General features: G+C 43.7%; 2 protein-coding genes across 2 annotated transcripts; one reads left to right on the top strand and one right to left on the bottom strand.

Annotated features, from left to right (window-relative positions):
• Positions 1–32,708: 32,708 nt before the first annotated feature.
• Positions 32,709–54,665, bottom strand: SMIM13 (small integral membrane protein 13). The gene is made up of 3 exons (XM_077492191.1): positions 54,500–54,665; positions 42,130–42,215; positions 32,709–38,528 (listed from the first exon to the last, which is right to left on the bottom strand). Exons 2-3 carry the CDS (start codon positions 42,203–42,205, stop codon positions 38,335–38,337), a joined length of 270 nt encoding a protein of 89 aa, XP_077348317.1. The 5' UTR covers positions 42,206–42,215; positions 54,500–54,665; the 3' UTR covers positions 32,709–38,334.
• Positions 54,666–128,682: 74,017 nt separating this feature from the next.
• ELOVL2 (ELOVL fatty acid elongase 2) lies at positions 128,683–285,795 on the top strand. The gene is made up of 8 exons (XM_077492190.1): positions 128,683–128,838; positions 233,021–233,084; positions 250,012–250,199; positions 271,184–271,261; positions 273,411–273,582; positions 278,732–278,856; positions 280,598–280,732; positions 285,331–285,795. Exons 1-8 carry the CDS (start codon positions 128,836–128,838, stop codon positions 285,451–285,453), a joined length of 888 nt encoding a protein of 295 aa, XP_077348316.1. The 5' UTR covers positions 128,683–128,835; the 3' UTR covers positions 285,454–285,795.
• Positions 285,796–288,358: the final 2,563 nt, after the last annotated feature.

The following is a 288,358-nucleotide window of genomic DNA, read 5'->3' as shown; positions in this document are numbered from 1 at the left end:
TGGTTACTTCCAAGGAGAAGGTACGGGGCTGTAAGACAAAGAAGAGTTTGCAAGCGTTGTGGAATTTTCTGTACTTGCTGGGTTCTCCAGTGAATCTTCGGATGTGGGTACCCTTGGTTCTGGTGGGAGCATGACCATGGCAGGTGAGGAAGATGTACTGGCTGCATTTGTCCCTTGAGGACTAGCAAGGGTTGAAAGGGTGTGGACTCGTCCTTCAAGCTGGGTGTAACCTTCTTTTAGACTTTTGACAGCTTGCATTAGACCTGTCATGTGTCGACAGAGCTCTTCCATAGGGGAGGTTCCTTGCTCGGGCTCAGACATGGCTGTCTGAGACATGGCTGTCTGATACTGTCACTTTTCCACATACCTTATGGATGAGCCCAGTAATGCAGAGGAAGGCCTCCCTTGGGTATCTGACTCACGGCCCCTGATAGAGCAGACAGGGGACTTGAGAGTACAGAATGGCATGAGTACCTGGCAGGTAGGTAGTCAGAAGAGTTGCTCCGAAGTTCCTGATGCCATAGGAATGAAGATTGGTGGGGTGAGATGTCAGCACAGCTGGCAGTAGAGGAGCTGGGTCAGCACAGCTGGCAGTAGAGGAGCTGGGTCAGCACAGCAGGCTTTAGAGGAGCTGGGCTGGCACAGCAGGCAATGCACAGGGGATCAGTCCTGAGGGATTTGGAGCACAGATCGGCACAGGCATATACAGGTTAAAGAAACCGGACAGGTGCAGCGACAGAGGCAGGTCGGAGTACAAGCTTGGTTGGCAACAGGCGGACAGCGTGGTAACAAAAGGAGCAGGCAGGATCAAAGTCAGGGACAAGCCAGGCAGGAATAGTCAAAGGAAAGCTGGGTCAGAACACAGGAAGAGGATCTCAAAGCAGGTTACAGGTAGCAGTGGTAAAAGGAAGCTGCAGATCAGACAGCACTGACTCTGTTTACAAGCCCAGTTTAAATAGGAAATCTGACTCCAAAACTCACACACCAGCGCTCGCAGACGTTCACCAGCAGAAAAATTATTTCTGTAGGGCATTTCCTGACAATTGGTGATGTAGCTCAGGGCAGAGTTCTGGGTGGCTTTGTTTGTTGTTAGCATTTTTGATTTTATTCACTAGGCAATTGGAAGCCAGTAGAGTGACTGACAAAGAGGGGTGGCAGACACTGAGTGGTTGGGAAGGTAGATGAGTCTGGCAGCAGCATTCATGATATATTGAGGGGATAGCCTGCAAAGAGTTAGGCCTATGAGAAGAGAGTTGCAATAGTCAAACTGAGAGATAGCAGGGGAGTCAATGAGGTTTGGTGGTTTCATTAAAAAAGGGTATTTTTTAGAGATGTTAAGAAGTTGACATTTAAAAGCTTTTAACGGGTGATAGATTTAAGGCTGAAAGGACACGTCAGATCTTAGGATTACATGTAGTACCTTGGCGTGAGGGGAGGGACTGATAGTTCTAATACTGATGTTCAGCATAGTTACATAGTTTAAAAGGTTGAAAAAACACAGGTTCATCCAGTTTCACCTATGTATGTATTTTGTATTTGTATTGTATTTGTATTGTATTTGTATTTTGTTTATGTGTTTGTTTTTTTTCTCTAATAATTCCCATAGCCTTGTAAATTCTGCTTCCTAAGGAAGACATTTAAACATTAGGTGAAAGGTGAACTTACCCTTTAATGTTAAGTGTGTTGTGACCATGTGTCCTCTTCAGGTGCCTTATGCCGTGTACACACGATCGTATTGTCCGGCGGAATTGGTCCGGCAAACAATCCGTCGGACTTTATGACGAACGGACTTGGCCACACACGGACACTCCGAAAGTGATGACCTACAGCACGTACGATGGGACTAGAAAAAGGAAGTTCAATAGCCAGTAGCCAATAGCTTCCTTCTTGTACTTGCTTCAGAGCATGCGTCATTCTTAGGACAAATTTTGAGTCAAAACTACTTTCTAGATCCGCTGGACTTTAAGATGAAAAAGTCCGCTGGAGCCCACCAATTCGATGCAGCCACTGTTCAGGTATTCTGACAACTGCTGATAGTCTGTCAGAATAAAATACCATAGCAGGGATATTTGTTTATTGATGCTGTTTTTAAAAAGTGTGAGGGAAGAGGCCAAAAAGTGTGTGGTGCCTAGGGCCCACAGGAAAATAAATCCAGGGCTTTAACTAGCCTATCCTTCATCCTGGACCATTTCATTAGTATTGTAGTAGAACATACAGTATAACGCTTTCTCAGTGTTAATGAATACAGTGTTTGGGTTATTATAAACAGTATGTTTAGACCTATAACCACACTTATCAGGGTTATGAGAGGAGCATTCCCTTGCAAATACTATCTGGCTGTGGACTTAGATTTCTATTCTCTTGGGTGTTCATGTTTATGTTACACTCATTTCCCTCATAAACAAGCTTTCAGGCTGTGACCTGAGGGAAATAAATACGTAAGTGAGGTTAGTCAGTGTGTTATTCAAAGCATGACGTTTTTAGCTTTATCTCTATAATTAGCTGATCCACCCTTTTAATTTATTCGAATTCTTAGTGTTTAATGCTGTTTTGAAAGGCCTTACTGGGATACTGTGTTCTGTAGCCATTGCTGAATTATAAGGGTGCCCATAGATTTTAGATGCCAGGAGACACAATACCCTCAGACATCACTGTTAGGGCATGTTTACACTTACATTGGTCACTGAAAAGCCACCTTCATGGATCACTTTGTACACAGCAGCATAGGAGCAGCTGCCTTGCATTAAGAAGCCAATACTGCCAACTCCTGAATTCCTGTTTTTTTTTTTTGCAGCCAAACTGCAAAGTTTTGACTGGGAATACCATGCTGCAATCTAGTGTTTGGCTCACAGTTGCGGTGAAGCCTCATTCACTTCGTAGGGTCATGTTCAGCAGCGGTAGAGCCAGCCAAACATGACAGGAAGGATCACGATTGTTGCATGCGTACAACCTCTTTGCAGCTGCAGCTTAACACTCATGAATAAAGCCATCTATCTAACCCCAATCAATTAATTGTTCATCCTGAATGTGGTTGCCCAGTAGACTTGCGTAGGATACTTACAGTACCTACCAGCACTATATGATAGCAAGCTACACATAGAGGATCCAGCCTCATAGTGATCATTCTCATGAAAGGCTGTTGTACAAAAATGCACCATCACTTCTGAATGTGATGTTTGTGCAAGGACAGTGGAATACAAATGTCCCTGCTTGCCTTAAAGTGGTTGTCAAGTTTCAAAGAAAAAGATATTATATTTACCTGCTCTGTATAATGGTATTGCATAGAGCGACCCAGAATCTCCTCTTTTGGGGTCCCCTGCTGGCACTCTTGGTTCCTTCTCTTTTTTGTGTGCCATCATAGGAAGCTGCTTCCTATGGGGGTACATGTGCGGACTCGATCCCGAACTCGGCCACGTGCATCCATAGACACACACACACAGCGTGGCTCGGCCCCATCTACTGTTCCCTCTTCACAGGATTTGACTGACAGCAGAAGGAACCATTCATTCCTGCTGCTCTCAGCCAAGCCTGTGAGAGAGGGGAGAGAACACCTGCAGACAAGGTAAGGTAATATATATAATTTTTCCTTTTGGGTTTAATACCATTTGAATTCTTTATTGAATTCCACAGCCTCTTTGGCTGTATACTTTTTCCATTATTGTTACTATCTAGCCAGTTCAAGGAACAATTAACCTAGCAATATTAATGAACTTCTTAAAAAAAAGAATGCACCAGTGGTGGTGGTGTTGGAGTATTAATTTCTGCTATTCATGTACTGTCCTTGATAGAAGGTAGCTAAATCTTTTTGATGTACTGATATTCGATGGTTCATTCTGGAGTGCAAGGATACAAAGTACTGTAGATTTCCACCTTCATCCTCCCTAATGAGCTGGAGGGTTTTCTTGTATAAGAACTATGAAGAATCCAGCTACAGAAAGTGCTACAATACATTGAGCTGTTAAAAGCAAAGAGTGGCCCAATTCCTTGATCATTGTATTTTGTGGTGTTTCAGTTATTTTGTCTTCCTTTGTATTGTATTACAGTTACTGTACTTTTCACTTCCCTGAATATTCAGTTATCTGGTTCAGCTATCTTGTCTCTTTATCTTTACACTACAGAGTTTACATGTGAATATGACCAAATCTGAAACTGCTATGTGCAATATCTTTCGCAATATCAAAAATTCTGAGACTTGTATTTATTTGACTGTAATACAGTATCTCACAGAAGTGAGTACACCCCTCACATTTTTGTAAATATTTTTTTCTATCTTTTCATTAACAGGACAGGTTCCACTCAGAACAGACCTCGCCATGGTCAACCAAAGAAGTTGAGTGCACGTGCTCAGCGTCATATCCAGAGCTTGTCTTTGGGAAATAGACGTATGAGTGCTGCCAGCATTGCTGCAAAGGTTTAAGGGGTGGGAGGGTCAGCCTGTCAGTGCTCAGACCATATGCCGCACACTGCATCAAATTGGTCTGTACGGATGTTGTCCCAGAAGGAAGCCTCTTTTCAAGATGATGCACAAGAAAGCCTGCAAACAGTTTGCTAAAGACAAGCAGACTAAAGACATGGATGACTGGAACCATGTCCTGTGGTCTAATGAGACCAAGATAAACGTATTTGGTTCAGATGGTGTCAAGCGTGTGTGGTGGCAACCAGGTGAGGAGTACAAAGAAAAGTGTGTCTTGCCTACAGTCAAGCATGGTGGTGGGAGTGTCATGGTCTGGGGCTGCATGAGTTCTGCTGGCACTGGTGAGCTACAGTTCATTGAGGGAACCATGAATGGCAACATGTACTGTGACATACTTAAGCAGAGCATGATCACCTACCTTCGGAGTCTGGGCCTCATGGCAGTATTCCAACATGATAACGACTCCAAACACACCAAGATGACCACTGCCTTGCTAAAGAAGCTGAGGGTAAAGGTGATGGACTGGCCAAGCTTGTCTCCAGACCTAAACCCTATTGAGCATCTGTGGGGCACCCTAAAAGGGAAGGTGGAGGAGCACAAGGTCTCTAACATCCACCAGCTCCTTGATGTCATCAAGAGGACTCCAGTGGCAACCTGTGAAGCTCTGGTGAACTCCATGTCCAAGAGAGTTAAGGCAGTGCTGGAAAATAATGGTGGCCACACAAAATATTGCCACTTTGGGCCCAGTTTGGACATTTTCACTTAGGGATGTATTCACTTTTGTTGCCAGCGGCTTAGACATTAATGGCTGTGTGCTGAGTTATTTTGAGGGGAAAGTAAATTTACACTGTTATACAAGCTGTACACTCACTACTTTACATTGTAGCAAAGGGTAATTTCTTCAGTGTTGTCACATGAAACGATATAATAAACTATTTACAAAAATGTGAGGGGTGTACTCACTTTTGTTAGATACTGTACATTGAAAGCAGTGAGTTGTTATCTTGAGCAATGCACCTATTATAGGTCCAGGACTTCCTGCAGCTTCTCAGAGCCGTGGAAGGTTTAACAGCACTTCTAGGCTGGGTCACTCTCCAGCAGGCAAAGCACCCTGCTATTCTTTGCTCTGCACCCTATATACCCCTCTCAGCCCTCTGCTGGTTACACTCCCGATCAGGGATTGGCTGAGGCTTGTATACAGGCTCCACCCTCCCTGCCCACTATGTTCCAGTGCCCTTTGGAAAGACAGGGGGAGACAAGCAAGCTTGCAGCTGCAGAGTCCAGAGTAGACAAAAATAATTAATCAGCTTCATTAGTCCCAAAAAGGGACTATATTTACCTGTACAACCTATACTAGCACCTAACTAGGAGATTGCTACATTGGGTAAATGTTGTCTTTGATAGTGACATCTGGAAATTAAACCAATTTATGCTTCTTTGGAACTTGGTATCTAAAGCTTCCATATGACCCCAGTAAACCTCAAAACCTACGCTTTGGCTATCAGTTAAAATGAAAGTTAATAAGGACAGGCATTAAAGTAGTACTGGCCAAAGTTCTTATGGCACAAGGTTAAAATGCACTTCAACAGGGCTGAATTGAGATCTAAAAATATCTAAAGCCTCACGCACATTGGGCATTTAGCCCCTTTGATTTAGGTGTAGGTAGAAGGTACAGGTGCACCGTCCAGACCCGCTGCCGGCAGCCTGTCAAACTCTTTGAAAGGCTAACAGCTGCTGCAGCTAGACAGGGCAGAGCAGTGCACCTAATGATTTTTACATTTAGGGCAGTATGCACCCAGGGACCAATGCTCAGACCGCCAACTGCTTGCAATCCAGGCTTTCATACCTGGGTGTATGCTACCCTAAACATTGGTACTTGGTGCACTGTGCAGCCATAGCAGCTGTCAGTTTGTCATAGAATTTGGGCTGGATGGTGCACATGTAACTGCACCGGGTTAAACACATGTGCATGAGGCCTAAAAGAAAAAAGATGTAATTCTCACTTGTACACCATTTTCCTGGTGCATGTTATGGCAGCGTTATGCATACCATGGGTTGACGCTTTGGACCCCACAGGACCAATTATCTATAAAACTTCCCCCAGCTAAAAACACCATTCTTGTAACTATGACAAGCATTAGACAGACTGTGGATATGCATAGAGGAGGGTCCCAAACACAGCGTACCTAGCAAAGCCATTAATATACAGGTGAAGGCAGCCTCAGCCTGCTTCATCCAAAGCCACCCCCAAAGCCCTTCACCCTGCCCATAGGACTTAAAGTGGAAGTAAACCCATGGATTTAAACAGTTAAAAAAAAAAGGCATGCCGGGAATGCTAACTGCACATTGGCTGTGCTTTCAGCCAAACTATCAAACCATCCAATGGCTGGTGTCATAACGAATCACATGTGTAGCACCATAGCAGTTGAAGATTAAACAGAGGCAGAGATGGCAGCTTCCTTGGTTGAAAACGATAGGGGAGTTTACTTCCACTTTAATCATGATTAATCACCATGTGGGTGGGGTGAAAGGCGTTAATGGCGTGGCTTTGGATGAAGCTGGCTGGGGCTGCTTTCACTTGTATACTAATGGCTTTGCTAGGTGTGCGGTATTAGGTACCTTTCTCTATGCATATCCACAATATGTGAGGAGTTAGACAGACACCTGCATAGGCAGCACCCATTGCAGGAAACAGCGGATGGATTTATAGGAGCCTGAGCAGAGACCCTAAGTTTTATGAGGTTATTAAGCATTAAATAGGCATTATAATTAACAAAAGGATGGTTTAAAATTGCATGCTGCCATTAGATGTACCAGGACAAGGCAAGACATTTTTAATTTTTCTGGCAAATCATGGAAATATACAATAACATTCAGGGCTGCTGATAGAAACCATGGGGCCCCGTACAGCCTACCTGATGGGGCCCCCTTCTGCCCCAACCTCAACCCCACCTATCCATCCAGCGAAAGGGCTGATATAGGTGGGAAGGGGTTAATGATGCCAAGAGGTGCCCATGTCTTACTTTGTAAACTTACAATCTTTTTTTATTTATGTGCATTATATTAAAATATGCAGCAAAGTCAGTATAACTGGCAGAAGATGCGGGGGGTATGTCAGTAGAACAACGGACAGAGTCCCCTCCATCACAGAAGAGCCCCCTCCATCACAGCAGAGCCCCCTCCAGCAGAGCCCCCTCCATCACAGCAGAGCCCCCTCCATCACAGCAGAGCCCCCTCCATCACAGCAGAGCCCTCTCCATCACAGCAGAGCCCTCTCCATCACAGCAGAGTCCCCTCCATCAGAGCCCCCTCCATCACAGCAGAGTCCCCTCCATCACATCAGAGCCCCTTATATCACATCAGAGCCCCTTGTATCACATCAGAGCCCCTTGTATCACAGCAGAGCCCCCTCCATCACAACAGAGTCCCCTCCATCACAGCAGAGTCCCCTCCATCACATCAGAGCCCCCACCATCACAGCAGAGTCCCCTTATATCACAGCAGAGTCCCCTTATATCACAGCAGAGTCCCCTTATATCACAGCAGAGCCCCCTCCATCACAGCAGAGCCCCCTCCATCACAGCAGAGTCCCCTCCAATCACAGCAGAGTCCCCTCCAATCACAGCAGAGTCCCCTCAGAGCCCCCTCCATCACAGCAGAGCCCCCACCATCACAGCAGAGTCCCCTTATATCACAGCAGAGTCCCCTTATATCACAGCAGAGCCCCTTATATCACAGCAGAGCCCTTTGTATCACAGCAGAGCCCCCTCCATCACAGCAGAGCCCCCTCCATCACAGCAGAGTCCCCTCCATCACAGCAGAGTCCCCTCCATCACAGCAGAGCCCCCTCCATCACAGCAGAGCACCTCTCAACATCAGTCCCCATTTCAGGTTGGTGGGGGAGGGGGCTTCTCAGGAGGTGTTAGGATCGTTTACATTACAAAACATTTCTGACTGTTCGTGTTGTGTCTGTGCTGGCAGGCCAGATGCAGTGTCAGTGGGCCTGTTTTAACCTGTGCCAACATGAGAAAACTCTCCTGCACAGCAGCATGTCTCTTACCTAAGAAGCTCCCGTCCTGGGCTGCTAATTAGACTTCTCTCCTCCAACCAATGAGAGCAGCGGAGGGGTGTGGTCTTGGGTCTGTGGAGAAGGCAATCTAGAAGCTCTGGACTGGATTACAGAGCTCAGCTGAGGTCCTGGGAGGCACAGATTCCTGGATTCTGTTTCCAGGATTTTGTAATGGAAAGATCCAGTGTGTAGTGTACAATGAGCGCAGGGAGCCACTTGTAAATTAGAAAGCGTTTTTTGGGTTTTCTCCACTGAACTGTCTTTGAAGCTGCACAGGCCCCCCCCTGCTGGCCGGGCCCGGTACAACAGGGCTGGCTGTACTGGCTTATCAGCGGCCCTGATAACATTTAATGTGTATGCAGGGCCAAAAGAACATGAGCATAATGTTTCATACCAGGTACCATCTACAGGCCTCCTGCCTTTAGGTCTGTATTAGTCTCCACTTGCCGCCAGTTACCCGCTAAAAAAATTAAAAAGCCGATGTTCTTCTGTTGCCCTCTTCTTCCATTGTGTTGTCGTCCGCTGTCTGACATCTGTTATATAGCCATGTGGCGTGGCTATCCGATGACGTCACCCAAAGAGACCGCCCTTGTAACATCACAGGGGGCGGGCTCTCCAGGTGACATCATCTGATGGCCACGCCCCATGGCTATAAAACAGATGCTAGACAGCAAACAACGCAAAGGAGGAAGATGGCAACAGACACATTTTTTAATTATTTTAGCGTATAACCGGCAGCGAGGAAGAGACAACAGTGGCGGGAAAGACGGCAGGAGGCGGCGGCGGGAAGAGACAGAGGTGGAGTGAATGGCACCGGGAGAAGACAGAGCTATTAATAAAGGAATTGTCAAAAATTGTCTATTTTTTTTTTTTACATTTCACTGCCTTTTTGGTGAATGGGTAGGGTTAGTATTTACCCGATACCCATTCACATAGGGTGGGGGGCCGGGATCTGGTTAAAGGGGGCCCCCAGATTCCGATAAGCCCCACCCCCGCAGACCCTGAAACCACCGGCCAGGGTTGTCGGGAAGAGACCCTTGTCTCCATCAACACGGGGCAAAGTGCTTTGGGGTGTGGGGGCGCAGAGTCCCCCTCGTCCCAAAGCACCCACACCCCCATGTTTAGGGCATGCAGCCTGGTTTCCTGACCTGCCGGGCTGCATGCTCGGATAAGGGCCTGGTATGGATTTTGGGGGGACCCAATGCCATTTTTTTTTAAATTAACAAATCCATACTAGACCTGAAGGGCCTGGTACGGGCTTTGCGGGGGGGGGGGGGGGGGCACACTGTTTTTTTCTTTGCCAGCAATTTTTTACATTTAGCTGTCAGCTGGGAACCCTGCTGACAGCTGATGACTCATCGGTTGTTAAGGACGCAGCGGTTGGCTTCCCGGCCCCCTCCTTAGAAACCAGCTATATACAGTGTGTTTAATGAGGGAAAAGACGGGTTTAAAAATGGATGTCAGCGGATTGGATGTAAGCGGATCATCTGCTAACATCTGTTTTTCGCACATACAGTTTTTTTTTAAGGATGAAAACATTGGGTTTTCTTCCGTCATAAAAAACAGAGCTTAACGGAGACAGATGTCAGTGGATATCAGCGGAAGTCCGCTAACATCCGCTATCCCATAGAGATACATGTACGTCTGTTTTTCATCCGTCAAGGAATGGATGAAAAACTGACATACTGAAAGGCCGTGTGAAAGGGGCCTAAAGCAGTTTTACATACCTGATCCATCCTCCACTCCCACAGGCTCCTCCTCGCTGCTAGACAGGTCTCTGCAGCCTCTTCTCCCTTACACTCCGGCAATCAGATACCCGTGACATCACCAAGACCAATATAGAGCACTGCATTAGATGTAAGGTCATATAGGGACAGTCCACTGCCAGAGTATAGTAGAGCACGGTGTAGCGCACCCCCTAATGATCCGCAAGTAGAAAAGGATCCCCCATCCCGCACAACCAGGCGCACCATATCTTCATAGCACACTTAAGTCAGAAAAACAGTCTAGTGCTTTGTTTTTATATTTTATTGAGGGGAATAAGCTTGGATAGGGATAGGGATACCATGGGATACCCACTTGATCAAAGTAGTTGGACTCTGCAGGGACAAAACTATATATAATCCGTACATACACTTCTCCTTCTACCTCCAGCACAATCTTGCTTATAGAACTGCATATGCCAGGACCAGCTGGCACTGTATGGATGGTCTGACAAGTGCAATCAGACCAATAGTGATTGCCCTTTGCAGGTAGGGACGTTGGACCCTTTTGGTAGCAAAGAAAGTCCTAGTGCCCAGCTGTCTTCCTCCTGTGGTTACTGATCCCAGCACCAACTATTCAGGCACTGCCAGCCCGCCTGGCTGCAGCTGCCCCTTTCTCTAGCCCTCCTGACTAAGACTCCTCAGTCTTTCCAGACTGACTCTGCATCCATCCCAGACTGCTCGCACTCAGTCTTCTCAAGCATGCCTCTCTGTCCTCTGACTATAACACTGACCAGCCCTACTGGCTGTCTTCCTCCCTAGAGATTTGTCTGGCAGTGTTCTTGCTGTCCTCCACTTTGCTCCGGTGTTTCCTGTCAGGACACCTCTGTTTGTCATGAAGACACCCAAGCCCGGGCCAGTGTTCACCCCCCCCCCCCAGACTAGGGGGTACCTAAAAGGGCCAATGAAAGCCTAACACTCCATCTCCAGCTTTTACCCAAACTCCATTGCCCCACTTGGGCTTACCCAAAATATTTGAGGAGCCCACCCCCTGCCAACCCATCTGTTGGAGATTTGTCAGGGCCCACAGAATATTCCAGGCGGCTCCACCTTCACTCCCATTCTTTTATAGTCTTCTACCAGTTTGTAGAAGTAAGGGGAGGTCTCAGAGATGCTGCCTTTGAGTCATCCAGCCCTCCTGGAGTTGCCCACCCAGCCCAGATAAAATATGACAACACAGGCCTGGCTCCCAGCCAAGCCTGACAATTTACCTATACTAACAAAACCTATTCTACTTCCAGCACACTAGAGGGTGCTACAGTTGTTTACCAGAGGAGTAGCATGTATGCAGGTGCAGGTTTCCTTCTGTACTTATAGAGACCCCGCTTGCTAAAGTGATTGGTGCAGGGAGAGGTTCCTGCTAATAGGGTCAGAAGAGGGGCAACTGCAGAAATGAAACATAGTAATGTGGAGCTCTTCCTAGCAGCAGTTTAGTGCTGTCCCGCACTGCAAACTACCACCCTTTTAGTGGAAGCTTTCCTTCACTAATACAGGTTCAAGCCTGGTAACACTTTGTAAACACAAACTGTTGCAACTCCTTATATCAGTGCCTTCAAGAACTGTCATTATTCATTACTGCTAACCCATATACAATACACAAGATAATTAATAACAATCAAGAACTCAGTGTGGTCTCTCTCTGACTGGGTACTTTTGGCCTAGGGCCCACCTACAAGAGGATCAGGTAAGTAAAGGTGTTTTTACCATTCCCCAGACTAAATGAGCTTTTAACACTACTCTACTGTAACCATTTTAAATATATTTAGTTTGTTGCTAGAATTTACAATGTATAAGAATCTTCATCCCCCCCTTCTCTGTATTTGTCTTACTGTCTATCTGAAAATTCTACCCAGAACTTAAAGTGATGTTAAAGCTTCAAATATTTTTTTCATTAAAATATTAAACATGTTATATTTCCCTGCTCTGTGGTATTTCACAGAGCATCCCTGATCCTCTTCTTCTAGAGTCCCCTGCTGTCGCTCCTGGCTCACTCCTCCTCTTCGGTGAGTGCCCCCATAGAAAGCCACTTTCTATGGGGGCACTTGTGCAGGCTCGCTCCCAAACCACCCTGTCTGTGTCTATGAACTAAGACAGGACAGCTCGGTCCCTTATTAAAAGATTTGACTGACAGCAGCAGGAGCCAATGGCGCCCACTGATATCAAGGTAAAAAACCTTAAGGCTTTAGAACCACTTTAAAGTATAAAAACTTAGTTTCTTATTTTCTTAGTTTTGGATAACGTGGAGATGGGTTAGAATACCTGTCAGTTATAATTGATGAGCCCTCGTTAGGGAGATTTACCCTCTCTATATGTCCTGTTTACCATTATCTTTGAAAGTGAGAGTAAAGAAAAATCCAGAATTTTGGGTTGTCGTCAGAAAAGTAGTACAGGGGGAATATTTAAATGGGGACACTAGTTCTGGTGACCCAGGGCGACCCAATGGAATTCCTTAACTTGCAGGGATTTCTCACTTCCTGTTTTTGGCTATGGGATGGGAACTGAAGGTAAATCTTTACGTCTAGAGGAAAAAAGATTTAATCTTCAAATGTGGAAAGGTTTCTTCACAGTAAGAGCTGTGAAAATCTCCAAAGGTGGTTCTGGCCAGCTCAGATTGCTTTAAAAAAGGCCTGGATTCTTTCCTAAATGTACGGTACATAATATATCTGGGTACTAACATTTATAGGTAACGTTGATCCAAGGAAAATCAGATGGCCTCTCAAGAGATCAGCAAGGAATTTTTTCCCCTGCTGTAGCAAATTGGAATATACTGTGCTGGGATTTTTTGCCTTCCTCTGGATCAACTGTGGGTATAGGATTGTGTATATGGGATATTTTTTAGTGGTTTTTTTTGGTTGAACTATATGGACTTTTTTCAATATATGTAACTATGTAAATCTCCCCAATGGAACACAGATGGCAAAAAATCTGAAAAGGGTTATAGCATTTCCTTACTCTATCCAAAATGTAAAAAAAAAAAATTGTATCATTTTCACAATGCCACGAGACAAAGCATTGCAGCCACGGAAATATTTGAAAAGCCCCTGGCTGCCATTGAACAGTTTAGTTGGGCAGATGGTGAAAATGAAGAGCATCTGCCTGTTTTTTTTTTTGTCCTCCTGGCTGCCCATTAGAATGAAGCCTTTACTTTGTTTATATTTCACAGATAATTTATCCTACAGTAACAAGGAATATAAGAGGAAGATCTCCTGGCCGGAGTCCTAGACTGTGTTAAGAACAGGGCGGGTGGTTGAACTTCTGATTTAATTAGGGTCAGGTACACCCAACCCAAGTGAATTCACTGGGTGTGATTATTTGGTATTGGGCAATAACTTCATACAGGTACAACATCTGCTTTCCAGAATGACTGAAACATATGTTTATGTTCCCTTGAGCAGGTTACACAATGATTATCTTACAATTTTTCACTTTGAGTGATAGGCCCTTTCACATGATCGACCCGCTCGGATCTGCCTGTCCATTTTTCAAGCAGATCCGAGCGGGCCACCCATTGACCTCCATGGGCAGGTGGATATCAGCAGGGATGCGTCCGCTGACACCCACCGACAAGATCTGCTCAAAACAGACGGATGTCGATACATTCACCATACATTCAGCCGATAGGGTGGGATCGAATGAATACGGACATGCTGTCTGTTTTTATCTGATCTCCCCATAGAGAATAGCGGGCTCTGACAGGTCTGTCCCTGCACAGTGAGCGTAGACGGACCTGTCATCAGCCTTATTATCATGGATCAATGGAGCAATCCTCAGCTGAGCTAGCAGAGTCCATCCAACGGATCCGCTCCGTGTCAACCCAGCCTAGCCTTTTTCACAAGGAATCTAGCATTACTTTGACTTTTTTACAGCTTCTGTATGTGACATCCTTACCTCTCAATTCCAGTTTTAGGAACGAAACCTGGAAGATGTGAAGTTGAATTGAACATTTGTATACAGTGTTCTCCTGTGTTCAGAAATTATGTTCCTGTACCTCTGCAGGCCTGGATCTATGGGTTGTTGGGATGGTCTGCACTTCCCTAAAGCCTCGTACACACGCTTAGATTTTCAGACGAACAAACGTCCGTTTTTTGTGGCATGCTTGTCTCATGCTGAAAGTGAAGGGGTTACTCACAATACAAACATTTTCGTACTACAGAATACGTCAGAATTTACGTAATGTGCTGAATAGTTTTGTATGTATTCTTTTGTTTCTGAGCATGCGTAGCCTTGCTCTTATGATTTTTTTCCGTACGAAAACCATACTAATGAAACAAAAATCTGACATTGAGCTCACATTTGATAAAAATTTTAAGGTCTGCACATCCAGCTTTTTACTGACGCAAAAGCGAAATTGGCTGTCGAAAAGCACCATACTAACGATCTGAAAATCGGCAAACAGCTCAACGTATACATTTTTCTATCCGATTTTCATATAGTGTGTACAGGCCTTAAGTCTCCACTAATCTGTAAGCCAGTCTGATGGGGCAATTGATATAAGGGGACATTTTGTTGAGGACAACTGCTGCCCCTTATATTGGGTGTCCCTAATAGGGATGAGTTTGATGTTCGGGTTGAACACAAGTTCGCCGAACAGCGAACATAATGGGCCGTTGGGAAATTCGAGCACAGCGGAACGCCCCATAATGCACTGCAAGATCACAGTCCTGTATGATGATTGGCCAAAGCATGCACCTGACCTGCATGCTTTGGCCAATCACAGCGCGGTCTGCTAAGAGAGCCATAATGTGCTCAGGGGGACTAAGTCCACGCCCCACACTATATAAGGCTGCTTACATAGCGGCCATGTGTAGTGTTGTTGGTGTGGACAGAGAGATAGCTTGAGTTAGATTAAGCAGGCAGGTTATTCAGTTAGTAGCAGTGTATTTGATATATATATATATATATATACATACAGTGGTGTGAAAAAGTGTTTGCCCCCTTCCTCATTTCCTGTTCCTTTGCATGTTTGTCACACTTAAGTGTTTCGGAACATCAAACCAATTTAAACAATAGTCAAGGACAACACAAGTAAACTCAAAATGCAATTTGTAAATGAAGGTGTTTATTATTAAAGGTGAAAAAAAATCCAAACCATCATGGCCCTGTGTGAAAAAGCGATTGCCCCCTAAACCTAATAACTGGTTGGGCCACCCTTAGCAGCAACAACTGCAACCAAGCGTTTGCGATAACGTGCAATGAGGCTTTTACAGCGTCCTGGAGGAATTTTGGCCCACTCATCTTTGCAGAATTGTCCTAATTCAGTTACATTAGAGGGTTTTCGAGCATGAACGGCCTTTTTAAGGTCATACCACAACATCTCAATAGGATTCAGGTCAGGACTTTGGCTAGGCCACTCCAAAGTCTTCATTTTGTTTTTCTTCAGCCATTCGGTGGTGGACTTGCTGGTGTGTTTAGGATCATTGTCCTGCTGCAGAACCCAAGTTCGTTTCAGCTTGAGTACACGAACAGATGGTCGGACATTCTCCTTCAGGATCTCTTGGTAGACAGCAGAATTCATAGTTCCTTTTATCATGGCAAGTCTTCCAGGTCCTGAAGCAGCAAAACAGCCCCAGACCATCACACTACCACCACCATATTTTACTGTTGGTATAATGTTCTTTTTATAAAAAAGCTGATCACCGGCGGCCGTGATCGGGACATCAGTCCCGATCACGGCCAGCCCTGCCAGTGCCCATCTGCCCCCTGCCAGTGCCCACCTGCCCCCTCATAACTATTCATAATAAAAAATTAGTGCCCCCCGTCAGTGCCACCCAGCAATGCCCACAGTGCCACCCAGCAGTGCCCACAGTGCCACCCAGCAGTGCCCACAATCTGCCTCAACAAAGGTGCTGCACCCCAGTGCCACATATCCGTGCCCATCAGTGTCATCTACCAGTGCCCATCAGTGCCCAGCAGTGCCGCCCATCAGTGCCCAGCAGTGCCACCTATCAGAGCCACCTATTAGTGCCACCTATCAGTGCCCATCAGTCCCATCTATCAGTGGTACCTATCAGTGCCCATCCGTGCCACCCATCCGTGCCACCCATCTCTGCCACCCATCCGTGCCACCCATCCGTGCCCATCTTTGCCCATCAGTGCCACCTTATCTGTGCCCATCGGTGCCGCCTTATCTGTGCCTATTAGTGCTGCCTTAACTATGCCTATCAGTGCCCACCAGTGCAGCCTATCAGTGCCCACCAATGCAGCCTATCAGTGCCCACCAATGCAGCCCATCAGTGCCCACCAGTGCAGCCTATCAGTGCCGCCTCATCAGCGCACTTCAATGAAGGAGAAAAATGACCTGTTTGCAAAATTGTATAACAAACTATTAAACATGATTTTTAATTTTTTGTTTTTTTGCATCTTTTTTTGTTTGTTTAGCAAAAAATAAAACTCCCAGCTGTGATTAAATACCACCAAAAGAAAGCTCTATTTGTGGGAAAAAAATGATAAAAATGTCATTTGGGTACAGTGTTGTATGCCCGCGCAATTGTCATTCAAAGTGCATCAGCGCTGAAAGCTGAAAATTGGTCTGGGACTGAGGGGGGTTTAAGTGCCCAGTAAGCAAGTGGTTAAAACACAAGTTACAGTGTTGTCACCAAAAAAGAAAAATAATAAGTAATGAGCTAACGTTTCTTGCACCCAACACGTTTTGGAGTGAGTATGTGGTTCTCCTTCTTCAGGGGTTTGGTTTTTAGCAAGAAAGTTAACATGGAATGACAACTGTTGCCGATTAAAAGCATGGAAGTACACATAGGTCACTTCAAAGTTGCTTGAGATAAAGGGTTCAACACAAAGGCATAACTCAATGACAGGGAGGTGGCTGGCCCAAAACTACTGGTCCACCTCTCCCACACACACAACACCAACCAAAGAGGCAAATACCAGGGGGCTCACTGTGGCCAAAAATAGGAAGGACCCTGAAAAGTTGCATGAAAGTTGCTTGACTATACAAAGAGGAGTATTGTTATATATTGTAGAGGGGCCACATACACCAAACTGGTGTAAACTTGTGACCGCTCGCTCCAGCATCCAGTTCAAGACTGGCTCAGAGTAGTTTGCCTTCCAATGCAGCTGCAAAAGCGGCCTATTCCACCGGCTCCTTTTCCACAGTCACTCCTTCCATAGCCCCACCATCATGTACGAAGGAGTCCCCAGAATTATTCAACCACAGTGTCGGTTAAATACTTCTGGAGTAACGTGAGCTTAGAGAGAGGGGGTGCCACAGAAGGACAAGATACTGGCAGTCATGTTCCCCCAGCTGCAGCATACTGCCAATTTTGCTCCAGTGAAGGGGAGGGAGGGGATGATGAGATCACTGACTGTACTTGGGTGCCTGAGAGAAGAAAGGACGAAAGTGAGGAGGAGAAGGAGGAGGCACAACTCCAACGAAGGCAGGATGTCCTCTAGGGGCAGCCACCCTATTGCATCACACCGCAGAGTTCCACGGGTGCAGGGCACTCTTGTCTCCCCCACTGAATTTTAAAAGTTCCTTGATGTGGGCGTTTTTCGACACGTGTGCAGCAGATCACACCGTTGCTGTTCGTAATCTATGTCTGAAGCGAGAAGAGGAGAGCACAAGGGTTGGGACTTTATATGAAGCACAGGATAGCAATTGAGTAATTGAGGTTGAACGAGGGAATTTTTATTCACATCGGTGGCTTGTAAATATACATATACTGTTCATATCAGAATAGATGGTAAATACAGTGACAAAAATATCCATGATAGTACAATTGTCTCAGAATATGACAACTGGTGTCAAATAGTCAAAAATTATACAGGGTAACAAAGCAGTAAATACAGTCATAAGCAATTGTCATGAGTAAAACTCTAATAAAATTCCGTAGTTCCACCAAGGCAGGGTTTAAATAAATGAATAAATGAAAGATAAAATTTGCAGGACCTAAGGCCTCACTGAGCCTGTTAGGGGTAATAATGGTGTCATAACTTGAAAATCTGGATATAAGTAGATGGAAACACGGCATTAAATAGCTCTACGCGTTTCGTGGCTGACATGCCACTCATCAGGAGCATGCACGTGGTAGTCTAAAGAAAAAAATAGTAAGGACATGGTCAGAATTTTAAAATGGTTCAGGGGAGTGGGGTAAAAACCAAAACAGCCCCAAAATACATACTTACTAATGAAGATCCGTTAGTTAATGGTGTGATAACGGGGTGCCGAGGCATCAAATACCACCCCCATCCGGGAGCCCTGGCAGACAGCCCACCAGAGGCGCACACGCAGGCACAGATCCGGGCGGGCATGAAACTACGAGGCAAAGCTGTGTGAAAGTGAAGGAAATTAGACTAGACTAGTGGTCAAAGGTGACTAGGAAGTAAGAAAGAATGAAAAGGGAAAACAGCACCGTTGTTGAAAGAGAGTGAAAATTGTGATGCTAGGAAGCAAAGTAGGCAGGCGGAGAGGCTGCCATACAAACAGTAACAGAGGCATAGGTGGGTCAATTAGATAAAACAGAAACTAAAGTACCAGTTAAAAATAATACTATAGTGTAGGTGTACCTATGGTGACAACAAGATCAAAAGGAGGAGGAATTCCGAGTTGTGTGTTTTGGTGTGATGAGAGCCTCGAGTGTCAAGACCGCCCTGGAGACATTCCGCCATATAAACGCCCCCGCAGGACCGCCCACCAACGTCACGCCGTATGGCAGGTATGGGGGAGGGGGGGGGTGATGCCGGTCAGGATAACAATATCCCACCAGCCAACACCTGAACACCTCCGTTGCCAACGAGTTTGAAAAGCCCAACCGCAAGCACGTGACAGCGCGGCGAACGCCGCACGTGCAGCGTGGGATGCGTGACGTCGACGCGCAGTGCGGCACCCCCGCCTCCCACACACGCACAAGGCGGGGGATCGGCGGAGGTCCGCAGTGCGCGTCACGGCCCCCGGATGAGGAAAGAAACACAACACCACGGCAGCCAATCCCACACAGCAGAAGCCAACGCTTCAAACACATAGTGTAAGTTGGATTGATATACAGATATAAATGGATAAACAATAAAACAAATAACAAAACAGGGGAGGCTCAACATTAGGTCAAATAGTGCAAGAGTGGTAGTCACAATATAATAATAATAAAGCTAGAACATGTGCTTCCATCCCTAGTTATATTGAGAAAAACACAGGAGGCATTTAGGGACTTTTAGGAGACCTAGACCTGGTAAGGTCACGTATGTCCATCCCTATGGGACTTTAAATGAAATCATGACCCGGTAAGGTCATACATTTCCATCCCTTATATCGAGAAGAGGAGAGCACAAGGGTTGGGACTTTATATGAAGCACAGGATAGCAATTGAGTAATTGAGGTTGAACGAGGGAATTTTTATTCACATCGGTGGCTTGTAAATATACATATACTGTTCATATCAGAATAGATGGTAAATACAGTGACAAAAATATCCATGATAGTACAATTGTCTCAGAATATGACAACTGGTGTCAAATAGTCAAAAATTATACAGGGTAACAAAGCAGTAAATACAGTCATAAGCAATTGTCATGAGTAAAACTCTAATAAAATTCCGTAGTTCCACCAAGGCAGGGTTTAAATAAATGAATAAATGAAAGATAAAATTTGCAGGACCTAAGGCCTCACTGAGCCTGTTAGGGGTAATAATGGTGTCATAACTTGAAAATCTGGATATAAGTAGATGGAAACACGGCATTAAATAGCTCTACGCGTTTCGTGGCTGACATGCCACTCATCAGGAGCATGCACGTGGTAGTCTAAAGAAAAAAATAGTAAGGACATGGTCAGAATTTTAAAATGGTTCAGGGGAGTGGGGTAAAAACCAAAACAGCCCCAAAATACATACTTACTAATGAAGATCCGTTAGTTAATGGTGTGATAACGGGGCGCCGAGGCATCAAATACCACCCCCATCCGGGAGCCCTGGCAGACAGCCCACCAGAGGCGCACACGCAGGCACAGATCCGGGCGGGCATGAAACTACGAGGCAAAGCTGTGTGAAAGTGAAGGAAATTAGACTAGACTAGTGGTCAAAGGTGACTAGGAAGTAAGAAAGAATGAAAAGGGAAAACAGCACCGTTGTTGAAAGAGAGTGAAAATTGTGATGCTAGGAAGCAAAGTAGGCAGGCGGAGAGGCTGCCATACAAACAGTAACAGAGGCATAGGTGGGTCAATTAGATAAAACAGAAACTAAAGTACCAGTTAAAAATAATACTATAGTGTAGGTGTACCTATGGTGACAACAAGATCAAAAGGAGGAGGAATTCCGAGTTGTGTGTTTTGGTGTGATGAGAGCCTCGAGTGTCAAGACCGCCCTGGAGACATGCCGCCATATAAACGCCCCCGCAGGACCGCCCACCAACGTCACGCCGTATGGCAGGTATGGGGGAGGGGGGGGGTGATGCCGGTCAGGATAACAATATCCCACCAGCCAACACCTGAACACCTCCGTTGCCAACGAGTTTGAAAAGCCCAACCGCAAGCACGTGACAGCGCGGCGAACGCCGCACGTGCAGCGTGGGATGCGTGACGTCGACGCGCAGTGCGGCACCCCCGCCTCCCACACACGCACAAGGCGGGGGATCGGTGGAGGTCCGCAGTGCGCGTCACGGCCCCCGGATGAGGAAAGAAACACAACACCACGGCAGCCAATCCCACACAGCAGAAGCCAACGCTTCAAACACATAGTGTAAGTTGGATTGATATACAGATATAAATGGATAAACAATAAAACAAATAACAAAACAGGGGAGGCTCAACATTAGGTCAAATAGTGCAAGAGTGGTAGTCACAATATAATAATAATAAAGCTAGAACATGTGCTTCCATCCCTAGTTATATTGAGAAAAACACAGGAGGCATTTAGGGACTTTTAGGAGACCTAGACCTGGTAAGGTCACGTATGTCCATCCCTATGGGACTTTAAATGAAATCATGACCCGGTAAGGTCATACATTTCCATCCCTTATATCGAGAAGAGGAGAGCACAAGGGTTGGGACTTTATATGAAGCACAGGATAGCAATTGAGTAATTGAGGTTGAACGAGGGAATTTTTATTCACATCGGTGGCTTGTAAATATACATATACTGTTCATATCAGAATAGATGGTAAATACAGTGACAAAAATATCCATGATAGTACAATTGTCTCAGAATATGACAACTGGTGTCAAATAGTCAAAAATTATACAGGGTAACAAAGCAGTAAATACAGTCATAAGCAATTGTCATGAGTAAAACTCTAATAAAATTCCGTAGTTCCACCAAGGCAGGGTTTAAATAAATGAATAAATGAAAGATAAAATTTGCAGGACCTAAGGCCTCACTGAGCCTGTTAGGGGTAATAATGGTGTCATAACTTGAAAATCTGGATATAAGTAGATGGAAACACGGCATTAAATAGCTCTACGCGTTTCGTGGCTGACATGCCACTCATCAGGAGCATGCACGTGGTAGTCTAAAGAAAAAAATAGTAAGGACATGGTCAGAATTTTAAAATGGTTCAGGGGAGTGGGGTAAAAACCAAAACAGCCCCAAAATACATACTTACTAATGAAGATCCGTTAGTTAATGGTGTGATAACGGGGTGCCGAGGCATCAAATACCACCCCCATCCGGGAGCCCTGGCAGACAGCCCACCAGAGGCGCACACGCAGGCACAGATCCGGGCGGGCATGAAACTACGAGGCAAAGCTGTGTGAAAGTGAAGGAAATTAGACTAGACTAGTGGTCAAAGGTGACTAGGAAGTAAGAAAGAATGAAAAGGGAAAACAGCACCGTTGTTGAAAGAGAGTGAAAATTGTGATGCTAGGAAGCAAAGTAGGCAGGCGGAGAGGCTGCCATACAAACAGTAACAGAGGCATAGGTGGGTCAATTAGATAAAACAGAAACTAAAGTACCAGTTAAAAATAATACTATAGTGTAGGTGTACCTATGGTGACAACAAGATCAAAAGGAGGAGGAATTCCGAGTTGTGTGTTTTGGTGTGATGAGAGCCTCGAGTGTCAAGACCGCCCTGGAGACATGCCGCCATATAAACGCCCCCGCAGGACCGCCCACCAACGTCACGCCGTATGGCAGGTATGGGGGAGGGGGGGGGTGATGCCGGTCAGGATAACAATATCCCACCAGCCAACACCTGAACACCTCCGTTGCCAACGAGTTTGAAAAGCCCAACCGCAAGCACGTGACAGCGCGGCGAACGCCGCACGTGCAGCGTGGGATGCGTGACGTCGACGCGCAGTGCGGCACCCCCGCCTCCCACACACGCACAAGGCGGGGGATCGGCGGAGGTCCGCAGTGCGCGTCACGGCCCCCGGATGAGGAAAGAAACACAACACCACGGCAGCCAATCCCACACAGCAGAAGCCAACGCTTCAAACACATAGTGTAAGTTGGATTGATATACAGATATAAATGGATAAACAATAAAACAAATAACAAAACAGGGGAGGCTCAACATTAGGTCAAATAGTGCAAGAGTGGTAGTCACAATATAATAATAATAAAGCTAGAACATGTGCTTCCATCCCTAGTTATATTGAGAAAAACACAGGAGGCATTTAGGGACTTTTAGGAGACCTAGACCTGGTAAGGTCACGTATGTCCATCCCTATGGGACTTTAAATGAAATCATGACCCGGTAAGGTCATACATTTCCATCCCTTATATCGAGAAGAGGAGAGCACAAGGGTTGGGACTTTATATGAAGCACAGGATAGCAATTGAGTAATTGAGGTTGAACGAGGGAATTTTTATTCACATCGGTGGCTTGTAAATATACATATACTGTTCATATCAGAATAGATGGTAAATACAGTGACAAAAATATCCATGATAGTACAATTGTCTCAGAATATGACAACTGGTGTCAAATAGTCAAAAATTATACAGGGTAACAAAGCAGTAAATACAGTCATAAGCAATTGTCATGAGTAAAACTCTAATAAAATTCCGTAGTTCCACCAAGGCAGGGTTTAAATAAATGAATAAATGAAAGATAAAATTTGCAGGACCTAAGGCCTCACTGAGCCTGTTAGGGGTAATAATGGTGTCATAACTTGAAAATCTGGATATAAGTAGATGGAAACACGGCATTAAATAGCTCTACGCGTTTCGTGGCTGACATGCCACTCATCAGGAGCATGCACGTGGTAGTCTAAAGAAAAAAATAGTAAGGACATGGTCAGAATTTTAAAATGGTTCAGGGGAGTGGGGTAAAAACCAAAACAGCCCCAAAATACATACTTACTAATGAAGATCCGTTAGTTAATGGTGTGATAACGGGGTGCCGAGGCATCAAATACCACCCCCATCCGGGAGCCCTGGCAGACAGCCCACCAGAGGCGCACACGCAGGCACAGATCCGGGCGGGCATGAAACTACGAGGCAAAGCTGTGTGAAAGTGAAGGAAATTAGACTAGACTAGTGGTCAAAGGTGACTAGGAAGTAAGAAAGAATGAAAAGGGAAAACAGCACCGTTGTTGAAAGAGAGTGAAAATTGTGATGCTAGGAAGCAAAGTAGGCAGGCGGAGAGGCTGCCATACAAACAGTAACAGAGGCATAGGTGGGTCAATTAGATAAAACAGAAACTAAAGTACCAGTTAAAAATAATACTATAGTGTAGGTGTACCTATGGTGACAACAAGATCAAAAGGAGGAGGAATTCCGAGTTGTGTGTTTTGGTGTGATGAGAGCCTCGAGTGTCAAGACCGCCCTGGAGACATGCCGCCATATAAACGCCCCCGCAGGACCGCCCACCAACGTCACGCCGTATGGCAGGTATGGGGGAGGGGGGGGTGATGCCGGTCAGGATAACAATATCCCACCAGCCAACACCTGAACACCTCCGTTGCCAACGAGTTTGAAAAGCCCAACCGCAAGCACGTGACAGCGCGGCGAACGCCGCACGTGCAGCGTGGGATGCGTGACGTCGACGCGCAGTGCGGCACCCCCGCCTCCCACACACGCACAAGGCGGGGGATCGGCGGAGGTCCGCAGTGCGCGTCACGGCCCCCGGATGAGGAAAGAAACACAACACCACGGCAGCCAATCCCACACAGCAGAAGCCAATCCCACACAGCAGAAGCATGAAACTAGGTCTCCTAAAAGTCCCTAAATGCCTCCTGTGTTTTTCTCAATATAACTAGGGATGGAAGCACATGTTCTAGCTTTATTATTATTATATTGTGACTACCACTCTTGCACTATTTGACCTAATGTTGAGCCTCCCCTGTTTTGTTATTTGTTTTATTGTTTATCCATTTATATCTGTATATCAATCCAACTTACACTATGTGTTTGAAGCGTTGGCTTCTGCTGTGTGGGATTGGCTGCCGTGGTGTTGTGTTTCTTTCCTCATCCGGGGGCCGTGACGCGCACTGCGGACCTCCGCCGATCCCCCGCCTTGTGCGTGTGTGGGAGGCGGGGGTGCCGCACTGCGCGTCGACGTCACGCATCCCACGCTGCACGTGCGGCGTTCGCCGCGCTGTCACGTGCTTGCGGTTGGGCTTTTCAAACTCGTTGGCAACGGAGGTGTTCAGGTGTTGGCTGGTGGGATATTGTTATCCTGACCGGCATCACCCCCCCCCCTCCCCCATACCTGCCATACGGCGTGACGTTGGTGGGCGGTCCTGCGGGGGCGTTTATATGGCGGCATGTCTCCAGGGCGGTCTTGACACTCGAGGCTCTCATCACACCAAAACACACAACTCGGAATTCCTCCTCCTTTTGATCTTGTTGTCACCATAGGTACACCTACACTATAGTATTATTTTTAACTGGTACTTTAGTTTCTGTTTTATCTAATTGACCCACCTATGCCTCTGTTACTGTTTGTATGGCAGCCTCTCCGCCTGCCTACTTTGCTTCCTAGCATCACAATTTTCACTCTCTTTCAACAACGGTGCTGTTTTCCCTTTTCATTCTTTCTTACTTCCTAGTCACCTTTGACCACTAGTCTAGTCTAATTTCCTTCACTTTCACACAGCTTTGCCTCGTAGTTTCATGCCCGCCCGGATCTGTGCCTGCGTGTGCGCCTCTGGTGGGCTGTCTGCCAGGGCTCCCGGATGGGGGTGGTATTTGATGCCTCGGCACCCCGTTATCACACCATTAACTAACGGATCTTCATTAGTAAGTATGTATTTTGGGGCTGTTTTGGTTTTTACCCCACTCCCCTGAACCATTTTAAAATTCTGACCATGTCCTTACTATTTTTTTCTTTAGACTACCACGTGCATGCTCCTGATGAGTGGCATGTCAGCCACGAAACGCGTAGAGCTATTTAATGCCGTGTTTCCATCTACTTATATCCAGATTTTCAAGTTATGACACCATTATTACCCCTAACAGGCTCAGTGAGGCCTTAGGTCCTGCAAATTTTATCTTTCATTTATTCATTTATTTAAACCCTGCCTTGGTGGAACTACGGAATTTTATTAGAGTTTTACTCATGACAATTGCTTATGACTGTATTTACTGCTTTGTTACCCTGTATAATTTTTGACTATTTGACACCAGTTGTCATATTCTGAGACAATTGTACTATCATGGATATTTTTGTCACTGTATTTACCATCTATTCTGATATGAACAGTATATGTATATTTACAAGCCACCGATGTGAATAAAAATTCCCTCGTTCAACCTCAATTACTCAATTGCTATCCTGTGCTTCATATAAAGTCCCAACCCTTGTGCTCTCCTCTTCTCGATATAAGGGATGGAAATGTATGACCTTACCGGGTCATGATTTCATTTAAAGTCCCATAGGGATGGACATACGTGACCTTACCAGGTCTAGGTCTCCTAAAAGTCCCTAAATGCCTCCTGTGTTTTTCTCACTATGTCTGAAGCGGATCAAGCGTGGCCAGAATAGTGGCCGCTTGGGTACTACATGCTTTACCAGACATATGACGACCTGCCATGCAGTCCGTTGGCAACAGCACTTGAAAGAATCACATTATAGAAAAAGGCAGACTTCTCCTTGCTCCTCATCTGGGATCTCCAACCCTACTATACTTCCAGTCCTCTCAAAAACCTGCACTGAAAGGAATGAAGGTATAGCAATAGGTGTCCCATATACTTGCAGCCAATTTGCTAGCAGTAAACCACCAGTAGATTTTAGCAGGCAAATTTCCCTACTCCAGTTGCTGCGCTGTAAAAAGGTATTCAGTTCCAGCCATCCACATGCTCAGAGTCTATATGCTAGCTTGGTCAAATTACTAGCACTGCAACTGCTGTCTTTTCAGTTGGTAGACTCTGCCCCTTTCATGAATTTTTTTTGAATGTGCTGTACCTCAGTGGCAGGTTCCAAAACTCGATTTCTTTTCACGGAAGGCCATTCTGGCTCTTTGGCCTCATTGACAGGGCGGTCAGCAGTGAGGTTCATATTGCCGCTGACTCATGGTCCAGCAGACATGGGCAGGGACATTACCTTTCCTTCACGGCACATTGGGTAACTCTGCTGGCAGCTGGGAAGGATGCAAGACAGGGTTCAGTTTTGTTGGAGCTTGTTCCACCCACCACGCCTCCAAAATGCTAGTGATGATTCTACCACAGCTCTCTCCTCCACCTCCTTCTCTTCTTCTTCCTCTATGGCCTCTTCTGCAGATTTTTCCTCGGAACCAGCAGTGCTCCATAAGGGCTACGCAAGCATTCAGGCTAAAAGAAGCCATGCAGTGCTTAAGTTGTTCTGCCTAGGGGACAGGAGCCACACTGGGGCAGAGATTCTGTCAGCTCTGCAGGGGTAGGCTCAGAGGTGGTTGAAGCTACGCCAGCTTCAGCCAGGAATGGTCAGGGACACTTGACCCATGCTCCATGTTTGTCCTCAGAATATTAACCACTTTTGTGCTTTTTCTGCTCCACAATATTCTGGAACCTAATATCACTTAAAGCAGAACCTGACCCTCCACTTGATAAACTCATCCCCTCCTAACACATTTGGCTCATTATAATGCGGGGGGGGGGGGGGGCAGGTAACTAGTTTTGATAAGTACCTATTCCAGCTTGCGCTCAGATTGCATGGACGATAAGAGCAGAAGTTCAGCCCCCTCTCTTTGCCTGGAGCCCTCTGGCACAGGTCACAGAAGGCTGTGGGATCTTTCACAAAGCACAGCCCAGCTGGTGAATATGCAGTGGGAAGCCAGTTTTGAAGGTACAAGGAGTCACAGCCTGCTTTCGACACTAAACACGCCGGGGACCCAAAGACAGATGAAGAAACAGCCCAGGTGAGGACGGTGCTAGACCCTGGCTATAGACAGGTAAGTGTCCTTTTATTAAAAGTCAGCAGCAACAGTATTTGTTGCTGCTGACTTTTCATTTTGTCTTTCTAGAGTGAAGATCCTCTTTAAGTGTATATTAAGAGGTTAATTTCTTATGTTATTTTGACAAAGTGACCTTCTCTGGGGAGATGAGATGTGATGTTCCAGTGGTGAGCTTTTATTTTCCATTCCATCCTATTTTACTATTCAAATTCTCTTGTAACTGGAATAGGATAGGAAGTGGTTTTTATTTCTGTTACCAGTCATGCTGGTCCCCAGCTTTCAAAATATTAAACTTTTGGCAGGGGACATATAAAAATGCAGCAGGATCAGAAATCTACCTCCAGCTACATTTAAATCACATTTGGTTGTTGAGCAAATTAAGCTACCGTGGTCCACAAAATTAATTATGAAGGTGTGCTGTGCTTCAGAAGTGTAATATAAAATTGTAAAATTCCCAGCCAATATATTGGTTCAACATTGCTATAGTGGCATTTCTCGTTATGATCACTTTTGCCTACAGCTACCAGCCCCTAAAGTGGAGGAAAAACACAGACACAACAGGAATATAGACTTGAATGGTAATGTTTTGGAACTGCAGTGAACTTTTACTACAGTTTGCTGGAACTATTATCCCTTTATTACTTTTTATTCAGCTTAAATTTTTAAGTTTCTGATTAAACTCATCTGAAAATGATTATGGTGCAGTAAAAAGGAAATATAGCTCTGGATTCAAATCTTAATTAAACACGAGAAAAAAAGTCACCTTCTACAGACAGCAAGTCTTGTTTGACCTTAAAATTATATATTAATTATCTGCAATTGCTGAGTTTGTGGATCTTAGCTTTCCCTGCCTGCTCTTTTCTGAATTAACGTCATGGCTAGATAGTCATTGTACAAGGACTTTAAGGCTGGGTTCACACTTATGCGAATTGGATGCAGATTTCTCCACATCCAATTTGCATAGCAGGAGAGGGTGAATGGCTCTCTATGGGGCCGGTTCACACATCTCGACAGCGGCTCCGGTGTGAATTCCACAAGAGCCCTGTGCATCTTTTGGTCCGTTTTAGGTCCGAATTAAGCCCAAAATGCAGGCTGAAAATCAGACCTGAAATGGTGAATGGAAACACACCAGACTCCTGCTGTGAGCCGCTGCGTTCTATAATGTGAACTCAGCCTAAGCCCCTGTACACACGGTCGGAGATTCTGCCAACCAAATCCGTCGGATTTTGTCCATCAGATTTAGTCTGACGGATTGTGTCCGAAACTGTTGCATACACACGGTCGGACTAAGTTGACGAAAAATCCGATCTTTCAGAACGTGATGACGTAATTTCGTTACGATGGGACTACATTCAGGCTAGTAGCCAATAGCTTTGATGTAGGAATTTGATCTGAGCATGCGTGGCACTTTGTCCAATCTGAATTCTCTACACATGATCGGAGTATGTCCGATCGAACCAGTTGGTCGGGAAATATTTCCAACATGTTGGAAAATTGGGTCCGACGGATATTCTGACGGAATCAGTCCGATGCATACCACACACAGTCGGATTATCCGACGACACGGTCCGATAGGACACATTCCGATGGATTCTCCGACCGTGTGTACAAGGGCTTAGACTGCATTTGCACAGGCCGTCAGCTATGGTGCAAATTCCTGCTGCTGGCTTTGGCACCTGTGAGTGGAAAACTTTGACTGCCTAGACTGTACACTGCAATGACAGGCTGTAGGCGGCCGCAGCTATTCGTGGCTGTTCACACAGCCAGGGATCACCTGCTTTGATGGTGGCTGGGTGCTGGGATTCGCAAATGACTAAATGCCTGTGTAAAGGCAGCCTAAACATTTTAATGTTTTAAACTTCCATACAGGTGCTTCAGCAACAACTCATGAAAAAGGTAAACAAACTTACTGGTACATTTTGACCCCTTTGAAGATCTACATTCAAAATAGATTGCTAATGTACTTCTAATGAGTCGCATTCATGTTCCTTAACAGTGGATACAAAAACAACATGGAAGTACCTGAGGCTCGAAACTATAGGAAGTTATTGGTAAACAAATGTGCTCAGGTGTTGTCAGAACTGAATTGTACTCATTGCTATAATAAAAAGTTACTTTATAACGTAAAGTTCACATCAATGGCATCTTCCATTCTGTACAAGTATTTCTCATTTCCAGTTATTAGAATATCATATGACTACTGGCTGTCGCTATGTCAAACTAACTTTTTTGGTAATTCTACTGACATTTTTTCAGCTTTTTCTATCCCATAAGCAATGGAGGCAGCTTTCTGTGCTATTTTTTTAAGAAGAGTATGGCAATTGGCTCCATGTTTCCACAGAACAATTAATACAGTGAAGTAAAGCATAAATACATGACCTTTAATATTGTACAATTTCCCTTAAAAAGCGTAAATCAAAACAGCACTGGCTACTCACTTTGACTCTAATAGGGCATTGTAACTTGATAGGTGGCTAAAGATCTTGAGACCTCCTAGGAATATCCCCTCTAATTATTCTGGCTTCCCCCCACCCCCTGGATATGTCAGATCTTTTCCTAAAGTGTAATAGCCTTGTACATATGTTAATACGGTCAGAAAGTGTGTTATTAGGGGTTATGCTCTTTTTTATTTTTAAAGTCCTGTACGACGATTATTTGGTGATTTTTTTTAATTTTATTTTTTTATGGATTTTGGCTTGGGAACGTCCTGAAATACCATTTCCCTTAATCCAAATGTATTTCTCTGTTGGCATAGCTAATGACCCCAGCTTTTATCACAAGATACTGAACAATTTATAAAAGTATACATTTAAAATTCTTTAAATTTACCCGTTTACACAGAGCTCCTGTTTCAAGGTTTGCAAATCCACTATGAGGAATCCAGCACATGCAGAGTGAGAAGTTAACATGTGTAAAGTTCGTGACATTTGTACAACATTGGAGGAAGTGTGATTGTTGAGGTCTTGGCAAGGGAGGACTGGGCAACTGGAAATTTGTCTCAGGCCAGTACAAATAGTACAAATAAAAAAAACTGTATACTGGGCTGCCATAGCATAGATTTTCCCTTATTCACAGTGTGATCATAATGGCAGGAGCAGTTAATTGACGCTGCTGGGCACCCCAATTAGACCTGCAATTACAGCTCTTGGCAGATGGGAGAGTCCTTTTAGATGTTGACCCATGACTAAATGCAGACATCCACAAACAAAACTATACTAGAAAGCTATGACTACAGGTCTAAACCCTGCATGTAGCTAGATACTGTATAATTGTTAGCATCCAGTGCCTTTTTTGTGCATGAATAAAATGTAAAAAAAAATTAACCTACTCCCCCATTATATGGCTGTAATTACACAAAGGATATATAGCCAATATTTCTGATAACAGTCTGGCTTTTAATGACTTCTGCCCCCTTTAGACTACCTAGCCCTATTGCTTTTTACAATCTAATATAACTTCCCCTCTCCACAATCCAGTTATTCCTTCTACACATTTTGGGTCCTGGTCTCCCCACCAATTCCATCTTGATGCTCCATCCCTTCTCCGTTGCTATATAGTCTCCTCTAGCCCCTCTACTGCTACTTCACAATCCTGGGGTCAGTTAAAGGCACCCAATCAGAGCTTCTGCCTCCAACAGATTTGGTCCTTTAACAAGCTTAACAGAAGAAAAAAAAAAAAAGGAAAGAAAGCACCAGCCAAGCCCCCATCCCAATCAGATTTGTATAGACATACCCTTTAAAATGTATGTAAAGCAAAACTTTAGATTTTTGTTTTACTTTTGAATAGGATGCGAAAGGGTTACAACCTTTATTGAGTTTTTATTTCTGTTTGTGTTCTTGCTGGAGAGATGCTATTGTTCCTAAAGGCAGGACGGCAGAGGAGAAATCACCGCTCTAGGTGAGAAGAGGAGCTCCCACAGGTGCTGGTCTGGCTTGCCAGCGCAACAAACAAGGAAACTTGGAATAGGCAGCTGCACATCGCAACAGGATACCAAAAAAAACATCTTTATTGTAATGTAGACAGATGCAGTCACACTAACGGAAGGTTAACATGTTTCACACACCTTGTGCTTAATCATATGAGTCAGATGTGAGAAACATGTTAACCTTCCGTTCATTCCTTTTTTTATTGGTTTATAAGTTTTATTGGTAAAGGCATACCCCACTTTTAAGTACACAATGGGGTTTATTTACTACAGCTGGAAAGTACAAAATCAGGCTCGCTTCCTCATAGAACCAATGAGCTTCCAGGTTTTATTACCAAAGCTTAAATGAACAAGCTGGGGTTAGAAGCTCATTGGTTTCTATGCGGAAGTGAGCCTGATTTTGCACTTTCCAGCTTTAGTAAATAAACCCCATTGTGTACTTAAAAGTGAGGTATGCCTGTATCCGGTAGCGATGTGCACCTGCATATTCCAAGTTCCCTATTGATCCCCGTGTCCATTGTTTGTTACAGAAAGTGATGGAAATCCAAATGTTTAGAGTTGTTACACAAATAGGAAGTGAGGAAGAATCTTCCAATAGGGAATCCAGTTTTGGAGGCAGCTGTAGAAGAGTAGATTTCTCCTCACATTTAAAATATCTCCTTTTAGTTCCTGATTTTTCTCTGGTAAAGAAAGTTTAGGCTTTAAATGCACTTTAATGCCTTACCTGGTCTGCAGTGGGTGCATCACATGAATTTAGTTTATACATACACAGGTATACCTTAAAGTGGTTATAAACTTCAGCCATGAAATATGAACAAAGCATGTAGCTTTATAGTGCGTACATGTCTCACGTCAAAGCACTAAGTATAATTTCTGTCCACTGCCGTATTCCTCTACTATAAGCATGAGTCACTTCTGACATGTTTTCCTGACACCAAGACAAAAAGGTGACGGGGAGAAAGCGCCAGCTGATTGACAGCCTCAGCTCTGTTCCTTGGAGTTGTATGAAAGTGTGGGGGGGGGGGGGTGTACCTTCCCTCCAGACAGCTCTCCACAGATGTAACTTCAGCTCTCTGCCCCCCAATTTTCTGAGCCGAGAGATCCTCTGTAAATGCTGCACTTTGAATGGATGTAGGGAAAAGACAGCTGTAGATAAACTGGTACAACATTTGTAGAAGGATTTGTTTCATCTCTGTCTATCACCTGAGGATAGTCACTACGCTGCCTATATGTGAGGGTTTACAAACACTTTGAACACAGCAATGTGAAAAAGGAAGCAAAACTTTAGTCTGTATCGTCTTTTATTATGATTCATAACACTGAAGAGGCAAATGCTAAGTCAAGGCAATCCCCAGCTAATCTTAACGAAATGCCCAACATAATGATTCTAACAGAGACAAACCTTAAGTTAACACAGATGCCATGTGGTGTAAACATATGACGACACAGCAGGTAGACAATTGTGCATAATGCTGCTGGTGCAATGCAATTACACAGAACAAGGTCTGCTAGGGATAATCACACAAGTGCGATTTTCCCTTAACAATCACAAAAAAAAAAAAAACACTCCTTCCATGTGACCTAGGCAACAATTCTACTTCAATGGTGAAAAGAAAAAGACACTGAAAATATGTGTATGTGCAATCACCCTTAAATTAATTCCTTGAACTTTGATAAATACAGTATAAAGTGCGTTTGGTGAGGCACCACCAAATACAGTTCAAAGACACTAGCTTATACGACAAATATATGGTAGCTATGGGTCACTGCTATTTAATGGCAAAATAAAGACTGTATTCCCAAGGCAACTCTGTCGTAAAATAAAAGCAGGTTTTGACAGCCTCAACTTAAAACTTATTGCAAGTGGCTAGAAAACCCCCATATGCTATTAAAAATGCAGTTCATTTATTTGCAAAATCTTATTACTGAAGTACATAATGCCTCAAACCGTAAAAGTTAATTAAATCTGCTCCTGATGAACAGCATTACTATTTAACAAACAAGATGAAAACAATATACGCACATAGAAAGCACCCTACTGTATCTATTCAATGGTTGTCAAACTACAACACTCAGCATGCTCTGGCATTCAAAGATATAAAGAGGTCGCTGCAGTACCAATGCAGAAGCAATGCAGCCTTTCACACTAAGGATACTTACTACATATAAAAAAATCAAAGCAAATGAAAAATATTGCAGTAAATATCAGTTGCCTGAGATATTTTCAGCTTTATGCTGAACACCTCCGGCACCAAAAAAAAAAGTCACATATTTCTTACAATCACACTAAAAAACAGCAAAAGGCAAAAATATTCATACAAATTTTAAAGCAAAAAAAAAAAACACAATTAACGACCCCAAAGAATGGTAGTACACGATCAGGCTTACTTAATAAGGCAAAAAGCCAAAGGGCATGTATTCTTCACGATCAATCAGAATCCAGCTTTCGCTGTTAAGACTATAGTAAACAGAGTTCTGATTGTTTGCTATTGTGTTATATCATTGCTCTTTGTACTGTCTTAATCATGAATATGTACATGGTACAGGGAATACCATTTATTTCACTGCTTAGTGCAGTGAGGTTACAAAATGGCTTTTGAACCGTGGTGAAACCAGAGAGGTCCCAACTGTGCCCCGCTTTTGGGGGCTGAATGGCTTTTGGAGGACTGGTATACCTCCTTTCCAACAAAGACGTTTGGAAACCATTCTTATGCCTCATACACACGGACATTCCGACAACAAAATGCGTTGGATTTTTTTCCCAACGTATGTTGGCCCAAACTTGTCCTGCATACACACGGTCGCACAAAGTTGTTGGAAAAACCGATCGTTCAGAACGCGGTGACGTACAACACGTACGACGGGACTATAAAGAGGCCAGTAGCCAATAGCTTTCATCTCTTAGTCTATTCTGAGCTTGCGTGGCACTTTGTCCGTCGGAATTGTCTACACATGATCAGAATTTAAACGATTGGATTTTGTTGTTGGAAAATTTTAGATCCTGCTCTCAAACTTTGTGCATCGGAAAATCAGACAGAAAAAGTCAGATGGAGCCCACACACGGTCGGATTTTCCGACATGATCCGATCGCACATTTTCCGTCGGAAAATCCGACCGTGTGTATGGGGCATTAGGCTTATCATGTCACCAGTTTCTAATTTTAGGTTGCCATTTACCCATGGTGGTAGTATCTTGTCAAATGCGGTGGCTTCACACTGCTAAAGTCTTGACTGTTTTCTGCAGTGGGCCATTGGAAAATTGAGGTATGCTATACAAAGGTTTTTAAAAAGTCAGCTTTTTGTCAATGGGATCCACTTCGTCTCAGTGCATGTGTCTTAGAAATCTGAATAATTCATACACCTCTCTACAGGTAAAGAAACCTATGCATGTTGATATTTTTGGTTATCTACTTTACATAACATGACCTTATCACACATAATAAATGTCAGTATATAATATAGTCTATAGTGGTCCCCACCAGTTACTCATAATAATAATATGTCTTCATATCACAACAAAGTTATACTCTCTTTAAAAAAAAAAAAAAAGCATTCACCCTATTTTTCAATGTACTGTATTCAAGTGGAATACATTGCAAAGAACTTCTATTACTATATCTAAACTATTAGCGAAATACAGTTACTGTCAGAAATACATATACATTATATAAGGGCGTGCGAAGGGAAAAGGGTAACAACCCTTTAATGCTGTACCAGCCCAAATATTGGCAGGTCACCCACAAAAAAAAACATAGAATCAATATTATAAAAATGAACAGGGCATTTAAGGGTGACCCAACAGTATTATAATAAGGACATTTTTTTTGTGTGTGCATATGGTCAGCCCCCTTCTCTTGTGGGATAGATGGACTGTAATTTCTTGATGTAGAAAACATGCTTTTTGAGTATTTTGTTTAAATCACCCTATTTGCAGTTACATGATATATTCACTTTTTAATGTAATAGATGAAATTCACCAGTAAATGGCATTTATTCTATGAAGTAATCTGATATCCTGAAGAGGTGGCATAAGACTGCTAAACCCGTCGACAGATATTTTCTGGTAGATTCTTGCCATTATACCTTCCGATTTTTATTTTAATGTGTAAAGTTGATGTCTTTGTTAACCACTTGCCGACAATATACTGTATATATATGGCGGCAAAGCAAGTCTCCTGCACTGGATCACATACTTAGTACGTGATCCAGCACTTTCCGGGTTAGGGGCGCGAACATCGGGTACCGCAGACTAGAGGTCCACCGGCACCCGACGATTATGCGTTACACAGGCAGTATGTAAACAAGGTAGATTGCCGTTCTGTCAGTGGGGAAGACATTGACCCTCTGATCCTTATAAGCAGTAACACAGATCTCTGCCTTCCCCTAGTTAGTACAAGCACCTCCCACAGTTTAGTAAAGCACAGGCTAGGAACGCATTTAGCCCTTTGATCACCCCTGGTGTTAACCCCTTCCCAGCCACTGTCACTAGTACAGTGACAGTGCATATTTTTTTAGCACTGATCACTGTATTAGTGTCACTGGTCCCCAAAAAGTGTCAGTTAGTGTCCTGACTGTCTGCCGCAATATCACTGTCGGCACCAAGTCACTGATCGCCGCCAGTACTAGTAAAGAAAATAAGTAAATAATTTTTTTTTAAAAATCACATAAATATAGCCTATATTCTGTAGGCGCTATAACTTTTACGCAAAGCAATCAATATACACTAATTTTTTACCAAAAAATATGTAGCAGAATACATATTAGTCTAAATTTATAAAGAAATTGGATAGGTTTTATAGTAGAAAGTAAAAAATATATATTTTTTCCAAGTTGTCAGTCTGTTTTTGTTTAGGCTGGGTTTGCACTGCTGCGGTGACGAGATCGGATGTAATTCGCACCGCACTGCAGTGCAAATCACATCCGATCTCTGTGCGATGCGAGTTCAGCCATACAGATAGTATGGCTGAATTTGCATCGCATCCGGCCCAAACTCGCACAGGACCCTTTTTTTGGTCCGCAGCAGAATCGGATCGCATGGGTGTTCACACCATGCGATCCGATTCCTGTCTGAGTTCGCAGATCGCACTGTGATATGCGAACTGATCTGGGGGTGTCATCAACTTTTCACTGACACTTCCAGCAGTTCGCATAAGGCAGTGTAAACTGCCGCCGGGAGGCATGCGATGCGGGAACCCGCAGCGGATTCGCAGCGTTCCCGCATCGCAGCAGTGTGAACCCAGCCTTATAGCGTAAAAATCGTAGAGGTGATCAAATACCATCAAAAGAAAGCTCTATTTGTGGGGGGGGGGGGGGGGGGGGAAAGGACATACATATTATTATTATATAACGATCGCGCAGTTGTCAGTTAAAAGTAACAGTGCAAAAAATGGCCTGGTAAGGAAGGGGGGGGGGGGGGGGTTAAACCTTCCAGAGGTGAAGTGGTTAACAAAAACTGTATTTTTTTTATATATTAAAGTATGCATTATGTTCTCTAGTATAATACTGTTGGGTCACCCTTGAAAGCCCTGTTAATTTTTATATATTTTTTCTACATTTGTTATCACTTACAGTATTCCAGGTTATAAAATAAAAAATAGGTTACCTAACAAGCCAGAGCGTGAACAATCTCCTACACTTTTTACACCTATATTATGATTAACTGTTAACAAAGATACAAGATAGCAGGTTCATTTACCTTTAACTAACTGCCTGGTATGTAAAAAGATGTAGAGATATGAATATTTACAAAGTTACTTGTAATGGAAAGGAACTGTAAATTGAGTCAAGACTAAGCAGAAGGCAGGCATGCATACTAAATTGAATATTGGGATGAATATGCTAACATTGGATATGGCTTTTCTGCAGCTGTAGTTCTACGAGAAACCGTAATAGTGTATAAATGTAAACAAAAGCAACAGTTACTATTTCATTGTCACCAGTAGATCAATCCATAGTAAAAAAAAAAAAAATGGTGAAAGAAGTGAAGTACCACACATAGCTACCATATATGCTCTCAATGCAGTCATTCTATACAAAGGTTAACGAACAGGTAATTGGTTAACATGTACTTGTTAAAATTGCAGGTGTGCCAATTATAGTGTAACATCCAGTGTGCGATCCACGCAGAAAAAAAAAAAAAAAAAAAAAAAAAAAAAAGCTAAAGTCCCAGATCAGGTTTAACCAAGATTCTTCCTTGAGGCCGAACCATAGTCACGCTCTCTTAGAAGCAGTATCATATGGAATGCAAGAGCACCTAATACTCCACGAGTACATTGTGTTTCCAGAGAGAAAAGCAGCATCTAATGCTCTAAAGTTATGAATGTGATAACCATGAATAAAAGGTGCCCGCACAGTGCTTTCTTCTTCCATACACAACTGATATAAGACATGACAGAAGTGAAGTGAGAAGTCCCGCACATTAAAAGCTTTTGTCATTACATTTTGATGGACATCAAGGCAGCAGAATGAGCTCATAGCTAAATTTTTACATTATAATTTAACAAGGTGCTATTTTATAAACGACAGCTGAAATTCACCATATATTACTAGTGGTAACTGCCAATTCCATGTTCTCACTAAGAAGCAAAAAACTGGTTCAGATTAAATAATCCTGGGTAGTTAATACAAAGCAGAAAATGAAGCAGTCACATTTACACTTTACAGCTCGTTGGACAATCAGTGCAGTGGCGAAACGTGTCCATGTCTAGGTTCATACACTTAGAGCTTCACATCCTTTGGAAGTATTTGAGGACAGGTAATGAAAACGTCATAACCCATTTCATCCATAGTGCCATATTTTATGAAGCCATTATCCCCATAAAGTCATATATAGTGTTGACTTCTACAGTGCAGATGCAGAAAGCTTGATGTCAGGATTGCCACTGATAAAGTCCCAGCATCTTTGCCATGCTTAGGTGGCCTCTTCAGCTGGAGCTCTCCTCTGCCGTGCCGATTTTGCTCTGGTCTTCTGTGGAGTCAGTGGGGTTTCCGACTCTGCGGCTGACTCGGATGATTCGTTTTCTCCTTGGAGGGAGGCGCCATCACAGACAAGTTCTCTGAGGAACTTGAACTTAGACAAGAAGAGATGCCAGACCACATACCAACCTAAGAAGGAAAAGTATAAAGGCATTATGGAACAGTTCTGTAGCTCAAATTCAGGCAGATACAAAAAACATTTTTAATACAGTCAGTCACATATTCATTTATAATCTTTATATAAACCTTTATAAAACCCCTATATAATCAAGACTCAGTACTCAGACTCAACCAGGCACATATGCTGACAAAACACTCTGGCAGGAAGAGATAGATGACCTCAGTCTGCTGCTCCTTCACTGTCCAATGACATACTGGGGGCCGGGGCGTCTAATTTGTGCTATATAACTGCAGTACAGAAAAGTATGATCTCTGGTCTGGCTGGGCTATGCTCAGGGCTGAAATCCCCATACAGCCTGACACCCCCACCCCCCATATTACAAAAATGTAAAAAAAAAAAAAAAAAAAAAAAAAATGTATATATATATATATATATATATATATATATATATATAAATAAAAAAAAATTTTATATATAATTTTTTTTTTTTCCAATATTTAAAAACATTTTTTCACAATTTTAAAAATAACGTTTTAGAATAAATTTTTTTACATTTTTGTATTGATTTACAATTTTTTTTTACAATGCTGCTGAAGGGATTGAATGAAATATTAGGGGTCTAAACAGGCCCCTTACATCTCACCTTTGAGCCATAGGAACTGAAGAATCTGTCCTCAATTCCTTTCTTTCTTTCTCTGTAGCCTCAGTTGCACTGAAGATGAATGAACAGGAGACAGAGGCTCCTGTTCATTCATAAACTGGAGCATAGTAAACACAGTTTACTTTGTTCAGTTATCAATGGACATAGGAGTGATTGGTACCGATTGCTCACTGTGTCCAAATCAGGAAAGTAATGGGCTGGTATATGACATATTTACCGACCCATTCCCCCACTCTCCATCCACCTGTGTACCCAGCAGCCAGGGGGTGAGGAAAGCCTGAAGTGCTGTGGTGGGGCAAGGGGGGGGGCCTGGGCACACATGGGGGAGTCAGATGTGGGCAGCACGCAAAGGGGAGTTGGTGCAGTGGAATGGGAGGACAATTACAAAATGCTGCACTGTGTTTTTGTGTCTCTCCCTCCAGCAGAGCTGGCAGGAGGGAGAGGGGGAGAAACCAGCTTTCAGCTGCTGGAGGGAAAGACACAGACACAGTGCAGCATTCTGTAATGGTCCTCCTGTCCTGCAGCACAAATACCCCTCCCCCAGCATACCCGGGTCCCCTGCATGAGGCCCAGTGATTTGCTGTAGCTCAGCTTTAAAGGGTTACACTAGTTTAATTTAAAATTGGGCTCTGAAACAAATTAGCATGTTTACCTACTTGTAATTGACAAACCGTTAATTTTTAATCTAATGTCTGACATCATAAAAATGTTTGTGCCACTGCCACCATATCATGCTGCTGATTGAACAAGAAGTGGGACCTAAACACTAAAAATACTCACCACCGCCTTCCGGCGAAGCTGTAATTACATCCATCGCTGGCTGGTGTCAACTTACCCCAAGCTATGGTGGAATAATGTCATTTCGTGCAGGCACACTGAATACAGTCATTCTGGGCACAACTGGAGTGTGCCAGGAATGCACACTGAGCTGTGCATGCACAACTTAGTGTGCATTCAATAGAGGACTGCTAGCAGGCAAGTATTTGTTACTGTATATTTTTTTCTGCAACAAAGAGTTGCCTGTTTGCAGTTATTTAATAGTTAGGTTTAGTTATGCTTTAAAGGGCCTTTTTACAGGCAGACTTCCTGTTCCAGGTGATTTTCCCCTATGACTGCATACATGTTGAACTTGTGTCACTTTCCTTCCACTGTGTAAGCTTCCAGACAAGTAGGAGTATGCGATCAGGCTGACCACAGTTTCAAACATGGCTCACTACCCTTAACTGATAGTAGTGAAGGGCTGTGCAGGGGTTGTGTCAACACAAGTCTTGGCCATTGGAGAACAGGCAGGCTGTGCTCCCAACACAGCCAGAAAACTGACCACACTGGGAGGGATGTGCTTCTATGCTAAGTGTGGTCAGTTTGAAATAGGAAAGCAGGAGGACTGGCAGTATCACCAGGTATTTCACACAAAGGAAGCAATACAAAGAGAACAGGATACCTTTTAACAAAAGTACATGGCACAACAGACTCATATCTGGGATATGAAATGTTGAGGTAACATACATTTGCTTTTTATCATTCCAGACTCTGCTGTTCTTCCCTGGGAGTTTTGGGAGTTCTCTCCCACCTTTATGTATTACAACACATACATTTTATATCTCAACAGAGTCCCAAGAAGTTGAAAAAACTGCTAGGTGGTTCTCTAGCATCCACCGCACACAGGGCTGGATTTATAGCTCAGGAGCCTATAAGCAGAGAATTCTGAAGAGCCCCCACTCCCCAAAGAAAACCCAGCACTAACCAACACGCTCACCCCTAAGCATAAATTCCTTCTGCAAGTTAAAAAAAAATTCTCCCCAAGCAAAAATTCCCCATCTTTACATCCCAAATTCCCCTCCCAGCATATATGTTTGCTCCCCAATTCCACCTTTCAGCTCAATTCCCCCCACAAATCACCCCTGCTAGCAAACATCCTCTTTCATTCCAAATAACCCCCTCCCCCCAGCATAAATCCCCATCCCCCTCCCAGCACAAATTTCCTCAAATCCATCCTCTTAGCACAATCCCCTCCAAATTACCCTTTCCAGCACAAATCCCTGCCCCCCCCCCAATTCTCCCCTCCTAGCACAAATCGTCCCCAATTCTGCCCTCTAACACATTCGCCCCCCCCCCAATTCTTCCTTCTAGTACAAGCCCTCCCCTTCCTCTTAGCACAAACTCCCCTCCCCCCATTATCCTCCCCAGCACAAAGAACCCCCCCCCCAATCTTGCAGGAGTAGTGGGGAGGCACAGGCTCTTTGTGCCCCCTCAGGCCAGCCCCCTCATGAATACTGTACCAACGCCTGCTGCAAGTCCGGACAGGAGGAGTGTCAACGAGAAGAGAGGAGGATTAACAGCTCTCCGCCACACAGCAGATAACATCGGATCCTCTTAGATCGGAAGCTGCACAGCTTGATTACTCGTCCCCTACCACCTCCAAGGACTGCTCATCTCCTGGAAATGTGGGTAGGGGACGGGCAATCAAGCCATGTACTGTGCACTCTACGATGATCCTGTGTAATCTGCTGTATGGAGGATCGCTCCCCTGACAGGAGCGGGGGGAGCATAGAAAGCCCACACCTCCTCCCAGCTCTCTTCTTGCTGACGATTCTCCTGTCCAAACTTGCAGTGAGTGTGGGTGCAATGTTCATGGGAAACCAGCCTGGGGGTGGGGTGCACAACTGAAATCTGGGGGGGCGCACCCCCCATATGGATACACAAATTTCTACAAGAGAATTTTAAATCAGACAGAGAAATTCCCTAAGCATAAGCATAGGATAACGGCAGCTCTCCTGCCATGACATTAAGGTTGACAGTCCCCCTTCCTCATTACAAGCTATAAAATTGCTGAATATATAGATTTATTAATAAAAAAATAATAAAAAAACACAGACCCAAGTAAGCTGTCAGATGGAAAACGCCACATTGTACACTAAAATAATATAATGTGCTGCAATAATACTCACCACACAGCATAAACAGCAGGACACAGATTAATGTGGCCACAAAGACCAAAAATGTCAACCCAACACTCTGCCACATCTTCTATTTTCTGTAACACAAAAAAGAAACACAATAATAAAAACAGGAAAAGAAAAGAATATATTATTCAAAACAGGAAAACTATCAGTATTACTAGATATATTGATGACAGCTGCACATTTAAATATATATATTGTGATTGGGTTTACATGAATGTGAATGTATACATCCATTGATGGTGCACACCCTCTTTTTGGACATTATTCGGAGCCACCATCCTGTCTTTATTTTGCACCAAGCCTGGAGATAGAGGAACATGTCATTCAGCAGGACCTCTACCACCAGATTCTAGACAGAGGAGAAAGATTTGGGTGTCCACATTATCAGCAAGGTAGGTGGCTGAAGTGAGACGAAGGCAAAAAAAAAAGTTTTTATTTCCTTAGAACCTTGAACATTACACTGGCATCAGTGCAGAAAAAAAAACATTCAGTAGGATATTTTTTATGCTGCCACATCTCCATCCTTACTGTGCTTGATTGATAGTTTTTTTGTTTTGTTTTGTTTTTTACGTACCTCACAAAGCCTGCTGAAAACTCCCAGAGACTGCATCTCCTGATCCCTCATTGTTGCTAAGGTGTTGCTAAGACACAGCCAGCTGTTACTGTTCCCATCCATCATGACCGTAGCGAGCTCTCAAATGCTGAGCTTATAGCTACTTCAGAGGAGAAAAGCACATGTGAACCAGAGTAAGAGCCCGTTCACACTGAGGCCGCGTACACACGCGCGGACTGTTCGCCCAACCTTGTTCGTCAAACAGTTTCGGCAAACAGTCCGCTCAAAATTAGCATGGACGGACATGGCCACACACGACGAACGAACAGTTTGCTGAAACCGTGCGCGATGACGTGAACGGCACGTACGACGGGACGAAAAATACGACGTCCTATACACTGCATTATAACTTTCGGCGTGTAAATCCTTTCTGAGCATGCGCGGAACTTAGTTTGACGAACAAGCCTACACACGGGCGGACTGTTCGCTGAAACAAGGTTTCAGCGGACAGTTTTTCGGAAATTCCGTAAAACCTTGTTCGTCAAACTGTCCGCTGAAACTGTCCGCTGAAACTGTCCGCTGAAACTGTCCGCTGAAAGCCCACACACGAGCGGACTGTCCGCCCAAACACTGTTCAGCGGACAAAGTTGGGCGAACAGTCCGCCCGTGTGTACGCGGCCTGAGGCAGCGCGACTGCCTCAGGTGACCGGGGTCCGACTTTAGCGCCGGCTTGCAAAATGACTTCTGTATAGAAGTCAATGCAAGTCGCCCCAAAAGTCGTACAGGAACCTTTTTCTAAGTCGGAACGACTTGAGTCGCTCCGATTAGAATGGTTCCATTGCATAGAATGGGACGCGACTTGTCAGGCGGCTAAGTCGCCTGACAAGTCGCCCCAGTGTAAACCGGATCTAATAGCTAACTCCTGCGATGTTGGAGATGAATAATAACAGCTAAGAGCGTCTTAGCAACTTCCTAGTCACAAGGCAGGATGGGGAGATGCAATCAGGCAGTTTTTGGGAGTTTTTCAGTATGGCTTCACGAGGTATGCGTTTAGCCTGCACCTATAGCAAGTGCATTACTCACCTTTGGTCAAAGCTGGACAGTTTGTTTATATCTACAGCTGCCCATTATCTGCATACACTAGTTCATATTTAGTAATGTGCTGATTTTTTTTTTTTTTACATGAAAATAATCCATTGTGCTGGTAGCTGCTCTCTTTGTTGAAGTCTCCCATCCTCTTCTTCCCCACCAAAAATCCTCCACAGCAGTAATCGTCTGGTGCTACGGGGGTTAATATGAGTATCTATACATGTCATAGGCACTTATCAAGAGTGCCCACTATGCCCCCCCTTCCTCCATTCATAAAAACTGTGCTATAGCTTCCATCAATGAAATGCACTACCGTATATACTCGAGTATAAGCCGAGATTTTCAGCCTCTTTTTTGAGGCTGAAAGTGCCCCCCTCGGCTTATACTCGAGTCATCGCCGTCTGACTGCTCGATCAGCGTATCGAGCAGACAGACGGCGGACATACTACAATTCGAAAGCCGCGCCTCCGCCTCCGCCTGTGATAGGCGGAACACTGAATTTCCCAGCAGCCTGTGTTCCGCCTATCACGGACATCGTCTCATCCTCGTCCGTAGTACGAGGATGAGACGATGTCCGTGATAGGCGGAACACAGGCTGCTGGGAAATTCAGTGTTCCGCCTATCACAGGCGGAGGCGCGGCTTTCGAATTGTAGTATGTCCGCCGAGGCGCCGACGAAGAGCGGCGATCCTGGCAAGGCACGGGACGGAGGCAAGGCAAGGCACGGCACGGGACGGGACGGAGGCAAGGCACGACACGGGACGGAGGCAAGGAGGCAAGGCACGGCACGGGACGGAGGCAAGGAGGCAAGGCACGGCACGGGACGGAGGCAAGGAGGCAAGGCACGGGACGGAGGCTCGGGACACAGGCTCGGGACACAGGTAGGCTGGACACACACACACACACACACACACACACACATGGACACACACACACAGGGATGGATGGATGGAGACACACACACACAGGGATGGATGGATGGATGGAGACACACACACACAGGGATGGATGGATGGATGGAGACACACACACACAGGGATGGATGGATGGATGGAGACACACACACACAGGGATGGATGGATGGATGGACACACACACACACACAGGGATGGATGGATGGATGGACACACACACACACAGGGATGGATGGATGGATGGACACACACACACACAGGGATGGATGGATGGATGGACACACACACACACAGGGATGGACGGACACACAGGGATGGACGGACACACAGGGATGGACGGACACACAGGGACGGACGGACACACAGGGACGGACACACACACAGGGATGGACAGGCATGTCTCACCCTCGGCTTATACACGAGTCAATAAGTTTGCCAGTTTTTTTGGGGGTAAATTGGGGGCCTCGGCTTATATTCGGGTCGGCCTATACTCGAGTATATACGGTATATGAATGCAGACCTTTCATTCATCCACCTATCCTCTATTCATAGAATGCTTTTTATGGCTGGAAGCTATAGTACAGCTTTTATGAATGGAGGAGGGGCAGAAAGGGTGGACATAGTTGGCACTGTTGCAGTGTTGCATGACATTCTTGTCATTCAAAGTGCGACAACGCCGAAAATTGTCCTGGGCAGGAAGGGGGGGGGGGGGGAGCGCCTGGTATTGAAGTGGTTAACTAAGAGAGCAGCCACCAGCACAAGGGATACTTTTTATTCAATGTATGCATCGTCCCTTGTGCTGATTTAAAAAAAAAAAAAATGTAACTAAACATAGACTTTATTAGATGTGATTCATGAACTAATGATAATCAGGAACATTAGTATGTACAAAGATGTAAATCGGTATAGGTATGTTTTCACTGATCAGTATACTGCACGAATGAGAATGAAAATAAGATGTGGGTTTAGAACATGGTAGCTGAGCAGGTAATTAGATTAGGCAAAGAGAAGGAAGGAAACAATGACAGCTGAATGCACTGAGATATGAAGAAGTCAAGTGCCTTTCCCAGAAATCATTGGATCATCATATTGTTCTCTTCCATACTGTTGGTGTGACTCACTCCATTCATTTATTAACCATTGACTGAGAACATTAGTTCATAACTTTGGAGTCTTTGCAGAGTATGCAATTGGAATGATACAAAAAGTACAGCCAGTATCTCTATGTTGTGGACCTACAAAAAGTCATGCATGGTCTGAAAGTTTCCTGGCTCATCTTTATAAAAACTCTAGCCATCAGGAAATCCTTGGACTTCTAGTTCCACTGTAAAGCCCCATACACACTATCAGATTATCTGCTGAGTTTTTCCTTCAGATTTACCAAAACCATGTAGTAGAAGGGCCTGCCTGATTGCACACACATTGAAACTCCTAAGGTCTGTCCTCATATTATATGGTTTTGGTAAATCTGAAGGAAAAACTCAGCAGAAAATCTGATAGTGTGTATGGGGCTTTAGGGAGTGCTTACTATCCTCTGAAAAAGCGACCCACAGTGGATCGTTTTTGATCCTGCTGCCTGCTGAATGTCTTTTTTGTTTTGTTTTTAATCCCCTGCAGCGTGCTCTGTGATCACTGATTCCTTCAGACCTTCAGTTATGGGCTTTGGTTTCCTCACGCTGACGGCGTGAGGAGAGAAAATAGAGATGATAACCGGCTTGTGTTAAAAGGGACATTAACACTGATAACCAGGGCATGAATTATCAGTGGCCTTATTATCAGTGCAGTTCCAACAGTGCCCACACTGCTGCCAATCAGTGCCAACCAGTGCCTCCTCATCAGCGTCACCTATCAGTACCGCCTAACATTGCCCATCAGTGCCACCTATCAGTGCCCATCAGTGCAGCCAAAATGCCCACCAGTGCTGGCCCTTCTGTGCCACCTTTCAGTTCCCACCAGTGCCACCTATCAGTGCCCGTCAGTGCAGCCTCATCAGCAAACATCAGTGAAGGAGAAAAATTACCAGTTTGCAAAATGTTATAACAAACTATAAAAAGTGTTTTTATTTGTTTAGCAAAACAAATTTGTGTGAAAAAAATAAGAATTTCATTTGAGTAGAGTGTTGCATAATCACGCAATTGTCATTCTAATTGCAGCAGCGCTGAAAGCTGGAAATTGCCTTGGGCAGAAAGGGGGTGAAAGTGGCCAGTAGGCAAGTGGTTAATGAACACTAACTGGTAAGTCACTAGTAGTTTGTCTGTTGTAGGAACTAATAGTAATCAGTAGAGAAGAGGTTCGAGTTCACCGTTAGCTGTGGTTCAAGACTCATAGTCCAGGCAAAGTTGTGTGCAGATTCACCCAGGAGGATTCTTTTAAACCATATTGCACTACATGGTGTCTGGACTATGGTCAGGGGGCTTAGAAGAGCCAACAAAGCAGCTTTTGGTAAATCCAGTGCCCTCAGTATAAAAAGGGGGATGGGGCACAGGACAGCCACATAATCAGTGAATTGGAAGCTGTTGCAAGGAAAGCTGACAAACAATATAGAAAGAGATTAGGGTCAATTAGGAAACTGTACTTAAATTCTGATTGCTAGCTCTTTGGACATTTAACTTATTTTCTGTTCTCATTAGTGGGGGCTTTGTGTCCGATTACCATCTTTGGACAATCAGCTTCTTTGCTATCTTTTTGTTCATATTATTGAGGTCACTTTTAGCTGCTGTCTTCTCCATTGCAAACTTATATTTTTTATTTCATTGCTGCAAGGCTTTCCTTTAAAAACATGGCTTTTAATTGAGGGGTTGGTATTTGGGGGTTTTCATGTATTTTAAAATATATTGCTCTTTATTTTATGTTGCTAGGGAATAGGATACTGTAGGGTATTTTAGGATATGGTAATTTAAAGCGGTAGTAAACCGCCCCAAAGAAAAAAAAAGAAAAAAAAAGTGGGCTCTCTGCAGTGGGTTGCCATAACGTGCTGTATGCACTGCATATTAGCGCAATATGACACACTTACTTGCACACGGAGCCCTCCAGCGCAGTGCTGTCACAGCTCCCCGGGGCATCCACCTTCACCCAGTCTTCCTTCTGGGTTTGCATACTCCAGTGTTCTGCAGAAAACTCCAACTTGCCAAAATCTCCAACCACGTCACTCCCTGTCACTCCCCAGCAGCAATAATTGGAGATTTGGATGAGTTGGCTGTTTTTACAGAACACCAGCAGCGAATACACTACGAAGAAAAAAAGTTGCCTTGGAGGCGGACATGTTATGGTTACTAGATTTTTAAGCCCCTGAGCGAAAAGGTAGAGATACTTGGTTCTGGCTTGGACAGTAAAATCTCCTGTGATGAGGTACCCTCTTTGGGGGGGGGGGGGGGGGGAGTTCCTCTGAACCTACTACTAGGGGTGTGTGAGTAGAGGTGCAGAAGGATTGTATAGTGGCCAACATTTCCTCTTGTACAGACTTGAGAAAATCTCTCATTAATCCCGAGGCCTCTTTCCCAGCCAGTTTGATAATACACCTATAACAAAAAAAGTCTTGGTGTGGGATTTTGGCAATCTTTCCCCGCAATTACAGCACTTTTTACTGGCACTGGTGCTAGCGAATGAGGAAGGTGGTTTGTCAGAGACCTCCTGTGCTCTACTTTGGGAATCTGCAAGAAAAAAGGGAACATGCCATAGTCACTCTTCTTGCCCCCTGTATCATGGCTGCAGGCCCCTTCCCCTTTCCCCAGAGGAGAAAGCATGGGGGATTACCAGGTATCCTCTAATTTGGTGTCAACCTCCAAGTAGGTAAGAAAAGGACACTAATGCCGTGTACACACGAGCGAATTGTCCGGCGTACTTAGTTCGGCAAACAATCCGGCGGATAGTCCGGCGGACTTTCTACCGAACTGACTTGGCCACACACGGGCACACAGAAAGTCATTTTTTTACAGACGTACAGCACGTACGACGGGACTAGAAAAAGGATGTTCAATAGCCAGTAGCCAATAGCTTCCTTTTCGTACTTGCTTCTGAGCATGCGTCATTCTTAGTCCGCCAGAATAGCATACTGACGAACGTATTGTCCGCTGAAACCCAAGTCCGGCGGAAAGATTGGACTGCAAAAAAACTTTCTAAGTCCGCCGGACTTTACGCTGGAAAAGTCCGCTGAAGCCCACACACGATCCAATTGTCCGGCGAAATGTGTTTCGGCGGACTAAGTACGCCGGACAATTTGATCGTGTGTACGCGGCATTACACGGACCCAGCTTGCTCTTGCCTGCAGCCACCTGTGCTGTCTTTCCATCCTCCTTGTTCGTGAGGTGGGATCAGACTTTTAGCTGAGACTGAGCCCTGCTGTGAGCAGGAATGCTTCAGTCTCCGCAGCCACACGGGTTTGGCGTTTCCTTCGTGCTTTAAACCCACTTCCTGGGTCTCGTTGTGCTTGCTCCACCCTCTTCCTGCTGTGACAGGAAGTTTTAGCCTGAGAGTGAGGCTTGGAGCGTGCCGAGTCCTCCCCTTGGTGCTTAGATTTGGACTCTGGCAATATGGAGCACAAGGCACCAGGGTAAAACCCGAGCTTCTGAGCGGAATGCAAAGGTGGGGGATTGAATCGCCCAGACCGACTGCACAAATGCTGTTTTAGTGGTGACCTGCAAGAAGCTCTGAGGCAGCAGGTTATTTCAGCCACCACCAGCATTCCTAAACCTGGCTCACAGGGGTACCATCCAACTCTTTTTGCTGTGGGAGAAACACAATCAATACTAAGGGACAGGGAGTAAAGTGAGGCCTTCTAAACAGTTGTGTTTTGATTGCATTTCCTGTAAGGAGGAGCCTATCATCTCTCTCATGTGTTGTCATCCTGAAAGATGAGGTGAGAAAGTACCTTTTTGAGTGGTACCTGCTATTCTTCACTCCTCACCCATGCAAGAATGAAGGTGCCTCAGTCCACCTTTCCCCCTTTCCTGAGATGATGTCACACTTCCCAGTAGGCTACAAGACCAGTCTCACCACAGGCTGTGACTCACGCAAGCGTAGTAGGGAGCCGGCTGTGAATTATCGGGAAGTGACAGTTATCTCCTGAAGCCAAGATGGTGGCACAGAGAAACAGACATCTGAGGAGCACCAGCTGTGCGAAAAAACTATACTTGCTTGACTCCATGGGATGTTAAATATCTGTTTCATTAAAGTGGTTGTAAATCAGGGGTCAGCAACCCGTCGATATCGATCTACCAGTAGATCATGGCCAGGTGACTAGTAGATCGCAGCCTGGACTTGCTGACCCACCATTCTATAGCATCAAACAGTGCAATGCAGAAGGACTGCTTGTAAAGTTGGAGCTGTATTACGGAGCAAGAGTCACATAAGCCAATGCCTCCTCTGTAGTGCTGGCTCCTACCCAATGCAGAGAGATACCAACTGCCCTTGAGCTCTTAACCCTGTTAGCGGTCTCCAGAGTGGTGCCAGCAGCAGGAAAGCAGAGATCTTCAGGTCAGTGTGAAGCAATACACTGGGCATAATAGTATACGGCTGCTTTCACACTGATGTGCTGTGGTCTACCCACACCGCATGTGCAGTGCATTGCACCTGCAGGTTTGTTGCGCTTAGCCATACATTTCTAATATAACCTGCTGGTTTGATGCACTTTCTGAAAATGCACCACACATGCAAGACATAATATAAATCTGTGCACTGTGCTGCACACACAGTGCAGGTGAACCTGCAGCACATCAGTGTGAAAGCAACCTTATAGGGGGCTTAGAACAGTGGTTCATTTACATCTGCAGTTTTGGGAAGTGGTAAAACCAATAGTTAAGACGCAGCAGCAGTTAGACGCCCTGTCATGGATGGTGGGTGTAGCACCTGTCAAGCATGACCCATTCAAGTGGCCTGCAACCTTGTGCAGTAAAGCAAATAAGAAATTACATCAGGCAGCATTGTGTTGCTGTCTCACCACCTACCCCAACTCCTTGGACCCCGCAGAAGCATGTAGGTTTGGGGCGCTTGTAGAGTGGCCCCATTTATTTGAATAGGTCACAATTGGCAGTTGGTAGCACCCTCCAAAAGCAACAGGGGGGCCTAATTCCTACTGCGACATGTGTACACCATTGGCTGCTGCCTTGGTAGGGATTGGTGGATGTAAAACCATGACTCAACAGCAGGATTTTTACAACCCCCCAGCTTTATGTGTGAACATGCCCTAAGGGTGCCGCTGCCGAATGCAACTAGGGGGTCATTCACACGTGCAGCAGGCACTGCTGCCCCTCTGAAAAGTGATCTGAGCGTGTTTGACAGGTGGTGAGGAGGCAATATGTTGCCTCCTCACCACCTGATTTAAATCCATGATTTCCGTGCAATTGTTGGGATTGCGACACGGTAGTACAGCAATTAAAGTGGTTGTATACCCATTTTTTAAGTTTTTACCTACAGGTAAGCCTATAAGAAGACTTACCTGTAGGTAAAATGAAAATTTTACTTGACATCAGCGGCGCATGCGCTGTGAATGCCTAGCTGAAGCTCGTCTCCTGGGAGAATCGCAGTCATTGTTTGTCGGATGTTATAAGTGGTAGGGGGAGCTCGGGCAACACCGGAGCTAATGCTCATGGCCGCGATGTCTGCCGGCCACCTGCAATCGCTCCACAGAGAGCCAGAATGGGGATCTGTCAAAAAAAAGCAGACAGATCCCCGTTCTGACAGGGTAGTAGAGAGAGATCTGCTATTCCTAATGACAGCGATCTATTTCCTCCTCCAGTCAGTCCCATCCCTCCACAGTTAGAAACACTTCCCAGGGAACACATTTAACCCCTCGATCGCCCCCTATCGTTAACCCCTTCCCTACCAGTGACATGTACACAGTAATCAGTTCATTTTTGTCAATGGTCCCAAAAATGTGTCAAAAGTGTCCAATCTGTCTGCTGCAATGTCGCAGTTCTGCTAAAAAAAAATCACAGGATCGCCGCCATTACTAGTAAAAAAATAAAAATGGCATAAATCTATTCCCTATTTTGTAGACACTATTTTTTGGGGGATATTTAATATAGTTGTTTGTTTTTTTAAATGTACGCTCTTTTTTTGTTTATAGGGAAAAAATAAAAACTGCAGAGGTGATCAAATACCACCAAAAGAAAGCTCTATTTGTGGGTGGGGGGGGGGGGGGACATCAATTGTTTGGATACAACGTTGCATGACCGAGCAAATTGTCAGTTAAAGCGGGCTTCCACCCTAAAGTGGAACTACCGCTGATCGGAACCCTCCCCCCCCTCCGGTGTCACAATTGGCACCTTTCAGGGGGGAGGGGGGAGGAGATACCTGTCAAAGGTATTTACACCCACTTCCGGGCATAGACTCCCGTGGGAGTCTATGCCTCTTCCTGTCCTGCCGCCCTGTCTGCTGGGACACATTCCTGCGCGGACAATTCCTTTTGCGCTGCGCGACTCGCGCATGCGCAGTAGGGAACCGGGAAGTGAAGCCGATTCGCTTCACTTCCCGATTCCCTCACCTAGAATGGTGGCGGCAGCAGCCGAGAGCCGAGCGATCGATCGGCCTCGGGTGCCGGCATCGCTGGACCCCGGGACAGGTGAGTGTCCATTTATTAAAAGTCAGCAGCTGTAGTATTTATAGCTGCTGGCTTTTAATATTTTTTTCCCTAGTACAGACCCGCTTTAAAGCGACACAGTGCCATATCGCACAAAATGGCCTGGTCATTAAGGGGGCAAATCCTTCTGGTTCTTAAGTGGTTAAGGTTGCCTACCCTTGTTGTAAAGGATTAAAAAAAAAAATACATCTTTATACTTACCTGCTCTGTGCTGCAGCCCAGAACCTCCTCTTCTCGGGTCCCCTGATGGTACTGCTGGCTCCTCCTTTGTCCAGTGCCCCCACGGGCAGCTGCCTTTCATGTGGGCACTCATGTGTGCTCACTCCAGAGTCTCGCTGCTGCGTCCATTGACATAGACAATGGGACTCAGCCCTGCTCCCTGGTTTTAATTGAAAGAACCAGCACTTTCCCGGTGCCCTAGCAAAGCCGGCAAGACCCAGAAGTGAAGGGAGAGAATAAGAAGACGTGCACAGCGCTGGATCGAATGAGGACTCAGGTAAGTATTGGTGTCGGGGTGGGTTGAGGGGCCAAAATCAATGCCTAAACATGTTTTACCTTAATGCAAGGAATGCAGTAAGGTGAAAAAATGTTTAGGCTTCAGAGCCACTTTAAAGTGGAAGTCCAGCCTAACACAAAAATTCCTGCATCTACAGACATTAACGATCCAATACTAAACAATCTATCCCTGTAAAGAAGAAATCCATATACATACCTTTTTTGAAGGCGATCTGACCTGATAGCCAGCGGTGGAAGCTCTGCAGAGGACACAGCTGACAATGGCTGTGAAATGAATGGGTAGTGACATCAACCATAGACTTACTATTGGGCTTCCCCTGTTGGCTGTGTCCTCTGGACCCACCTCCACAGCCAGCCATGGCTGACAGCTCAGCGTGGAATCAGCTTCAAAAAAGGTATGTATACTGATTTCTTCTTTACAGGGCTAGATAGGTTAGGTGTTAGATTGTGGATGTCTGTAGATGCAGGGATTGTAGTGTTAGGGTGGACCTCTACTTTAAGTATTTGAAGCTGAATTCTGACTTTCTGTTTCCCATCCCCCACTGAAGTTCCTCTTCAAGAAATACTCCTTAAGAAAACCTGGAGATAATTAACCCCTCCTTCACATTGACTGCAGCTTTGAAATCGTGCAACTATCTGAAATCACATCATTTAAAGCTGCATGTCAGTGCGACTTTAGGTGCGACATGTCGGGTGTGCGAACGCGCCTGAGCTCATATCTAATGGATACTCACTTCAAGCCTGTATATTGTAGCATAAGGACTGCTGCACCGAGACATCATGGCTGCCATGTGCAGCAGGGTTCAGAGGGGTGGCCAGGATCTTTGGAGGGAGATCACCTTTTCATTTTCTGTGAAAAGTTTAGTGAACATATCCTTTAAAATCTGTTTCATCTTGGATTCATTTGTAGGGATGAGCTTGGCGTGTTCGCATTCTCCACGTGCAGAGCCCGCCAGGAAGTCGGCGCAGCGCTGCGCTAATCACAGGCAGTGAGACATTGCCCGGTCTCTGCAGCCACGCATCGGGGCAATGTCTCACTGCCTGTGATTAGCGCAGCGCTGCGCCAACTTCTTGGCGGGCTCTGCACGTGGAGTGTGCAAACACACTGGAGCTCATCCTCATTCATTTGTGTTGATGCCTAGCAATTTTGGCGTGTTTTTGCCACAAATTTATCTTTCCGTCAGGTACAAGAAACTGCCGCACGCAGACGCCAGAAATACGTCTAAAGAGCGTCACCGCCACTCTTTATGAATTCCAGGGTACGTTCCATGCCCTTCTCATTGAATACCGTCAGCAGTGTCCGAATGGGGTACGAGGATCATCTTTTTGAAAGTCCACAGCCCAGCTCACAATAAATACTTGCCTATCTATAGAGTACATGGGCCGACCGGTGAATTTTTCCCTTTTTATAAACACACTGACAGCTGCTAGAGCAGAGAGGAGCGTCACTCTCAGCCTAGGAATACTGAGCCTCATTGTTTACTGCTGACTGAATCATATAGAGCAGCTGGGGAAACCATGGCTTGTTTATGCTGATTCTTGCAAAGGACCTCCGCTTCGTAAGAGCGCTGCTCCACTTACCACAAGACGTATTCATTTCACCGGAGAGTAACGTAACCCGCTAGAGATCTGCCATACACACGCTTAAAGGATAAGTGCACCTTGCCATATTTAAACAACAACAAATCTGATAAATAGTACACCATACCTGTTCAGAAGTCTGTTAGGTGTATGAAGAGCTGTGTGGCGGCCTGGAAACATTCCAGAAATGGCCAATGTCATTACATGTCCTGTGCTGAAGCAAATTTTGAAGACACTGTATCTGGAGAGCTTACAGCCACATTTCCCATTCTGCTTTGCGAGCAGTGATATCACGCTTTCCCCTCCTCCCTCTGCTACGTGCTCAAGCTGTCCCCCCCTCCTCTCTGCTCTCTAATTCTCCTCCTTCAAGCCAGACACATGGAAGAAAGCATTCACAAAGAGACAACCATTGTGTGACCGCCTCATTCACACTGACAACGTACGTGTGTTTAGAGAGCATTTTTAAACGCATGAAATGGTTTTAAGGGCTCATTCGGTCAAGTGATTAAGCCCTCATCCTCTGCACAGAGCCACTTTTTTGCTGCATTTGCAGCCACCTCAGAGCTGCAAGCAGTCACCTCAGAGCTACATGCAGTCAGCCCATAGAAACAGATGGACATGCAATGGCTGCACGGACACAACTGCATGTCTGGACTGGGTGCACAGATCCGAACGCACAGCGATTAACTAAAACGGGCGACTGCAAAATCTGGCGCAGCTCTGCATAGAAGAAACCAATCAGCTTCTAGGATTTTTGTCAATGCTTTAACCACTTCAGCCCCAGAAGAATTTACCCCTTCCCGACCAGAGCTCTTTTTGCGATACGGCACTGCGTCGCTTTAACTGACAATTGCACGGTCCTGCGATGTTGCACCAAACAAAATTTACATCCTTTCCCCCCCCCCCCCCCCCACAATAGGGATGAGCTCTGGCGTGTCCACTCATCGGGGCAATGTCTCACTGGCTGTGCGCAGACTTCCTGGCGGGCTCTGCATGTGGTGCATGCGAACACGTCGGAGTTCATCCCTACCCCACAAATAGAGCTTTCTTGGGGTGGTATTTGATTACCACTGCGATTTAAATTTTTTGCGCTATAAACAAAAAAAGTGCTGCATAAACTGTTGGCGCTATATAAATCCTGTATAATAATAATAATAATAATTTTGAGGGGAAAAAAAAAAGGAATATTTTTTACTTTTTGCTGTAATAAATATCACCCCGGAAGAATTGACCCCCTTCCCAACCAAAGCTCTCTTTTTGCGATAGAGCACTGTATCGTTTTAACTGACAATTGCGTGGTCGTGCGACGTTGCACCCAAACAAAATTGACATCCCTTTTTTTTCCCCCACACATAGAGCTTTCTTTTGGTGGTATTTGATCACCTCTGCGATTTTAATTTTTTGCGATATAAACAAAAAAAGCGATGCGTAAACTCTTGGCGCTATATAAATCCTGTATAATAATAATTTTGAAAAAAAAAAGGAATATTTTTTACTTTTTGCTGTAATAAATATCGCCAAAAAATATATAAAGAAATTTTTTTTCTCAGTATAGGCCGATATGTATTCTTCTACATATTTTTGGTAGAAGAAAAAAAAATCGCAATCAGCGTATATTGATTGGTTTGCGCAAAGGTTATAGCGTCTACAAAATAAGGGATAGATTTATGGCATTTTATTATAATTTTTTTTTTATTAGTAATGGCAGCGATCTGCAATTTTTAACGTGACTGCGACATTGCAGCGCACACTTTTGACTAGGGATAAGCCGATCACTCCCCGGTTTGGTTTGCGGCAGAACATGCGAACAGACCAAAAATTTGTGCGAACACGCTAACCCCGTTAAAGTCTATGGAACTCGAATGTGAAAAATCAAAAGTGCTCATTTTAAAAAATAATATGCAAGTTATTGTCATAAAAAGTGTTTGGGGACCCAGGGCCTGCCCCAGGGGACATGAATCAATGCAAGAAAGTTTTAAAAACTGCTTTTTTTGGGAGCAGTGATTTTAATAATGCTTAAAGTGAAATAATAAAAGTGAAATATCCTTTCAATTTAAATATCGTGCCTGGGGGGTGTCTATAGTATGCCTGTAAAGTGGCACGTGTTTCTTGTGTTTAGAATAGTCCCTGAACAAAATTACACTTCTAAGCCCTTGTACACACGGTCGGACATTCCAACGGAAAATGTCCGATCGGACCGTGTTGTCGGATAATCCGACCATGTGTGGGCTCCTTCAGACTTTTTCCGTCGGAATGTCCGACCAACAAAGTTTGAGAGCTGGATATAAAATTTTCCGACAACGTGATCCGATCGGACTTTGTCTGATCATTTGTAGAGAATTCCGATCGGACAAAGTGCCACGCATGCTCAGATCAAATTACGAGACCAAAGCTATTGGCTACTTGCCTGAACGTAGTCCTGTCCTAATGAACGAACGTCATCGTGTTCCGAACGATCGGATTTTCTGACAACTTTGTCCGACCGTGTGTATGCAACACCAATTTCAGACAAAATCCGTCGGAAAAAATCAGACGGATTTTGTTGTCGGAATGTCCGACCGTGTGTACAAGGGCTAAAGGAAAAAAAGTAATTTAAAACTGCTTGCGGCTGTAATGTAATGTTGCACCCCCCCACCCATTACCGGGCCCTTTGGGTCTGGTATGGATATTAAGGGGAACCCCGCACCCAAATAAAAAAAAACAGGTCCTATATACTCTGAACAGCAGTATACAGGCAGTCCCCGGGTTACAAACAAGATAGGGGCTGTAGGTTTGTTGTTAAGTTGAATCTGTTTGTAATTTGGAACAGGTAATTTTTTTAAGTGTAGTTCCAGCCCAAAAATCTATTTTTAAGCTTTTTGGATAATATAGGGCAGGGTTATCACCCCTGTAACATTTTTTTTTCTGTCTGTGCCTATTCTGACTCCGATTGTTGTGAAGCGTTTTATCCCTTGTGAGACCTCTATGCCTAGCTTGTATAAGCAGATATAATCACTAAGGATGAGCTTGGGCGTGTTCGCACACTCCACGTGCCGAGCTCGCCAGGAAGTCGCCATTGCGCTGCGCTAATCACAGGCAGTGAGACATTTCCTGATGTGCGGCTGCAGAGAACGGGAAATGTCTCACTGCCTGTGATTAGCGCAGCCTTGTGCCGACATCCTGGCAAGCTCTGCACGTGGGGTGTGCGAACACGCCCGAGCTCATCCCTCATAATCACTGAGGACAATCCTCATCAGATTGAACTCACCGATTTCCATCCACAGAGGTGCTTTATTCTGAACATCAGATGACAGGATACAACAGATGAATAGGTTGTGGTATTATGTGGTCAAAAGATGATATTGTCTGTAGCGTACAATGCAGAATACATGTGCCCTGCTACATGTGGCTTGTTGCTGCATCCATGACACAGGAAGTACAAAAACACAAGAAGAAGGGTGGAGCATTACATATAAAGGAAGTGTGTCATACATCAAAGAAAAAACATGTAAAACAGGTGCATTACCATAAAAGGTCACTAGATAGCAGCATGTGAACTAAACTTAAACATCCATAGAAAAATGGTTCAGGGAAACAATTTATATAAATTATATGCCCTGTTGGGGCAGCACAGTGCCCCTATTCAGAAGATTTCACCTCACTTTCTGTCCCAATGACAATTGGATTTTGAAAAATTTGGGTTTTTAGGGAAACAAGGATTTTAAAGCATCAGTGGAGACACCTTTTCCCCATATTAACTCATACAGTAGAGAATTTCCCTTCCCTGGGGTAGATTTCCTCTCACTTCCTGTTGTCTCCCTCCGTTCCTAAGTAAGAGTCGTTTGTAAGTCGGATGTTTGAAAATAGGGGACCGCCTGTATATACTATACGGCCTGCCCTATACACTCTGGGGAAAATTGGGCCTTAGGTGTTGGTGGTACCAGAACACTGTAAGCTCTCACAGTTACTCTTGGTGGGCGCTGGAACGGGCCCTGCTGCGAAATATTATATCAAGAATTGTAATGGGCCTTAGGTGTTGGTGGTACCAGAACTCTGTAAGCTCTCACAGTTACTCTTGGTGGGCGCTGGAACGGGCCCTGCTGCGAAATATTATATCAAGAATTGTAATGGGCCTTAGGTGGTGGTGGTGATGGTGGCACAACACTGTAAAGCCTAACAGATACTCTTGTTGAGCGCAGGAATGGGCCCTGCTGTGAAATATTAGATCAAAAATTGTAATTACAATACAGTGTAGCTGTAGTGCAGTTGCTACTACTTTTCTGGTGGTGTACACAGTACACAATACAGTGCAGTGCAGTGTTGCAAAACAAAATATACATCATGTCCAGAAGGCCACCAAGGAGAGGCAGACGCTCACAGGCCACTAAAAGAGGGCAAGCAGGCTACAGTCAACAGTGCTGGTCATGGACATGGTGCATCTTCTGCCGGTGGCCGTGGAGCACACTTGTCCTTTTCTTCTGCTGCTGGCCGTGTTATTGAGCCGGAACATGCCGAAGAGTTGGTGGTGTGGATAACAAAGCCTTCCTCATCCTCTGTCACCCAGGCTCACAGTAGTTTTCTTTCCTATGCACCTGCCAAAGCAGCCTATTCCACCGGCTCCTTGTCCACAGCCACTCCTTCCGTAGCCCAACCATTATGGACAGAGGAGTCCCCCAAACTATTTGACCACAGTGTCGGCACATGCTGCTGGACGATACGCAGCAATTTGAAGGCTCCGTTGTTGGTTCCCAGGTTGAGGAAGGGAGTTACGTGAGCCTAGAGAGAGGGGGTGCCCAAGAAGGACAAGAAACTGGCATTCATATTCCCCCAGCTGCAGCATAGTACCAAATTTGCTCCAGTGATCAGGAGGGAGGGCAAGATGAGGTCACTGACTCTACTTAGGTGCCTGATAGAATAGGGGAGGAGGCACAACTCCAACGAGGCAGAATGTCTTCTAGGGGGCAGCTTAAGGGCAACCACCCTGCTGCATCACACCACATAGCTCCGCAGTTGCAGGGCGCTGCTGACTCCCTGCTGATTTTGAAAAGTTCCTTGGTGTGGGATTTTTGGACACGTGTGCAGCCGATTGCACCATTGCTGTTTACAACCTATGTCTGAAGCGAATCAAGCGTGGCCACAACAGCAGCTGCTTGGGCACCACATGCTTGACCAGACATATGACGACCTCCCATGCAGTCTTTTACCCATATACTATATTTGAGATTTTAAATGAGAGTTCTTTCTATCTAATACACAACCATCTATCTATAGTCTACACCAAGGAAGAAAATATTAGGTTAAAATAAGAGAATTACATGAAGGAATACAGAGTATATTCTTGAAAACATTAATCTGCAAACATATTTAGTTACAAGTAAAATACAGACCTTTCCTATAATTGCCCTTTGTACCAAGGTTCCATTCTGATGGTCAAATATCAAATCATAGTGTAGCGCTTAAGAAAATTATAAATGACCTAGTTAGTGCATCATCATACAATAATTAACCCAAAACACCTTAAGTGTGAAAATTCATAAATATAAAAATAGAATTACAATACAAAAAATATAAATAAATTGAAAGTCTCTATGTAAAATGTTGATCCAATCCAAACGTGAAATAAGGGTCACCATCCACCTTCTTACAATGAGGCTAGCATGCAGACACCCTGTGATATTCCCGTCACCTTTCGAAATAAAGGCTTACCGGATAACATGGATCCAAACGAATATATATTCGAAGGATCATGCAAGCTTGTACACTCAGAAGGCGAGATTACAGATGTAAATTATCCAGGGAAGTAACAAGTCAGACTCCTCATACAGATGCCCCAACTAGTTGTTAAATCCTCATCGGTACACTCCAACTCAAAATGTTGAACTCATATATGTCTCCAAAAAAGCTGGGGGGTGTAGTTTGCGGATATTCCACTGGAAGGCGCTGTGTCTGATCAGTCAAAAGAGCGGTGAGAAGATACGCCCCTCTCCGTGACGCAGCCGACAATCCAATCCATTCTGATGGTCGCTCTCCCATCACAGTGTGTGTTTCCCTCCCATCTAGTCTGTGTATATCATTACATGCTGATGCTTCATTGGTTGGCATAGCGTGGCTCTGATTGGTGAGCTTCCCTATTCCTGGTTAAGGACTGGCTACATCTCAAATCCCTATACTTTGCATAAGTCAGCCACCTTTAATGCAAATCCTTGTGACTATTCTGAGCAGGAGCTTAACTTGAAATTTCCCAGGAAGTTAAGTATTAATTACGGGTTGACCTTCCTTCATTGCATATCCCAGCATGGGATCCTTTGAAGTGAGTATGTGTTAAACAATGAGGTTTGGATCCCATTGTTTGAATTCACAAGCCTAGGCACTGACTTGTCTGGTCTACCAGAGATTTCTGTGAAGATAATATGCTCCACCCTACATAGATAAACGCTAAATTAAATATTTTCATTAACCACTTGAGATCCGCGCTATAGCCGAATGACGGCTACAGCGCGGACCTCCTTTGCCGGGACTACGTCTATTGACGTCGTCCCGTGCACGAACGGCCTGCCGGCGCGCTCTGTGATCGGCGAGTCTATGAGACTCGCCTGATCACGGATCCGAGGAAGGGGTCGATCCCGACCCCTTATCATGTGATCAGCTGTCAGCCAATGACAGCTGATCATGTGATGCAACGGAGCCGGTAATCGGCTATTATTCCTCCTCGTGCTGACAGCGCGAGGAGAAAAAAAAAGAGCCGATCACCGGCGGCCGTGATCGGGACATCAGTCCCGATCACGGCCAGCCCGGCCAGTGCCCACCTGCCCCCTGCCAGTGCCACCTTAATAAAATATAAGTGCCCCCCGTCAGTGCCACCCAGCAGTGCCCACAGTGCCACCCAGCAGTGCCCACAGTGCCACCCAGCAGTGCCACCCACAGTGCCCACAATCTGCCTCAACAATGGTGCTGCACCCCAGTGCCACATATCCGTGCCCATCAGTGTCATCTACCAGTGCCCATCAGTGCCCAGCAGTGCCGCCCATCAGTGCCCAGCAGTGCCACCTATCAGAGCCACCTATCAGTGCCACCTATCAGTGCCCATCAGTCCCATCTATCGGTGGTACCTATCAGTGCCCCTTAGTGCCACCCATCCGTGCCACCCATCCGTGCCCATCTTTGCCCATAAGTGCCGCCTTATCTGTGCCCATCAGTACTGCCTTATCTGTGCCTATCGGTGCCACCTTATCTGTGCCTATTAGTGCCGCCTTAACTATGCCTATCAGTGCCCGCCAGTGCAGCCTATCAGTGCCCACCAATGCAGCCTATCAGTGCCCACCAGTGCAGCCTATCAGTGCCGCCTCATCAGCGCACTTCAATGAAGTAGAAAAATGACCTGTTTGCAAAATTTTATAACAAACTATTAAACATGATTTTTTATTTTTATTTTTTTGCATCTTTTTTTGTTTGTTTAGCAAAAAATAAAACTCCGAGCTGTAATTAAATACCACCAAAAGAAAGCTCTATTTGTGGGAAAAAAATGATAATTTAATTTGGGTACAGTGTTGTATGCCCGCGCAATTGTCATTCAAAGTGCATCAGCGCTGAAAGCTGAAAATTGGTCTGGGACTGAGGGGGGTTTAAGTGCCCAGTAAGCAAGTGGTTAAATATAAATAAATGAAATATAAATGAAATATAAATTAAATATATTAATAATTACAATATCCGTTGGCAACAGCACTTGAAAGACCCACATCAAAGAAAAAGGCAGACTTCTCCTTGCTCCTCATCTGGGATCTCCAACCCTACTCCAGTCCTCTTGAAAACCTGCACTGAGAGGAATGAAGGTATAGCAATAGGTGTCCCAAGTACTTGCAACCAATCTGGTAGCAGTACACCACTATCTGATTTTAGCAGGCAAATTTCCCTACCCCAGTTGCTAAACTGTAAAAAGAAATTCGGTCCCAGCCATCCACATGCTCACCTTCTGAATGCTAGCTTTAATGTCAGCTTAGCCAAATTGTTAGCACTGCAACTACTGCCTTTTCAGCTGGTAGACTCTGCCCCCTTTCGTGAATTTGTGGAATGTGCTGTACCTCAGTTGCAGGTTCCAAAACATCCTTTCTTTTCACGGAAGGCCATTCCAGGTCTCTACTGGCATGTGGAATGCAATGTTTTCGTCTTCTTGGACGGGGCGGTCAGTAGTAAGGTGTATATTACCGCAGACTCATGGTCTAGCTGGCATGGGCAGGGATGTTAACTTTCCACTGGGCAACTCTGCTGGCAGCTGGGAAGGATGCAGGACAGGGTTCAGTATTGTTGGAGGCTTGTTCCACCACCACACCTCCAAAATGTTAGTGGTGATTCTGCCACAGCTCTCTCCTCCACCTCCTTCTTCTTCCTCTATGGCCTCTTCTGTAGATTTGTTCTCTGAATCAGGGGTGCTCCGTAAGCGTTCAAGGGACTACGCAAGCACTCAGGCAAAAAGATGCCATGCGGTGCATGAGTTACATAGTAGGTGAGGTTGAAAAAAGACAGCAAGTCCAACCTATGTGTGTGATTATATGTCATATGTTATATGATTATATGTCAGTATTACATTGTATATATGTTGCGGTCGTTCAGGTGCTTATCTAATAGTTTCTTGAAACTATTGATGCCCCCCGCTGAGACCACTGCCTGTGGAAGGGAATTCCACATCCTTGCCGCTCTTACAGTAAAGAACCCTCTACATAGTTTAAGGTCAAACCACTGCTTAGGGGACAGGAGCCACACTGGGGCAGAGATTCTGTCAGCTCTGCAGGAGCAGGCTCAGAGGTGGTTGACGCCATGCCAGCTTCAGCCAGGAATGGTTGTTTACGACAATGGCACCAACCTTCTCTCTGCCCTCCGTCAGGGACACTTGACCCATGTTCGGCACACATCCAGAATTTGGTGATGCAGTGGTTCTTGAGCAGGTACCCAGGCTTACAAAATCTCGTGAGGCAGGCCTGAAAAGTCTGTGGTCATTTCCAACGGTCATACAATGCCAGTGCTTGGCTGGCTGACATTGAAAGGGAATGCAACCTGCCCACCAACCACCTTATTTGTGACATGTCCACCAGGTGAAAGTCAATGTTGGCAATGCTGCAGCGGCTATATACACAGCAGAGGGCCATTAATGAGTACCTGTGTAAGTATGGCACCGCCAAACAGACAGGAAGAAGAGGAGGAGGAGGATTGTGTCAGCATGGACATGGAGGATAACACTCAGCAGCAGTCTTCAAGGGATGGTTTTCAGTCCCCAGAAACCCAAGGAGTTGTACGTGGCTGGGAGGAGGTTGTTACGGATCATGTGACCCACAGGACTCAGAATTGAATGCCTCTGCAAACTTTCACAGGCTTTGCAGAATCAGGGAGGCTATGCAGCGTAAGGACCCTAGGATTTGTGGTATCAAAGAGAAGGAATCATTAATGGCTGGCAACCCTTCTTGATCTACGTTACAAGGGTAAGGTTGCAGAACTCATCCTGCCTTCGTAGAGGGAGCAGAGGATGAAACATCTTCAAAAGGCCTTGAAGAAAGGTTTATGCAATGCATTTCCAGATCCTGTGAGGTTATAATTTCCTGCTGCTGGACAACGTGTTGCTGAGGCTTCTGTCAGGTCACCTGAGGCCAGGTGACAGATGCACACCGTTGGGGACAGGAGTGCACCGCAAAGGTAGTGGACCCTACGGCTGACTGCTGCAAATTGGAGTCTAGGTGGTTAAGGAAGGCAGGTCCACTGGAACACCAACACGGATCCCACAGGGGCTACAGCATAAGATTCCCCAGGGCGCGGAGTCTAAGAGCCAGCAGGTGTTCACCAGAGCCTCTAGTGGTGAGGATGGACTGGGCTGCAACTGGCTCCAGGTCACGACCCCCAGGGTCTCCCAGCTCACGCCCACAGTAGCATACAGGAGGACAGAGATAGTAAGGGAATAAGCCAAAGGTCGGGGCGACTAGCAGACAAGGATAAACATAGAACACGCCAAAGGTCAGGGTCACAAGCAGGCAGGGATAGTCGATAAGTCAAGATCGGTAACTGGAATCAGACGTAGAAGACACAGCGAGATGCACACGGAAGCTAAACACACAAAGGTTGATCAGCAAGGCAGGCTTGCATTGCACAGGTTAATATAGAGTTTCCTAATAGGGGCTGGGGTGGAGCCATGCTTTGAGGAGAGATTATTTAAGTAGCCAGGTAAGAATGGCTGGCCTCTAAAGGTGAACACATGGAGGAGAGGTAACAAAGATTATTGCATAACCATGACAGCTTCGTTCAGTCGGAGGAAGAGCAGTGGAGAAGGTGGCCGGCTGACCGATGCCTTTAGACAATTTTTGATCTTGGCCTTTCTCACATTTGGGTTTGGGTACAGTCCATACTTGCCATCATAGTCGGCCCTCTTGAAGATGTCCACTATCTCCACCATCTCTATAAGGGCCATAATTGAGGCCTTCAATCTCCTCCGGGATCGTGAGGTTCTGGGCTCAGGCCTGTTGTCTTTGCTGCTCTCCTCTGCATGTAGCTGTTGTCTCTCTGCCATGTGCTCTCCCACTGCGCCAAAAGACAAAGGGTGGGGAATAGACTAGAAAGAACTCTAGGGGCAGGTGGAGTTTCACGCATGCGCAAGCGGAACACGCGTGCGTTGTATGTACGATCTGTGAGAGGAGGACAAAGTAACAGAAGCGACGATCATTATAACAAAGGTATCATTTTAAGTTGGTGCATCAGTGACCTATACTGCTTATAGATTGAGGCCTATATTGGGTCAAGTTTAGGAGAGTTTCGCCTGACATTAGGGTTTGTCTTGTGTTGGGTCTTGCAGATAAAATGGATCTATTCAACGATGAGGACTTTATCCCCATATTCATTGATATGTACAGGGGGGAGCTGCCCTGTCTGTGGCAGGTAAACCACCCCTTTTATAGCAATAAACCAAAGAGGAAGGCAGCTCTGGATCAATTGTTGGAATTTGTGAAGCTGGTGATCCCCACAACAGACATCCCCTATTTGAAGGCCCTAATTGGTGGCATGAGGAGCACTTATATTAGGTAGCTCAAGAAGGTCCACGATTTCCTGAGATCAGGAGCTGCAGCAGATGACATTTATGTACCAAGGCTGTGGTACTACGACAGTCTGCATTTTCTGTCAGCCCAGACTGAACTCAGGCTAGCACTCTCCAGTCTTCCTTCCTCCCCAGCTGAGCCTTCTGACGACCAACCTTGGGCCTTCCAAGCGCCACATGTGGAGGAGCCCAGCTTGAGTCAGCTATAGCATTCATCAAAATATTTCTGGTTGTCAAATTAATGATGTTAAACATATGTTAGTTTTGATAACTAATTTCTGATTTCCCAAAGTGTTTATATATCAATAGACAGTAGTGGCCAAAAATGATTGTGACAAGAATTAAAAATGCTGGGGTCAGAATGATAGTCTTTTCTATTTATCAAATTCAATTTGCAACAGTCATGAGCTGAAAATTGTGTGTGATTGATGAACCAAAAAATAAAACTATGTCCCTTTTTCAGACACAGGAAAGCCTCAGCCAGGAGGAGGCCGTGAAAAGTCGCAGCCAGGAGGTGGCCGGGCCCAGTAGCCTGCCCGAATCGCAGGTCACTCCCCTCGGCCTTCCACAAAAAAGTGCCAGAAGAGGCGTAAACTGGAGGAGGCAGCAATTGGCCTATTTCTGAAGGCTACTCCTGCCCTCAGAAACTCCCCCCCCCCCAGTGTTCAAGAGGACTATGCCTACATGACAGCCTGCAAAATGCTGGAAATAGAGAAGGGCCAACGCCTCTTATTTGAGGCAGTGATCTTGCAAGCCCTAAATAAGGGGTTGAGGGGCGAACTCACAAGCCAAAGCCACATTTGTGAGTTGAACCATGGTCCCCCTCCTCCTCCTCCAGGCCCTCCTCCTCCTCCACCCCCTGCCACAACTCCAACACCAGAGCCACAGCCTGGAGGGAAGCATGTAAGGAAGACAAGAGAGTGATAAGAGAGTGATGGCCTGGGTTCAGTCTGGTCTGGCAAAAGATGGGGACATAGATGTCATCTGCTGCTGTTCCTTGATGTCTTGTAGTCCTGGACCGGATTGTGCTCATTATTATATGGATCATCAGGCCACCAATTTTGACTGTAAAATAATGGATGTGTGCCCTGGGGTACAAAGGCTTCGCAAATTTCACCAGTTTCTCCAGCGTTGCCTTCCTCTTTATTTTGTTATGACCTATAATAAATGGATATTTCTTTTTCGCAAATACTGGCCTATGTGTTTTATTTCAAAAAGGACAGTTTGTTTGTGAGTAGGCAGGTACATTTCAAAAATACATTGTCAAATTAACAAGGGACACCAACCAACCTCCTTGAGGTAAAAAAAATACAAGATAATAATGGTGTTGTGATAACTTGACACACAAAATGAGAAATAATATTATGGAGAGTACTAGAAAAAAAAATGCAGATCTTGATAAAAAAAAAAAAAAAAGTATTATGGAGATCTGATGAAATTTTTTTTATATTATTCATGAGATCACGAGCAATTATAAAGAAATCAGTTTGTGAGATTATGAGCAGCAAAACAACTTCATTCTTTTAGCATTATAAAGAAGAAGGGAAAGCGCTGCATTAAAAGATTTCAAAATTTGCAGCGTGATGAATGTGCTATCTCCATTATGAATGCTAGTTTTACCAGACCGAGCGCTTCCGTCTCGTAATTTATTCTGAGCATGCGTGGCACTTTGTGCGTCGGAATTGTGTACACATGATTGGAATTTACGTGAATGGATTTTGTTGTCTGAAAATTTGAGAACCAGATCTCAAATTTTGTGCAATGGAAATTCCGATGTAAACTGTCCGATGGAGCCTACACACGTTTGGAATTTCTGATAACAAGCTCTAGCATCAAAGCACTGTACCACACCTGCTTACCAGTCAGACTAGGAACTGATCAAGCAAACCCATTATTACTACCATTGATCGAATATGTGCTTGCCTGGGCAGGTGTTCATTTTCTATCCCTCCAAAACAATCATAGCCAGCTTAGGTATTAAACCTGAACTCCAGTAACATGGTAAATACAGCTCCAAGCATTCCTCCCCCTCTGAAATGAGCCCAGTAGGAATTTTTTACTCACCTTATTTCTGCAGTGAGGTATTTCGCTCAGCTCTCAAGAATAATACCCATAACTGGCCTAATAGGTTTATTTTCTATGACCATCAGCTCCATATAGTGGCCAGAACATGGTGTTTTTCTAAAATACTTCAATCAGCAAAATATTGCATTTTGACCATTAGATGAAGCTGACAAAACATAGGGAATAAATTACTTGTGGTGCCTGTGCGAATTCTTGAGACACTCACAGTGTATTTTTTTTTTTTTTATAAATGGATCCCATAGTATGTAGGCTGGCTTTTGGGGTGGAAGAATGTGCTGTGGGTGGTTGTGTAGGTGGTAACAGAGGAGCACGGAGATCCCCTATCATCACCAGCACACACTTGCCAGCAGTAAGCCTCATTGCATTGTCACACTTTGTACACATATCATTTGGGATACATGGGGAAGATCTGCCCTGCTATTGGAGAAACATATATAAATGTATTTTAGTTAGCCCTGCAGGGGCAAAACTGTCAAAATATTGCATAGGGATTAAAGCGGGAGTCCGCCGGGACTCCGCGTTTTTTTTTTTTTTTTTAAAAAGCCAGCAGCCAGAAATACTGCAGCTGCTGACTTTTAAAATAGTGACACTTACCTGTCCAGCGCGCCTGCGATTTCGGCACCCGAAGCCGATCTGTAGATCGTTTCTCGGGTGCTGCCGCCGCCATCTTGGGTATGGGAATCAGGAAATGGAGCCTTTCAGCTTCATTTCCCGGTTCCCTACTGCGCATGCGCGAGCCGCGTTGCGCAATAAGGACGGTCCCCGCTGCCTCTGGGATCTGTGTGTTTTCCCAGCAGGCAGCGGGGCACTTGCGGAAGGGGGCAGGCACTTGCGGAAAGGGGCGTAATCTACGCCCCTTTCCGCAGAGAGCTATCCCGGAAGTGGGTGCAGTTACCTGGATTATCCAGGTAACTGCACCCCCCTCCCCCCTGAAAGGTGCCAATTGTGGCGCCGGAGGGGGGGAGGATTCCGATGAGCGGAAGGTCCATTTTAGGGTGGACCTCCGCTTTAAGTAAATACACAGATGAGCCACCACTGTGTTGGTGATACCCATTAGAGAGATGGGGTGTGCTGGCATTATCTGTTAACTGAGATATACATGCTCGCTGCACTACTGCCATCTCCTTTATTTCCATAAATGAAAAGCCCAAAAAAGTCAATCTCCTGAACAGAGCACTATCACAACCAGTGGTGGCTGGTGCTCAAAATTTTGGGGGGCGCAAACAAACTCACTGTTCCCATCAAGTGCAGCCACTGTGCCCATCAAACGCAGCCATTGTGCCCATCAAACACAGCCACTTGTGCCCATCATATGCAGCCACCTGTGCCCGTCATATGCAGCCATTGTGCCCACGACCCCCCACCCACTCGCAGCCCTGGCAGCACCCAACCCCCACCACCCGCGTGCAGCTCTGGCAGCACACCCCCCTCGTGAGCATGGCTCTGGCAGCACTGAAAGGGTCTGCCGTCCTGACTCCTGATTGTTGAGGAGGAAGGTTAGTGTGAACATAGCGAAAATTAATTCACTATCGTCACACAATTGGGTGGGATCTAGGCGCATTCTCTGCACCCTGAGCTCACCCTATTTTGAAGCCTATTAAAGCCTCTGGCTCTAACAGTGAACATATTCACTCACTCTGTTCATTCATAACTGAAGCATAGTAAACTGTGTTTACTATGCTTCGGTTTGTGAATGAACAGGAAGCAGTTCAGCAAAGAGCACGTCCCATTCATTCACTGTCCAGTAGAAATGAGGCTGCAGAGAAAGTCATGTGTGTTTGAGCTTTGGGGTGCACACCCTAATGTAATAAGCTGCGCACACCTATGTATCCAATATTTATAAAAGAATATCAAAGTAAATGCTCTAGGACATAAACACAGGATAGCTTAAACATGACTCACCAAGATTAAACTTTCCATAGCATGAGATGATCTATTTGCTGAATGCCTCTATAATGGATTACAGGTGATATTGTGTTCCCAACCATATTACATTCACCCGATGGTATCCAATAGTTTATGGTAGAAATCAATGGTATATTTAAAGTCCCAATTAGTCCTCAAATTCCCTATGCTATAAATACTTTTCAGTTGCATGATACAGTGATACAAAGTAAAATTAGTACTTATGATGCCATTTCAATCCCAAGTCTGGGAATAAGAAAAAAATATCCTTGCAGACCCCCCCCCCCCCATACATACACATTCACTGCAAGGGTTAACTGTTTAAGTCAAGTCTGAGAGTACAGAGAAACGAAGAAAAATGTACCTTACTCCTCACTTCTGTAGGCTCCCTTCATCAGTGTGAATGCTTCTGCAAAGCCTGGGTTAATAGCCTGTATTCCACAAAATGACACCAAGGGGCCATCCACAGCCCGGAGTTGAAAAGAGAAGAGGATAGTGCTAGAGCAGGATGTAGGTTAAAGTGTCACTAAACCCACATTATAAAAAGCTATCAATAAATGGTGTATTACATGCTGTTCATACTCACTCAGTCTCTATGGGATTCGTTTTCTGTATTTTGCAAAAAACCTGGTTGATCCTGCTGCTCTCTATCGCCATCTTCTGTTCATGTCCTTAATTCAGCTAGGGATTTTGCAGCTGTGGTGACAACTCTGCACATGCTCAGTTTTCAGTGAGTTTCTATGCTGAGCATTTCCTCCCTATCACATCTGAGCAGTTCATGTGACTAAAGAGAGTGTACACACAGTGGCAAATGACAGCCCACTCCTTTCCTCCTCCTCCATGCCCACTAACCAGCTAAACACAATCAGGATGGGATATTACATACAGATTGATGGAGGACTCACCTGGCTCATATTCTAAGACACAGGCTGGAGGGACGTGACACAGCCTGTGATGGGCAGAAATTTGCCAGTGCCAATCAGTTCCCATCACAGTGCCAATCAGTGGCTACCACAGTACTAATCAGTGCCCATCAGTAACACCTGTCAGTGCCTCATCATCAGTGCTGTCCATTAGTGCCACCTGTCAATGCCAATCAGTGCCATCTGTCAGTGCCAATCAGTGCCACCTGTCAGTGCCAATCAATGCCACCTATCCGTGCCGCCTATTAGTGCCCATCCATGCTACATATCAGTACCCATCAGTGCTGCGTATCAGTTCTGCCTATCAGTGCCCATCAGTGCCCATCAATTCTACATATCAGTGCCTACATATCAGTGCCTCCTCATCAGTGCCAACTCATCAGTGCCTGTCAGTAAAGGAGAAAACGCAGAATTTTTTTTTTTTTCCAAAATTCTGTTTTTTAGTTTGTTTAGCAAAAAATAAAAACCCCAATGGTGATCAAATACCACAAAAAGAAAGCTCTATTTGTGGGAAGAAAATTATTTGGGTACAGTGTTGTATGACCGCGCAATTGTCATTCAAAATGCGACAGCGTGGAAAGCTTAAAATTGTCCTGGGCAGGAAGGGGCGAAAGTGTCTGGTACTGAAGTGGTTAAAGTAATACAGCTTCTTCAGCTCACGCTAGACCTAATTGGCATTTACCTTTTGCAGCATAAGGGGGAGCCCACTGCAAAATGTCTTTACCTCCATCCAGAGTTGGGCTTTAACCACTTGACAACTGGGCAGTTAAACCCCCCTCGTGACCAGATCAATTTTCAGCTTTTAGTGCTCTCCCACTTTGAATGACAATTACTCAGTCATGCAATACTGTACCCAAATGAATTTTTTGTCCTTTTTTTCACACAGAGATTTCTTTTGATAGTATTTGATCACCTCTGGGTTTTTTATTTTTTGCGCTATAAATGAAAAATAGAGAGACAATTTTGAAAAAAAATGCAGCATTTTTCTTAGTTTCTGTGATAAAATTTTGCAAATTATTAATTTTTCTTCATAAATTTTGGCCACAATTTATACTGCTACCTATCTTTGGTAAAAAGAACTCAAATTAGTGGATATTATTTGATCTGTGTGAAAGTTAGAGAGTCTACAAGCTGTGGTGCAAATCATCAAAAGTTTATCCCACCTGAAGCACTGGTGGCCTATCTCATTTCTTGTGACCCAAACAAGCCAGGAATGTACAAATACCCCCCAAATTACCCCTTTTTTGAAAGTAGACACTCCAAGGTATTTAGTAAGATACATAGTGAGGTGTTTAATGTTGTCATTTTTTTCCCACAATTCTTTGCAAAATTAAGATTTTTTTTCCCCCCACAAAATTGTCATTGTAATAGGTTATTTCTCTCACGTGGCATGTGTATACCACAAATGATGCCCCAAAATACATTCTGCTACTCCTCCTAAGTATGGCGATACCACATGTGTGGGACTTTTTCACAGCCTGGCCACATAGAGAGGCCCAATATGCAGGGAGCCCCATCGGGTGTTCTAGGAGCATAAATGACACATCTAACTTGTTGACTACCTATTACACTTTTGAAGGCCCTGGAGCACCAGGACAATGGAAATGCCCACAAAATTACCCCATTTTGGAAAGCTAACACCCCAATGTATAATCTATGAAGCATAATGCGTCTTTTGAATGGTTCATTTTTTTTCCAAAAGTTTTCGGAAAATGTGGAAAAAAATGAAAACGCACTTTTTTTTACACAAAGTTGTCCATTTATAAGATATTTCCAACACATAGCATGTACATAGCAAAAATGATACCCCAAAATACATTCTGCTACTCCTCCTGAGTACGGTGATACCACATGTGTGAGACTTTTATACAGCCTGGCCACATACAGAGGCCCAACATTGAAATAGCACTTTCAAGGGTTTTAGGAGCATCAATTACACATCTCATTTCTCAACCACCTATTACACTTTTGAAGTACACTCGCAGGGACAGGCATAATAGGACGTTGGGTTGCTTTCTATAAATTGTTGGGCATATAGGTCGCACTGGACCACAACTGATACAAGCATGTCCTCCGTAAAAATAAGATTGAAAAAATCGATTGCTGAAACATTTTCTGTGTCCACCTGGACTCCTGGCTGGGCAGTGAAAGGGGGAATGATAGCTTCTCCTGAATTGGGAGGAAGCCATAAGGGGTTCTAAAGGGAATAGGGAAGGCTAGCATGGGACCTAACCCTTTGGGACTGAGCTGACACTCCACTGGTACGTGGCCTTTGCCGAGGTACTGCGGTGCTGGTGGATGGCATTGCGGTGCTGGTGGATGGCACTGCCTCCTCAACAGTACGCCTTCATCTGGCAGGCAGACTCTCATCTTCCTCCTCTGAGGTTGTCTGTGTTCCACCGGTTGGCATAGGCTCGTAGTCCACATCAGACTCACAATCTGAAAATGAGGAATCCGAAGCGGAGAGCTCCCCGTTGCTCTCGTCAGCCGCAAGAATATTGTATGCCTCCTCGGCTGAAAATAATCTTGGCACTGATGTGGCAGGTGACACTGATCTGACAGGTGACACTGATGTGGCAGGTGACACTGATGTGGCAAGTGACACTGACAGGTGACACTGATGTGGCAGGTGACACTGTTAGGTGGCACGGGTAAGTGGCACTGATGACACGTGACACTGGCAGATGGCACTGGTGACAGATGGGCTGCTCTGTGTAAAACCATTGCACACAGCAGGTAAGTATGACGACATGTTTGTTTGCTTTTTAATTTCTATCTTTGGTATCACATTAAACTCACACAGAGTCAGAAAAATGTGTGTTTTATGTTTTGTTAAATTTTTGTTTATGGACTGTATAAAAAAAACAAAAACATTATTTTTGCAAGATCACCAAGTCAAACTTCACACAAAATGGTAAGCTCCACTTTAACCACTTTCAGACCGGACCAACTTGCTGGTCAAAGACCAGACCACTTTTTGCGATTCGGCACTGCGTCGCTTTAACTGACAATTGCACGGTCGTGCGACGTGGCTCCCAAACAAAATTGACGTCTTTTTTTCCCACAAATAGAGCTTTCTTTTGGTGGTATTTGATCACCCCTGCGGTTTTTATTTTTTGCGCTATAAACAAAAATAGAGCGACAATTTTGAAAAAAACACATTATTTTTAACTTTTTGTTATAATAAATATCCCCCAAAAATATCTAAAAAAAAAATTTTTTCCCTCAGTTTAGGCCGATACGTATTCTTCTACATATTTTTGGTAAAAAAAAAAATCGCAATAAGCGATTATTGATTGGTTTGCGCAAAAGTTATAGCGTTTACAAAATAGGGATAGTTTTATAGCATTTTTATTAATAATTTTTTTTTTTTTTACTAGTAATGGCGGCGATCAGCAATTTTTATTGTGACTGCGACATTGTGGGGGACCCATCGGACATTTTTGACACATTTTTGGGACCATTGTCATTTATACAGTAATCACTGCTATATAAATGCAGTGATTCCTGTGTAAATGACACTGGCAGTGAAGGGGTTAACCAGTGGGTGGCAGTGTAGGGGTTAAGTGTTCCTAGGGGTGTGTTACTAACTGTGGGGGGGTTGGGCTTTCATTTAGTGAACACTGATCTCTGCTCCAATCACATGGAGCAGAGATCAGCGTCACTAGTTGCTAGGCAGAATGGAGAAATGCTGTTTACAACGGCATTTCTTAATTTGGCCGCTCCGTGAGATGCTCGCGGGTATGCCCGTGGCGATCGAGTCCGCGGGTCCCGCGACCGGACTCACGGGGGTCCCGACCAGCGCAGGAGTGCGCCGGCGGCGGCACGCTGCCGATGGCAGGGCGGCAAATTTAAAGGGACGTACATGTACACCCATTTGCCTGCCCGTGCCATTCTGTCGACGTACATCGTCGTGCGCTAGTCGGCAAGTGGTTAAGTATTCCTCCCATGCTCTTTGACATTTGGCAATTTTCTTGGGGGGGAGGAAGAGCGGGTACCTTCCCCTATCTCGCCCCGTGGCCTTCGGGGGAAACGCCACAGGTTCCATAAGACTCCAGGACCCTTCACAATACGCAGCGTGGCTGGTGCGTGCGCAATGGGCACCCACATCAGTGGACCTGAGACGGGCAGGGTGGGTTTCTTGGAGGAAGAAAAATGCCGACTATGACCCTAAAAACACCATCACTACAGTCAGGCATGGAGGTCGAAAACATTATGCTTTGAGGCGGTTTCTCTGCTAAAGGCATAAACTGACTTTGCCCCATTGAGGGGCCAATGGATGGGGCCATGTATTGTAAAATCTTGGATGAGAACCTTCTACCCTCAGCCAGAACACTGAAGCTGGGTCATAGATGGGTCTACCAGCATGACAATGAACCAAAACATACCAAGGCAACAAAGGAATGTCTCAAGGGGGGGAGGGGGGCGTGGCTTGCGCATGATCTTGATGACCACTAAAGCCAGGGATTCTTAACCAGGGTTCCTCCAGAGGTTGCTAGGGGTTCCTTCAGCACTGGGTAATTTCTGCCTGTCAGTCAAGTTCGCACTGACACCATTGATCTTTTTAACTATCTGTAAGGAGGTAATTCTTCCCAATGACCACAAGTGTAAGGACCATTCTTCCCACTGACCATCACACTAATGTATAATGTGTTATAGATTACTAATTTTTAGCAGGGGTTCCCTGAGACTGGAGAACTATTTCAAGGGTTCCTCTGTGTTGAAAAGATTGAAAAAGCTTGGCTTAAGCTGTTAGCGCCGCTAGTTGACCGGGGGAAAAGCAACATAGCCAGCGAGTTACCGGGCTAACAGAGACCGCACCGAGCTTTAAGCTATCACCGGAGCCTGCTTCAATGTTGTCTCGCAAGCGAAAGGATGAACGATGCTCACAAAAGCTCACAGACGACTTCACACTGCCAGCACCAGGCAAGGAGAAGCATCAAGATGGCACTGGCTTCATTATCCTACACCAATCTACCTGACAATGATCCAGGAGACTGGGACACCACTCTATGTTGTGGAAAATTTTTGATGTATTTATATGTATTGTCATAAGAGTCCCCCTGTGTTCATTCCCCACTAGCCCGCTCTAAAAGAGCTGACTGGGGCAGACTGACGCTGATTGAGATCCGTTAGGTAGTGGATAACTTCCTGGGATTGGAAAGAGGTGTTTGCGGAGTGGGGGTATGTCCGCCAGCGAAAGGGCCCCTGTACATTACATAGACGATCGTCTGGGGGCATATGCTTGTTCTGCAAGCATTGGTTGTAGGCGGATGTGCACTCATTGTCTCTGCTGTGTCTGATCACCATATGTGAAGATCGCAGTGCACATCTGTGGATAACCTTCCATCCACATGGAAGTGTAGAATAATCCAGGTATACATTGTTCTCTGGAACAATGTATACTAAGGATTTCTATCAATGCAATTGTAGTCATCGTTCATTGGTTTTGTATGGTTCCCATCATTGAAAGCATTTAGTCAGTTTGCGTCACTGACTATTTTAATCTATACATGTCTGTGATTGGTTCTTTTGAAAGATTGACTGTCTGTGAAGACACCACTTTCTTCTGTATTGTATTGCATTGTATTGTCCTTATATGGTAGTTCACATCCTGTGTTGCTGCTGTGAGGTCACAAGCTTTGTAGGAGGTGTTTAGCTGGTTGGAGGCAAACCCTCCAGGGAGTGGTTTCCTGTTGATATGTAAATAAAAGCAGATTGCTCAGGTCAGAGGACACACATGCTGGCCGATTGGAGAAAGTAAGAATGTTGGTGATGTCTCTTTAATGGGGAACCAGAGGGGCCTGGCTGAAGAGCAGCCAGGCTGAGATGAGGATGTAGGAATGCGGGTGATGTCTGAATACTTGGATGAGTGGGTTGGAAGGTAAGCTAAAGTATTATATCATTAAGACGGAAATGTTATTATTAGAGACAGGAAATATGGCTGTGTGCTCTGCGCACGGCCAAAATTTCCAGGACAACTACAACCTCTACCCACCTGGGATCCCCTCCTAACAGCCCAGTCAAATCGAGGATGAGGATGGATCCTTCCCTACAGGCCTCAGGCACAGTGAGTACAAGCGAGCACCCAGATCACATAGGCCTCAATCTACAATCATCCATTGTGCCCTTCCCCACCTCAGGACAGCCTGTCCTTGATACAACTATGAAAGACATGTTTCTTTCCTTACAGTCATCCCTCATGCCAAACTTCTTCTCCCTTATACACAAATTCACATCTGAGATGCAAGGGATGGGAGAAAGGGTGTAGTGCATTGGGCATAGGATGGATGAATGCACCACTACAGTAAATTATCTAATAGATACCTACAAAGACCAATCTGATGATAACGATTGGATAAAAGTGAAGCTCAAAGACCTCAAGGACTGCTCAAGTCGAAACAATGTCAAAATTAAGGGGGCACCCAAACCCATCCCCCCATCAGATCTGCATAAATACGCCAGTGACATGATCTCTAAATTGCTCCCTGACCACTGATTGAACTCAATATCGATCTTATCCACCACATACCTAAACCTAGACACCTGGATGCATCAATCCCCAGGGACATTCTAATGAAGATTCACTTCTTCCTAACTAAAGAGCAACTCCTTGCTAAAAATCATCCCCTGATCTCCCAACACCTTATAATGGAGTGCATTGATAGTCTGATATCTCTCAATATACTCTCAAACTGAGAAGACAAATGAAAACAATCACAAAAGCCCTCAACCACAAAACCCCATCTAAGTGGCGCCACAAGGCCACTATAGTGGTTACCCGCAATGGAACAACCTATACAGTATCAAAGCCCAAAGAGGGCCTCCTACACTCCTAGGAAATAATCCCTGAGCTGACATTGCTTCATCCTCAGGCTCTCCGCAACATGCATACCAACGAAGGGAGAACCAAAACTAATTTAAATGAATAATTCCACTACATCAAATCTTACCTACGACATGTATCCCTGTTCCAGCTTCAGGCTAAATGTCACTTGTATCTGAACTTACACATATGGTCAGTCACTTGCAGAATTTGTACTGGGCTTTGAGTCCTGTTACTCTGCTTTTCTGTTTACGGTTCATCCATCAAGACATTTTGGACTGATACCTAAACCTAGTTCTTGTCCCAGAGTACAAGGGTTAATCCTATTCTCTTTTTCCCACAGACTGCATTACTGTAGAAACTCGGCACTAAACTTTTTTGCTTGCAGGACTACCAAGAACAAAGCACTGTGCATCATCGTCTATGAAACCACCCAAATGTAACCACCTGATCATCTAAACATGAGTCTATATCATCAACTACACCAACAATCTACACTCCACTATGACCATTAACATCCTATCTATTAATGCAAAAGGCCTGAATCACCCAGCCAAAAGAGCGTGATATACTATGCGTTCAAGAAACACACTTCGCTCAAGAAGCTACACCCTTCTGCCAACACAAATTCTTTCCCCACATCTACAAAGCTTGCTACTCAAGAAAGCAATGGAGAGTGTTAATAGCTATTCGGGACACTGACTTCTTCCAGCTACAAAAATGCACCCTTGATCCAGAAGGGAGATACATCATTCTAAACTGTATCATAGAAAATGCCCAATACACCATAGTAAATTTGTATGCTCCTAATCAACATCAGATGCCTTTTCTCAAATCCACCCTTAAAAAAAAAAAAAATACAAACAAGGACACCTGCTAATGTGTGGGGACTTCAACTTAGTGCCCGACAACTAATTGGATACCTCGTCTGGACCCAAGAGATTTTCTTCACCTTTGAACAAATTCCTCACATCCAACGATTTATATGATGTATGGAGGTGTTGTCACATGGATGAAAGGGACTACACGTACCTGTCCCTGAATCACAACACATGCTCTCGCATAGACCTATTTCTTACTGACAAATGGCTACTGCAAAATATTCATGCCTTTCAAATCCACACCATAACCTAGTCAGACCATGCTACTGTAAGTATTAAAATTGTAAATAAACCAGCAAAACCAAAATCCTACGTGTGGCGTGTGAACAACTTTCTCCTTCATAATCCAACTAATACTGCACACTTATCCCAAAAACTAGAAGAATTCTTCACTACAAATACAGGCTCAGTGGCTGACCCGGTGGTCCTGTGGAACACCCACAAATCCTACATTAGAGGATTCTTTATACAACTAGGTTCAAAACTGACGGCATCTATTGCAATTTCAGATATTCGAAACAAATCACATCCCTCTCCATCCCTACAAACCCAAATATTCAAGTTACGACCATATATTTCACTCTTTGTTACTTGAAAGCTTTGAACTAAAGCAGCACAAACTAAAAGCTAGATCATATGTAACAAGTAACAAAGTAGGGAAGGCAATGGCCCCCTGTATATCTTTATCACCAAACTACCCACAACAAACTACTAAACCCTCAAGCAATAGCCAACACATTCAGCTGCTACTACAGCAACCTGTACAATATCAATGCTAACAAAAACACACACTAACCTTCTCAGGAAGAGATTCAATCCTTCCTCATCCACATTAATCTTCCCTCATTATCGCCTGACCAAATTTCATATCTAAACACGCCATTCTCTACGGACGAAATTCAAAAAACAAAAAAAAATTACCAAACTCCAAATCCCCAGGCCCCGATGGGTTTACAGGGGAATACTTCAAAATATTTCAATCAATATTAACCCCACATCTATGTAAGCTGTACAATCATGCTGCCTCCTCCTCCTCTTTTCCAAATGAAATGTTATCTGCACTTGTGGTAACCCTGCCAGAACCAGGAAAGGAGCCCACCGCCCCCCAAAATTTCCGCCCCATATCACTATTAAATCTTGACCTTAAAATATACACCAAAAATAATAGCTAACAGACTGATAGATATTCTTCCCTCTTTAATCCACAAGGACCAAACTGGCTTAATTAAAGGCCACCAGACCTCAGACGCCACAAGGAGATTAATCAATGTCCTCCATCATGCATCCAGGACTGGAACGCCTTCTCTGCTTCTATCTTTAGATGTAGAGAAAGCGTTTGACAGAGTCAATTGGAATTACCTCTCCCTAGTCCTAAAGAAATTTGGATTTGAAGGTCAAATTTTCAAAGCCATACTAACCCTTTACACTAAACCAGGGATATGCAATTAGCGGACCTCCAGCTGTTGCAGAACTACAAGTCCCATGAGGCATAGCAAGACTCTGACAGCCACAAGCATGACACCCAGAGGCAGAGGCATGATGGAAATTGTAGTTTTGCAACAGCTTGAGGTCCGCTAATTGCATATCCCTGCACTAAACCCTCAACACAAGTATACACGTCCAACCTTCTTTCTACCCCATTCCAAATCACAAACGGCATGAGGCAAGGATGCCCATTATCCCCCTTAATTTTTAACTTAGTGATGGAACCTTTAGCTGAACATATTAGATCCAACAACAAAATAACAGGTATTAGCCTTGAAACACAAAATCAGCCTATTTACTGATGACGTGATATTAATGCCAACTAATCCCTCATCGTCCCTTATAGAAGTCCAAAAAATCCTCACATGGTTTAGTAAATTCTCCTATTACAAAGCAAACAAAACCCAATCACGCATCCTCAATCTGGGAATTGACGCTGTCATGAGGAACCTCCTGCAACAACAATTTCCATACACATGGGCAGATACAAGTATATCCTATCTAGGCATACTACTCACAAGATCCAAAAATCACTCTTTCAACATAATTACCTTCCCCTCCGCACTAAATTCCAACATGATCTCCACAATTTGGCCAAATGCTAATTTTCATGGATGGGTAGACTAGCTGCATTCAAAATGATGCAACTCCCTCAAGTCCTCTATCTCTTTAGAACACTTCCAATCTCGATTCCTGCTACTTTAAATCCCTACAATCCCTACTGTTGAGATTTGTTTGGAATGGGAAGAGATCCAGATGCTCACACTCCAAATTAATCAAACATAGACTTAGTGGGGGAGTAGGTTATATCGACTTCCACGACTATTACTCGGCGTCAATATTGACAACTAAGAGAATAGTTTTTACCCTCCCCGACAGCAATATGGGGATCAATAGAATCAACATACAGCCCTCATTACCCACTAACATCATGGTTATTCAGTGCTCAACTAGGCGCATGAATCCCATCCTTCCTTCCTCCAACTATGACAGTAACACTCAAGACTTGGAAACACGACTGCTCAAACATGCTCAAACACGCCTAACCAACACCACCCTAAAAATCCCTCTATCAGCACTGGCTCCCCTCTTAGCCCAAATATCCCTTACATCCTGGATCAATAAAGGGATATAACACCTTCACAACCTGTACGTTGGAAACTCTCTGATTGACTTTCCTTTTCTTCAAAAAGAGTTCAACCTCCCTCAAAACAACATATATTGATACATGCAAATATGACACTGCCTTCTAAAAATCTCCTGAAACCACCAGACCATCCAAGCTTCTGCGTGGTCCTTTCTACCATCCCCTACCCTAATCCAAAAAGGATTTTTTTTTCACAATGTTTTATAACATTCTCCAACAGAAATGCACCATCACTAAATCTTCCCCCTACAAACAATGGGAAGATGAGTTAGGACAGTCTTTCACGACATACCAGTGGACTAAAGCGTGCAAAATCACACAGTAGGCTACCTGTTGCTCCACATTATGGGAACTAACCATAAAAATACAGTAGATTAGGGTATCCCCGCGCTCTCACCAAGGGCCTAGGCTATTAATAAGGGTAGGTTGCAGCAGACCACCGGCAGGGGTATAAGCCCTAACCCCCAATAGTGTATTCTTAAAAATCAAATAAATGGTGTTGCGCAACACCATTTATTTGATTTTTAAGAATAACCCTAAAAATAACCCTAAGATGGTACCAGTCCCCAAACAAAATCTCGAGATACAGTCCCCAACTATCCAATAGATGTTGGACAAACTGTGGTCTGAAAGGGGACATACTAGTACTACACGTCCTCTGGAGTCGCCCTATACTCTCATCATACTGGACCGCTGTATTTTCCATTATATCTGATATTACTCAACAACAGGCCCCTCTGAACCCAGCACTAGCAATACTATGCCTAGGCATAGAACTCCTACCACCTAAACTACACCATACAATTACCCACATACTCCTAGCAGCAAGACTAACAATCCCGAGAAGATGGAAAAAACTCCTACCATTTACACTACTCCTATGAAAGATGATGGCGTCCTGCTCAGGGCGGCTAAAAACCTCCTTCTTTCAATGGTCACCTTGAAAATCTTGGTACACAAATTAAAGGTGTATCAGAGAAGATCTGTAAAAAAGAGTGGACCAAAATCCCTCCTGAGATGTGTGCAAACCTGGTCACCAACTACAAGAAACGTCTTACCTCTGTGCTTGCCAACAAGGGTTTCTTCACAAAGTACTAAGTCATGTTTTGCTTGGGGATCAAATACTTATTTTACTCACTGAACTTCAACTCAATTTATAACATGTGTATCAGGTATATTTTTCTGGATTTTTGGTTGATATTCTGTCTCTATCATTTAAAATACACCTATGATAAAAATGATAGACCCTTCATTTTTTTGTAAGTGGGAAAGCTTACAAAATCTACAGGGGATCAAATAATTATTTCCCCCACTGTATATACAGTATTTATATATTTAATGTCAAAGTATTGTGAAAATAAGGCCCCATTCACCCAGGGGGCGATTACATCTGTGCTTTGTACAGGGTTGTTGTCATGCCAGAAGTTGCATTGTTATCTATTGGGATGCAGCAGCTTGCATGTACACAACCACGACCCCTAATGTTATATCCATGCCGGTGCGGGTGCAGTTCGGGGACTGCACACAAAGGGATGCACAGAATTCCTGTGCCTCACTGTGCTAGTGAAACACAGCCCTGCCGGGGGCACAGATCAAATTGCCCCATGCGAACAAGGCATACAGAACACAAAAATAAGCGGACAAATAAGGGACATGACTTACAATTATTGTACTATGTTCCTTATGCTGCTGTCTTCTTGTTTCCTTGCAAATGTCTTCCATCCATCTAATCCCACCCCTGCCACCATAATCTTCCAGTGCAGTGATGGTGAACCTTGGCACCCCAGATGTTTTGGAACTACGTTTCCCATGATGCTCACCTACACTGCAGAGTGCATGAGCATCATGGGAAATGTAGTTCCAAAACATCTGGGGTGCCAAGGTTCACCATCACTGTTCTAGCCTGTGTGTGTTGAGGAGAAGAGGGATTGATAGAACCTGAGGGCTGTAATTTGTACTTATCAAACATGCCCAACAATGCCCGACCTTTCCATCTACCTTCTCCACCTTCTCCATTCATAGAAGCCATATTACATCTTCTATGAATGGGACACCATCCATTAATGCTGGTTGGATAGATGATTGAAAAGTCTGCCCTCTCCATTTAAAGATCCTGTTTCATTCATAACAGCTGTGGTACCAGGTTTTATGAATGGAGGATCTGGGCAGAAATATTTGGGCACTCTTGATCAGTGCAAATCAAGCTCCTTCAGTTCTATTAAACCCTGATGGACCAGAAAGGGAGAATAAGATGGATGGAGGAGATGATCAAGGAAACTGGGAGCCAGCAGCAGAAGGGACACAGCACATTAATAATAAGTCATGCATCTTGTGCTGATTTTTGTGTGTTTTTAATTTGGTTGCACTAATGCCGCGTACACACAATTGGACTATCTGGCGGACTTGGTTCGGCGGACCAGAGTCCGCCGGACAATCCGCCCGTGTGTGGGCTTCGGCGTACTTTTTCTTTCCAAAAGTCCGGCGGACTTAGAAAGAAGTTTTGACTCAAAATTGTCCGCCGGGCTGCCAATCTGTGTGCTAGTCCACCAGACTTTTGAAATGAATGGACTTGCCCACACGGAGAAAAGTGCATTCAGACTTTGCAGCTGAGGTCCGCCGGACTTTCCGAACGAGCGGACCTGTCCACACACGACCGGACTTTTCCGGCGGACAACCCGTCTGACTATGACGGGAGTCCGCCGGACTTTTGAAATGAACAGACTTGCCCACACACGGAGAAAAGTCCGTTCATTTTGAACGTGGCTCCAGGTAGCCGGGACTAGCGAAGGAAGTGAATGTCGCCGCCTCCATCGGTGAGATTGACACCTCGCTAGCCCCGTCACCTGGTATGGATTTAAAGGGGAAGCCCTAAGCCAAAAAAACGGTGTGGGGGTCCCCCGAAAGTCCATACCAGACCCTTATCCGAGCACGCAGCCTGGCTGGTCAGGAAAGGGGGTGGGGACGAGCGGGCGCCCCCCCTCCTGAGCCGTACCAGGCCGCGTGCCCTCAACATGGGGGAGTGGTTTGGGGAAGGGGGGGCCCTTCTTATAGCTCTTTTACTAGCATTGGCCCGGTCTTCTGTCGCCACCGCCTTCTTCTCTTCTTCTTTTTCCTTGCGATATTGACACAACGCTCTCTCTGGCCGCAATGGCAGGGACGCGTTGTGCGGCGACTTATATCTTTCTGGACTGTGACATCATAAGTGGCGTGGTCACCATGTGACATCACCCGGTGACCCCGCCCCTTGTCCCTAAGTCACCGAGCAATGCGTCCCTGCCATTGCGGCCAGAGAAAGCGTCGTGTCAACATCGCAAGGAAGAAGAAGAAGAGAAGAGATAAAGGCGTCGGCAGCGACAGAAGACCGGGCCACCGCTAGTAAAAGTGCAATAAGAAGATAGCGGACAAGACCCCGAAGTCGGAAAAAGACCCCGGATGGCGGCGGCGACGACAAAGAAGAAAGCCGGGCTCCTCCGCTATTAAAAGAGCTAGCAGAAGATAGCGAAGGAGTCCGGCGAGAAAACCCCCCAAGACGGAAGAAGACCACTGGAGCTGTCTAATAAATTATTTTAAAAACTTGATTTGTTTTTTTTATTTACACTTTTTTCACCAGGTGAATGGGTAGGGGTACCCCATACTCATTCACATAGGGTGGGGGGCCGGTATCTGAGGGCCCCCTTATTAAAGGGGGCTCCCGGATTGTAATAAGCCCCCCCACCCACAGACCCCGATAACCAATGGCCAGGGTTGTCGGGAAGAGGCCCTTGTCCTCATCAACATGGGGACAAGGTGCTTTGGGGTGGGGGGGCACGCGGCCTGGTACGGCTCAGGAGGGAGGGTGCCCGCTTGTCCCCACTTTCTTTCCCGACCGGCCGGGCTGCGTGCTTGGATAAGGGTCTGTTATGGACTTTGAGGGGGCCCCCACGCTGTTTTTTCGGCGCAGGAGTTCCCCTTTAAATCCATACCAGATGACGGGGCTAGCGAGGTGTCAATCTCGCCAATCGAGGCGGCGACATTCAATTCCTTCGCTAGTCCCGGCTACCTGGAGCCACGTTCAAAATGAACGGACTTTTCTCCGTGTGTGGGCAAGTCTGTTAATTTCAAAAGTCCGGCGGACTCCCGTCATAGTCAGACGGGTTGTCCGCCGGAAAAGTCCAGTCGTGTGTGGACAGGTCCGCTCGTTCGGAAAGTCCGGCGGACCTCAGCTGCAAAGTCTGGCGGTTTGTCCGCCGGATAGTCTGTTCGTGTGTAAGCGGCATTAGATGTTACTAACAGACATACGAAGTACCAATTGTCAACCTTTTTTCCAAAATTGCTAGTTAAAAAATATTTTTTTTTTCTGCAAGAGTATTAGAAAGAAATAATTTAGTAGTTGATGCTTGGAACAGGCTTCCAGTAGAGGTAAGAAGTCAGTCAACAGTAAGTGAATTTAAGAATGCTTGAGACAAAAAATGTAATTAAAAAATAAATAATGGGGTGACTCACACTGATTCACACATGTTTAGAGTTTTTAAACTCAGACTAATTAAGAACAACTAAAACCTTTCAAATCTGGCAATGGATTGGATGTGAACTGGCACAGCCAGATGGCAGACCTCCATCCCTATATTAGGTTATAGGAAAAGAGAGATCATTGGGACTTTGAGAGAGGCCTGCCATGTCAAATAATAAGGACAGAATGGATACATAAGTATAAATACAAATACATGATTTATTGTTCTGCGCTAAAAACCATACCAAATTCGTGAGAAAAATATGGTAACAAATAAATAGGTAGTCACATGACAAGATATGCTGCTCATAGCATGCAATACAATTGATGGGTAGACATGTTAAACATACATGATGAATTAAATCAATAAAAAAAATGAAACCAGGTGTGTCTTGGCATCTAGTAGCACTCTACGCATTTCATTGCATTTCAGCCATTCATCAGGAGTGTAACAGTATACTAGAAAAATAAATAAATATTGGTTGTAATGCTCTCTAAGGAAGGGAAGAAGTTGTTTCCCAACAAAATGGCGACAGGTAGATGACTTACAGCTCTGCCCCAGGGCTGGGCCCGGTGTCTGCACAGGAAATTGTAGAGATCTCAAGTAGGATGTCTCCCCTGGGGTTCAGGCAGGGAACCAAGGAGAACAGCCAAAGGAAGACCGGATGGCCACAGCATGATCCGATGTGGTATGTGTGCACATAGCGTGCATGGTGTCCTATGAGAAATGTATGAGAAATATAAATGAATACGTGAAAATATGTGAGTATGAGAAGTATAGGCTTCCAGTAGAGGTTAAAAGTCAGTCAACAGTAAGCGAATTTAAGCATGCTTGAGACGAAAAACTTAATTAAAAAATAAATAATGGGGTGACTTTTTTAGGGTTTTAAAATTCAGACTAATTAGGAACAATTCAATTTTTTTAAATCCGGCATTGTCTCTGGGAATTAAAGTAACAATTTTTATAACATTTTTTATAGAAACACAGAGCAAGGTGAATTGACAAATAACTATTTTACCTGTAATGCAACGCATATGGAATTGAGAGCCTGAGCAAATATATTTGCGTTCGTTCATCCATAATGAACTGCAAGCATTGCAGATTATTAATCCTCCACAAGGGGGCGACACAGTGCAATAAATCAGGTTGAGCTCAGAAATTGTTCTACTCTCAATCTCCCAGAATTCCTCTACAGAATGGAAGCAGCCAGTAAATCTGTACACGATATTTAACTTGATTTATTATGCCTGCATGTTGCTGATCAACCCTATCCTTCCTAACTACGCAAGAATGCATTTTACACTTTGCCGCTGCTGCATTGCTTTTTGCTGAAACAGAAATAGTGCAACAATGAAAAATTATACAGACTATTTTCGTTTCTGTCATTAAGCACCCTTCTAAATCATTTTTAGCTGAATTGCTACCATACCTGCATGGTTCAAAGAATCACAATTATAAATATGTTCTGCCTGCTTTTTATGGAGGATTACTTTATTCATTTTGTTTTTTTTGGAACTTAAAGGGATTGTAAAGTGATTTTTTTATTATTATTTAAAATAACAAACATGTTATACTTACCTCCACTGTGCAGCTCGTTTTGCACAGAGTGGCCCCGAACCTGGTCTTCTGGGGTCCCTCGGTGGCTGTCTCGGCTTCCTCCCGCAGATGCTTCTCACGTTCATGCGAGCTCCCTCGCATGGTGAGAAGCATCTGCGGGCGCGCTCCCGTAATACAGCCGGCGGCTATAGCCGCTCGCTGTATCACATGGCCCCGCCCCCTCTCGCTCCGCGTCAGTGGATGTGATTGACAGCAGTGCGAGCCAATGGCTGCGCTGCTTTCCATCCATCCACTCCATTCTACATTAATAATGTTGCTACCAAAATGAGTGTGTGCTAAAAAAAAACAGAGCTCCCGAACAGCAGTAAATCTTTAGGCTGACAACAGTTCAGTCTGTACAAATTCATCTCAGTGCCTAAACTCCCTCATCCATGTCTTTATGGACCTTTCTTTGTGCACTGGTGCACAGTCATGTTAGAACAGGAAGGGGCCATTCATAAACTGTTCCTACAATGTTGGGAGCATGAAATTGTCTAAAATGTCTTGGTATGCTGATGCCTTAAGAGTTCCCTTCACTGGAACTAAGAGGCCAACCCCAACCCCTGGAAAACAACCCCACACCATAATCCACCGACATCAAATTATTTGGACCAGTGCACAAAGCAAGGTCCATAAAGACATGGATAAACAAGTTTGGGGTGGAAGAACTTGACTGGCCTGCACAGAGTCCTGACCTCAACCCGATAGAACACCTTTGGGATGAATATGAGTGGAGACTGCGAGTCAGGCCTTCTTGTCCACATCAGTACCTGACCTCACAAATGTGCTTCTGGAAGAATGGTCAATTATTCCCATAGACACACTCCTAAACCTTTTGGACAGCCTTCCCAGAAAAGTTTAAGATGTTATAGCTGCAAATGGTGGGCCAACTCAATACTGAACCCTATGGACTAAGACTGGGATGCCAATAAAGTTCATGTGCGTGTAAAGGCAGGTGTCCCAATACTTTTGGTAATTTATTATACCTCTTTTTTAAATTATTCCTTAGTCAGACCTTTTCAAACATTCATCTCAACTCTTTTAGCCAGAGAAAAACCTTCAGTTATAGGGGAACTCATCCTAAAATCAATTCATTGGGGGAGTCAATGGAAATATTGCCCACCTTACATTAGTGATCAATAAAAAGAATGCACAATGGTCAGAATGCCACCTTTCAAGAGGTCTAAAAAGATGATTGCTGTCATGCTGCTGGCTCTGCCAAGTTGTGTTGGCCCTGGAACTATGCAGGCACCATAATTTGGGAAGGCAGTCAGCCACAGCTCAAGGAACCCCTAGCGACATCTGGAGGAAGCCTAGGGTTCCATGGCAGATCTATTTTTTTCTTTTCCCTTGGATTTATCCTTAGCCCTGTTTATACCTTATGTCAGCCTCAAATGCTGCTTACTGCGATGGACAGCTATAGATGGGGGCAGTGGTGCCTTTTTTTGTATCACCGTATATTGGTCAGGCAACACCCTGACACCTTTGCAGCCATTGAGCTACATGCTGGGTGCTCAGTGTGCTCCTGTACCTTTAAGAAGAGGTGGCTCCCCTTCTGTCCTCCTGCTCTCACCTATCCATCAGAAAGAGAAGCCCGGAGCGTGGTGACACGCAGGGGAACTTTAGAGCAGGGCTGGGCATGACGAGGTGCCCAGTTATGCCCAGGGGAGGAGTTGTGGGACGAGCTCAGGGGGTGAGAGCGGCAGTACAAAAGAGGGGCGGAGCCAAAGGGGAGCCAGTCGGCAGTACTGTGTGCGAGGAGGTGATTTTTTACACACCGCTCCTCGCTGAAGCATCCAAGATGGCGGACATCACGGGACTTTTGGAACAATTGCGGGCGGCGGCGGAGACGAGGGGACCGGCATGGCTCCAGACACAGGTCGCGGCGGCGCTGGCTGGGGGTGGCGAGGTCGGGGGGCCCGCGAGGATGGCGGAGTGCTCGGGAAGGGAGGAATCCACCCCACCGGCGAAGAGGAGCTTGTATTCTCCCACGGAAGGACAGCAGAGGCCTGCTCGCTGGCCTCCTGGTTCGGGGGGGGGGGGGCCACGGGCCAAGATGGCGCCGCTTCCCAGCCGCATGGCAGACAGCAGGGTCAGGACGGTCCCCCAGCAGCTCTGCACGGGCTGAGGGGGAGGATTGGGGGCAAGCATAAGGACAAAGGCTCCGGCGCTGGGAGGGTCAGGGGGGAGGCAGAGGATTGCAGCTGCACGTCTGGGGGGGTCGTGGCCGGGGGCTCCGCTCAGGCGGGGGGGTGGGGGATTGGGAAAGTGACGGGCGCATGCTACGGAGGGCCCGGGGGGCGCTTTGGTGGGACTACCACATGGCTCGGGCTCCCCTGCAGCCCTGCACGGGCGGGGGGGTAGACAGAAGGACGTCGGCACCTCCGGTCACAGCTGGTCCTGTGGGCCGGGTCACAGGAGTCGCGGCGGGGAGGCGGACACCCCCGGGCAGTAGCCGACAAGGGTCGCGTGTGCAGAGTGGTGCCAAGGACGGCCCTTCGGTGCGGAACCCCAGGAGCAGAGGGACCCCTACGAGGAGTGGTGCATTGTCGGTGCGCCACGAAAGTGAGAGGTGTCGCACGGCGTCCAGGTCTCCGTCACCTGGGGGGCTACAGTCGGCAAGCGGCCTGGAAGAGGAAGGACGTTCCAAAGGAGAGCTGTCGGAGGAAGACGAAATGTCCGGACGGTCGGTTCCTGCGCAGGCGGTCGGCGCAACGGCTGTGGGGACGGCTCCCAGTCAGCCCGGTAAGTCTTGTGACAACGCTGCTTTTACTACTGCATTACAGTGTTTGTTAGGAGTAGTGTCGGGGAGTGGGGGCCAGGGAGTCCCCCCTGCATCGCGGGTGGACACCACTGGCCAACCACGGGATGGGACTGGGACTGGGAATACGGGGTCTGGGGGTCAGTTGCAGGATTTACTGGAGGGGTTGAGAATGCTGGTGGGCCGATTTGAAGGGGGAACAGGGAAGTCCGCTGGGGTGGTACAGGGGGTGCCTGGGGGAGGGTCTGCGTTGGGTGTTAAGGGGGCTCCTTCTGGGGAAACGGGGGTTTCTCCTCCACTGGGGGCGACAGCTGCTCCCTCGGGGGTGTCTGCGGTTGCTGAGGTGGGTGCGGGTACAAAAGGGGCAGCGGAGACGACCGCTAGGTCGGACATAGTGCGGATCGCGGACACGGCCAAGTGTGAGATGTATGTGTGCTTCGAGGGGCCACTGGGAGCACATCTGAAGCAGGAGGTTAGGGACAAAATTGTCAAGGGGGAATATGTGGAGATTTTTTCACTATTGCCGCTTGAGAAGTTCAACTTGGACTGGGTGAAGCCGGACGATTCCAAGAAAGAAGATGAGGAGAAGAGGCGATATAGATTGATACCGCGAACGTTTGCCAACTGGTTGCAGGCGTTCGCGATCATGGCCAGTGTCATAGGAGAAAAGAACCCCGAGCATTGCTCGGCGTTATTTTGTTATATGGACGCTATCGGGGAGGCTAATAGGGTTTATGGGGGTACTGCTTGGTTGAGGTACGACGAGCAGTTCCGCCAACGTAGGGCGGTCCGACCCACGCTGCGGTGGGACCATAAAGACATTAGCCTCTGGATGAGGCTCATGGCTTCGGCAAGGACGCCAACACAATTATTTCCAGGGGGGGCCGAGGGTAGCCACTCCTCAGGGTCGTCGGCCGGAAAAAAAATGGGGAGTGTGCTGGCAATTTAATGAAGGCTCGTGCAAATTTGGAGGAACATGTAAGTTTAAGCACGAGTGCTCGGGGTGTGGGGGAGCCCACACCCTCGCCAGGTGTTTCAAGAAGGGAAGACGTACCGGGGATCCTGCTCACAAGAGGGACGACGCCAGTGAAGTGGGAAAGGATGCAGCCTTTCCTAAATAGATACCCGAACAGGGCAGTGGCGGGGTTGCTGGGGGCGGGCTTCCGTCACGGTTTTAGGATTCCTTGTGGTTTGAAGGTGGTGCCCTTGCAGTCTGGGAACTTACGTTCGGTGTTACAACATCCCGAGGTGGTGACGGACAAATTGGCTAAGGAGGTGGCGTTGGGGCGCGTGGCAGGGCCATTTGCGAGCAAGCCCATTGGTGATTTGGTAGTGTTGCCATTGGGGGTGGTCCCGAAGAAAGAGCCCAACAAGTTTCGGCTGATACACCACCTGTCCTTCCCAAAAGGAGGGTCGGTGAATGATTTTATTGACTCAGAGGCGTGCGCGGTATCCTACACGTCGTTTAAAGCTGCGGTGCGTTGGGTACGGCGTTACGGGAAGGGGGCGTTGATGGCAAAATCGGACATTGAGGCGGCGTTTTGGTTGCTGCCCGTGCACCCCGAGAGTTTTAGATTGTTGGGTTGTTGCTGGCAGGACCGGTTTTATGTCAACAAGTGCCTGCCCATGGGTTGCTCCATTTCGTGCATGATGTTTGAGGCGTTTAGCTCGTTCCTGGAGTGGGTGGTACGGAGTCACTCATCCATTACCTGGACGATTTTCCTGTGCGTGGGCCCTCCCTCTTCGAATGTGTGTGCGATTTTGCTTTCTATGTTGCAGCACATGGCGGTTCGGTGTGCCATTGGCTGCTGATAAAACAGAGGGTCCTAGGACAGAACTGAGCTTCCTTGGTATCGAGATAGATTCCATGGCTATGGAATGCCGGTTGGCAGAGGCTAAGTTGCTGGACTTGCGGAGGGACATCAGGGAGATTCATGGTATGAAAAAGGTTTGGTTACGTTCGTTGCAATCGTTGTTGGGCAAGCTAAATTTTGCATGCCGGATTATTCCCATGGGGAGGGTTTTTTGTAGACGGATGTCTGCAGCGACGGCGGGAGTCACCTCCCCAACTCACTTCATGCGCCTCACCAAGGAACACAGGGAGGATTTGAAGGTGTGGTATCAGCTCCTAGCAGAGTACAATGGCAGGGCAATGTGGATGTCAAGCAATTTCGACGTAGAAGGCAGGTCTTGCCCGGGCTGGATGTGGGAACTGGTATTGGAATCGCCGCAGGATGGATCAGGAGGTCGTGAGTGGCGTGACGTGGGGGGCTTATACGAAGGTGTGGAAGGAATGGTCGGATTTGGTACAGGAGGCAGGAGTGGAGCAGGATGGGTCAGCCGCGCAGTTGTTGGTTTTGTATTTTGTGTCCAGAAACATGGAAGAGGGGCGCTCGGTGTCCTCTATCGAGAAGAAGATGGCAGGTTTGGCGTTTTTGTTTAAATTGAGCGGGCAAGAGGATTGGACGAAGTGTTTTTGGGTACGGCAAGCGCTCAAGGGTTACCGGAAGGTGCATCGGCGGCAGGATACGCGCAGGCCTATTACGTTTGCTAATTTGCTGGCCTTGATGCAACAACTGGGGTCGGTGTGTTCATCCTCTTATGAGGTGTCGCTGTTTTCGGCGGCCTTTTCGTTCATTTTTTGGGGCATTTCGGGTAGGGGAACTGGTTAGCCCATCTAGGGCTGTGGCGGGGGGTGTTTTGATGGAGGATGTACACCTCGGGGAAGATAGGTTGTCGGTTACGCGGAAATCGAAAACGGATCAACAAGGGTAGGGGGTGCAGGTGTGTTTGTTTGCTTTGCCAGGGTGTGCAGCGTGCCCGGTGGAGGTGGTGGGGTGTTTTCTCAAAAGGAGGGTGGCTGGTGGAGGGCCTCTGTTGGTACACGAGGATAGGTCTTATTTGTCTAGATTTCAATTCGTAGCGGTCTTGCGTAAATGTCTTGGTAACCTGGGGATGGACACTTCGGCATACGCCTCGCACTCCTTCCGGATTGGGGCAGCCACGGAGGCTGCCAGGTGCGGGTTGGACGAGGCGGCAGTGCGTAAGTTGGGGAGATGGGAATCGAAACGATTCCGCAGTTATGTTAGGCCAGGTTTGGTTTGGGAATGATTTTTCTGTTAAAAAACAAAACAAAAAACAGGGGACATTTACTGTGGTGGGGTGTGGTGAGTTAATTTTGGGTTGTCTGTTATTTTGTTTGTTTTTTTTCGTTTCAGATGGAGGTTACCCACGCCTTGTCTGGATTGTGGGACATTCTTATGTATCCTGGGGACCCAGGAGAGGGGACGCCAGACCTGAGGGGAGACAGTTGGGGATATCCCGGATGGAGGCTCAGATAAGGTGGCTGGGTAGGCCTGGGATGATGTGGGGAGGGGTGGTCCCGGAGGTTGAAAGGTATGTGAGGTTTGACGGGCCACCGGATGTGTTGGTGATACACGCAGGGGGTAATGATTTAGGGGTGAGGACAGTCAGGGATCTGATCGCGGACGTAAAGTCAGATCTGGGGTATCTGCGTTCGGCATTTCCGAACACGTTGCTGGTATGGAGGGATATGGTGGCTAGGACGGCATGGTGCATGGCCAGGTCAGTAGAAAGGCTCAACAAAACTAGGATTCGGGTGAACAAGGTGGTCGGGAGGTTTATGGTCCATGAGGGGGGCTTGGTGGTACGTCACTGGGAACTGGAGAAGAATGTCGGCCTTTACCTAAGGAGGGATGGAGTGCACCATGTCAGATCTAGTGGTTATCACGGCATCTGTTGCTGCCACCCATTTGGAATGTTAAACTGTTTACAGAGTTCTGTATCCATTAAGGGAATCCCAATCCCAAATGCAGGGAATAAATGCCACCCAGAGCCTAGAAAATACACCTGCAGGCCTTGTTTCCTCTAATCAGTCTGACTCAGTCTCTCACTATGCTGCTCCGCTCCATCTCTCTCTCTCCTCCCCCCTCTCTCTCTTCCCCCTCCCCTCTCCCCCTCTCCTGCTCCCTCCCTCTCCCCCTTTCAGTCTCTTTCTTCCCCCCTCTCTCTCTCTCTCCCTCTTTCTCCCCCTCTCCCCCCTCTCTTCCCCCTCTATCTCGCTCTCCCCCTCTCTGTCTGTCTCTCTCCCCCTCTCTCTCCCCCCTCTCTCCCCCTCTCTCTCCCCCCCTCTCTCGCTCTCTCCCTCTCTATCTCCCCCCATCTCTGCCTCTCCCCTCCTCTCTCTCTCTCCCCCCTCTCTTTCTCCCCCTCTCTCTCCCCTTCCCCTCTCTCCCTCCTCTCTATCTCCCCCCATCTCTGTCTCTCTCTCTACCCTCCCCTCTCTCTCGCCCCCCTCTCTCTCTCAAAAATATTAGTTAAAAAAAAAAAAGAGTATAATAAAAGTGTATTTTGCGTGATGTCTTTTATTACAAGTCTATCTTCCGTGGAGTGGTTAGGGGTCTGAGGAACCCCTGAAAACAGCTCTCTTGGAGGGCGGAGCAACTATGGGGGCAGGTAGGTGGAACAGGAGCCCCCACCACTCTTTTTTCCCAGCACCCCCTTCTGAGCATCAGGGAAGTTGAAGAACCTGCTGCTGGTCAGCATAGGACTTGGATGCTTTGAGGGGATCCTCTGTCTTTTGGGGGAACCTCTCCTCAATTGTTGAAGGGCATGTGCAATTGGAATCAGTATAGCATATAATTTTTTTTTTTTTAAATAACCATGTAAGTGCTGAACCTTTAATAAAAAACATAGGTTTAGCATGTTCCATAAGTAAAAAAAAATAATAAAAAATAGACATTCCCCATATCAAACCAAGGCAAACATGAATAAAGTGATAAATGGGTGCGTGTTGGGCAAATTTCAGAACAAATTTACATTCACTGAGAAATAAATAGGACAAATAATACAGTATATCAAAGGCCTCTTGCACATGGACATATTAAAATACTCATGTCTATGATGAATCTTTCTTCCAGGAAATGACAGAAAAATCAAGCGTAAAATATGTTTGTTTTGGTGTGTAATTATGTGCATTTACAGGCATGTGGCATTAAGTGTAAACTCATTCTACTGGCCAGAATATTAATTTATTCTGGCCACTGCCAACCTATACCTGAATAATAATCTCATAATCCCAGTCACTTCCTGGCCTGTGCACGATGATGTCACCAAGTTCCTCCCTATGTAGTGCGTCATGGTCACATGACTTCATCTGGGGAAACACGTAGAGCAGTAGCTGCGTGATGTCATTGCGCACAGACCAATAAGTGACTGGGACTGCAGGACTATTTTACCAATACAGGCTGTTTATTGAGCGAAGGTGACTTTATGTATTGCAGTTTACTTAAGTGCACTGAGGAATAGCACACACATTTGCTTCATATTCACATTTGCTTCTTAGCACACTTATTATATGGTTGCTGGATTTATATGTTTGTTTTTTTGTGGGAACACATGGAAAATGTAATGTGCATTAATCACATTATTGCACGGTGGGAGAATATTTACAGTTTTGTGTCACATATTGTATGTTATTATTTTAAGGTAACGCTAAACTTTTTTATTGATTGATTAGGATTAATCTGTGAATCGGATAGCAGTATGAGCAAGCTACTGATAATTTAAAGTAGAATTATAGGCAAAACTTTTTTTTTTCATTTTGCGTAGAACAAGTGAGGGTTATAGCCCCTGTCAGATTTGTTTTTGCCATCTGTGTCCCATTGTGGAGATTTCTCTTCAGGAAGAGAGAAGAAATCCCTGAACATTAAGGGAATCTCTTGGGGACCCCCAAGCCACCAGAACTAGTGTCCCCAGAAGATTTCCCCTCTGTTACTTTTCTGGGGACAATCCAAAATATGGGATTTTCTTTTACATTCACTTTCAATAATGGTAAACAGGACAAATAGAGAGGGTGAATCTCCCTAATGGGGGCACAGACAGCAATAAAATCTGACAGGTGTTCTAATCCCTCTCCACCCTATCCAAAGCTAAAAAAAAAAGTTTTGCCTTTAGTTTTACTTTAACAACTTAAAGCGGGAGTCCGCCGGGAGTTCCGCCGTTTTTTTTTTTTTTTTAAAGCCAGCAGCTACAAATACTGCAGCTGCTGACTTTTAAAATAAGGACACTTACCTGTCCAGCGCGCCCGCGATGTCGGCACCCGAAGCCGATCTCTCGATCGTCTCTCGGGTGCTGCCGCCACCATCTTGGGTATGGGAATCAGGAAGTGGAGCCTTTCGGCTTCATTTCCCAGTTCCCTACTGCGCATGCACGAGTCGCGCTGCACAATAAGGATGGACCCGCTGCCTCTGGGATCTGTGTGTTTCCCAGCAGGCAGCGGGGGACTTTTGGAAAGGGGCGTAGATCTACGCCCCTTTCCGCAGAGAGCTATCCCGGAAGTGGGTGCAGATACCTGTACTGTACAGGTACCTGCACCCCCCTCCCCCCTGAAAGGTGCCAATTGTAGCGCCGGAGGGGGGGAGGATTCCATTGAGCGGAAGGTCCACTTTAGGGTGGACCTCCGCTTTAAGGACTGAGTCTATTTTTGGGATCTGTTGTTTACTAGTTAAAACCATTTCTTTTTGCTAGAAAATTACTTAGAACCCCCAGACATTATGTATTTTTTTCAGACACCCTAGAGCAGGGGTGCCCATCCTTTTTAAGAGCGAGGGCCACTTAAGCAACTTGGTAACCAGTCATGGGCCACAATGAGCGGGGCGAGCGCATGACAGCTCATGGCTACTCTATAGGCCCTCCGATCCGATCCACCCAGATGGAAGGGGGCGAACTCCCTTCTATTTTTTTTTATCAGATTTTTAGGACTGGATTGGAGGCAGGCGGGAGTAACCGGACAAAAGTCTGTTTTACATCTGCTGCTCTGTAGAGGTGAATTGAGGGTCTGATTGGGTAGGGCCGATCGCGTGAAAAGGGCCTAAACTGCTTTGACACTGATGATTACCCACACCACAGGTGCAGGGTAGTGCTGTGGGTTAACTGAACTTTGCCATAGACTCTGCCTGTGGCAAAAGCTGGCACTGTACAGGAAGCATCGGCTTATGGGCTCTGCTCTGCAGCCGTTTTCTTCCTCTACTGGTTGGCCACCCCTGCCCTAGAGAATAAAATGGCGGTCGTTGCAATACTTTGTCACAGCGTATTTGTGCAGCTGTCTTACAAACACAATTTTTTTTGAAATAATATGCTTTTTTGAATAAAAAAATAAGACAACAGTAAAGTTAGCCTAATATTTTTTTTTATATTGTGAAAGATAATGTTATGCTGAGTAAATTGATACCAAACAGGTCACGCTTCAAACTTGCGCCCACTCGTGGAATGAAGACAAATTTTGACCCTTAAAAATCTCCATAGGCGATGTTTAAAAATTTCTACAGGTTACCAGTTTTGAGTTACAGAGGAGGTCTTTTGCTCTAATGATCACAGTGATAACTTGCATGTGTTTTGAACACCATTTTCATATGCGGCATGACTTACATATGTTATCTGCTGCCATAACCCCAGTATTTATTGTCAAAGTACTGACGTACAATGATGGCGGGCAGTCTGCAAGTGGTTAATGTTAGATATTAGCGCTTAGCATGGCAGAGGTTTATTCTATTTCGAATTTAAAGGCATAATAAATATGTTGGAAATGGATGATCACCACTGGGGTAAATAGAGAGAATGTGGAAAATAACATTTTTGTAAAAAAAAAAAAAAAAAAAGAAGTTTGACGAAGGTTGGGTGAATTTTTTGGGAAATCACCAGTAAATAAACTTTCTGTGTATTTTCAAAATTTTCTGTAATACTGCCTTTAGCATCCTGTAAAATTGACTCACATTAAAATGGAGGGCCACCCTGAAAAAAAAAAAAGACATTAAAAATTAGAAAAAAATCAGAAAAAAAAAAAAATGAAAACAATTTTGTTTTTTAATTTACTAGAAATGCCTGTTGCTAGGCACATCATCCTAATCTGCCTCTTCCTCCTCCGCGGAGATCTTCATTCTTCTCTCCTCCGTGCGGCGTCTTCTGGGTAATGGGGCGCTGTGTGTTCAGGGAACTGTGTCCCAGAACACAGCGCGCCCCATTCACAAAGTGCTGCGCAACTCGCGCATGCGCAGTAGGAAACGGGAAGTGAAGCCGCAAGGCTCCACTGCCTGTTTCCCTTACATAGAATGGCGGCGCCGGGACCCGAGAGCCGAGGGATGGATCGGCCTCGGGCAGCCGACATCGTGGGTTCCCTGGACAGGTAAGTGCTTATTAAAAGTCAGCAGCTACAGTGTTTGCAGCTGCTGACTTTTAATTTATTTTTATTTTTTTAAACCGGCCCTCCTCTTTAAGTGTTAGCCCTTGTACACACGGTCGGACATTCCGACAGCAAAATTGTCCGAAACTGGTGTTGCATACACACGGTCGGACAAAGTTGTCGGAAAATCCGATCGTTCTTAACGTGATGACGTTATTTAGTTATGACGGGACTACGTTCAGGCTAGTAGCCAATAGCTTTGGTGTAGGAATTTGATCTGAGCATGCGTGGCACTTTGTCCGATCGTAATTCTCTACACATGATCGGACAAAGTCCGATCGGATCATGTTGTCGGAAATTTTTTATATCCAGCTCTCAAACTTTGTTGGTCGGACATTCCGACGGAAAAAGTGCGATGATTATCTGACAACCTGGTCCGATCGGACATTTTCCATCGGAATATCCGACCGTGTGTACAAGGGCTAAGAGAAAAAGTATGTTAGAAAGGCTTTGCATGTTACCATGCAACAGGAGAGTAATCATAACATACAGTTAAACAGTTTATAGCCAGAGGCATGTATGGCATGCGTGTGGGAGACTTCTTTCCGGCAAGGTCTGGCAGTGTCTGATGGACCTTCACAGCGCATGCGCTGCTGACGTCGGCGGCTGCATGCAAAGTGAATATCACTTAAACCTGTACGGTTTAGGAGATATTCACTTTCCATGCAGCTTCATGCATATTATATATTATAGGCTTACCTGTAGGTAAAAATAAAAATAAAAAGGGTATACAACCACTTTAAGGTGGACACAAAAGGCATTGTTTAAAGCTTACTTTTCTAATTGTAAGATATGTAAAATATGTCTTGAAATTTTCCACATTTTGTCATATTACAACCAAAAACGTGAACAATTGTCAAGTCTTTCCATAGCTTCTCTATTGGATTTAGGTCTGAACTTTGACTGGACAATTCTAATGCCGTGTACCCCCCCGGTCAGACTTTCCGGCAGAAAAAGTCAGACGGAATAATTTCATCGGATATTCCAATCGTGTGTGGGCTTCAGTGGACTTTTTTTTTTTTTAAATTCTGATGGACCTAGAAATAGAACATGTTTTAAATCTTTCCGACGGAATCAATTCCTATCGGCAAAACCGTTAGTCTGTATGCTGTTTCGACGGACCAAAAACAACGCAAGCGCAGCTATTGGCTACTGGCTATTGAACTTCCTTTTTCTAGTCCCGTCATACGTGTTGTACGTCACCGCATTCTAAACTATCAGACTTTGGTGTGATCGTGTGTAGGCAAGTCAGTTTCAGTGGAACTCTGTTGGAAAAACTGTCAGTTTATTCTGACGGAAAAACCGGTCGTGTGTACGCGGCATTACCCTTACATGAATATGCTTTGATCCAAACCATTCCATTGTAGTTCTGGTTATGTTTAGGGTCGTTGTCCTGCTGGAAGGTGAACCTCCAACCAGTCTCAAGTCTTTTGCAGACTCTAATAATTAGTCTTCATCTAAGATTACCCTGTATTTGGCTCCATCCAACTTCCCATCAATTCTGACCAGCTTCCCTGTCCCCGGTGAAGAAAAGCATCCCTACAACATGATGCCGCCACCATGTTTCACGGTGGTGTGTTTAGGGTGATGTGCAGTGTTAGTTTTCCCCCACACATAGTGTTTTGCTTTTAGGTCACAAAGTTCAATTTTGGTTTCATCTGACCAGAGCACCTTCTTCCACATGTTTGCCGTGTCCCCCACATGGCTTCTCGAAAACTGCAAACAAGACTTTTTATGGATTTCTTTCAAGAATGGCTTTCTTCTTGCCACTCTTACATAAAGGCCAGATTTGTGGAGTGCATGACTAACAGTTGTCCTGTGGACAGATTCTCCCAACTGAGTTGTGGATCTCTGCAGCTCCTCCAGAGTTATCATGGGCCTCTTGGCTGCTTTTCTGATTAATGCTCTCCTTGCCTGGCCTGTCAGTTTAGGTGGACCGCCATGTCCTTGTAGGTTTGCAGTTGTGCCATAATCTTTCCATTTTTGGATGATGGATTGAAAAGTGCTCTGTGAGATGTTCAATACTTGGTATATTTTTTTTATAACCTAACCCTTAAACTTCTCCACCACTTTACTCCTGACTTGTCTGGTGTGTTCCTTGACCTTCATGATGCTGTTTGTTCACTAAGATTCTCAAACAAACTTCTGAGGGCTTCACAGAACATCTGTATTTATACTGAGATTAAATTACACACAGGTGTACTCTATTTACTAATTAGGGAACTTCTGAAGGCTATTGGTTCCACTAGATTTTAGTTTGGGTTATCAAAGAAAAGGGGCATACAAATGCACGCCACACTTTTCAGATATTTATTTGTAAAAAATGTTGAAAACCATTGATCCTTTTCCTTCCACTTCACAATTCTGTGCCACTTTATGTTTCTTCTTTTGCATAAAATCCCAATAAAATACATTTACGTTTTTGGTTGTAGCATGCCAAAATGTGAAACATTTCAAGGGGTATGAATACTTTTTCAAGGCACTGTAGCTGTTTTTTTTTTCATGTTATGATGAAGGCTGACTGTTGGTATAAAAGTTGGTATAAAACATTTCCTAAAAGGAAATAAAAATGGGTCCCTGCAAGGTAATGTCATAGTGTGCTCATACTGATGAGTGATGTTGAAAAATATGTTTTATTAAAACAATGAAGAACATGACACAATGACATGGTACAGGCAGCACTGAATACACTTGTCAAAATCAGTATACATATCTTTTTATAATTCGCTCTGGTTGGTCTCCAATGGCGTAAGCTCTGCAGAGGACACAGCTGACAACGGCTGTGAAATGAATGGGAAGTGACGTCACCTATAGAGTTACTATGGGGCTTCCGTTGTCGGCTGTGTCCTCTGCACCTGCCCCCACAGAAAAGCCGCAGCTGATGGCTCATCACGGGCAGAGCCGGATTAAGAGCATCATGTGCTTGGTGCTGAGGATTTTGGTGGACCTTTTACTGGGCACCCTTCTGCTTTCCGGGAGCTGGCATTTGATTTGCCAAGTTTCTGTAAGCGCCGTGCATTGGCATGCACACTGAGCTGAAAGAGTGCAGCTGCACAGGCCTAACACTATGGAAGCCCCAGACGTCTGTAAGAGCCCTGCATTGGCGTGCCCCAGTCTTCTGTTAGGACTGCTCATGTAGTGCCCATTATCAATCCCACCACCCTGCCCAGGCGGTGCATGTGGAATGCAGGGCCTGTCTGGGGAAATCTCTTCCCGTTGGCCCATTGCTTTCCATGAGAAGTCTGTCCTTTTTGGGTGGGTGGGCCTATATTAAGGTAGGGGCCTGGAGCTGCAGCTCCAATAGCCCCTACGTTAATCCAGCCCTGATCATGGGGTCATGTCGGATCGACTTCAAAAAAATTATGTATACTGATTTCTTCTTTACAGGGTTAGATAGGTTAGTATTAGATTGTGGATGTCTGTAGATGCAGGGATTTTAGTGTTAGGGTGGACCTCTACTTTAGGTGTTTTTTTTGTAATGCAGCCATCAGTTTGCATGGGCTAAGTATGCATATCTAACACATTCCATGGTGGAAGTCTTCAGGGTAAAGCTCTATAGCTGGATTAGAAGACAGTATAATTTCATTTACTTTCCCACTGTTCTTACAATAAATTCAGATTTTTTTTTTACTGCTAACACATTGCAATTAGCATTATGCAATCTTCACAAACAACATGCTCCCTGGCAGCAGACTGTCTGGACTTTAGCAGCAGAACTTGTTCTATTTGAACATACCACAATACATAGACTTCAAAGAATAAGTACACTCTAAACTAAAAGTGGAAGAAAAGGAGAAAAATCCGGCGGGGAAATAAGGAATACTAAGGCACCTCATCCCAGTGTAGGTAAATTGAAAAATTGGAGGAAAAGAAAGAAAGGGATTATTGCGGTGCCGGATACTTTAAACTATCGCGTAAAGAAAGGAAATGTTTTTTGTTGTTTTTTGTATAGATAGTAACCCCAATTATGGGGTAAAGAAAAAGAAAAAAAGAAAAGATGATATAACATATATTAAAATAAAAAAAATGTTTTGTTTATTAAATACAGATTTTTTTTTTAAAACGGAAAAAATAATCAAAGTGACACACAAACCACATTGATTAATTTGCGATTTAAAAATCCATGTCTATTCATTCAATTCGGTTGAGATTATATTGGCTGATTCGAGAATATCCCAACATGTTTCGCCTTAACAAAGGCTTCTTCAGGGGAGCCAATGTTCAACACCAAGAGGTTTCGACAGGACACACTATAAACATAACAAACAACAAAAACAAAAACAAAACTGTAAAATAGAGCTGGAAGTATGGTGCAGCCGAACCCCCCCACTTCAAAACCCAGCACTAGTCTATAGAAAAATAAAAATAAAAAGGAAGAAAAAACATGAATGAGTTCAGAAGAGGTACCTACCCCTGGCCTATACCCTACCACAGTAATCACTTGGGGGAACCTTCTTAATATAGGAGCAGACCGATCATGGATATCGCCGGCAAGTGGCTGCAGGGGATAGACAAGATGGACAGTTAACTACTAAGGATCCAGAAGAGTCGAATGCGGGACTGAAGAAACAAAAATATATTGAAGAAAATTTAATTTAATATCTTTAGATACCTACCCTTAATTGAAATGCTTTAATGGATTTTGTTAGTAGAGCAGGGCATCACTGCGGAGAACAGGGAAATCCCTCAGGGTGATGGTATGGACCAACCTAAATATACCAATCAAAACAGGGTCCTATTATGAAAATAAATTTAAATTTAAAACTGTAGGACAGGACAAGATCATTGGCTATGTTTTTATATGAATATAGAATTATGCTTTACATTATTTTAATGTTACAAGAGGGCTTACCCGGTCCCAATAGAGGTTGAGGGTATATATGCACCTGCCGGAATCAGTATGATATACTGTGCAGCTGAGAGGGTTATCTGAGAGTAGAGTATACCGCAAAGCGCTGTATCAAACTGTGCAGATCCCATCAAATAAGAGTATAAGATGAATCAGAAACTCACATGTCTCAGACATAGGGAAAGGCATGGATGGTGTGGATCAATCCATGCTAAAACCTACCACTAACCTTAGATCATCCGATCACAGAGTAACAGCGTCCTTGCAGAGCCAGCACAGGCTCGCAATGTGGGCATCTTATTTATCCCCCAGTCAATCAGTGCCATAGTATGTGCGCCGAGTGAGAGCGGACAGGAGAGTAGTACTGCGCATGTGCGCCGAATATGGTAGAGCCTACAAGACCCAGGAAGCCTAGCGGCGGGGCTCCGTTCCCACGGTAACCGCAACGCCGTCACAGACATCCGCTGGGCCCCGATGGCAGGGCGGCAAATTTAAAGGGACGTACAGGTACGCCCATTTGCCTGCCCGTGCCATTCTGCCGACGTACATCGGCGTGCGCTGGTCGGCAAGTGGTTAAGAAGGTTCCCCCAAGCGATTGCTGTGGTAGGGTATAGGCCAGGGGTAGGTACCTCTTGTGAACTCATTCACATTTTTTCTTCCTTTTTATTTATTTTTTTCTATAGACTAGTGCTGGGTTTTGAAGTGGGGGGTTCGGCTGCACCATACTTCCAGCTCTATTTTACAGTTTTGTTGTTTTTGTTTTTGTTGTTTCTGTTATGTTTATAGTGTGTCCTGTTGAAACTTCTTGGTGTTGAACATTGGCTCCCCTGAAGAAGCCTTTGTTAAGGCGAAACATGTTGGGATATTCTCGAAACAGCCAATATAATCTCAACCGAATTGAATGAATAGACATGGATTTTTAAATCGCAAATTAATCAATGTGGTTTGTGTGTCACTTTGATTATTTTTTCAGTTTTAAAAAAAAAAAATCAGTATTTAATAAACAAAACCATTTTTTTATTTTAATATATGTTATATCATCTTTTATTTTTTTATTTTTCTTTACCCTATAATTGGGGTTACTATCTATACAAAAAACAACAAAAAACATTTCCTTTCTTTACATGATAGTTTAAAGTATCCGCCGCCGCAATAATCCCTTTCTTTCTTTTCCTCCAATTTTTCAATTTACACTCTAAACTAAGAAATCGCATTTGTAAAGTGTATCCAAAGGTAAAAATCATGGAAGTCTACACAGACATGGAGAAAAACTCAGTGCACCTAATGGAGGATAAGCTTCCATTTGTTATTATTTTTTGGGGGGTTTAGATTTGCTTAAAGTGTTACTAAAATCAGGACCCTGCATTCACTATATCTGGTCTCCCACAGTACACAGAACATGGAAATGCAATTATCTTAGTAAATATAAAATGCTAATTTCCTTTTCTCATCAGCAGCATATAGCAGTCTTGTGACTATCAGTAACTATCAGTTCCTAGTAAAGCTTGTAGGAGGAGTTTTTATTATCCCCTGACCCTTTGTCTGGACAATGCTGATTGGCCCTGTGCTGATCACATGCACGCTCCCAAGAAAAAAGAAAAACTCTCTAGCAATACACACCAAACTGAGCATGTGCAGCCTGACTCCTAATGCTCTGTTCTATCAAGAGATGGTTGGAGTCAGTTAAAGAAGAGGAGGATCAGGGAGACAGGATCACACAGCCTTTATACACAATGCAGAGTATTAACCCCTTAGGTTCCATACTGAGTATAACAAGCATGCTTTTCTGCATATACACACTGTAAGTCAGTCTGTATTTGCAGTAAAGCACACTTGTTATACTCACTGTGGAACCTAAGGGATTAATCCTGTGCATTGTGTTCTGCTTGATCCTGTCTTTTCTGATCCTCCCCTTCTTCCACAACCCCCAATCGATCTCCTTATAGAGAGAGCCTTGGTGGCATTCTGCACATGCTCAGTTTGGAGTATATTGCTAGAGAGTTTTCTTTTTTTGGGGAGGGTGCATGTGATCAGCACAGGGCCAATCAGTACTGTCCAGATACAGGGTCAGGATTCATGCAGCCTCACACAACCGAATGAAAACTCCTCCTACAAGCTTTAACCATTAGGCAGGTAGGCAGAACAAAACTCTGGATAGCCGCACACTGGAAAAAGACTTAAAATCACGTGTTTTTATTAAAAAATCATAGGTCACATCACATCAAGTAATCCACAGCAAAAAGAAAAAAGGGGGGTGCAATAATGTTGACGCGTTTCACACTGGAATCAGTGCTTACTAGTTTTAACCATTGCTTGGCCAGACACTGATAGAAGTCACAAGACTGCTATATATTGCTGATGAGAAAAATGGGATTTTTATATACAGCTTACCTGTAAAATCCTTTTCTTGAGAGTACATCACGGGACACAGGAGCTCCATTACATAGTGGGTTATATAGGCACCTCTGGTGATTGGACACTGGTTGACCCCAATTAAGGAGAATTCCTCCCCTATATAACCCCTCCCATCTGGGAGGCACCTCAGTTTTGTAGCAAAGCAATAAGAAACCACGTAAAACCCAAGAGGGGCGGGAGCCCTGTGTCCCGTGATGTACTCTCAAGAAAAGGATTTTACAGGTAAGCTGTATATAAAAATCCAATTTTCTTGATCATACATCACGGGACACAGGAGCTTCATTACATAGTGGGATGTCCCATAGCAATGCTCAGATTGAGGGGAGGAAGACACAGATCATAAATATAGGCCGCCAGGGACCGGAGGACCTAAACTGCAGCCTGCAGTACACTGCGTCCGAAGGCGATATCCTCTTGCCCACTGACATCCACCTGATAGAATCTGGTGAATGTGTGGACTGATGACCAAGTCGCAGCCTTACAGATCTGAGCCAGGGAGGCCTGGTGATGCACTGCCCAAGAAGCACTAACAGCCCTAGTAGAGTGCGCTTTCACCCGAAAAGGAGGAATCTTCCCCTTTAAACCATAGGCCTGAGAGATAACTTGCCTGATCCATCTTGAGAGAGTGGATTTTGACGCCGCCTGGCCCTTTCTAGGGCCTTCCGGCAGAATAAATAAACAATCAGTTTTTCTTATCTGAGTAGTTGCTTGAAGATAAATACTGATTGCTCTAACCAGATCTAAAGTGTGTAAAAGATTCTTCTTCTGTGGATTGAGGGTCCGGAAAAAGGGATGGTAGGATTACATCCTGATTCAAATGGAAACCCGAAACCACCTTAGGCAGAAAGGACCTGTTTGGACGCATGACCACCCGGTCCTTATGGATAATTAAATACGGCTCCTTACTGGAAAGAGCTGCCAACTCTGATACTCTTCTAGCTGTAGATATGGCTACTAAGAAGACCAGCTTTTTAGTCAGGAGAGCTAAAGAAGCCAGGTGTAAAGGTTCAAATGGTTGCCCTTGTAAGGCCGAGAGAACCAAATTCAGATCCCATGGGCATACCGGAGGTTTAACTGGCGGTTTTGTCCGCATAGCCCCCTGGATAAAAGCCCGTACTAGGGAATGTGATGCAAGCGGTTTTTGAAAAAATACCGACAGGGCCGAAATCTGCACTTTGATAGTGCTTATGGCCAAATTCATTTCCAGGCCTGACTGGAGAAAGGCCAAGATTCTGTTAATGACATACTTTCTAGGATGCCATTTCCTGAGTTCACACCAGGAAACATATGTCCTCCAGATCTTGTAATAAACAAGTCTGGAGGCCGGCTTTCTGGCATTGACCAGAGTAGAAAGCAGGGCCGCTGATAGGCCAGTACATCTGGCCCTGCTGTACCGGGCCTGACCAGCAGGGGGGCCCGGGCAACCTAACTGCCAAAAATTGTATGTATTAAAAAAAAAAAAAAGTTCCTCCTCCAGCACACCGCCACCCGTCCCACAACTAACCCGTGCGCAACCCCCCCATCCCCCCCCCCCCCGTCGGTACAGTTTTTTTTTTTTTTCCAGTATGTTTTCTACGTATGCGGCTGCCTGTAGTGGGGGGGACTCTTTCTTCTTTTTCGGGCGCGGAGGAATACATCTTCTGCACCCGCTCCGCACATCGCACAACGCACAGCATTAACATAGAAAGGTTATGCTGCGGAGTGATATGCCCAATCCTCTCTCTCTCTCTCTCTACACATGACTAACCAGAAGCAGAGAGAGCAGGGGCCGGGCGATCGAGGTGAGAAGTTGGGGACAAGGTGAGGTGTCTGTGTATTCTTGATCTTGAGGCATAAAAGATAAAATAATTGTTTTGTCGATGTGGTAAAAAGTAAAAAGCAACAAATAAAAAGTGCCATCCGCCCCCAGCAGTGCCATCCGCCCCCAGCAGTGCCATCTGCCCCAGTGCCATCTGCCCCAGTGCCATCTGCCCCAGTGCCATCTGCCCCAGTGCCATCCACCCCAGTGCTACCTGCCCCAGTGCCATCCACCCCAGTGCTACCTGCCCCCAGTGCCATCCACCCCAGTGCTACCTGCCCCCAGTGCCACCTGTCGTCAGTGCCACCTGCCCCCAGTGCCACCTGTCGTCAGTGCCACCTGTCGTCAGTGTCACGTGTCATCAGTGCCACATAGTGCCATCTGTCATCAGTGCCACGTATCAGTGCCATTTGTCATCAGTGCCACCTGTCAGTGTCACGTGCCATCTGTTGTCAGTGTCACGTGTCATCAATGCCACTTATCAGTGCCATCTGTCATCAGTGTCACGTGTCATCGGTGCCATGTATTAGTGCCATCTGTCATCGGTGGCACGTATTAGTGCCACGTATTAGTGCCATCTGTCATCAGTGCCACGTGTCTTCAGTACCACGTATAAGTGCCACGTGTCATCAGTGCCACATATTAGTGCCATCTGTCATCAGTGCCACCTGTCATCAGTGCCACGTATAAGTGTCATCATTGCCACGTATCAGTGCCATCTGTCATCAGTGTCACGTGTCATTGTCCTGGTGCTTCAAAAGTGTAATAAGTAGTCAACAAGTTAGATGTGTAATTTATGTTCCTAGAACACATGATGGCGCTACCTGCATGTTGGGCCTCTCTATGTGGCCAGGCTGTGAAAAAGTCCCACACATGTGCTATTGTAATACTCAGGAGGAGTAGCAGAATTTTTTGGGGGGTGTCATTTGTGGTATACACATGCCATGTGAGAGAAATAACCTATTACAATGACAATTTTGTGGAGAAAAAAAAAAAATGAAAAATCTTAAATTTTGCAAAGAATTGTGGGAAAAATATGACATCAAAAAACTCACTATGCCTCTTACTAAATACCTTGGAATGTCTACTTTCCAAAAAGGGGTCATTTGGGGGGTATTTTTACTTTCCTGACTTGTTCGGGTCACAAGAAGCGAGATAGGCCACCAGTACATCAGATGTGATCAATTTTGTGCGATTCGCACCACACCTTGTAGACTCTCTAACTTTCACAAAGACCAAATAATATCCACTAATTTGGGTTATTTTTACCAAAGATATGTAGCAGTATAAATTGTGGCCAAAATTTATGAAGAAAAATTAATAATTTGCATAATTCTGTCACAGAAACAAAGAAATATGCGTTTTTTTTCAAAATTTTCGGTCTTTTTTCATTTATAGCGCAAAAAATAAAAACCCCAGAGGTGATCAAATACCACCAAAAGAAATCTCTATTTGTGGGAAAAAAAGGACAAAAAATTCATTTGGGTACAGTGTTGCATGACTGAGTAATTGTCATTCAAAGTGTGAGAGAACCGAAAGCTGAAAATTGGTCTGGGCAGGAAGGGTGTTTAAGTGCCCAGTAAGCAAGTGGTTAATGAATTCTAGCACATGTAAACACAAAAGAATACCCTTTTTTTTTTTTGTTAAATATAAAAGATGTTGCACCGAGTAAATAGATACCAAACATACCATGCTTTAAAACGATGCCCACCTGTGGAATGACAGAACACTACGGTAAATTTATATTATCCATAGACGGCGCTTTAAAAGCCTTTAGGCTGGGTCCACACCGCTGCGGCAGCGAGAACCGGATGTGATTCGCACCGCACTGCAGTTTCAGTGTTTCAAGGCGGGGTCTGGGGAGGGGCAATGGGTGGGGCCAGGGGTGGGGCTGGAGGAGGGACTAGGGGCGGGGCCAGGGTGGAGCTGAAGGGGGGCCCCGTCAGGTAGGCTGTATGGGGCCCCATGATTTCTATCAGCGGCCCTGGTAGAAAGGACTGGCCCCGAAAGGCCACGGTCTCTCAGAATGTGGGTCTCAGCAGCCAGACCGTCAAATTCAGACTGCGTAAAGCAGGATGGTAGATTGGACCCTGTGAGAGCAGATCTGGCCGGAGAGGGAGGGTCCATGGCCTGCCTACTGCCAACTTCATGATTTCTGCGTACCATGGTCGCCTGGGCCAAGCCGAGGCCACCAAGAGGACTGACTTTGTCTCCCTCTTGACCCTTCCCAGGAACCGCGACAGAAGCGGGCTCGGAGGGAAGGCATAGATCAGATTGTACTGATCCCAGGGAACTGTCAGAGCATCTGACCCCTGAGCAAGTGCATCTCTTGTCCTTGACACAAACTTGTCCAGCTTCCTGTTGAACCTGGAAGCAAACAGATCTACGTCTGGAGTACCCCACTTGTGACATATGTTCTGAAACACGTCGGGGTGCAGAGCCCATTCTCCTGGGCACAACTGCTGGCGGCTGAGAAAATCCGCCTGCCAATTCTCCACTCCTGGGATGAAGACTGCAGAAAGACACGGAACATGCTTTTCTGCCCAGACAAGTATGCGATTCACCTCTTTTTGGGCCACCAGACTTCTGGTACCGCCCTGGTGATTGATATAAGCCACTGCGGTGGCATTGTCGGACTGAACCCGAACTGGGAAACCTCGCAGTCTGTAAGACCACTCCATGAGTGCCATGTAAACTGCCCGAATCTCCAAGATATTTATGGGCAGTAGATTCTCAGTCGCAGACCATTTCCCCTGCGAGCATGTTTCCTCCAATACAGCTCCCCAGCCTGTCAGGCTGGCATCTGTTGTGATAATCTTCCATGAGAAAGGAAGAAAGGTTTTGCCCTTCAGCAAATTCTTGGTTTGTAACCACCAGACAAGACTCTTGCGTGTCCCTGGGGATAGACGCATAGGAAGATCCAGAGATTGGGGCTTCCTGTTCCAAGCCGCAAGGATGCATCCTTGTAAAGGCCTTGAATGGAACTGGGCGAATGGGACGGCCTCGAAGGAGGCGACCATCTTCCCTAACAGTCTCATGCACAACCGAATGGAGGAGGATCTTTTGCCCAGAATCAGGCGTACCAGATCCCCAATGGCCAAGGCTTTTAGCCTTGGAAGAAACACCCTGCCCTGAGCGGTGTCGATGATCATACCTAGGTATTCCAACCTGGTAGTCGGTTGTAGGGACGACTTTTCTAGGTTTATAATCCAACCTAGGCGTTCTAGGTGTTCTAGCGTTTTGGTGACGCTGCGACTTAGGAACGCTGCAGTTTTCTCCATGAGAAGCAAGTCGTCTAGATAAGCCATGACGGCTATGCCCTGAGCTCTTAAGTTTGCTAAGAGAGGGTCTAGAATCTTTGTGAAGACTCGAGGGGCTGTAGCAAGTCCGAACGGCAAGGCCACAAATTGAAAATGGCGCCGCTCTACCGCAAACCTTAGGAATTTTTGGTGTGCGGGAAAAATTGGCACATGGAGATATGCATCCTTGATATCTATTGATGCCATGAATTCTCCTCCTTGCAGGGAGGAGACCACAGTGCGGATTGACTGCATTCGGAAGGACCGGATGCGTAAAAAACGGTTCAGATCCTTCAGATCCAGGATAGGTCTGACACTTCCACTTGGTTTTGGAACGGTGAAGAGATTTGAGTAAAACCCCGAACCCTGATCTTTCGGGTTCACTTCTACTATCACACCCTGGGATAGTAACTGATCTAAGGCCAGAAATAGCGGTTTTTGCTTTACTGGATCCCTGGGGATCCTTGACCTTAGGAAAGGAGAAGGTGGAATCTCCTGAAACTCTAGCTTGTAGCCCAGAGATACTGAAGAGATCACCCACTTGTCCTGGATCTCTTCCCGCCAGGCGCCTGCAAACTGCAGGAGCCTTCCCCCCACTCTGCCGAGCGGGGGTGCCCCTTCACAAGGAAGTTTTTGGGCTCTGCTTGGCAGGCTTTCGCCCCCAAGTCTTTTTCTGTCCCTGGGCTTGGCCTTGAGCCTTTCTGGTAGAGGAGGACTGAGAAGGCCGTCGCCACTGTTTAGAGCTTGATGCTTCGGGAGAGAGAGCACGCCTGAATGAAGGACGCTTGCTCTTTTTGACTGGAAGGAGAGTAGATTTTCCTCCTGAAATATTTTGGACGAACTTATCTAGTTCTTCTCCAAACGCTCCCCTTTAAACGGGAACCCAGTCAAATGCTTCTTGCATGACAGCTCAGCTGCCCAATTCTTTAGCCATAGGGCCCTTCGCATGTGAACCAACATGAGAAACAAACGTGATGCTTGTTGGACGGAATCCAAAATCGCATCAATTATGAAACACAGAATGTGAGGCAATTCTGTATAATTTTCTACTTCCTCACTGGGAAGGAGCCCAAGCATCTGTTTAACCTGTTCCTTGAGGAACTGACACAACCCCACGGCTGGGACTGTAGGTTGCACCACAGTGCCAGCCATGGAAAAGGAGGCTTTTAATAAGGTTTCCAGCTTCTTATCAGTTGGATCCTTGAATACCTGCGCATTATCCAAAGGACAAGTTAGGTTCTTATTCACACAAGGAACAGCCGCATCGACAGATGGGACCCCCCACTTCTTGGTGAAACTTTCCTTCACAGGATAATGCATAGAAAACCTTTTAGGAGGAGCAAACAGTTTATCGGGATGTCCCCAATCCTCATACATCAATCTATCCATTAAAGGATGAATTGGGAAGGAATAGGCAGTCTGTGGGGCTTTCCTGACTCCCAGGGAAGAGACAGAGGACGTAGCGACTTCAGCAGCAGGCATTCTGAATGTGGTACGCACCAATTCAGTATAATACTGCACCTGTTTTTTGAGCGCCTGGGAGGAGGGGACTATCTCCTCTTCCTCTGACTCATCCGACTGCTCATGATCCCTATCCAAAGATAGGGATCCCTCCTCATTTTCAGAAGAATCATCTGAGAGAGGGATATCAGCAGAGGGAGGGGGATCTACCCCTTTTCCTGCTATCTTTTAGGGAAGCAGAAATAAAATTCATGATTCTCCCTTCAAAACCCTCCAATGTAGCCCTAAGGGAGTCCTCAGTGACATAAACCGAGGCTGCGACATTAGGAGAGGCTGCAAAACCCGACAGGGGCACTGACTCGTCTTGAGAGGCTGGCTCCAGTCTTGCAGGGGGGGATGGTAATTTACAGGCACTTTTGGAACCCCTGGACCTAGGCGGTGATTTACCAGTGCCCTTCTTACCTCCCCCTGAGACCCTCTTACGAGGAGACATAGTACTAGGCTACAAAGCAGAGGTACTAGTACAAGTGCAATCACTGTTGTGCTTAAAGTCTCACAATAATATATATGCTTAAATTGCACAACCTGATGCTGAGTAGGTGTCTAGGTTTGCCTGGATCCAATCCCTACGGATGCTTACTGCCCACAGCTCCTGTGTCTCCAATTACAGCCCCCTGACGCTCTGGGCTTTTAAAACTGCCGCCTGGCGCCTGCGCAGTACAGCGCCGTGCACACTGACGTGCACGGCTCGCAACCACACCCCCCCCTCCTCCATTAGGCCGGGAGCGCGCCCGGCGCGCGTGCACGAGGACCGCGGAATCCAGGGGGGGAAGGAGAACCCAAAAACGGAGCTGCGTGGGACCCTTGAAGTGTTTACCTTATTTGTGGCAGGGACTGCAATGGAGACGTGAGTTAGCTGGAGAATCAGGCTTTCACTGAGCATGTGTATTGAAAAGGCATGTAAGTATGCATCAGGCTGCTCTTACTCCCTCTAGTGGTGGAAACCAGGTAAGACATACAACTACTCACAATGAAGAAATCCATTCATATAATTAAATATACAGGATAACTTCCCTTACCTGTCCCCGCCGCAGGAATTGCTGAACCAGACAAATTCCAGCCTTCACCCATCACGGCGGGTATTGTTAGCCAACCTTCAGGTATATCTGGGGTTCCTTCTCGGAAGAACCTCCCACCTGGGCCATGTAGAAAGCTCTGCCAGAAACTTTCGTGCGCTCTGTATAAACAGTACACCAAATCTGGTTTTCCCAGAGCCCAGTCTTCCAATGGAGAGGACTTACAGGCAAAACCTCGCTTCTTCGGCTGACGAGGCCCGGGTACCATACTATCTTGGGAGTCAAATATCGGCCCGAGGTATGGATCCGGTTTATTGTAGCCCTTAGGCCCTCGCAGGGACCTTCATAGAGCTAAAGTTTTACGTGACCATCACCATAGACACTGGCGAAAAAACTGAGGTGCCTCCCAGATGGGAGGGGTTATATAGGGGAGGAATTCTCCTTAATTGGGGTCAACCAGTGTCCAATCACCAGAGGTGCCTATATAACCCACTATGTAATGGAGCTCCTGTGTCCCGTGATGTATGATCAAGAAAGGTATTTTATATGTGCTAAAATAATTGCATTTGCATGTTCTGTGTACCGTGGGGGACCAGATATAGTGAATGCAGGATCTTGGGTTTAGTACAGATTTAAAGATCCTAACTGGAGTACTTAGCTCATACAGTTACTATACAATAATCCATAATAGCCTGGCTTTCAGCATTGAAACCATTCATATGTGGGAGAATTACCATAAAGAAAAATAATCCCTATGTGTTTTCAACCAAGTTCATTTACATCACTGTTGAATAAAGCTCATGCAGCATTTTTATTTATTTTAACTAGAAATAATAAATATGTAAAATATTAAGCACCATATTTTAGCATTTAGAGTGTATGTGAAAAGTGTTGTGTTTGATATATATTTTTTTTTTTGTAGGAAAGCAATAAATCAAAAATATTTTTTTCTTTTCCATCATTGCAATTCTGTGTGGGTGTATAACTGATGAAAGCAGATTTAAAACGATCACATTACTGCACATAATAATCAGACAATATTTTTATTTTAAATATGGAGCAGTTTTCATGGCCATGGGACTGCCATCAGGTTAAAATATGAGGGGGAACTTCTGCTGGGGTGCACAGGACCTAGCGGAATGAGTAAAGATGACCAATAATCGCTGGTCACTTGGTCTTCCTTGCTGGGTAAGGCTGGGTTTACACAGTGCGAATGTGATGTGGGTTTCCCCCGCATCCAATTCGCATTACAGGAGATTGTGACGGGCTCTATGGAGCTGGTTCACATATCCCCAGGATGGCTGCGGAGTGGCTTGCATAGGGGTCCTGTGCATCCTGATTCTTCCCTGAAACAGTGAAAAGGGACGCACTGGACCCCTGCTGTGAGCTGCATTCGTCTGCAGTGTGAAATCAGCCTAAAAGTTGTGTAACCACCATTTATTTGTACTCAACTCTACTCCCTAGGGACAGTACCTCAAACAAACAACTAAAAATATACCTATAATATAACAAAACAAAGTGGACCTACATTTTGGCACATGTACAAGATTGTGTACCGGTGGGTTAAAAAACAAGTTGCACAATTGTAACCGTGCATCATTAATTAACTGCGACCATTAGGCTTGCAAAAATGCAAATTTATTAAAGTGGTTCTAAACTCAAAAGATTTTTTTTTACCTTAAAGTGGTTCTCCACTCTGTAAAAAAAAAAAAAAAAAAGTCAGCAGCTACAAATCGGGTCCCTAGCGTCAGCATTTTATCTGTGGGCAGCCAACTGTGCTGCTTGCGGCGCTGTCCTTGGACCAACACCAGCAGATGGCATGACTCCCCAAATATCACTGACTGTGGAAACTTCACACTGGGCCTCATGCAACTTGGATTCTGGGCCTCTCCACTCTTCCTCCAGACTCTGGGACCTTGATTTCCAAATGAAATGCAAAATGTTCCAGTCAGTGACGATTTGGGGAGCCATGTCATCTGCTGGTGTTGGTCTACTGTCCCAAGTCAGAGCAGCCCTCTACCAGTAAATTCTATCAGTTCCACCCCATCCCAAAGCTGCTCTATTGGATTGAGATCTGGTAACTATGGAGGCCATTGGAGTACAGGGAATTGTAGCCTCAGTTTCCGGTTCTTAGCCGACAGGAGTGGCATCTGGTGTGGTCTTTTGCTGCTGTAGCCCATCTGCGTCAAGGTTCCATGTGTTTTGTGTCCAGAGATTTTATTCTGTATACCTTAGCTGTAACGAGAGGTTATTTGAGTTATGGTTGCCGTTCTATCATCTGGAACCAGTCTGACAATTCTCCTCTGTCCTCTGACATCAACAAGGCATTTTTGTCCATACAACAGCCGCTCACTGGATATTTTCTCTTTTTCAGACCATTCTCTGTAAACCCTAGAGATAGTTGTAAGTGAAAAAGCCAGTAGATCAGCAGTTTTATGCTCAGACCAGCCTGTCTGGCATCTACAATCATTCCAAGTTCAAAGTCACTTAAATCCCCTTTCTTCCCCATTCTGATGCTCGATTTGAACTTCAGCAAGTCATGTTCACAACGTCTAGATGCTGTAAAGGACTAGCGCTAAAGGTCTAGAGCTTGAAGGACACTGCCACTCGCTGGTTCTTCTTCTTAAGGGCTTTGTTTGCTCATTTTTATTAAAAGCAAGTTCAGCAAACAAACATAGGTTTCCCTTGCATGGGGTTTTTAGCATTTCTTTTTCCATCAACAAAATGACGTTCAGTCGAGTTGGCTCTCACTTGCAGCGCTGCTGCTCTGGCCTTACACTCCAGGCCCTTGCCTGTCTTGTTTCGCCAACCACCTTGGTGCATATAGCCAGCAGCCTCCTACTGCACTGCCTCCCACGTGGAGCCCTCCTGACTCCTGACTCCTGCCACTCAGACTTCCTATCTGCTGGGGTGGAGCCCAGAACCATGGTCAGGTTACTACCAAAAGCCCAGCACACACCTGACCAATCAGTATGCTGGCTGTTCTCAAAATCAGGACTCTGGACCGGGGATTTCATCCCACCCGGATCTCTCAGAAATCCCTGAGCTCCAGCTCCCAAAGTGGACTTTACAAAACACTGAGGAAACTGAAAGGCCAGTTTCCTCTTCATGTTACAAGCTCAGTGGAGCCCCTCAACCTGTCTGGTTGAGAATTCTGGGTCACAACCTCCTTCTAAACCCTGGCAGGGCAATGATCTGCCACAATGCCTAAATGCATTTTGTTGCTGCAATGTGATTGGCTGATTACCAATTTGTGTTACCAACCAATTGAACAGGTGTACTTAATAAAGTGGCCAGTGAGTGTACATATACAGTGTATAAATATATATATATTAGGGCTGTGGAAATTAAAGATTAATTCCTTGATTAATCGATACTTATTTTGATCAATCAAAATTCTTTTGATCGGTACTCACCTCTCTGCCGGTTTCCAGGTCTTCAGGGAGTTCCGTCAGAGATCCGGTGACGTCACGGACATCGATGTCACTGGACTCCTCCCACCTTCCCCAGGTGCCTCTGTCTGCTAACGAAGGGAAGGGGGAGGAGTCCGGTGACGTTGAAGTTCTGATTGAACGTAATGTGTACGGGGGAGGAGCTACGCATGACATCACCCGCTGCTGCCCTACGGAACTAACACGATTGTCGGCTTCACATGCTGTGTTTTTATCATCTTTATGTGAGTAGTTTGTGTTTGAACACAAAAATTATATCTTATACTTAAGCGGTGAGCACTTAGATCTTTTCTTTCTACCCATGACCTGGCGTCCTTGCTGAGATCTAAGAAGACGTGAGAAAAGTGTATGGTCCGTATTAACCCTTTTACATGATTCGTTAGACCGGAGGTGGAGTGATTGTCATGCTACTGTGGAAAAAAATTACTTAAGTCAGTGCTACAGTTTGAATTTAAAACGTGTTTGTGTGAACTGTGAAGTTAAGTCATGGATTGTGGAAACGAACTAGTGTCGGGTGATTGCATATAGTGTATACCACATTTACCACTGACTAATGCAGAGTTGCAATGCAAGTAGATCAGCTAAAAGTAGTTAGATCTGTATGTTCAGTACAATGAATCGAAATTAATCGATTAAAACAAAAAAATTGATTAATCGAACACAAAAATTTTAATCAGTAACAGCCCTAATATATATATATATATATATATATATATATATATATATATATATATATATATCCTTTAGAGTCACTTTAAGGAGGCACTCCATTAACAAAAGAAACACCTTCAACAGCTCTAACGGTCTCCATTTGTACATTGTATTCTTTACTTGTGCAGCCAGTTCTATCAGCGGTCTCCAGGCAATATGGCTTTACCCCGAAGTCAGACGCTCTTATTCCCCAAAGCTGCAATTATTACTGTAGGGAGCCTCCACTCTGCCTGCTGAAATATGCTAAGTGTGAACTGCGAGGCTGCTTGAAATCCACTCCGCTCAACCTCAGTGCATGAAATATGATATTGGTATTGATATAATGCCAGGAGAGCTGCGCGTGCACCTGGTGGATATCGCTGTTCTATGCATTATACAAACCCAAATTTGGAAACTGATCCTGAACCTTACAGAGGCAATTGCCTATATTTATCCACCATAGAAGTCTCTTTTCAATTATAGTCTGAAGAGATACGCAGAAATCCTTCTGTGTATACAATGACCTGGCACGGCTGATTTTTGATGGCAGTAATATTGCCAGATAGTCCAGACTATGCTGTAACAAGCGATTTCACAGTATGGGATTAACCCCTCGGTAGATTTGTGTACAAACCATCTAACCTACGGTAATAGCGAGAGTCAGAAGTATACAACTACAGAACACAGAAAGCAGATTCAAGGTATTGCTTTACATTGCGCATAGCCGCTCAGATTTTATTATACTTTCCATGGATACCGTTGCTCTTTGCAGATGCATCACAGCAAAGCCAAAATAATACAGTGTTTGCCCATGGGGTACTGTGACCAATCCAATATGAATAGTGTGCAGCTATTAAAGTTTAAATTCCCTGTATGTATAAAAAGACACAAATTAATTCAGATCTGTATTCATTAATGCATCAGTAAATGTATTTCCTAATGCAAGCAATAAAAAACCTGAGACTCTATGGCAGAATATGGGTGCCACTCAGGCATGAGGTATAGTTAAGGTTGCCACCTTTGCTTTAAGTCAAACACATGGCGCACAGCATTTTTTTTTTTTTTTTATAGTATTAACTATACATATATTTTGCTATAAAATACAATTTTTAATCATATGAAGTTAATAACAAGAGTACCCCTTTACATCAGAGTTCACAGAGTTCCCCTTTTACATCTGAACTCACAGAGTTCCCTTTCACTGTAAGGAGGGAGTCTGCAGACTCTGATGTAAGGGAGAAGTCTGGGGACTCTAACATAAGGGATGCTCTGGGAACCCTGATTTAAGGGGGAACACTGAGAACTCTGATGTACGGAGAATACTCTGATGTTAGGGGGAACATTGGGGCCTCTGGTGTAAAGGGGAACTCTGATGCAAGGGGGAACATTGGGGCCTCTGGTGTAAAGGGGAACTCTGATGTAAGGGGGAACATTGGGGCCTCTGGTGTAATGGGGAACTCTGATGCAAGGGGGAACATTGGGGCCTCTGGTGTAAAGGGGAACTCTGATGTAAGGGGGAACATTGGGGCCTCTGGTGTAAAGGGGAACTCTGATGCAAGGGGGAACATTGGGGCCTCTGGTGTAAAGGGGAACTCTGATGTAAGGGGGAACATTGGGGCCTCTGGTGTAATGGGGAACTCTGATGCAAGGGGGAACATTGGGGCCTCTGGTGTAAAGGGGAACTCTGATGTAAGGGGAAACATTGGGGCCTCTGGTGTAAAGGGAAACTCTTATGAAAGGGGGAACATTGGGGCCTCTGGTGTAAAGGGAAACTCTGATATAAGGGGGAACATTAGGGCCTCTGGTGTAAACAGGAACTCTGATGTAAGGGGGGACAATGGGGCCTCTGGTGTAAAGGGGAACTCTGATGTAAGGGGGTATATTGGGGCCTCTGGTGTAAAGGGGAACTCTGATGTAAGGGGGAACATTGGGGCCTCTGGTGTAAAGGGGAACTCTGATGAAAGGGGAAACATTGGGGCCTCTGGTGTAAAGGGAAACTCTGATATAAGGGGGAACATTGGGGCCTCTGGTGTAAACGGGAACTCTGATATAAGGGGAAACATTGGGGACTCTGCTGTAAAGGGGAACTCTGATGTAAGGGGGTATATTGGGGCCTCTGGTGTAAAGGGGAACTCTGATGTAAGGGGGAACATTGGGGCCTCTGGTGTAAAAGGGAACTCTGATGTAAGAGGGAACATTGGGGCCTCTGGTGTAAAGGGGAACTCTGATGTATGGGGGGACATTGGGGCCTCTGGTGTAAAGGGGAACTCTGATGTAAGGGGGGGACATTGGGGCCTCTTGTATAAAGGGGAACTCTGATGTAAGGCGTGACCTGAGAACCCTGATTTTCCTTAGCATATTCACTCAGAGGCAGGAGAGAGAAGGGGGAGACTTCAGTCACAGACAGGGATGGATGGTGAGCTCACTCACCCCTTGGCAGTCAGCACCTTTCATCCAGATGTATCTGAGGCTGCTGGACTTCAAATTTCTGGCCCGACTTTCTTTTTCTGAAGCACAGCACTGGGTATTGGCGTGTGGGCAGACACAGAGGGGTAGGGGTGTTTTGAGTGGGGGTTGTTAGTGCTGGCTTTGGGCAGTGTGAAAAGAGTGTAACAGACACTCTCAACTTAGACAACTGCAGCCAGCAACCCTGTTGGGAAGCCATAGTCCAGTATGAATTATGTGTCCGGGTTTCCGGCAGTCTGAAACCCGGATGCATGATCCCAAACCCGAACTGTCCGTGTGAATCATGAACAGATGGCAACCCTAGGTGTATTCCAGGCTACTCCATGGTGAGTTCTGGCTGGAAAGGAGCTCTTCCAGGCTCCAAGCTGCAATACCAAATAAGGAAAACCATGTCATGCTCTTTTTGTTGCATTAATTGGCTCCTAGAGTTGCTTCTCCCACTCCCAGTATCACCTCTGCTGCACAATGGACTGATACAAAGTTAAACTTAGTTTTTTTGTTACTGAATAAGGAAATCCATGCGCCGCACATCAATGGCAGACCCCTGTATGAAGAAGGTTTACCTTCCAACATGACAATGGCCCAAAGAACACAGCAAAAATGAGCACACAGTGGTTGAAGGAGAAAAAAGTCAATGTCCTTGCACGGCTTAAACACAGCCCAGACTTAAAGTGGTAAAGTCTAGAGAGAAATTCCTGTAATCTGCCCTGTCCCAGCATAATACAATGTGCAGCGCGTGTGTTCATTTAAAATTATTGGGGAAAATATCTTATTTGCAGTGCCGCTGGGCCCATTGGAACCCTCCTTCCCCACTCTGAGCACTACAGTGGGAGGGCCGAGATTCCCCGCTGACGTCAGCCGAAAGGAGAGGAGGAGAATGGCAGGAGGTCATGTGAGTGCCCAGGGGTGCTGTAAATAAGGTATTTTCCTCAATATGTTTAAACAAACACACACACTGCACGGCAGTGATTCTTTTTTTATACCCATTGTATGAGGCCTCTCGGCGAGTGGGCTTTAAAGCAGAGAGGCTGCCAGTGATGACCCATCCATTAGGGGAGAATGCGTCTGGCCCCTAATCTACATGCAGGGCGTCAGACACATGGATTCCAATGGAATTTTTTTTTATTTAGAAGCACGTGATTAGAGCCAGTGGTTCTAATTGGATTTAAAAAAAATTGTGGGTGGGGCAGAGCACTACCCCCCTGAGCCCACCCAGTTGTGTGACAATAGCAAATTAATATTCGCTATTGTCTTCCTGATTCTCCTCCCGGCCAATCGGGAAGCGGGTCCTGAGATTGGCGGAGAGGAAAATCGATCGCATTGGCCGCTGAGGAGGAGAGGCAGGGGAAGCCGCCGTGAACCAAGCAAGAGGAGACGCAGGGTGAAGCTGACGACGAGGAAACGCTGCCCGGGACCTAGATGGGGTAAGTGCGAGGCTGGTGGGCTGACGATCGAGCAACGGAGGGGGGGGGGGTGCGACCAAATGACCTACTGACCCTCTGCCCCCTCAAAAAAAAAATTTTTTAAAAATGGAGCAGCAGCCCCCATTGGAGGCCGCATACTGTATATGTGTCCCAAAGCCATGCACGTCCCCAGCACAGTTACTGGAGGGTCCCGGAAAGCTCCCGATGGCTACTTGCAAATCGGGTGACAACCAATCGCAATGGTCACATGATCAGAATGCCCATCTGGCATGTAGTACCTCTTAAAGGAATGGGAGGCACCGGGGGGAGAGGTAATACTATGTACTGTACAAAAAAAAAAATTGTAATTATCCATATAAAATGACACGTGCTCATGTCTAAGGATATCTATAGGAAAAATAATGAGCCGGTGTTCTCTGTATACACCGACCACCGAACCGATTGTACAACATCGTGAAATCCACTACAATCAGAATGAGCGGGCCATGCCCCTTACAAACGTCACAAAGCCAGCAACACTGGTGAGCCTTGCATTGTGACGTAGGCCTCGTTATTAGGAATAAGGCATCCCCGGCATCCCTTTAGATATGTACGCTTCTTGTCTGTCCCACTCATTTCACCTACATTGGTCATCTCATGAGACTGCTCTTTTCCATTGCATCCGGTAAAATGAGCAGAAAATCGATTTGCAGTGCGTTGATTGAGTGGTCATCATAGGCGTGCGCACAGGGTGTGCCAGGTGTGCGTGGGCACACCCTAATCACCCTGTGTGGTGCATATTCCCCCTGTTTAGACCCCTAATATTTCATCAAATTAAAAAAAAAAAAGGATCTTTTTTCTGCAATTTTTTTTTTTAAGAATAAAAATAAAGGTATATACACATGCACACACAATCTAATACAACAGGCTGTGCACACCTATGGCGATCATCCATGGTAATACAAACTCTCATGAGACTAAAGCTGGCCATAGATGGATTGAAACCTGTCCGGTTCAGCGGAAACCGGCTGAATTTCGATCAGGGTGCACCGGTCCCTGCTCGATGGGTCGATTGTTTGATTGACTTCTGTCATAGGAGCATTATGGAAAACTTTTGTCGATCTTTTGTCATTCTGTGGTTGTCAGCCCATTCTTTTCAATGGCACTCGTTCCAATCGGTGCAACTCAAAAGCGGAGTTCCACCCAAAAATTGGAAGTTCCGCTCATTTGTCTCCCCCCCTCCCCACCCCTCCGGTTCCACATTTGACACTTTTCGGGGGGGGGGGGGGGGGGGGAGCGGATACCTCCCTCTCTTTGACAGGTATCCTGTCCCCACTTTCAGGAGTCCGGACTGCAGTGAATTATGCCAATAGAGAGCCTCGCGCATGCCCAGTAGAGTTTCTGGCGTGAAGCTAAACTGCTGGGTTCCCTCATCCGCAATGGCGGAGGCAGCACCCGACAGCTGATGGAAACATCAGCTGCAGTGCCGACATTGCTGGACTCCAGGAGAGGTAAGTGTCCTATTATTAAAAGCCAGCAGCTGCAGAATGTGTAACTGCTGGCTTTTAAATTTTTGCAGCGGCGGGCAGACCTCCACTTTAAAGTCGCAGTGACTTTGAAAAGTTGCCTGCGCTACTTTGATGTGACTTTTGATACGACTTTGTTTCAGAGAGTGTAAAGTCGGATCAAAGTCGCACTGGAGATTGTGCAACTTTGGAGTTGGGTAAGTGTGAATGGAATCTAAGTCTATGATCACATATGATCCAACTTTGAAATCATGCGACTTCACTTGAAGCTGCACAATTTCAAACATGCATCTCAGCATGACTTGGAAGACATCTTTGCGATTTCTTGCTCAGATGTCTCTGCAAGTTACACCTCGACTTGCACAAAATAGTGTAGCAGGAACTACATTCAAAATCAGTGCAACTCTGATTTTACCGCTTCCATTGTAGACAATAGGGTGCTGCTTTTTATGTTATTTGAAATCAAATCGCATGTTAGGTCGCACCGGTGTGATTTGGGGCTAAAGCTGGGTACACGCTATGAGACGATCGGAAAAGAAAAATTCTGAACGAGGCACGATTGTTCGATTTTCGGACAGTGTGTACACAACTTTCGACTTCTGATTCAAACTAAAGATTAAAATTTCGTAAGGGACAAACAAAATTTTTCTCGTACCTGAACAGAACGAACGATTTTCGTTTAATGGGTACTGTTTTTTTGTAGGCGAAAAATCAGATACAAAAGACTTTGTATTATCAGAAACAATAAACATACAAAAAAAAAAGCCTCTGTGCGTGAGAATTTTCATACAATATTTCCATCCTCGGTTCCGACTTGCTGTGAAGCATCAAGGAAAACCGGATGATCGTTTGCCCGATTTTCTTATAGTGTGTACCCACCTTTAGGCTCGGTGCACACTAGCTGACCCCAAAATCAAGCGATTTTCAGTGCAACATTGGAATCCAACTTTGATACGATATTGATACGACTTTTTCACTCTCTGGCACTAAAGCTGTATCAAAGTTGCATTAAAGTAGTGCAGGAACCTTTTCTGAAGTCGCAGCGACTTCAGTAGTATCAATTGGAATGGCTCTCATAGAGATACATGGTATAACACACATCCTGCGACTTTGGGTCTCACAAGTCAGTTCCTAAGTCACAGGACTGTAAACCCAACCTTATCTCCCTTTCACATCGAATTGGACTTTGAAATTGTGCGACTTCACTTGAAATCTCACGATTTCAAAGTCACACGTCAGTGCAACTTCAGGTGTGACTTGGCTGACATATGTGCAACCTCATGCACAGATGTCTATGCAAGTCGCACCTGAAATCGCCAAAATTAGTGCAGGAACTTTTTTTTTTTTTTCAAATCAGTGCAGCACCGCAAAGTTGCATCGCACCGATTTGAACAGTTCCATTGCCGACAATAGGGTGCGACTTGCCATGCGATTTGGACCTGTCGCACTGGGGTGAACGGTGGCTTAGTGCTCTTAATTCAGACACACGAAAGAGGAATATGATTTGTCCATATTTCATGTCTGAGGTTTGCAAACACTTTAAAGCTGAACTCCGGGCAAACATTAATTAATGATTAAAAAACATGTATAAAAGCTGTTTTATCCTCTTAAGAATTTGTATCTCTGGTCATCCAGTTCAGAGATTTACAGTGAGAGCCCGAACTGACTTCTATATACTGCAGTTAGAGCAGTGTACCCCGATTATCTGCCCCCCCCCCCCAAGCTCCCTGTGAAGGAGCAGCAGAAGACTGGTGAGTCGTCCCTCTGCTCACTCTCCTGTAGATGACACATTGATTGGCAATAGTGCTGTCCCCAGTCTGAGTGGTGCTGTACAGGGGATTACAAGAAACGGATCAAGTCAGAGTCAGGTACTTAATTACAAAAAATACATTTAATTCTATTTTTTAGGAATACATAACTACATGAACTGGTGTTTTTTAATATCTAAGTATGATTTCATTTGCATAACTACATTGATCCAGTGAGCATATATATATCATGCCGTGGAAGCAGCAAATCAGTGTAATCATCGCACAGCCTCTACCCCTTGTCCAATCAGAGAACAACATGTATTTATTCAAAAAATGATTTTATTTTTATGCAATCCATGGACAAATAAAAGAAACAAAATATTTTAAAAATCTGTGTGCGTGTGAAAAAATTGTGTTACTGTACATAAAAATATGCATATTATTCTATCATTTTCCCTGTTTAAAAAGGACACAAAAATGATGATTCTGACCCAAAGCATTGCAAAGTTATTTACAGTAAAAACACAATTTTTGTTTTTTTATTTAGTTTTTCTTTTAAATGCAACAAAAAAAATACAAAAAAATAAAATGAAATGTAAAATGTTTTAATAATAATGGTGAAAAATAAATAAATAAAAACAGAAAACATCAGCAGGATAACAATAGTTAAAGGGGGAGAAGTGAGATTTAGTAAGAAAGGCAGCGGTCTAACCTTACCCTTAGAAAGGAAGCGGTCTAACCTTACCCTTAGAAAGGCAGCGGTCTAACCTTACCCTTAGAAAGGCAGCGGTCTAACCTTACCCTTAGAAAGGCAGCGGTCTAACCTTACCCTTAGAAAGGCAGCGGTCTAACCTTAACCTTAGAAAGGAAGCAGTCTAACCTTACGCTTAGAAAGGCAGCGGTCTAACCTTTCCTTAGAAAGGCAGCGGTCTAACCTTAACCTTAGAAAGGAAGCAGTCTAACCTTACGCTTAGAAAGGCAGCGGTCTAACCTTACCCTTAGAAAGGCAGTGGTCTAACCTTACCCTTAGAAAGGCAGTGGTCTAACCTTACCCTTAGAAAGGCAGCGGTCTAACCTTTCCTTAGAAAGGCAGCGGTCTAACCTTAACCTTAGAAAGGAAGCGGTCTAACCTTACGCTTAGAAAGGCAGCGGTCTAACCTTTCCTTAGAAAGGCAGCGGTCTAACCTTAACCTTAGAAAGGAAGCAGTCTAACCTTACGCTTAGAAAGGCAGCGGTCTAACCTTACCCTTAGAAAGGCAGTGGTCTAACCTTACCCTTAGAAAGGCAGTGGTCTAACCTTACCCTTAGAAAGGCAGCGGTCTAACCTTTCCTTAGAAAGGCAGCGGTCTAACCTTAACCTTAGAAAGGAAGCGGTCTAACCTTACCCTTAGAAAGGCAGCGGTCTAACCTTACCCTTAGAAAGGCAGTGGTCTAACCTTACCCTTAGAAAGGCAGCGGTCTAGCCTTACCCTTAGAAAGGCAGCGGTCTAACCTTAACCTTAGAAAGGAAGCGGTCTAACCTTGCCCTTAGAAAGGCAGCGGTCTAACCTTACCCTTAGAAAGGCAGCGGTCTAGCCTTACCCTTAGAAAGGAAGCGGTCTAACCTTACCCTTAGAAAGGCAGCGGTCTAACCTTAACCTTAGAAAGGCAGTGGTCTAACCTTAACCTTAGAAAGGAAGCGGTCTAACCCTATCCCTGGGTAAAGGTTCAAATGTAGATTTTGATATGGTGTCTTTTTCTTACCAAAAAAACAGCAGTACCTCCTATAAGCTGCAGTAGATTATAAGGGACACCCCCACCCCAATACAGAAGGAATAAAAGAGTCCTGCTCATGCACAACAGCTTCGGGGGACAATCTGATGGAGGGTACAGTTCTTAGGTGGAGGTGGGGTAGGCTTCCCTGAATACGTATGTTTTAGGGATCGCCTAATGTGGATAGGGTAGGAGCTCACTGGACATACTGGGGTAGGAAGTTCCAGAGGATGGGAGAGGAGCTACTTTGGGGCGTTTGTCATGCTTAGGGAAGCTGTCCTAGGCGAACTAACGTGTTAAAATGCACAAAACGCGCGAGAAGAAACGCTTGTCCCACCTAAGCTCAGGTGTAAATGGGACCTTAAACCTTTTCAACTAGCATGAGCACAAAAAAAGCCTTGGGGAACTGTACTGGTGGCTTGTATATAATGGCTGGTACAAACCATGAGATTATTGGAAGAACGATCACCCGTTTTTTATTTTTTTTTCATGCATGCATGCATGCTAGTCTTATATCGAAAATGAAGAGGTTATTAAAGTTCTGAAAATTCTCGTATGACCGAATACAATTTTAAAAGTGATGAAATGTGTTGTAATGTCTTTGTATTGTATTTTCGAATGAGTACTGTACTGAGTAAACACAAATCGTTCGTTCTTGTATGGAACGAGAATTTTTTTTGTGTTTTTCCCATCAGATAATTTTGCATGAATCACCATGATTGGCTCTCGAAAGCTGCGTACTGACGATCAGAGTATCGAACGATCGCATTAAAAGTGCTATTTTTCGTCTGATATCCTGATTGTCTGTATGGGCTATGAAGTTTCATCTAGGCAGCTTTAAGCCTGGATACACACTATAAGAAAATCGGGTGAGCGATTGTCTGGTTTTCCTTAATGTTTCCCAGCAAGTCGAAACCAAGGATGGTACTAATTGTCGGAAAATTCTTGTATGACAAAGGCTTTTTTTTGTTGTTGTTTATTATTTCTGATCATGCAGAGTCTTTTGTATCTGATTTATCTTGTATGAAAACTGTACACATGAACTTTTTCCCGATCCTCTTGTAGCAGTTTTATTGCTACAGGGTGGCCACTGTTTGCAGATTCATGTATATATATGTGATCTACACTTCTAGATAGGGGGCGCAAATACGTTCCACCGGCGGCTCGCTCCTGCTGTAATTATACACAGCGGAGTAAACCGTCAGGTACTCGACGTCCAGCGGCACTCATCGATCATTCTGTGTAGGGAAGCAGAACGGCAGTCTGCTTATGTAAACATAGCAGATTGCCGTTCTGGGAGGAGGGAAGGCATGGATCATGTGTCTGCAAAGCAGGAACAGGGATCCATGTCTTCCCCTAGTAAAAGCACCTCACACATTGTAATAAAACACAGGCTAGGCACAAAGTTAATCCCTAATGTTAACCCCTTACGCAATAACTTTTCCGCAAACCAATCAATAAACGCTTATTGCGATTTTTTTTTTTCACCAAAAATATTAGAATACATATTGGCCTAAACTGAGGAAAAAAACATTTTTTTATATAGTTTTTGGGGATATTTATTATAGCAAAAAGTAAAAAGTATTGCTTTATTTTCAAAATTGTTGCTTTTTTTTTTTGTTTATAGCGCAAAAAAAAAAACGCAGAGGTGATCAAATACCACCAAAAGAAAGCTCTATTTGTGGGGGAAAAAAGGACATTCATTTTTTATTTGGGTGCCGCAACGCCCGCGCAATTGTTAGTTAACTGCTTGCCGACCAGCCCCCGCAGTTGTACTGCGGCAACATGGCTCGGCTGCGTGAATCGCCAGTATGTTACGTCGCTCCCTCTGGTGGTCACTAGGGACGCCCGCAGCTCAAACACGGACCCCTGCCCCCAGAGCCGATGCGAGACCCCCAGGCTCGCGCGATGGCTCATAACACGGTGAGAACCGGGATCTCTGAGGGGAGAAGTGACAGATCGTCTGTTCATACAAAGTATGAACAGTGATCTGTCATCTAACCTTGTCAGTCCCCTCCCACTTTCAGTTAGAACACACACTAGAGAACACAATTAACCCCTTGATCGCCCCAGTGTTAACCCCTACACTGCCAGTGACATTTTTACAGTAATCAATGCATTTTTATAGCTTTGAACGCTGTGTTAACCCCTGCACTGCCAGTGACATTTTTACAGTAATCAATGCATTTTTAGAGCTTTGAACGCTGTGTTAACCCCTGCACTGCCAGTGACATTTTTACAGTAATCAATGCATTTTTAGAGCTTTGAACGTTGTGTTAATGTCAATGGTCCCAAAAATGTGTACAAATTGTCCGGTGTGTCCGCCATGTCGCAGTCACGATCAAAAAAAACAAAAAACGCAGATCGACGCCATTACCACAAAATAAAATGATAGTAAAAACGTATATTATTTATTATAGCAAAAAGTAAAAAATAATGCGTTTTATTCTTCCCCAAATTGACGTTTTTTTTTTGTTTTATAGCACAAAAAATTTGAACCGCAGAGGTGATCAAATACCACCAGGGAAAAAAAAAAGGACGTCAATTTTATTTGGGTGCAATGTCGCACGACCGCGCAATTGTCAGTTACAGCAACGCAGTGCCGAATCGCAAAAAGTGCTCCAGTCAGGAAGGGGGTAAAATCTTTCCGGGCTGAAGCGGTTAAAGTATAGCAGCGCCGTATCGCAAAAAAAATGGCCTGGTCATGAAGGGAGGCAAATCTTCCGGAAGCTAAAGTGGTTAAACGAAAAATCTGAAATTTTCGTTTTGGAAAGTCTGAATCGCATGTAACTAAATAATTTTTTTCTTCTGATTTTTCTTAAAGTACGCAGGATTCGTGGAGCTAGAGAGGAGTGATGACTGGGAGTGTTGGTCCAGGGCAGGGCACACAATAGCAGTTGAAGTATGTAGCATAGTTGAGCAGGCAGGGAGGAGCATGCACATGTAAAGGGATGCAGAGGGTGCCTTGTAGAATATAACCCTGGCCTTTTTACCCTGCACAACTAGCTGAGCCATCCTCTAAGCCAGAGCGCTGAGAAGCAGCGCCACTTGTGATACCCTGGACAGCGCTCACCCAATCAGCTCCACATTCTGCCAGCCAAGCTCCAAGTCTCTCCAGCATGGTATGTGCATTATACACTATGGGGGCACATACCTGATTCATTCATTCTTTTTTCCCACTTACTATGCTTGTGATTTGTGTGTTGGGAGAAAGCGAACGCTGCTAGTGACAGGTGCTTAGGAGGAATCACAAGAACTGTCAAGCATTTATTATTATTATTTTATTTTTTTTCTCTATGCATTTTATCATGCACTTTTTTTTGCATGCTAAAATGCATAGAGAAAAAAAATAAAATAATAATAATAACTGCTTGGTGATTTAAAATATGTTGGATCGGGGGGACTTTACTAATCTAAATTGCCCCCCCAACCAAGATCCAATTAGCCGGGGTCTTTCAAACACTAGCGTGCCCCTCCTTGCCTAGACACATGGTAATATAGCTTATCCTTTTCACCCAGACTGGAAGGTGAAGCAGCTGTCTGCCTGGCGTCTCTATGCGTGATCCATCCAATACTATAATCCCTAGCACTCTTCTGCTGTACCATATTGCATGGCAGGTTTACTGTTGTACCGCCATCAGATTGGCACCTTGTGCCTAGATTGAGTGGGCACTTGGTGGGGAGCAGTAGTGCATTGTTTTAATTGAAAGCTAGCAAGAGGCTGTTGATTGAGGTGTACTTTGTAATCAATGAAAAATAATGTGACTAGTGTACCCCTGTAGGTATGCCAAGCCTTGCCTAATGGGTAGTTGTCAATTTATTGCACTTAATAGCCTACTGACACATGCCTAGGGGGGTTTGGTAAGCATATGCTGATGTGCAGATCGGTAGATCTCATTAGCCATGTGGGAACTGTCACCAGTGGGCATCAATGGGGTGGTGAGACCAGGCAAGACAAGTGAGTGTTGTAGGCTGTAGAGTGGTGGAGTGTAAGCAGAGCGTACTAGATGGGGAAAGAGGGATGTACAAGGGGAGGAGAGCATGGTGGGCTGAGGAGAGGGGCGGTCTGTTCCTTATTTTATTCTGTGGAGTGGGGGCAATCGGAGAATCCAATGGGATGACCTAAAAAAAAAAAAAACACTGCCAAGGAAACCCACAGCTATCCAGATAATACACCTCTTTCACTGGGCTGATTAATGGAGCTGGATTGTAGATGGCCCAGACAAGTATTGTCTTATTACATGCTGGTCTGAATGGATGAGAAGATGTGCTGGGGAAATACCTGAACGCTCCTGAAAGCAGAAACCTTTTAAATGTCAAGTGAGCCTTACAAGGAGGTTTAGAGCCCAGCGATTATCAGCCGCTAAAATAAAACTAGGATACTCGTTTTCCCTGACAGTTAGGGGGTTATTTACTAAAGGAAAATCCACTTTGCACTGCAAGTGCACTTGGAAGTAAAGTCGCTGTAGATCCGAGGGGGACATGCAAGGAAAATAAAAAACAGCATTTTAGCTTGCACGTGATTGGATGATAAAATCAGCAGAGATTTCACTAATTTCAAATCTACCCCTTAGATTTAGAGCAACTACACTCCCAAGTGCACTTGGAAGTGGATTTGCCTTTCGTAAATAACCCCCTTAATGTCATTATGTTATTTTTATGTAATTATAATAATTGTCATCCGTGGACAGATGAAGACTTAAAGTTTTAGTAAACCGCAGACCATTTAAAAAAAAAAAAAATTTGAACCTGCAAGGCAAAAGGTATAATGTGCTAGTATGTATTGCATACTACACTATGGGGGTTATTTACGAAAGGCAAATCTACTTTGCACTACAAGTGCACTTGGAAGTGCAGTCGCTGTAGATCCGAGGGGGACATGCAAGGAAAATAAAAAACAGCATTTTAGCTTGCGCATGATTGGATGATAAAATCAACAGAGCTTCCCCTCATTTCAGATCTACTTCTCAGATTTATAGCGACTGCACGTCCAAGTGCACTTTGCACTTGTAGTTTGCACTTGTAGTGCAAAGTGGAGTTGCCTTTTGTAAATAACCCCCTATATTACCAAAAATATTAGGACGCCTGCCTTTATGGGCACATAAACTTTTTTTTTTTTTCCATAAAATTTTTTTTATTAGCAATAATAGAAAAAGAGAACAGATACAGCAGTGAAAAGTGTAAGTTCAATGCACCGAAAACGTGCGCAGTCACGCTCTAATACAGAAAACATCTAATTGAACATGTGGTACAAGCGAGTAACAATAATAATCAAACAATTGGCTGTGGCTCCGATGATTGCGGGCGTATACAACCGAACAGAATATGTGAGCATGTCAGGCCCTATCTTGCAAGATGAGGGATTAAGGTAGTAAGAGTATCAATCACATATATGCTACGGAGCTTGACCTTCAGTGTCTGTGGCCTGGATCGCTATATCTGGAGTCCTGAGAAGATAGGTGTTATCACCTGTCTCCATGGGTTCAAAGGGCAAGGAAGGATATCGGTCTGTCAAGGTGGGTTAATCTGAGGGGGGGGAGTCAGTCTTCTAAGGGGGGGAATGGGGCATGTGGGGAGGGTCGGTAAGAGAGTGGGGGTAAGGGAGGATGGGAGTTATCCAGGGGCATCGCCTTCTCTGCCCCCCCCCCCCACCGCAGCGGTGAGGGGGAGAGTTTCTCTTGGGGTCCCCGGCCTGCGGGAGCGCCCTCTGAGACCCCGTGAGGGGTATTCCCAAGGTACCCGGTAATAATGACTGAATTAGTCTATCAAGGGGGGATAGGGGGCATCCCTGCCTCGTACCATTTTGGATGGGGAAGGCATCTGACAGGTGGCCGTTTACTCTGACTGTTGCCATAGGTGTGGCATATAGGGACATAATGAGGTTATACATTCGAGTCCGTATTCCAAAGTGGCGCAGGACTGCTCCCAGATAGTCCCAGGCCAGCCTGTCAAATGCCTTCTCCGCATCCAGTGATAGAAAGAAACCTCTGTGGTTTTGGGTGGTAAGCAAGTGGTGTAAGTTAATAGCTTTAATGGTATTGTCCCTGGCTTCCCTGCCAGGGACAAAGCCCACCTGATCGTTCATTATCGCAGAGGGTAAAAAGGGTAATAATCGGTTCGCAAAAATTTTGGCAAATATTTTAAGGTCTACATTGAGTAGGGAAATTGGCCTATAGTTGGCGACTGAGGTGGTGTCTTTGTTTTCTTTCGGTATGACCGTGATATGGGCTTCTAATAATCTATGAAAAGGAGTAGAGGATGGTGTAAGAGAGTTAAAGGCTTTAAGGAACGGGGATGATAGGAGGTCCGCGAAGGTTTTGAAGTATGGCGCCGAGAGGCCATCTGGGCCCGGACTCTTGCCAGGCTTTAGTTGTTTAATGGCCTTTTTAAATTCCTCCTCGGATAGGGGATTGTCAAGATCGCGAGCCTCTTCCGGAATAGGGTTGGGGCTGTATTTGTTGAGAAAGTCTGTGATGAGTGTTTGTCTTTTAAGTTTACTCAGTGGGGTGTCAGTTTGTTGGGGGAGATTGTATAGTCCTTTTAAGTATTGTACGAATTGTGTTGCTATGTCAGTTGTGGCTAAATAAGATTTACCCTTAGGGTCTTTTATTGTGTGAACGTTAGCGGTGGCCTTTTTGGTTTGGAGTGCTTTCGCTAACAACTTCCCACATTTGTTTCCTTGTTCATAGAAAAGTTTATGAGTCAGGGTAAATTTGCGCTGGGTCTTGCGGTTGAGAATGTCTAAAAGCGACTTCCTGGCCTGCGTAAGTTCCATATATGTGTTTTGGGCATGTGATTGCTTGTGGGCCTTTTCTAGCTTCTGAATTTTGGGGGTCAGTTCCACGAGTATAGCCTGCTGTTCTCTCTTCCGGGCGGCTTTAAGGGTTATGAGTTTGCCACGAATTACGCATTTGTGCGCTTCCCACAAGGTAATGGGAGATGTCTCCGGGTTGGCATTTTCTTGGAAATACGCATTAATGGAGTACATAAACTTTAATGGTATCGCAGTCTTAGTTCGTAGGGTTTAATATTGAGTTGGCCCACCCTTTGCAGTTCTAACAGCTTCAACTCTGGGAAGGCTGTCCACAAGGTTTAGGAGTGTGTCTATGGGAATGTTTGACCATTCTTCCAAAAGCGCATTTGTGAGGTCAGGCGCTGACGTGGACAAGAATGTCTGGCTTGCAGTCTCTGCTCTAATTCATCACAAATGTGTTGATTTCGGGTTGAGATCAGGACTCTGTGCAGGCCAGTCAAGTTCCTCCACCCCAAAAATGTGCTCATCCATGTATTTATGGACCTTGCTTTGTGCACTGGTGCGCAGTCATGTTGGAACCGGAAGGGGCCATCCCCAAACTGTTCCCACAAAGTTGGGAGCATGAAATTGTCCAAAATGTCTTGGTTTGCTGACGCCTTAAGAGTTCCCTTCATTGGAACTAAAGGGCCAAGCCCTACCCCTGAAAAACAACCCCACATCGTAATCCCCCCTCCACCAAATGATTTGGACAAGTGCACAAAGCAAGGTCCATAAAGACATGGATAAGCAAGTTTGAGGTGGAGGAACTTGACTGCCCCGAGTCCTGACCTCAACCTGATAGAACACCTTTGGGATGAATTAGAGCGGAGACTGTGAGCCAGGTCTTCTCGTCCACATCAGTGCCTGACCTCACAAATGTGCTTCTGGAAGAATGGTCAAACATTCCCATAGACACACTCCCAAACCTTGTAGACAGCCTTTCCAGAAGAGATGAAGCTGCTATAGCTGCAAAGGGTGGGCCAACTCAATATTGAACCATACGGACTAAGACCGAGATGCCATTAAAGTTCATGTGCGCATAAAGGCAGGTGTCCCAAAACTTTTGGTAATATAGTGTAGCACTTTATACGAAACTTACCATAGAATGAAGTTCTTCCAGCGGCACAGGGCTTCTATCTTCACCCACCTTCCTTCCGGGTCTGCAGACGCCAGCTGTGTCAGTGGCCGAAGCCGCAAGGACGTCACTGCAAGCACATGGGAGCCACCGTTTATGACACGGCCCGAGTGGCTGTTCCTTCAGAGAGCATGCGTCGGAGATGTCACTGACTGCATGTACAGAAAACATCTCCTAAACGGCGCACGTTTAGGAGATATTTACAGTACCTATAGGTAAGCCTTAGTATAGACTTAGCTATAGGTAAAATTCATGCATGGGAGTTTACTCACTTTAAGTGGGGCGCACACTATAAGAAAATCAGGCGAACGATTGTCCGATTTTCCGTGTTGTTTCACAGTAAGTCGGAACCGAGAAGGGAAATAATGTATGAAAATTCTCATATGACAAATACAATTTTTTGTTTTTTCGTTTTGTTTATGGTTTCTGATCATGCGCAGTCTTTCATTTCTGATTTTCCGATCAGATGAGTAATACTGACAATGTGGGGTTAAGCTTAGCCTATGCTGAAACCAGTGAAATGCAGATGTTTTTTCTTTTTTCTTTTTTTTAACGCAGATGTTTTTTCTTTTTTTTAACGCAGATGTTTTTTCTTTTTTTTAAACGCAGATGGTTTTTATGCTCTTAGATTTAGAAATGTTGAATTTAGCCGTCCAGGATTTGGACAGTTTGAACGAATACTTGGGACAACGGAAGATGCTCACTCCTATTGTTTTTTCATCCCGTGTAAAGCCCCGTACATGCGAAACGAAAATCGTACGAAAAAAGCCGCATTCGAATCGATCGTGCGATAATCGGATTGTTAGTACAGAGCTTTTCGAAAGCCGATCAGGACAGTTCATCCGATTTTATTCTAATCGGACATGCACGGAAATTTTTTACGTACGATGCCATTTCGTACGATTTTCGTTTAAGCAGTACAGCTGTCATTCGAAAATGCAATACAAGTGCATTACAACACATAACATCACTTCCGAATTTTTATTCTGTCGTACGAGAATTTTCGTGACTTTAGTAAAGTTCAATGTGAGATTAGCGTGCACAAAAAAAAAATGGAAGCTGATTGGTTTCTATGCAGAGCTGCACCAGATTTTGCACTCCCCGGCCTTAATAAATGTCGCCCTTTGAGTGAGAGGTGGTAAGGGATCAGGGATTTGCATGGTCATGGCTTCTGAATGTTAAAGTGTTACTAAACCCACAGCAGTAAAATCAGTCTGTATATGCAGTAAGGCATGCTTGTTATACTCACTGTGGAACCTAAGTGGTTAATCTTCTGCATTGTGTAAAAAAGGCATTGCCCCCAAAACATCTCCGGCTAAGACAGAGTAAATAGAGTCAGGCTGCACATGCTCAGTTTGGTGTGTATTGCTAGAGAGTTTTTTTTTTTTTTTTTTGGAAGAGTGCATGGGGTGAGCACAGGGCCAATCAGCACTGTCCAGACAGAGGGTCAGGGATCCTGGCATCCAGATAGGAAAGCTCAGTGCAGCATACCTCCCAACATTTTTGAGATGGGAATGAGGGACACCTATCAGCAAAAGTATGCAGCCATGGGACACACCCCCTGGCCACTCCCCCTTAAAGGAGAATTGTACAAAAAAACAAGATTGTTAAACCCACAAGTGTTTTTTTTTTTATCACTAATATTCCTTTATATTGGCTTTTGGAATTTACAAACGCAACAAATCAGATCAAAGGTTTAGAGCTGGAAAACACTTTTTGATAGATAGAAAGTGAATTTTCTATACAACTATATAGATCAGACCAAAATGAGGGACAAATGAGGAGGACAGAGGGACATTGTTCCAAATCAGGGGCAGTCCCTCAAAATCAGGGGCAGTCCCTCGAAATCAGGGACAGTTGGGAGCTACGCTATATAGATCAGACCAAAATGAGGGACAAATGAGGAGGAAAGAGGGGCATTGCTCCAAATCAGGGAAAGCTGGGAGCTATGGGGCAGTATTAAAACCCCTCCTACAAGCTTTATCCAGACACTTATAAAAGTCACAAGACTGCCATATACTACTGATGAGAGCAGGTATTTAGCTGTTTATATTTACTTAAACTATTGCATTTCCATGTTCTATGTACTGTGAGAGACCAGATATAGTGAATGCAGAATCCTGGGTAGAAACTGTAGAAAACATCTAGGTCTACAAGAGACAACACCTTCAATGAGGAATGAGATAATGATCATTATTATCCATCCTGTGTAGGTAAACAATCATTCAAAGGAAACTGTTACAGAAAAGAAAAAGGCAATAGTTAAATACCTTCACCCCCCAGGAGATTCCATTGTTTTGTGCAAGTAGAGTAACTAGGCAATGATGCCGCCCAGCACACGCGCTGTATAGAGAACTCCCAGGTATTTCAGGTTGGGTCAGTTTTACAGTTACCTTTTCTGTGCCGTTATGTGCGCCTTCCATAAATAAGTTTGCATCCAAGCTGTTCATTTAAATAATATGTAAAAAGGCTGCAGGCTTGTGGCTGAACTACAGGGGCAAGTATAAGACATAAATAATGCAGTTCTGTACTAACTGATACACTGTTTGCATCTAAATAAATACATCTATGTAAGTGTCTAGGTATTGAGGTGGTATCAGCTTCTCCCTATACTTGTACAGCAAAGCTCAGACTGAGAGAGGGAGAAGCAGCACAAGGAGCCAGTCAGATGGAAGGAACATGCTGACAGAAGAAAGCAGACTAATAGAGAGATGAGCCAATCGGTCTGCTGAGTCTCATTTAATTGTCCGTTTTGAGCACATATGTCAAACACAAAGCCCGCAAGCCGAATCCGGCCCACCAGGCCTTGTCATCTGACCCTCTCACACAGTCTCGCAGCAGGATCATGGCAGAACTCTATTCTGATAGCTCCGGCTCTCACCCTGAATGTGAGATCAAGAACCATCTCTCTTTAAGTGCCACCTACACACTGAGATATAACAGAGCCAAATACATAGGTAGTAAAGGACAGCATTAGAGATACCTAAACTCTGTACATAATGCACCCCTGAACTCAGTACATAGTGCACCCCTGAACTCTGCACGTAGCACACTCCTGAACTCTGCACTCTGTACGTAGCACACTTCTGAACTCTGCACTCTCTACGTAGCACACCCCTGATCTCTGCACTCTGTACATAGCACATTCCTGAACTCTGCAATCTGTATGAAATACATTCCTCTACTCTGCCCTCTATATAAAGACCACCTCTGAACTCTGCATACTACATAACACACTTCTGAACTCTGTACGTAGTGCTCCCCTGAACTCTGCACTCTGTAGATAGTGCACCCCTGAACTCTGCACGTAGCACACTCCTGAACTCTGCACTCTGTACGTAGCACACTTCTGAACTCTGCACGTAGCACACTTCTGAACTCTGCACTCTGTATGTAGTACACCACTCAACTCTGCACTCTGTACGTAGCACACCCCTGAACCCTGCACTCTGTACGTAGCGCAGCCCTGATCTCTGCAATCTGTATGAAATACACCCCTTTACTCTGCCCTCTGTATGAAGACCACCTCTGAACTCTGCATACTACATAGCACACTCCTGAACTCTGTACCTTGCACACCCCTGAACTCTGCACATAGTGTATCCCTAAACTCTGTACATAATGCACCCCTGAACCCTGCACTCTATACACAGTGCACCCCTAATCTCTGCACTCTATACATAGTGCACCCATGAACTCTGCACTTTGTACATAGCACATTCGTGAACACTTCACTCTCTATGAAGCACATTCCTGAACTCTGCACTCTGTATGTAGCGCACCCCTGAACTCTGCACTTTGTACATAGCGCACCCCTGAACTCTGCACTTTGTACATAGCGCACCCCTGAACTCTGCACTTTGTACATAGCACACCCCTGAACTCTGCACTTTGTACATAGCACACCCCTGAACTCTGCACTTTGTACATAGCACACCCCTGAACTCTGCACTTTGTACGTAGCACACCACTGAACTCTGCACTTTGTACGTAGCACACCCCTGAACTCTGCACTTTGTACGTAGCACACCCCTGAACTCTGCACTTTGTACGTAGCACACCCCTGAACTCTGCACTTCGTACGTAGCACACCCCTGAGCTCTGTACGTAGCACACCCCTAAAATGTGCACTCTGTACATAACAGACTCGTGAACTCTGCACTCTGTACATAGCGCACCCCTAAAAAGAGAAGATACATAGTCTTACAGATGCAACCGGCACATTGAGGGCAACCACACTTCGGATGTTTCAGAGGCTGGGTGAGGGACAACACCTATAAGTGTTGCTTAACTGGAGAAGAGAAAAATGTAATCTTCTGCCCTGTCAGACAGGGCAGTGTTGTGTGACAGAGCAGTGTAAATCTCAGGACTGGATGGAAAGAAATATAAGTGCCTTTTTCTATGCTGCAGTAAAGTGTCACTTACAGGTCTTGTACCTTCTGTAAATGAACAGTGAAAAAAGAAGCAGCAGACCAATGAGATAATCTCTGTATCACTCGCTTCTCCTATCTGCATATTCCTTGCTCTGCAGCACCACTGATTGGCTGCTTTTCTCTCCCCCTGTCTGAGCTCTGCTGTACAGTGACTGTAAAAGGCTGATACCAAGTCAAATTCAGGTCCTTGCACTGCATTTAAAATATGTTTAATGTTGCATTAATGAATAAAGAGCTGCATTAATTTGTGTCTTTTTTAACTTCAGTTCAGCTTCAATGTTGGGTGGGGGGTCCATACAAATATCATACAAATGTTACGAATTGCCATTTATCCATAGCATGTATGATATATGCAATCAGTAAATCGTACAAACTCCTCTTGGCAATGATGTAACTTTTTATGCCATGATGTGTTTTTTTTTTTTTTTATATATATAAATGCCCAGGAGTGTTACATAGTAGGTGAGGTTGAAAAAAGACACAAGTCCATCAAGTCCAACCTATGTGTGTGATTATATGTCAGTATTACATTGTATATCCCTGTATGTTGCGGTCCTTGAGGTGCTTATCTAATCGTTTTTTTACACTATCAATGCCCGCCGATGAGACCACCGCCTGTGGAAGGGAATTCCACATCCTTGCCGCTCTGATGCCGTGTACACACGATCGGAATTTCAGCCAGCAAAAGACCGATGAGAGCTTTTCATCGGAAAATTCGACCGTGTGTAGGCTCCATCAGAATTTAGCTGGCCGAATTCCCACCAGCAAAAATTTGATAAATTTTTCAGACGGAAACATTTTCTATTGGAAATTCCGATCGCCTGTAGCAATTCCGATGCGCAAAATTCCTACGCATGCTCGGAAACAATTCGACGCAAACTTGGAAGCATTGAACTTGATTTTTTTTCTCAGCGCGTCGTAGTGTTGTACGTCACTGCGTGCTTGATGGTTGGAATTTGGTGTGACCGTGTCTAGGCAAGGCAACTTGAGCGGAATTCCGTCGGAAAAAGCGCTGATGGTAATTCCGATCCTGTGTACGCGGCATTACGGTAAAGAACCCTCTACGTAGTTTAAGGTTAAACCTCTTTTCTTCTAATTTTAATGAGTGGCCACACGTCTTGTTAAACTCCCTTCTGTGAAAAAGTTTTATCCCTACCTATTGTGGGGTCACCAGTATGGTATTTGTATATTGAAATCATATCCCCTCTCAAGCGTCTCTTCTCCAGAGAGAATAAGTTCAGTGCTCGCAACCTTTCCTCATAACTAATTTCCTCCAGACCCTTTATTAGCTTTGTTGCCCTTCTTTGTACTCGCTGTACTTAGTGAGCTTAGAGACTCTGAGATCTTGCCTCGTCTAGAGTTGCGCGCTCATAGCTGCTAACAGATTGAATGTACTTGCACCTAAGCGGGTTTAATTACTAGGTGACATTCTGGTATTGTTGTTGAAGATCCTGGTTTATTAAACAGCATAGGGTGAGATGTGGGGACTGAAGAGATTCTGAAAGTGATCCCTCACATTCAGCATGCTTCGACTCTGTTTCATTTTACCTCAGTTGGACTTTATTTGATTTGTAAAAACCCATAGCAATCCAACACCGTTGATGTTTTAGTATACGAATAACCAGGGGCATTTTCTGAATGCAGTGGGCATGTGTGAAAATCATAAGTTGGGCCTCCTTTCTCAAGAATTAAAAAGTTTCTTTGTGTTTAGCAATCTTGTCTCGCATCACTGAGGTTCTGAGTTAAATTTTTGAAAGGTTTGGGGCTTCCTCTATGCTCTGACCTGTTACCTTCTCCAAAAACATAGCACAAGTCAGGCATGTACTGGCCATAGGGACTATAGGGAGTTTCCCGGTGGGCCGATGGCTCAGTGGGCCGGTTTAGGTGACAGCCAGTGGCATCGCTGGGGGGGGGGACTTTTGGGGCTATAGCCCAGAATCTAGGGCCCATAGCCCCGGGTCAGTCCAGGAGTCCCCAACCACAGGGTCCCAGCCCACTACCTGTCCTCTTTTTGGTGACCCTGATGTAAGGAGGGGCTCTCTGGGGACCCTGATGTAAGCCGGAGGCTCTCTGGGGAACCTGATGTAAGAGAGAGGCTCTCTGTGGACCCGGACATAAGGGGGGGGGGGGGGGGGCTCTGCGGGGACCCGGATGTAAGGTGCTGGCTCTCTAGGGACCCTGATGTAAGGCGGATGATCCCTGGGTGGGGACTCTGATGTAAAGGGAGGCTCTTTGGGGACCCTGATGTAAGTGGGGGGCTCTCTGGGGACCCAGATGTAAGGAGGGGCTCTCTTGGGACCCTGATGTAAGGGGGGCTCTCTAGGGGCTTTTTTGCCCAATTGCGTACAGTTTATATACAGTTTTTTTGCGTGTTTGCAAAATTAAAGTGGGCCGGTCTGGATGAAGTCCAGGGCCAAATTTTTGTCCCAGTCCAGCCCTGGCACAAGTTAACCAGCTCCCACCCAAATAGGCTCTTAGCCCTGGTTCACATTGGTGCAGCGGCAAATCAGCAGCTCTTGCCGGCAATGGCAGCGCCTGAATTGGTGCAATACCACATTTGCAGCATTTGTAAAGGTTCATTTTTTATTTTCTAAATAGGTTCCTTTAAGCTAGTGCATTGTTGGATCACTTACCTTTTCCTTCAATTTCCCTTCTAAATGTTTTTTTTTCTTTGCCTGAATTTCTCACTTCCTGTTCCTCCTCAGTAAGCTGTTCAGTAAGCTGTTCTGGCTGACTAAACACCGCTCGGATGATGGTGTGAAGTTTACTGGGGAGAAACAGGAAGCGAGAAATTCAGACAAAGAAAAAAAACATTTAGAAGGGAAATCGAAGGAAAAGGTAAGTGAACCAACAATGTGCTAGCTTAAAGAAACCTATTTAGAAAATAAAAAACAAAGCTTTACAACCCCCAATTCCCAAAAGTAGTTTCTGTACTATTGGTGATTTCGGGGTGCGTTTTCTATAGACATTTGTGCAGAAACCCGTACAGATGTCTCTGGAATCGCCCCCGAAGTCTGGACTGACATGTAGGAATGAAATCATGCGAGTTCAGCGGAACTCACACAATTTCATTCCCGCAGTCTGTGTAAACCAGGGCTTAAAGTTTATATCTTTGATTGTGGAGGACCCCCCCCCCCCCCCAGGACATATACCAGTCCCATTGTGCTATTACAATTATATTCTTCCCCAGTTCACCAGTGAGAACACAGTGGGCACCTCACCCTTGGGACCTGTGTACATGGCATGCACTGTACACATTGATGATACGCCACTGCTAATTATATAAAGTATCTAATCCTTGGTATTTGAGTGGACTGATCAGTGGTGGTTGGGGAAGTTTTAGGATAGGGGGGCATCAGACCCCTCCCACTTCTCATATGCCCCACCCTTTATAGAATCTACTCACCCTATCCTCTATATTCCACTTGCTTCCACCCATAGTGTCAGTAGTATACAGCCCCAGCATCACAGCACAGAGTATACAGCCCCAGCATCACAGCACAGAGTATACAGCCCCAGCATCACAGCACAGAGTATACAGCCCCAGCATCACAGCACAGAGTATACAGCCCCAGCATCACAGCACAGAGTATACAGCCGCAGCATCGCAGCACAGAGTATACAGCCGCAGCCACGCAGCACAGAGTATACAGTCGCAGCATCACAGCACAGAGTATACAGCTCCAGCATCACAGCAAAGAGTATACAGCCCCAGCATCACAGCACAGAGTATACAGCTCCAGCATCACAGCACAGAGTATACAGCCCCAGCATCACAGCACAGAGTATGTCATGTTTTTCATGTAAATTGTTGTGTTTTGTTTTTGTTGTTTTCTCATATGTATGTATATTTTGTATAAACTTTGATGTTTTTTAATATCGATCATTCTATTTGATCGTAGACTTTTATGTATATCTTATATATATTTTTTTTGCATTACATCAGTGTATGTTGCCTTAAAAGTCCCATTGAAGGAGGATTTCTCTTTTTCTTAATCATATCCAGGGCTTTTTTTTGCTCAGAGAAAAGTTCCACACTCACACCCCCCCCCCCCCCCCACCCCCGGTCTCGCCCGTACCCACCCCCTAGAACCGCCCCTTTAGAGAACAGGGATGCAAGTAAAATTTAGGGGGCTGTACAAATAATGTGCAGCAGAGAGACATTCCCAAATGTGCAGCAGGGAGACATTCCCAGTGCATTAGAGACAGCCACAGTCCAGCAAAGAGACCACCCAGTCCAGCAAAGAGACCACCCAGTCCAGCAAAAAGACTACCAGCAAAAAGACCACCCAGCTTAGTCCAGCAAAGAGATGGCACAGTCCAGCAAAGAGACTACCTGGCAAAGAGACCATCCACCCCAGCAAAGAAACCGCCAGCAAAAAGACCACCCACCTTAGTCCAGCAAAGAGACTGCCCAGCCCAGCAAAGAGACTGCCAGCAAAAAGACTGCCCAGTCTGGTCCAGCAAAGAGACAGACAGCCTAGCAAAAAGACCGCCGAGCTTAGTCCAGCAAAGAGACCGCCCAGCTTAGCCCTGCGACTCACATGGACCAAAGCATGCACCCCCATATATTGAGCAAAGAGACATTCTCAAAAGTGCAGCAGAGGGACATTCCCAGCAAAGAGACCACCCAGCTTAGTCCAGCAAAAGAGATCACCAGCAAAAAATCCACCCAGCTTAGTCCAGCAAAGAGACCGCCCAGCCCAGCCAAGAGACCGTCAGAAAAAAGACTGCCCAGCCTAGTCCAGCAATGAGACAGCCCAACAGAGACCACCCAGCTTAGTCCAGCAATGAGACAGCCCAACAGAGACCACCCAGCTTAGTCCAGCAATGAGACAGCCCAACAGAGACCACCCAGCTTAGTCCAGCAAAGAGACTGTCAGCAAAAATACCGCCCAGCTTAGTCTAGCAAAGAGACTGCCCAGATTAATCCAGCAAAAAGACTGCCCAGCAAAAAAACTGCCCAACAAAGAAACCGCCAGCAAAAAGACCACCCACCTTAGTCCAGCAAAGAGACTGGACAGCCCAGCAAAGAGACTGCCAGCAAAAAGACTGCCCAGCTTGGTCCAGCAAAGAGACAGCCAGCCTAGCAAAAAGACCACCCTGCTTAGTCCAGCAAAGAGACCACCCAGCTTAGCCCTGTGACTCACATGGACCAAAGCATGCACCCCCATATATTGAGCAAAGAGACATTCTCAAATGTGCAGCAGAGAGACATTCCCAGCAAAGAGACCACCCAGCTTAGTCCTGCAAAAGAGACCACCAGCAAAAAAAGCCACACATATTAGTCCAGCGAAGAGACCGCCCAGCCCAGCCAAGAGACCGTCAGTAAAAAGACCGCCCAGCTTAGTCCAGCAATGAAACAGCCCAACAGAGACCGCCCAGCTTAGTCCAGCAAAGAGACTGTCAGCAAAAATACCGCCCAGCTTAGTCTAGCAAAGAGACTGCCCAGATTAATTCAGCAAAAAGACTTCCCAGCAAAGAGACTGCCCAACCCAGTGAGGAGACCACCCAGCTCACAGACCACCCAGCCAAGTACACCACAGCACAACCCCATTCAGCTGCATTTTTTTTACACCACATAGACCTGGGGCTAGTAAGGAGGAGGAGGGAGACCTCCTGACAGGCTACCGTAACTTACCACTATCCACGATCCATCATCCTACTCACGTGCCAACCCGATCTCCCACACAGCACTGAGAAGTGGGGCAGAGCCGCGGAGTACAGATCACTCTGCCTTCTGCTCTCACAAGCTCCGTCCCTTTGGGCAGTGCGCAGCAGACAACATAGGAGGTGGAGGAGGAGCCGGGCGGGACTATACAGATACAGCGTTTTGTTTGATCCCTCCGCGGGAGGCAGGCTAGACAGTTAGGATTAGGAGGAATGCCTGGCATAGCTGGCGGAACAGCGTTCCGGTGTGTTTCACCAGAAAAAAAAGCCCTGATCATATCCTATGGATGTGGCAACTACTCTGTTTCAACCTGATATGGTGAAACCCTATTTTTTGCCATGGAAGGGTTTACCCCCTTCCCGACCAGAGCACTTTTTGCGATACGGCACTGCGTCGCTTTAACTTCCCTGGCGGTAATCCCGAGTCTGGCTTGGGTTGGGATGTCTGCTAGACTCTGGTTTGAACAGATTTAAGAGAGTTATTCCTAAAGCCGCGTACACACGGGCGGACTGTATGGCCAACTTAGTCCGTCAGACAATCCGATGGACAGTCCGTCCTACTTTCGAATGAACGGACTTGACCACACACGGATGCACAAACAGTCCGCCAAAAGCTTGCGTGATGATGTGTACAGCACGTACGACGGGACTAGAAATAGGAAGTCGAATACACAGCAATGCAACCTTTCGCCGTGTAAATCCTTTCTGAGCATGCGCCATACTTAGTCCGTCGAACTAGCCTACTCATGAGCAGATTGTCCGCTGAAACCAAAGTATGACGGACAATATTACGGAAATTCCGAAATACTTAGTCCGCCAGACTGCACGCTGAAAAAGTCCACTGAAGCCCACACACGAGCGGACTGTCCGCTGAAATGTGTTTCGACGGACTAAGTTGGCCAGACAGTACGCGGCTTAAGAATTACAGGACTACAATATAAAAAACGCCAAATTTCCATGCAAAATAATTGTACCGCTTTCAGCACCTAAAACCAGACTGAATCATACCGCCAGGGAGGTTAACTGACAATTGTGCGGTCGCGCGACGTTGCACATACTTTTTTCCCCCACAAATAGAACTTTCTTTTGAGGGTATTTGATCACCTCTGCGTTTTTTATTTTTTGCGATATCAACAAAAAAGTGTGACAATTTGGGGAAAAAAAGCAATGTTTTTTGCTATAATAAATATCCCCGATATTTATTAAGCCAATATGTATTCTTCTACACTTTTTTTTTTTTTTTGCAAAAATATTGCAATAAGCGCATATAGATTGGTTTGTGCAAAATTTATAGCGTCTACAAAATGGGGGATAGATGTATGGCATTTTTATTCAAATTTTTTTTTATTAGAAATGGTGGTGATCTGCGATTTTTATAGTGACTGCGACATTATGGCGGACACATCGGACACTTTTGACACTATTTTGGGACCATTGTCTTATATACAGCGATCAGTGCTATAAAAATGCATTGATTACTGTGTAAATGACACTGGCAGAGAAGGGGTTAAACACTAGGGGGCGATCAAGGGGCTAAGTGTGTCCTAGGGAGTGATTCTAACTGTAGGGGTGGGGTGGATTACCACTGACATGACAGCAATCACTGTCACTAGGCAGAACAGGGAAATTACATGTTTACAAAGGCATCTCCCCGTTCTTCCGCTCCGTGACACGTTCGCGGGCCCTCCGGCGGACATCGAGTCCGTGGGACCTGCAGGCACGGTCACGGAGTACACGGTGGCCATGCATGCCCACAATGCTGTGATTTAAATGGGACGTCCCTGTACACCCATTTGCCCAGCTGTGCCGTGGTGCCAACGTACATCGTCGTGCGCTGGTTGGCTAGTGGTTAATCAGTACAGTATTTGTCTGAAAAATTTTTTTTAAAAATCAGAAGAGAAGAACCATGCATGCTCAGAAAGGAAAGAATACATTGCAATACAACACATTATATTACTTCCGAAGTTGTATTCTGTCGTACGAGAATTTTCATAACTCTTCATTTTCGAGAATAGCATGCAAAAAAAACAAAAAAAAGCGGACAGTCATATGTTCGATATTCTCATTGTGTGTACAAGATTCAGCTGCTCTTAAGCTGGCAATTTTCCACCCGGCTTCTTCAATTCTTCACGGAGGAGAGGACTGACAGGGCCACACATGAAGCGAATTTCGGCTGGATCATTAGGAACCACACAAAATTTGAACAGTGTATGGCCAGCTTAAGAGGCTGATATCAAGATAAATTCAAATTGCATTTAAAAATACATTTAAAATGTCAAACTATTTAAAAAAGAATATTAAATGTTTGGGTGTTGTTGAAAAGTTATGCCCTTTTACAGTTTCTTTTATTTCTTTAGGATAGGGATATGCAATTAACGGACCTCCAGCTGTTGCAAAACTACAAGTCCCATCATGCCTCTGCCTCTGGGTGTTATGCTTCATGGGACTTGTAGTTCTGCAACAGCTGGAGGTCCACTAATTGCACATCCCTGCTTTAGGACATTGCACCTGAGGTACATCTGCCCTGACAATTACATGGGGTACTGGTGAATTTTAAATGTATTTGTATTAAGAATGGAACAGAAAAGCCTTATTCACACAGGTGTACTTAAAGAGGAACTGCAGTCTGCTCACATAATTAGTAATAAAAACATCTTTGCCATTCTGAAGCTTCCCTCCAACCACTTTGCATATTATTTTATATATACTGTGATTCTGTACTTGCCAAAAATGCTGCAGAAATCTCCCTCCACTGAGTCTGGCGGCAGCCATTTTAACTGTGGGCAGTTGAAGCTGCTACCTGTTCACTTCCTGGAATTACACAGACACACAGAGGCACACCTCCAGCTTTGCAGGTCTCATTGGCCCTCTTATGACTCATCCCCCCTCCCTTCCTGGCAAACTCTCACTGAAGTTAGAGAGAAAGAGCTGTGCATGATGTCATAAGCCTAGGCTAATGACCAGACAAGTAACAGGAAGTGGGCTGTATAAGGTTTTGACTGGCAAAAAAAAATAATTGTTACTATCCAAAGTTAAAACAACAAAGGCAGAAGATTTAATAGATGTAAAGTTGAAAAAAATGACTGAAGGCCCACTTTAAGCGTGCACCCTTGCAAAGGGCCACGTTTGCCTGCATGGAATGCTCCAATTGCATGCAACTGCATACAGGCAGTCCCATTAATGCCTATTGGGAAGCAGCAGCTGCATGGGCACAACCGCTGCTCACAATTTAACATTGTGTGGGTGCAGGTGCATGTCCCCAAATGCAGACAGTGTGAGTTGGGGGGGGGGACACACCCACATGGATGTCAAATTGAGACAATAGTCACAATAGACATGTGCCAGTAGACATGAACGGAACTTCCTGTACACAGATGCATGGAACACCTGTACTTCATGTTTGGGCAAACATGGTCCTTCGCACAAATGTATGCTTAAATCAGAACTTCAGTAATTTTTCATCTTTCCATCTATTAAATCTTCTGCCCTTGTTGTTTTAACTTTGGATAGTAAAACTATTTTTTAATACCTTATACAGCCCATTTCCTGTTTCTTGTCTGGTAAAAAGCCTAGGCTTATGACATCATGCACGGCCCTCTCTCTCTCTCACTCTCGTGAGAGTTTGCCAGGAAGAAAGGGGGAATGAGCCATAAGAGGGCCAATGAGAGCTGCAGAGCTGGAGGTGTGCCTCTGTGTGTCTGTGTAAATCCAGGAAGTTAACAGGCAGCAGAGTTGGCTGCCCACAGTTAAAATGGTTGCAGCAAGACTTAGTGGAGGGCGATTTCTGCTGCATATTTGACAAGTACAGAATCACGGTATATATAAAATAATATGCAAAGTGGTGGGAGGGAAGCTTCAGAATGACAAAGATGTTTTTATTACAAATTATGCGAGCAGACTGCAGTTCCTCTTTAAGTACGTCCCTGGGAATGAGGCCAAAAATGGGAACCTAAATCACCCAAATTTCCAAGGTGAGTGAGCAGAACCAGGGACTAGACTCCACTTACAACTGAGGTATCACCTTTGGCCAGACTGACCCTCTAATGATTTTTTATTTTATATATCATTCCTATGAATAGCATAGCTCCCAGCTGTCCCTTATTTTGAGGGACTGACCCTGATTTGGAGCAATGTCCCTCTGTCCCTCATTCCTCCTCATTTTGATCTGATTTATATAGTTGTATAAAAAATGCACTTTTTATCTGTCAAAAAGCGTTTCCCAGTGCTAACCTTTGATCTGATTTCTAAATTGCTGTATTTGTAAATCCCAAAAGCCAATATAAAGAAATAGTAGTGGTAAAAAAAAAAAGCACTTGGGTTTAACCAATCTCATGTAGCGGCCATAACCCGTTGCAGGGCGGCCTTGACTGAATGGGCTTACCGATTACCTTCTCCTGGCCTGCTCCTCCACGTCTAGGGGTTCCCAGGGTTGATAACCAATGACTTGTACACTGACACAGATGAAGTCCTTTCAAAAAGGTTTATTTTGCAGTAGAACTTTCACAAACACAGTTTCTTTGGGGGACAGAGGGCACGGGTGAAGAACTTAGGCACCTTGAACTGCAGGTTTAACACAGTCTCTATTTCCACCCAGACAGTAGCCACTCAAAGCTGGGTACCTCAAGGCTGAACAGATCTCTAGCCAGAGATCATGGCAGTCAGCACGTTCACTCAAAACTCGAACAATAAACAGAGTATACAAGAACCTTTTCCCAACCGCACCTGGAACGTTTCCCGCTTCCTTTGTGGTACTGGAAAAGTGTGAATTCCTCAATGTTCTTCCCAACTCAGTAACCAGGCACTTCTCAGGATGCCACTTGCCGGCCCTCCTCTGAAGAGTCCTCCCCCGGTCACTTCCACGAGCTGCGGTGTCCCTCCAAGCCGAGAGCACACCCGGACACTTTTAATCCTCCCTATGTTACAGCGCCTCGGACCAGCAGGGTCCGAGACTTGGGAACGAATGGATCCCTACCCCAGACCAGACAGGTCTATCAGGGGCCACTGACAGCAACATGTTGTGGGATGTCGAACACCTTGTGACCGGGACCCCTCACAGGACTACCCCGGTCCTGGAACCAGAACAGACCACACGGGTCTCACAACAACTCCGGAACCCTGAACACGTGACCCTCACCTGCTTAAGTACCCCCTCCCAGACTCCTCAGCGGGCCCCGGCACTTCCGCTGATTGGCTCCAAGAGGGCCAATACCAAAACATCCAACCAGACTTGGTTCTAGCCTGTCATGTGCACCTCACCGTTGACATGACCAGGCAGAACTTCTAAACACAACCTGGCCAGACTGGTGTTAGGCCTACCTACAATAATTAACCCCCAGAACCTTTATTGTCCTGAGGTCAAAAACTAAATATACAATGCTTTGATCCCAAATGTCACCCGCTACACTTATTTTTGTTTTTTTATACAATACTCCTTTAAGGGGGAATGGCCAGGGGTGTGTCCTATGCCTGAATACTTTTGCTGATAGGTGTCCCTCATTCCCATCTCAAAAAGTTGGGAGGTATGGAATAGTGTTTATACAGTATCTGGCTGGAATCCAGTTTTAAAACCTATCCTGATAACTTAGCTTTATGCACAAAAATAACACATAACAAGTTTGTATGCTGTTCAAAGAACATACATAGCCCCATACATGGATTTTATACATGAAACGCATTTTATATAAATTGCTGCCCTTGGTGTTCCCTGTGATGTGATCATCTGAGCTCTGTTACTTAGGGGCAGCCCATTGCTTTGGGTTTTAGAAAAGACATCATCTCTTACTACATCAGGCCAGAATTGATGGATTAGGGAAGAACGGGCTGTCCCTGCGAGGGCAGAAAGGGGCATACTGTCAAGTTCCCACATACTTTGACAGATGTCTGTACTTTTCTGTAGAACTCTTAGTCCTGTAAAAAAAATGCGCTGCAGGTTATAAATCTAAAAATCTGACAACAGATGACTTTTATACACAGATGAAGCATTACAAGCATGTTGCATTATTATCCTTTAGCATTTTCCTAGCCCTTTCTGTATTTGCATGCTGTTTCATTATTCATTCCATGTTTAATTTTAGATTCTGGTTAAGTATCACTGGTTGTCATCTCTTCCTGGTCATTCTATCTCAGAGCTATCTGGTTTCATTGATATCTTAGAGTCACATCTGTAAAAGAACGTGTCTGCTGAAAATGTTAAGTTAATATACTCCATTTAATAATACATTACTTGCACGTGTTGTAAGCAATTCATTTCATTTCTACAGACCTTGTTTAAAGCCTGTTTACTGGTGATTTGGCCTACAGCTGTACCCAGACACTCACCAGCAGCAACCGACAGACAGACTTCAACTTTGGACTCTTTCACACGGAACGGATCCGTGATGATCCGCCACGTGGACATCCGCTTGCTCAGCAGGGATCGCTCCGTCGATCCCCGCTGAGCAGGAAGATGACAGGTCTGTCTCTGCGCACTGTGCAGGGATGGACCTGTCAGAGCGCCGTTCTCCCCTATGGGAGATTGGATGACGACGGACCACAGAGTCCGTCGTCACCTGATCCGATCCGAAGACGGATGGAAAAGTAGTTTTTTTCTCCGTCACACTTTTTCGGATCGGAGCGGGTCGGATGTCAGCGGACATGTCACCACTGACATCCGACGCTCCATAGAGGTCTATGGAGCATCCGTTCAGGTCCACCTAAAAAACTGACAGGCGGGCCTGAACGGATCGTTCCTGTAAAAGAGGCCTTTGTCAAAAGTCTAGAACAGTGGTTTCCTAAATGCAGCCTGTGGGCCGACTGCAGCCCTTTGCTTGCCGTTATCAGGCCTCGGGGCACCATTCTTACCACTGACACCAGCAATGCATTACTATTACTATTCCACCCAATGACACCAAGGATGGAGCACTATACATATATACAGGCATTCCCCACTTTTAAGTACACAATGGGGTTTTTAACTAAAGCTAGAAAGTGTAAAATCAGGATCACGTCTGCACAGAAACCAATGAGCTTCTAACCCCAGCTTGTTCAATTAAGCTTTGCTAATAAAACCTGGAAGCTCATTGGTTTCTATGCAGAAGTGATCCTGATTTTGCACTTTTCAGCTTTAGTAAATAAACCCCATTGTGTACTTAAAAGTGATGTATGCCTGTAATGAATAAAGTGCTAAGTGCTCCAAATGCCAATTCTACTGCTTCGTGGTTCAGGATAGGATTTTTCAAGTGCCACGCTCCCCTCTTGTGACCCCATTAACCAGAGATAATGGACCCTCAGCTTTGCGGTCTTGGGTCAATAGGGCCGTGATCTAAAAGATCTGATGTGTAAAATCTGGACTCTCAGAGAAGCTTCCATGCAGATATTCATGTGGATGGACCAAAGTAGATCATTCATAATGGGAAACAGAGATAAAAAAAAGCTGATAGTGAAGTACTGCTAATACTAAATCAAATGCGCAATCAAACAAACACCACGCACAAGACGGCTCTGTAAAACATGCATCAGCAAGTTCCGGGTTCGCCGCTGTACGGCTTGCGTTCCACGGATACAGGAAGTTGCGGCACTGGTTAGTGAAACCGGAAATACACAATATCTGCATCCGAGTCCAGTTTTTACACATCAGATCTTTTAGATCACAGCCCTATTGAACCCTAGACTGCAAAGCTGAGGGTCCATTAACTCTGGTTAGTGGGGTCACAAGAGGGGAGTGTTAGCATTTAAAAAATCCTATCCTGAACCACAAAGCACTAGAATTTGAATTTGGAGCACTTAGCACATTATTCATTATATATGTATAGAACTTGTCAATATTGTCACAATCAATAATTTACAATCACATTATCACATTGATACTTTATGTTCTGCTAGCGCTGTTAATTTATGTATTCATTTTTTAAGGTTCTAGCACCTTTGTAATAGCTGCTGCGGTTTATCATTTATTATTTGTTATTCACTATTCTATCTAGCGCTAGTTCTATTTAGTAATAAACAAGGATGGAGCACTGTTCCTCCCAATGACACCAAGGATGGAGCACTGTTCTTCCCAATGACACCAAGGATGGAGCACTGTTCCTCCCATTGACACCAAGGATGAAGCACTGTTCCTCCCAATGACACCAAGGATGGAGCACTTTTCTTCCCAATGACACCAAGGATGGAGCATTATTCCTTCCACTGACACCAGCGATGGGTCATTTACCTCCCAATGAAACCAACGATGGGGCACTTTTCCTCCAATACCAGTGACAGGACACCATTTCCTGGTCCTACTGACCAGAGGTGCTAGCTATTTATTTATTTTTTTACTCCCCAGAACACCAAGTCAGAGACATTGTTTACTCCCACTGATGCTGGGGCGTTTTCTACTCTTTGGGGACCACAGTCCGGCCCTCCTAATGTCTGAAGGACAATAAACTGGCCTTATGTTTAGGGGATAGAAGGTTAGGGATATCCTAAAACAGCAGCAACAATTGCCTCAGTATCATCTTGTAGTATCCTTCAAGTGGAACTACACCCAAAAGGGTAAGTTCTACTTTTCCCGTTCCCCCTTTCTCCATCACTTTTGATTATTTAATTTTATTTTGGGGGGGGGGGGGGTACCTGGTTTTGACAGACACCCACTCCCACTTCTGCTCGGATCACCTAGGTAATCTGAATGTTAGTTCAGCCCCCCTCTTTGCCCCCAACCTTTTGGGACACATCACAGGTCCCAGTGGACTATGGGACCATTCACAAAGCGCAGTGTGGCTCATGCATGCGATGAATGTAGCCTGCTGTGAAGCCGAAAGAAGTCACAGCCAGCTTCCCTTAGTAAACATGTCGGTGCCAGGGACCCAAATACCAGTGAAGAACTGTCCCAGGTGAGGACAGCACTGGATCCTTGGACAGGTAAGTGTATTTTTAATTTTTTTTAATTAAAAGTCAGCAGCTACAGCATTTGCCTGTACAGAGATCAGAGCTGTGGGAGGGACCCAGAAGGCCCCATTCACTACAGGCTGCCCGTGGAAAACTAAATGGAAGGTGGATGCAAGACCAGTCGCTCTGCACAGGAAGAGAGATTTTTGACAAATAAAGAGAAAACATTCATCAGTAGGTGGCACTGGCACCTCCTGAACACCTGCAAGCCACTATTATACTGCCCTCTAAAAAGTGATCAACAGTTGAATGCTTTTCAGATTGTGGTAAGCATTGCTGCTAGTGTTAAAAAGTATTTTCAATGGCTTTCCAACAAATCACATGCCTTCCTCCCAGCCTCAGAGAAGTAGGCAGAAGTTTGTGCACCACAGTGGTGACCAGTCATTTAATCAAGCATTACTCCGCTTTTCAATTTTAACTCCACACAACCTGCTACAAAGGAAGTTGCTACCTCTTTGACATCAAGCAGTGAACATCTTTAGGTACTGTGTTGATCAAATTCAATCAGCTTTCTGTTCCTTCCAGTAGACGAATGCCATGTCAGTGTGTAGATATCAAAAGGTTCCCCATATAACAAAACTATTCCTGGTGCAAAATTCCTATTCATTGGGTTCATTCTGGAATATTACAGCTCTTCATAAAATGTATGTTTGTTTCCTACTAATGCCGCGTACACACGACCAGACTTTTTGACAGCAAAGGTCCGATGGAACAAGTCCGTTGGACAATTCGATCTTGTGTGGGCTCCATCGGACCTTTGCTTGCCAAAAATCCGGCAGACTTTAGAAATAGAACGTGTTTTAAATTTTTCCGCCGGACCGAGAAATCCGTTCGTGTGTATGCTAGTCCAACGGACAAAAACCGACGCTAGGGCAGCTATTGGCTACTGACTATGAACTTCCTTATTCTAGTCCAGTCATACGTCATCACGTTCGAATCTGTCGGTCTTTGGTGTGATTGTGTGTGGCCAAGTCCGTTCATTCGGAAAGTCAGTCGGAACTCTGCCGAAACTCCGTCGGAAAGACCGCCGGACCTAGTCCCTCGAAAAGTCCGGTCGTGTGTACGTGGCATTAGTGTTTTAGTGACTATAACTGATACATGTACAGTATATTTTGACATCTCTCCCTCATTTTGTAACTAATCTGCTATTACTGGATTTTGTTGTATTAGTGACTGCTTGGTCCGTTTCCTCAAAATGCTTCTATACACTTATATTGCTGGTCATCCTTGGGTCATCATTGTCTCTTGAATACAGGAATATAGGGCTGCTTCGTATGATGTAGAGTAGCCTTTACTCTTCCTTAATCCAGTCCATCTGCTTGCGCTGATTGTCAGGATGTGCAGGCTGTGCCGTCACATTTGTACTGTAACTTTATCTAGCTTGCCTGCCTCATACTTAGCTTGTAAATTCTAGGATCCAAATCTGGTCTTGACTTAAAGTTGGTGTAAACCCTCTCCTATACCCAATGAAGTGAACAGCCTCAGAAGTTACAAAGAGATGAAACAAATCTCCCTACATAAGTTTTACACGTACACAGTGGCGTCTGGTGGTCAATATATATATATTTTTTTTTAAAACAATAAGCTTTTATTGATGCTTAGAGATAACATTTGTACAATCATACTAACATTTGTACAGAAATATCAAATACAAATATATAACAATGTATAATTGAATTCAGTGGTAGAGTATTTTACTAGTAAAACCAACAAAATGGCTTTGTCATCACGGTGGTCAATATTTTGGGGGTGCATACCTCCCAACTTTTTTTTGTTAGCAAAAGTATGTAGGCATGGGACACGCCCCCTTAATGGAGAATTAAACAAAAAAATAGATTAGTTAAATCCACAAGTGCTTTTTTTTTTTACCACTACTATTCCTTTTATACTGGCTTTTGAAATGTACAAATGCAGTTTACAAATTGGATAAAAGGTTTAGCACTGGGAAACACTTTTTGAAAGTTTTTAATGCATTGTATATACACTTATGTAGATCAGACCAAAATGAGGGTCAAACAAGGAGGAAAGAGGGACAAAGGGACTGTTCTAAATTAGGGACAGTTGGGATCTATGCATGTGCTATGTGCACTGGATCCCATGTTGGATTTAAAAAAAAGCTTCTTTTTCTTTTGGTGATAGATCTTTCTTAGGTTTTGCTAAATAGCACTTGAGAATAGCTAAAACGAAAAATGTGCACTTTAAAATAATTCATGTTCTACTGAAGTCTGATGAGTTGGTGCCAAGGAAGCTACCACTGTGCAGCCATAGAAAAATACGTAAAGTGAATGTAAACCCTATTCATGAAATTTGAGCTGGGCACATATATCTGCAGTGTTTTCTTATCTCTCTTCAAAGCTCCAAGTCCAGTGGCTTTTTCCTGCTCCATTCTTCTGTTATCAGCATGATAACTTCTGACAAGTTCTCCAACACATGTGATAAAACCAGCCTGAATTTTGTGGCAGGGTGGGTCCTATAAATAGATTAACAGAAAGCTGCTCTACTCACAGAACAGCTCTGAATGTTTCTGCCTATCTGGATAGGGGTGTGTGCCTCAACTCCAACCAGCTGTCTCCCAGTGTAATCCAACACTAAACTGCTACTGCTGCGCACTTTCTAAACAGTATATAAAGCTGAAGACAGTAGATATACATGTAAAACTTATGTAGGAGGAGTTGTTTCATCTCTGTGTATCATATGAAGCTTTTTACTTTACTACTTTACTACTTACTCACTGGGGTTTATAAAGTGGATGTAAACCTGATTCAAGAAATTTGACCTAAGCACATGTATCTGTAGTGATTTCTTATCTCTCTCCAAAGCCCTAAGTCCTGTGTCTTTCTGCAGCTTTTCTTCTATCAGCGTGATAACTTCTGACAAGCTCTCTGACAACTGAGATAAAACCAGCCTGAAATTTGTGTCGGGGTGGGTGCTTTAAATAGATTAGCAGAGAGCTTGTCTTTTCACAGCACAGCTCTGCACATTCCTTCCTTCCTTTGCCTATGTTTCATAGTTAGTAAGGTTGAATAAAGACACCAGTCCATCCAGTTCAACCTGAGTGAGTGTCTACAATAGACCCCATCCCTGTACATTGCACACTCACATTGGTCCCTACCCTCAAGGAGCCCACAATCCAAGGTCCCCATTCATATACTAGGGCCAATTTTTGGACAGAAGCCAATTAACCTACCTACATGTCTTTGGATTGTGGGGGGGGGGGGGGTCCCTTTCCTCCAATCAGCTGTCACATGCCTGCCAAGAATCCACACCCAGTGGTGGAACAGGAAGAGAAAATTTCTAACAGGATGTTAACTTTCTAAACAGTGTAGGAAGCTGAAGACAGCAGATGTACATGCAGTGGCAGCCGCTCCATTGGGGCTGCAGGGACGCCACCCCCCCACCCCAATCCAAGCGCCTGCCCCTAATCTACCTGCAGGGTGGCGGACGCATACATTTTTATTTTTAGCACATGATTATAGCCTGAGACTCTTGTGTAGCTCAGGCTCAAACTCTAATGTATCATACTCTCACCTTGCATATTGTTACGATCCACAGCTGCAGTAAAAATATTGAACACTTCCATGCCAAAATTACTCATGAAACCACATGGACTATCAGGATAATCCTTATGATGGTTTAAATAAAAAGTAACCTTAGTTAAGATAAGATCAATAATGGGAATATCCCAAAGCACAGAATTTATGCATAGAAACTCTTCTGATGCCTATAGTTTTATGATGGTAGTGCTAGCGGTCAAGTCCCATCTAAGGTAAGGTGACCAGATTTTTAAAATGAAATCCGGGGACATATTTTTTTTTTTTTTTTTTTTTTTTTTTTTTTTTTTTTACTAGAAATGGCATTAATCAGCGACTCATAGCAGGACTGCGATATTGCGGTGAACAAATTGGACACTTTTGACACTTTGTGGAAACCAGTGACATTAATACAGTGATCAGTGCTAAAATGATGTACTGTCACTGTACTAATGACACTGGCTGGGAAGGGGATAACATCTAAGGCAATCAATGGGTTAAATGTGTGCCTAACAAGTGTTTTCTCACTGTGGGGAGGTGCTTTTACTAAGGGAAGACATAGACCCCTGTCCCCGCTTTGCAGGATCACAGGATCAATGTCTTCCACACTGACAGACTGGCGAACTGCCTTGTTTACATAGGCAGACCACAAGACGAGTCCACCGGATCTGCTGATTGGCTCTGACACCCAGAAATGCAGGATCACGTATATAAGTAATCATGTGCAGCGTAACCCCCCTGTAGCAGTAAATCTGCTTTTAGGCGATCGGAAACTGGTTAAGATCATCAGCATTATGATAAATCACAGGCAGGGGGCACTCTATCATGGCTCAGGCTGGCTTTGCCACAGTGTGTCACATAACATGGCTGCTGGGTGCTGATTTGGTTAACTGATGACCAATAAGTGCCCCCTGCTGTTGTGATACCATCCATTATGCCAGAGAGACAGACACAGTGCAATGTAGTCTATTCACAGACACCCCCAAAGCACACCTCTGTTGAAGTCTTGAAGGCACTGGCAGCCCCACGATTGGATCTGCTTCCCCTCTATTCCTGCTGCTGGACATCGTCAGCTGAGCTCAGCTGCCTCTCTCTGCCCGTCGCCTCCGCCTGCCTCACAGCCTCTCAGGTCTCACTCTCCGGGCCCCGGCTACTACTGAGTGGCGAGCGGAGGAAAATGACTCTGCCGGGGAAGGCAAGGAGATAAATAGGCAGATGGCTGGCCGGGATTTGAGCTAAGGCAGAAGGACTTGTGAGCGGAGCTGAATGGGCATGTGCCGGAGACTGAAGAAATAGTCCATCCGCTCCGACCAGCACATCATCATCAGAAAGGGACACAGATAATGGAATACACCCCCTAAGCTAGTAAGAGCGGGGGAGTGTAGTTCAGAATTAGTTTTTTTTAATCTACACTGACTGTCTTTGAAAATTGCCCCAGCTCCTGTTGAAGTCAAATCCGGGGACAAAACCCGGGACAGAATTGGTCCAGGGACAGTGTTCTCAATCCGGGGACTGTCCCCTGAAACTGGGGACATCTGGTCACCCTAATCTAAGGAACCAATGCAGCTCATGCACCTTAAAAAAAAATAGGACTAGTCCATCTGAAAATGTTATTTCTTTAATCTAATTGAGAATTGTGCTTTTAAACAAGGCTTTTTTATAATAAATTTATATAAATTTTTTTCATTATATCACTAAATTAGTGCAGTATATCTGAATATAAACCACATCATATTATTTTTTAGATGCTAGATGAAACTATGATGCATTTTCAGTCATTCACAACAATGCCATTCACCCGTGACATTTTTCAAACTAAGAGGATTTTCTGGTTAAGGTGATTAAGTCATTTAGTTGTATGATTTGCTGCCACGATATGGGATGATCATGTGGTACTATGCCTATGGGCCAAACAGAAGTGCTAACTGTTGTGCCCGCCTTATGGATAAAAAGACTATATGCTGACCTATTGTAACAGTTTCTGCCTGCTATCTTCTAGAAATCTTTAGCGCACAAGAACCAAAATTAAAATGGCATTATATTTTCGTAATGTGCACTAAATACTCCCCAGCATCCAGTGAATAAAGGTTAATTTTTCTATCTCTTTTTTCTTGTTTAACAAAAATTGCCTATATAGAGTTGGGGGTACACAAGGGAATGACTATAGCCTTAGGCATCCAGGCAATCATTGTTGAATACACAGCGGGCAAAATAAGTATTGAACACGTCACAATTTTTCTAGATAATATAATATATTTACCAAGAAAAATGGTGACATGGTCAATACTTCTTTTACCCGCTGTGTATAAAACCAAAGCTACACTAATCATGATATTATATTGTCAGGTTGCTCCTCATGAATGTTGTTGACCTAAAACCAATAACGCTTTTTTACTTTAATGTTGACCCTGTTTGCTCAAAGAATTATTATCTTTGGTCTTTGGAACATGGACCTTACTCAATTTGTATAAAACAGTGTGAAGATCAGTTTTTTTGCTTTTCATGAATTATGTGAGTTTAAATAAATACCTATCTATCTGGGTTGGTTAATCATTTTAGTTTGTTTTATTATCTGATTTTGGTGGAGGTTTATCATTCAGCACTGGTTTTCAATATTCTTTCATCAAACATGGTCCTGATTTTCACTGTTCCCAGAAACTGGATTTTGCTTTACAGTTGAGAAATAGCAGTTGCCTCTTTAAACATTTTTTTTTTTAAATTTTGAATAGAATTATGACCCTGTACACACGGTCGGACATTCCGAGCACAAAATCCATCAGATTTTTTCCGATGGATTTTCGCAGAAACTTGTGTTGCATACACACGGTCGCACAAAGTTGTTGGAAAATCCGATCGTTTGGAACAAGGTGACGTACAAAACTGGGACTACATAAAGGCCAGTAGCCAGTAGCCTTTGTCCCCAAATTTATTCTGAGCATGCGGGGCACTTTTTGTGTCTGAATTCTATACACACACACAATCGGAAAAAGTTAGATTGGGTTTTGTTGTTGGAAAATTTTAGGTCCTGCTCTCAAATTTTTTCCGTCTGAATTTGCCCGTTAGAGCCCACACACGATTGGATTTTCCGGCAACATAATCCGATCGGACTTTTCCCATCAGAATTTCCGATCGCGTGTACAAGGCATAACAGAGGGCTATAACCCACATTATGTTTTTTTTTTTGCCATCTGTGTGGCATTTGGGAGATTTCCCATCCCATAGAAATATCAGGAAGTGAAAGGAAATCCATCCAAAGTAAATTAATCCCTGGTTGTCACTAGAACTGGGGTTCCCATTGAAAGGTTCCCCTCTATTCCTGCTCTGGTGACAGCCCAACATTCGGGATTTTCTTTCATTTTCACCCTTGGTCATAAAAAATGGTAAACAGGACAATAGAGGTGGTGGGGGGGGGGGGGGGGGATCTCCTTAATGGAGGCACAGACAACACTAAAAACCTGACAGGTGTTCTAATCCCTTGCTACCTGGGGCATATCTACCGCGAGGCAAACAAGGTGTTTGCATTGGGTGACATTTTTCAGGGGGGCAGTGCAGTCCCCAGGCAGAAGGGACACTATAAGGTCTGCGGAGAAGCAGTGGTGTCACTACGGGGGGGGGGGGGGGGTGGACCGCACCTGTGTGACACCTGCCAGAGGGGTGACACCAGGGGCAGCTGTGGGTGACAGGGGAGTGAAGGATGGAAGCAGGAGGCGGCAGTGGTTGCAGCCTCTGATCCCAGAAATAGTTCAATTGGCAGAGCAGGTCGGAGTCCCAGGCTGTGATCGTGCTGCGGGAAGGTAAGCATCCGGTGTAGTTTTTTTTAGGGGGGATAGGAGAGTCTGCTGGTGTAGTATGGGGGGTGGAAGGGGAGCCCCCCTCTCTCAACTCTCTCTCAACCCCCTCCCCTCTCTCCCATCCCCCTACCCCCTCTCTGACCCCCCTTTCTCTGTAACATGCAGTCTCTGCTATTAATGGTGTTCGTCAGTCAGGCAGCTCAGATCCTGCCACAGTGCTTTCCCCCTCCATTTCCCCCATCTCTCTCTCCTTCCTATTCCTTTCTCTTTTCTTAGCAGGGTGGGGTTTGGAGGGAGCAAGCACTGTGGCAGGATCTGAGCTGCCTGACTGACGAACACCATTAATAGCAGAGACTGCATGTTACAGTCCACCAAAGACCCTACATAGCCACCAGAGACCCCACACAGCCAGCAGAAACCCAGCATAGCCATTAAAAACGGCCACTAAAATGAATTAACTCCTAGTGTTGATGCATGTTTAAATGCATTTACATGTCTCCAGTACTTTTTCTGCCTAAACGCGACTGCTCCTGGATGCACTGGGAGCGGGTTTTTTCCCTGCCTCTAAATGCTTCTGCTGTCATGCAGGGGCATATAGAGGCAAGAAAAAAAAAACGACATTAGACATTCCCAGGCCCAACTGAAAGAATGTTTAGTGTGCATTAGGCCTTATTGTTACCCACATTGTAAAAGTGGTAGTAAATTCAGTTTTCCACTAGTACCTACAGATACGCCTATAATAAGGCTTACCTGTAGGTACTGTTTAGGAGATATTCACACTGCATGTAGCCGGAGACCTCACCATGTCGGACCTTCAGAGCCCATGCCGTAAAGGGCGGCTCCTGCGTGCATGTACTGGAGTGATGTCCGTGAACCCAGAAGGAAGACTGGGAGAAGATGGAAGCCCTCTCAGCGGTGACAGCGCAACGCTGGAGGGCTTTGTTTTAAGGCAAATCTCTCATATTGTGCTAGTATGCAATGCATGCTGGCGCATTTTGACCCTCATCCGGGGTCAGGGTTTTCGGCAGACAGCTGATATCTGCACAGTGCAGTTGGTCTATTATCACATGGAGAGCAGCAAGCACAACATTTAAGACAAATGCTTCTATCTTTGACTGCAAGAAGTGGAGAGCGCTGTGCTGGAGATAATAACTCTGTCGGGATAATTGCTTATCTGCCAAACATGCGAGCGTAAGGCAAATATCTCCGGTGAGGGAACATCTGATGGGGAGAGATGTTTGGCGCACTAACAGTGGTGTGTAAAGGACTCATCACTCTTTGGAGGATTGCTTCTGTACATCTTGGCACTTCCTGCACTTTATATATGGACTTTTATCACACATGCGTATGTGTATTTTATTATCACTGTGGTCATTGCATTATTTGGTTTCCTTTATATTTTTTTTATCATGATGTTTGCATCCTCTGGGACTGTGACATCATAATGGGTGGGGACATCATCCGGTGATGTCCCTATATAAGTCACTGCACGCCGCGTGTTCTGTCATAGTGAGCGGAGACAGCGACGAGGCAACATCTCCAGAAGAGAAGAACAGAACAGAAGACGGCGGCGGTGACGGCGGCAGCGGCGACAGAAGACCGGGCCACCGCTTGTAAAAGAGCTAGAAGAAGACGCGGTGGCCCGGCAAGAAGAACCGAAGAGGGGGACAAGACCGAAAGAAGAGGGCGGCGGTGAAGAAGAATGCCGGGCTCCTCCGCTAGCAAAAGATCTAGCAGAAGATAGTGGAGGAGTCCGGCGAGAAGACCCCCGAAGACGGAAGAAGACCCCCGGAGCTGTGCAATAAACTATTTTAACCCTTGTGTGTTGTGTTTTTTTTTTTTTACTTTTTTTTCACAGGTGAATGGGTAGGGGTACATTGTACCCCATACTCATTCACATAGGGTGGAGGGCCGGGATCCGGGGGCTCCCTTATTAAAAGGGGCTCACGGATTCCGATAAGTCCCCCGCCCGCAGACCCCGACAACCAACGGCCAGGGTTGTCGGGAAGAGGCCCTTGTCCTCATCAACATGGGGACAAGGTGCTTTGGGGTGGGGGTACGGCTCAGGGGGGGGGGCTCGCTCGTCCCCACCCCCTTTCCTGGCCGGCCGGGTAGCGCGCTCGGATAAGGCTCTGGTATGGATCTGGGGGGGACCCCCATGCCATTTTTTTTAATTCCCTCTTGAGAGCTGATAATTCTGTGAGAGTCGCCTCCGCATAGATGGAGATTCGACTTGGAGGCGACCTCCATTGAAATCAATGGGTACCAATCGCCTACAAGTCAGATTGAAGTAGTACAGGAACCTTTTCTGAAGTCGGAGCGACTTCAGTAGTGTGCATTAAGACGGCTCTCATTCACTTGCATTGATTTTTACATGTAGCGCAACTTAAGGCAACTAGGGGCGACCTGAAGTCGGATCTGAGTCGCCCCTGTGTGAACCGGCTCTAAGGGGGGGGGGGGGGCGTGGCATGGGGCTTGACCTTTTTCTACATACTTTTGCTAGGTGTCTCTCTTTCCCATCTCAAAAAGTTGGGAGGTATGTATAACTGGATGGAACATGTGCATGTTAAGGCCTCATTCACACAGCCGTAAAAAGCGCATTTACAGCCATTTTCTATTTACGGATCTGAATGCAGCTGCATTGTTTTCAATGGAGACAATCTCACATTTCCATAAACACGCACTGTTCAGACTTGTAACCAAAAATCTGCATCTAAGGACATGCATACCATTGCGAAAAAGAACATGACAATTTTTGTGCATTAAAAACCGATTTACTGATCATTCACACGGGAACTTTTGTTCCTTGCTTAATGATTAGTAACATTTTTATGATTGTGTTACGGCCATGTAAATGAGGCTTAAGTAGTATTAGCCCACGTACACACGGTCGGAGATTTTGCCAACCAAATCCGACGGATTTTGCCCGTCGGATTGTGTCCGAAACTGTTGCATACACACGGTCGGGCCAAGTTGGCGAAAAATCCGATCTTTCAGAACGTGATGACGTTTTTTCTTTACGATGGGACTACATTCAGGTTAGTAGCCAATAGCTTTGATGTAGGAATTTGATCTGAGCATGCGTGGCACTTGGTCCGATGAAAATGCTCTACACATGATCGGATTAGGTCCGTCCGGCCCAGTTGGTCGGGAAATATTTCCAACATGTTGGAATATTGGGTCGGACGGAGATTCGGACGGAATCAGTCCGATGCATACCACACACAGTCGGATTATCTGACGACACGGTCCGATAAGACTCATTCCGACAGATTCTCCAACCGTGTGTACAAGGGCTTATACTAATGCGACCTCACACAACCTGATTATAGCAGTGGCAAGCCTCCATCCCTAATGTGTGTAAAACAACAGAAAAGAGAAAGGAATGGGACTTTGTGTGAGGCATGTTACTGAAAGGATACCTTATTCATAGAATTCATAGAATTATTTATTAATTACAAATCACGTTGTAAAAAGTGTCAATCTGTGATACAGGACACAATATACTATGATACACTTGTATGAATATAGTTATTATACAAAATAAAATACAACATAATTGGCGGTACAGTTACATAAAAACGCTAATCCATTCATAATAGTTCAGTGAACATAAACAATGGCTCATGGTAAGCCAAACTTGTCTAGACATCAATTCGATGTATACTTGATGCACGTTTCATGGCTCATGCCAATCATCAGGAGTAAAATGCTCTGAAATTAAATCAGTGATATCTATAAATATAGGATAAACGGAGAACAATCTCTCAAAATAAAGTATTTAACTTACAATGTGGCCCAATGGTGATGCCCAGCCTACTGTATCTCCCCCGGGGCTGAGGAGGAGAAATCCCACCCAGACCAGAGAAAGCAGCCAGGTGAAGACCAGACGATCATGTCATGAGCATGTGAATCTGGTGTGTGCTTAACAGTCCACACTGCTCTGCAAGGATATGAAGATGGAACCATGTGAAATGAATGTATAAATTAATGGGATGAACCTATGCCTGTGAGCGAGTGAGGTGATGAATGGTATTGATTACTACAATGATATGGAGTGTATTAGCTAAAGGAACTACAGCCAGGGAAAATGTGTATACATATACCCACAACAGATAAATCCAAGACCAAAACCACCATGTGGTGGTGGACTGTAAAATGTGAAACTAAAATGAACCCAAAAAGGGTTGTAGTAATTATGAGTGAACTTAGTTATCTTGTGTATGATTCTGTGGCCATAAGCATGCCTGGAATCCTGCTTCTGTGAATGGCCCATTGCCCATGTGCAATGTGCAGCTGGCCAGCCCGAGCAGCTTATATCCCTGGTAAGGGGCAAGTCCCCACCAACGTCATGAGATCCCGCCAATAAGGTGGGAAATGGCAACAAGCTTTGGCTCCATCAGTGGCATACAAATCCGCCAGGGAACCCAGCAAGTCCCAACCCCAACTAGGTGGAAAGAGGGAATCTGCTCCATGCTCAGGCGCGTTGACGCACTGAGCAGGGCATCCATTTCCCGCCTAATTGGCGGGATCTCATGACCTTGGTGGTGGCCTCTTAGCAATATAAGCTTCTCGGGCTGGCCAGTTGACCATTTCACATGGGCCATTCACACACGCAGGATTCCAGGCATGCCTATGGCCACAGAATCATACACAAGGTAATGAAGTTTCACTCATACCTACTACAACCCTTTTTGGGTTCATTTTAGTTTCACATTTTACAGTCCACCACCACATGGTGGTTTTGGATTTATGTGTTGTGGGTATATGTATACACATTTTCCCTGGCTGTAGTTCCTTTAGCTAATATCTCTGTAGTAATCACTACCATTCATCACCTCACTCACTCACAGGCATAGGTTCATCCCATTAATTAATGCATTCATTTCACATGGTTCCATCTTCATATCCTTGCAGAGCAGTGTGGACTGTTAAGCATACACCAGATTCACATGGTCGTGCCATGGGCGCCCGGTCTTCACCTGGCTGTCTCTAGTCTGGATGGGATTTTTCCCCCTCAGCCCGAGGGAGATCATCATCCCTGTCCACTGTCTTCCCTTGGACATAACCACTGGGCCACATTGTAAGATATAGACCTTTATTTTGAGAGATTGTTCGCCATTTAAATTAATATCCTATATTTATAGATATTACTGATTTCATTTCAGAGCAATTTTATTCCTGATGATTGGCATGAGCCATGAAACGTGCGTTGAGTATACATCGAATTGCTGCCCAGACGAGTTTGGCTCACCACAAGCAATTGTTTATGTTCATTGAACTATTATGAACGGATGAGTGTTTTTATGTAACTTTACCGCTAATTATGTTGTATTTTATTTTGTATAATAACTATATATTCATACAAGTGTATCATAGTACATTGTTTCCTGTATAACAGATTGACACTTTTTACAATGTGATCTGTAATTAATAAGTAATTCTATGAATGATATGATTATGGTATTCATTCGGTGACATCTCTTTTCTGTTGTTTAATGCTTAAGAAGTATGTTTCTCATATGTTTTATCATAGGTGGAACAAAAAAATGTGGGACCCCTTTGTTTAATTAAAGGTGCAGAAAAAGATACATTTAAAAAAAATCTGATAAGTACTGTATAAAACAACTGGAAGTGAAACAGTGGGCTGCTGGCAGCAGTTCTGACAATTTTAAAGTGAATTTTGACCTGCAGGTATACAAGCTGTGGATCTAAGATGTACATGTGGGTATGCATATTTTTAACGAAAACTAGAAAAAATAGGCAACAATAAGATTCTTTTATCTGCCCTGAAATAAGAGCATCATAAAGTTCAGTGCGTCAGATGTGTGTAAATGACAAGACTGTACAGAATAACAAATCTGTTGGTAATTAAACAGTACACGTATTTGTAATTTGAATTGTGCTCCTCGTAAAATGTCGCTGTTTGGCTGCAATTCTACTTTATCCCTGAGATGACATCCTAACCAACTTTAGAAAAGCAATGCTCTATTTCATAGTGCTATAGCACAGGACATTTTGGCTTCATAGGCAGACTCACCTTTTTTATTTTATTTTATTCTTATTTTTTCATTTGCTGGGCAGTTCCCATGTTGTTATTAGTGTTATGCATAATGTAAAAATAATAATAATAATAATAATAGTGTTACTGGCTCTTTAATGTACATAAATGTGCTCCTTAAATGTCACCATTTTTTTTTTTCAGGCTGACACTGTTGTGTAATACCTGGTCGATCCTGCCTGTGTCCCTCCTCCTGAGAGTAAACTGACCATGCTAGCATGGCTGCCGATCCATGCTAGTGTGGTCAGTTTACATCATGTGTCATCCCTTTGTTTGTACAGGCACGCTGTTCAGGAACAAGGCGTACGTAGTTAGTACTGACCTGCCACCCCCCGCCCATCACTCCTGGCTTGTGTTACTGTGCATGCCCCTCCATCCGCTCCTCACCTCCAATATAGCCACCAGGGGTGCTTGCATTCCATTGCCTTGCAAACTCTGACACCCGGCGTTCATTCCTGAAATGGCGATCTGTGCCCCACAGTGTACACGCCCACTAGCAGGTCCATGATTTTCTTAGAAGCAGAACGCTATCACGTGCTCTTTTAAAGACAGAAAATCTATTATAGGCAAGTAAAACATTATTTTTAAATAAACACGGATTAGGAGCAAGGCTAGATGACTCTAATGAAACATGTTTTTAACTGTCCTTAAGGTTACAACTACTAAAGTTTAGGTATGGCAATTTATACATAGTTAAAGTGTTTGTTAACCCCCCCCCCCCCCAAAAAAAAATAAAATAAAAATCAGATCCTGGTCCCTTTAAGCAGATTAAACAGCACAGTGCTTGTGCTATGTAATCTGCCCCCCTCTATCTAAACTGTAAAAAAAAAAACTCCCTGAACCTGTCACTTCCTGTATCCCCTCTCTATACTGACCACGAAAATAAGGGCTGCTGAGCCCTGACCACCGTGGTCAGATTGCGTCCCTCTGTCATACACAGCTGTCCCCTCTGCTCTTCTCCTTGCCTGTCAGCTTCCTCTCTGTGTCTCTGTCTCTGCCCCATGAGTGTTGTAAATGCCTAATTAGAGCTATCTTCAGGCCAGTCACGTGACTCGCGGCCGCTTTACAGCTCTGAGACAGGGCTTCTGAGGGAGGCCACGTGATCTCCCAAGCTGATGTCAGAGGGAGATCTCGGCCTCCTGCAGAAGCCATGTACCGGAGCTTTAAAGCAGGCACCAGTCACGTGACCGGCCTGAAGATAGCTCTAAATAGGTATTTTCAAAGCTTGTTTTTAGAAATGACTTGCATCATGTGGTGTGGCAGCCTCTAATAGAGGGGCTGGCGTGTTATTTTTTTTAAATTAGACTTAAAAAACACTTTAAATTGGTCCAGCTTGGACCACCAATGGAGGTCTGTATGTGTCATACCCATAGGACCCCCCTATCACTGTAGTAGGCACCTCTGCTCCAGTCATCTCCACTAGCTTCTGGGTCCTTTGCCAACCAGCTGCCCTGGCACCATTTAGGGAACACTGCATTTTCTCAGTGAATGCAAAGTGTTCTTTAAATGGACAAGGTGGAGATTGTCTCATCACTGCCCCACTGCACCACCTTGTCCAATCAAAGGACAATTTACATTGTTTTAGAAAATACAAAGTGTACCCTGAATGGAGCCCCTGCTGACAAACAATCTTCTGTGTTCACTAAGGAGCAGAACAGCCGCTTGGCAAAGAACCCGGAAACTAGTGAAAATTGTAGCAGTGTCTACTACAGTGATTTCCAACAGTACAAACAAATGGCCACTGCCCCCACCTATAACTGGCCTTCGCATGCAAGGAAAGGGCGTTGCATGTCAGACAAAACCGAAGAAAAATCCCAGCTCAAGTCGCCAACCAGCCTGCAAAACAATAGAATTATCCTAACAGTTTGCGTTAAAACAGGGGTTTAGTTTTCATAAATTCGTGCATAATAATGGATAGAGGGCAGGAAAGCCTGAAGGGGGTGATTTCCAGCTTCTTCTGGGATCCTACAGGTAAGGAACATATATATTTACATTGGTCCAAGGGGGTGTGGGGTCATCAGCTTAGAGTATGATTAATATTTATTGTTTTTTTTTTTTTTTATGTAATTATGTGTTTATAACATTTTGCTACACGATTGGGACACTGTTTGCTTAGTAGTCTCTCTGGTTTTAATGTATTTATGTGTTTCTTTTGTTTTGTTTTTGATTTGTGTGTGGTGTTGGTGGTCACTTATAATCCCATTTATATAGGGGGATTTTTTTGTTCAAAATGTATCAGGGATGAGACCACCACACTAGAATCTTTTGATCCACTGAGAGCCCCCTTCCCTATTTCGCATATATATTTACATTGGTCCAAGCTAGGCCGATGTAAAAGCTGCTATACCTGGGACTCCTCCTTATTGATTTTTAATTAATGCATAACTGTAGTATACTTAATTTTTTATTTTTTTCATTTCTTATTTGGTTTATTCGGTTTAATTAAAGGTCAAAAATCAGTGCTGTGAGTTTCATTGCTGATCTATTAGTGTTTATATTATAGGATATTGGGGAAATGTGAGCCAGATATTACTGCCTTTTAGTTAGCCCTTTAAACACTTAGCAAAAAGGTTCCCCTTTTTTAATGCTGACTGGTTCATTTTATAGAAGTATAAAAGTCACTTGTGTGTGTTATGGTCAAAGTGCTGCAGTAGAAAGACATGAGGTGACTTGTGGCATTCTCTGTTCCCTGATTGAACAACTGATTTTGGACAAGATAAAGGAAACTGTCAGGTGAGGTACACAGGTCAGCCTACGCAGTCATAGGCAGATAACGAGATCTCAAACTGCTTACTGTATAATGTATAGTACCTGTTGAGGAGTATAGATCTTTTCTACAATGTTGTAATAACTGTGTGTGTGTGTGTGTGTGTGTGTGTGTGTGTGTGTGTGTGTGTGTGTGTGTGTGTGTGTAATATTATAGACTTGATCAGGCTTTGCCGTGCTTTAGGAAATTGGGATGAGAGACACCTAGCACCAAAATGTTCCACAAAAGACATAGCCCCTTGCAGGTCATTATTATTTCATATAGCCCAAATCTTATTAGTTGCTATGGGTGCCATCATTACGCAAATAAAATATGCAATGCTATCATGTACAGAAAGATTTGTAAAGTAAAGAACAGTTTAGACACAAATGCCATTTTAATGGTACATTTATTTGCTTTTATAATAGGATTGGCAGGTACCAGGTTATCTTTATGGAGACATCAGGGGTCTATTAGACTCTTGATGGCTCCCCTGCCCTCCACTCCAGCCAGTCAAGCACATGACTGTTCTTGAGAGGCTGTTAACCCTGTATTTCAGCTGGGATTATGAGACTTCTGAACCCACAAATGTACAGAGCTGTGCTTTTCCAAGTAATTGATTACAGAGCAGATGTTCTCTTATTTACTTCCACTCACCATCCTGACACTATTTATGGTTGACCCAGGCTCCCCGTAGGAGAGTACAGGAACCATGGCAGAGAGGAATTTAAAAATGGTCAAGGCTAGGTGACAAACTTTCAGTATTGTTTAGTGTAGGATGATAAAAAAGCAATGCTAGAATCAGTTAAAGTTGTTGTATACTCTTTTTTTTTTTTTTACTTTTACCTACAGGAAAGCCTATAATAAGATAAGATATTCCCCTCGGTATGCGCCGCTGACTGCAGCGGCGCATGCGCACAAGGGGATTCATGGCTGAAAGTCCGACAGTGGCCAGCCGGCTGGGATGAGATCTCCCGCGTGCAGGTACGGGAGTGACGATATCGCGGCTCCGGCCACTCACAGCGCCGGAGCCGCGATACCCGGAAGAAACGCAGAGGGAGCATGTCAGCTCCCTCGGCATGGATCGGGCCAGATGTCAGGGGCCTCATTCTAAGGTGAATATTTCATAATGAGCTAGTATGCGGTGCATACTAGCTCATTATGCCTTTTGCTTTGCAGGTGGTAAAAAAAAAAAAAAAACATTAGTGGGTTTACTACCGCTTTAAGGAGGTGCTGGTGCGCAGAGATCCCTGTAACAATAAGCAGATCCACAGAGTCCCTTTCAACATCCACCTACGTTAAAACTAATTACTAAGCAGCACTGACATCAATTAAATTGCCAGATCATAGATGACCAACCTATCAATTGTTCACATAGGCCTAGAAAGAAGAATACTGCTAGTGCAGCTTAGGCCTGCATATGGTCCCACTCTGCCCTCTTCCCCAGGCGAGCATAGGAAGGTGAGGCACAATGAGGCCCATACATCAAAGTGAAACTGAATGCTTTTCGGTATGAGGTTAAAGCTCTCTGGGTTGTAGCGAAAGTCCTGATTCTACCCTCCAATTTAAGGCAAAGTTCAAGCAAAAACTTAGATGTGTAGATCTACCCTAGGAAAATCGCGAGTACAACAGAAGTAGACAATAACACACACATACGTTTTCCAACTTGTGTATGTGCAACAGGGTTTATCATTCCCTTTTGCGAAGAGGGTGGCAAGTATACAGCAGGTCCTACTATGTGTGTATATAGCAGTGATGGCAAACCTTGGCACCCAAGATGTTTTGGAACTACATTTCCCATGATGCTCATATACTATGCAGTGTAGTTGAGCATCATGGGGAAATGTAGTTCAAAAACATCTGGGGTGCCAAGGTTCACCATCACTGGTATATAGGCATTATTTAATCTTGGCAGGTGTATTGAACTACAGTTTACCAAAAGTATTAGGACACTTGCCTTTACACGCACATTAACTTTAATGACATCCCAGTCTTAGTCCGTAGAGTTCAATATTGAGTTGGCCCACCCTTTGCAGCTATATCAGCTTTAACTCTTCTGGAAGGCTGTCCACAAGGTTTAGGAGTGTGTCTATGGGAATGTTTGACCATTGTTCTAGAAGCTTATTTGTGAGGTCCGGGACTGATATGGATGAGAAGGTCTGGCTCACAGTCTCCGCTATAATTCATCCCAAAGGGGTCTATCGGATTGAGGTCAGGACTCTGTGCAAGCCAGTCAAGTTCCTCCACTCCAAACTCGCTCATCCAAGCCTTTATGGACCTTGCTTTGTGCACTGGTTTGTAGTCATGTTGGAACAGAAAGGGAGCATCCTCAAACTGTTCTCACAAAGGTGGGAGCATGACATTGTCCAAAATGTCTTGGTATGCTGATGCCTTAGGAGTTCACTGGAACTAAGGGCAACCTGTGAAAAGCAACCCCACATCATAATCCCCCCCCACCAAATGATTTGTACCAGTGCACAAAGTAAGGTCCATAAAGACATGGATGAGCACTCCTAAACCTTGTGGACAGCCTTCCCAGAGGAGTTGAAGCTGTTATAGCTGCAAAGGGTGGGCCAACTCAATATTGAACCCTACGGACTAAGACTGGGATGCCATTAAAGTTCATGTTCATGTAAAGGGAGGTGTCCCAATAATTTTGGTAATTTAAGGTATATTGATGAGAGCTAAACCACGTCAGAGCTGTTGGAGAATTTCTGCTTGCACATTTTAGTGTTTTTCATGCTGTGGTAGTAAATGCAGCTGGAAAAGAAGCTGGCTGTGAAGTCTAGAGGCGAGTTTGTGCTCTGTTCTTATATGTCTATTGATGGAATGACTTTTTAGAAACAGAACATTATGACTGGTAATAAAACCATTTTTTAAGTGAAACAAGCAATAGGAGTGCTTTAGAGCCACTAAAAGCATTTACTAAGCCTCAAATTTGGTAATTATTTTCCAAACACAAATACCATTTTTTCATACAACAGGACGGTACATACCGTATTAATGCTTAAATACACTATGTTTGAAAATTGACTTTTACGTTCCATGCAATTACCTCAACCTTTCTATCTGCTTCACAAATATTTCACCATTTCTCTTAGATAAAAAATAATAAAAAAATGTTTTATTGAACAAATCATTTACAGACAATCCTAGCAGTACACCTACACAAAACTGGAGGTTCTGACGCTTAGGGCTAGCAGACCTATATGTTGCACATCCATGCCATGGCCTGTCGAAGTGTCTTGTTGGTCACTCTGGGGCTCACAATAAACAGATTCTTCAGTAACTATTCAAGTCTTCATGAACAGATTCTGGTACATCACAAAATACTGTCCACAAAAAAAAAAAAAAAAAAAAAAAAAGCTTTAAAAAAAACCGCCAGTTCCCTTGGCAGAATAAATACTCATGGAGTGAATTTTTGTACAGGAGTTTAGGAGAGCTTAGGAGGGTTAATATTTTTTTGTATACCAGTGAGCTCGAATCAAAAATGCAAACCAGAAGGGTTTTTTTTCCTGCGTAAACACTGCGCTTAAAATATGCCTCTAAATGTCGTAATGTTCATGGACACATAGGATAACATTGAGCTGCTTCTAAAGGCAAAACTCAAAACTCCTGTAGAAGAAGCGTTCTTTAGGCCAGTGTGCATGGACCTTTAAGAAGCTTATCTAAAAAAAAAAAGAAATAGCAAAGACTACAAAAATATGGAAACAGTTAAAAATCCACAGCTGAGCCAGGTTTTTAGTGTCCCCCAACTGCCCCCCCACCCCCAAGTTGCAATGGCAGCGGATAAGGGTGTTCACATGCTGCAGTGCTTTGCTGCACGGCCACAGCAAAAATGATCGCTGCTGTCACATTTAGCAGGGGAGCAAGTCAGCCACGTGTGACCCATCCAAGCTGGTGGAGAAGCACCCACAAACACCCCGCAGCCGTGTGTAATGCATCTGGTTTGATATGTTGGTGCAGCAGTTACTGGGTTAAAACAGGTGGTGAGGCCGCACCTGCGTTCAGATCACTTTTCAGAGGTGCGTGGTTTAGATGCAAGTCTAAACTTAGCCTAAAGTTTAATATCTTATATCGAGGTGCGTGTGTGTTTTACTTAAAGCTGACCTTCACTCAAAAATCACACTCTCCATTATCCTTTTCTTTCTCCTACCTAAGCCCCTTTTTCACAATCACTTTTTTTTTTTTTTTGCAGGGAGCGAGTATCTATTAGGGTGTACTTGCTCCCGCTTCCTCATTTCTTGCCTAGGCAGGGATGACGTCTTTCTAGGTCTAATTTACCACCACTTTCCCTGCTCATAGTCTCTGGACATAACGCCACACATCCCAGGAGGCTACAGGAACAGTCTCCCTGCATTCTGCATCTGAAAAGTACCAGCTGCCTGAAAGACAGCCCTGGACTTTATGGGCTGATATGTACTGTACTGTAGCCTGTGACTTTTTAAAGTTTCCCATAGCCGGGTGAATTTCCTCTTTAAAGTGGTTCTAAAGCCTTAAGGCATAAAGAAAAACAATTCTGTCTATACTTACCTGAGCCTGATCTCGATCCAGCACTCTGCCCAAGAGCAGAGGCTCTCTTGGCCATCTCCCTCCTCACAGGGCAGATTAATACCAGTGGGAGCAGTGGCGGCCGCTCCATTAGGGGCACAGGGCTGCCACCCCCCTAATCCATGCTCCTGGCCCCTAATCTACATGCAAGGAGCTGGATGCATGTATTTCAATGGGGTGTTTTTTTTAGAAGCACATGAGCGGCTTAATATGGGGGCATTTGCTGAAAAGGAGGAGTCAGGAGCGGGGACCCTGGAAGCGGAGGATTGGGGCTGCTCTGTAAAAAAAACATTGCTCAAAGTAGGTGAGTATAACAATAATGTTTATTATTTAAAAAAAATAAGGTTTAGAATCACTTTAACAGAGCTTGTTTTTACCTAGAGAGCTACCAATAACGTGTTAGCGTAGAAGCACATTATATGCACCCTGTTCTTTCTAAATATGTATCTATTAGCACTCACTTTAGCAAACTGTGGTATTAGAAAGCAAAGTAGAAGTGGCGCTGCCCCTATTAGTTCAAATAAAAAGAAATCTTCTCAACATACTATGCAATAATTGTTTAGTAAAAACTTACAAAACTATATATAAGATGTATTATTGGAGAAAATATAAATAAAAATCCAAATGTAATAAAGCTCGTGTTAGAACCCCTGACGGGTATTAACTGGTGATAAACCTGGTGCTATATTAAACGCAAGAGGCTCTCTAAATGCATTCAATCACCTTGTGTGTAAAAAACCTGTGTAGTAGATGTTTACATCAAAAGATAAAATCATTAAAAATAAAAACATTCAAAAGATATGAGCCTATATAGAGCTTATATATAGTTTTGTCATTTTTTTACTAAACAATTCTTGCACGGTATGTTGAGAAGATTTCTTTTTATTTGAACTAATAGGGGCAGCGCCACTTCTACTTTGCTTTCTAATTACATACATGTTCCGCCTACGGGGGGATTAAATTGTAGAGGCAGCTCTAACCCCATAGTGCACAAAAAACATTTTCGATAAGTTTAATCCGTAGCGCAGCCTCACCCTACCCCTTTTTGTTAAACCGTAGAATTAGCTTTAATTTCTACCAGGGGTCTCATATATTACTTTTTCACATCTCCTATTATGCTCACAATTGCTGTCAGATAAAAAAAAAATTCTAAAAGGAACACTAGTGTGTATATGTATGTGTGTGTGTGTATGTATATATATATGTGTGTGTGTGTGTGTGTGTGTGTGTGTGTGTGTGTGTGTGTGTGTGTGTGTGTGTTTGGGGGAGGCATGGACCCAAATTTGCAGCAAAACCAATCCAAAGGTCCCATAATTACACACCTCCCAAAGAATAGAGCCCCCTCAAAAGCCTGGGCCCATAGTCAGTATGCAAGAGGCTACCATGCAGTCCCCTCCAAAAGCCCCTGTCCCGGTTGAGTCTGTCATGCTTACCTCATCACTTGCTCCCACAAAAACTGACTCACTTTTTCTCTCCAGTGCCTTCAACCTCCTCACAATGGAGGACTACAGGTTTACATTGTATATGATGATGTCAGAGGTATGCCCTCCAGCCAGTAGACATATGCAATTTGTCTAGTTTTTGACAAATTTGTTAAATTCAGATATATCTGAATTAACGAAAACCCGTTTAACAAATTTATCCAAATATTCATAAATTCGAATATCTGGAAATTCGTACATTCGAAGATACGTAAATTCGAAAATCCAAAAATATGAACGAAAATATCAAAAAATGGGAATGAAAATCCAAAAATTTGAAAAACCTGAAAATTCGAAAAACCTGAAAATTTGAAAATCTGAAAATAATAACTAACTAAAACTTAACTATAACTAACTATTAAATTATAGATATTGGAATTTTCTTTCAAATTTGGCTGTTAGTGAACGTAACGAATACGGATTTATCTGAAGTTACGAATTATCCGAAATAATGAATGCCGCATCTAAACGAATTGATCGTAACAAATTAAAAATAATAAAATATAACAATAATAATTAAAACATTTTATTATTATTAATTATTATTAATTTGTTCCGTTCCATTTGTTTAGATTTGTTATTTTGGATAATTTGTAACTTTGAATAAATTTGTATTCGTTCACTAACGAGCAAATTTGAAATTCCAATACCTATACTTTAATAGTTAGTTATTATCAGTTTAAAACAAAAATATAACTGCGCTACCCCACAATTTTAACCTAACAAATAATTCACACATACACTACCAAGGACCTATAATCCCCAGTAGTGGTTCTCATACACATCAAAAAAAATATCAAAAAGAAAAAAAAAAAAAATATCAAAAAGAAATTATTCAATATAAACACCATGTGACTAGTGTTAAATAAATAACTTATTAAAAAAAATCACAAAAATATATATAATAAATAGTAAGAAACCTGCAATCCTAATAAAAAATATCAAATACATAGATAAATAAATTTATTATAAGATATCAGATGAATAAATAAATGAAGTGCTCCAAAAGAAATAAGTGCAACAATTCATAAAACTACACAAATAATGTGCTCAATAAAGTGCTCAAAAAAGAAAAGAGAAGTGCAGGCAGTCCATAAAGTTGAAAAATTATTCTTCCAACAAAAGTTCGTATGGAGACAGGCTTCCTTCACCACCAATGTGCTGATAAATAGACCAAATGCACGCTTACCAGACCAGAGAAAAGTTCAGGCTTATAATACATATCATGTAAAGACCATCGGAATGGAACAGCAACAGCCCCCTCCAAAAACGACCTCCACTGACGGGATAGGGATGCACTTCTCCTGTTTTCAATACAACAGCTCTGCTCCACGTAGGCTGCTATGTGATCGGTCAGCCCCTGCACACCAAATTAGCGATCCGTCCTCCTCTCAGAGGTGTGACGTCCCCACATTATTATTAGTTAGTTACTTTGAATTTTCAAATTTTCTTTCTTATTTTTGGATTTTTTAATTTTTGAATTTTCATCATAACGAATGACACAAAAAAAAAAGAATAAAAACGAATGAAACAAACACATTTTTTGGCAGTGCACATGTCTATCAGCCAGAGTCCTCAGGAGAATAGGCTTCAACAGAACGGAAGGAGAGACCCTAGGTAAAAATGAGCCTTTAACCCAGGGGTCTCCAAACTGCGGCCCGAGGGCCAGATGTGGCCCTTTGCTAGCATTTATCTTGCCCTTGGGGCACTATTCCTTCCACCAATTTGAGGCACTATTCCTCCCACTTACACCAACAAGGGGGCACTATTTCTTCCACTGATACCAATGATGGGATACTATTTCTCCTACTAATAGGGCCACTACTGCTTCTCCTACTGACCACCAACCTTGAAGCCATATTTATTTCCACTGGTGCTGGGCTGCAGACATTTTCTGCCCCCCACTGTCCACAATCTGGCCCTCATAAAGTCTCAAGGACAATAAACTGGCCCTTTGTTTGAAAAGTTTGAAGACCCCTGCATTAACCTTTGCAGTGCTGGGTGCAAAAGTCGATTTTTAATTTTCTGCAAGTTCAACTTTAATAGTTTTTTTTTTTTTTTATATAGATCAAACTGTACTTTACTTTAACCAGACTTTTATTTATTCTGGCTGTGTATCAGTGTCATAGTGACTTACTTTGCATGTCTGTGTGAAACCCTGTGTCAGCTTCTTCTGTTGTAATATTTCAGTTTATCTCAACCACCAAGACCATGGAGATAAAACGCAAGGCAAGGCAGTCCTTTACTACTTGTACTAGCAAATGATTATTACATTGTACAGAGTGGATTTGAACCCATTAAAACTAGGTGGTGAAAAGTTTTATGTACATCTTTCGAGGAGAAGCTCCACTGTCTAAGCAGAAGGTCAGAATAACGGCTTATCACAAAGTTGGGGAAACTAGGTTTAGACATCAGTAATGCGATAATCTGGGAACCTTGATTGCTTACCTGGTATTTAATGTAGTTAATTAAAGTTGTGTTCCTAAATACATTCACTATACACTATCTCCCAATATGCAAAAAGAGCAATGTAACAAAATGTCACAATTTGATGACACCTGCTTTGGAGGTTTGAATGTGATTCATGGTGCAGCAAGACAAAGCCAGTTTCATGAAGCAGACACCTACACCCACGGCGGTTACATAACAATCAGATTAAAGTGCCCTAATATTTCACAGATGCAGTATTTGCTGCAAAGCATTAGCGGTTCATCAATGGAACAAAGTAATATATCCAAACATCAGTATATACAGTGCTTTGAAAAAGTATTCATACCCCTTGATGTTTTCCACATTTTGTCATGTTTCAATCAAAAACATAAATGTATTTTATTGGGATTTTTTGTGATAGACCAACACAAATAAATATATGAAAAGTGTGCTGTGCATTTGTAGTCAGCCCCCTTTACTCTGGTACCCCTAACTAAAGTCTAGTGCAGGGGTCTCAAACAAGCGGCCCTCCAGCTGCAACTACAAGTCCCATCATGCCTCTGCTTATGGGAGTCATGCTTGTAACTGTCAGCCTTGCAATGCCTCATGGGAATTGTAGTTCTGCAATAGCTGCAGGGCCACCAGTTTGAGACCCCTGGTCTAGTGGAACCAATTACCTACAGAAGTCACCTAATTAGTAAATAGAGTTCACCTGTGTGTAATTTAATCTCAGTACAAATACAGCTGTGAATCCTTTAGAGGTTTGTTAGATAATCTTAGACCCCATACACACTATTACATTTTCTGCAGATTTCTGTCTTCCAATTTACCAAAACCATATAATATGAGGTCAAACCTTAAGAGTTTCAATTTGTATGCAATCAGGCAGGCCCTTGCACTACATGTTTTTGGTAAATCTGAAGACAAAAATCTGAAGAAAATTGAATAGTGTGTATGAGGCCTTAGTGAACAAACAGCATCATGAAGGCCAAGGAACACAACAGACAGGTCAGGGATGAAGTTGTGGAGAAGTTAAATGCAGGGTTAGGTTTTAAAAAAATATCCCAAGCTTTGAACATCTCACAGAGCAATGTTCAATTCATCGTCCGAAAATGTAAAGAGTATGGCACAACTGGCCATCCACCTAAACTGACAGGCCAGGCAAGGAGAGTATTGATCAGAGAAGCAGCGAATAGGCAACGCTGGAGGAGCTGCAGATCCACAGCTCAGGGGAGAGAATCTGTCCACAGGACAACTATTAGTCCTGCATTCCACAAATCTGGCCCTTATTGAAGAGTGGCAAGAAGAAAGCCATTGTTGAAAGAAAGCCATAAGAAGTCCCGTTTGAAGTTTGCGAGAAGCCATGTGGGGGACACATAAAACATGTGGAAGAAGGTGCTCTGGTCAGATGAGACCAAAATGTAACTTTTTAGCCTAAAAGCAAAACGCTATGTGTGGCGGAAAACTAACACTGCACATCACCCTGAACACACCTTCCCCACTGTGAAACATGGTGGTGGCAGCATCATGTTGTGGGGATGCTTTTCTTCAGCAGGGACAGGGAAGCTGGTCAGAGTTGATGGGGAGATGGATGGAGCCAAATACAGAACAATCATAGAAGAAAACCTGTTAGAGTCTGCAAAAGACTTGATAAGGGGGTGTAGGTTCACCTTCCAGCTGTAACTCCCTGTCCTGGAAAAATAATAATGGAAAAAAAAAGTATTTCAAATAAAACCTATGATCAGACTTTAAAGGCACAACAAACACTGGGAATATAAAAAATGATTTGGCATTTATTGAAAAATACATAAAGTATAAAGACCAAAGAGGTGAAAGAAATAATAAAAAATCACATATACAGATAAGAATCGATACATGATGTGAGCTCTAATGCGTCTATCTGTTAGACTTATTAGGCCTCACATCATATATCGATTCTTATCTGTATACGTTATTTATTATTTATTTAATGTCTTTGGTCTTTATACTTTATGTATTTTTCAATAAATGCTAAATCATTTTTTGTACTCCCAGTGTTTGTTGTGCCTTTAAAGTCCAATCATAGGTTTTCTTTTCCTTGAAATACTTTTTTTTCTTTATTATTTTTCCAATATTCGCGGATGAGGCAATGTGAGTGCTTTTTTCTTTTCTTATTCATTAGCTCCCTGTCATGTCACTAGGCAGAACAGGGTAATGCCTTGTTTACATAGGCATCTCCCCGTTCTGCCTCTCCTCGCCACAATCGCGGACCGCCGGTGAACATGGAGTTTGAGGGACCCGCGGGCAGGCTCCCAGCTAGACGGCAAATTTAAAGGGACGTACAGGCCTTTTGCCTGCCTGTGCCATTCTGCCGACAGCGTAAATCGGCGTTCGGCGGTCGGCAAGCGGTTAAAGAGTGCTTGTAACAATATGTATCCAAAGCATTAGCTGTGAATTGTTGCTAGCAATATAGAAAGCAGCATTATCTAGAGCAGGGTCTCTCAACTCCTGTCCTCAGGACCAACTAACAGGCCAGGTTTGCAAGATAACTGAAATACATCACAGGTGATATCATTTGCTGCTCAGTGATTGCCGTATTCTCTCTGCATCTCCCCAAGGTAATACTTAAAATCTGGCCTGTTAGTGGGCACTGAGGAAAAGACTTGAGAACCACTGATCTAGAGGAACAAAGTGAAATGGCAGCGTATAAAATCCGTTGACAGAGTTTCCTTTCTTCTATTCACCGGCCAAGCATCTCTCCCTCTCATGGGGCCCAGTAGGCATTTGATCTAAACAATGAAAGAATATTTCCATGCTGTGATCTAACTGTCAGTGCATTCAGCAGAATTAAACTTGTTTACTCGTAAAATGGATAATGGCAGATCCGCACCACTAAGCTAATAGTGCTTCTGGGTTACTATTATGGTTGTATGTCAGTTTTTTTTTTTATTATCTAGAAGATGCAGAATGTTCTGGTATAGTAAAGGAAAGTTGGGTTAGCACCTGCCCTGGGTAATGTTCCTACAATATGCACATTAATATCCACAGCTAGTTTAATTAGAAGAATAAATGGGACAGAACAAAGGACATGGGCATTTAACATCTTGCTGCCCCAAGCAATAGATTCATCTGCTAGCCTTTATCAGTTATTAAACATCCTCCCTATAACCCATGCACCTAAGAGCTGTACCTGCTTTTGAGCAAACTGTGATATGATAGAGAAGTGCAGTACCGTATTTATTGGCGTATAACATGAACATTCATTTTAAGAGGGAAGTTTCAGGGAAAAACTTAAATTTTTGTATTGGCGTATAACACGCACACGCTATTTGCACACGATTTTCATGGTGAAAAAGCGAGTATTATATGCCAATAAATACAGTAATTAAGGTCCTGCATCATTCCCCCACTGGGTACAGATATAGACAGGTCAGATCAGGCAAGTGGGGAACCTTAGAAAAAGAAGAAATAGAACTGCGCAATCCTTAATATTTAAATTAAGGTGTAAATAAACAGTAAAGTGCAGGTGTGCTCAATGTTGTGCAAAATATTGACATAAACCCCAACATTGAAAATGCATTAGCAACATATACCCATACAGTGCAAGTAAGAATATATATAAAATAACACCAATTGCTATAAATAAGCACTAATAAGATCAGTACTATAATCTCAATAATACTAGTGCTCCAAAGAAATATATACAAGAAAAATAAATGAAAATAAAAATTTGAGAACAAATAAAAAACTCGTTAAAAAGTCCTGGTGAGTGAGTTCAAAACAAACAAATGTCCACAGTGACTTGTCCAAAATCCAAAACAGGTGTAGTCGTGAGGCAAAGATTAAAGTGCACCACCACCGTGTAGATAACAAATGGCTCCTTACCAGATGCCCCAGTAAGGAGTGCGTATCTTAAAGGTCAGGACAAGGTATGCATCAGACTCAGATCTTCAAAGGATAAGAGACCACGGGTGCCAGACTCAAACGAATTTCAACCAAGAGGCAGATGGTCCACCATAAGGAGGAAAAAAACAGTCCAAATAGTGTAACACCGTTTATTAAAAAAATGAACATAAAAAGGAGTGCACTTACAGAAGTAAATGGACACAGAGCATATCGTCAATGGAAAAGCGTCGGCCGATCGCAAACTCCAAACGATATCCTTATTCGGTTGCAACTTCCAATGAGGCAAAGAGCGTGTCACGCCACCCAACGCGTTTCGTGAAAAGATCACGTCGTCCTGGGGTATAAGGATATCGTTTGGAGTTTGCGATCGGCCGACGCTTTTCCATTGACGATATGCTCTGTGTCCATTTACTTCTGTAAGTGCACTCCTTTTTATGTTCATTTTTTTAATAAACGGTGTTACACTATTTGGACTGTTTTTTTCCTCCTTATGGTGGACCATCTGCCTCTTGGTTGAAATTCGTTTGAGTCTGGCACCCGTGGTCTCTTATCCTTTGAAGATCTGAGTCTGATGCATACCTTGTCCTGACCTTTAAGATACGCACTCCTTACTGGGGCATCTGGTAAGGAGCTATTGTTATCTACACGGTGGTGGTGCACTTTAACCACTTCAGCCTCGGACCAATAAATACCTTAAGGACCAGAGGTCTTTTTCCAATTTCACACTGCGCTGCTTTAACTGGTAATTGCGCGGTCATGCAATATTGCACCCAAACGAAATTTGCGTCCTTTTCTTCCCACAAATGGAGCTTTCTTTTGATGGTATTTGATTGCCTCTGCGATTTTTATTTTTTGCGATATAAATGGAAAAAGAGCGAAAATTTTGAAAAAAAATGATATTTTCTTCTTTTTGTTATAAGAAAAATCGAATAAACTAAATTTTAGTCATACATTGAGGGCAAAATTTATTCAGCCACATGTCTTTAGTAAAAAAAATGTCAATAAGCGTATATTTTTTGGTTTGCGCAAAAGTTATAGCGTCTACAAACTAGAGTACATTTTCTGGAATTTACACAGCTTTTAATTTATGACTGCCTATCTCATTTCTTGAGGTGCTAAAATGGCAGGGCAGTACAAACCCCCCCCAAATGACCCCATTTTGGAAAGTAGACACCCCAAGGAAACTGCTGATGGGTATGTTGAGCCCATTGAATATTTATTTTTTTTGTCCTAAGGGATTGAATAATGACTAAAAAAAAAAAAAAAAAAAATGTACAAAAAGTTGTCACTAAATGATATATTGCTCACACATGCCATGGTTATATGTGGAATTGCACCCCAAAATATATTCCGCTACTTCTCCCGAGTACGGGGATACCACATGTGTGGGACTTTTTGGGAGTCTAGTCGCGCACGGCATCCCGAAAACCAATCACCACCTTCAGGATTTCTAAGGGTGCAAATTTTTGATTTCACCCCTCACTACCTATCACAGTTTCGAAGGCCATAAAAAGCCAAAATAGCACAAAACCCCCCAAAATGACCCCATTTTGGAAAGTAGACACCCCAAGCTATTTACTGAGAGGCATGTTGAGTCCATGGAATATTTTATATTTTGCCACAAGTTGCGGGAATATTACAAACTTTTTTTTTTTTGCACAAAGTTGTCACTAAATGATATATTGCTCACACATGCTATGGGCATATGTGAAATGACACCCCAAAATACATTCTGCTGCTTCTCCTGAGTACAGGGATACCACATGTGTGGGACTTTTTGGGAGCCTAGCCGCGTACGGGACCCCGAAATCCAAGCACCGCCTTCAGGATTTCTAAGGGCATAATTTTTTTATTTTACTCCTCACTACCTATCACTACCTATCACAGTTTTGACGGCCATAAAATGCCAAGATGGCACAAAACCCCCCCAAATGACCCCATTTTGGAAAGTAGACACCCCAAGGAAACTGCTGATGGGTATGTTGAGCCCATTGAATATTTATTTTTTTTGTCCTAAGGGATTGAATAATGACTAAAAAAAAATGTACAAAAAGTTGTCACTAAATGATATATTGCTCACACATGCCATGGTTATATGTGGAATTGCACCCCAAAATATATTCCGCTACTTCTCCCGAGTACGGGGATACCACATGTGTGGGACTTTTTGGGAGTATAGTCGTGCACGGCATCCCGAAAACCAATCACCACCTTCAGGATTTCTAAGGGTGCAAATTTTTGATTTCACCCCTCACTACCTATCACAGTTTCGAAGGCCATAAAAAGCCAAAATAGCACAAAACCCCCCAAAATGACCCCATTTTGGAAAGTAGACACCCCAAACTATTTACTGAGAGGCATGTTGAGTCCATGGAATATTTTATATTTTGCCACAAGTTGCGGGAATATTACAAACTTTTTTTTTTTGCACAAAGTTGTCACTAAATGATATATTGCTCACACATGCTATGGGCATATGTGAAATGACACCCCAAAATACATTCTGCTGCTTCTCCTGAGTACAGGGATACCACATGTGTGGGACTTTTTGGGAGCCTAGCCGCGTACGGGACCCCGAAATCCAAGCACCGCCTTCAGGATTTCTAAGGGCATAATTTTTTTATTTTACTCCTCACTACCTATCACAGTTTTGACGGCCATAAAATGCCAAGATGGCACAACCCCCCCAAATGACCCCATTTTGGAAAGTAGACACCCCAAGGAAACTGCTGATGGGTATGTTGAGCCCATTGAATATTTTTTTTTTTTGTCCTAAGGGATTGAATAATGACTAAAAAGAAAAAAAAAAAAAAAAATGTACAAAAAGTTGTCACTAAATGATATATTGCTCACACATGCCATGGTTATATGTGGAATTGCACCCCAAAATATATTCAGCTACTTCTCCCGAGTATGGGGATACCACATGTGTGGGACTTTTTGGGAGTCTAGTCGCGTACGGCACCCCGAAAACCAATCACCACCTTCAGGATTTCTAAGGGTGCAAAGGCCATAAAATGCCAAAATAGCACAAAACCCCCCCAAATTACCCCATTTTGGAAAGTAGACACCCCAAGCTATTTACTGAGAGTCATGTTGTCTGAACGAAAAAAAAGAGATTGATCGGTGGGTATGCCCACCATTAGATACCTCCCTTCATCCACCCACTGCTAATGATGGACATACATGCACCATTTATATATGCCGAAGCATGGGGGCATCCTCCCGCAAAAAAGTTATGCTGCGTACATACGTTCAAACTTTTCCACGGGCAAGCCCTCCGTCGGAATTTTGACCGTATGTATGCGGCATTAGGAGCAAAATCACTCCTCCACCCCTTATGCCCCCATGCTTCGGCATATATGCTCTTTTTTAACTGTGGTGGTGAAATCACCGCCTACAGCACTGGAGTCACGGCTTTATGTATCGTGGGAGCAAACGCTGTTGCTGTCAAGATAAATAAATCCGCGCTGCAGCTGAATGGCGTACCTGCTAAGCAAATTATGGTTAACGTTAAAACAAAGTAACATCCCAGTAAAACCTTACCATACCATACCTGCAAAGCAATTGCCAAAAAAACCAGTAAAAAATAAAACATTTTTTAACACAACCTGTGCCTAAAATATATATATGCCGAAGCATGGGGGCATCCTCCCGCAAAAAAGTTATGCTGCGTACATACGTTCAAACTTTTCCACGGGCAAGCCCTCCGTCGGAATTTTGACCGTATGTACGCGGCATTAGGAGCAAAATCGCTCCTCCACCCCTTATGCCCCCATGCTTCGGCATATATGCTCTTTTTTAACTGTGGTGGTGAAATCACCTCCTACAGCACTGGAGTCGCGGCTTTATGTATCGTGGGAGCAAACGCTGTTGCTGTCAAGATAAATAAATCCACGCTACAGCTGAATGGCGTACCTGAAAACATGAAAAATGGTTAACAATAACACAGTAAACAGTAAAGTATAAAAAATTTGAGAGAAGAGAGAGAGAGAGAGAGAGAGAGAGAACAATAAAACGACAACTATTTTTGGTTTTTATATTTTATATTTTTTTTGGTTTTTTTATTTTACTTTTTTTTTTTTTTATACACTTTTTTTTGAACTGTAAACTGTAACTGTAACGGTTCGGGTCTCTCAAAATGTGATGGCATCTTGGGAGACCCTGTGTAAGTGTGCCTAGCCTGTGAAATGCTGTACCCTACGCTAATACTTCACTAGTTCATGGTAGCGTTCAAAACACTCACCCTGACAAAGACCAGGATTGCCAGGACAGCGTGGACAATAAGAACGGGTGTCACGCCTATATCCGCGCTTGCTACAGACACGACATCTTTTTTGGGGGGCTCGTTGGGTAGGGGTACTCGGGAGGACATAAGAATAATGCCTCTCATGCAGCCGGCTTACTGCATTTGGTTGTGAATGGTGAGGTACAGAACCGTCTGGAAACAGAAGCTCTGTGACAACCTCTCTTTGGAAGAAAAGAAAGGTTAATGTTCCGCCTGAAGTTTTGTATAGCACAAAAGCATTCAGCAAAGCCAATTGAAATAAGTAAGCAGACACTTTTTTGTACCAGCGTCTGGTCTTACGGGAAGTTAGATACGGCGCCAACATCTGGTCATTGAGGTCCACCCCTCCCATATTTTTGTTATATTCGTGGACACAGAGGGGTTTCTCCACAATACCAGTCGCCGTAGAAATTTGGACCGTCGTGTCTGCATGAAGGGAGGTAAGAACGAAAACATTCTTATTATGCCTCCACTTCATAGCGAGCAAATTATTACACCGATAGCAGGCTCTCTCCCCCAGCCTAAGACGGGAATCTACAAGCCGCTGGGGAAAGCCCCGGCGATTAGGTCGCACGGTGCCACATGCTCCAATCTGATTATCAAATAAATGACTAAACAGTGGCACGCTGGTGTAATAGTTGTCCACGTACAAGTGGTACCCCTTTCCGAATAAGGGTGACACCAATTTCCACACTATCTTGCCAGCGCTTCCTATGTAATCAGGGCAGTTCTCCGGCTCTACGTAACTATCTTTACCCTCATAAACCATAAAGCTCCATGCATAGCCTGTGGCCCTGTCACAGCACTTATAGAGCTTGACCCCGTATCTGGTACGCTTGTTGGGAATGTACTGTTTGAATGACAAGCGACCAGTAAACTTAACCAGGGACTCATCAACGCAGACAACTTTTTGGGGAGTAAACAAGTCTGCAAAACGTTGGTTGAAGTGGTTTATGAGGGGCCGAATTTTGTAGAGCCGATCGTATTCAGGGTCTCCACGTGGACGACAAAGTTCATTGTCACTGAAGTGCAAGAACCGCAAGATCTGCTCGTATCGTTTCCTGGACATGGAGTTAGAGAACACGGGCATGTGGTCAGCCGGATGCGTGGACCAATAAGCCCGCATCCGCATAAATTTATGTGTGCCCATGTTGAGGGAAAGGCCCAAAAACGTCTTAAATTCGGAAACCGTAACTGGTTTCCAATCTCTGGCAAGAGACGGCAACTGGGGATTAGCGGCGATGCGTTGACCAGCATATAAATTGGTTTGGTCCACAATAGATCTATAGAGATCTTCCGTGAGATACAGAGAATAAAAATCGAGTGGCGTAAAATCATCTGTATCCACCTGAATACCGGGTTGGGCAGTGAATGGGGGAAGTACGGGTTCTGCAGAAGTGGTGGGCACCCAATTGGGATAGGCGAATTCTGCAGGAAGGGCACTATGGGTACGACGGGCCTGTCTTTGTCTTCTTCTTGGTGGCAGCGGGACACTACTTGTGCTTGCCACCTCGCCAGCTTGAACTGCACTTATGGGACTCGCCACGTCACCACGTGATACTGCAGTGCTGGATGTACGTCCAGGGTGTACTAGGCCGCTGGTGCTTGCCAGTTCACCAAAAGGATGAGCGGCGCTAGTACTGGCTCTATACTCCATACGAGGGACTTGCGGTTCCTGCACCTCAACAACATCAGAAAATCGGGGTCGGGTACGCCTGACAATAGCAGGGACCTCTTCTTCGTCGTCAGAGCTATCTGACATGGAGGCGCTGTCCTCTACAGGTTCGTATTCTGAGCCTGAATCTGACAGATCAGTGTCTTCCTCTTCACTATCTGTCATGCTCAGAAACGTGTAGGCCTCTTCACTAGTGTACCTTCGCTTTGCCATTTTGGGCTCTAAATTTAGGGGTACAGTAGTGAGACTCACAGGTAAAAAAGCACCTAGCCTGTCAGCGACTGTATAAAACGCTACCAAAAAAAACTGTTAGCGATCGCAGGGATCAGGCCTGACTCTGCGAACGCTGCAGTTATGTGTGTTGTGTTTTGTAAGTGACAGTGATCGATCGATACTGCACTTGGGTGGGCTGGGCTGGGCTGGGCAGAGGGGCAAAACGCAGGTGCTAGCAGGTATCTGGGCTGATCCCGCTAACAATGCGTTTTTTTAGAACCCTAAATTGCTGGGCACGCTAGTATAGATCTGATCAGATCAGATATTGATCTGTTCGGATACTATACCACTAAGGGAGGTGTATGCTTTGCGCGTGTGTGTTAGCGGTGCTGGCACTAACCTAGCACTGCCTGGGGCGACGCAGACCCTTTCTGACCCTAAAACCAAATTTATATCACCCGCCGGGTGATCAGGGGGTTAAACCTTTATTAGGTAATAAATGGCGGGTGCCCTGATGCTATAAAAAGCGAACTACCTAACCAGCGTCACCCGTAACACTTATACGGTGATCACTGGTGAAAGGGTTAACTAAGGGCAATCAGGGGTTAAAACCTTTATTGGGTATTTATATGGGGGTATCTGAAGCTTTATAAAAAGCTGACGGGGAACCTAAATAACTAAATAACTAACTGGCTAACCAGCGTCACCAGTGACACTTATGCAGCGATCGCTGGTGAAAGGGTTAACTCTAGGGGCAATCAAAGGGTTAAAACCTTTATTAGGTTATATATCGGGGTACCTAACGGTATAAAAACCTGGCGTTGAACCTAAAAAAAAAACTAGCTTCCTAGCGGGACCAGTGACACTATTGCAGCGATCAGAAAAACGATCGCTTAGTGACACTGGTAAAAGAGGGTGAAAGGGTTAACTGGGAGGGCAATCAAGGGGTTAAACCTTTATTAGGGGGGGGGTAGGGGGCTACCCTGGACCTAAAGGGGCCTAACACTAGCTGCCCTGACACTTTTTACAGTCACAACTGACACTAAATGTAGTGATCAATAAATAAATGAACACTGCATTAGTGACACTGTGACTGGGGGGGGGCGGGGGGCCGATCGGGGGGGGTGATCGGGGGGTGACTGGGGTGAAATGTGTGCCTGTGTGTACCTATGTGTCAGTGGACTGTTGGTGCACTTACTTGAATGTCTTCACTCCTCGCTGTCCGGTTCAAAAAGACCGCCACGAGGAGTGTGACATCACTTCCTCCTCCTGTGTTTACATTTTCACAGGGGAGGAAGTTCGTCACTGGCCAGGAGCGATCGAGAGGGGATGGGCGGAAACCAACGGCCATCCCCTCATCGCCGATCGCTCCGGCACCGAAAGGGACCGCCGTATCTAGCGGGAGGGGGTCCGATCGGACCCCCCACCCGCTAGAAGGCATTCACGTACATTTACGTGATTGTGCCTGCCTGTGCCATTGTGTTGACGTACATTGGCAATACGGCGGTCCTGAAGTGGTTAATCTTTGCCTCACGACTACACCTGTTTTGGATTTTGGACAAGTCACTGTGGACATTTGTTTGTTTTGAACTCACTCACCAGGACTTTTTAACGAGTTTTTTATTTGTTCTCAAATTTTTATTTTCATTTATTTTTCTTGTATATATTTCTTTGGAGCACTAGTATTATTGAGATTATAGTACTGATCTTATTAGTGCTTATTTATAGCAATTGGTGTTATTTTATATATATTCTTACTTGCACTGTATGGGTATATGTTGCTAATGCATTTTCAATGTTGGGGTTTATGTCAATATTTTGCACAACATTGAGCACACCTGCACTTTACTGTTTATTCACACCTTAATTTAAATATTAAGGATTGCGCAGTTCTATTTCTTCTTTTTCTAAGTTATTCCTATATAGCAATTTTGGTATATATTTTGAATTGCTGCATGACACAATTTCTTGTTTTCTCACTGTAGCGCAGATTTTCTTTTCTTTTCTAAAGTGGGGAACCTTGTTTCATAGGAAATTGGTAATTCTCTCAGTACCTCACTATGGTAAAGTTTGACCAAACAGTAGACTAATTATTGTCCAAGACAAGTTTTTTCACACTTCTGGTAGAAATCAACCCACTTATAGGCATCGTCCATTGTTATCCATTTGAATATCACTTAAGTGGGATGGACTATCTGGTTTCATGGTAGCCATATCCATGTGTACATGGTTGTGATCCAACTAGCATGATACAGAAGTTTAGCAATATGTTCATAAACTGTATTCTGTAGACTTGGCCATACATGTGATAATTAAGTGTAATCAGCATGAAGGGCGCCAAACTCCACCTCTATTTTATTCACTAAATGATATAGGCTGCTGCCCCTTTTATAGTGCAAATAAACACTGCACAATACATTAATCAAAAAAAGAAAAAGGTAAAGCACTGCCCTATTTGCCAAAAAAAAATGTGTAAAAAACCATAAGTTGCATCAACTAATATTAAAGCGGTGTTCCACCCTGGGAACATTTTTTTTAAGTCAGCAGCTACAAATACTGTAGCTGCTGACTTTTAATATAAGGACATTTACCTGTCCGCTGAGCCCGCGATGTCGGCACTAAAGCCGATTTTCAGGATCAGCTCTCGGGTGCTGCCGCCACCATTTGTGGTAAGGGAAACTGGCAGTGAAGCCTTTCATCTTCACAGCTGGTTCTCTACTGCGCACTGCATGCACTAAGTGCGCCGCACTTTATAGCGATGGAGAAAGGAAGCTGATCTTCCGAGGGACGGCTCTGCGGTGCCGTCTCCTGGAAGTGGGGTTGGGTATCTATCAAAAACAGGTACCCGTTCCCTCCTCCCCCTGAAAGTTGCCAAATGTGGCAGCGGGGGAGGAAGCAGATAAGCGGAGCTTCCACTTTTGGGTGAAACTTTGCTTTAAAGCAAATTATTATTATTATTATTATACACGATTTATATAGCACCAACAGTTTACGCAGCGCTTTACAATGTATAGGGGGGCACAACACAATTACAATACTGTTCAATACAAAAGGTACAGGAGGGCCCTGCTCATGGAGCTTACATTCTAAAGGGAGGAGGTGGTGGTACAAAAGGTAATAGCTGCAGAGAATGATTTGATGTGGGGGTGGTTTGGGGACAGTTGTTAGGTTGGTGTGGGATAGGCTTCCCTAAATAGATGAGTATAATGAGAATAAAAGCATATATAAAAGTCCATAGTGGTGTTGACTTGTAAATGAGAAATCAGAATCCCATATATAGTAACAGATGACCAGTCACCGTGCTCTTTAAAAAAAATCCATGATTTTTCCCAACTCTTCAATATGCAGTGCTCCACCGAGTGGGTGAAATAAATATGCGTTCACCAAAACCATCTGGCCAACAAAGTGACCATCAAGCAGATAATAATCATATCCACGTCTCAGGGGACCAGGACAAATTCTTCCATCAGTCTTCTCTCTCCAACTCTATAACACTGTAATAAATCCTACAGGATGAACCACAAGAAGGGAGTATATAGTTTTATTAAAGTCTAAAACGGAACAAAGTGAAATGTATGTACTCACATATTCGTGAAGAAAAATAAGCATCCAACATGTGCAGCTTCCCACCTGTAAAGAGCGTATCTTGCACCACCGCTTGCTGTGCCCAAATCCGCCCAAAGTTCAGTTTTATATTTTAAGAAAACATACTACACTATGTACTCCCTTCTTGAGGTCTGTCCTGGAGCATTTTACTACAGTGTTTAGAGTTGGAGAGAGGAGACTGCTGGAAGACTTTGTCCTGGTCCTCTGAGAGGTGGATTTGGTTATTATCTGCTCAATGGTCACTTTGTTGGCCACGTGGTTATGGTGAGTGCATATTTATGTCAGACACTTAGTGGGGCACTGTATATTGAAGAGTTGGGCACAAGCATTCCTTTTTAGAAATGCACGGTGATTGGTCATCTGTTACTATTTATGGACTTTCGATTTATCATTTACAAGTCACCACCACTATGCGTTGATGCAACTTATGGTATTTTTTATTTTTTTGATAAACTATGATAAATTCATGTGGTAATGTCACCGTAGCAGGCAATGGCATAGCTCCCAAACTGTTCCTGATTTCGAGGACTGTCCCTGCTGCATTTGTAAATTCCAGAAGCCAATGTAAAGGGATAGTAGTGGTTAAAAAAAAACCCTTGTGGGTTTAACCAATCTCGTTTTTTTTTGTACAATTCTCCTTTAAGGGGGCGTGGCAAGGAGTGTGTCCTATGGCTGCATACTTTTGCTGATAGGTGTCCCTCATTCCCATCTCAAAAGTTTGGGAGCATTGATAAAGCATATGAGAGAAGTTAGTGTTTTAGGGGCACACAGAACAGTTATGGTATCTCCTTTTGGTCCAGCAAACCCAACGAGAAGCATCAATTAGCAGATCGGTGCATACTTGCATTTTGTACTGTGCGTTTTTAGTACAAGCTGTGAAAGTTGAACTCAAAACATCCAAATGTATTATTTCCTTAGATATTTACCCTTTTCTGGTTTACAACAGTAAGGCTATGTGAGGTCCTACTGGCCATTTTACAGGTTTTAACCGTCTTTAAAGTGGGATGGATGCATGATTTCCATCTTTTTAAAAAAAAAACTTTAGGGGATCCATTGCTGATGATCCTGAGTACATAAACTTGCTATCCCCTATATCGTGGACACAAAAATGTTCAACATATCCCATACCTGTACTGTTACTTTTGCAATCATTTTTATTAAGATTTCTTGTCTAGTAGGGGGGTAACATTAGACAAGAATATGTATTAATGCGACATATAACAGTTGAGCATGCAATGTTGTACAATGGAGGTGCACAAATAAAACATACATAAGTACAGGTAAACATTTTACAAGCAATTACATGTAATGAAAAGTGAACATGTACTACTGTATGCAGCATGTCACATGCATCCCAGTCAGAGCTCCCTTTTAAATTCAAAGAACATATTTTATTTTTTATTTTATTATTTTTTTTTTATTTTTTTTGCGGTTGAACTGGATGGACTTGTGTCTTTTTTCAACCTGACTAACTATGTAATTATGTAACGTGATGAAGACAGTTATCTGAGTTGCAGAGTGTCTTACAATTCCTCTCCTCCATCTACGACCATTACAGTTCTGCTGGAGAATTTACCTTCATGTGTCCAGTGATGGACAAGCAAAAAGCTGAAATTGGAGTGTCCTTGTGAGATGTACTGCTATCTTTTTTACTCCATTCCCAGAGTTACTGGGCAAGATTGCCCCTGGCAGCAGAGCGCCACCATTTATCTTCTTTCATAAATAATAGTAGTGCCAGAGTCTAGAGTAAAATCTGGTTGAAGGCTTTGATTAAATGTTTGCCTTCGGGCTGAAAAAGTGCTGTAGCAGAATCCAATGTTTTGCTTGTGGTGGATAATTCCCGCTATTGTCCGTGAATACTTTTACATTCAGGTTAGGCACAGAAATAGTTTGTAACGCTCTGTGGATTATGCAGCTGTTCTTCTCATATTGTCTAGTTCAGGGCCAAGTAAGTAAAATTACATGAACTCTACATGCAGGAAGCCTTTTTTTTTTTTTTCTTCATATTTTGTGTAAAAACGATATACTCAATTTGGGTAAGGAAGTCTCTGTCATAAGTAACCCTTTAGTTCATTAAGAAAGTTTCATTGGTTCCTGTTAATTCTTTTTATGCCTGGCGCACTCTTGGCTGAATTCTTTTTTCATTTTGGATAAAATTTATGTAGCACTCTCTAGTGTGTGCTAGATGTAGGCAAACCATACCCTGACTCACATTGTGCATTTGTGCGTGTGTAATTGGGTCAGGGTTATTACAGTTCAGGTCTGGGTGACTCATCCTGACAGCCCTCTGGTGCCTCCCCCTGGTGTCTGGACAGTTGCAGAACCTTCTAGAATTAGAGGGCAGGAGTTTTTGAGGAGCTGCCATGCATATTTTTTGAGACCCCAGCTAATCCCCAGTTGTGGGCTTGCATAGGACCGAGTTCACCTTATAAATAGACACGGGCCATGCCAGCAGGGCAGTCAGTTGGAAGATGGAGATACGGTGTCAAGAAGGCTGGTGAAGGCCCTGAAGTGTACCTCTTAGTCTGGAGAGGGTGACCTGCCTTTGGCCAGGGTTTGGGTGCTTGGGCACAGGAGCAAGGAGAGGACAGAGTGAGTAGTTCAACACTGGTGGGGGCCAACAAAGTGGGGAGACTGCCACATGTAGCCTGTCTCCCTTGAAGACAGTGGTGGGCTTAAGTCTTTAGTCCTTTCCCTGAGGGATCTCCTGAGAGTCAGCCTGATGGGCTGGCAAAGGGTCAGTCAGATGGACTGGTGTAAAGAGGCAGCCAGGAGGGCTGGTGAAATAGGCAGCTGTAGCCAGGTGGGCTGGCAGTGCCTGAAGAGGTGGTGCTGTGATCAGCGATCACAAAAGAAGCAGAAGGGAAAGTTACATGCTGTGTCACTCCACGTGTGCTACTGTTAAGGGACTGTGAGTTACTGCCTGTAATGGGCTTCTACTGAACTAACAAGGAGACTGTCAAGTTTCCCTAGGAATGTACCAACAGAGGATGTGCAAAAGAGAGGCCAAGACTGTGCAGGAGGAAGGTTGAGGAGAAGCTTGTATATAGCTGTATATAGGAAGTTGTCCCTGAAGTTTGCTGATGTCAAGCTGGTATCCCATAACTTCCCGTCCCCATTCAAGTTGTTAACCCCCTAATCAGTGGTGACTGGTGCAATTTTTGGGGGGGCGCAAACAAACTGAAAAATTCAGAAAAAAAACCCATCAATTGCAGCCTCACTGTACCCATCAAACGCAGCCACTGTGCCCATCAACCGCTGCCACTGGGCAGCGGGCTGTGTCCCCCATGCTCCTCCATGTCCTCGATGTTCTCTCCTATGATTGGAATCACAGCACCTGTCATTTCAGCCAGACAGGTGATGGGTAACAGACCGGCGCAAGGGCAGTTCAGTGTTAGGAAAGTGAATATTCATTTGCTTTTCTAACACAGCTGGGTGAACTAATCCATCTTTCCCTCAACTCTGACCAGTTTCCCAGTCCCGACTGCTGAAAAACATCCCCACGGCATGATGCTGCCACCACCATGTTTCACTGTGGGGATAGTGTTCTTTGGATGATGTGATGTGTTGGGTTTGCGCCAGACATAGCGTTTTCTTTGATGGCCAAAAAGTTACATTTTAGTCTCATCAGACCAGAGTATCTTCCTCCATACATTTGGGAGTCTCCCACGTGCCTTTTTGCAAACTCAAAATGTGCCATTTTGTTTTTTTGCTGAAAGTAATGGATTTCTTCTGGCCACTCTGCCATACAGCCCAACTCTATGGAGCGTACGGCTTATTGTCGTCCTATGTACAGATACTCCAGTCTCTGCTGTGGAACTCTGCAGCTCCTCCAGGGTTACCTTAGGTCTCTGTGCTGCCTCTCTGATTAATGCCCTCCTTGCCCGGTCCATGAGTTTTGGTAGGTCTGATGTTGTGCATGTTCTTTCCATTTGGTTATGATAGATTTGATGATGCTCCTAGGGATCATCAAAGATTTGGATTTTTTTGTTATAACCTAACCCTGACTTGTACTTCTCAACATTATTATCGCTTACTTGTTTGGAGAGTTCCTTGGTCTTCACGGCAGTTTTTGGTTATTGATGCCTCTTGCTTAAGTGTTGCAGCCTCTGGGGCCTTTCAAAAAAGTGTGTATATGTAATGACAGATCATGTGACACTTAGATTGCACACAGGTGGACATTATTTCACTAATTATGTGACTTCTGAAGGTAATTGGTTGCACCAGAGCTTTTTATGGGCTTTATAACAAATGGGGTGAATACATACGCACATGGCAATTATCAGTTTTTTATTTCTGAAAAATAGTTTTATGTATATATTTTTCAAATTTTACTTCACCAACTTAGACTATTGTGTTCTGATCCATCACATATAATTCAGATGAAAAAAAATTGAACTAAGGCTGTAATGTAACAAAATAGGTAAAAAGCCAAGGGGGTGAATACTTTTGCAAGGCACTGTCGATTCATGCAATGCATGAATCTATCTATTGGAGATAGAGGGGGTGGCTGGAGAGAGGGGGCGGCTGAAGATGGAAGGGGGGGGGGGGGGCAGGGAGAGTCACAGATTGCAAGATGTCCGATCTAGGGGGGGGTGACGAGGAGCAGCATAAATTTCAGGGTGTCTGGTATGGGGAAATAGAGGGGGAATCACAGATTACATGGTGTTTGGGATGGGGGACTAGAGGGGGAGTCACAGATTGACAGATTTCCCATACTTTGGGCTTAAAGGTGCGAAGACACCATTTGGATTGCTACATTGCATATTCTGTTTATTTAGAGCATTTCCTTCTGGAGGCGGTAGGTGTTCTACTGACACACAAGGCTTATATGAGCATAAAGTATGTGTCCACATACCCCAGCCTAAATATGGTTCACGTCTTTTGAGATGTCTATCTGTTCAGAGAGAAGATTTGATTATTTTCACGTTACATTACAATCTCACTTTTTATGTACATCGGGACTCTTCATTGAAGGATTTCATGGGTTATCTGAATGATACTGAGTAAAATCTCAGGTTTACTGTAAAAGGGTAAAGGGTAAAGAACAGACTACTAGCATTGACTATCCAAACATTACCTTGAGTGGTCCTGAGAGTCATGGGAGAATCCTGGTATGGGTTTATCACAAGCCAACCTCCAGGACTTCTCTTCGGTTATCCCATGCATGTAAAAAAAAGGCAATGCAAAATAGCCAGCTTATGAAACTGCTCTACATTGGATGATTATGATTGGAAAGCAATGGTGAAACAATTCTTGGAGTGCAGACATGATTGATCTACTGTTAAAAGAGCTTGTATGTTGATACATGTTCATTCTATATGGGGATGCAGGTATGAGGGTATTTTATCAAGGGGTGTGTCTTGTGGCTAAAAGGGCTTTAAGGATGGGTAATATCGTATTCCCCAATCTCTTTGTGAAAAAGAACACATGGTTAAACACAGTGGACATGTTAAAAAGTGTCTCTCTTTGCTCTTGTTATATCACCAGTATACCGGTGGCGATTCTTTTGTAATTAAGCAAATGGTGAATTGCCAAACCAAATATGTGATATGTTATTTACTGTGTAACATGCAAAAGAACAGGATGTTGGTATGACAACAGGACAATTTGTGAATGGGTAAAGGATTATTTCTAATATTGGACTAGGGATGAGCTTGGGTATATTTGGATCCTAGTTTGAACCCACATCAGCGAGTCTGACAGACAGCTGTCACTTGTGCTGGGCCAATCATCTGCAGCCACGTTTATACATATGGCTGCGAGATGGGGATCGGCCTAGTACAGTGAGAGCTTCTTGATGGACTCTACCAATTTGTTTTTAAACTAGTTTCCGTACACACCTGAGCTCACCTCTAAATAGATCACACAAAAAGACCATTATAACCGGCCATTTTGATGTCTAGTACAGACCATAGAAAGTCAGATAATAGAAAGTTCAGATAATAAGAAAGTGTGGATTGTTTAATTTGAGGTGCAGATTGCTTTCTCTTGATAAGTAGAAAAGAGGTGTTCTGGATATTCAAATTCCGTGGGATGCAACTCATTATTAGGAATAAAATTATAGGATCTTTTCCTCTCCCCTTTCCTTTTCCTTCCCACCATACTGCCATCCTTCTCACTAGGGATGCACCGAATGGGTTTTTTGGTGCCGAAACCGATACCGAAAATGAAAAATACACTAGGCCGAAAACCGAAACCGATACCGAAATAGCACCGATACCGAAAATGACTGTTTTTAAAAAATATTTTTATACAGGAGATGGTCAGAGACTGGGGACATGGTACAGGAGGTGGTCAGAGACTGGGGGCATGGTACAGGAGGTGGTCAGAGACTGGGGACATGGTACAGGAGGTGGTCAGAGGTCGGACATGGTACAGGAGGTGGTCAGAGACTGCGGACATGGTACAGGAGGGGGTCAGAGACTGCGGACATGGTACAGGAGGTGGTCAGAGACTGCGGACATGGTACAGGAGGTGGTCAGAGACTGGGGACATGGTACAGGAGGTGGTCAGAGACTGGGGACATGGTACAGGAGATGGTCAGAGACAGGGGACATGGTACAGGAGGTGGTCAGACTGGCGAAATGGTACAGGAGGTGGTCAGAGACTGGCGACATGGTACAGGAGGTGGTCAGAGACTGGCGACATGATAAAAGAGATAAGTGCAGCCAGTGTTGCCCCCAGTGATGCAGCCAGCGATGCCCCCAGTGATGCAGCCAGCGATGCCCCCCAGTGATGCAGCCAGCGATGCCCCCCAGTGATGCAGCCAGCAATGCCCCCCAGTGATGCAGCCAGCGATGCCCCCCAGCAATGCAGCCAGCGATGCCTCCCAGTGTTGCAGCCAGCGATGTCCCCCAGTGATGTAGCCAGCTATGCCCCCCAGCAATGCAGCCAGCTATGCCCCCCAGCGATGCAGCCAGATATGCCCCCCAGCGATGCAGCCAGCTATGCCCCTGTGCAGTGAAGAGAGCCGTCTGGTTGAATAGAGCGCCGGGAACATCACAGCTTTAATTTCAATAGCTGTGTGTTCCCCGTCACGCGCCGTCACACATCTGGACAGGTGATCTGTCTATCAAAGTTCCCCGGACAAGGGGGAGGGGCTGTGTGTGACGGCGCGCGACGGGGAACACACAGCTATTGAAATTAAAGCTGTGATGTTCCCGGCGCTCTATTCACGGCGGCGGCTCTACTGCGCTATACACCCCCATCATGGGCGGCACCAGGGGTGGGACGGGAGCGGAGTTTCGCCCCCAGGCCCCGCCCCATTTTCGGCTCAATTATCGGCCGTTTTTTCCTTTCGGCAAATTGCCGAAAAGGGCATTTTCGGCTGATATGTTTCGGCGGCCGAAATTTCGGTGCATCCCTACTTCTCAGTGTATCCAGCTGCTGAGATCTGCTGCTCCACTGTCATACATCCCGTCTAGTGCTACCATCCTTCATTTCTACTTCATCAGGATCTTTCTGTCTCTTCTGGGTTCTCATGGCCAGCCCCCAATGCTGCGCCGCCAGGTCTGCCACTGGGATATGTGACGAGGGTATCCCAGGAGGCTGCGGGAGCAGGACATGTTAATCTTGCCAATGTGAGAATGGAGGCGAGGAGGAAGATCCAGAGTAAAAACATACACACAAAAAATTGCAGGAAAGAAAATACATTTTGGGAATTAAGGTCCACTTAAAGGAGCTGGTTGAATGGGTGTACTACAGCAATGCCTAGATAAAAAAAAAAAGTTACCGGCATCCTGTGTTTTTCTTTCAAAGCTTTTAAGGGTAAAGTTCGACTTTACCCATATACACAGAATATGCATTTTCCTCTTACATAATGGAACCGTACCACACTACTAACAATGTTGCCATGAACCATATCATAATGTAATTATTTGGGTGTCACTAGAAATATGTATCAGGAGATTATCAGGAGCTTTGTGCTTTCATATGAAGAGTATTTCAAGATAAAAGGTTTCCATGGAGACAGAGGGATTTGTAGTGTAGGCCAGAGTTTAAGAAGCTTGTAAATTGTTCATACAAAGAAGTTTACCAAAGTTTGGCATCCCTGGCTTGACATCTGAGTCCTTTTTGGGGAAACCTTTGTATCCCAACATTCCTAATTAATGTACTCTTTGTGATGGTCATTGTTTCAATGGTCTGCACCTCTGTAATGGTTGATCACTTACTGAGATGTACTGGTGCATACCTCCCAACTTTCTGAGATGGGAACGAGGGACACCTATCAGCAAAAGTATGTAGACATAGGTCACACCCCATGCCACACCCCCTTAAAGGAGACTTGTACAACAAAAAAATGAGTGGTTAAACCCACAAGTGCTTTTTTTACCACGACTATTCCATTATATTAGCTTATGGAATTTACAAATTCAGCAATTTAGAGCCTGATTGAAAGGTTTAACACCGTGAAACACTGTACGATAGATAAAAAGTGCATTTTTTTATACAACTATATAGATCAGACCAAAATGAGGGACAAATGAGGAGCAAAGAGGTACATTGCTCCAAATCAGGGACAGTTAGGAGCTATGCTGGTGGGGATAGGAGCGCTGTTATGAGAGCATGTATTTTAGTTGTAATTGCCTATGGATATCCTGTACTGTGTAATATTTTTTATTGGGCTCTGTGTAGTCCCCATGACCTGTACTAAAATCCAAAATTTGACAGGTGATGCCAAAAAAGGGATACTAGTTTCAGTGACATATGTATAAATAATCAATCTGCGCAATCCAATACTATATCAATGAAATGTATTTAAAACGTTGCTAGATAACGCTCATTGAACCAAGTGATTCAAACCTTAATGAGCTAATATATACAACAGAATGTTGTAGCACAACAAAAAATAACCACAATATAATAAAAGTGCAAACCATTGCGCAAAAATGGCACTATAGGCAGTGCTAACCATGAATTGCGTGTCTGTCATATACAATTACAGGATCCTTAGATGCAGAGATAATCGCGGGATGGCGCCATATACGTGAAAATGTCATCCTATATGTACGTTACGGCCAAACCTTGGGACTCCCTCAGTAGAAATACTATACCTTTTTCTAAATGTGAAGTTTTAAATGGAGAGCACTGGATCTGTGTGCTTTTTCTTCCTGCATGTATGCTGTGGGGTTTGGAAATCTAATAATCATTCTATCCGAGTAAGAGGGATTTAAAGCAGCAGCAGTTTGTCTTCATCCCCAGGGAGGAAAAAAACACGTGGTGAGACCTACTGGTTATGCAGGGGTCACTGCAGTGAGGTGAGAGGCTAATCTACAAGAGTAGAGGAATCACATTTTGCATTACATGTCATATTAGTGATTGGAGTGGATTCAAATTGGATATCGTTTTCTTTTCCTTTTTATATTTTTGGATATACATTGGACTATTTTTTTGTACATACAGATATTTTTTGCACAATTGTTTGCACTTTTATCGTTTCCTTCTTTTATATTTCTGGATATACATTAGAATATATATATATATAAAAATATTTTTGCTTTGATTTTGTTTTGTACAAATTGTTTGCACTTTTATTATATTGTGGTTATTTTTTGTAAGTTGCGCTACATCATTCTGTTGTATATTTCAGTGACATATGCCAAATTAGAATTTTCCAGCACTTAAGTGAGATTTCCCCTTACTGGCATATCTGTAGGACAGGATGTAATGAGAAATATCCCAAATAGTTTACACAGAATGCAGTATGAACCTTTTTATTCCGAATTTATCGCAGGTGCTACACCAGTGCATTTCAAGGATCTCCCTATGGGGGTTATTTACTAAATCCACTTTGCACTACAAGTGCAAACTACAAATGCAAAGTGCACTTGGAAGTGCAGCCGCTGTAGATCCGAGGGGGATATGCAAGGAAAATAAAAAAAAAAATTGCATTTTAGCTTGCACATGATTGAATAATAAAATCAGCAGAGCTTCCACTCATTTCAGATCTACCCTCAGATTTACAGAGACTGCACTTCCAGGTGCACTTTGTAGTGCAGAGTGGATTTGCCTTTCGTAAATAACCCCCATTGTCTCCTTCATTAGAGCTAAAAACATGATGTGATGATAATATAAAATCTGTAAAGTGGAACTATAGGCAAAACTTTTTTTTTTTTTTCAATTTGAATCGAGCAAGGGAGGGTGATAACCCCCGTCAGATTTTTTTTCTTTGTCATCTGTATCCCATTGCGGAGCTTTTCCTTCACTTCCTGTACCATAGCCAAACAGGAAGTGGAAAGAAATCCTTGCAAATTATTAAATTAAAAATTGATAGTCAAATGTATTAAGATCTTGCAAAATTATCTCAATAGTGTTTTTAATACAAGTAGTGTTTAAATAAACTATTCAGTTTAATGAATTTACAGTATATCATATCATGTTTTTTTCCCTAATGAAAAGGATGACCTGTGGTTCCCGAAGCACATTGGATGTACCACCTGTTATATGTTTGGGATAAAAACTCTTTTATTGGAATACATCTTTGTAAAAAAATCTAATTTATTTTATAGTTAATCTGGTTTAAATCTTTTATTGGAACAAAATCTCTAACTTTGGAAGCGACACATCGATTTTCACACTCAAATACTGCATCTACAGTCCAAGGTGACTATTCCAGAAGTTCCTCAAGAGCAGCCTACTCATCACCTAGATGCATGCCCCATTGTGAGACCACCCTCAATTTACTACTTCAAGTAGTATGAACCTGACAGAGGTTCTAATCCTTGACATCATAAAACGTTCCACTTGATGGTAGCCATGGAACCATCCAGGCTGAATGTTTTTGTTCATCTATTGTTGTTTTAGAACTAAAGTTGGAACTAAAGTTGCCTATATGTGCTTTCCATTCCTCCTGCACTGAAATAAGCGGGCAGCTTTCAGCAATCTAAGTGTGCATGTCTATAAAAAGATGTTTTACAGGAAAGATTTCTCTTTGGTTAAATCACATCTGCATTTCCAACCACCATTGAAGTCTATGTCTAAAGGGAAAAAAATACTTTTATTTAACCGAAATTTTGGGGATTAAGCACAAAGATAATCAGAGATCGGTTAACAATCTCTAGTAGAATCACAAATTTAAACTTACCTGACCCTTGTAGGAACTTTGTAAGGTAATCCAATATACTCTGTGCAGATGACCATATATTATTTAAGGAGACCCTAGTAGAAGCTGATCATCATGATACAGTGTAATTACTACAGAAGGTTATCTGTAAAGATAATAAATGAACTGGTCAATTGGCAGCCACTGAATGCACAGTATGAGGTCTTTTTAAATAAGTAAAATAATTTTGCTGTTCCAGTACTTATAGTATAAAGTATACTTAAAACTAAAAAAATACTACGTTTTGAATAGAGTAATGCTGCGTACACACGATCTGAGTTTTCGTCGTAAAAATCTTGGATGGTTTTTCCGACGGAATTCTGCTCAAGCTTGGCATACACATGGTCACACAAAAGTTCTCGAAACTTTCAACCGTCAAGAACACCATGATGTACAACACTATGACAAGCCGAGAAAATGGAGTCCAATGCTTCCGAACATGCGTCGAATTGTTTCTGAGCATGCGTAGGAATTTTGCATGTCGGAAATTGCTACAGACGATCGGAATTTCCGATCGGAACTTTTCCCATTGGAAAAATAGAGAACCTGCTCTCAATCTTTTGCTGGCGGAAAGTCTGATGGAGCATGCACACGGTCGGAATTTCCAACCAAAAGCTCTCATCTGACTTTTGCTGGTGGGATGTCCGATCGTGTGTACGGGGCTTAAGAAATGGGTAAAACCTATTGCTGTCTGTGTCCCATTGAGGAAAATGTCCTTCCTTTACTGTTTAGAGAGATTATGGGAAGTGAGAAGAGATCCTACTAAAGCAGGGGGTTCCAAACTTTTCTGTACAGGGGCCAATGTCGTATATTTTACAAATATTCTCAGGCCCTAAAAAATCAAGTTTATAAATAATTGAATAAAATTGTAATAACTGAATTTGTTTTAATTTGAGTTTTTTGTAATCAATGTGATATTATTCAGAACCGAGAAATAACATCAATAAAACAAAGTAAAGGAACCCCAAATAAACTTGAGCCCATCAGAGTCCCACCTTACTTCAGGGTCCCCGTTAGGGAGACATGAAGGGTCTGTCTTATAAGGCAGGACTCTGATTTGGGGGAGACTTTGATGTAAATGGGACTTACATGATTGGTTGTTAGGACACAGACAGTCCTAGCAACCAGTAATGGTACAGTGAGCGCGCAGCCAGTGGAACCCACGCTGGAGAATGGAGGTTTGTTGTGGATGTTGGAGAGAAACAGAGACTGCTGGCCGTTGTGTGAGATGCCACTGACCCTAGCTGTGGGCCAGATAAAATCTTTCAGTGGGTCACATTTGATCCACAGACCACACTTAGAGCCCTTTGACACTAGGGTGGTAGTGGTAAAAGCGCTGCTAGTTTTAGCAGCGCTTTGGCACTGCTATTCGGGCAGGGGGCAGGGCGCTTTTAACCTCTTAGAAGGGGTTAAAAGGTTTAAAAGTGACTGTGTAGAGCTGCCGCCTAATCACTTTGCAGACGTTTCAGCAGTGCTGGCCATGCATTTCAATGGGCAGGGGCGGTGGAGAACTGGTGTATACACTGCTCGCAAACCGCCTCAAAGATGCTGCTTGCAGGACTTTTTCTAATGTCCTGCAAGTGCACCGCCCCAGTGTGAAAGCACTCAGGCTATCACACTGGGACTGCAGATGAGGTAGCTTCTTTGAGGCGCTTTAGGAGCGGTATATACACCGCTCCTAAAGTGCCCCTGCCCATTGAAATCAACAGGCAGCGCTGCCAAAGCACCTCGGCAGTGGCACTTTGCGTGCGCTTTTAATATTTTATTCGATCGCTAGCTGGAGTTAAAAGCCCCCCCCCCCCATCGGCTTAAAAGCACCTCTAAAATGATGGTAAAACGCCACTAAAATTAGTGGCGCTTTACCGGCGAGGCCCCCGCTCTGCCAGTGTGAAAGGGCTCTAACTAGTATTAAAAATGTTCCCCCACACTTTCTGCTGACTATACTGCCTAACGTGTGTAAAAAAAGATCTGTATCCTTTCCTATTTTTAGTCAGTAGGGCCATGCTTGACATTGGCTGTCAATTCTGGTCGTGATGACATCACCCATAGGTTCCCATGTCTCTCCTTCCTCTCCCCTGCAGCGACACAAGAGAGCCTTATCACGTGACTGGACTGGAGCGGACTTAAAATAGGTAAATATACACATCTTTTTTTACACAGCATAGGTAGCAGGAGGGGGGCAGGGAACATTTTAAGACTGTTATGCCGTGTACACACAACCGGACTTTTTGACGGACTAAGTCTGACAGTCTTCCCAACGGACTTTCGGCGGCGTTCCAGTGGACTTTCTGAATGAACAGACTTGGACACACACAATCACACCAAAGTCCGATGGATTTGAATGTGATGAAGTACGACCGAACTAGAATAAGGAAGTTCATAGTCAGTAGCCAATAGCTGCCCTAGCGTCGGTTTTTGTCCATCGGATTACCATACACGCGAACGGATTTCTCGGTCCGGTGTAGTTCCGGCGGGAAAATTTAAAACGTGTTCTATTTCTAAAGTCCACCAGATTTTTGGCAAGCAAAGGTCCAATAAAGCCCACACACATTCAAATTGTCTCATTCTGTCAGACCTTTGCTGTCAAAAGGTCTGGTCGTATGTATGAGGCATTCGATTGGAATTGAAGTCTTCACTGTGGCTATGGCGTCACCCAGCCATTGGCCAAACTGAAAACATTGCAGTGGGTACCTGCTGACTTTAACCTGTACAAGCAGTTGTAATATTTAGTGAAACAGTCCATATCTAGCACTGATGGCCTTTATATAAAAAAAAAAAAAAAAAAACGGTTAAAATATAGAACTGATGCTCTTTAAAGGTTAGCAGGTTTGTCACATTCAGCTGGAGTTGTTCTGTAATGCCGAAGACATTTCACTATGAATCCATGTGGCTTCTTCTCTTCAGCTAAAACGAGTGTCAGGAACATACCCCATCATTTCCACCAACACAGGTAACTCATTACCAGACATTTAAAGACACACGTGTAACTCTCATTCAGAACAGGTCCAGTCACATGTGGCTAACTACTACTATGTTTTCTGTGACCTGGATGAATAGGAACCTTTACAGACATAACGCTCCTTATGAGTTTTTAAGATGAATTTTATACTTCTCTTTCAGATTTCTTATTACTAATTCCAGTCATCTACACCCTACCCTTCTTATACAACAAAGATAACTTTGTAGTGAACAATTATATCTGAATAGCTAGGATCAAAAGGCAAGGGATTCTGCAAGTATGAACTCGAATTGTGACTGATGATCCCAACATTAAAGCAGGATTTAATCCACTGCAGGCTCCCGAAGCTCCTTCTATACTTGCCTGCATAGGATAGTTAGAGGCAGAGTACAAATGTTTATCATAGATGATTTCTTTTAAGAGAAATAAGAAAAGATTTGGATCGTTTTTGGGATAGTACGATATGGTTATGACTTCGGGCAGATTTGCATTGCTGTTTGCGTGCCCACTTTGGGGATTTCACTTCCTGTTCCAGAGACACAGCAGGAAGTGAGATAAAATCCCACATTGGACTGTTCCAGGGACATATGTAATATGTCAGATTTCTGCTCTTTTTTCTAATTTGGGCCTTGAGACAAAAGTCACCAATAAAGAGTGAATCACCCCAATGAAGACACAGCAATAAAAAAAAAGTAAGGATTAATAATTAACCACTGATAGGTGCCACTGATGGCAGTGATGGGCACTGATGGGTGGCAGTGATGGTCACTGATCGGCACTGGTAGGTTACACTGAAAGGCAGCACTGCTAGGTGGCACTGATGAGACACGGATTGGCACCACTTGTAAGCATTGATTGGTGGCACTCATGGGAATTGATTGGTGGGCACTGTGGGCACTGACAGGTGGCAATGGCAGGTGGAACTGGCAGGGGGTACTGATTGGCGAAGAGGAGGAGGCAGATGTGCCTCCTTTCTCTTCGGGACCGATGTCACTTGAACATAAATAATAAACAGTAACAGCAGCTGTGCGCAATGTCCAGACACCGAACAAATACAAATAAAAAAACAATAGTGCAGCGCTAAGTAATTAATTCACCAAAAGTATTGTTTAAACCTAAAAAGTCCATATAAACACAGTCTCATATAAAGATATATATATATATATATATATATATATATATATATATATATATATATATATATATATATATATATATATATATATATATAATGTACTATAGGTACAGAGCAATCAAGATGAAAAGTCCCACGTGTCGTGAAAGTGGTAAAAAAAAATATCAGAATGTATTACCATTTAGGCTGATTTGTTTAAGAATGTATTTATTTATTAAATTTTTAATTTTTTTAATAAATCAGCCTAAACGGTATTACGTTATGTCGGTTACCTTTTCATTTTCTTGCCTGGTGATATGAGTTCATCCCAGTGGGGTAATCACACACGAAGGGCTACATCCATCCATTAATTTCCTTGGTGCCACTTACCTGGACACAGGGGAGGATATTCCAGTGATCCGGATCTCTGGCATCGTGTATTGTAAAGGCGTATTTGACCACTCGTATTAGGGGGTCACACTTCCTATGGTAAGCGCGGTTTGAAATCACTGGCTGGTGACACCTGCTTTTTTTTCACCATTTTCACGGCATGTGGGACTTCTCATCTTGATTGCTCCGAAGTACCTACCTACTGGACTGTGTTTATATGGAATTTTTAGGTTTAAAGGGGTTGTAAACCCTGATGTGTTTCACCTTAATGCCCCCCCATTTTACTTACCTGAGCCCCTTCATTCACTCGGCAGAGACACACTCTCCCTCCCTGCATGGGGTTCCGGCCCTTGATTGGATAGATTAATAGAAGCGCAGCCATTGGCTCACGCTGCTGTCAATCAAATCCAATGATGCGGGCTCCGGGGGGGGGTGTGGCTGAGTCCGGCATTCATGTCTATGGATGCAAATGCTGGACTCGGGAGCATGCAGGGCTCGAGTCCTGCGGGAACGGCGTCCCTGCACTTTTTTTCACAGCAGGAACGCCGTTCCCTTTGCAGGACTAGAGTCGCCCGAGCTGAACCCACACTAAGCGGCGATGCCCAGCCTCGCTGCATAGTGAAGGACAGCGTCCTCCCCTCCCTCGGTCCTCCAGCAGCCGTGGCTATACTATACAGGACCACGCCTGCTAATCTGCAGCGCTAGATCCCCACTGCAATACTGTCATTGGCTGCTAGAACTGCAATTGGCCTAACAACCAATGACGTCACCTGTGCTCCCCCCCCTCATCAGCAAGTTCCTCTGCCCGGCTTTTGCCCCCCTGCAGCATGCTCCTTCATCAAGGACTTATCCAGGTACACGTTTTTCTACTTTGTGATGGCTCAGTCACACCTCTGATGGGGAACTCTGGGGACACTCTGAAGGGGGGGGGCTCTCTGATGGAGATACCTGCTCTCTGATGGGGGGCACTCTGATGTGAACACCTACTCACTGGTGGAAGGAATAGTCCCCCATCATTGGTGTCAGTGGGAGGAATCGAAGGAGGGAAAGATCATCACCCATTGTGGTGATTATTCTGTTAGTTTGACAAGTTAACTTATTTTGTTTTTGTAAACTGCCACTTTACAATAAATGTTGCACTGTATTTTCTGTGAAATATATATGCATATGAGCTTATCATTTATTTATTTTTTTGGTGGGGGAGTGGATCTTGGGTGGGAGTTCCAACACTTTTTTCCCCAGGACTTGACCGCTGGGTGCGTGCCCGCAAGGTAACCCCCTGGAAGTGTGCTTCTAGTAGGGGGTTAATCGATGCAGGGAGGATCCGCGAGAGCCGCTGGGGGAACCCCAGAAGATGGTGATCGGGGCCACTCTGTGCAAAACAAGCTGCGCAGTGGAGGTAAGTATGATATGTTTGTTATTTAAAAAAGAAAAAAATTGGCGTCCTTTTTTTCCCACAAATAGAGCTTTCATTTGGTGGTATTTGATCACCTCTGTGGTTTTTATTTTTTGCGCTATAAACAAAAATAGAGCGACAATTTTGAAAAAAATGCAATATTTTTTACTTTTTTCTATGATAAATATCCCCCAAAAATATATAAAAACCCATTTTTTTCCTTAGTTTAGGCCGATACGTATTCTTTTACATATTTTTGGTAAAAAAAAAGTGCAATTAGCGATTATTGATTGGTTTTCACAAGTTATAGCGGTTACAAAATAGGGGATAGTTTTATAGCATTTTTATATAAAAAAAATTTTTTTACTAGTAATGGCGGCGATCAGCGATTTTTATTCTGACTGCTACTTTATGGCGGAGACATCGGACATTTTTGACACATTTTTGGGACCATTGTCATTTATACAGCAATCAGTGCTATTTAAATACACTGATTCCTGTGTAAATGACACTGGCAGCAAGGAGTTAACCACTAGGGGGTGGGGAGGGGTTAAGTGTGTGTGTGTGTTTTTTCGCGTGGCTTGGCATCTGACGTCACTGATCATCTTTCCCTATAACAGGGAACAGACGATCAGTGACAGGCTCAGTAAGAAGCATGGGGAGAGGTTTGTTTACACAGACCTCTCCTCGTTCTTCAGCTCTGTGACCCGATCGTGGGACACCAGCAGCAATCGGGTCCGTTGGTCCCGCGGCCACGGAGCTCAGGACCGAGTCGGGAGCCCGCCGCCGCCGTGCTTGTGCCCAGCCGTGCCATTCTGCCGACGTATATGTGCAGGAGGCGGTCCTTAAGCGGTTAATTAGCGTTGCACTATTGGTTTTGTATATGTAGTGCAAGGGCCTGCCTGATTGTATACAAATTGAAAGTGTTCAGTTTTGACCTCCTATTATATGGTTTTGGTAAATCTAAAGGAAAATTGTACAAGAAAATTGTATCATGTATGACCACCCTTGCGAAATCTAACAATAAAGAGAAAACCAGCACTTCTGGAAGTAGAATATAAAGCAGGATTTACTAAAGTTCCATAACTTTTTTGCTGACAAGGGACATCGGCAAGTCCTGCTTCTGAATCTACCTCTCGGTGTGCTGGTATTCTCTTCATTGCAGCAATAAAAACCTGGCAGAGGCTCCATCCCTTCCCTACTCTTCCTACAATGTTGTTGTATAGCGTGGAAGTAAATATGTTTCTGTCTTCCATACACAAGAACATTGACATTATTTTAGTGTCATCAGTTGAGGAGTGTAGTACACAAGTCGGTTTATATATACTCTGTTAAATCAGCATTTACACCCAGGAAATAATATGTTTCCGGTGTCAATGCCTGGGTCTTCACTTACACGCTAGTAACATGAGAAATGTGCCCATAATCCAATATTGTGCTGTGAAACAAGGTCAGGCAGTGCTGTGCTACACCGCTCTGGAGTCTGGGCAGCATGTCTGAGAAAATCCGGCATGATCCCCTCAAGCTGTAACAGGAGGGGTTATCTGTTAATCCCACTTTTGGGGATGGTGTATTAACTTCCTGACCAGCTTTTACATTTCTTGTCTATAAAGTTTACTTTGTTTCTGGATTAACAGAAAAAAAAAAAAACGAATTTCAACAATTATGTTATAGTGTACAATATTCCAGTGTTCTTCTAAAAATGAAAACTAATAAATGGAAGGAATATAGGTAAAATATTGCTGTCATTTCCAACTCTAATCATTTTTGCACTGAACAGCATTTTGCTGTGAGGTTCGGTCATTGGGATATGATGGAAGTTAATGAAAGCGGTTATATTAAGCAGAACTGCAGTCAATATAACAAGATAAAAATAATTAGCCCATTTAAAGATGAATTAACAAGGACATCTCTTGCTGCAATATACACCTTCAATCTGGAGATTTCTCCTGCATTTTTTACCATTAGATATTCTCGGTCTGATAGTCAACAATATTCAACCCACTTCCCGTGAGCTCAGGTCCTTGTCCCTCCCCAGCCTGTGACTGGACAGTGAAAGGAGAAGCAGCATTGTGACAGGCTCATCTGTCACTCTACTTTCTCCTCCTATCAGCATGCTCATTGTCAGCACATGACATGATTGGATTGTGTGCTGCTACTTCCTCTCACACTCCAACCCCTGCTGTGCAGAAACTGCAAAAGGGTGAAACCAGGTCAAAAGAAGGTGCTTACGCTGCTTGCATTTTATCATCTAAGGATGAATAAATTATTACAGATCTGCATTAATTCGTTTTTTTGTGTTTTTTTTTCTTTCTTTTATCTGCCTACAGTTCAGCTTTAAGAGGAAAAGTGTTAAGATATTCTCTGTAGTTATGTTTAGGACTAAAAACGACAAATTTAAACAGGTATATATGAAATATTGCATACCAATAGTTTACCTTTCCCATAATTGCCAGGAGGTGGTGTACTTGAGGCTGCCCTTCTATTTCGGTCATATAGCTACCATACTGCTATGCTGTGCAAAGTCTGAATAGCCTGTATTATTTCCTGCTATTCACAACACGCAGGAGCTGATTTACTTAGCCTGTATTCATACCAAAGCTCTTCGGTAATGTTGCGCATGTTCATTCTAAGCAGTACCCCAACACACCTGCATTGCAGTGCCATGAATGTACCGTATTGCAGGGGAAACATACACCATTTGAGACAAACAGTACTGTGAAAAAGTTTTGAGGCAGGTGTGAAAAAATACTGTAAATTCAGAATGTTTTCAGAAATAGAAGTGTTAAAGTGGTAGTAAACTCTCTATTTTTGTTTTTACCTACAGGTAAGCTTATAAAAAAGCTTACCTGTAGGTAAAAGGAATGTCTCCTAAGGCCCCTTTCACACTGGGGGCAGTGGGTGCGTCGGCTATTTTTAGTGCCGCTTTACCATTAATTTTGCGGTACTATGCGGCCGCTAGTGGGGCACTTTTACACTCCACTAGCGGCCGAGAAATGGTTAAAACCACCGCAAATCACTGCTGCAGCAGAGCTATGCCGGCAGTATAGCCGCTCTGTTCAATGGGCAGGAGCCGTTTAGGATCAGTGACCGCGCCAAAGATGCTGCTAGCAGGACTTTTTTTTTATGTTTTATTGAAAGACAAAACAGCATTATGGTCTCACTTACATAAGAAAATTGCATTCAGGCACATTCACTAATCATTCAAAAGTTTTAACACAATCTATGGCTCTAAGTTTGGGTTTCTGGGTCGTACAGTGTCAGAGTCAGCCCGTCCTCTTCAGCCAGGGTTTTCGTACAGCATGCTAACTACTCGATATCTACCCATCTTCCTAAACTGCATGTCTGAAGGGTGAACCAAATTGGGGAGGGGGGGGGGGGGGTAGGGTCAGTGTTAGTAATTACATATGTAAGAGTAGGTCCGGACTACAGCTCCAACCATATTCAACGATTTGCATCAATCCACCCTGGCCATATTTTGTCAAATTTTGCAGGGCATTGTCTGCTCTCGTAAGTAAGCCTATAAAAGGGCAGTACTGTGTTAATAGAAAGGCACCAGGACTCTCGGCTGGGTGGATCGACTGACTACCATCTAAGGATAATTTCTCTTCTGGCATAAAACAGGGAGAATGTCACCCTGGACCTCCTCCAAGTAACTCAGAAGGAGGGTCACGGGGTCTAGCGGGACCAAGGTTCCGGACACCTCGCTCAAGTTGTCAGCTATTTTCTTCCAGTAGGGTAGGATCTTGGGGCATGACCACACCATATGCCAGAATGAGCCTATTTCTTGACTACATCTGGGGCAGAGTGGGTCTCTTTGGGCGAATATCCGGGCTAATCTTTGCGGGGTGAAGTAGGCCCTATGTAAGAATTTGAGCTGTATAAATCTGTCCCTTGCAGCTATCAGTGATGGAATGTATGTAGAGACACAGTCCTCCCACGTCTCGTCATCTAGGGTGTGTATGTAAGTCTTCCACTTGTCAGCAGGACTTTTTTTACCGTCCTGGAGTGGTGCGCTAGCAGTGTGCATTTGTCAAAACAGGCAGTAGATAAGGCCTTCTTTTACAGCTCTGCCTTATTTAATTTACTGTTGTGACAGGGTCCCTTTAAAAACCTTGCAGATGTTTCACCCTACCCCATTCTATCCAGAACTAACAAAAAGAAAAATTATAATTATTATACAGGATTTATATAGGGAGGTACAACAGTTACAATGCGATACAATACAAGAGGGTTGAGAGGGCTCTGCTCATAAGAGCTTACGATCTAATAGGGTAAGGAATTGCATTTTAAATTTGTCATATGCAAATTCAGTATTAGCTAGGTATATTTCTGTATACCTAGCAGTGTTGCCAACCCCCCGAAGTGAAATTTACTGGCAGAACGCCAAAACTTACAAATGGCACCATTTTATTACTGGCAAAAAATTATTAAATTGACTGACGGATCCACATTCTTTACTGGCACTGCAAAAAAGTACCTAAAATGACTGTTTTTTAGCGCTAAATAGTGCTGGTATCAATATTTGAACTATAAACACATAGCTAGGTCTATTAGCAATGTGTTTAAGTTAACCAAAAGTCAAAAAACATATTTCTCAATTTACATGAAGGTCAGGATACTATAACCCAGCCAACACAGGGTTCTCCTTTACATCGGAGTCTGCAGGATGATGACCAGAGACCACCTTCTGCAGAGTGAATACACTAAGGTAAGGGGGGATTACTAATATAGGGGGAACCTTTATATCAGTGCCCCTTACATTATTATATTCACTCCCCCCTTACATCAGTGACCCCCCTCAGGTGCATCGTGCAGGGCTCAGTCAGACGGCTCCAGTTTGGTGGCTCTGGTTTTATTCTATAGTCTCCTCTTCACAGTAAAGACATGTCTGTCTCTTCCCATAACCCCCATCCCGGCAGTCGCTCCCAATCTTGACTCCTTTCTAGGATCCCCTCAGAGACTGCAGACGTGATAAAACACAAGAGATGGTCAGAGGCTGTGGACATGATACAGGAAGTGGACAGAGGCTGCAGACACGATACAGGAGGTGGACAGAGGCTGCAGACACAATACAGGAGGTGGAAAGAGGCTACAGACATGATACAGGAGGTAGACAAAGGCTGCTGACATACTACAGGAGGTGGACAAAGGCTGCAGACATACTACAGGAGGTGGACAGAGGCTGCGGACATACTACAGGAGGTGGACAGAGGCTGCGGACATTCTACAGGAGGTGGACAGAGGCTGCGGACATACTACAAGAGGTGGACAGAGGCTGCGGACATACTACAGGAGGTGGACAGAGGCTGCGGACATACTACAGGAGGTGCACAGAGGCTGCGGACATACTACAGGAGGTGGACAGAGGCTGTGGACATACTACAGGTGGTGGACAGAGGCTGCGGGCTTACTACAAAAGGTGGACAGAGGCTGCAGACATACTACAGGAGGTGGACAGAGGCTGCTGACATACTATAGAAGGTGGACAGAGGCTGTGGGCATACTACAGGAGCTGGACAGAGGCCGCGGACATACTACAGGAGATGGACAGAGGCTTTGGACATACTGCAGGAGATGCACAGAGGCTGCGGACATACTACAGGAGGTGCACAGAGGCTGCAGACATACTACAGGAGGTGCACAGAGGCTGCAGACATACTACAGGAGGTGCACAGAGGCTGCAGACATACTACAGGAGGTGGACAGAGGCTGGGGACATGATAGTTTCCTCCTCACCCCCTCACAGTAGCCTCCTCCTCTGTCCACCATCATATTACTTCTCCACATCATCATTGTGCTGTGTCCTCCTGCCGTAAATCTACAGGCAGTTGGCAACACTGATACATAGACTGCATTAAACTGTATTTTTTTTATTGACACAGAGGACACCTACCATTTATAAGGGTGACAATTGATATTAAATGTTTCTGCAAGTTCTAGAAGGTATTACATAACAGTTACAGCCAGTGTTATAACCCAAGCCAGGTGCCATACTGTCCCGGTGATTCCTCAGGGTGTATTTAATTTCCTGCTGAAAGAATTGTTAAGTAATCAGCAGATACAGCTGCATTGATGACAGAGCCTTGGGGAATGAGTAAAGCTTCATCAGATTGCATAGAAAGTTAACTCTGGAATTTGGGATCCAATCATTCTCCGGCACCTTTTATTGTTTTAGCTCAACAAACTCTTTCCTCTTGAAGCTCAAAGGAAAATAATGTCAGACATCTCCATTAAATTTACATAATGGAAGTGAGGATTTTAATCTGCATAGGCATCCGCTATTAATTACAGCGGCACACAATGATTAGCCACCACAGCCTCACACAGAATAGTCTTTTAGATGGTAGCAACCTATTGTGCACTGAGCTCAGCTTGTTATGTACATCAGAAGAACAAAGGCTTGTATAATAAGGCAAAGAGCCAATTGCATGAAATATTAGCAATCAGGATGACAGTGCATGTAAAGCCCAAACTTTTTTGAGTCTTTCAGACAGGCGGTCAGGGGCCAGTAAAAATTGATAAAATAGCAGCTGGACGGGGCCGTTTACATGCTGTGGTGGTTTGCTTTACATCCAGCATTTTTAAAATTTGATAAGAAACCTGCACATTGAGTTCAATTGGGCTGCACTGCAACCGTATGAAATGCACGCAATTGTAGTGTGGCATTATAGGGTTAAATCAGGTAGTGAGGAGGGGATATATCCCCCTCCTCAACACCAGTGAAATGCCCACTGAAAAGTGATCTGAATTTGGACCACACTTTGCTGCTAGCGTGAAAGAGCCCTAAGGCTGGTTTCACACTTGTGCAGCTCTGCGAGCAGCGTTTTGCATTTCATTTGAATGGGCTGCTGTGCCTCCTGAAAACACAGGAAAAAGGTCCTTACTCCATTTTTCAAAATGCTGCCCACACAAAACCTGCAAGTGCAGTGCCGTTACCAGTGCATGGAGGTCCCATTAAGATTAATGGCAACCCCCTGCATCTCCTGAGCGGCAGCTTGTTTTTTGTGCGTGTGGTTGCGGCTATGAGAACAGAAGCGGTTTCCGAAGCAGCAATCACCTGCACAGGAACCTAGTTTAGCTTTACTTATGCCACGTACACACGATCGAATTGTCCGGCGGAATTGGTCCGGCAAACAATCTGCCGGACTTTATAACGAATGGACTTGGCCACACACGGACGCTCCGAAAGTCCGGCGATTTCTAACGCGATGACGTACAGCACGTACGACGGGACTAGAAAAAGGAAGTTCAATAGCCAGTAGCCAATAGCGTCCTTCTCGTACTTGCTTCAGAGCATGCGTCATTCTTAGCCCTTGTACACACGGTCTGAGATTCCGACAACCAAATCCGTCGGATTTTGTCCGACGGATTTTGTCCGAAACTGTTGTATACACACGGTCGGACAAAGTTGTGGGAAAATCCGACGTGATGTCGTTATTTCGTTACGACGGGACTATGTTCACGCTAGTAGCCAATAGCTTTGGTGTAGGAATTTGATCTGAGCATGCGTGGCACTTTGTCCGATCGGAATTCTCTACACATGATCGGAGTATGTCCGATCGGAGCATTTTGTCGGAAAATATTTCCGGCAAGTTGGAAAAGTTAGTCCGATGGATATACCGACGGAAACAGTCCGATGCAGACCACACACAGTCGGAATATCCGACAAAACGCTCCGATTGGACACATTCGGACGGAATCTCCGACCGTGTGTACAAGGGCTTAGTCCGCCAGACTAGCACAGACGAACGGATTGTCCGCTGAAAGCCAAGTCCAGCGGACAAATTTTGAGTCAAAACGACTTTCTAAGTCCACCGGACTTTACAATGAAAAAGTCCGCTGGAGCCCACACACGATCGAATTGTCCGGCGTACTGTGGTCCGGCGGACCAAGTCCACCGGACAATTCGATCGTGTGTACGCGGCATTATAGTTTTGGATGGAGTGTGAAAGGGTTAGACTTGACCCATTAGGTTTTTATTTCTGTTCTGTGAGTGAAAAAAGCCAATTTAATTATATATATATATATATATATATATATATATATATATATATATATATATATATATATATATATATATATATATATATACACAGTATAGGTGTATGGTCTGACAGTGGTCCAGTTCAGCCATTTTTGAATTATTTGTTCATTTATTTGATGGGGAATTTTACACCACATCATTTTAGTTTCAAGGTCATGTCTAGCTTTATTTTATTCAAATTTTGTGATGTAATATCTAAGATTAGTCAGTTACTACAATCAGGCCACTTTCTGTAAGTCCCCTTTCACGCGGCGATTCGATCAGGTCCGCTCACACCTACCACTATTCAATCCGATCTTGTCCGCCAAAACCTATGCCCCATCCGTCTGGCGGTTTGGATTGGGTGACATCGGATGGAAAGTACAGGTGGTCTGTTTCCATCCAATTGCCTCATAGACGAGAGCAGGCTGTGTCCATGTCCTCCCTGCATAGCGGAGCGGACACAGACCTGCCATCTGCCTGCTCACCAGGGATCAGCACTGAGCAAATGAATCCCGATTCACGGAGGTGCCCGTGTGAAAGGGCCCTTAAAGTTTGCAACTGTTCTTCAAGGTCACCCACTGACCACCAGATCTGGGCGTACAGCCAATTACTATTTTGTAAGTGATCAACTATCACTACTTTTTTCTCCATTTCATATGTATATTTCACTATTGCGAATTGGATGTGACTTTCTCCACATCCAGTTTGCATGTCAGGACATTTTGACCGGCTCTCAATGGAGCCGGTGCACAAATCTCTGGAGCAAATTGCACAGGCGTCCTGTACATCTTCTGGTCTGTTTCAGGTCCGAATTCAGCCAAAAATTTGCACCTAAAATGGTAAACAGGGATGCACCAGACCCGTGCTCTGAGCCAATTCCGTACTGTCGTGTGAACCCAGCCTTAAGGGCATTTTCACCTTTTCATGAAAAAAGAAAAGGCGAACGAACACCAAATATCCTGACCATAGCTCCAGACGTCAATGCACATAGCAGCCATGATGCTCTATGCTGCCGGTTTAGTGGCACGTCAATATACAGTCCTGGAATGAGTAGCCATCACAATGCTCACAATGGCAAGCACTTACTGGTCAGCATGAGCATGTGACCATGCTGACCAATGGGGAGCACTTCTTCTGGGACATCTTACTGAAATAAGAAGGCTCAGATGCACTTCTTATTGGTTATGCAGCATGATCATGTGTCTGTAATGACCAATGAGTACTTGCCATTGCAAGCATTTTGATGTATACTCTCTGGGGTTGTGTTTTGAGGTGTATGATGTACAGACTGCTACACCAGCAGCACAGGGCTTAGGCCCCTTTCACACTGGGGCATTTTTCAGGCGCAATAGCGCCTGAAAAAATCTTGCCCCTTTCACTCCAGTGTGAAAGCCTGAGGGCTTTCACACTGGAGTGGTACGCTAGCAGGACAGTGAAAAAAGTCCTGCTAGCCGCATCTTTGGTGCGGTGAAGGAGTGGTGTATTCACCGCTCCTACCCATTGAAATCAATGGGGCAGCGAGGCTATACCGCCGGCAAAGCGCTGCAGCGGCACTTTGCGGGCGGTTTTAACCCTTTTTTGGCGCTAGCAGGGGTTAAAACTGCCCCACTAGTGGCCGCATACCACCGTTAAAACGACGGTTAAGCCGAAGCCGCTCCCGCCCCAGTTTGAAAGGGGCCTCAATGGCTACTATATGCAATGAGGTCCAGGATATTTGAAGTTGGTTCACCTTTCCATTTTTCATGAAAAAGTGAACAGCTTGTATTCCACTCCAATGATCTAGGTGTCTGTCGGTTCTCTCTACTGCAGCAGCTATCAACAATGGGAACAACTAATCAACTGTTATAGTTTATAACTAGAGCCGGAATGGAAGGACAACTTCCAATGGAAACACCTGTTCTATTGATGATCTAAGAGAAGCTATCTTCCCCATTTAGAGAACAGGACACAGAAGACCATAAAACTGACATGGTTTTTAAACTACATCCTTCTCTTTTTAATTGGCTTCTAAATTGACTTCTCTTCCATATTGTAACTTTTCTCTCTGATCCCTTTAGGCAAAATGGAAGGTCTGCTGTTTTAAAAATTTTTTTTTTTAGAATTGACAATTATTTTTATTTTTTATTTGTTTTGAAAAAGAAAAACATTTTAATAACAAATACTGGACATCACATAACGCCAACAACAGACCAGTATAGAATAAAAACATAGGTCTAAAGGGGCTCATTAGTTACATCAGCAAGACATCTTCAAGTAGCGTTTACAGTATTTTGAACGGCCTAACTTTATGAACAATATCGTCAAACCAATCCCAGAGGGACCACTTAAAGCAAAACAGGGCCCAGGGATGAAGTCCAACTCTCAGCCTAGTGCTTTTGTAAAACATCCGAAGAACAACAGAAGAGGCTAAGGTCCTGAGCTCATCGTGCCTGGGGGGGGGGTTAGAGAGTGCTGGTATGACTCTCAACGAGAAATAGGGGAGCCTCACAGGGGATCCTCTTTCAATTGCCAAGACTCCCATACCTCGTTGTGACTTTCTACCACGTGGAAGGTCTGCTTTAATAATATTGCCCCTTGACTTTCTAGACATGTGGATGATGTTACCATGCCTCACCTAGAAAGCTGGTTGTGTATTCTTGCCAGATTTCAGTACACCAGCTTTCCTAGGAGGCAGCAGTGACGTTATACTTGCCTTCTGGAAGCAAAAGTAGCCAGGAACAATTTTTTTTTTTCTTAAATCTTTACATTTAAGGTGATAGTAAACCGCTGAAAAAAAAAAAAAAACCTGCAAGACAATAGCTTGATATGCTAGTATGCATTGCATACTAGCACATTATGAAATACTTACCTTAGATTGAAGCCCTGCAGCGGTGCCCAGTTACTGCTGAGGGAACCTACATGTTCCCACTGCATTTCTTCTGGGATCGTTGGCTCTGGCGCTGTGAGTGGCCAGAGCCGTGATGATGTCACTCCCACGCCTACGCGTGGGAGCCCTCCATTCTGGCAAATTCCGTCAGCATACACCAGACCTGCAGACCTCATGTGCTGCCGACGCATGCAGGGTCAATATCTCCTAAACCGTGCAGGTTTACAAGATATTCTTTTTACCTGCAGGTAAGCCTTCATATAGGCTTACCTGTAGGTAGAAAGCTTTAACTAGTATTTTAGAATGATTTTAGTTTAGGGCTGGGGGACTAACAGTCAAGAGAACTTTGTATTTTCAAAGCTGAACTCCTGGCAGGCAAATATAAAGAAAGCACAAATTAATGTAATTATGCATTAATTAAAAATAATCAAGGCATTGTTTGCACCAGTGCTATGTGATTTTTGATTGTCTTATCCAACAGATTTGAAGGAGAAGCTGCAAGTCAGCGCACCCAAAACCGCAGCATACAAGATTTTTCTACAGTGCCTTTATCTTTTGAGAAGGGGCCTTACAGACATAGATGGCTGTGCCCTGTATTTTGCTTGCATTACAAACCATAGCAAACTGAATCTGGTGTGAATGAGCTCCAAGGCTGCTTTTACATTTGAACTGAGCTTCTAGTCTTTTTTCAATTTTTTTTTTTTTTTTTTTTTGTACAGACATTTTATCTTTTTTTTTTTTTTTTTATTATTATTATTATTTTCAGCCAATAGCAAGCTAGTTACTTGAAAATAAACACATGCAATAAGGATGTTTCTATGCATTTTTTTGTCGTGCATATTTCAGTATTTTTTTTCGCACTCCCATTAAAGGGCCAAAAATGTCTGAAGCTCAAATGAAGATCATATGTTTTTAAGCTACAAGCCACAGGTGACACTACGCTCAGGTGTGAACAGGCACAAATGAAAACTCTGGTATTTTATACATTGAGTGTTTTGGAGCTTTGAGCTCAGGAGTGAATGCACCAAAGTGGTTCTAAAGGCAGAAGGTTTTTCTTCTGTCACTTTGTTTTTATTAAAGATAGGAAACAGCATTGATACATAACATACAGCTTGTCACAGAACTGAAATCCACAGTTTGGGGTGTAGAAGGGTCAGAATGCTGGGAGGATATCTGGGGTGTAGAGGGGCCACAATGCTGGGAGGATATCTGGGGTGTAGAGGGGCCATAGCACTGGGGAGGCATCAATCTAGCAGATTTATTATATGCACAGGACAGCTTTGTTACTTTATATATGTAGTATTGTCCCACTGTTTCTTTGCTGTACAGAATGATTGTTCATGTAGTTAATGCAGAGCTCCACCCAAAAGGGCAAGCTCTGCTTGTCTGCCTCCTACCTACTTGATGTTCGTTTACCTGCGCTGTCTTCATTGTATGGGGCCCCAGAGCATTACTTTGCCCAGGGGCCCATGATGCCATTAAAGCAGCCCTGAAGATCCCCAGAAATCCGCCCGCCAAATATTTAACCAAGTCCCAGACCACCAGGGTATGTGACAGGACTGGATTGAGTCCCTTCGGGTGAAGGGGGTATCCAATGGATAGTAGAGAGGAGAGCTAAAGGCAGAAGATTTTTCACCCTATTTTTCACTCTATGCATTAAGGTAAAAAAACATCCTGGGTGCGGCGCCCCCCCCCCAGAACCCCTTTTTATACTTTCTGAGCCCCATCTCGAACCAGCGATGTCCATGAGAGCAGCATCTCTCCTGGGTCTCTCTTGCCTCATACACTTATTGGTTAACACTCCAGTGAGCCAAAGAGGAGAGGGCAGGGGGTGGGGCTCGGGAGTGAGTCTGCTTGAGTCCCCCCATAGCAAGAGACTTACTGTTGGGGGCACTTGACAGGGAGGAGGAGCCAGGACCGCCGGTGGGGAACCCAAAAAAAAGAGGATCAGGGGTGATCTGTGCAAAACCATTGTATAACATGCTTGTTTTGTTTTGTTTTTTTATTAAAACCTTTAGAACCATTTTAAATGTGATTTTACACTCGGCAACAATAAACACCTGAAGTTATCCTAAAATTTGCCTCCTGCAATCCCCTGTACAGTAGGACTCTATTACGGTAGTTAGGTTTTGCTGCTTGTATATATGTTGACAATGATCACATTGGTAGTAGGAGAGAGCAGAAGGGTAACCTTATCAAAGCAGAGTGCTGCTGCTCCTTCACTGTCCAGACTGCGAATGTGTTCTTAGCAACGCTTTGTGCTGCTATAGTGCAGAACAAGAACCTAACTTTACTAAGAGCAGTGGCTGGATCACAAGACTGGCTGGGCAGAATTATTATGTATAAGTAAAATAGTTCCTATATACAGTATATATTTCAACTATGTACTGTATTTATCAGTTTTCCTGGGGTTTCCGGTTTAAATTCAGCCATTCCCACACAGGCCAGACTCAACCTATAAGAGAAACAGATGTCATTTCATGTCTACAAATCTACAAGTTAATTCTATAGAATACTGTTGTAGTAGCAGTGATGGATCTATATTCTGTACTGGCTTAAACCTCCCTAATCTTGGATGGACTGCTGCTCTACACAAGGATAAAGCAGGAAAGGGTTGAGCAGGATTACTTATAAAAGGATTGCATTGATCTGCTTCATAAGCATAACTCTTCTGTGGGTATAGAAACTACTGAAAGCCAATAAATTATGCAAAGCTAAAAGATTTGTGTGTAGTTTGCTTCACATCGTTCTAAAAACGATATCCATTTATACTTTATCCTGGATATAATGTGCAAATCAAGTGAAAATACTTGCTAGTATAAATGTTAGATTTTGATGGCCATTGCATGACCAATTAAAGAGGAAGTAAACCCATTAGGGTTTACTTCTTCTTTGTCTCCTTGCAAAGGTAAAGCATAATGGGCTACTATGCATTATTTTATTATGAAAAACGAGCCCACACACGATCGGATTGTCCGACGGACTGATTCCGTCGGACCTAGTCTGCCAGAAAGTGCGGTCGTGTGTACGCGGCATCAGAGATCCTATTGCCTATTTCTAGAAATCTTCCAGCTGCTGAACCTTGGCAGTTGATATTAGGGCTACAAACAAAAGCTTTAAACAAATTCCAAGGCTTCTAATCTCCAACCCCTGGTCCTGACCAACAAGCCATATTTTCTAGATTGCTGGGTAGAATCACAGCTTTATTAATAAATAGCTTAATAGGTTTATTTAGTAAAGAAATAGAGGCTGTTTACCTTGCAAAGTAAATGGTCACCTTAGAAAGTGGATGTTCATGTTAGTACATAAGATGAAACTGCAATGGCGTTAAAATACCCAATTATGTGCTATAAGCAATCCTGTTTTTTTTATTTTCCTGCACACGATTGGATATTCAAAGTGAACACAGCTTTACCGTATTTACGAACATTCGGTTTGGACAGTGAGCATTTCTGTCTTGCAGCACTGGGGTTCTTGGTCCAAATCCCAGTCAGAACACTTTCTGCATGTTCTCCCTGTGCTTGCATGGGTTTCCATCGGATTTTCTCTGATTTCCTTCCACACTCCGATATGCTGGTAGGATAATTGGCTCCTCTCCAAACTGGCTCTAGTATTTTGTATGTATTCATGTGAGATAGGGACTGTAGCTTGTAAGCTCAGTGAGGGCAGGGATTGATGGGAATATACAATATGTACAGCACTCCATGAATTGTTGGCTCTATATAAATACCTGCAATAAATATTTAAAGTAATTTTAAACCTTAACATTTTTTTTAAAACAATAAACAAGTTATACTTACCTGTTTTGTGTAATGGTTTTGCACAGAGCAGCCCGGATCCTCCTCTTCTGGGGTCTCCCGCCGGTGCTCCGGCCTCCTCCTCTTTGGTAAGTGGCTATCATGGGAAGCCGCTTCTCTGGGGGCATACTTACAGGCTTGATCCCAAGCCCTGCATTAAAACAGACAGCATGGCTTTCTCGTTATAGAAATTGATTGACAGCAACAGGAGCCAATGACTCCCGCTGCTATCACTCTGCTTTGTGAGGAGGGAGAGAGCAGAGAGAGCTGCTGCTCTCGAGCACAGCACTGGTTCGTGATCAGATTCAGGTTAAATATAAGGGGGGGGGGGGATCCTGGACACACAAGGTTTTTCTATTTGAACACAGAGAATGCAAACCTTAACCACTTAAGGACCGCCGTATTGCCATTGTACGTCATCGCAATGGCACAGGCAGGCACAAGCACGTACATGTACGTGCCTGCCTTCCAGCGGTGGGGGGTCCGATCGGACCCCCTCCCGCTGGATACGGCGGTCCGGTTCGCTTCAGGAGCGATCCGAGATGAGGGGATGGCCGTTGGTTTCTGGCCACCCCCTCTGGATCGCTCCTGGCCAATGAGAAGCTTCCTCCCACTGTGTATTGTATACACAGGAAGGAGGAAGTGATGTCATTCTCCTCGGGGCGGTCTTTTTGACCGGACTACGAGGAGAAGACTAAAAGTAAGTGCACCAAAACACTACTCTAACACATAGGTACACATAGGTACACCCCCCCCAATAAAGGTCCAGGGTAGCCCCCTACCCCCCCCCCCCAATAAAGGTTTAACCCCCTGATTGCCCCTAGAGTTAACCCTTTCACCCCCTTTTGCCAGTGTCACTAAGAAATCATTTTTCTGATCGCTGCATTAGTGTCACTAGTGCCGCTAGGTAGCTAGTTATTTTTTTAGGTTCACCGCCAGGTTTTTATAGCGCTAGGTACCCCAATATACTACCCAATAATGGTTTTAACCCCCTGATTGCCCCTAGTTAACCCTTTCACCCCCTTTTGACAGTGTCACTAAGCGATCGTTTTTCTGATCGCTGCATTAGTGTCACTAGTGTCGTTAGGTAGCTAGTTATTTTTTTAGGTTCACCGCCAGGTTTTTATAGCGTTAGGTACCCCCATATACTACCCAATAATGGTTTTAACCCCCTGATTGCCCCTAGTTAACCCTTTCACCAGCGATCACAGTATAAGTGTCACTGGTGACGCTGGTTAGCCAGTTAGTTATTTAGGTTCCCCGTCAGGTTTTTATATAGCGCCAGGGACCCCCATATACTACCTAATAAAAATTTGAACCCCCTGATTGCCCCTAGTTAACCATTTCACCACTGATCACCGTATAAGTGTTACGGGTGACTCTGGTATTTTGCTTTTTATAGCATCAGGGCACCCACCATTTATTACCCAATAAAGGTTTAACCCCCTGATCACCCGGCGGGTGATATCAATTAGGTTTTAGGGTCAGGGTCTGCGTCGCCCCAGGCAGCGCTAGGTTAGTGCCAGTACCGCTAACACCCACACGCAAAGCATAAACCTCCCGTAGTGGTATAGAATCTGAACAGATCAATATCTGATCTGATCAGATCTATACTAGCATCCCCAGCAGTTTAGGGTTCCAAAAAAACGCATTGTTAGCGGGATCAGCCCAGATACCTGCTAGCATCTGCGTTTTGCCCCTCTGCCCAGCCCACCCAAGTGCAGTATCGATCGATCACTGTCACTTACAAAACACTAAACACATAACTGCAGCGATCGCAGTGTCAGGCCTGATCCCTGCGATCGTTAACAGTTTTTGGTAGCATTTTATATTTAAACCCGGAAGGCAGTGCTTGGTTTTCGGGGTCCCGTACGTGGCTAGGCTCCCAAAAAGTCCCCCACATGTGGTATCCCCGTACTTGGAAGAAGCAGCAGAATTAATTTTGGGTTGTAATTTGACTTCTACCTATAGCATGTGTGAGCAATATATCATTTAGTGACAACTTTGTGCAAAAAAAAAAAAAAAAAATTGTAAAATTCCTGCAACTTGTGGCAAAATATAAAATATTTCATGGACTCAACATGCCTCTCAGTAAATAGCTTGGGGTGTCTACTTTAAAAAAGGGGGTCATTTGGGGGGGGGTTTTGTGTTATTTTGGCATTTTATGGCCTTCGAAACTGTGATAGGTAGTGAGGAGTGAAATCAAAAATTTGCACCCTTAGAAATCCTGAAGGCAGTGATTGGTTTTCGAGGTGGTGTCCGCGGCTAGACTCCCAAAAAGTCCCACATATGTGGTATCCCCGTACTCAGGAGAAGCAGCAGAATATATTTTGGGGTGCAATTCCACATATAACTATGGCATGTGTGAGCAATATATCATTTAGTCACAACTTTTTGTAAACTTTTTTTTTTTTTTTTTGTGTCATTATTCAATCACTTGGGACAAAAAAAAAATATTCAATGGGCTCAACATGCCTCTCCACAACTTCCTTGGGGTGTCTACTTTCCAAAATGGGGTCATTTGGGGGGGTTTTATGTTATTTTGGCATTTTATGGCCTTCGAAACTGTGATAGGTAGTGAGGAGTGAAATCAAAAATTTGCACCCTTAGAAATCCTGAAGGCAGTGATTGGTTTTCGGGGTGCCGTACGCAGCTAGACTCCCAAAAAGTCCCACATATGTGGTATCCCCGTACTCAGGAGAAGCAGCAGAATATATTTTGGGGTGCAATTCCACATATATCTATGGCATGTGTGAGCAATATATCATTTAGTGACAACTTTTTGTAAACTTTTTTTTTTTTGTGTGTCATTATTCAATCACTTGGGACAAAAAAAAAAATGTAATGGGCTCAACATGCCTCTCCACAACTTCCTTGGGGTGTCTACTTTCCAAAATGGGGTCATTTCGGGGGGGGGGGGGGGGGGTTTGTACTGCCCTGCCATTTTAGCACCTCAAGAAATGAGATAGGCAGTCGTAAATTAAAAGCTGTGTAAATTCCAGAAAATGTACTCTAGTTTGTAGATGCTATAACTTTTGCGCAAACCAATAAATATACGCTTATTGACATTTTCTTTACTAAAGACATGTGGCTGAATAAATTTTGCCCTAAATGTTTGACTAAAATTGAGTTTATTCGATTTTTCTTATAACAAAAAGTAGAAAATATCATTTTTTTCTCAAAAATTTCGGTCTTTTTCCATTTATATCGCAAAAAATAAAAATCGCAGAGGCAATCAAATACCATCAAAAGAAAGCTCTATTTGTGGGAAGAAAAGGACGCAAATTTCGTTTGGGTACAACATTGCATGACCGCGCAATTACCAGTTAAAGCAGTGCAGTGCGAAATTGTAAAAAGACCTCTGGTCCTTAGGCTGTTTATTGGTCCGGGGCTGAAGTGGTTAATGCTTTAAACCCACTTTAAGATAAACAGCCTCATTTTCTTCAGTAAATGAGCCCCACTGACTTTCAATGTATATATTATCTGCATTAATGTTATATAGATAGAAAAAAAAAAGTATAAAAGTTGTGTTCTCAGCTAAATAGTTTGAGTCACTGACTAAAATCGGCTAATTAGATTTCTCTTTTCAGATGCTCAGGAGATTCTATGCCCGTGTAGAAAGACTAATTTGTTTTAAATGAATACAGCTGTTTGGTTTTCCCATGTGTTAACTGTACTTTGTTAATTGCATAGCTCCCAACTGTCCCTGATTTGGAGGGACTGTCCCTAATTTGGAGCAATGACCCCCTGTCCCTCTTTCCCCCTCATTTGTCCCTCATTTTGGTCTGATCTATAGAGTTGTTTATAAAATGCACTTTTTATCTTTCAAAAATTGTTTCCCAGTGCTAAACCTTTCAGCTAATTTCTAAATTGCCGCATTTTTTACATTGTAAACGCCAATATAAAGGAATAGTAGTGGTAAAAAAAAAAGTCCCTTGTGGATTTAATTAACCTTTTTTTTTTTGGTTAATTCTCCTTTAAGAGGGTGTGGTAGGGGGTATGTCCTATGCCTACATACGTTTGCTAGTACCCCCGTTTCCACGAAAATAAGACCTAGCGTGATTGTCAGTGATGGCTGCAACATAAGCCCTACCCCCAAATAAGCGCTAGTTAAAGTCCTTGTAGGTCTTATTTTCAGGGTAGGGCTTATTTGCAGGGGTAGGGCTTATATTGCAGCCATCACCGACAATCACGCTAGGTCTTATTTTCGGGGAAACAAGGTAGGTGTCCCTCATTCTCATCTCAAAATGTTGGGAGGTATGGGAATTGGGTTTATCTCCATATTTTGATTTGTCTTTATTGTTTATGTCAAAGGTCACACTGAGCCATTATGTGTGTGTCCGTCAAAAAAAACAAAAACAAAAACAAAAAAAATGCTAATAAGCCTTTCTGACGAGGGTAAAACCTAAGGGCCGGTTCACACAGCGAGCCGCGGCGAGGCGTCTCCGACTTACCTCGCCGCGACTTGCGGGGAGCTCAGCGGCGACTTGCAGAGGACTTCTGCATAGAAGTCAATGCAAGTCGCCCCCGAAGTCGCCCCGAAGTAGTACAGGAACCTTTTTTCTGAGTCGGAGCGACTCGAGTCACTCCTCTCAGAACGGTTCCATAGTACTGAATGGGGGCGACTTGCGGGAGCGAGGCGAGGCGAGCCGTGTCGCCTCGCCTCGCGTCGCAGTGTGAACCGGCCCTAAGGAACACAGTTTTGAAACGTTGCCATGTGTTAGTAAACCCGTACATATAGTCTCAACTACTTAGTGTAGCCAGGTGGATTATACCTTGTTTTTTTGAAGGACAAATTGGACTTTCCTTTGGTGGTAAATGCTTATGGATTTCTCCTGATTTTTAAATATCACAGTAAAGCTGGTCCAATAATAGTAGAAAAAAAAAATCAGACTCTAAATTAATTTAGCTACCGGTATTTATTTCTTGCTATTACTATAATCAACCACCAAAGAACAACCCAAAATAAATTCTCCTGCTCCTGGCAATTGCAGCAATACCACATATCTTTATACCGTACCTGTATTAGGACCCAGAAATAATAGTTGGTATTTTTTCTCTTTTTTCTAATCCTGCCTAAAACACAGTAGGGGTTGATTTAGCAAAACTGGAGGGTGCAAAATCAGGTGCAGCTCTGCACAGAAACCAATCAGCTGCCAGGTTTTGTTGTCAAAACTTAACTGAACAGGCCAAAGTTAGAAGGTGATTGGCTACCATGCACAGCTGCATCAGATTTTGCACTCTCCAGTTTTAGTAAATCAACCTTACTGACACTAACTGACACTGATACCAATTTTAAAAATCTTTTTTTTTTTTTCTTTAAACCCTACCTAAATAACCATAACTTAACATTGACATAGAGCAAACCCACATCTAGCTGTTTTATCTTTATTTTCTAATTATGATTTCTTATACACTTTTGTTTGTGTTTTTTTCTCCTCTGGTATGGAGAAAAAGATATAATGGGGGTTATTTACAAAAGGCAAATCCACTTTTCACTTCAAGTGCACTTGGAAGTGCAGTCGCTCTAAATCTAAGGGGTAGATCTGAAATGAGGGGAAGCTCTGCTGATTTTATCATCCAATCATGTGCAAGCTAAAATGCTGTTTTTTTTTTTCCTTGCATGTCCCCCTCGTATCTACAGCGACTGCACTTCCAAGAGCACTTGCAGTGCAAAGTGGTTTTTCCTTCAGTAAATAACCCCCAATGTGTCTTTCTCCCCATTCAGAGGAGAAAAAAAATAAAATAAAAGACGGGGACAGGCTGTACAGTGACTGATTTCTGCGATAGCCGGTCAGAGGCTATCAGAGGCCTCCCAGTTCCCGATCGTTTGTAGGAGACCCAGGAATCTTGGTAAGAGCTCGGTCTCTGTGCTGGGGAGTACACTATCAGTACATGTACATGTACACATGTATGTGGGAAGAAGACCCACATGTTTACAGGGGGTGGCAAGGGGATAAGATAACAAGGCTCTCTTTATTATGCAGTTGCAAAACTGATCACATCCCTAGGGAAGACTTTTTGTTGGCTTTGCATACTCATTAAGGTCAGATATCGAGGGCTCATTCACTTCATAGCACACACATTAATGTGAACATAATGCACATACACTGGCATACAGTTTTTAAACTCAAGAAGCTCTATGCTGCTCTGCAATGCCTTATATGAGTTATAGAGCATTTGTATCACCATTTTTTCTACTGCATGCTTCCACCCTGCACTGCAGCATTTTTTACACGTTGCAGTGCATCGGAACCAGATATAAATGCTATCTGTTCTATTTTTTTGTTCTAGTCCACATCAAGGCAGCTCAGTTATGTGAACTGAAGCCAAAGGACAATAAGCTCTTGGTCTTTTTCTTGCATTGGGCAACTAAGAAAAATGCAACCCAATACTGCTGGTGTGAACAAGCCCAACATGATAGCCTGTGAGACATGTGCAGTCTGCAGTCTGCATGATAAGGGTAGAATGGGAAATGTGTTGACTACACAGTTAATGCTGTATATTTTTTTGCCTATAGGAACAGATAGAAAAGTCTCAGTGTAGGAACCTTAGAACAAAGCCCCCCAGTGGTGCACTGTCACCGCTGAAGGTGCTTCCATCTAAACCTGGTCTTCCTTCCGGGTTCGTTTCCTCCGGCCGTGCCACAATTATGTCTCTCCCATGCATGAGCGTGGGAGTCATGGAATGTGGCAAGGGGGCTTGGAAGGGACTACGCGGGTAAGCAGTCCCTTTAGAGCGCATGCGCTGGTGATTTTAGGCTGTGCAAGTTTAAGAGATATTCAGAAGTGAAATGTTAAACATTGAGGGGAATTTATCAAAACGGGAGCAGACAGAATGTGGGGCAGCTGTGCATTACAATCAATCAGCTTAAATCTTCAGCTTGTTCAGTTAACAATGAAAATGAAAGCTATGAGTTGAGTGGTTAATATGCGCAGCTGCTTCAGATTCTGGATGCTCCATATTTGAAAAATTCCCCTAAGTGTCTATAGTGCAGGGGTCAGGAGTACGTAACACACAGGCCACTTTAGGAGTACACTTAGGGTTGCCACCTATTCATCAAGCCACACCCTAACAATTTTAGCAGTCATTTTTATTTTTTTCTGCATTTAACACTATAGGATTGTAAAAGACCTGGAGCACCTTTGGGTTGCCCTAGAAGAGTAGTATTGCAGCCCATTTAGCATCCCGTGAGAAACAGTGTGTGGTCAAATTGCATTAATGGGAGACGTTTAAGAAACATAGTTAAATCAAACAGGGTCAGTCTGTCCCCCAGTACAGTTCCCCCTCCCCCAGGTCAGTCTTTACCCCAGTACATCCCCCCCAGGTCAGTCTGTCTTCCAGTATAATCCCTCTTTAGTCAATTTAGTCAATCTATCCCCCAGTACATCCTCCCCAGGTCCATCTGTCCTGCAGTATAATCCCCCCAGGTCAGTCTATACCCCAGTTAAAGCACCCCCCTACCAATATAATTAAAAACACTGGAAGCCAATCAGAGGGGAGAGGGGGATAGGAGGACTGGTGCTGCAGGGCTGCCACTGATGTGTCCGCATTTCAGGTGGACTGAAACCCAGACACAGGATCTAAAACCCGGACTGTGCGGGTGAATCCCAGACAACCCTAAATACAACTAGAATTACTCCCACTTCACAGTACAAATCAATCACCCCCCCCCCAGTACAGATCTCCCCTAACATCCCTGAATTCCTCCTCTCAGCCTACCCCCTCAGTACAGACACCCCCTTCTGTATACAGAAAATCCTGCCTCTTTCCCCAATCCCCCCCCCCTTCCCCAGTTAGAGACCCCTCAGTAAAGATTCCCCCCTTTCGTGTAGATCCCGCAGTACAGAAACTGCCGCCCCCTTCTCCAGTACAGACCCCCCCCCCCCCGTCCCACTATTCCCAACGCACACTTTGCTGAAGATGGCTCTTCAGTATTGATAGGTGCTGCAGTGACCACAGTCTGGGAACCATAGACACTCAATGCGAGGAAATGTCACCAGTACACCAAGGATTTCCTCAAATGGGTCCAAAGCTTTATTTTGTGGTCACATGGTACATACAAAGACAACGTTTCGGAGTCACGCAGGGCCCCTTCGTCAGGCAAGTGACATCCCACCCAGGCACAGACTCCTCAGTACAGACACCCATATCTCCTTCAGTATAGACCCCACATTACAGAAAACTCTACCCCCCTCTTCAGTACAGAATTCTCTGAGCCACTCTACCCCAACCCATGATCATATACAGTGGGTATTCAGAGTGAGGGGAATCCCGGAGTAGGGATGGAAAGTAATGAGTGAATCATGAGACGGAGATTTCCTCACACTCTGGGCTCCCACCACTGTAATGCCGCGTACACACGACCGACTAGGTCCAATGGACAATCCGATCGTGTGGGGGCTAATCCGATCGTTTTTCAAAAAAATCAGACGGACCTAGAAATAGAACATGTTTCAAATATGTCCGACGGACTCAATTCCTATCGGGAAAACCCTTTGTCTGTATGCTGGTCCGACGGACCAAATACGACTCAAGGGAAGCTATTGGCTACTGGCTATTGAACTTCCTTTTTTAGTCCCATCTTACGTCATCACGTTCCAAATGAACAGACTTTCAAACGAACTTAGTCCATTCATGTGTGGCCAAGTCCATTCGTTTGGAAAGTCCCTCGGAACTCCGCCGAAAGTCCGTCGGGAAGACCGTCGGTCCTAGTCTGCCGGAAAGTCCGGTCGTGTTTATGCGGCATTACTGAAGCAGCAGGTGTGCACTCCAAACATTTTCTTCTTTTGTATTTCACAGCGCTGTGGTGCAATGCAGTGCAACATAAAAAAATGTCAGGTGGCTGCAGCACCCCCAGAGAGTTCACATCTGGTGCGAACTGCCCCCCTAGAGAGTCCACATCTGGTGCGAACTGCCCCCCTAGAGAGTCCAGATCTGGTGCGAACTGCCCCCCTAGAGAGTACACATCTGGTGCGAACTGCCCCCCTAGAGAGTCCACATCTGGTGCGAACTGCCCCCCTAGAGAGTCCACATCTGGTGCAAACTGCCCGCCCAGACAGTCCACATCTGGTGCGAACTGCCCGCCCAGAGAGTCCACATCTGGTGCGAACTGCCCGCCCAGAGAGTCCACATCTGGTGCGAACTGCCCGCCCAGAGAGTCCACATCTGGTGCGAACTGCCCGCCCAGAGAGTCCACATCTGGTGTTAACTGCACCCCCAACACATCTCTTAAGTACACCACTGGCTCAGATGTTCCTAACCACCCTTTCAATAGATTGTTGATTCTAAAGAGAGTCATGAGTGTCAGAGTCTTTGAAATTCACCACCAGCTAAAAACATATCAACAGTAACAACTGTTTAAAAAGTTTGTCTCCTAGAAACAAATTTGAGGGTCCCCATTGCATCAGTTTTACCATAGTACGAGCAGACCATGTGGATAAAAAATGGCACATTGCCAGATAGGGCACCAATATAAACAAATCAATAAACCTTCCTGAATTGTTACAGAACAGATGGAAGTCCCTATAATAGGGTACCTGCATCTTTTTGGATACTGCTTATGTTACAATGATAGAAATGGGAACATTAAAGAAAACAGCGCACAACGTTCTAATTGTTTTGTCACCATTTATTTTAAAGATTCATTCCCAGCAACCATATAAAAAAAAAAAAGAGCTGAAATACACATTAGTAAATAGTTTTATCTGCCGAGGAGTTTGTAGTTCTGTCCATCCAGATTGAGATTCACACAGCTCAGCTCTGTCTGTCAGTGCAGCAGACCTGATTTTTCTCTGCTGCGGTTCACGAACGCTTATAGTTCCACTTGTCTTTCTCCCGTCCTATGATAGGGCAGTGAAAGGAAAAGCAGCAGACTGACGAGTTCATCTCTTTGTCACTCTGCTTTCTCCCCTATCAGCATGCTCATTGCACTGCCACGCTGCTGATTGGCTCCTTGTACTGCTTCCCCATACCCCATTGTGAGCTCAGTTGTACAGGGACGTTAAAAGACTGACACCAATCAAATGCAGGTATTTACACTTCTTGAAATTTAAAAAATATATATTTAATGAGGTATTAATGGATATGAAGCTGCATGGACTTGTGTCATTTATATCTGTCTGGAATTCAGCTGTATATACTATCAGATTTTCTGCTGATTTTTGTCTTCAGATTTACCAAAACCATGTAGTGCAAGGGCCTGCCTGATTGCATAGAAATTGCAACTCCTAAGGTTTGACCTCATATTATATGGTTACATTATTTTAGAGAAGATATTCCACAAATGGGAGTGTCATTAATAAATACAGATGTGAATGTTTTACCCCAATCATTTATTTTCTTATTTATATAATTTATTAACGTTACAACATATCCCCACCAATATCTTCTATCTAAATCATCATCTGTGCCTTCTGTTTGTATATTTAAATGGAATTTTTTTTCCCCCCCAGGAACACATACAGAGGCTAGACCAAGAAGTAAATGAATTTGTCGACTATTTGTTTGGGCCTAGGGGTAAGTAGATTTCAATTTAGTTTAATTACAAACAGAACGTAGAAACTCTAGATAAAACCCATTTATTTTCAATTCAGTAACTGCTATGCACAGTGTAAGGTATGTACAGCCCAACAATGATTTTTCCTATTTACACTGGTCTGTTAGGCCCCTTTTTATACGACGTGGACTCCAGTTAAATCAGCAGGGGATCCGATGATCCTCTGCTGATCAGAGCATAGCATGCGGATAAGAGGTAAAAATAAAGTAAAAAAAGCCTGAGAAATAAAACTAATACAGCCACCACATCTGAGGACTGACAAGCTCCATTATATTACCTAAAAATTTCCTTTTTGGGTTTAGATACACTCTAACCCTTTTACTGACACCGATGTACAGTATGTCAGAGGGTTTTACACACACTGCCAGCTCCTCCCTTTTTAACCTGTCTGATTGCATACAAATTTAAACTCTAACCACTTAAAGGGGTCGTAAACCCTCCTGTTTTTTCACCTTAATACATCTAATTCATTAAGGTGAAAAACCTTCTGTCATGCAGCAGCCCCCCAGATCCCCTGTTTTACTTACCTGAACCCGGTCATTCTCGGCCAGGGACGAGCACACCAGCTCTAGCTGGTGTCTCGTGTCCTGATTGAATAGATTGATAGCAGCGCAGTCATTGGCTGCCGCTGCTGTCAATCAAAACCAATGACATGGACGCCGGGGCCTCTGACAGTCCTGCTGTCTGTGTCAACAGACGCAGCAGCAGGACATGGGAGCGTGCCCGCACGGGTGTCCCAAAGTAGAGCACTTCTCTGACGGGGCACTCGAGAAGAGGAGGAGCCATGAGTGGCGCTGAGAGACCCCAAAAAAGGAGGATCAGGGCCACCAACTGCACAGAGGAGGTAAGTATGACATGTTTGTTATTTAACCACTTGCCGACCGTAGGGCGTCCATGGATGTCCTGGGTTTGTGGGGGTATATCTGAATGATGCCTGCAGGCATCATTCAGATATTGCCATTTTTAGCCAGCAATTCCCTACACCATAAGAATGATCATAGCAGCGTGTCAGCTGATTGATCATTCTTACGGGAAGCGAGAGGGGATGTCCCCCCCCCTTTCCGCCGCCCTCCGGTGCTTCTACCGACTCACCGCTGAGATTGGTGAGTCGGAGAACGGATCTGCCAGCCCCCGGATGTCCACCATAGAGATTTCTGGGGGGCCAGATGGTCGGAGTCTCTATGATCGTCGGAGGCCAGGCGTGATGTCATGCATTAAAAAAAACAGCCCGCCTTGGCTGGGAAGCCCGTGATTGTTTTTGCTTTTTTTTCATTTTAGCCTTCCCAGCCTAGAGGTGAGATGTAGGGTCTTATTGACCCCATATCTCACTGTAAAGAGATCCGATCATGCCATATTCCTATTACAAGGGATGTTTACATTCTTTGTAATAGGAATAAAAGTGATCCCATTTTTTTTTTTTAAAGTGTCAAATTTAAATTTTTAAAGTAAAATTAACAATATATATATTTTTTTTTAAAGTGCCCCTGTCCCCGTGTGCTCGCACGCAGAAGCAAACTCATGCGTAAGACCCACCCACATATGAAACCGGTGTTGAAACCACACATGTGAGGTGTTGCCGCGAATGTTAGAGTGAGAGCAATAATTCTAGCCATAGACATCCACTGAAACTCAAAACATGTAACCAGTAAATTTTAAAGCATTGCCTGTGAGGATTTTTAAGTACTGAAGTTTGGCGTCATTCCACGAGTGTGTGCAATTTTGAAGCATGACATGCTATTTACTTTAACTTTACGGTTTTGTTTTTTTCAAAAAAAGCGCGTTTGAAAAATTGCTGCGCAAATACAGTGCGACATAAAAAGTTGCAATGACCGCCATTGTATTCTCTAGGGTCTCTGCTAAAAAAAACATATATCATGTTTGGGAGTTCTCTGTAATTTTCTAGCAAAAAAATGATGATTTTTACATGTAGGAGTGAAGTGTCAGAATTGGTAAGTGGTTAAAAAAAACAAACGAGGGTTTAGTAACCCTTTAAGGACCGGGCCTATTTTTCAGACTTGGTATTTATAGGTTAAAATAATTTTTTCTTTTGCTAGAAAATCACTTAGAACCCCCAACCATTATATATATATTTCAACACTTTATGTCACACTGTATTTACACGTTTTTTTTTTCTTTGGGTGGGGGGGGGGGGGGGGGAATACACTTTTTTAAATTAAGCAGTAAAGTTAGCCCAATTGTTTTTATATTGTGAAAGATAATGTTACGCTGAGTAAATTGATCCCCAACATGTCACGCTTCAAAATTGCGCCCACTCGTGGTATGACGACAAACATTCACCCTTAAAAATCTTCATAGGCAAATTTAAAAAATTTGTACAGGTTACCAATTTTGAGTTACAGAGGAGATCTAGTGCTAGAATTATTGCTCTCGCTCTAACGATTGCGTGTTATTTGAACACCATTTTCATATGCGGGAGTGACTTACACATACATTCTCTTCTGCACGTGAGCTCAGTGGGACGGGCGTTTTAACATTTTTTTTTTTCTTATTTATTTTACTTTTTATTTTTACACTGTTCTTTCAAAAAAAAAAAAAATTGGATCACTTTCATTCACATTACAAGGAATGTAAACATCCCTTGTAATAGAAAACAAAAGCATGACAGGACCTCTTAAGTGTGAGATCTAGGGTCAAAAAGACCTCAGATCTCATATTTACACTAAAATGCAATAAAAAACTAGAATTATTTTTTTGTAACAACAAAAAAGTTCCTCTTTAAGACTGGAGGGCATGACATTTGATGTCGCTTCCGCCCTCCAGTGTTATGGAGCCGAGCGGGGGCCATCTTTCCCTTACTCAGCATTCAGTCTGTGAAGGGAGAGGACCTGATTGTCTCCGCCGCTACGGCAGAGATGTCTGGAGCACGGCGGGAGGCCATCTCCCGCCCTCTATAAAAGTGATCTTGTGGCGCATACGCCGCAGAGAACCATCCGCTCTTGAAGAGGATACTGGGGTTATGCCAGTTATCTGCTTCAAACAGCTGACGTACAATGACAGCGGGCAGCCCTTAAGTAGTTAAGGTTTGACCTCATATTATATGGTTTTGTTAAATCTTAAGGAAAAAAAATTGACATTAAATTGTATAGTGTGTATTCAGGTCTGTACATACGATACGAAAACCGGATGGAAAAATTTGTACGACGAGCTGTCTGCCGATTTTTGGATCGTTAGTATGGTACTTTCGACATCCAATTTCACTTTTTTTTTTTTTGTTAAATGCTGGATGTGCAGACTATAACACTTTTGTCAGATGTGAACTCAACGTCCGATTTTCGTTTCACTAATACGGTTTTCATCTGGAAAAAAAAAAAATCAGAAGAGCAAGACTACGCATGCTCGGAAACTAAAGAATACATACAAAACTATTCAACATATTACGTCACTTCTGACGTTGTATTCTGTCGTATGAAAATTTTCATATTGTTAGTTCACTTTCGACATGAGACTAGCATGCCACAAAAATCAAAGCGTGCGTACGAGGCTTAAGAGTCACACCAACATCAGGGGGCTGGATATAGAAGATGTTTGGAAGAGATTGATTGAATTCCACTGTTCAGATTTTCTGCTGCCTAATAGTGTATTCATTATTCATGAAGAGTGTGTGCTAGATGGATAAATACAATTCACTAGTAAATTTATTACAATTCCCAGAAATGACAACAGATACTTTTGGAATCTGGTCTGGAAATGCAATAATAAAAATATATTGTAAATGGTTTATCACAAATTTCATAATACCAAAACTTTCAGGGGAAGCACAGGGCTACAAAATAATTTGACTCAGTAGAAAGACTACACCTACATGCTGCTCCATAATAAATCTTTTACCAAACTATAAACAATTCCATAAGATGATTGTTATCTCAGTGATTGATGCTGATTATCATTTGTCAGTTCAGTGAAGACTGGTTAAAAATATGACCATGAAGCATCTCAACTCCTTCAATTCAATTCTATGATAACGCACTATAAACACATTGATGCGCGAATTTGCAGCTCGTTAGGTCTTGTTTACAAACAACGCCACCTGGATGTGTTTTAAATGTGTGTCAAATGAGCATAGTGCAGTTATGGCGAACCTTGGCACCCCAGATGTTTAGGAACTACATTTCCCACGATGCTCATGCACTCTGCGGTATAGTTGAGCATTATGGGAAATGTAGTTCCAAAACACCCGGGGTTCCAAGGTTCACCATCACTGGCATAGGGTGTTTAGGGAGTGTTTTTAGCATACAATAACCCTAATTTCACATCTATGTGGCTGCAGTGGATGCTCTTTTATGGCACGTTTTGCGGTGCATTTTGCATTTTCAAAGACATGTTTTTGGTGCTTTTTTGCATGCCGTTTTCATGGGTTTTGCTGTTTTTTTCCTCTTTACCAAACAAAAAAATGGCGTGGGGTCCCCCCAAAAAATTCATATCAGACACTTATCCGAGCATGCAGCCCAGCAGGTCAGGAAAGGGAGGGGAAGAGCAAGCGCTTTGTTGATGGGGACAATGGCCTATTCCCCACAACCCTGGCCTGTGGTTGTGGGGGTCTGCTAGCGGAGGGACTTATTGGAATCTGGAAGCCCCCCAAAGGGCCTGATCTGGATTGGGTGGGGGTGACCACGCTTTTTTTTACAGATTTTTCCTTTTTCTGGCAATTGTTGTTTTTACATTCAGCTGTCAGCGAGAAACCCCGCCGACAGATAATGATTCATCGGTTGTTAAGGACGCTGCTTCCGACCTCCCGGTCCACTACGTAATAACCAGCTATACTAATATATATATTGTTATGGACAAAAAAAAATCCCACAAAACTCAACACATGTAAAAACTTTCAAAAACACGGTTCCATTGAAGTCTATTACACACAAAATGCCATCTGCTGCGGGGGAAAAAAAGTCCCTGACACTTTCCATAAATGCATTGGCTGAAAAGTGAATAGGTGTTAACATGTACCATAGGAAAAATGAACTGTAGTGCGTTTGTGGTGCTCAAAGAATTTACTGGCCATCTGTTCTTAGAGCTGCCATTTGATCACAGCATGCCCACCATTCCCATAAATAAAATAAAAGCCAGACACCAATTATCTCTGTTATCCCTTATTAAAACTGCCCTGCCTTCTTGCTGGGCAGTTTTACACTGCTGTATCCTCTGTAGTATCTTAATTCTTGTCTCTGGTACATTTGGGCTTAGCCTTGCTCATTTAAATTGTGCAGCTGCTGGCCAATTTTAAACTGCTCTCTCATTTGCAGTCTCCTAATTATTGTGGTAAAACACTTATCTGTACCTTGGGTTCCTAGTACAGTTTGGCCAATTCTCCCTTATTACAAATGTGCTGCTGTTGGCTAATAGGGATGAGCCGAACACCCCCCGGTTCGGTTCGCACCAGAACTTTCGAACGGACCCCAAATTCGAACAAACTTTAGAACCCCATTGAAGTCTATGGGAATCGAACGTTCGAAATTAAAAGTGCTAATTTTAACGGCTAATATGCAAGATACTGTCCTAAAAAGGGTTTGGGGACCTGGCTCCTGCCCCAGGGTACATAGGTCAATGCCTAAAATCTTTTTAAAAATGGCCGTTTTGGCGGGAGCACTGATTTTAATGACGATTAAAGTGAAAAAAAAGTGAAATATTCCTTTAAATATGGTGCCTGGGGGGTGTCTGTAGTATGCCTGTGAAGTGCCACGTGTTTCCCGTGTTTAGAACAGTCCCTGCACAAAATGACATTAAACGGAAATAACATCATTGAAAACTGCTTGCGGTTTTAATGTTATATCTGGTTCCTGCAATATGGTTGAAAATCATTGAGAAAAATGGCATGGGTAGCCCTCCCTGCCCATTACCAGCCCCTTTGGGTCTTGTACGCATATTAAGGGGAACCCCGTACCCATATTAAAAAAAAGGAAATGCGTGTGGCCCCCAGGCCCTATATACTCAGAACAGCAGTATACAGGCGGTGCAAACAAGACAGGGACTATGTAGGTTTGTTGTGTTAAGTTGAATCTGTTTGTAATTTTCAACTGGTACATTTTTAAAGTGTAGCTCCAGTCAAAAAAACTATTTTTAAGCTTTTTGGAAAACATAGGGAAGGGCTATCACCCCTGTATAATTTGTTTTGTCGTCCATCTTTTTTCATCTCACTTGCTGTTGTCTCCTTCCGTTTGCAAGTAGGAGATGTTTGTAAGTTGGATGTTTGAAAGTAGGGGCCTGCCCTATATGCTCTGCAGAAATGGCGGAACAAGGTGTTGGTTTTGCCACAACATTGTAAGCCCTGAAAGTGACTCTTGGTTGGCGCTGGAGCGCCCTGCTGTGAGCGATTATGTCAAGAATTGTAATTACATGCCATTGTTGAACAGTGGTAGAAAAATTTACCTTTGGTGGTTGTGGTGCTGGTGCCACAACACTATAAGTCCTCACAGTTACTCTGGGTGGGCACAGGAACGGGCCCTCCTGTGAAATATTATATCAAGAATTGTAATTACATGTCCCTGTTAAACAGGGGCAGAAAAATTGGGCCTTAGGCACTGGTGCCACCACACTGCAACCTCTCCCATATACTCTAGTTTTATTGCAGGAATTAGCCCTGCTGCAAAGCATTGCATCAAAAATTGTACTTAAACGCCCCTGTTAAACAGGGGCAGAAAAATTGGGCTTTAGGCACTGGTGCTGGTGCCACCACACTGCAACCTCTCCCATATACTCTAGTTTTATTGCAGGAATTAGCCCTGCTGCAAAGCATTGCATCAAAAATTGTAATTAAACGCCCCTGTTAAACAGGGGCAGAAAAATTGGGCTGATGGCATCATCCAGAACCAGAAATGTTCTTCCAACATATCAGCGGAGGAGGAAGAGGATAGACAATCAACATAACAGGACAGTCACTCAGCATCAGCATAGGCAGTCTTGAAGGGATGTGATATTTCAAAAAAAATTATTCGGTTACATCAGCTTCAGGTGCTTGGTAGCTGTGGGTGATCCAAGACTGATTCATCTTGATGAAGGTCAGTCGATCAACTGATTCGGTGGACAGGCGCACCCTGTGATCGGTAACAAAGCCACCAGCAGCACTGAAGGTGCGTTCCGAAAGAACGCTGGATGCAGGACAGGCCAGTAGCTCAATTGCATACTGTGCAAGCTCTGGCCAGTGATCCATCCTCAAGACCCAGTAAGCCAGAGGATTTTCGGTGGGAAAGGTGTCCAAGTCTGACCTTGCCCCTAGGTATTCCTGCACCATGTAAATCAGACACTGGCGATGGTTGCTGGAACCGAGCATACCTTGGGGCTGCGGACTAAAAAATTGTCTGAAAGTATCAGTCAGATGACCACCTTCTCCACCGCTCCTTCTGACCGATGCCTCAGCAACACGGAGATGTCTCATCCTCTGCTCCCTCTGCGATGGCAAGATAAGGTCGGCAAACTTACCCTTGTACCGTGGATCAAGGAGAGTGGCCAGCCAGTAATGGTCCCTCTCCTTGATCTGAAGAATACGAGGATCCTTCCGCAGGCTTTGCAGGATCGGGGAGGCCATGCAGCGTAGGTTAGCTGAGGCATTCGGTCCAGAGTCCTCTGGGTCACTAAGGGCAACATGAGCCGCAGCTACCTCCTCCCAGCCACGTACAAGTCCACGTGTTTCTTGGGACTGTAAATCATCCCTACAAGACTGCTGCTGCTGATGCTGAGTGCCAGCCTCCACCTCCATGCTGACACAATTATCCTCCTCCTCATCCTCTTCCTGTGTGATGGGTGGCACAGCAGGAACACTGTCTGGATAAAGGGGGCCTTGAGAGGCAAGGAAGTCCTCCTCTTCCTGCCTCTGTTCTGCCTCAAGTGCCCTGTCCATTATTCCACGCAGCGTATGCTCCAAGAGGTGGACAAGAGATACAGTGTCACTGATGCATGCACTGTCACTGCTCACCATCCTTGTGGCCTCATCAAACGGTGACAGGACAGTGCATGCATCCCTGATCATGCCCCACTGGCGTGGTGAGAAAAAACCGAGCTCCCCTGACCCTGTCCTGGTGCCGTAGTCGCACAGGTACTCATTGATGGCCCTCTGCTGCGTGTGCAGCCGCTGCAGCATGGCCAACGTTGAGTTCCACCTGGTGGGCATGTCACATATAAGGCGGTTCTTGGGCAGGTTCAACTCCTTTTGGAGCTCAGCCAGCCGAGCACAGGCATTAAATGATCGGTGGAAATGCACACAGACTTTCCTGGCCTGCTTCAGGACATCCTGTAAGCCGGGGTACCTGTCCAAGAACCGCTGCACCACCAGGTTAAGGACGTGAGCTACACAGGGCACATGGGTCAGTTGTCCCTGTCGGAGGGCGGAGAGGAGGTTGGTGCCATTGTCACAAACCACCATTCCTGGCTTAAGCTGGCGTGGCGTCAACCACCTCTCGGCCTGCCCCTGCAGAGCTGACAAAACATCCGCCCCAGTGTGGCTCCTGTCCCCCAAACAAACCAGCGCAAGCACGGCATGGCATCGTTTTGCCTGCGTACTTGCGTAGCCCCTGGAACGCCTACGGAGCACCGCTGGTTCTGAGGACAGAGCACTGGAAGAGGCCATGGAGGAAGAAGAAGAGGAGGGGGTGGAGGAGAGAGGTGTGTCACAACCAATAGTAGCATTTTGGAGGCGTGGTGGCGGAACAACCTCCAACACTACTGCATCTTGTCCTGCATCCTTCCCAGCTGCCAGAAGAGTGACCCAATGGGCTGTGAAAGACAGGTAACGTCCCTGGGCCATGAGTCAGCAGTAATATGCACCTTACCGCTGACCGCCCTGTCCAGCGAGGCAAGGACATTGCCTTCCACATGCTGGTAGAGAGCCGGAATCGCCTTCCGTGAGAAAAAGTGGCGTTTGGGGACCTGCCACTGAGGAACCGCACATTGTACAAACTCACGGAAGGGGGCCGAGTCTACCAACTGAAAAGGCAGCAGTGCTAGCAATTTAGCCAAGCTAGCATTCAACCGCTGGGCATGTGGATGGCTGGGAGTGAACTTCTTTCGCCGGTCCAGCAGATGGGGCAGGGACATTTGCCTGCTATAATCGGACGTGGGTGTACTGCTAGCAGAGTGCCCGGAAGCACTTGGCTGTGACACACCTAATTCTACACCTTCATTCCTCTCAGAGCAGGTTTCAGAGAGGACTGAAGGTCTAGTGGGGTTGGAGATGCCAGCTGATAAGGAGCAAGGAGAGGTCCGCTTTGTTCTTTGGTGTGGGTCTTTCAGGTACGCTTGCCAACGAGCTGCATGGCAGGTCAACCTATGTCTGGTCAAGCATGTGGTGCCCAAGCGGCTGATGTTTTGGCCACGCGAGATACGCTTGAGACATATGTTGCAAATAGCAGCGGTGCGATCTGATGCACTCGTCTCAAAAAAGGCCCACACCAAAGAACTTTTAGAATAACGCGCAGAGGCAGCGCCCTGCACAGGCGGAGCTCTGCGGTGTGATTCAGTCGGTGTGCTGCCCCTAACCTGGCCCCCAGAGGGCATCCTGCCTCGTTGAACATGTGCCTCCTCCTCCTCCCTCCTACCAGGCACCCACGTGGAGTCAGTGCCCTCATCATCCCCTCCCTCTTCATCGCTGTAGCAAACCTGGCAGTATGCTGCAGCTTGTGGAACATGACTGCCAGATTGCTGTCCTTCTTGAGCATCCCCTCTCTCTGCGCTCACGCTACTGCCTTCCTCTAGCTGAGTGTCATCATCAGAGCCTACAAAACACTGGGCATCTTCCTGGAGCATGTACCCAACACTGTGCTCAAAGAGTTCAGGAGACTCCTCAGGAGGACGTGGTGGGTCTAGGGAAGGAGTCACTGATGATGACATTGAGAGGAGGGAAGATGATGCGTTGGCAGCTGCTTTGCTAGTACCCTGAGACTGGGTGAGAGAGGATGAGGAGGATGAAGAGGGCTTGGTCATCCACTCTACCAAGTCGTTGGCATGTTGCGGTTCAACATGTCCAGCTGCCGAAAAGAAGGACAAGCGTGTCCCATGGCCACGTGCTGATGACAATGCACCACGTCCACGACCAGCACTGTTGTCTCTAGACACAGCCTGCTTGCCCTCTTTTATCGGCTCGCGCCTGTCTGCCTCTCCTTGCTGGCCTTCCAGACATGGTAATGGCCTGAAGGGAGTTGGGTAAAACAGCAGTGTAATGGAGTCACACAACACCCACTAAGCCCTGCAGATGGCTCTATTAGAGAACAGCAATAAAGGGTAGATACAGGTGTATATTGTGCTGGAGGCACAAAAAACCCACTAACTCCTGCAGATGCCTTTATTATAGAACACCAGAGATAAAGGGGTATATACAGATGTATACTGTGCTGTGCTGGAGGCACACACAACTTCCAATAACTCCTGCAGATGGCAAGTGGGCTCAAATAGAGAAGAGCTATGTAGGTGGATATAGCGGTGTGTACTGGGTACAGAGCACGCAGACAGCACGCACAAGCTCCTAACACTACTGACTGCAAGCTCTATTATAAAAGATAGATCACTAGCTATATAGGTGAGGTGAATATAGTGGTGTGTACTGCGGTCAGGGCAAGCAGACAACAACCACTACAGAAGAGCAAGATCGAAAATCGTCCGATAACGATCGGTGTGTACTGTGTTGAAGGTACACAGAACACCCACTAATTGCTTCAGACGCCAACACACTACACAAGGCCGCCACGCTGGCGGCCTTATATAGTGTGGGGCGTGTACTACACAGCCTGAGCTATGATTGGCCACAGGCATCCTGCCTGTGGCCAATCATGGCTCTCCTCGCTGCTGGCGCTGTGATTGGCCAAGCATGCGGGGTCACAGTGCATGCGTGGTCAATCATGAGCCAGCAATGCACTGCGATGACGCAGTGCATTGTGGGCCGTAAGCGCCACACGAATTTGGCGCGAACGGCCCATAACGTTCGGAATTCGCCGAACGGGTAAACAGCCGATGTTCGAGTCGAACGTATGTTCGACTCGAACGCGAAGCTCATCCCTATTGGCTAATTTTAAATGGCTGTATCTTCTGCATATGTCTTTTAACCACTTCAAAACAGGACATTTTCGCACCTTCCTGCCCATGCCAATTTTCAGATTTCAGTGCTGTCACTTCTTAAATGACAGTTGTGCGGTCATGCTACACTGTACCCAAACTAAATTTTTATCATTTTGTTCCCACAAATAGAGCTTTCTTTTGGTGCTATTTGATCACCCCTGTGTTTTTTATTTTTTGCTAAAAGAATAAAAAAAGACCGAAGATTTTGAAAAAAAAAAGTTTTTCTTTTTTTTGTTATAAAATTTTGTAAATAAGTAATTTTTCTCCTTCACTGATGGACACTGATAAGGCGGCACCGATGAGGTGGCACCAATGAGAGGGCACTGATGGGCGCTCATAGGCAGCACTGGTGAGCACTGATTGGGGACACTGATGGGCACTTATAGGTGGCACTGATAGACGACACTGGCACTTGATTTCACTGACAGGTATCACTGGCAGGCAATTTTCAATGACACTGTTTGGCAGCTGCCTGGGTACAGATTGGCATTTTCCTGGTGGTCTAGGGTGGCATACCTGGTGGTCCAGTGTGGTGGCCATCCCTGGTAGTCCTGGTGGCATCCTGGTGGTCCTGGGCGGGAAACCGATGGGTGCTGCACTGATAAACAATCAGCACAGACCCCACTGTCAGGAGAGCAGCCATCGGCTCTCCTCTACTTGCGCCTGTCAGATGCGAGTGAGGAAAAGCCGATCAATGGCTCTTCCTGTTTACATCGTGATCAGCCGTGATTGGACGCAGCTGATCAGAGTTGCGGTGTGTCAGACTGACAGTGGCTTGATATCTTGGCGACGGGATATGACGTCCGGTCAGGATATCGCAACCACTTTGCCGATGTCATATTGCTATGTGGCGGGCCAAAGTGACATGTTATACTTACCTGCTCTATGCAGTGGTTTTGCACAGAGAAGCCCTGATCCTCCTCTTCTCGGGTCCCTCTTCGGTGCTCCTGGCCCCTCCCTCCTGCCAAGTGCTCCCACAGCAATCAGCTTGCTATGGGGGAACCCAGGGCGAGCCTCTGTGTGTCCATTCAGACACAGAACCCTAGTCCAGCCCCACCCCCTCTCTCCCCTCATTGGCTCACTGACTTTGATTGACAGCAGCGGGAGCCAATGGCACTGTTCTGCCAATGAGGAGGGCGAGTCCCAGGCAGCCAGGTCTCTCCTGCAACAACGCTCGATCAAGATGGGCTCAGGTAAGTATTAGGGGGGCTGAGAGGGACTGCTGGACACAGAAGGTTTTAAAAAACTTCTGACTTTATGACCACTTTAATTCTTAATGGTAGCTTGATTAAAAAAAAAATTGGCTAGCGACAGGACAGTTTTGCATCAGTGAATTCTGGGACAGCCACAGTGAACTACTGGTCAATTTCTATATGCCGGTCAAAGTTCTATTGCTTTTTGATAAAAAAAAAAGCATGTGTTGATGCTAAAACTACCAGAATTTTTTTTTTTTTTCACAGTGAGATAAATTGGAATGAGATGCTGCTGTAGTATGTATTCCAAGCTAATTGTAAATGAAAAAAAATCAATTCCACAGCCAAATATGCGCTGCTAGTATGTGCTGTTGCTAAGACAGCGTGAAAGTCGTACTTTTCTGTAATAACACATTCAGCTTTTAGGCATGCTAGTCTATGTATCGAAAATGAAGAGGTTACTAAAGTCATGAAAATTTTCATCCGACAAAAAAAAATTCAGAAGTGATGTCATGTATTGATCTGTATTGATTGTATATGATCTGGTATTATACGAGAAAATTTTTTGTTTTTGTCCGTTTCCCTTTTTCATCTGATTTCCTGATCGTTGTATTAAAGTGATTGTAAAGTCTTGTTAAAAAAACAAACAAATATGTTATACTTGCTTGCTCTGTGCAGTGGTTTTGTACAGGGCAGGCTGGAACCTCCTCTTCTCGGGTCCCTCTTTGCTGGTCCTTGCCCCTCCCAACTGTTGAGTGCCCCCACAGCAAGCAACTTGCTATGGGGAGTACCCAAGACGAACTGCAGCTCCATGTGTCCATTCAGACATGGAGCTGCCGTTTGGCCTCGTCCGATCTCCATGATTGGCTAACTGACTTTGCAGGACTCAATGGCACCACTGCTGTGTCTCAGCCAATCAGGAGGGAGATTCCTGGACAGCCAAGGAATTTGTGGACAGAGGGGGGGGCTCAGGTAAGTATTAGGGGGTGCTGGTTGGGGGGGCTTCTACATACAGAAGGTTTCTTATCTTAACCAATTGACCACTGGGCACTTAAACCCCTTTTCTAACCAGACCAATTTTCAGCTTTCGGTGCTCTCACACTTTGAATAACAATTACTCAGTCATACAACACTATACTCATATAAAATTTGTGTCCTTTTCACACAAATAGAGCTTTCTTTTGGTGGTATTTAATCACCGCAGTTTTTTATTTTTTTATTTTTTTGTGCTATGAATCAAAAAATACTGAAAATTCTTTAAAAAAAAAAGTATTTGTTTCTGTTAAAATTTTGCAAATTGGTAATTTTTCTTCATAAATTTTGGCCAAAATTTATACTGCTACACGTTTTTGGTAAAAATAATCAAAATTGGTGTATATCATTTGGTTGGTGAGAAAGTTATAGAGTCCACAAGCTATGGTGCCAATCTCTGAAAATTGATCACACCTGAAGTACTGATGGCCTATCTCATTTCTTGAGACCCTAACATGCCAGGAAAGTAAAAATCCCCCCCCCCCCCAAATGACCCCTTTTTTGGAAAGTAGACATTTCAAGGTACTTAGAGGCACGGTGAGGTTTTTGAAATTGTAATTTTGTCCCACAATTCTTTGCAAAATCAAGTGATTTTCTTTTTTTATTATCAAGTTATTTCTCACACACAGTATATGCATACCACAAATTACACCCCAAAACACATTCTACTACTCCTCCTGAGTATGGTGATACTACATGTGTGACACTTTTACACAGCGTGGCCACATACAGAGGCCCAACATGCAGGGAGCACCAGCAGGTGTTCTAGGGGCATAAATTTCAAGTTTAATTTGACTATCTAATTACACTTCGAGGCACTGCAGTAGCATGGATACGAACTGATGTGGCATGAATGAGCCGAGGATAAGGGTGGCTGGGTATGACTGGGTGGGTATGGCTGAGTATGGATGGAAGAGTATTGCAGAGTATAGATGTATGGATGAGTATTGCAAAGTATGGATAAGTATGACAGGGTATGGCAGAGTATTTCAGGGTATGGCAGAGTATGTCAGGGTATTGCAGAATATTTCAGGGTGTGGCAGGGTATGGCAGAGTATTGCAGAGTCTGGATGTGGTTGGAATGGGCACTGAGCAGCGCTGTGGGCACTACACATCCAGCCCACATCGTCGCTGCAAACAATCTCTCCCCTCTACCCTCAAACTGTACTGATTGGTACAGAGAGGGGAGGGAGGAACCTGATGTGCCGCTGGTCTGTTGTTGTGATCGCTCCGTCATTTGACAGAGGGTTCATGTGGTAAACGGCCGCTATCAGTGGCCATTTACCATGATCCGTGATGCGCGGGGTCTTCCAGACCTGGTGGTCAAGGATGTTTCCAGGTGCGCTTTCAAGGGTGTGCGCGGGTGCAAGATTCTGTGAGGACGTCCATGGACGCCCTCCCAGAATAAGCCAACCGTGCTGTAACCGTCTTTTGGTTATGGCTCGGTTGGCATGGGGTTAATGCATAGAATGCATTAAGACAAAAAACCTTCTGCCTTTACAACTCCTTCAAAATTAAACTAATTGGATGAATATACTGCTTTCGAGGCATTCGTACGATAACACTTGTCTCTACAAGGGGAAAGCCTCAGAAATGAAAGTAGCTAAATTTTACCAGAATTGGATCACTAATATAGAAAAATTAAGTTGTGAGTATTAATTGGCTCCAGTTTCCAAGATACAGCTTTAGGTCAAAATTGCATCAAAATTGATTAAAATTACGAGGGGTGATGTGAGATTATGCTCCATAACTTTTCTGAAAAATGTGTTATAGAAATGAGAATGGTGCCACATCAATCATTATTTATCATTTTATTGATACCAAAAATGAAAGTTTGGGTCCGCTCACATCAACAGCCCTGGATCATCTATATCCTGCTCATTGTCTTTATCATCATCTGAGTTTAGAGCAGTGATGGCAAATCTTGGCACTCCAGATGTTTTGGAACTACATTTCCCATGATGCTCAACTACATTGCAAAGTGCATGAGCATCATGAGAAATGTAGTTCCAAAACATCTGGGGTGCCAAGGTTTGCCATCACTGGTCTAGAGAGTAGGATTCTGGTGGATCTGGAATTGGCAAGACCTCACCATAGGGTAAAGGACGCAGGGTGGATGGAATGTTTGGATATTCCACGGTCCACTTCTTTCTTGAGATCCCTTTTGCAATTGGAGAACCATGCAAAAATAGAAGTCTCTACTATGATGGGTGAGTTCCCACCAAACCATAGGGAGTGCAAAAGGCATGGACTTTTTCTTCTTGTTTGTAGACCAGTGTAATCTGATGGTTAGCACACAGCTTTCGAGAGCCAATCACGACAGTGCATCTGATATTATCCCATGGGACAAACACGAAAATTTTTCTTGTATGATGGCAGATCATACGATTTTTGTTTAATCAGTAGTCTTTATCTGAAAATATAATACATGACATCACTTCTGAATTTTTATTCTGTCATACGAGAATTTTCATAACTTTAGTAACCTCTTAATTTTAAATATGAAGACTAGGAATTAGGGAGGGCTAGAAACTTTGTCAGCTTTTTATTGCTGCCTGTCATCAGAACAAGCGAGGGAAAATCTTCCCAATGAGGCCCCAGACAGCAATAGAAACCTGACAGAAATTCTGTTCCTTCCAAACTATATCCAAAAATAAAATAAAGTTTTGAATGGAGGGCATGGTAATTAGATAGTGTTTACGTGGGTGGGAGTTTTACAAAATGTGTTTTTTCCAAACAGTTTAATACACAAGACTGAAATAGTAGAATGCCTGTAATCTAAGTCCATACATTATGCCTGGTTGCATATATTCAAAGTGTAATTGGTGCAGTTACACTTTTAGCTTGCTGTGCCCTCATGCCCCCCTGCCATTTTAATATCTTTCCCTGAGCAAGAGAGATATTGCAGATTATACTGCAGAGACGCTTGTCAGAAATGGTCCAAGCTGGGTCTGTGCATGTGCTATATACTCTTAATTCCTTCCTAAGGAGACTGAACTCTCCATAGAATTGAATGGACAATGCACGGTGCATGATACAAATCAGCCCCTGCTTCTGCCTATCACCTTGTGACTTGCTACAGTGTTACAATTTGCAATCAGATCACTGTGAAAGATAAGACCAAGAAAATGCTTCCTCCCACCTGCAGCAGACTAATGATATTATCTGAGCCCAAGCAAAATTACTTACATAGAGTTCAAAAATTGCTTTTTAATGTAAAAAAGTGCAGCATTTTGTTGTGAAATGATATCATCGATGCATATTGTGACATGTCAGGAACATATTCATGTAGACTTTTAAAGTAACCGGAGGATCCACTTTAACTTTGTTCCAGCAGGTGAACGAGGCAGCAATTAATATACTGTAGCAGCGGGCATAGTGCAGTTTTGCTTGCAGGACAAAAAAATGTATTTAACAATATCACAGCATGTAACGTTATATGAATCTTCTTTAACTGTCTGTCTCTGGTTGCATTCACTTCAGAAGAGTGTTTTACATGGTAAGAATCCATTCCATGATTTATTGCTTGTAGCACCAAGGCTTATAAATTGGCATGAACTTTGTGTGCTTTATTTCTCATTCTCATTCTTCCTTATCTTTCCAGATCCGAGAGTTAGAGGATGGTTTATGCTGGATTCCTGTCTTCCCACCCTTACACTGACTATCCTTTATATCCTATCCGTATGGTTGGGGACCAAATATATGAAGAATAGACCAGCACTTTCTCTCAGGGGCCACCTAATTGTTTACAATCTTGCAGTTACTTTGCTCTCCTTGTATATGTTAATAGAGGTGAGTTTTTAATAATTGTTCAATTTTATATTGCCACTAATTAAAACTTTCTAATCAATGACTAATTTACTGTGTGCAGAAAACAAGGTAGAGATCTTCCAACACCCGCATAATGCAAGACCTCCCTGGTAACTTTGCAGTCATTTGCAAATTTGCCATCAAGCAGAGAAATAAAATGTGGCAATCTCTTGAATATTTGTTTCAAGGGGATGGGGGGCTACTAATATACTTTATTCCTTTCCTGCTCTTTTTACCCGGCCAGAACAGATCTGGTATAAAAGATATTCCACAGAATGCAAAAAGAAATTCTACATTTTAGAAAAGATTGGGGAAGATGAAAGAACACACAAAGATCATGTGAAGTAGTGATGGTGGGCTTGAAAAGTCCCATAGATGTTAGTTGGGAGTCTTCAAACTCTGCACTGGGCAACAGTCTGATGTCTTTGAGCTACCAAAAGATACCTCTATCCGAGGCTCTCCTAGGAGTGTAACACTCGGGGTAGAAAATCTTGTCCACTTGTTATTGTGTTTCTCTTGCTAAGGTAGTTTTGAAGGTGTCTGCAGTATACCTTCTTCCTCCTCATAGTCCTATACACATATAGTTCTCCATTTGTACAGCAAGCAAACACAGATGCCCAAGGGTGATCAGACTATGATGTATATGGTCAAGTTTAGTATTCTAAAAGGTAGCAGCATTATGGTGAGAATACTGTAAATGGATCTGATAGTGAAAACATAGAATCTAATACAGGAGTGTCCAACTTGGGCCCAAGACAGCTATGAATGCCGCCCAGCACAAAACCGTAAACTTACTTAAAAATATGGATTTTAATTACTCTTTACTGGACTTTTAGAAGTTTTAGCTTCCCAAAGAAAAATCTCCCACTCTTCACAATCACACCTTATTCATGTCATCAGTTTTTGGCAACACCTATATTTGTGAGCAACTATTTTCAAAGATGAAGGGCTAAAATTAGAAAAAAAAATCGAGTACATTGAAAATTCATTGAGAATTGTTACTAAATCCATCAAACTAAATATTGATATGGTAGGTTGTCAAATATCACGCTAGTTTTATGTTGCCCTCTTTTTACTTGTATAATAAAAAATATTACAAAAAAAATTTAAGTTTTATTACTCAGGTACCTTATCTATATCATCGATCATTAACTTGAGATCTGCCCAACTTTTTCTGCTGATCAGCTATTCTTATTGTATTTTATGTGTGGCCCAAGACAAAATCTTCTTCTTCCATTGAGGCCCGGAAAGGTCCAAAGGCTGAACTCCCCTGGTCTAATAGCTTTTATTTTTTTGGCTACTATCACCTTACTTTCAACACAGAAGGAACAGTGTTTGACCGCTTTTTTCAGGGTCACTTTTATGAGTTTGGTGTTGGGGACAGTATCATTTGTGAATCATGGTGTTGGAAGCTGCTGGACATGCTCAGATGATAAGGAATGCACAAACTAAAGTTTTAGTAGAAAGAATGCAAGGCAGTAACTCTTGTTTGGGAATATATCTAAAAATATTAAATGCAATATTCAGAAGAACTGCTGACATTTTGACTAGTCCAGCATTAACCAAACATAATTAATCTCTGTGTAACAACCAGTAAATTGTAAAGTAAATTAAAAACGATCAAACTGTGCCTTTTTGACAAGGAGTAACAGACAGGACAAAATTGCTAAATGTGTTCCATTTATGTGTTACATAAAAGACTTTCCATTTAAAATATGCCTGTTGGTAGAACATTTGTTACACAAAGACGTGACCTCTGGGTCTGTTTTAATTCAATATGCTTTTGTTCGTAAAATACTCGGAACATTCCATGCTTGTGTTTTTATCTGCGATGGGGAAAAAGGCAAGAAGTGAAGCAAAAGTACACAAGCATGCAGTGTTCCACTGGCCTAGTAGACAAAGCATCTCTTAATATTACACACTGAATGAAGCTGTATAAGTAGCAAAGAAAAACTCTACTGAATATTTAGCAGTGTGAATATGAACTGTGACTATTTTTCAATCTTTTTGGGAAAAGGGGAATCAATTTTACGTAATGATACAGCTACTTTGTTAGAGAACCGGAATAGAATGTGCACACTCTGTGGACTTTGTATTATTGCATATAGTACAATATTGGAGGTACAATGTTGACCAGAACTACAAAAGAAAATTATCTGACGTTACTTATTTCAGATGATCGAAAAATAAGCAGTGAGGCCAGACTGTGGAAAGTATATAGGGCTTCATTTACTAAAACAGGCGTGTGCAAAATCCGGTGAAGCTCTGCATAGAAGCCTCCATGTTATATTGTCAAAGCTCAATTGAACAAGCTGAAGCTAGAAGCTGATTAGCTACCATGTAGAGCTGCACCAGATTCTGAGTGTTCCAATTTTAGTAAAACTCCCCCATAGAATTCTCGGGGTGCATCACTGGAGAGATCAATAGCAAAAGAAAGGAGGTAATTTTTCCAATACATAGAGCTTTAGTACGAACTAATTTAGGCCTCAAGCACACTAGGCTTTTTAAACATCGCTTCTAGAGGCGTCTTGCATATTTTTTTTTCTGCCTCTAAATACCCCTTAATGTTAGCCTATGTGTCCTTGCACACATAAGAGCTAACGTGTTGTGGCAAAAAAAAAAACACGACGTGCCTAAACACATGTAAATGTGTCTAAACGCTCTAAAGCGATAGGCACATCAAGCACGTGGGCGTTCATTCATTTTAATGGGTAAAATAAATTAATATTCTTGCTAATTAAATGAATACCCAAGCACTTGACACACTTAAACACGCCTAAATGTGTTTCCAAAAAATCGGCTTTAAGCCCCATATACACTATCAGATTTTCTGCAGATTTTTTACCAAAACCATATAATATGAGGTCAAACCTTAGGAGTTTCAATTTGTATGCAATCAGGCAGGCCCTTGCACTACATGATTTTGGTAAATTTGAAGACAAAAATCAGCAGAAAATCTGATAGTGTGTATGGGGGCTTAAGGCATGTTTTTGACGCTGCTTTTCTCCCTCCAGGAGAAAGGTGTTTAGAAGAGCTGGGCAAGCTTGCCCAGTGCGCATGAGGATTTTAGAATACTTTGTCCAATTCTGGAGACCTAACTTTCAAAAAGATAATACTAAAATAAAACAAGTCCAGAGATGTAAAACAAAAATGGTTCAAGGACTAAAAGGGATAAAACATATCAGAGAGACTGCAGGAACTTAAAATGTAAAAGAAAAGATACAAATAAAACCTGTAAAGTGTTTCTGAATACAAGAAGAAAATTTTAATGTATTGTACATCATGAGTGCTTAAATGTGGAGGCTGCCTTAATTTTATTTTCACAGGCTTTTTCCCCATTTTTTTTTAATCTGGTGATCCTATCAGTAATATACAGTTGTGTTCAAAATAATAGCAGTGTATTTAAAAAAGTGCGTAAAGCTCAAGATCGTTATAATAGCTTTTTTTTGCCCATACATGCATGTGTAAGGAAATGTGTTCTTAATTTACAGAAAATGAAGAAAAATATTAGGTTTCTACAAAAAAAAAAATAAATTACTTGTTATTGCTTTGCAGAAAGTGAAGAAAAGGAAATAATAGGCTTTTCCAAAAAAAAAAAAAAATGAATAGCAGTGTCTGCATTTTTCTTTACAAACTCAAACATTTACTGTATAATGCTTGAAGATTTAGCTATCAAACTAATATTTAGTTGTATAAGCACGGTTTCTGAGAACTGCTTTACATCTGTGTTGCATGGAATCAGTCAACTTCTGGGACCTGTGAACAGGTATGCCAGCCCAGGACAATTGCACTACAATCCACAATTCTTCCACATTTGTTAGTTTTACCTCAGAAACAGCATTTTTGACCCGACAAGTTTGCTATTGGATGAAGGTCTGGGATTGGGCTGGCCACTCCATAACGTTAATCTTGTTGGTCTGGAACCAAGATGCTGCTTGCTTACTGGTGTGTTTGGGGTCGTTGTCTTGTTGAAACTCCCAATTTAAGGGCATTTCCTCTCCAGCATAAGGCAACATGATCGCTTCAAGTATTTGATGTATTCAAATTGATCCATGATCCCTGGTATGCGATAAATAGGCCCAAAACCACAGTATGAGAAACATCCCCATATCATGATGCTTGTGCCACCATGCTTCGCTGTCTTCACAATGTATTGTGGCTTGAATTCAGTGTTTGTAGGTCATCTGACAAATCGTCTGAAGCCCCTAGACCCAAACAGAACAATCTTGCTTTCATTATTCCACAAAATGTTGCGCGGTTTCTCTTTAGGCTATTCAAAGTGTGTTCTTTAGCAAATTGTAACCTCTTCAGCACATGTCCTTTTCAACAATGGGACTTTGTGAGGGGGCTTCTTGCCAATAACTTGGCTTGACATAGACATCTTCTAATTGTTACAGTATTCCCAGGTAACTTTAGACATTTTTTTATGACTTTGGAGCTGATCATTGGCTGTGTCTGCCATTTTGGCTATTCTTTAATCAATTCAAAAGGTAGTTTTCAATTTTCTTCCATGTCTTTCTGTTTTTGGTTGCCATTTTAAAGCATTTGAGATCATTTCAGCTGAGCAACCTATCAGTTTCTGCACTGTTTTCCCTTCTCCAATCAACTTTTTAATTAAGTATGCAGTTCTTCTAAACAATGTCTGAAACAACCCATTTTACTCAAATTTTCAGAGAGAAATGCACTATACCCAGCATATACAACATCTGCTGCCTTCGTCCTTAGAAAAGGGCCACCTGATTTTTCACAGACTGAATGACCTCGCTAATTGAACTCCACACTGCTATTATTTCAATTAATGATTCAATTACACAGAATCAGCAGCATGCATGTCATGACTATTGGGGTTGTTGGTTTTCTATTACTCTACTACACATACTGTAAATAATTTGCCATGTAGGAATATAATTTATAACAAAAACAGTGATCTGGTTAGTGATGTTGGACTGCTATTATTTTAAACACAACTGTATGTGTCCATAGAGAAGCAACATTGTCATCCTAGGATATGAGTACTGAATAGCTCTTTTCATTTCTCCATGACATAGGGGTAACGTGTTCTGTAATCCACAGAGAGAGCTGAGACCAACTTATAATCAGCAAAGGCAGAGCACTTGAGAAGTTACCAGCTCCTTAAACTTCTGATAGGATCAACGGGTATTTTTTATTAAAAAAAATTTTTGTTGCACTTATCGAACATTTATAAAGAAATGGTGTTAATCAGTGGAGGCCCGTATTGCAGGGCTCAGCCCCCATTATCCATGCGCCCGGCCCCCTAATCTATATGTGGGGCGCTGAACGCATGGTTCCAATGCAATTTTTTTTATTCTTTTTTAGAAGCAAGTGATTAGAGCTAGAGGCTCTAATCGGCTAAAAAAAAAGGGTGGGATAGAAAAAGGGACAATGGAACATATCTGGTTCAGCTGTAAGAAAGTAAGAAATTTTTGGATAGATGTTTTTGAGATATACCAAAAAGTGACTGGAAAAAAACTGGCTCCAGATGCGAAGGTAGCATTATTTTCTCTTATGACAGATACATTGGATAGTATGAAAAATGGGATATTACAACACATGACAACAGCAGCTAGAACAATAATAGCACGTAAATGGAAAGAAACAACTAGCCCAACAGTGGGGGAATGGATATGTGAAATGAATGAAATATGTTTCATGGAAAAACAAATAAGAGGAGAAGGATATATAAAAAATCAAATACCAGCTGTATGGAAACATTGGGAAGAGTTTTGGTTCTCAAATGGAATGTTAGAATATTTATAACTTAAAAGAAAGGGGGAGGGAGAGGGATAAAGAGGAGTAATATTGGTACTAGGGGGGAGAAGGGGGAGGGGAGATGGGCGAGGAGGGGGAAAATTTAAGAAAGGGAATGAGGATTGCGGTTTTTTTTTTTTGTTTTTTTTTTTAGTTTGGTGGTATTTTGGATGTTAATAAATGTGGAATATAATGTTTGTGTCTTATGTATGATGTTGTAAATGGATCAGTATGTATTATGGTTATTATAAAAACAATAAAAAGAAGATTTGAAACAAAAAAAGGGTGGGCTTGGGGCACAGTGCACCCATTTGTGTGACAATAGCCAATGAATATTCGCTATTGTCTTCCCGATTCTCCTCCCGGTCAATCAGGAAGCAGCTCCTGAGACCCGATTGGTCAGGGAGTCTTAGGACTCCCAATCTCAGGACACACTGTCCAATCGTGTCTCAGGGCACTTCCAGTTCAGCCCAGAGGAGAATGGGCTGGTGTTTCATTCCCCCTGCCTCCTAAGGTTAGTCAATGCCACTGTCTTTGGGGGGGGGGGGGGGAATCCAATGCTTGCGGCGATTGCCACCTTCCCGTCAGCCATTCGTCTCCCTCTGGGAGGGGGGGTGTTTGTTGCGGCAATCGTCCGTCCGAGGGGGAAGGGGGGGGCGCCACTGGTCTTGATAGTATATTCAACAAACCAAAAGCAAATAGAAGGAGTTCATTATTAGAGTTTACATACAATTAAATAAGGGTGTGCATAAGGTGCAGGAGAGGAGTATTTCCATATGAAGCAGAGATCAAGAACACAGAGACGTGATCTCATACTAGCAGGAGGGGAGTTCAAGAAAAACATTAGAAAGTATTTTACTAGAAGAGTAATTGCCAACCAACAGTAAACCAGTGTGGGAGTCTATCCACAAGGAAAGCCAGCAGATTCCATTGGCCATTTTTTTTCCATTTCCATGTTTCTGTATAAGGGTTTTTGCAGTAGGGAGCTAAAGGAGCTTGTACTAGATTTAAAAAAAATACTGCTTAGAGACCGGTGTCACCAAACTGTGGGCCCAACCTGTTTGCTTTAACAATGCAGAGACAGTTATCACAAACTAAAACCTTATTTGCAGCTTTATCACAGTAAGCTAGTATGATTATTCCATTAGTAAGTATTTCATAAGTGGCAATATGTTTGATAGGAGATACATTTAAAAGCATGGCTGCTGTGAGAAAAAGTTCCATCGCTTTGCTAGTTGCCTGGCTGTCATTCTGAGCATCTTTCTTTAACCATTTCAATACTGGGCACCCCCCCCCCCCCCCTCCTGCCCAGGCCAATTTTCAGCTTTCAGTGCTGTTGCATCTTGAAAGACAATTGCATGGTAATGCAACACTGTACTCATTACATTTTTATCATTTTTTTTCACACAAAATAGAGTTTTCTTTTGATGGCATTTGATCACCTCTGCGGTTTTTATTTTTTGCGCTATAAACAAAAAAAGCAACACTTTTGAAAAAAAAAAAACACAATATTTTTAACTTTTTGTTATAATAAATATCCCAAATTTCTTTTTAAAAAAACAATTTTTTTTCTCAGTTTAGGCCAATATGTATTCTACACATTTTTGGTAAAAAATAAAATCGCAATAAGCATATATTGATTGGCCCACCCACGATGGGAGATCCCATCTGCAGACGTCATTTGACAGTATTTCCAACCTCCCGCAGCATTTTTTACTGGCAAAACATGGAAATTTCACTAGCGGACCACATTTTTTACTGACAACCTGAAAAATTACAGAACTTCTATTAAAAACAAAGGGCTCCTTCACACGTACGTGTCCGTGTAGCGGCTCCGCTCACGTCAGCGGGGAATCGCTCCGTTGATCCCCGCTGAGCAGGAAGATGACAGGTCTGTCTCCGCACACTGTGCAGGGACGGACCTGTCAGAGTGCCGCTCTCCCCTATGGGGGAACGGATGAAGACGGACCATAGACCAGAGTGGGTCGGATGTCAGTGGACATGTCACCGCTGATATCCGTCATTCCATAGAGCTCTATGGAGTGTCCGTTCAGGTCCGCCTAAAAAACTGACAGGCGGACCCGAACGGACACAGTCCGTGTGAAAGAGGCCTAAGACAATTGATATTTAAACAGTATAAACACAATATGGAAATACTGACAATAACCATAAGAAGTAATTTTCCTGGTTTACACTTAAAAATCAACACAGCATGACATATCAGCCAATGAAATTTATAGGCAGTTGTAAAAAACAGACGATCGGTCCATAAATTTACTGACGGTTGGCAACACTGATCTACGAAAATAAAAATAACAGGATTACATTTGGTTAAACAAATTTAAACTGACACTAAACAAAATCTTTATGATCCAAAAGTAATGCATACACATCCACTACTTAATGACGCTGTAATCTTGTTTTTTTCTGTGGTTTTCTGCCTCTGTGAGCTCCTGAACCTCTCCTTTTTCCCCTTTGTTTGAAATGAGCAGTACACATTAGTTGCGGTCATGTGCAGTGCACTATGCATTCTACATGGCCCATAGTCATTCTCAGAAGAGATGTTCCTACATACACTTTAATCATGGAGAATGAACACAACTACCCTCAAACAGAAAGGAACAAAAATGAATTTGGAGGAGGCTGAGAGCAATAGAGGCTACTTTTTAAAGAACAAATACATATTTAAATTTAGATAACTTTTTTTAAACCAGTTTAGTGTCTCTTAAAGCAGAAATCCAGGCAACTTTGTATTTGGTTTTGGCTATAGTGGAAAGGATTTAAGAGCCTCTGTCAGTTTTGTGTTGCTTTCTGTGCCTCTGATGGGGAGATTTTTTTCATTTTCTGTTAAAGGGGTTGTAAAGGTAAATGTTTTTTCACCTTAATGCATTCTATGCATTAAGGTGAAAAAACATCTCACACTGCTGGCGCCCCCAGTCCCCCCGTTTTACTTACCTGACCCCTCGAAAATCCCGCGCTCGCCCCCGCCGTCCTCTTCGCCGCTCAGCCTGGCCGCTGATTGGCTGGAGTGGATGGATTGAAAGCAGCGCAGCCATTGGCTCGCGCTGCTGTCAATCACATCCAATGACGCAGCGCGCCGGGGGGCGGGGCCTTGTGATACAGCGAGCGGCTATAGCCGCCGGCTGTATCACGGGAGCGCGCCCGCAGTGCTTCTCACCAATGCGAGGGAGCTCGCATTAACGTGAGAAGCACCTGCGGGAGGAAGCAGAGACAGCCGCCGAGGGACCCCAGAAGAGCAGGTTCGGGGCCACTCTGTGCAAAACGAGCTGCACAGTGGAGGTAAGTATGACATGTTTGTTATTTTAAAAAAATAAAAATTTTTACTTTACAACCCCTTTAAGACACAAGAATGATGGACAATTTCTGAAACAAGGACACAAAAACAAATTTTACCCACTTGCCCGCTGGAAGATCTAACCCCCTTTAGGAACAGGCCATTTTTTGCTATACGGCACTGTGTTAACTGACAATTGCACAGTCATGCGACACTGCACCCAAATAAAATTGATGTCCTTATTTTCCCACAGACAGAGCTTTCTTTTGATGGTATTTGATCACCCCTATAGTTTTTATTTTTTGCGCTATAAACAAAAAAAGGCTGACAATTTTGAGAAAAACAACAACAATATTTTCTACTTTCTGCTATAAAACATATCCAATAAAAAACTTGAGAAAATCAAATTTCTTCATCTATTTAGGTCAATTTGTATTCTGCTACATATTTTTGGTAAAAAAATCCCAATAAGCTTATATTGATTGATTTGTGCAAAAGTTATAGCGTCTACAACTATGGGATATTTTTATTTTTACCAGTAAGGGCAGTGATCAGTGACTTATAGTGGGACTGCGATATTGCGGCGGACATTCTAACACTAACTGACACTTTTTGGGAACCAGCAATACTAATACAGTGATCAAAGCTAGAAAAATGCAGTCACTGTACCAATGACACTGGCTGGGAAGGGGTTAAACATCAGGGGCAATCAAAGGGTTTACTGTGTGCCTAGGCAGTGTTTTACTATACTGTGTGAGGTGCTTTTACCAAGGGAAGAAATGGAATGTATTCTATCCTGTCCCTTCTGTATTGAATTGTGCCGTACCCCCTCTACATTGTAAAGCGCTGCGTAAACTCCTGTTGCTATATAAATCATGTATAATAATAATAATATTCCCTGCTTTGCATAAACACAAACTCGACCCCTTCACCCCCGTCAGAACGGCTCTGCTTAGCGGTCCGATGACAGCTGGCATCTTGTGCCCTCCACATGCTGGTTGGTTTCCGCTCAGTGCAATGACAGTGAAATAGAGTCGGCGGCATCGCGGGAGCGCGCCCCCTACCCGGAAGTGTCAAATCACATACTAGGTACGTGATCTGGCACAGCAGGGATGCCTTGTCACCGTATATATCTATGTTAGTTGGTCAGCAAGTGGTTACTAGAGTAAGAATGGGTTACAAATTATGACCACAACCATGTTGGGACTTCCTGTCCTTTTGGCAGCAGGACAATAAATGATGGGAGTGGTTGTCACTGGGAGAGGAAGAAACAGACAGTGACAGTAACAAAGGTTCTCAGTTTTGCAAAAAAAAGAAAGAAAAAAAAATGTATTTTTTATTTTATTTTAATACCAGCCTGTGCCCTGCTGGATAGATTTCCCATAATTTCCAGTCCCAACAGAAAATGAGGAGGAATATTGTCAATGGACCCACAAACAGTAAAAAACAATGTCTCTGCTTTTTCCTTGCTAAGTTCAAAACTAGAAAGGGGTTTTGTCTGGAGTTGTTCTTAGGTATCAACTTTTTTTTTTTTCAAAGCTAAAAAAAAAAATCTACAAGTTTTTATTTTCCTTTTCTGTAGTTATGCTCTTATTTTAGAATCTTGTTGTATCATCAAACGCTTGAAAGATAAAAGATCAGAATACCTGCAGTACCGTTTCACCTTGTGTGCTGAGATAAATTCGACCTGTCATTATTTGCTTAGCTCAGCACACGGCCCATCTCTCTTTAGGTCTTATGCCATGCTGGCAGCCATCCTAACGCTACACTAGAAAGTCACAGAGGTAAAAGAGCTGGGCGCCATGCCATAGGTAGTATTATTTTTCTCTTACTGCAATGATTTCCTTGGTATGAACGCTTTTTTGTGATAATGACTCCGGTCAGCAGTGTGAATATGAGCTGTGACAATGGGGATTTTGAACAGGAAGGAGACGCGCTGAAGTGAGACAGTTTTATTAGCACAATGTGCAAGGACATTTCACGCTAGTGGAAAGGATTGATGAACTTTAACAAGGAAAATAATCCGTAAGCTTTGCAGAGTTTAAAGGTCCGTGCACACGATCAGAAAATCGTAAGAAAAATACAGCTTTCTAAGCGCTCGTAGGATAATCTGATCGTCAGTACACAGCTTTCGAGACCCAATCACGACAGTTCATCCGATATTATCCGATGAGAAAAACACGAAAATTCTTCTAGCATTATACCGGATCGCACGATTTTCATTTATTTATTTTATTTCATCAGAACAGTTTTTGTCCGAAAATACACACAATAGTGACCTCTTAATCAAATACCACCAAAAGAAAGTTCTATTTGTGGGGAAAAAAAGGATGTAAATTTTGTTTGGGAGCCGCGTTGCACGACCAGGCAATTGTCAGTTAAAGTGATGCAGTGCTGAATCGCAAAAAGTGCTCTGGTCTTTGGCCAGCCAAATGGTCTGGGGCTGAAGTGGTTAAAGAGGAACTTCAGTCTGCTCAAATAATTTGTAATAAAAACATCTTTCATATCTCCCAACTGTCCCCGATTTCGAGGGACTGTCCTTGATTTGGAGCAATGTCCCTCTGTCCCTCTTTCCTCCACATTTGTCCCTCATTTTGGTCTGATCTATATAGTTGTATATAAAATTCACTTTTTCTCTTTCAAAAAGTGTTTTCCCAGTGCTAAACCTTTCATCCAAATTCTAAATTGCTGCATTAATTTTTAAAAGCCAATATAAAGGAATAGTAGTGTTAAAAAAAGCCCTTTTTAATCCTTTTTTTGATTAATTCACCTTTAAGGGGGTGTGGCAGGGGACATGTTCCATGCCTACATACATTTGCTAGTAGGTGTCCTCCCTCATTTTCATCTCAGAATGTTGGGTGGTATGATCTTTGCCATTTTGAAGCTTCCCTCCAACTACTTTGCATACTATTTTATATATACTGTGATTCTGTAGTCCTCCCACTGTCACCAAAGATAGGGAATTGTTTACTTCCACTGGATGCCATGACATTTCTACTCCCACTGGCCCTAGTCTGCCCCCCCCAAAGTCTGAAGGACAGTAGACTGGCTCTTTGTTTAGAAAGTTTAGAGACCCCTAATCTAAAGGGCGCACAGGAACAGTAACCCCTTTCCCAGGTGCCATGTTTCTAATGAAAACCTGAGAGAGCTCTATGGACAAAAGCATAGCAAGGGGAAGGAGTCTGCTCTGACTTATTGAGTTGCGTGTGTAAATGTCATCTTGAGCTATTGAGCTCTGTATACAGACTTTTTACAGCAGAAAGCAAGGGAAACTGGAAAATGTGTAAGTGAGCCTAAACCACTACCTGCTGCCAGAAAAGGAGAATACACAATAAAAAAGGCCAAGTTCACCTTTTCGCAAAATAAAGAAGGATCAGAAGAGAGATTCTCTTTTGTTGACATGGTCACGCTGACTAATGACTGCTCATCATTGCAAGCATTATGATTGAACACTGTGTAGTGAAGTTTTATATTACAGCAGGTAAATGCAGAGGGGACCTGTGGTGGAGTGTGGTGAAGGAGTTGTGGGTTAGTTAACTTTTTCATTGTTTTTGTGAGGTTAGCATTGTATTTTATATTTACCAAATTTAGAAAAAAATTATTTTTTAGTCCCAAACAAAAAATAATAAAGAAAATATGTACCAAACTACTTATTGGTTAAGTAAGCTATAAAGTTTATATGCTAGAATAACTTTGGACATTTATTTCAGCGTACAGCATTTTTTTTAAATACAGGAACCCTACTGAAGCTTGCTTTATATATATTAATTAGCATTACAATACAGTCTACTTGATTTTTCTTGCACACAGCGGTGACTCTCAGTGCTTACATGCATTGCATGAACAAGTGCTGCTGTCCTGCGGTACTAATAGTTTGGCTGTTCAGAGTATGCGATGTGTGCCAAAGGTCATCAACCCATGAATAGGAGGACAAATGCCAGCTACATTCAGCTCATGAGATTTTTCCAGAATAAATTCCTAACTCTGCAGAGACAAAAATCATGTTTTAGTTTAAATTCAGAACATGCTTGGTTCTTAAGATTTCAGTGTATGGGGGAGCTTGGCATGTGAGCTCAAATGCAAATGTAGAATAAAGGGCTATAATCCCCGCAAGTTACTATAAATACTCCTTTTTCTGTTTCAGTAATGTTCCTGGAGTTTTCAATAATTTACAGGTTGCAAAACATTAGAACAGAAATAGTGCATACTCCTTACAAGATGCTGAAAATAACATTGTGTATAGAAGGCCTCACTGGGCTAGCATACAACGTAATGGTTTCAACTTTTGGAATGTGCACTAGAAGTAACAATCTAAGCAATGTCTCATACCGGGACTAGGGATTAGGGAGTCGAATAACTCAAAAGGGGTATAGTCTATGTGATGGGGAACAGTAAGGAGTAGGCAAAGGGGGAGACAAAATTAAGGAAAATTAGGGAAAGGGGGAGACAAAATTAAGGAACATAGATTTGGGTGGAAGAGTGGAGGGGAAAAAGTGAAAAAAAGCGTGTAGGGTATGAAGTGGGAGGAAAGAGGAGGCAATGCCAATAGTGTGTCATCCAAGGCTCCCAAATGTTGTCTCATTTAGATGGTCTATCATCCAAAGTGTCTGTCATTTTCTAAATACCCTTTTTTAATCTTGCTATATCAGATTTCTATCCAGTTAATAACCATTTAAAAAAATTTAAGGCCAACAGTATGAATCAGTATAAGGTTTTAGGCTGTGTTTGTGTATAGCAGGGATATGCAATTAGTGGACCTCCAGCTGTTGCAGAACTACAAATCCCATGAGGCATAGCAAGACTCTGCCTCTGGGTTTCATGCTTGTGGCTGTCAGAGGCATGATGGGACTTGTAGTCTTGCAACAGCTGGAGGTCCGCTAATTGCAGATCCCTGGTGTATAGGAAGGTCATTACTGAATAATGCCTTCTATGAAGTGGTAAAGGTTTTTTCATCAAAAGAAAAGTTCCTATCCTTTTGCTTCAAAAATCATACTTACCTAGGTGGATGCTGCATCTGTCCTCAGCCGGCTCTAAGACTGAGAACTGAGAGGTCAAAGACCGCTGATCACTCCGTTATCAGAGCTCCGTCAGCCAAAAGTTTTTGACTGTCAGTTAGCGGATTTCTGCTCTGTTCCCCTGCACTCACTGGAGCACTAGGGCTCTGAAGGGGACGAAAGCAGCTGGTTATGGTTCAGGCTCTCAGTGCCTCACTGAAAGGCTGAGCCAGGTGCCGATCCAGGCATGTGGGTGGATCCTGACTTTATTGTTGCAATCTTTCCCCAGCCTGGACCGACTCTGTGACGTCAGCTGACAGTGAGCTTCAGCCAGCTGTCTGCTCAAAACGGGTCATAGAAGTGCAGAACGAACTGCACTTCTATGATCCACAGGAAAAGTACAGCCAATTGAGCTTTGGCTGTACTTCTCCTTTTAAAGGTCTTCTAAATAATAAATTCACCCAGGTCGGTCTCTGCTTTTCATCCATATTTGTAGTATGGACCCTTTTGCATGCTGGTAATGCTGACAATCCCATTGCTTTTATGTGCTTATAAGACTAAAGGCTGATGCAAAGTTTTATTAGTGTCCGTAGTGCATTATTATATTTGAATAGCTGGCTATCATTCCAAACATGCACCTGAAAATAGTGCTTGCTGCTATTTCCCAGCGTGGGTAAGTGGTGGAATTTGTGTTCCACGGTTCTCAGATTGGTAATAGATGGTTACCTTAGCACTCATATGTAGATGGAATTGCTGCCAAAAACTTCCTTTTGAATTTGAAGTGCATCTCTAATGCATGCGTTTGAACACAACATGTAGAAAAGGGCCGTTGTTTGATGCAATCCCTATAAGACATGATTCATCCAACAAAATGCAATGCAAAACCATATAGGTCAAATTTAGCCTGAGAACCGTTATTCACATTACATCACTAAAGTAAATACGAATCTAGAGACTTGTATTCAACATGTGCTTCAAATATAGGAACACATTGCCAATCTATGCAAGCCCTTAATTGGCATTGAGTCAAGCACTTCCCAAACTTCTATATATCACAGAACCAATTTTGCTGTTCCTTGTTAAAGACATGATTTTGCATGCAATATTTGCAAAAATAGGTGTAGTCCACAAATGTGTAGTAACATTACCGTAAATCTTATGCCTTGTACACATGGTCAGACATTCCGTCAACAAAATCCATCGGATTTTTTCCCGATGGATTTTGTGCCAAACTTGTCTTGCATATACGCGGTCGGAAAAAGTTGTCAGAAAATCCGATCGTTCGGAACGAGATGACGTTCGTTTCGTATGACGGGACTACGTAGAGGCTAATAGCCAATAGCTTTGGTCTCGTAATTTAATCTGAGCATGTGTGGCACTTTGTCCATCGGAATTCTCTACAAACGATTGGAAAAAGTCCAATCAGATTTTGTTGTTGGAAAATTTTAGATCCAGCTCTCAAACTTATTCCGTCGAGATTTCCAACGGAAAAAGTCAGATAGGGCCCAGACACGATCAGATTTTCCGACAACATAATCTGATCTGACCTTTTCCGTCTGAAAATCCGACCGTGTGTACAGGGCATTAGAGTGCGGTATTATTATAGGACAGATTTGCAACTGTCTGCCTGAAACTCCCAAACAGACTAGACAAAATTATTCATGAAGAATCGTTTTAAATATTGGAATTTGCATAAGATATAGCATATCCCGCGGCGTGTGTTGGAAGACTCCAAGTTGTGAGTAGCAGGATTCCGTAATGAAATTAGTAATGAATCCGTAACTATTCTTAGCAGAATTGACTTCTCTAATGACAGCTTAACCTGCCATTAGTGGACATGGAATGTTCAGTAATACTTATTACTTCATAGCAAGACTCGCTAGATGTTACAAACACGGTCATCATGGAAATATGCCATACGCCTACATAATGGCAATTTAGCAGCCTGTTAAGACCACTTTAGCCTTCGTGGATGTTTGCCATTCTAAACGTCTTGGGAATTGATTCGGACAATCTTTGTTCAGTAGGCAAATTAGTTATTCTTATACTCTAATTATGTCAGCATTCTTTCCTTAAAACCCTAGGTGCATGGGTTCGATTTAAGTTCTTTATCTGGTGGTTGGCCTTGTGATAGCTTGGGTCTTATGTAGAACTGGATTCCTTCCACAGTCCAAAAATATACTGGCAATTAAAAGCACTCCCACCCATGCTGGCAGTGCCATGTGTGCAGGTGTAGGACTTGTGAATGGTTCTGCCTTCTCTGTACAGGTCTGTGGAATATATGCATACGGTATCCTGTATTATGCGCTAGCAGACTTTCACAACCTTTTAACATACAGGAACACATAAAATAAATTAGGAACATCCTGCTTTTAATTATTATATCTACAGCTCATGGTACATTGGCATGGGCACTAAGTTAATATATAAAATAAAAAGAATAAGAATGTTGCATCCTTAGCATATTTGGCACCATGGGCTGTTTTCTATAATAATAATCATAATGAAACAAATAATAAAGTCCAGAAAAGAATAGCAGACAGTGAATACTGTAGTGTTCCTTCACATTGGTGATCAGTGGGAGAAGGGCCCCTTAATATAGATGGTCTGAAGAAAGAATACGCCTTAAAATAGTAGTCAGTGGGAAGAATATCACCCTTACAAATAATTTAAAAGATTATTGGTGTCAGTTTAAGAAGCAGTAATTGTTAATTGCTCAAGCAACTTCTGTAAGAACCCTAGTGTTCTTGGAAGCATGGTTGAAAAAGACGACCGCCTAACTGGGAAAATAAGTGATTTGTTTGACGTTAAATACCACTGTTATGGCTGCAGCTGGATTCCATAACCCCGGTATTTTCTTTTCTCTGAGGTGCCGGACTTTCAGATAAAAGCTGATTCGCCAAGGAATCACTTTTATTAGCTCCCCCCCCCCCCACCACCACTTCCCAGTGGTTCTTGGGCTTACCGTACCGATCGGTGAGCCCAGGACTCCATGCAACACCATCAGTGGCTTGCTATAGAGATAAGCAATGGCAAAATGGCAGTCAGTCATCTCTATGCCCTTGGCGAACCGGAGCGGCATCATGACGTCACTTCCGGTTCTTAGGTCATGTAAACATGGCTGCTTTTTTTTCTTCTTAACCATTAAAAGTCCACATTTTTCAATGAGCATGACTCAAAAATGTGCTTTACCAAACGGTGGAGCAGAATGTCAAAGGGTTAAAGCAAAAGATTATATATATAAAAATAATCTTTTAATCTTTTGCTTTTAAGGGTAAAGGAGAGATTTGGGGTCTTTTAGACCCCAGATCTCTCCATAAAGAGGACCTGTCATGCTGTATTGTTACCACAAGGGATGGTTACATTCTTTGTGATAGCAATAAGAGTGATCAAAACATTTTTTTAAAGTGTAAAAATTTATAAAATGTAATAACATTTTTTGTAAAGGGAACTGTGATACCGGAAGTGACGTTATCGAGCTCGCTGCTCATTTTTACATTGCCTGTTGTTCATTCATTGTTATGCGATTACCTGTCTTATTTTATTGTAAATCGAATAAATACCCTTCAACTATACTACACTATGGGGCATCCCTCCTGTGCTTAATCTCTGCATATGGTTTACTGGCGAGACCCTCCCATCCCGGATATCTCAAAGGTTATCACTAAAGGGGAACGCTAATGCTGATTATAGGCAGGACACCTATAACAACAAGAGCCTGGGCTACCACGCTAAGACGGTCACCAAGGACCCTAAAGTTATATATTTATATGCTGTTACCTTACAGCAGTAAGGTAAGGGGACACCCATATATTTTATCAGCACGGAGGATTTCACAAATCACTTATCACTAGCAGCACCTTACGGAAGTTTGATCTCCAGCACTTGCACTTTATTACTGGGTTTACAAGAACCACTATATTTTTGCACTATATATATTTTTACAGGAAGAAGTATTTTTATGGACACTGTGATGCATGTTTTTATATGAATTAATTTTGTATGCATGAACTGTGTTTTTTGCATGACCTATTACTTATTTTAAATAATTTATTTCATTACTATTTTCACTTGGGATACATGCACCTTGTTTCACTGATTGAAAGTCTGGCTACTGCTAACACTTACCTATGCATTTTTTGCACATCGCTTTGATGATATAATTTGTTCATGATTAGCCAGGATTGTGTTTTTTCCATATATTTGCTAGCCAGGTAATCGCCAGCACTTGCCTTTAGATATTTATTCTATTTCACGGATTTAAAGTCTGGCTACTGCTAACACTTACCTATTTTTTGCACCTCACTCTGATGATACTATTTGTTCATGATTAGCTAGTATTGTTGTTTTCCATATATTTACTAGCCTGGTAACTGCCAGCACCTGCCTTTAGATATTGATTTTATTCCAATACTGGTCCACTAGGATATCCTACACCTCCATTATCTTATTCTATGTGTATAGCGCACCACTATTCTTTTATCTATATCAAATTTTGTAAAGCGTCTCTGTCCCCGCGTGCTTGCGCACAGTAGTGAATGCATATGTAGGTTATGCCAACATATGTAAACAGTCACCACACATGTGAGGTATCCCCGCAAACATCGGAATAAGAGCAATAATTCTAGCACTAGACCTCCTCTGGTAACTCTAAACTGGTAACCTGTGGAAATTGTTAAAGTGTCACTTATGGTGATTCGTGAAGTATCATAGTTTGGCATCATTCCACAAGTGTGTGCAATTTTGAAGTATGACATGTTAGGTATCTATTTACTTGGCATAACATCATCTTCAATATTATACAAAAAAATGGGGTATATATGTTAATTTTTTTAAATGTATTAAAGTGCATGTCTTCTCAAAAAATTGCGTTTTAAAAACTGTGTGACATAAAAAATTGCAACAACTGCCATTTTATTCTCTAGAGTCTCTGCCAAAATATATATACTGTGTGTGTATATATAATGTTTGGGGGTTCTAAGTAATTTTCTATCAAAAAATACAGATTTTTACTTGTAAACACCAAAGTGTCAGAAGAAGGCCTGATCCCTAAGTGGGTAAAGCGATTTTAAAGTCTTTTTTTTTTTTTAAGATAAGAAACAAGTTTATGCTTACCTGCTCAGTCTGAAACTCCTTATCTCAAGACCGCCACTGATGCTCTTGACTCCTCATCTTCTGAGTGTGCCCCCAGAGCAAGCCACTTGCTCTGGGGGCACACTTGCCTACTCAATTCCAAGCTGGGCTGCCTGTGTCCATAGACACAGCCAGCATGGCTTGGCACCGCCTCCTGTTCTTTTGTCACAATGGCTCCTGCTGCCTCAGCAAATCTGTGAGAGCAGGAGGTAAGGGGAGAGAAGAGCTGCAGACAGGCACAGTGCTGAATCGATTCAGGGTTCAGGTAAATAATGGGGGGGTGAGGGAGATACTGATGCCTAAACATTTACATTTTTGCAAGGAATTCTTTAAGGAAAAAAAAAATTTCAGGTTTTATAACTACTTTAAAGCTATACTATTGACATATCTTACACAAATAGTCCCTCTAGTGGTCAATATTGGGAAGGGGTTCAATCACATTAAAGCAGGGGTCTCAAACTCGCGGCCCGCGGGCCAACTGCGGCCCGCGGGACAATATTTTGCGGCCCCCCGCCTGGAAAAGCACTTAGCCACCTTCCCTCCGGTACTTGAAGAAGATGAAGTCGCCGCTCTGAACGCACTTGGTGCAGGTCAGCCTCCGGCGATGTTACACAGCGGGCAGCGCTCCACCGCCAAGTACAGTACCTCGGCGTCTCACCAGGGGGAGTAAGTGGCGGTGGAGCGCTGCCCGCTGTGTAACACCGCCGGACGCTGACCTGCACCAAGTGCGTTCAGAGCGGCGACTTCATCTTCTTCGATGGGAGGGACACGGAGAGGCAAGTACCAGCCTGTCAGTCACGCTCTCCACGCCTCACTTTTTTTCTTCTCTTTCCCGTTCAGGCGACAGGACGTTCTGCCATTGGAGGCCCTGCATGGGAGGAGGAGACGCAGGGGTTTCTCAATGGGCGTCTCCTTCTCCCTGGCTGTGTTGTGATCCAATCACATCAAAGAGTGTCACAGACAAGGAGTTTTTTTCTTCCTGGCTGTGACTCTCACTGTGATTGGATTGAGGCACATGGAGAAGGAGACGCCCATTGAGAAAATCCGGCGTCTCTTCCTCCTTGATGCTCAGTATTAGCATACAGGGCAAGAAATATACAGGGGGGCACAGCAGAGTGGAGGAGTGCTATTTTTATAAACCAGACAGGTGCGTGCCCACCCTAAAGGTTTTTGTGGAAAACTTGATGCGGCCCAGCCTTACCCAGAATCTACCTCCAGCGGCCCCCAGGTAAATTGAGTTTGAGACCCCTGCATTAAAGTGGAAGTAAACCCATCCATAAAACAGTTTGATTTACGGCACATGCCACATGTGCAGCATCTTGGCAGTTGTAGTTTAAACAGAGGCAAAGATGGCAGCTTCCTTGGCTGAAAACGATAGGGGGGGTTTACTGACACTTTAAAATAAGTGCTGGAATTGATTTTTTTAAAATATTTTTCTGTTTAAATGTCAGTTATAAATAACGTCTTTATTTTACAGTCCGAGCCAAATTTTAGAGCTCTGAAAATGGGTGATGCTCTATGCATTTTTATATGTATCAAAAAGAAGAAAAATACATTCTAGATACAAAATCAGTATATTTGTCATTGGTAGCAGAAATAAGCTCCCACTATGGAAAATATGCTAGTAAGGTTTGTAAAAATGTGTTTCCTGTCCACTTCATCAGTGCAGATGTGATTTTATTTTGTATTCTCTTAAAATGGTTCACATATTTTAAAATTGTATCGTCTATTTGTATTTTGATACAAAAGCACAAACTATATTTATCTTTTTACAGCTTATTCTTTCTACATGGGAAGGAGGCTACAACTTACAATGTCAGAACTTAGACAGTTCGGGAGAAGCAGATGTGCGGGTAAGACATGGTCTGGACATAGCAAGATGAGAAGCCTCCGGGCTGTCATAAATTGACTCAACACAAGTTTACCTAATAGCATACAACATATGCTGATCAGCCATAACATTATGTCCACTAACAGGTTTCATGAATTACATTGAATATCTCGTTACTACATCTGGTTGGTGGAATATTTTAGGCAGCAAGTAAACTGTTGTCCCTGAAGTTGATGAGCTGAAAGCAGAAAAATGGGCATCATAGTTTGTTTGGGATGGGGCTGTGTAGCCACAGACCAGTCAGGGTGTGCATGCTGAGTCCACAGCCAGAAGGGCCTACAATGACCACGTGAGCATCAGAACTGGACCACAAAGCAAAGGAAGAAGGTGGCCTGGTCCAATTAATCAAATTTTTTTTCACATCATGTGGCTGGTCAGGTGTTGTCTGCTTTTCTTACCTGGGGAAAAGTTGGCACCAGGATGCAATATGGCAGGAGACAAGCTGGTGGAGGCACTGTGATGCTTTGGGCAATGTTGGGTAAACTGCATCCATGTGAATGTTACTTGACACACACCACCTACCCAAACATTATTGCTGACCAAGTACACCCCTTAATGGAAACGGTATTCCCTGATGGCAGTATCCTCTTTGAGCAGGATAATGCACCCTGCCACAATGCAAATATGGTTCAAGAATGGTTTGAGGAACATAGCGAGTTTGGGGAGTTGACTTGGCCTCCAAATTCCCCAGATATCCATCTGTGGGATGTGCTGAAAAAACAAGTCCAATATATAAAAGCCCCACCTCGCAACTTACAGGCCTTAAATGATTTGCTACTGTAGGCTTGGTGTCAGCTACCAGAGCATACCTTCAGTGGTCTAGTATAGAGTCCATGCCTTGATGGGTCAGGGCTGTTTTGGCAGCAAAGGTGGGACTTTCTCAATATTGGGCGCATGGGCAAAGTTATGGCTGGTCGGTGTATATTGTATAAAACAAATACTTATCTGCTAAGTTCTTTGTTGGGAATATTGTAGGACAGCAGTGAAAAGATGGTTCCACTTAGCTAAAACGGGAGAGATAAACAACAGACATGTGCAAAATGTCACCAAATAACATCTTTTTGGTATCAAAATTGGAATAAAGTGTGAGCTGTCCTTGAAGATTCCCAGAAAGGTAGTTATTGGGCAAGGGCAAACGCTCGTTTTCCTCAGTCATCCTTCAGAACAGTTCTGGAGAAGAAAATAAATCTAACTATGATGGGAAACCCTCTTGGAGAATTTTACAATTGAAAGTCTGATTATGGCTAAATAGCGGTTTTATTCTGGAATGTCTGAAGTGATCACAAACCATACCAAAGATCTTAGGAGCACATAAAAACACTTCAGTGGCCTACTGCTCCATAAAACACACCAGAGCAATTAAACCAAAAAATTCTAAAGTGTGTACTCTGCTTTGGGTTGGCTTTATACGAAGGGCCTTGTATGGATTGGGGGGACCCCATGCCGTTTTTTTTCTGTGATTTTTTTTTTTACTTTTAATGCCAGAAATTATTTTCTTTACATTCAGCTGGCAGCGGGGAATCCCACTGACAGCTGATGACTCGGTCGCTAAGGACATAGTGGCTTCCCACTACTTAACAACCATGTTTTACTTTTCAATTTTTTACGTTTTTCTTTTACTGTGTATACTGTTTAAAATCCACTAATACACTGTATCACCCTGCTCTGCAAATGCAAGGGGCGACGTCACTTCCAAGATGTGGGCGGAGGAGGCCATTCATTTTTAAGGGCTCACCAATGAACTAAAACCATGCACCTCCAAAACACCTGCATTGCAGCACACTACAATGCATGATAATGTACTACCATACATTATTTGTGTGCTGCATCAAATTTCAGGACTGCTGTGGTGCTTTGGCAGCCCAAATACATTTGTTGCCTTAACGCAACATGCTGTGACGTGCATGCCCTAATGCAGCACAACAGACCAGATAGGTCTGATTGGGCCCTGAATATTTTTGGGAAGGGAAGCCTGTGTTTGAAACAGATGATCTAGCGGAATTTAAAGGTAGCCCTAACTTTACATACTTGAGTAATGGAAGTGTTAATTTCCACCAAAGGTTTTTTTAATGTGTTGCATATAAAGATCACGTGTTCATCTTACTTTACAGGTGGCCAAAGTGCTGTGGTGGTATTATTTTTCCAAAGCAATTGAATTTATGGACACCATTTTCTTTGTTTTACGGAAAAAGAATAGCCAAATCACTTTCCTCCACGTTTATCACCATGCCACTATGTTCAATATATGGTGGTGTGTTCTCAACTGGATTCCATGTGGACAAAGTAAGTGTTAAGCTAAAACAAAATGAGAAATTTATATGAGACTTGCAGTAGCATAAACTGTGTAATCGGTTTTACACTATTTTATTTTAGTATTGAGACGCCAGCCTGTACACGCACATCAACTTTAATGGCATCCCAACCTTCATATGTAGGGTCCAATATTGAGTTGAATCACCCTTTGCAGCTATAGCGGCTTCAACTCCTCTGGGAAGGCTGTCCACAAGGTTTAGGAGTGTGCCTATGGGAATGTTTGACTATTCTTTCAGAAGCACATTTGTGAGGTCAGGCACTGATGTTGGAGAGAAGGCCTGGTTCACATTCCCTGCTCTAATTCATCCCAAAGGTTTTCTATTGGGTTGAGGCCAGGACTAGTGCAGGCTAGTCAAGTTCCTCCACCCCAAACACGCTAATCTTTGTCTTTATGGACCTTGTTTGTGCACTGGTGCGCAGTCATGTTGGAACAGGAAGGGGCCATCCCCAAACTGTTCCACAAAGTTGGGAGCATGAAATTGTCCAAAATGGTTAGGTACGCCTTAAGAGTTCCCTTCACTGGAACTAAGGGGCCAAGCCCAACCCCTGAAAAAACAACCCTGCATCATAATCCCCCCTCTACCAAATGATTTGGACCAGTGCACAAAGCAAGGTCCCTAAAGACATGGATGAGCGAGTTTGAGGTAGAGGAACTTAACTGGCCTACACAGAGGCCTTCTAGTCCAAATCCATGCCTGACCTCACAAATTCTCTTTCTGGAAGAATGGTCAAACATTCCCATAGACGCACTCCTAAACCTTGTGGACAACCTTCCCAGAAGAGTTGGAGCTGTTATAGTTGCAAATGGTGGGCCAACTCAATATTGAACCCTACAGACTAAGACTGGGATGACATTAAAGTTCATGTGTGTTTAAAATAAAAAAACGTACCCCAGAGGCTGATATAAATGGCAGAAATGAATGCAGCTTTTTAATCCATTAGTATACCACTAAATGTATTTTTAAGTGCAAGCAGTGTAAGTGACTACATTTTACTTGGTTTCAACCTCTTGCAGTCCCTGTACAGCAAAGCTTAGACTGGGGGAGGGAGAAGCAGCCAGAGACAGTTATGCAATTTGAATGTTTACGAAGAGTTCAGATTTAAAACGAGCAAGCATACAAGAAGGCATTAAACACAGGCACTGTAAATGGTTACGTCATTGTAAGAAGTTGAGAAAGCTTGACCCAAGATGATCTAATTAATCCAATTAAGACATGTTGATTACACAGATTTTATGGCTAAAAAAAAATCCAGCTTAAGTAAAAATCTAATAAAGTCTTGACACCATTGCTGTAGAACTAGTAAATAATTGGGGTTTGTCCACAAATGTGTTTGCTATAAATATAAAATATTAGAAGAGGTTTAATACACAGTTTAATAAGAAACTATAATAAAGGAGAGAACATTGCCAAGTGATGCTCAACATTAACCATGTACAAAACCACTGGCCTACCTGTCCTAGTAGGAGTTTGACACCGTTTCCTAGTTGTTAATGTTCCACCACATACTAGTCATATATTTCCTGTACACAGAGGAAGTGGAATGGTAAGGGGAGAAATCGGTTAGGTTTGCTCCCCAAAAAACAACACTGACTTTTAACCAGATCTGAACTCCAGCACACCAAGTTTACACTCCAACATACATTCCAGCATAGAGATACGAAACAACATATAGAAAACTATCCAAAACTATTTTCCCTTTCTAAACCACAGACCTGTCAAGTCCCCAGGAAACTTAGGAGTCACTCAGTATTTTGGTTGTCCCCTGGGAGCTTGAGCTCGTCTCTTTCTTTGTGCCCCTGGTGTTCTGTGGACTCGGCACATGTCCGGTACACCAAGGCTACTCATCAGCACTGCAGAGCAGAGTCTTCTTAGATGCTGCACAATGAACTGTCAGTGGAATATTGATCTAGAGCAGGGATATCCAAACTTTATAAACAAAGAGCCAGTTTATTGTCCTTCAAACTTTAAGGGGGCTGGACCGTGGCCAGTGGGAGAAGAAAATGTCCTGGTGTCAGTGGCAAAAAACAATTCCTTATCATTGGTATTAGGGGGGGGGGGGGGGAGTATAGGTGCCCTACGATTGGTGTCTGTGGGAGGAATAGTGCCCCATCATTGGTATCAATGGGAGGAATAGTGCCTTATCATTGGTGTCAGTGGGAGGAATAGTGCCCCATCATTGGTATGGGAGGAATGGTGCCCAACTGTCAAGAACTCTGTCCCACTGTTACTGACAGTGGGGGGTATAATAGCTCAAAGACTGAATAAAAGCAAGCAAAGAGCCGCAGTCTCCAGACCACTAATGTGGAAGAACAGAGACTGGTCTCGTGGTGGCTGTCCCCCATGGCACAGGTAAATCATTGAGCTGGACAGCTCCAGTCAATTTTGAGTGGGAAAGGTGTTAACCTCTTAAGTGTTTACTTCTGCCGCCAGTGAACTAGATAGGAAGTCAAGGGGAAATCTCTTCTACAGAGAAATAAACAGAACAGGAAATAAGGGGAAATCTCCCAAATGAGGGAACACTTAAAATAATATAGATCATTTATTGAAAATTAAGCAATACAGTCAAAGTAAGTGACTAATCTTAGATTACAGCTGACCCTTGATGCACTTGTTGTTATTCACTCTGTAAATCACACTTTTCTGGTAAATGCTAGGATGTAAAGACTCCTTTGTGTTATGTTATGTTTCTCGCTTTGCCTGTATGCTTGTTGAAAAAAAATATATAAAAAAAAAGGGGGGGGGGGGCACCTGGAAAACTCAGTCTCCTGGGGGCTCAACCAAATCTACAATGGTCTCCTGTGATGCTGTGAACTTCCTGCAGAATAAGCACATGTTCTTCTGGTACTTGTTCCCATATACTAAACTTCAAGGAATGGAGGGATGAAGCAGAGACTGATATATGGACACATTTTGGGGATTGGATGAATACTGTGAAAAGAATCTTGAATGTTTTGTTAATTTATTTAAATGAAATGGCATGCATTTTGTTTAGTGTAGCCACACCATGCTATATACCACTACCGTATCAACTTGGTAAACTTCTCCCAGGGTTCCCTAAATCCATTTCTGTCCTACAGAATTGCACAACCTAGATGGTGTTTGGGATTGTGTTACTTTGTAGCCACGGGGGAATCATATATTCCAACAACAAATATTACACCTCCATTCTCTTTGCACCACCATGTTTTGTGAATTGCGTTTTTTACCTGCTATTGGGTATGCCGCACAAGAGTGTCAGATAGTTGGACCAACCTCCTTTTCCTTTATGGCTTGTTCATACTTGCTAAAAATACTGACGCTAAACAAACATGCCTATAGTGTTTATGCAAGTATTTAGTTGACTTTGCACCACGTTTAACGCGCTTTAAAAGGGGAGTTAAAAAATCATCCCTAAATGCCCTATGCACATTTGACAAGCATTAACAATGCACCCCCAGATGCCTAGGTTTTTTCATGGCTACTATGAATAAGGCCTAACACTCTGCAAACATTTCACAAATTGCAAACTCTCTACAACAGTGTTTCTCAAACTTTTTTGTCTTGTGGCACACCAAAAAGATCTAAACATCTTCACGGCATACCTCAAAAGATTTAAAATTTTTTGGGGAGGACAACATATTTATTTTTACATATATATTTATTTTTAAGTTTCTGGGGAAGGATGTGCCTGCTTTCGAGTGCAAATCAGATTGAAGCGCTTGTAATCTTCTTTGTACTTTCACTTGCTATCTTGCTTTTCATTTAACAGTTTCTCTTTCAGAGTTGCAGACTTGATTAAGTATTTCTCCATTGCTAAACAATGAATAAATGTTATTTATAAGCATCAAAGTTAGAATGGAACGGCCTCTATTATTATAATATAATTAGAGTGATCAAGTTCTCCCGAGATCTCGCACAAGTATTGCATTACATAAGGAACCAATGAATGGCCGACTCAACAGAAATTGCATTTATATATATATAATGTTACTTTTTTTAACTTTTGCAACATTGATTTATCATTACATTTTTCAATATGTTTAAGATTTCAAAACTCTAGCAATTATAAATATTTTTCAAAACTCCCACTGCACACTGTTTGAGAATCACTGCTCTACAAGCACATACCGGTATGTTTATGGTGCATTACCAAAGAAGGAGTCGAGATGCTTCAACTCCTTCTAAATTCCACATGAAGTTCCATTTTTGAAGCACAGCAACACAAAGCAAACTCTTCATGTCTTGATAATGTTGACAAACACTTTGTGCTGTCCATATTATCAATTGCAGGCTGCTTTACTTGGAGTTTGGGGCACATTTTTAACTTTTCACAAACTCCTTTTAATGTCAGTGTGAACAGGGCCTTACAGCAGGTATCACTAAAATGTGGACCATGGTCCAGACCCAGATGGGAGGGGGAGTTCTATCTGGGCCACCAGCCAGGCTGCAGCATAGGTTCCCCCCCACTCTGCAGTGATTAGTTGTTAGAACCTCAGTATCATAATAACCAAAGACGTCATGCGTGTGCCCTGCCTCCAGCATCACAGGTGGATGGAAGTGTCAAGTCATGCAGCCTGCTCTTCCTCTCAGCTCCTGCCTTTTCCCTGCCCGTCACTAAAAGGTATGGCACTGTGATGGGGACACCCGATGTAAGGGGGGTACTTGGACCTCTGCTAGAAGCAAATTCAAATTACAGGACCTCTATGAATTATAATGGAACAACCCTGGTTTACAACATAAGTCCAGATTAGACAGACCATGCAGTTTTGGAATATTTCAAAGAACTTTCATCATCAATCCATTTGTTATATGTATTCTAGAGAAGAGAGGAGGTAAAAAAACATGGCACCGAGGCAGAAGTAGCTATTTTTTAGCCTGGCTACACTGCTGAAATTGGATTAATTGAAAGTTGTGTGATACTGCACATTATTCTTTGTAGTATGCAAATAAATAGTGCCTCTTACCTAGATAGTAGTCTAATATATAACAGTAATTCTGACTTTTTTTTTTTTTTTACTTTCCAGGTAATTGTATCACAATCAAACGTATTACTTTAGTAAAACACTGTTTTAGACTCTGTTATTTCTTGTATAGCATTTTCTATAATATGTCTCCGTTTCCTTCAAATGCTAATACAGGTTTCTTTGGACCTACCCTGAACAGTTTCATCCATGTTCTCATGTATTCCTACTATGGCCTATCAGTTATTCCATCCATGCACAAATACCTCTGGTGGAAGAAGTATCTTACTCAGGCCCAGCTGGTAGGTAATGTCCATACACTAAAAACAAATAATTCCAACACTACCAGAGTAGAATTTCTTTAGACAGCAACCCTTTAAGCAAGTCTATCTCTATGCACTCTTCCCAGTCCCGTCATTGAAAATTGTACTAGGAATGAATTTTTAAAGGTTCCCAGACATAGCACAATTAAAAATACAAATTTACTACACAATTTCACAATAAAATAAAAACATAGGTATAGATAAAACAATGAACAAGCTGCTACAGGAATGTTCAAAAATTCCTCCATCACAATACAATAATTCCCCAACGGTATCCCACATCAAGTAATTACAACATACAGATATGTATATATGATAAATAGCAGGTGCTCAACCACAGAGCTGACACGCTGACTTAAAAACAAAAGCCTTTCTACATTGGGGATATCCAGATGGGGAAATATATATATCTCAGCGCATTTCGCCTGAACACCCGCTTCTTCACAGTGAAGGGAAAGAACCTAAAAGTACTATGAACAATAGCAAAATATTAGCTGATATCATAACATACATAACAAAACAGTGTTGCGCTTCCTAGATAACTACCAATAAATCCTTACATGAGAATAAATTATTAACTTGCTAGCAAGATACTGAGTGCACAATAGAATATTCGTGTCCCCTAACTGGGAATAGTGAACAATACACAATAATGAAATATACGTGTTCCCTAAATGGGAATAGTGAACAATAGACAATAAAGATAAAGTCCACACACTAAAAAAAAAAAAAAAGGAATTGAATAAAAATAAGAGTCCAAATGCACAAATATAATCCTCAGAGTCTTTTGCACAAAAACACACAACACACCACCAGTGCATAAATGTTGACAATGCAAGTGCTCGCCTCCACCTCAATATCCTAGCCACTCACCTCATGTTCTGACCCCTGTTTCACCAGAAGGTCAGAAAAAGCAGGTTCCCTCTCTGGGATACAAATGGATCAGCTGGTCATGGAACTCCTATTCCTTATGTGCTGCCTCCGGGCTGATTGGATGGATACCAGCCAGTACAAACTCCCTCAATGGGGTCCGGTGCACATAGGAATAGAAAAGGAAAAATCTAGTGCTCTCTGTATAACAAAACGGTGTATTTCCCCATTAGAACGTTACTCACAAACGCAGCACTTAAGCAGTGTGGGCTCAGGATGCATAGAAACGACAAGATGCTCGCGGGATGACGCTGCTACTGCGACTCCTTCCCCCTATATAGTCCTGATCCCGCACTTCTTAAGTGCTGTGTTTGTGAGTAATGCTTTAATGTTTTCAGTAGCCAATAACTACCGTCTCCTAGTTGAATCTGAGCATGCATGAGTTTTTGCGTGTCGGAATTGCATACACACAATCAGAACTTTTTCCGTCTGGAACATGCTCTGAATCTTTTGTTGGCGGAAATTCGGCCAGCAAAATTCCGATGGAGCATACACACAGCCGCATTTTCCGACGAAAAGCTCTCATCGGTCTTTGACTGGCCAAAATCCCGACCGTGTGTACGCAGCATCAGAAGTATATTAATAAAACAATGAAGCAATTAATCTGACTGTAACCATTCACTGCTAGTAAATATTCCTGATGCATCCTTTTTAATACTCAGTGATTCAACACCAGTGAATGTTTGGTGAAATTTATAAAGTTGCCCCTTGTTGTTACAAGAATTACTGCAACGAATGAATACTAGAATGATGTAGAGCAAATGATGATGTCGTTTTGTCTGTTTTTCAGATTCAGTTTGTGCTCACCATCTCTCACACGCTCAGTGCGGTGGTTAAACCCTGTGGGTTTCCTTTTGGATGTCTAATATTCCAGTCATCCTATATGACTACATTGGTCATATTATTTGTAAACTTTTATCTAAAGGTAAGACATGGCAAAACCAAAGCACAACTCATCATAGATCCACTTGATCAAAATCAAAAAAGTTAAGACTTAATTTCAGATCTTTAGAAATGCTTATTAAATTTGTTAGATGCAAAGCACAAACACCTTTGTATGACAGTCGTCTTGTCATGAGACAATTAGTTGGGCTGCCATTTCTAGTCTTCATCTGAAAATGCCAGTTGCCTGGCCATATCTGGCTCAAGTGCTTCTGGCTCCCAGACTCAGAATAGACCTGCATGAAGGCTGAATGTAAAAATTTAAATAAATATTTGGCGGCAAAAAATGTGTGAAAAAAATAGAGAGTGGTTCCCCCCCAGGTCCATACCAGGCCCTTCAGGGAAGAAACAAGAGAACGGAAGTTAAAACCACAAATTTGAGGAATAAAAAAAAAGTGTGATATCCAGTCAGTGGATTATATTTTATTATTTAATGTGAATTACTGCCAGTGAGTCTATGGGGCAGTATACAGTGGATATAAAACATCTACCCCTGTTAAAATGTCAGGTTTCCATGACGTTAAAAAAATGAGACAAACAAATAATTTCAGAACCTTTTCAACCTTTAATGTGACCTATAATCTGTACAACTCAATTGCACAGTGCACAAACTGAAATCTTTTTTTTTTTTGGGGGGAGGGGGTTAAAAATAAAAAAATCTGGTTGCATAAATGTGCGCACCCTCTTCTAACTGGGGATGTTTCTGTGTTCAGAATTAAGTAATCACATTCAAACTCATGTTAAATGGGAGTCAGTACACACCTGCCTTCATTTAAAGTGCCTCTGATTAACCCTAAATAAAGTTGAGCTGTTTTAGTAGGTCTTACCTGACATTTTCTTAGTCGCATCCTATAGCAAAAGCCATGGTTCGCAGAGAGCTTCCAGAGCATCAGAGGGATCTCATTGTTAAAAGGTATCAGTCAGAAGAAGGGTAAAAAATTATTTCCCAGGCATTAGACCATGAAACACAGTGAAGACAGTCATCAAGTGGAGTAAATATGGCACAACAGTCACATTAAAAGAACTAGACGTCTCATCAAAATTGATGAAAAGATGAGAAGAAAACTGGTTAGGGAGGCTGCCAAGAGGCCTACAGCAGCATTAAAGGAGCTGCAGGAATATGTGGCAAGTACTGACTGTGTGGTACATGTGACAACAATCTCCTGTATTCTTCATATGTCTGGGCTATGGGGTAGAGAGTGGCAAGACAGAAGCCTTTTCCTTCTGAAGAAAAACATCTAAGCCCGACTAAATTATGCAAAAACACATCTGAAGTCTCCCAAAAGCATGTGGGAAAATGTGTTGTGGTCTGATGAAATCAAGGTTGAACATTTTGGCCATAATTCCATATAAGATATGTTTGACAAAAAAACTAAAAACTGCACATTACCAAAAGTGGCCTTAGGCAAGGTAGAGAGAATTATGAACAGTTCCAAATACAAGTCAATATTGGCACAAAACCTTCAGGCTTCTGCTAGAAGAGAAACGTCATCTTTCAGCATGACAACGACCCAAAGCATACATCCAAATCAACAAAAGAATGGCTTCACCAGAACAAGAAGTTTTGGAATGGCCCAGACAGAGCCCAGACCTGAATCCTATTGAAAATCTGTGGGGGGGGGGGGGGGGGATCTGAAGAGGGCTGTGCACAGGAGATGTCCTCGCAATCTGACAGATTTGGAGTGTTTTTGCAAAGAGTGGGCAAATATTGCCAAGTCAAGATGTGCCATTCTGATAGACTCATACCCAAAAAGACTGTGCTGTAATAAAATCAAAAGGTGCTTCAACAAAGGATTAGGTACTGCGTTTTTTGATTCACTATATATAGCCCGTTGCTGAAGGCGGCGTCCTTAACAACCAATGAGTCATCACCTGTCAGCAGGCTTGCCCGCTGAAAGCTGAATGTTAAAAAAAATAATAATTTCCGGCAAAAAAAAATAATAATAATAAAATTAAAATTCACAAAGAAAGGGGACAAGCGAGCGCCCCCCCCCCCTCCCTTCTCCTTAACCCACATGCCCTCAACATGGAGGGGTGGGTGCTTTGGGGCAGGAGAGCTCTGAGCCCCCCCCCCCAACCCAAAGCACCTTGCCCCCTATGTTGATGGGGACAAGGGCCTGTTCCTGACAACCCTGGCCGGTGGTTGTCTACTTGCCCCTACCCATTCACCAAAAAAGCAGTGAAATGTAAAAAAAAAAAAAAAAAAGCTGGTTTTTGACAAGTCTTTTATTAAAAAAAATAGCTCCGAGCTGTCTTCTCCCCGAGCCATCTTCTCCCAACGCCATCTCTCCCAGTGCTGTCTCCCCAAGCTGTCTTCTGTGTGGTTTCCTACACAGATGTTTATACAAATCACCCTCCGAAGTCACCAAAAAGTAGTAAAGGAACTACTTTTGGGAATCGGTGCTCCAATGTGAACCTAGGCTTAGAGGCAGAAAAAAAGCTGGTGTGCATTTTTCAGAGGGGTTTTTTGGCAGCAAAAAAATGCTAAACACTCCTAAACACCTGTACAAAAACGATCTTGTTTCTGCCAAAAGAACTGGCAATTTTTAAGCCCAGTGTGTTGTGTTAAGTCAGTCTGTTCACTTGAATGTACTGCCAGTCCAGATGTACTAAAAGTGGTACATGAAGCATTTCCAGCAGCACACAAAAATCCTCACCATAATAAAATATTACCTGCAGATTTTAAATAGTCAGGGGTTGATTTACTAAAACTGGAAAGTGCAAAGTGTTGCTGCTCTGCATATAAATCAATCAGCTTCCAGGTTTTTTGTCAACTGAATTGAACAAGCTGAAGTTAGAAGCTGATTGGCTACCATGCACAGCTGCACCAGATTTTGCACGCTCCAGTTTTAGTAAATCAACCCCTAAGCATTATTGGCACCAATGAGTTTAGTGCTTGTATTCTTTACAATGTAAATTACTCCAGCTACCATACACTATAACGCAACAACAGAGAGCAGAAATTATGAGTCTGTCATTTATCATAGGTGTATTTTAAATGATAGGGACAGAAAATCAACCAAAAATCCAGAGAAAACACATGAAACAAATGCCATAAAGTGAGTTCAGTGAGTAAAATAAGTATTTGATCCATGAGTAAAACATGATTAGTACTTGGTGGAGAAACCCTTGTTGACAAGCACAGAGGTAAGCTGTTTGGCACACATCTCAGGAGGGATTTTGGTCCACTCCTCTTTACAGATCTTTTCTAAATCTAAATTTAGATGCAATACAGATCTACATCTAAAAAGGTTTCTTGGCTGTCTCTTGGCTACTCAAAGTTTCAGCTGCCTCCATAAATTTTCTATAGAATTTAGGTCTGGAGACTGACTAGACCACTCCATGACTTAATGTGCTTCTTCTTGAGCCACTCCTTTGTGTTGCCTTGGCGGTATGTTTTGGGCCATTGTCATGCTGGAAGACCCATCTTCAGTGTTCTTGCTGAGGGAAGAAGGTTCTCATCCAAGATTTTACAATACATGGCCCCATCCATTGGCCCCTCAATGCAGGAAAATCGGCCTGTACCTTTAGGAGAGAAAGAGCCCCAAAGAATCATGTTTCCCTACCTGTAGGGAAGGTTTTCTTAGAGTCGTAGTCTTTTCTTTCTCTAAACATGGCAAGTTGAGTTAATGCCAAAGAGCTCAATTTTGGTCTCATCTGACCACAGCACTTTCTCCCATCCTTCTCTGAATTATTTAGATGTTTACTGGCATGACTGTACATGTGCCCGAGTCATGTTTGGAGGAAGAAAAATGCTGACTATGACCCTAAAAATACCATCTCTACAGTCCAGCATGGAGGTGGAAACATTATGCTTTGGGGCTGTTTCTCTGGTAGAGGTACAGACCGACTTTGCCACACTGAAGGACCAAGTATTGTAAAACCTTAAATGAGAACCTTCTTTCCTCAGCTAGAACACAGAAAATGGGTCATGGATGGGTCTTTCAGCATGCCAATGACCCAAAACATACCACCAAGACAACAAAGGAGTGGCTCAAGAAGAACCACATTAGGGTCATGGCGTGGCCTAGCCAGTCTCGAGGCCTTAATCCTATAGAAAAAAGAGGGAGCTGAAACTTCAAGTTGCCAAGCGACAGCCAAGAAACCTTAAGGGTTTAGAGATCTGTAAAGAAGAGTGGACCAAAATCCCTCCTGAGATGTGCGCAAACCTGGTCACTAACTACAGGAAACGTCTTACCTCTGTGCTTGCCAATAAGGGTTTCTCCAAGTACTAAGTCAGGTTTTGCTTGCGGATCAAATACCTATTTTACTCACTGAACTGCAACTCAATTTATAACATTTGTATCGTGTTTTTTTCTGGATTTTGCTTGATATTTTGTCTCATTTAAAATACACCTATGATAAAAATTATAGACCCTTAGTTTCTTTGTAAGTAGGCAAACTTACAAAATCTGCATGGGATCAATTATTTCTCTCTAGCTGGCAGGGAAGATTTGCAAGTGGTGTACATTGGTAAAAAGTAAAACTTGGTAACATTGGTAAAAAAAATTGCAGAGTGCATTATAAAACAAATTGTACAAATATTACAGGCTTCCTTTTCCTTCTCTCTTTTTTTTTTAGACATACAAGAAATCGTCAAAATCCGATCCTAATAGAACAGCAGCCAGCTTAGATCTGAAAAATGGATATCACAAGGACTTAATGAACGCAAGCAATGGTTTTGTGCACAAGAAACACAATTAGTATACGAAGACTATAAAATAGAAGATAAAGCCCGTTTACATTTTTATTTAAACAGGCTGATAGGCTTCCTCTTAACTACTGACCAAATCCAATTTATGTTCAAAGATTTTTTTCATAATGAATACCCCAAATTATTTTGATATGTAGGATACAATAGTAAAGCACCAGGTGCTTTATTTTCTCTAAATGTCATCATACCAATAATCAAGATGAAAAGTATTTCGAATTGTAGTCCAGAAAATGCCTTATAACAGCCCACTGACGTTCTTTTACATGTTTTAACAATTTTTAATTTAATGTAGGCCTTTGTATGCACTAAAATTTAAATTCTGTGAAAAGAAAGACTTCTTGCTTATTACTTTAAGTTAACCAGTTAGATTGTTTCTTTTAACTAACTTTTTTGATTGAGTGCATTTTGTGTATATATACACACAGATAAGGGGTTTCAATGCATTGTTTGCGATAGCCTGGAGTTTGACACTCTTAAGTTGAATGTTTCTGAGCCTAAAAAGCACAGTCAATTACAATCGATGATGACCTTAAAAAGCAGGTCCAAATAATGTATTTTCTGATTTAACGTTTAGGAAATCTGATGACAAGCCTTGCCCCTCAATGCAGCTATCACTACTATACCACAGGATTATTAGTTTATATATAAAAATGTACAAAAAACAATGTGATCCTACCCAACTCTATTCATTTTTATAATACAGGACTTATATAGTGCCAACAGTTTGCGCACATCGTTTTACATTATAAAGAGAGACAATACAGCAACATTACAATTCAATACAAGAGGTTTAGGAGGGCCCTGTTCCTGGGAGCTTACAAACTAATAGGTAGGGGCTGGTAAAACAAAATGTAATTACTGAGAGGGATGAACTGATGAGAGAAATTAAAGATTTGGTTATTAGCCGAATGCAGGATAGGCTTCCCTAATGAGATGAGCTTTCAGGGATTGCCTAAAAGTGGACAGAGTAGGAGATTGTCGGACAGATTGGGCTATGGAGTTCAAGAGGATGGGAAAGGCTCTGGAGAAGTCCTGTAGATGAGCATGGGAGGGGAAGACAAGGGAGCTAGAGAGCAGGTGGTCTTGGAAGGAGTGGATAAGACAATGAGTGATAATTAGAAGCAAGATTAGTGATGATGCTCAAGGCAGCACTGTAAAAGGCTTTGTATGTTATTGGTAATATTTTGAATTTTAATAATTGGGCAATGGGAAGACAGTTGAGGGATTGACAGAGAGGGGAGGCAGACACTGAACATTTGGTAAGTTGGATGAGTCTGGCAGCAGCCATTATTGAAGATGGGATAGATGGCCTGCGAATAGGTAGGCCTATGAGGAGAGAGGTACAAGAGTAAAAGGCAAGAGAGAACAAGGGAGTGAATAATTATCTTACTGGTTTCAACAGTTAAAAAAGGGGCGTATTTTGGAGACATTACAGTCTACAAGAATTGGGCACGGATTGGATTTGGGGTTGAAAAACTATAGCAACTGCTGGTGAAATAACCATGCAGAAAGAGTGGTGGATGAATCCTACAAGCTGGTTTTAGCAAGGAATGGATGAAGGAAGCAGGCACTTATGTACACCAGAAACAAAAATAGTTGTTGCGCATGGACAGGTCATTAAGGTTTCTGCTATGCAATGCATATCACGCAGTATAAAGTTGTTATTAAAAGCTGCTTACCCTTTAATGCTTACCACTTACTACTCATCTTCCTGAAATAGATCTCAGCATTTCCACATTGGCCCAATTATGCTCTAATGCAGCCTCACAACCTTTTTACCCAAGAGGAGGCTTATTTTCAGGTCTCAAGGAAACCCTGCTAAAATCAAAGGTCAGTGGGAGAAATGCGCCCTACATTGGCAGCCAGTGCAAAAAGATTGGAGCCTGGATAGATCACTGCTGCTAGATTAATAGTATGATTATGCTGTGAAAGGGTGGAACTGCACAAGGTCAGATGGTGCAGACAATAAAGTCCTCCCCAGAGGTATAGGGACACACCGCAATCAGCTGTCTGCAAATCGGGAAATGCACGGGCAGATCAGGTGTCACTGGATACACTCAGGAAGGACAGGAGGAAGTTCATGAAGACAGTCACTTCCAAACCACGAAGGGTAGTATTTTTACTCACTGTCTGAGAGAGGACACCCTCGCCTCCACAGTGTCTGTCAGTCCTGTATTAATGCAGGTATTTCAGCCACATAAGCACTTCGTTGTTCCCCAGCTAGTGTGGATCCTTATCCACTGGCTATGGTATTAGCATGGGTGTCTGTGTAAGCAGCTCTCCGACCACAGTGATGACATCATATTGACGTGTTTCGCCTGCCAATGAGCACAAGCTTCTTCAGAGCAAGGAGGGGTTAGGAGCTGGTGTCTTAAATACCCAATCTCGTCCTGTTATTCTTGCATATAACTACAAGATGTACTCAGCACACACTCCTCAGATAAACACTCATCACATCACAGATACATCGCATAGACAGAGTATGTTCTGAATCATAAAGATACATTTAAACAGCCATTTTTTATTTACATCTATAAGACAAAGAAAACAGAGACTAGAACATAAGATCCAAAACAGTAAATAAGAACAAAAAAAGGAAAAGCAATCACACAAATAAAATAGAATACATTTTCCCCTTCAAATGTCATAGGGGCCCCAGTATGTTTATCAAATCCTTACTAGTTACATTTCCAAGAATGTCGCTAAATTACATTCTGTATTTAACCCATTTGGCATAAGCGTACTCAAATGGAAAATCTACATTTTCTCTTTTTCTTTTGGGGGGTGGGGGGGGATGACCCCTACATTGGCGGCCAGTGAAAAAAACACTTAGCTTACAGTGGTAGTCAGAATGCCCCATATCCTTATAGCTAAAGAGATCATCAGTGTCCTGGT

Source organism: Lithobates pipiens, unplaced genomic scaffold (assembly GCF_037356315.1).
Source record: "Lithobates pipiens isolate NorthernLeopardFrog02 unplaced genomic scaffold, aLitPip1_a1.2 Scaffold_19, whole genome shotgun sequence".
NCBI classification, from domain to species: Eukaryota; Metazoa; Chordata; class Amphibia; order Anura; family Ranidae; genus Lithobates; species Lithobates pipiens.
This window is presented reverse-complemented; position numbering and strand designations above follow the sequence as displayed.

Excerpts from the sequence above, each read along its gene's own strand:
- ELOVL2 (XM_077492190.1), top strand. Across the intron at positions 250,200-271,183 it reads CCTTGTATATGTTAATAGAG|CTTATTCTTTCTACATGGGA; the intron begins GTGAGTTTTTAA and ends ATCTTTTTACAG. Across the intron at positions 278,857-280,597 it reads ATCTTACTCAGGCCCAGCTG|ATTCAGTTTGTGCTCACCAT; the intron begins GTAGGTAATGTC and ends TCTGTTTTTCAG.
- SMIM13 (XM_077492191.1), bottom strand. The coding sequence starts at position 42,205 with ATGTGGCAGAGTGTTGGGTTGACATTTTTGGTCTTTGTGGCCACATTA. Across the intron at positions 38,529-42,129 it reads CCTGCTGTTTATGCTGTGTG|GTTGGTATGTGGTCTGGCAT; the intron begins GTGAGTATTATT and ends TTTCCTTCTTAG.